The 273,047-nt window shown below is 55.8% G+C and overlaps 13 protein-coding genes across 31 annotated transcripts in view; 8 read left to right on the top strand and 5 right to left on the bottom strand.

Annotated features, from left to right (window-relative positions):
• The window catches only part of ATG4D (autophagy related 4D cysteine peptidase), a 6,026-nt gene extending 4,492 nt beyond the window's left edge, over positions 1-1,534 (top strand). Inside the window, exons 7-10 of one of the 2 annotated variants that reach the window (XM_087425468.1) lie at positions 1-49; positions 126-202; positions 313-405; positions 992-1,534. The exon at positions 1-49 is cut by the window's left edge and continues 30 nt beyond it. In XM_087425468.1, the coding sequence (XP_087281594.1) occupies positions 1-49; positions 126-202; positions 313-405; positions 992-1,174 (402 nt within the window). In that variant the 3' untranslated portion in view covers positions 1,175-1,534. Of the gene's footprint in view, positions 50-125; positions 203-285; positions 406-991 lie in introns of both variants that reach the window. The other variant, XM_004442676.3, reaches the window with a different exon arrangement.
• Positions 1,191-9,338, bottom strand: KRI1 (KRI1 homolog). The gene is made up of 19 exons (XM_087425467.1): positions 9,216-9,338; positions 9,029-9,102; positions 8,187-8,292; positions 7,771-7,879; positions 7,398-7,452; positions 7,273-7,322; positions 6,915-7,011; positions 6,760-6,837; positions 6,351-6,478; positions 5,913-6,039; positions 5,712-5,807; positions 5,450-5,620; positions 4,464-4,539; positions 4,270-4,358; positions 4,063-4,189; positions 3,849-3,979; positions 2,899-2,963; positions 2,708-2,806; positions 1,191-2,105 (listed from the first exon to the last, which is right to left on the bottom strand). Exons 1-19 carry the CDS (start codon positions 9,307-9,309, stop codon positions 1,757-1,759), a joined length of 2,121 nt encoding a protein of 706 aa, XP_087281593.1. The 5' UTR covers positions 9,310-9,338; the 3' UTR covers positions 1,191-1,756.
• A 437-nt stretch (positions 9,339-9,775) lies between these two features.
• Positions 9,776-12,114, bottom strand: CDKN2D (cyclin dependent kinase inhibitor 2D). The gene is made up of 2 exons (XM_004442632.3): positions 11,788-12,114; positions 9,776-10,745 (listed from the first exon to the last, which is right to left on the bottom strand). The coding sequence occupies exons 1-2, from the start codon at positions 11,926-11,928 to the stop codon at positions 10,386-10,388; spliced, it is 501 nt and encodes a 166-aa protein (XP_004442689.1). The 5' UTR covers positions 11,929-12,114; the 3' UTR covers positions 9,776-10,385.
• Positions 12,115-13,694: 1,580 nt separating this feature from the next.
• AP1M2 (adaptor related protein complex 1 subunit mu 2) lies at positions 13,695-22,285 on the bottom strand. 3 transcript variants are annotated; one of them, XM_014796937.2, is made up of 12 exons: positions 22,137-22,285; positions 20,977-21,133; positions 20,710-20,777; positions 19,008-19,138; positions 18,768-18,915; positions 18,559-18,685; positions 17,975-18,123; positions 17,823-17,894; positions 15,606-15,764; positions 14,941-15,066; positions 14,497-14,572; positions 13,695-14,126 (listed from the first exon to the last, which is right to left on the bottom strand). In XM_014796937.2, the coding sequence occupies exons 1-12, from the start codon at positions 22,176-22,178 to the stop codon at positions 14,104-14,106; spliced, it is 1,278 nt and encodes a 425-aa protein (XP_014652423.1). In that variant the 5' UTR covers positions 22,179-22,285; the 3' UTR covers positions 13,695-14,103. The 3 variants fall into 3 exon arrangements, with proteins under 3 accessions (XP_014652423.1, XP_004442690.1, XP_087281592.1); XM_004442633.3 differs by having other exon boundaries at positions 17,975-18,117; XM_087425466.1 differs by lacking the exons at positions 20,710-20,777; positions 20,977-21,133 and having other exon boundaries at positions 22,137-22,248.
• A 7,569-nt stretch (positions 22,286-29,854) lies between these two features.
• On the top strand, positions 29,855-53,440 carry SLC44A2 (solute carrier family 44 member 2 (CTL2 blood group)). 3 transcript variants are annotated; one of them, XM_014796936.2, is made up of 22 exons: positions 29,855-29,959; positions 42,083-42,131; positions 43,309-43,382; positions 43,494-43,578; positions 44,172-44,256; positions 44,445-44,555; positions 44,646-44,706; positions 44,792-44,915; positions 45,032-45,115; positions 45,208-45,320; positions 46,902-47,033; positions 47,131-47,230; positions 47,316-47,408; positions 47,580-47,667; positions 48,287-48,549; positions 48,623-48,717; positions 49,402-49,505; positions 49,609-49,682; positions 49,771-49,841; positions 50,026-50,114; positions 51,264-51,348; positions 51,786-53,440. In XM_014796936.2, the coding sequence occupies exons 1-22, from the start codon at positions 29,929-29,931 to the stop codon at positions 51,905-51,907; spliced, it is 2,133 nt and encodes a 710-aa protein (XP_014652422.2). In that variant the 5' UTR covers positions 29,855-29,928; the 3' UTR covers positions 51,908-53,440. The 3 variants fall into 3 exon arrangements, with proteins under 3 accessions (XP_014652422.2, XP_014652421.2, XP_004442691.2); XM_014796935.2 differs by lacking the exon at positions 29,855-29,959 and adding an exon at positions 41,474-41,590; XM_004442634.3 differs by lacking the exon at positions 29,855-29,959 and adding an exon at positions 41,475-41,590 and having other exon boundaries at positions 52,173-53,440.
• Positions 53,441-62,404: 8,964 nt separating this feature from the next.
• ILF3 (interleukin enhancer binding factor 3) lies at positions 62,405-89,407 on the top strand. 3 transcript variants are annotated; one of them, XM_014796939.2, is made up of 21 exons: positions 62,405-62,571; positions 73,729-73,826; positions 74,148-74,189; positions 74,655-74,884; positions 75,042-75,219; positions 77,236-77,383; positions 78,710-78,801; positions 79,185-79,280; positions 79,906-80,017; positions 80,439-80,536; positions 81,087-81,198; positions 81,297-81,407; positions 81,749-81,948; positions 82,315-82,482; positions 82,882-83,007; positions 83,094-83,270; positions 83,367-83,520; positions 83,638-83,691; positions 86,936-87,301; positions 88,152-88,280; positions 88,771-89,407. In XM_014796939.2, the coding sequence occupies exons 2-21, from the start codon at positions 73,824-73,826 to the stop codon at positions 88,905-88,907; spliced, it is 2,733 nt and encodes a 910-aa protein (XP_014652425.2). In that variant the 5' UTR covers positions 62,405-62,571; positions 73,729-73,823; the 3' UTR covers positions 88,908-89,407. The 3 variants fall into 3 exon arrangements, with proteins under 3 accessions (XP_014652425.2, XP_014652424.2, XP_004442692.2); XM_014796938.2 differs by having other exon boundaries at positions 82,870-83,007; XM_004442635.3 differs by lacking the exon at positions 74,148-74,189 and having other exon boundaries at positions 82,870-83,007.
• A 13,417-nt stretch (positions 89,408-102,824) lies between these two features.
• Positions 102,825-112,693, top strand: QTRT1 (queuine tRNA-ribosyltransferase catalytic subunit 1). The gene is made up of 10 exons (XM_004442636.2): positions 102,825-103,073; positions 103,313-103,381; positions 103,479-103,617; positions 109,518-109,596; positions 109,729-109,844; positions 111,520-111,658; positions 111,906-111,981; positions 112,118-112,227; positions 112,310-112,397; positions 112,489-112,693. The coding sequence occupies exons 1-10, from the start codon at positions 102,831-102,833 to the stop codon at positions 112,639-112,641; spliced, it is 1,212 nt and encodes a 403-aa protein (XP_004442693.1). The 5' UTR covers positions 102,825-102,830; the 3' UTR covers positions 112,642-112,693.
• Positions 112,694-115,229: 2,536 nt separating this feature from the next.
• DNM2 (dynamin 2) lies at positions 115,230-201,206 on the top strand. 7 transcript variants are annotated; one of them, XM_087425465.1, is made up of 21 exons: positions 115,230-115,428; positions 144,512-144,585; positions 155,749-155,898; positions 157,029-157,232; positions 159,750-159,848; positions 163,806-163,966; positions 167,010-167,152; positions 173,467-173,602; positions 174,821-174,888; positions 175,512-175,650; positions 177,850-177,936; positions 179,535-179,605; positions 182,738-182,789; positions 183,688-183,699; positions 187,563-187,676; positions 192,631-192,740; positions 195,174-195,285; positions 196,041-196,205; positions 197,803-198,035; positions 198,962-199,213; positions 201,073-201,206. In XM_087425465.1, exons 1-21 carry the CDS (start codon positions 115,268-115,270, stop codon positions 201,110-201,112), a joined length of 2,583 nt encoding a protein of 860 aa, XP_087281591.1. In that variant the 5' UTR covers positions 115,230-115,267; the 3' UTR covers positions 201,113-201,206. The 7 variants fall into 7 exon arrangements, with proteins under 7 accessions (XP_087281591.1, XP_087281587.1, XP_087281585.1 ...); XM_087425461.1 differs by lacking the exons at positions 175,512-175,650; positions 201,073-201,206 and adding exons at positions 176,683-176,821; positions 199,789-200,630; XM_087425459.1 differs by lacking the exons at positions 175,512-175,650; positions 201,073-201,206 and adding exons at positions 176,683-176,821; positions 199,786-200,630.
• Positions 201,207-201,573: 367 nt separating this feature from the next.
• On the bottom strand, positions 201,574-204,133 carry TMED1 (transmembrane p24 trafficking protein 1). Its single transcript, XM_004442637.3, has 4 exons — positions 203,912-204,133; positions 203,111-203,208; positions 202,749-202,932; positions 201,574-202,200 (listed from the first exon to the last, which is right to left on the bottom strand). Exons 1-4 carry the CDS (start codon positions 204,092-204,094, stop codon positions 201,982-201,984), a joined length of 684 nt encoding a protein of 227 aa, XP_004442694.1. The 5' UTR covers positions 204,095-204,133; the 3' UTR covers positions 201,574-201,981.
• Positions 204,134-211,785: 7,652 nt separating this feature from the next.
• C39H19orf38 (chromosome 39 C19orf38 homolog) lies at positions 211,786-221,801 on the top strand. Of its 2 annotated transcripts, none has more exons than XM_014796970.2 (7): positions 211,786-211,989; positions 213,041-213,346; positions 215,222-215,314; positions 216,315-216,342; positions 217,113-217,156; positions 218,047-218,084; positions 221,161-221,801. In XM_014796970.2, exons 1-7 carry the CDS (start codon positions 211,959-211,961, stop codon positions 221,308-221,310), a joined length of 690 nt encoding a protein of 229 aa, XP_014652456.1. In that variant the 5' UTR covers positions 211,786-211,958; the 3' UTR covers positions 221,311-221,801. The 2 variants fall into 2 exon arrangements, with proteins under 2 accessions (XP_014652456.1, XP_087281583.1); XM_087425457.1 differs by lacking the exon at positions 221,161-221,801 and adding an exon at positions 219,296-219,427.
• A 1,424-nt stretch (positions 221,802-223,225) lies between these two features.
• Positions 223,226-262,462, top strand: CARM1 (coactivator associated arginine methyltransferase 1). Of its 2 annotated transcripts, XM_087425450.1 has the most exons (16): positions 223,228-223,458; positions 247,046-247,171; positions 249,009-249,115; positions 249,998-250,102; positions 252,088-252,198; positions 253,244-253,421; positions 255,533-255,623; positions 255,809-255,890; positions 259,202-259,287; positions 259,467-259,556; positions 259,916-260,053; positions 260,135-260,224; positions 260,297-260,409; positions 260,518-260,595; positions 260,822-260,890; positions 261,009-262,462. In XM_087425450.1, exons 1-16 carry the CDS (start codon positions 223,245-223,247, stop codon positions 261,149-261,151), a joined length of 1,821 nt encoding a protein of 606 aa, XP_087281576.1. In that variant the 5' UTR covers positions 223,228-223,244; the 3' UTR covers positions 261,152-262,462. The 2 variants fall into 2 exon arrangements, with proteins under 2 accessions (XP_087281577.1, XP_087281576.1); XM_087425451.1 differs by lacking the exon at positions 260,822-260,890 and having other exon boundaries at positions 223,226-223,458.
• Positions 261,601-266,841, bottom strand: YIPF2 (Yip1 domain family member 2). 4 transcript variants are annotated; one of them, XM_087425453.1, is made up of 10 exons: positions 266,752-266,841; positions 266,538-266,598; positions 266,010-266,167; positions 265,839-265,919; positions 264,751-264,868; positions 263,384-263,500; positions 263,137-263,303; positions 262,879-263,061; positions 262,662-262,792; positions 261,601-262,581 (listed from the first exon to the last, which is right to left on the bottom strand). In XM_087425453.1, exons 2-9 carry the CDS (start codon positions 266,566-266,568, stop codon positions 262,679-262,681), a joined length of 969 nt encoding a protein of 322 aa, XP_087281579.1. In that variant the 5' UTR covers positions 266,569-266,598; positions 266,752-266,841; the 3' UTR covers positions 261,601-262,581; positions 262,662-262,678. The 4 variants fall into 4 exon arrangements, with proteins under 4 accessions (XP_087281579.1, XP_087281578.1, XP_087281580.1 ...); XM_087425452.1 differs by having other exon boundaries at positions 261,601-262,564; XM_087425454.1 differs by having other exon boundaries at positions 261,601-262,564; positions 262,662-262,777.
• A 58-nt stretch (positions 266,842-266,899) lies between these two features.
• On the top strand, positions 266,900-268,712 carry TIMM29 (translocase of inner mitochondrial membrane 29). The gene is made up of 2 exons (XM_087425456.1): positions 266,900-267,083; positions 267,157-268,712. Exons 1-2 carry the CDS (start codon positions 266,990-266,992, stop codon positions 267,843-267,845), a joined length of 783 nt encoding a protein of 260 aa, XP_087281582.1. The 5' UTR covers positions 266,900-266,989; the 3' UTR covers positions 267,846-268,712.
• The last annotated feature ends 4,335 nt before the right edge of the window (positions 268,713-273,047 follow it).

The following is a 273,047-nucleotide window of genomic DNA, read 5'->3' as shown; positions in this document are numbered from 1 at the left end:
ATCATGGGGGGCAAGCCTCGGCACTCGCTGTACTTTATCGGCTACCAGGGTAGGCCCACCCCATCCCGCTCCATCCTGGCCCACCTTACCCTTCCCCACTCCCGCTCACGCCTCCTCCCCCGCAGATGACTTCCTGCTCTACCTGGACCCCCACTACTGCCAGCCAACCGTGGACGTCAGCCAGGCTGACTTCCCCTTAGAGGTGAGTTGGGATCCCTGGGGTGGGGTTGGGGGCGTGTGCAGGGAGCTGGGGCCCCCTGAGCTCCCCTCGTGTGTCTGCCCCAGTCCTTCCATTGCACCTCCCCCCGCAAGATGGCCTTCACCAAGATGGACCCGAGCTGTACGGTGGGCTTCTATGCTGGAGACAGGAAGGAGTTTGAGATGCTCTGCTCGGAGCTGACCAGGGTGAGCAAGAGGAGCAGGGTAGGGTGGGGGACAAGGGCCGGGGCTGGGGTGGAAGAGGAACAGAGGCCTCCAGGCCAGCAGGCCTGGGGACGCTGCTTCCCAGCTGTGTTGTCAAGATGATTCCCCTGTCCACAGGCCACAAAAGCCCAGCTGTAACTGATTAGAACGAAAAAGGGGCATAAAATGAAAAGTTAGGAGCATCACTGCCTTGGGAGACAGCTGCATCCACTGGCTCAAGTGGCAGGACCACTCCCTGTCTCCTGGCTCTGATGTCCCGACAGGGCTTTACCCTTATGGTGGCAAGAGGTGGCCGCCAGCCTTGCTGGGCACTGCCTCTCAGTTCAGTGGAAAGGGAGCCCCACTTTCCCAGCAGATGCAGCCAAAATCCCAGGGCTGCCGTTCATTGGCTGCGCTGGGTCACATGCTCATCCCTGAGCCAATCACTGTCCGATGCTGATTGGCTGGTCTGTCACGGCCCTGAAGGGATGGAAACTGAGTTGACCGAAGCAGCTGATAAATATCTCTATTAGGGTAGCTAACAGGGCCACTGCGTTTGGGGCTGAGCCTCCCTCCCTGCTGCCCCCAGGTCCTCAGCTCCTCCTCGGCCACAGAGCGATACCCCATGTTCACCCTGGCCGAGGGCCACGCTCAGGACCACAGCCTGGACGACCTCTGCTCGCAGCTCTCCCAGCCCACGCTGCGGCTCCCTCGCGCCGGGCGGCTCCTCAAGGGCAAACGCCCGAGCTCCGAGGACTTTGTGTTTTTATAAAGGGAGGGATGGGGGAGAAGATGCGACACTATTTATTTTTCTATTTATGTCACGCTGGGTGTGGAGCTTGAAACTCTGGCGGGATACGATTTCCCCTTCTCGCCGCTGCCTTGACAAGCGCAACGAGTCCAGTCCAAGACAGCTCCGGGCTGGGGCCATCCAGCCAGGGGCCGAGCCCTCCTCGCAGGGACGGAGGGCGGGCGGGCTCCGGGCACCCACTCAGGGCCTCACTCAAGTACTGTAGTTTGCACTGGACGCCCGCGCCCCTCGCTGCTCCCCAAGCCTCCACCCTACCAAGGGCCCGTGGTGGTGGGAGGGGGGATGTGTGGCCGCCGGGGGCTAATAAAGCCGTTGACTTGACCTTGGCTGTGGCTGGACCCAGCATTTGAGGGATGGGGCCCCGGGTATGTTTCCAAGTCACCTGGGGAAGCTTAAGTCGGCCTCAGTTTCCACATCTGTAGGATGGGCGTGCGCCCTTGCCCGCGGGCAGACATGACAGTCTACGCAGTGGACAGGGCGGGGTGCATTCGGGGGCTTGACTGGAGGAGAGGAGCCCGGGGGCCCCTGGCCGCTCCCTGGGGCTCAGGGGCCGCTCTTGGGTGCCTGCTGTTTCCTGCGCTGCCGGCCCAGCTGGCGGAAGTGCAGCCGCTTGGGGTTGAGGCCGAAAGCCTGGAGTCTCTGGCGGCTGAACTCGCGGCCACCGAGGGTCACCGTGGGGCCCAGGAGCCGCGCCTTCTTGCCCCTCCTCCGCCTCGGGGGGGCTGGCTGCTCAGTGCGCGACTCCGGCGACTCCGGGGCCGCCCCTTCTTGTGCCGGGGGGCTCCCAGGCCGGGGCTGCTTCCCGCAGGCCCCATCGGGCGCCGCCAGCTGCCCCTGCGAGCCCGCGTTGTCTCTCCGCGGCTTCCCTGTGGCTTCCGTGGGCGTCTCCGGCCTGGCGGGGGGGGGGGCGGAGTCAGGGCTCGGGCCGGGCACGATTAGGCCCCTTCCTGGGCACACGTCCCCCATTTTACAGATGAGGAAAGGAGAGGCTCAGAGAGGCAGCAATTCCGGGGCCTGTGGGGGCTCACAGCAGGTTTTCTCCTGAACCCTGAGGCTGGAGTGCATGGCCCATAATTCCAGTATTTGCACCTCTGCCTACACTGAGCTATTCATATAAATTAACCCATTTCACCTCCAAATCAACCTCGTGAGCTTCTATCACCTCCGCCTTATAGATCAGCAAAGAATAACATAACAATAGCTAACACCTATATGGGATTTACTCTGTTTTATATGAATTAATTCACTTAATCCTCAAAAAACCCAACAAGAAATGAGTCATCTTTATCCCCATTTTATAAATGAGGCAACAGGCCCAGAGACGGGCGGTGACTTGCCCAAGGTCACACAGTGACAGTCCAGCCAGGATTTGAACCAGGTATCAGAGAAGGGAAGCCCGTTCCCAAGGTCACATAGCGAATGGCTGGCACAGCACGACTCAAAACCTGGGCCTGCAGGCTCCCCCCCCCCCCGCCCCCGCCCCGCGACACTCACTCCTCCGGGCACAGCGACTTGAAGATCTGCCTCTTTTTCCATGAGTTCTGGGCCTTCTGGCTGTACACCCGCTTGTCCTGCAGCTCCTCCTGCTCCGACCTGCGGGCGCCCGGAGGACACACCTGTCGCGAGGTGCCCGCGCTTGCCCGCCCGCCCTCCTCCTGGGGCACCAGCGCCGCCCCGCCCGTCACCTGTACATGCAGGTCTTCTTCAGAGAGCACCACCGGTTCAGCTCCTTGTCATCAGCCGCGAGGATCTGCCAGGGAACAGAGTGGGGGGAGGTCTTTGTGCGTGAGCCCCGGGGACCCTGACTCTTTAAGCCTTAGTCACCTCATTGGGCAAATCGAGGTAACGTTAGTACCACTTAGCAGGGATGTCACGATGGGGGCAAAGAACTGATTTCCGCGGAGGCCGCTGGATGCTTTCTGCAGGGGGCATCATACGGGGAAACTGAGGCTCAGAGAGGGATCCTTGCCCCAAGTCACACAGCCAGGAAGTGGCTCATTTCAGCTTCCGGTTTGGGCCCGGGAGCCCTCGCCCATGTGCCCTGGTCCCGGCAGCCCCAGAACAGGGCAGGGGTCTCCGTGCCAGGGACCGGGTTTGCCAATTACAGATGAGACCCAGCTTCCCAACCTCCAGGCTCCTGCCTGCAGGCCTCAGTTTCCCCACTTACGAGGTGGCCACCCCCTCAGAACCTGCTGGAAGGTCAGAAAGATTAAGTAAGTGGACACAGATGGTATAAGCTCAATAAACATTTTTACTGATCACGACGAGTCAGTCACCCACAGCCAGCAGGGCTGAGACAAGTGACGTTCAAAGAGCCACAGACGTTTGTTTCACCTCCACAGCCACGAGGTGGGGGCCATTATTAGGCTCATTTTACAGGTGGGGAAACTGAGGCACGGAGCCTTAAGTCACATGCCCAAAGTCACACAGCTGGTGAGTGGCCGAGCCAGGATTTGAACCCGGGCCATCTGGTTCCAGAGCGCCCCAAGTTTTAACAGCCACCCTGCTGCAGACAGACAGACAGGAACAGAACTAATAGTGAGATTTATGGGGCGTGTTATGGGCAAAGATTTCTTTGAAGCCCCCCTGCCTCCTGGGCGGCCCCCAAGCGTCCTGCGCCCGCCCCAGGCCCCACCTCCTCAGTGCTCAGCCCAAAGTCGCAGGGCACCACGGCGCGGTACTTGAAGCGACAGGGCAGGTCGTCGATGACGTCCTCGTAGTCCAGCCGGTAATACTCGTCCAGGTACTCCTCGAAGGTCTTGTCCCCTGGGGGAGAGCCAGGCTGCCGGGCTGTCCGGGCCCTGCGAGCCCCCGCTGCCCACCGCCCGCCCGCCCGCCCGGGGCCTCACCCGGCTCGAACACCGGCTTCTCCCGCCCCACGGCCGCCGCGAAAGGCGACTTGCGCTTCCTCTTGCCCGTCGAGGGGGCCTCGCGCTGCCTCCTCCGGGGCTGGCTGGGGTCGTAGTCGGCGTCCATCTGCCGGGATGCGCAGGTGAGCCCAGCCCTCGGGGCCCCCGAGGCAGTCCAACCCCCGGCCCCCGCGCCGTGGCACCTACATTGAAGTCGGGGTCCTCACAGTGCGGCTCCTCCAGGCTCCACGCTCCGCCCTGCTCGGGCCCGGCCCACGTGTCCCAGTTCCAGTCGTCTGGTTCCAGGGGACAGACAGGCAGCGGTGGCCCGAGGGTCAGAGCGGGACTTGAGGCCTCAGGCCCAGCGCCCACACCCCCAGCCCGGCCCCGGGTGACCTCACCTTCCAGCCCTTCCTCTTCCTCAAACTGTGGCTTCTCCTCCTCCGTCGTGCCGTAGTATTCGGCCCCGAAGCACCTCTGTAGGGTCGGGGCCCGGACGTCAGCAGGGCCCCCCCCCCCCCAGATGGCCTTACTCCCGCACCTTACATGGCTCCCCAGTGCCCCCTCAGGAGCCAGCTCCTGATGCGGGAAGCCTGCGTGTCCAGGCCCCTCCACACCCCCTTCTTGGGCTCATCTTGCTCCACCCACCCCCTGTCCCCTGCTCCACTGGCTGCCATGCAGTTCCACAGACCCAGTGCTCTCCCCGCTCCTGGCCTTTGCCCCTGGGTATCCAGCACCCAGTGGGGGCCTGGCAAAAGCAGGTATTGCTAACCATGTCATTTATTAAGCACCTCCTCTATGCCCAATGCTGGGCTGCATTGCGCTGCATTCTCACAAGCACCCCAAGAGACAGAAACTACCTCTGTTCCATTGAGAAACTGAAGCTCAGAACTGAGCTTCTAGAAAGTGAAGGCTGAACTCTGACTACATAGCAGCCACTCACTCAGGTTTTCACCTGGCCTAACTACGCATCCTCAGTCTCCTTCCCTGACCTCCCAGGCTTGCTCAGGGGCCTCTTTGGGGCACCTGTGGTCCCTACTGTTTCTCCCACACAGCCCTCATCGCCTGTTTCCATGGCCTGATGCTGTGTTCCCACAAATACAACAATAAACATTAATGGCTCAATAAATGAGTTTAAAGGAAATACAGCAACCCACTGTTCCTTGAGCATTTACCAACTAAACTTTTACGTATACTCCTCTCAGGCTATCCTTACAACAGCCCTGAGGTAGCTGCTATGGTTGGACACACTTTACAGGCAGGGACACAGGCTCAGAGAGGTCAAGTCACTTCTCTGAGGCCACACAGCCAGGAAACAACCGCTAATTCAAAGACCACACTGCTGAGCACTCGACTGCATGGCCGGGCCGGGGCGCAGGGCCCGCACCTGCATGAGCTGGTCGTGCCGGGTGGGGTCGAAGTCCTCCTCCAGGTCCCGCTCCTCAAAGCCCAGGGTCTCGTTGCCTGTGACCTGCCGCAGCCTCTCCAGCTTGGCCAGAATCTCCTTCCTCTTCAGGTTCTTGAGTTGCTTCAGCTCTTCCTGCTTCTTCGCTTTCTCCTGCGGGCGGCAGGCCGAGGGGGAGGGGGAGAGGACGTGGGCTCTCCTGGCAGGCTGGGGGCCCTCCCCTGCCCGCCGCCCCCACACTCACCCTCTTCTTTCTCTCCCTCGTCTCCTCCCTCCTCTCCTTCCTGCGCTCATCCTTGCGGCGCACGGAGGACGCGATGCTCCGAGGGTAGGTCTTGACCTGTGGGCAGCAGGGGGGACCGGCAGGGCCACAGAGATGATTCCGGGCCCTCCCGGCCTGGGCCCCACAAGCCGGGTCCTCCCCAGCCCAGCCCTGGTCACCCACCAAGGCTGAGTCCGGCTCCTCGAAGCGGAAGTTGTACTTATGCTCAAAGTCCTCCTGTTTCTTCAGAAACAGCTCGCCCTCGTCTGAGGAGTCATCCACGGCCAGCTGGACTGGGGGGCCGGGGACCCTGAGGGACGAGATGGGGCGGGACGGGGGGTCAGCCGAGCTCTGCACTCCTGCGTACCAGCCGTGTTAACTCATCTAATCCTCACAAGAACCCTACGGTATGGTGCGTTACCCGCATTTTACAGATGGGGAAACTGAGGCACGGAAGTCTAGCGGCAGGGCCAGGATTTGAACCAGTGCCACCGGCCCCAGAGCCCACACTCTGCGGCTCTTCCTCACCAATGACTAACTCTGTGTGAAAAAGGAAACACCCAGGGCCTTTGCTTTCTGGCCAGCATTGGCTCCAGGCCCCTGGGGGACATGGCAGCTCACCCTTCCTCCTCCTCCTCCTCCTCCTCCTCATCTTCCTCCTCCTCATAGCGCTTGTTGAGGATGTAATCCCGCAGGAACTGCTCCCCTTCGTCCAGCTCTGGGTTGTTCCAGTATTCTTTAAGGTGACTCTGGGGGTGAGGGGGTGACAGGACCCAGGTCAGGGACTCGGGAGCAGGGAAGGAGGGCGGGCACGGGCACCAAGCGGATTTAAGTAACTTAAATGTCACGGCCAGCCTATGAGTGGCATTATCCCCATTTTACAGATGTGGAAACTGAGGCCCAGAGAGCGGCACACCCCATCCTCAGAGGATATGCCCTTGGCTACCCTCTATAGCGTCGGTTTCTGGGAAAAGGTTGGATGGAGATGGGGCAGGATATAGTTCTTCAGTGACCATGCACGGGAACTCACCAGTTCTTTCAAGGTGTCCGAGTTCTGAATCTCCTTCTGCCCCTTCAGCCATTCGACGTAATCAGCATCCTCCTGGGCCTGGAGGAAGGCCGGCGCTGAGGGTCTGCGGGAGCCCCAGCGCCCCCTCCCCGGTCCAGCTGGGCCCAAGCACCCACCTTCTCCTCCCTGGTTTTAGCACGTTTCTGCAGCAACCCAGAGCCACCTTCCCCGGCGCTGTCCTCTTCCTCGCTGTCCTCCACGAACGCGCGGAAGCTGCCCACACAAGAGAACAAGCCTCAGGGTGGGCCGGCTGGCCCTGCCCACTGCCCCGAGATTAACCCCGACAAGCTCAGAGCGGTGCTGTGACACAGAGGGCATTATCAACCCCATTGAACAGATGAGGCAACAGAGGCACAGAGAGAGCGAGTGACGTGCCCAAGGGCACACAGCCATTAAGTGACAGAGCTCGATTTGAACTCAGACCCATCCAACCCAGACGCCTCAGCTCCTATCTGCTCAGCAGCCCAGGCTCACCTTTCCTTGAGCTGTTTCTGTTCTTCCACGTAACTTTTAGACGAGACCTCCTGCGGAGAGAGTGACGTGGCCTCAGGCCCAGCCCTGGGCCCCTCAGCCCCCCACCCGGCCTCCACCCCACCCACCTGGAGTCTCTGACTGGAGGTCTCCCCATCTGAGTTCTCCTCGTCAACATATTTGCTGCGCAAGGAAAGATGGGGGCTTGAGAACAGACCCCCCAAGGCCTGTCTGTCCCCACGGGGCGGGGAGCTGTAACCAGCAGCAGCTGGGGTACACGGGGATCCTCAATTTCAGTGAGTCGCCAGCTCCTTCCCACCTGGCCCCTAAGACCCCCAGGGGGCCACCCCCTGGGGATAGGGAGGGCTGTCTGGCCCTCAGGGGGCTGGGGGACAGGGCTTGGGTGCTCCCATGGGGTGTGCTGGATTCGGGGGTAACCCCACCCACCTCTCCACCTGCCCTGGGAAGGCTGGGGGCAGGGGAGTCAGGCTTTCTCCTCACCCTTCTTTCTCCAAGATCACCTTCCTCTCATAGTCCTTCAGGTACATCGGCCGCACCTTCTCGGGCTTCTCCTTGGCTTCGGGCTCCTCCTCGCTCTGCGAGGACAATGCTGCGGGGCCACCAGAAAACCCGCCATCACCCACAACCCCCTGCCTTCCCCAGGTAGAGAATCCCACTGGGCTGGGCCGGATCGAGGTTTCAGATCCCCAAGCCACCAGGTCCTGGCTGTACAGCAGGATCCCACCTGGCGGTGACTGTTCAGTGAGTAATTCACACTCAGAACAGCCGTTATTAACAACAGGTAATACTCTAAGACACTCTGCTAAGGACTTTTGGAGTGCAATGATTTATTAAATAGTAACTACGGGTGATAAAGCGATGAGGGACCTGGGCGTCAGACAGGAGCAGCCTCAGACCTGGCCTCTGATAGAAGGTGGCATCTTTCTGGTAAATGCGGGGGTCCCTCTTCTTCAACAAGGAGAGAGTCCTGTAAAAGTCGCGCTCCTGCTGGGGGTCAAACTCCTAAGGCAGGAAAAGGGATGGAGGGAGACTTGAGAAGGGAGGTGGTGAGAGCCCTGGTGGGGGCGGTGATGGGGGGCAGTAAGCAACCAGGGCAGGTGGGCTGAGGAGGTGGGAATTAGGGTGGAGAGAGGAGCTACATTAGGAGGAAGGAGGGGGGAATCCTGCTGGGGAGAGGCGGGTGGGGGGCTGGAGAGCTGGGTCTGAGTGTGTGTGGGGGTCAAACAGGTGGAGGAAGGAGAGGCGCCCTCTTGGGGGTGGGCGGGGGCGGGACACACATAGATACAGGATATGAGACAGAAGGTAGCGGGCAAGGGGAGGGTACTTCCTGGGACGACAGGAGGTTGACATGGGGCAGAGAGGACACAGGGGGACAGCAAGGAGGGGCTGGGCTGCACGGTGAGGCCGGGAAGAAGATCGGGGCTGATGTGGGGAGAAGCTGGGCGCCCCAGGTGGCAGAGGGATGCCGCACTTTGTGGACAGAGTCGGAGGACACTGAGAAATGTGAGACTTTTGGGGATGACGAAGGGGGACGGAGGGGTGGCACCTAACACATCAGGATGGGTAAGTGGATCCGTGGCGGGGGAGGGGAGGCAGGGGGAGATTTGGAGCCCCCTGGGGACGGGAGGGCGCTGTCTGTCCCTCATGGGATTGGGGGCGGGGGCTGGACGCTCCCGTAGGGCGCGATGGTTGGGTGGTACGTCGGGGTTGGGATGCGGGCCGGGGCGGGGAAGCTCACCACGCGCTCGTCGCTGGAGTCAGACTCGGAGCTGGAGTCGCCGCCGCTGTCCCGGTCCCCGTAGCGATCTTTCACTGCGGGGCAGAGAGGAGAGCCCCCCAGATCAGCCTGGGGGGACCAGATCGCCCCCCACTTCCTGAAGGTCCCGCACGCGCCGGCGCCCCGCGCGCATGCGCCCCGCACTCACGCCGCTGCAGCTCCTCGCGCTCCCGGTAGCGGCCGTACCGCGCGGCGAAAGCCGCGTTCACCCGCAGCGGCGACGACCCGCGCGGCTCCGGCATGGCGGCTCTGCGGCCCACTGCGCACGCGTGTGGCGAGCTGCCCTGGAGGAGGCGGGGCTGCCAGGCCCCGCCCACCGCGATCTTTGAAGCGGGCGGGGCCTAGCTGGCAGTGCCTAACCCTGCCCCCGGCCCTTCCGGGATCCCTTACGCCCTGTGCCCGCAGTCCCCGCCCACGGGTCACACCTCTGCGGGGAAGGCTGCGGCCACCGCCCACCCCCACCCCCACGGCTCCAGGCACCCAGCTGACATCTGGGGGCCCTTTCTCCACTCGCGGTTTCCTGCCTCCTTTCCGTTCCGACAGCGCAAACCGCTGCCCCACCCAGCTCACTCACCCTGGCGCCCTGGGAATTACCACTCTCTCCCCTCCCCCAAATCATCCGAGATCCGCGACCCCCGGGCCTACCCCGCCAACATCGCGGACGCTCGACTCCCCGCTGCAGACTCAAAAATCACAAGCCACCGGCGCTGTGGTCACGCACAAGTCTTAATTTAATGGGTAAAAACATTAAATTATCACACACAACAATTTTTTCCATAAAGCTTAATAAATAGAATCTTTTTTTCTTTTTAACGCTGTACAAGAGACTGGAAAACAAGCTTCCAACAGAATATGAATGAACTCATACTACCCTTTTATTGATTTGGAATACTCCCCCCTCCCGCCATGCCCGAAAGCAGTGTGCACATTCGAGGTCTCTCTCTGGGTACAGCCGGCCAAGGTCGCCAGGTTCCAGGAGCCCTGGACGCGATGACCTCACTCGGGCTGGGGCTTTAAATGCTGTGCCCTTGGGCCTCATCTGCAGCCCCAGCAGCCTGGGGCGTGGAGGAAACTGAACCGTTTAAGTGGTTGCTGCCTGCAGGAGCCCTTCTCTGCTCAATACACCAAAAGGGGTGAGAAAAAGAAATGAGAAATGCCCCTCAAACACACACACTCCAGAAATCAACACCAACAAGCCACAAACTGGTGCCCCTCCCCCTCGGCAGCGGTCAGGAGGAGCTGGGGGAGAAAGTGTTTCTTTCCTCCTCTTCTGACATGGAACCCAGCGGGTCCTGACGCTGGGGTGGGTGGCGCCGGGTCACAGCGGTGCCACCGTGGGCCCCTGCAGTATGTCCATGAGATCCTGAGCCCCTCTCCCCCGAGCCAGCTCCAAGGGTGTGAGCCCCCTGGCGTCCCTGTGATGGAGATCAGACTCAGCAGCCAGGAAGCTGACCACAGCCGTGTGGCCCTCCCGGACCGCCAGATGGATGGGGAGCGCCCCCGTGCCATCGGGTGCGTTGACATCAGCGCCATGTTCTACCAAGACTCTCAGCGTGTCCAGGAATCCAGTGCGCGCTGCGTCGTGAGCCGGAGTGGTGCCGGAAGCGTCTTGGATGTTGGGGCTGGCACCTTGCTTCAGGAGCTCCAGGGCAATCGTGGGGCTGCCGAACATCATGACCTGTGCGGGGCAGAGGGGCGGGGTCCTCAAGGGAGGGGTTCCAGGAAAAGGGGTCCCTGGAGAGAGGGGTCATTCAGAGAAGGGAACGCCAGAGAAGAGATCCTCTAGGGAACGAAGAAACCCCAGGGAACACAAGCCCCCGGGGCAGCTGTTTGAGAACAAGGAGGCCAGAGAACAAGGCCTCCAGGGAACAGGGACTCCAAGAAACTGGTCACGCCCCTAAGGATAAGACACCCGCCTAGGGAATAGCCCCATGGAAACTTTCAAGGAATCTAAGACCCTCCCCAAGGAACCAGAGCCCCCCCTCCTCTAGATATGGGAAATCACCAGGAAATAGGCCTCCTAGAATGAGAAATTGTCCCTAAAGAATTTGACAGCCCTCTCAAAGGAAAGGAGACGCCCAGGGAATTTGACACTCTTTCTCCAAGAAACAGCCCCGCCCCATATAATGGGGATGATCCCGGGTACCTGGCCCCCTCAAAAAATGGGGTTCGCCTGTAAAATGTCCCCCAGGGGATAAGAATTTCCATGCAATCTGCAACTGTTCCCCCATTAGGACCCCCTATAATATACCATGAATCTGGGGGGGGGGACAACAGGAATGGAGATCCGCCCCAGAAAACTGGATACGTCTAAGAGAAACCCCCAGAAAATGGGGACGCCCTGGAGACATAAATTCCTCCTTCCAGGGATCAGATGCCCCCATAGAAGCCCCAAGAAACCAGAGCCGTCCCCATGAAACCGAGATCCAAAGAAACCGAACCCTTATCCACGGAATAAGCACTTCTCCAGGGAAACTGAATCCTCCGCACTAAGAGAACAAGGAGTCTTCCAGGGAAGATGCGAAGCCCTCCCCTCCCCCACCAAGCCCATCCACCATCCACCTACGAAAGGGGACTCCAAGGAGCAACGTCGGCCCGGGGATGGAGGCTCGGACCCCAGTCGGCCCCCGCCGGGGCCAGGAGACGGGAGGGAAGGGGGCCGGGGTCCCAGTCCTCGCCCCGCTCCCCCCTGCCCTGGCTCGGGGCCGGCCGGGCCTCACCTGCAGCGCCGTCTTGCCGAAGCGGTTGAGGGCGTCGGGGTGCACCAGCTCCCGGCGCAGAAGGCGGCGCACCTCCTGCACGTCGCCTCGAGCCGCGGCCCCGCTCAGCCGGTCGCCGGCGCGGACCTCCTCCAGCAGCATGTCGACGCGGGCGGCCTGCGAAGCCCCCCGCCCCACCGCGGCGCGATCAGTGCGGGGGAGCCCGGCGGCGTGGCCCCCACAGCCCTCCCGGCCTGCGCGCGGCTCCCGGCCCGGCTCGCCACTCGGGGGCTCCGGCGCGACCCCCGCCCTCCCGGCCAGCTCCTCCCACTGTCAGCCAGCGGGTCGCGAGGGGCTGGGAGCCGGGCCCAACCCTCCGCCGCCCGCAGGGCCCAGCCCGGCGCCCGCCCCTTGGGGGCCGGGTCTCCCCCCAACTCACCCTCCCTCCTCCTCGACGGGCGGGGTCTGTTCTGAGCGGGCGCCGCCGCCGCCGCCGAGCTGGCCGCCAGGGGGCGGAGCCAGCGCGCCCAGGCCCCGCCCCCGAGCGCCGCCGATTTGTTTTCTTACGAACTCGCTACACTGTAGCCCCAGCCGCGTTGCCCTGCGCAGGGCCCTGCGGCGCACCGCCCACGCGGCCGGCGCAGCCAATGGCGACGCGTCGCCGGGGAGGTTTCGCGTTCCGGCGTGGGCGGCGCCGCTCCTGATTGGCCGAGCCGCGGCGACCGGTGGACCGCCGGCAATGGCGGGGTTTTCGGTTTTCAAACTCGCCGGGCGGGCGGGAAAGAAGGCCGGTTTAACTGACCCAGGGGAGAAAGGTCAGGGGCAGAGGAGCGCGAGCTGCGCCGGGACCTCGGCACCTCCGGGGGGAAGGGAGGCAGGGCTGGGGCCGCCCGGTCCCGGGTTCCAGCACTGAGTCACGCGACATTTATTCGCCGTTACTATGCGCGGAGCGTTTAATTTCATTCATTCACTGCGCGCAGGACCCGTTCCGGGCGTGGGGAGCGCACGTTCCAGGGACTACGCGGGTTTAGATGGCGTTAAGCAGCGCGAAGAAAATAAAAAGGGAAGTGGGGTGAGCGAAGGAGGAATCACGTTCTGGCCCACACTGAGCCAGCCCTGGCACAGCAAATGCAAGAGGGAGGGAGGCTCACGCTGCGGCTGCCACGTGGGCGAGCCTGGGTGGCGAGAGTCGCGGTGCGAGGCCTTCATTCGAGCATTTATTGAGCACCTACTGTGTACTAGGCGCCCAACTGGAGAGCGAGCCGGGTGGGGGGGAAGGAGGGTTCCTGCAGCAGGATGCCTATCGTTTAGGGCGGGAGAAGACAATTAAATCTTTTCAGAGTGCTAAATACTCTGGAGCTGATAAAACAGGGTAAGTGATAGTCTCTGGGGAAAGGAAGCCGCTGAAATAGGTCAGGGAGGGCCACCCGGAGGAGGTGACATTTGATTTGAGGCCTGAAGGTGAGGAAAGGCACCGTGTGGATATCTGGGGAAAAGCATGCCAGGTGGAGGGCAATGCAGATGCAAGGGCCCTGAGGTGGGCGCGTGCCTGGTGTGTCCAGGAAGAGCGAGGGAGAGAGAGGGAGGAGCTGAGGGCAGGTGGTGGGGAGGAGGAGTGCAGCTCAGGCTTGTGGGCTGCGGTGAGGACCCGACTTTTACTTTTAACAAGATGGGAACCGTGGGAGGTTTCTGAGCCGAGGAGCCAGGATCTGACTTAGAAGTTCGCAGGCGCCCCCTGGCGGCTCTGAGGGGAACTGACTGTGGGGGAGGGGAGGCGGGAGCCTGGGGACCGAGGTGGTGGCAACTTCGCTGGCCCAGATGAGCGATGCCCAGGGCTGAGGAATGGATATGTTGCCCACTCCCATCCCAGCACTTAAGGGGCGTCCCTGGCATCCCTGGCCCCCAGCCAAGAAGACATACGCAGCGGCTAGATTCATCTTTTTAATACCACACTAAAACTCAGAGGAGTGGGCCAGCGGGGCCTCTGGGCTCAGCAGCTGTGAAAGAGGAGGGGCCCACAACACCCCCTAAGGCAGGTCACTTCGAGAAGGCACTCATGAGGGGGGCTTCAAGTCCCTCTTCTATTTCTTCATATAAAATTGGAGGATGGGGGAAGCCCGGGGGTGGGAGGGACGGGGCCGGGGACACGGGAGGGACACCATCCCTCCAGCCTATGGGTAGAAGAAAAGGCAGACAGATGCTGGGAGCGAGAAACTGCTGAGCCAGGGGCCTGCCCTCACACACACACACACCCATCTTCCCTCCCCCTCTCTCAAGTCTGCAGTCGGGGCGTCGGGACAGGGAGGCGCATGCTCAAGCCCCCGTCTCTTCTCCCTCCTAGCTGGTACGAAGCTGATAATCTGCAGGGAAACAGTGAGCAGGGACTGTCTCAGAACTGGGGAAAGGAGACAGAGGGGCAGGCCCCCCATCCCTCCCTGGCCCCAGGGCTCTTGATCAACCCCTCGAGTATGTAACAAGGATGGGGTCAGACACAGCGACAGTAACCATAGCAACAAGCCTGTTTCCAGGCAACAGATGGGGGTGCTGTGTGTTCAGCCTCGTCCAAACCCCACCACCCAGAGCTGGCAGCTGCCCCCATTTTAAAGATTGGCAAACCGAGGCCCAGAGTGGCACGGTGACAAAGACAGGGATGAGTTTTGGAGCCCTCCGAGCTAGATTGTATCAAAACCCCAAGACTGTCTCCTGGAGCCGGGGAGCCAGCTGCCTTACCGCCGCTCTGGGTGATATAGCGGACCCAGGGCAGGGCCTGGTAACCGCTTTTCTCGATGATCTTCATGTATCGGACCTGGAAGGGAATGAAAGGACATGGCCAGGCTCGAGGGAGAGCTGGCTGGGGCCAAAGGAATATATGTACCCCCTTGGGAGGTGAAGATAACACAGGCTGGGAGTAATGAGGTGACATGGCTTGGGGCAAAAATGTGGCACGGGCAGTGGGAGTGCGGAGGAAGGTGGTCCAGGATGGCAGGAAAGAGATGGCACAGGGTACAGGAATAGACACTGCGGTTTTGGGGGGACGAGGTGGCACAGGCCAAAGTGAGAGGTAGGGGGAGAGGAGACCCAGGCCAAGGAACTGAGGGGACCCGAGCCAAGAGCTGGCAGAGAGGGACACCCACTGAGGCAAAAAACAGGAGCCACCCTGCCCGCTTCCCTCACCTGGATCCCGGAGACGGTGAAATAGGGGATCTCAAACCTGACCCCGATGGGGGGCCGGCCCTCCTCCTCCTCCTTCTCCACACTGGGGAGGCCGAAGTGGGCGCGCATCAGGTACTCCTTGCCCCCCTGCGGGCACATGGGGGCATCAGACACGTCAAGGGGTGCCTACCTGCCCCCAACCATCAGCCCCTGGGGCAGGCTCTGCCCTCAGCCCACTTCACAGCCAAGAAAGTAAAGGCTCCTGGCCGAGACTCACAGCCAAAGCTTCTGATTGCAAAGCTTGGTCGGGGGGTATAGGGGGCTTCTAGTGACTATATCCCATTTGTCAGACCCTGATGAACCCCCTCGCAGATCCAAGGGACGGAGCAAATCCTCCAGCAGCCCAAGGGTGTGGGTAACATGGTCCTGCCTATTTCACAGATGGGCAAACTGAGGCTCCAGGAAGGGAAGGCCTTTCCCAAGGCCCTCTAGCTCAGAACCCAGGGCTGGTTCCCTTGAGACCTGCGAGGGGGAGCACTTAACCACCAGGCTGGCCTGGTTTCCAGCTGCATGACCCCCAAGGATAACCGTGTGCACGCAGATGTGGGTCTCCGATTTACTCTCCGCCTTGCCCTCAAGCAGGGGGGATGAGTCCCGCCAGATGCCCCACCATCCCCAGTGCTCACCGGGAAGGACTTAATACTCCAAATAACGACGTTCTTCTCCGGCACGTACTTGGCGCTGCCCACGCTGGTCTTGAAGCGCGGGGAGTCGGCGTCGCTGGGCACGGGCACAGAAATCTCCACGCCGTTGGCCACCGACTGCTTCTTAAACTGCCCCTTGGCCTGTCGGGGGAGAGAGCGTGGGGCATGAAGAATTCACTCCTGCCTTCTGCAAATCTTCACCAAACCCTTCCAGGCGCCATCTCCTTGAGAGCCAGCCCCCACGACCCTGAAGTGGGGACCATTATCCTGCCCATTGTACAGATGAGGAAACAGAGGCAAAGAGCACTTTGCCAAAGCCACACAGCTGGCAACTGGCTCAGCAGAGATTCGAACCGAGCCTGCGTCCTCAACCATCACACTTGACAAATAAATGCATGAGTTACCACATTCTCTCTGTGTCTAGAGCTGTGTGACACGGGACAGCTTTCAACACAAGGATTCTAAGTGTTCCACGGGTGGTAGCTAGCATTATGATTACTGCTGTTATTCAGTAATTTGGGGAGGGGTGTTTGAGAGGTGGGATCGGGGCAGAGGACCGGGAGAGGGTGTTCTTTCTGGAAGTCACCAGCTTTAATGGCCCCTTGCCCGTTCCCTGCCTGCAGAGACGGGGACATTGAGGAGTGTCCAGACCCTCGCTGGTGGCCATCCACCCCACAACCCAGCTCCCCTGAGACCCTACGACTGGGGAACAGTCAAATCAAAGAGCACAGACTCTTGAGCCAGGCAGACCCGAGTTCAACATGCCCCATCCCTTCCTAGATGAGTGACACCTTAATCCCTCCGGACCTCGGTTTCCCCATCTTAAAAAAGGTTTCACTGTAAGCTCTGGAGAAAATCTTGCTTGGGGCACCAAGAAACCTGCACGGGGCTGTGAACCAGAGTAGCAGGGAACTGAAAACCACCAAGAGAATGGACAGATGTAGAAGATTCCCACAGTAGAATAGTCTACAGCTATAGAAATGGATGCACTAAGCTACGCTACAATTCCTGGGATTCGTCTTTTTTTCTTTTTTTTTTTTTGCTGAGGAAGATCCGCCCTGAGCTAACATCTATTGCTGATCTTCTTCTATTTTTTTTTTGTATGTGAGCCGCCACCACAGCATGGCCACTGATAGATGAGTGGTGTCTGTGCCCGGGAACCAAACCTGGGCTGCTTAAACGGAACACGCCGAACTTAACCACTAGGCCACCAAGGCTGGCCCAAGGATTCCTCTTAAAATCAACCTTATATGAACAAAGGGAGTCATACACAAAATCACAAAGCCTGAGTCCACGGATGTGAAGGTCAGAAACCCGCAGAACGGGGGCCAGCTCAGTAGTGCAAGTGGTTAAGTGCGCGCGCTCCATGCGGCGGCCCGGGGTTCGCCGGTTCGGATCCCGGGCGCGCACCAACGCACCGCTTGTCAAGCCATGCTGTGGCGGCGTCCCATATAAAGTGGAGGAAGATGGGCACGGATGTTAGCCCAGGGCCAGTCTTCCTCAGCAAAAAGAAAGAGGATTGGCAGATGTTAGCTCAGGGCTGATCTCCTCACACACACAAAAAAGAAACCCGCAGAACGAAATATTTATGGTTATGCACGTGGGTGGCAAAATTATAAAGAAAAGCAAAGAAATACTTTGCACAAAATTCAAGATGGTGATTCTAGGCAAGGCAGGAGCAGGAACTGGGGGAGGGACGCGGGGGGGTTCAGAGGCTCTGACCAAGCACGTTCAAATAAGCTGGGTAGTTCTTGATTATTCTTTAAACCATATAAATACACCATATATTTTTATATATAAATATTTAGTATGAAAGTAAATAAGTAAAATGGATCATATGTCAGATATTGATAATGGGGGGAAAAACAGAGCAGAGAAGGGAGGTGGGGAATGCCAGGGGGTTGCAATTTTAAATAGAGAAATCCAGGAAGGCCTCTCTGGGGAGGTGACATTTAAGTAAAGGACTGAAGGAGATGAGGGAAGGAGCATGTGGATTCCTGGGTGGGTGGGGACAGGGTGATCCAGGGAGAGGGAACAGCCTGTGCAAAGGCCCTGTGGGGGGACTGTGCCTGGCACATTTGAGAACCACGGTGGCTGGAGGGAAGTGAGGACCGCAGGGAGGTGGGAGATGAGGTTAGACTGGCGCCGGGGAGGGAGGGGCAGATCAAGCATTGCGGGTAACTATTGCCCAGCGCCCACCTTGACCATGATCTCCACGCGGCTGTGGGAGAACTTCTCAATGACGGACTCGATCCAGATCAGCGGCTTGACCTGCAGACAGAGAAGGGGGCAGCTCTCGGAGGCTCTGGGGTCAACCCTCGCCCCTGCCGCGGGGCTGGACCCCGCCTCACCTGGGTGCTGAGGCGGTAGGACATGAGCTCGAAGTCGCCGTCGGGCGGGATGAAGGAGATGGTGCGGTCGTTGTCGAAGCGCGAGAGCCGCACGCACTGGTGGAATTTCACATCCTCCAGCTCCACGGACTTGTTCTTGCTCCCTGAAACTCAGAGCCCAGCATGCCGGGTGACGCTGGGCGCTGGGGCAGCGTCCCTGCCCCTACCTTCCCGCCTACCGCTCCCATCATCCCCATTTTACAGATGACGAAACCGAGGTTCAGAGTGGATCAGTAACTTGCCCAGAAACACCAAGCAGGCCAGGGGCAGAGCAAGGATCTGAACCTGGGAGCCTGGCTCTCACTGTCAGGCTTTTAAATACGGTGCCATTCTGTCTCCTAGGATGTCAGCTCCATGCGGGCCGGGATTTGTCTTTTTCTCCCCCGCGCTCCCTGTCCTGGCGCCCGGCACTCAGTAATCAGCAGCTGCTCAATGACCCAGCAGCTGCAGTGCGGGCCTTGACCAGCAGAGGGCGCGCGCGCGCTGATTGCAGACCCGGCCGCGACTCTCCGGGTCCCCAGATGGGGCGGGTCCCCCGCGCTTACGGCCAGTGAGCTCGAAGAGCACGCGGTCGTTGAGGCCAAGCCGCAGCTCCGGCATTCCCGACAGAAACACCTTGAGCTTGATGGTGCCCACGATCTCGCTCAGCAGGACGCTGCCGTTGGCATTGACCTGGGGACGGACACATGGGGCGTCAGGGGGCACAGACAGGGCTCCTCTCCCGCCCCCAGGCTGTGGCAGCGGTGGGGCTCACCAGCAGGTTGACCGACTCTATGACATCGATGAAGACCTCGTTCTTCTTGTACTTGATGCCCTCGGAGCGCCAGGACACGGCATTGGTGACAGTAGGTGGCACCCGCGACTTGCCCGTCTCCAGCTTGTTGCCCTGCTGCGTGATGTACCTGGCAGGAAGGCGGGGTGGACGAATAGCTAGACCCGGGGACACTTCCCTGGCCCCCCCTCCCTGACGTCCTTCCACCCGTGGCCCACTCACTCCTGCAGGATCTTGCTGTCGGTGGTCTGCGGGAAGCCGAAATCCATGAGCTCATCCAGCAGCTCATAGACGATGACAAAGTTGTCCCGGATGCTCTCCTCCTCCAGCTCCTTGAAGTATTCGGAGAATACCTGGGGTGGGGGGACAGACACCCACAGAGGTGTGGCTGTGTAGCTATGGCCATGGGCTGGGTCCCCACTCATTCAGCCAGCCAGCCAAGAGGCAACTATTGAGCGCCTACTGTATGCCTGTGCCGGACATTAATGGTGAACAAAACCAACAGCGTCCCTGCCCTGGAGGAGGGACTGGAAGGGCACAGAACTGTTTTTTGTGGACTGTGGGTTCCTGTGCATCTGTGATGTTTCTGGACCCGCCTCGGAATAAGGTTTGTGAAGGCATGAAATAAAATACAGGGGATGGCAAAGGAAATCTGTTATCTAGAAATGCATCTAAGATCATGGACTCCCTGAATTCTATCCTCAGGCCCTTGGGAGTTTGGGGACCTCGAGTTAAGAGCCCCTGGGAATTAGTAGGCATAACCACAGCAGAGAACCTGTCGGTCATCCAGCATCTGAAACACTCTCCATCCCTCATTCTGCTCCAGCCTCACTGGCCTGCTTTCTATTCCTACCCCAGGGCCTTTGCTTATGCTGTCCCCGCTGCCTGGGACACTCTGCTCACAGGATCCTTGGAATTCAGGCCTCAGCTCAAATGTCACCCCTCAATGAGGCCACCACCATCCCCCCAACCCCCATAAGTATCACCATGAGACCAGCACCCCAGCCACTGGAAAATGTCCTGTTTAATCTCCATCATGCCCTTTCACTCCTCAGGACAGCCAGGGACAGTCCCCTATGCATTGCTGTGTCCCCCCTTTGCCTGGCAGAGAGGAGACAAATCAATAAATATTTCTTGTTCGTTGAAAAGTCATTACTGAAGGGCCTGCCCAGTGGTGCAATGGCTAAGTGCGTGCGCTCCGCTTTGGTGGCCCGAGCGTTTGCAGGTTCAGATCCCAGGTGCGCACTGACGCACTGCTTGGCAGGCCATGCTGTGGCGGCGTCCCACATAAAGTGGAGGCAGATGGGCACAGATGTTAGCTCAGGGCCAGTCTTCCTCAGCAAAAAGAGGAGGATTGGCATGGATGTTAGCTCAAGGTGGATCTTCCTCACCAAAAAAAAAAAGAAAAGTCATTACTGAGCACTTTCTCCGTCATCGATAATGGCATATAAGTGCTCGATAAATTGTCATGAGACAGTATAACATTGGTGATAACGCTGACAACAGGAAGCCTTTATGGAGCACTTAGTGTATACTGAGCATGTTTTAGGCACTTTATGGATATGAATTTGATTAATTGGTATAACAACCCCGAGGCAGGACTTGTTGTAACTCCCAGTTTTGAGGCACAGAGAGGGGAAGTGGCTTGCTCAAGGTCACACAGCCAGGCAGCAGGGGAGCTGGGATCGGAACCCGGTTCCCTCGGGCTCAGATTTGAGCAGTATAGCCCCTTGGAGACCTCCTTGGTCCCTGCCCTGTAGGGAGAGATGATCCGGTGGCAGCTGATGAGAACACAGTGATGGGGTTTTGATGGGGGCGCCCCAGGGCGGCCCGGGGAAGCTTCCCGGGAGAAATGGATCCTGAAAGAGGCGGGCAAGACGGGTGGACAGACAGACCAGCCGGCCAATGGGAGGCCGGGACCTACCTCCACCGTCTTGTACAGGAAGGAGTACACGAGGGAGGCGTTGGCGTTCTTCAGCGTGGTGGCCACCACTGCGGGCAGCGACGTTAAGGAACAGGTGCCATTTTGGAGGGCTCGGACGGAGCACAGACCCCGAATCCCCACCCTGCCCCCCTCCAATCCCCAGCCTGAGACACTGATGTGCTGTGCAACTCCTATCCTCAGCCCACCCTCTCTGGGCCTGAGCTGCCACCACCCAGGCCCCCAGGGCCCCCGCGCGCGGCCGGATACAGTAGAGGTTGCTGTGTTTGATCCACAGGAAGTGGACGCGGCCGTGGCTCAACAGCGGGGCCAGGGCGCCCTCCTCCTCCCGCTGCATGAGCAGGGGCATGAAGTGCTCGATCTCACTCATGGCCACATCGCCCTTGTAGTTGCGGCTGATCAGGGGCTACGGGTGGGCGGAGAAGGCCCGGTCACCACCGGGATCCGGGGACCCTCCACCTGAGGGCCCTCGGCCAGGCTCCGGCTCTTTGGGCCTCAGTTTCCTCCTCTGTAAAATGGGCACGTGATAACAACAGCTAACGTGTCCAGAGCCCTCCCTGAGGTCTAGGCCGTGTTCTACTGAAGACTGGATGTTTGCTGACTGTCTTAGTTCTCACCACCACCCTGTGAGGCAGATGGTATCCACATCTCCATTTTACAGATGGGGAAACTGAGGCACGAACCGTGTCCATGATAATTGGGGAAACTGGAAATTGAATAAACGAAGGAAGGGAGGGAGGGAGGAAAGATTATAGAAAGAGAAACGAAAGATTATACCCATATATCTCTTTTAGCTCCTATAGTTCCACCTGGCAGGCTGTAAGCAGTCAATAATAATAGTACCCACCTGATAATATTGTTTAGTCCAGTGTTTAGAACCTAGAGGACATGCAGCAGGTCCGCAAACACCTTAGCTGTCACCATTATTATCAGGAATATTATTTTCACCACCCCTGTTATTATTGCTATTGAATGACCAGATGAATGAGAGAGGGTTCCAGAAAGGGACAGGGCAGCCCCAAAGGGGAATTAGGGTCCCCTGCCCCTCTATCTTCCAGCAATATTAAGACTTTGGATGGTGACGATGGTAAACATAATTTCAGTTGAATAAACGCCAAATGTTTGCAGCAGGGCTACGGTGGAAAGTGACTGACACGAATCGGGTGGTATTAATTCTTTTTGAGTGGGGACCCTTGTAGTCCCCTGTTTACGGAGAGGGAGACTGCGGCTCAGAGAGGTAAACAGTGGAGGTGGGATTGGACCCGGGAGTCCCAGGGATTGGGGGAGGGGATGTCCCCACGTGCCCAGGGCTTTCTGGGGCCTCCCCGCCTGCGAGGAGGGGCCGCTCCTGAGTCCGCGGGGGCGCAGCCTCACCTGTCCGTCCCCCCTCCCCTCGCGCCCAGCCTCACCTTGCCCTTGACGTCGAGGATGAAGACAGCCGAGGCGGACATGGTGGCGGCCGGCGGACCTGGGAGGCGGAGAGGGAGCGCCGGTTGGAGACGGCGGCGCTGCTTCCTTCTTCCTGCGGAAGCGCCCGCGCGCAGGTGTGCGCCCAGGTGCGCGCGTCTTAAAGGGGAGGCCGCCAGGTGAGCGGCGCTGTCGGCCGACGAGAAGACGCTGCGGGGGCTGCGAGGGGCGGAGCTTCGGATGCGACAGCTGCTCCGCCTCACTTTCCTTTTGCGCCCAGGAGTGCTGGTGGACGGAGACTCCAGACCAATCACCAATCCATCCATCCATCCATCCATCCATTATCTATCCATCCATCCATCGTCTCTCTCTCCATCCATCCATCATCCATCCATCATCTATCCATCCATCCATCCACCCATCCGTCATCTCTCCCCCCATCCATCCATCATCCCTCCCTCCCTCCATCCATCATCCATTCATCATCTATCCATCCATCCACCCACCCATCCATCATCTATCCATCCATCCATCCATCCATCATCCATCCATCATCTATCCATCCATCTATCCACCCATCCATCATCTATCCATCCATCCATCCACCCATCCATCACCCATCCATCCATCCATCCATCCATCATCCATCCATCATCTATCCATCCATCCATCCACCCATCCATCATCTATCCATCCATCCATCCACCCATCCATCATCCATCACCCATCCATCCATCATCCATCACCCATCCATCCATCCATCCATCCGTCATCCATCCATCCCTCATCTATCCATCCATCATCTATCTCTCCATCCATCCATCATCCATCCATCCATCCATCCATCCGTCCATCCATCATCCGTCCATCCGTCATATCCCTTCATCCATCCATCATCCATCCATCCATCCATTCATCTTGTTTCTCCTCTGTCTCTCCCACATGCACGTCCGCCCCAATAGGACAGGGTTTGTCCTGATCATGTCTATGTTCCCAGTGCCCACCACTGGGCACTCAATAATATTTGTCCAAGTCATTCATTCATTCATTCATTCATACAATAAATATTTACTGATTAATTTATTCTTTCACTCAAATACTCTCTAGTAAATTCTTTCACTCAGGAATTGTGGGTAGCATTCTGAGAGGAACCAATGTACCTGCTTTTTTTTTTTTTTCCCCTGAGGAAGAGTCACTCTGAGCTAACATCTGTGCCAATCTCCCTCTATTTTTTAGTATGTGGGCCACGAGCACAGCACGGCTGCTAATAGAACCGTGTAGGTCCATGCCCGGGAACTGAACCCGGGCCGCCAAAGTGGAGCACGCTGAACTTAACCACTAGGCCACCAGGGCTGGCCCCAGTGTAACTGCTTGTATCATTATTCCCAATGTTACTCTTATTCATTCCCTCCAAAAACATTTATAAGCTTCTATAACGTGACACTAAGATGTTGAGCAACTGTTGAAAAGATAAATGGTCATTATGATTATGACTATAATCATCATAATATTATTCACTCAACCAACATTTATGGAGCACCTACTGTGTGCTGAAGGGGACATGTGAAAGCTGCTTTCATTGTGGTGCTGATGACAATTGATACTGTTGGTGATGGACCATTCAGTGAGTGAATATTTGTTGAGCATCCTCTGTGGCGCTGTGGATGGCGACATAGGCAAAGCCACTCCACTGTTCTCGTTCTAGGGAGGGCGGGAGACACACAGCATAAGAACCCCAAAACAAGACGATCCCAGATGAGGACGGGAACACTGCAGGCAGCTGAACCGGCGACAGTGGGCTGGGGGTGTGTGCTGGAGAATGAATGGGGGGCTGTGATGCATGGAACTCAGAGACGAGGCTGACATTTGAAAAATTTCCACCACGACCTTATGAGCGGAACAATCCAAGAGAAGGAGTCTCTGCAGAGCCTGGCACAAAGCTGGTACTGATATTGTTTTTGCTGCTGTTGTTTAGATGTGTGCAGTTGAGCATGCAGGCTCTAGAGCCAGCTGCCTGGGCTCAAGTCCTGGGTTTGCAACCCACCAGCTGCGCGGCCTTGGGGACCTGGCCTCCCCTCCCTGGATGTCGGTTTGCACATCTGTTAAACACGGTTAATTTCTGTACTTTCCTAATTAATTACAGCGCAGATGGCATGAGTTACTACACACAACGTGGTACTCAGAGCAGTGCGTGGGGTGCGGCCGACCCTCCTGTTATTATTATTTGTTATTGTTATTATTTACTGTGTGGTGGTTAAGAACACAGGTGCAGGGGCCAGCCCGGTGGCACAGCAGTTAAGTTCACACGTTCCCCTTCAGTGGCCTGGGGTTCCCCGGTTAGGATCCTGGGCACGGACCTACTCATGGCTCATCAAGCCACGCTGAGGCGGCGTCCCATATAGAAGAGCTACAAATCTACAACTATGATACACAACTATGTACTGGGTCTTTGGGGAGAAAAAAGGAAAAAAATAAAAAAGAGGAAGATTGGCAACAGATGTTAGCTCAGGGCCAATCTTCCTCAGAAAAAGAAAAAAGAACACAGGTGCTGCTGAATTAGCAATAAAATTCCTAAAGCTAGGAAAAGTTAAGGCAGGGAACCAAATCAAATGGGAAAAAAAAAAAAAACCCCAAACCGAAAAACAAAACCATATTAAATCTTTGTTCTTGAAGATAAAATGCATTTTTCTCATTTTGGCTTGTGGCTGCGAGAAAAAATTCTGGGTTTCTGCCTTGTAACTACGGGGGCAAAGGAGTTTAATTTAGAAAATAAAACCTCCTAATGGAAATAGACCAGGACACTGCAAACGTTTCCTTCCGTAAACTCCTTGTTTAAAATACAAATTGTTTACATTGGAAATGCATGTGACATGAGAAACTTCGATTTGTTTCTTTTTAATTTTAAATAAAAATAGAGGAAACTAACAAAAAAGAAATACACACAGTATTCCAAAGACTTGGTACAAAAAAAAATCTCAGGAATAATTTTAATATTGATTACATGTTGAAATGATAAAAATTTGGGGTTAAATTAAATATATTATTAAAATTGGGGGGAAAAAAGAACACGGGTGCTAGGTTTGAGTTCTGACTCCACCATGGGCTGTGAGGCATTGGGCATTGCCTCAGTTTCCCCTTCTGTTAAAATGGGTGTAACAGTCTTGGTGTCACCTCCTTGAGCTGTACTCTCTGAGTTTGGGCGTAAATCCATGCCTGGCACAGGGTCTCAGCTCCCTGCCCCTCAGCTACTGGGGACACCAGGTTCCACCCCACAACTGTCTGCCATCTTAGAGGCAGGGAATTTTCGGGAAGGGAAATTAAGGAAGAGAAGGGAAATTCCATCTCAGCCTGGCTGGGACGCATCCTGCTCCACAGAGCGAGGGAGGAGTCTCCAGGGGGAGACACTCAGCCCTCGTGGGCCTCATCCCTCATCCCTCATCCCTCATCCCTCATCCCCTCTCCCCTCCTTCCCCAAACCCAGCCCCAGCCCTTTACCAGCCCCTGGGAGTGGGCTGGGCGTCCCCACAGGGGACTCGAGGGAGGGAGGTGAAAAGATAGCAACTGACAGAACCGCCACTCAGCAACTGACAGAACCTCCACTCAGCAACTGAGAGAACCGCCACTCCCCTCTGTACCATATCTAACACCTACAGGAACAGGACGACAGCGGCAGTGGCCTCTCCTCGAGCACTTATCTTCCCACCTTCTTTGTGTCTTTTTTTTTCCCCCAAGTTTGTTATTTTTTGCTGTATTTGATTCTGGTCTTCCCAGCTATGGTTTTCCTGCTAATTCAGGTCCTAAGGGGAAGACCTTCATGTCTTCTTATGTTGGCAAAAGCCGAGGCACAGAGAGGTGAAGCCACTTGCCTGAGGCCACACAGCAGGGAGGCAGTGGAGTCAGAATTTGACTCAGCCCACTGCCAACTGGTCTGCTCATTGCCGGATACCAGTATGACTGTTACTAACACATAGTTCACGCTTATGTGTGCTCGCTATACCCAGGCGCTGCCCCAACCGTCTCCCAGGTGGCAATCCTCCTCAAAACAACTCTTTGAGTTAAGGAAGCCTATATCTCCATTTGACAGATGGGAAAATCGAGGCTCAGAGGGCAAGTGACTTGTACAAGCCACCCAGGCCTCAGGGGCAGAGTTAGAATTCCACCCCTGCAAGGTGCAAGGTTTTACATTGCCTCTGCCCAAAAGAGGGGTGTCCTCCACCATCCTGCCAGCCCCTTGCTCAGCAGGTGACCCAGGGGGATCGGGGGCACTGCCAGGCCCTCACCCCAGCCCAGGCCCCGTTGAACCTCCAAAGGGTCCGTCTTCTGGGACCCTGGGATGTTTTCAGACAGTAAATAGAACCCCAAAGCCTGGACCCAGCACCATAGAATCTGAAACTAAGGCCTGTTTGGCTGAAAAATTCATGAGCTCAAAAGCTTCAGTGGGGTCAGAGAACAGAACAGCTCTGTGTGCCCAGCTGCCTCACTTCAGCTGCCACCTCCCCCGTCCCCAGGGGCTGTGGCCTGCCCCAGTTCCTCTTAGATGACAGCATGGCCCAGCCTCCCCTCCAGGACCCTGCCTGTAGGCACCCCCTTCCATCCCTTCTCCACACCACGAAAGGGATCTCGCTGAAACTCAAGCTCCTACGGCCCTCCCTCACTCTCACACTCCCCATGGCTCCCCATTGCCATTGAGTTGCCTTGCCTCACAGTTAGACCTTTGCTGACCTCTCCCACGAGGCACTGCCCCAAACACGCTGACTTCTCTAATTTCACTTCCTCTTTTTCTCTCTTTCTTCCGGCGCCTGACCCCTCAGCACACTGAGGCCTGCCCTTTTTTTCTTCTCCATCTCATCCTCAAGTCTCCTCTTGCGAAGCCCTCTGTGACCTCCCACCCCATGTCTAGGTCAGATCCCTCCTCTGGGCTTTCTCAAGTGCCCCGTGCTCTCCTGTCACAGCGGCGTTGCACGAGATTTTTAAAAATCTATTAAAAAAACACTTTTATTGTGGTAAAATATATAATATAAAATTTACCATTTTATCCATTTTAAGTGTACAGTCCAGTGGGATTAACCACATTCACATGGTTGTGCAACAATCCCCTACCATCCATCTCCAGAACTTTTTTCATCTTTCAAAACTGAAACTCTGTACCCAATAAACACTAACTCCCCATTTCCCTCCCCAGCCCTGGGACCCCACCATCCTACTTCCTGTCTCTATGAATGTGACTCCTCTAGGGACCTCCTGTAAGTGGAATCACAGAGTACTTGTCCTTTTGTGATTGGCTTGTTTAAATCAATTTTCTGAGATACAGTTTTAATTACCCAAGAAGCATTTGAGTACCTTTTCTCGTTAAAGAGAGAGAGAACATTATAGCTCAGGGGAAAATCCCTTTTGCCCCCCTCCTCCCTACTGGTCCTTCTGACAATCACTGGTGTGTTCAGGTCTTTTTCTGATTCTTACCAGCAGATGTGTGTGTGTGTGTGTGTGTGTGTATAATGTTGTATCTCCCTCTCTCTCACTTTCCCCTACCATACACAACTAACCAACTAAATACAACTTACTATTTTTACTCGATGATAGTTATGGCTGAGGGGCGTGGAGCATGCGTGGCTTGTGAAGTCAGACTCCATGGGTTCAAATCTTTATACAGCCCCGTGCTCACTACTTGTGTGACCATGGGTAAATTACGTAACCTCTCTGTCACTTTCCTCAACTGGAAAACTGCTCTAAAGATTTAATATAAAGGGGCCGGCCCCGTGGCTTAGCGGTTAAGGGCGCGAGCTCTGCTACTGGCGGCCCGGGTTCGGATCCCGGGTGTGCACCGACGCACCGCTTCTCCAGCCATGCTGAGGCCGCGTCCCACATACAGCAACTAGAAGGATGTGCAGTTATGACATACAACTATCTACTGGGGCTTTGGGGGAAAAAAAAAAGACAAGGAGGAGGATTGGCAACAGATGTTAGCTCAGAGCCGGTCTTCCTCAGCAAAAAGAGGAGGATTAGCATGGACGTTAGCTCAGGGCTGATCTTCCTCACAAAAAAAAAAAAAAGAAAGCTAAAAAAGAAGAGAGAGATTTAATATAAAGCACTTAATACCTCCCCTGACGCTGAGTAAGCTCCCCATAAACATTGACTCCTATTAGAACCAACTCGTTCTCTCTTAAACGATTTTAAAATTTCCCATTTAAAATATGTAACCCAGGGCCGGCCCCGTGGCTTAGCGGTTAAGTGCGCCCGCTCCGCCCGCTGCTGGCAGCCCGGGTTCGGATCCCGGGCGCGCACCGATGCACCGCTTGTCCAGCCATGCTGAGGCCACGTCCCACATACAGCAACTATAAGGATGTGCAACTATGACATACAACTATCTACTGGGGCTTTGGGGGAAAAAATAAATAAATAAAACTATAAAAAAAATTATAAATATGTAACCCATATTTAGAAAGGGCAGAAGTCAAATAACTGTCACAAACCAAACCCACCTGTGTAACCACAGTCCTGTTTCGGTCCCCTGGAAGCCACCCTATGCCCTGCCAGTCACTCCCGCCCGCAAAGGCAGCCAGCGGCTGAACCACGTTCTGTTCCCACAGCTTGAACGGCTATGCCGGTCCTAGACCTTCATACAAGAGTGTCTTGGCTTCTTCACTCCGCATAACGCTTTTTTTTTGAGACTCATTCAGGCTGCTGCACTTACCAACAGTTCATGCCTTTTTATTGCTGAGGATATTGTACGCACCACAATTGGGGCTGAACTATTCACCCACTGATGGACACTGGGTTGCTTCCAATTTTTGGCCACTGCAAAGAAAGCTGCTATGAACATTGGTATACACATCTTTGTGGCTTTTTTTCCTTTTTTGGTAGTTTTATTTTTCTTGCCTAGATACCAAGGAGTAGAATGGCTGGGTCGTATGGTACATGCCCACTGAACTGTATAAGAAACTACCCGACCTTTTTCCAAGGGGTTGTGCCATTCAAATGGCACAACATTTCCACCAGCAGTATAGGAGGGCCCCATCTGCTCCAGATCCTCGCCAACACTTGCTATCATCAGTCTTTTTAGTTTTAGCTATTCCGGCTGGTGTATAATGGTATATCATTGAATTTTAATTTGCAATTCCCTGATGGCTTCAGTCTTTTTATCCGCTGCGTGACGTTCTCTCCTGTGACCGTTCCATCTTGTCGTATGCACTCCTCTGCTGGTGGACACGTCCATCTCCCCCGTGGTTTGCAATAACTCTCAAAGCTGCAGGGAACACCCTTAGGCGAGTACTCTCCACGCACACACGCCTGCGGTGGCTTCTCCGGCGTCCGTGGCAGAGAGGACTTGCACAGAGCGAACACGGTTTGGATTTCATCTTTCTGCCAGAGAACATTCTAACCCACGGCCTCTGCTCACCCCACTTGGTGTTACCAAACTCTAAAATTACTCTTGCCAACCTGATGAATGAAAAATGGCATCTTTCTGTTTACTGGCACACAGCCGGCGCTCAATATCTATTTGGCGAATGAATGGGTGGATGGATGGATGGATGAGCGAGGTCTTCTCCTTGCCCACCAAACGCCCCGGGAGAGTCTACGGCGAGCCCAGATGGGAAACAAAGGTTAGGGCTCCACCCACTCCGGAGCCAGGCCACGCCCAGGGACACGCCCCCCGCTCGCTCCGGGCTCCCATTGGACGAGGCGCGCGGGGCGGGGCGGGGCCGGCGCGGGGCGGGGCGCTGCAGCCCGCGGAGCCTCCCGCCCGCCCGGGCTGGGGTCGCGCCGGCTCGGACTCCCCTCCCGCCCGCCGCGGCCATGGAGGACGAGCGAAAGGACGGAGCCTACGGTAGGAGCCGCCTCTGGCCCGCGGCCGCCTCTGCCGAGTTGGGGGGGCCTTGGGGGAGGGGGCCCTCGGAGATCGTAAACACCCCGCTGCAGCTGGGGCCCCCTCCTGCATCCCAGCCCTGCATCCCCCCTGCGCCGAGCCCACGCCCCCTGCTCCCGCCGGGTCGCCCCCCATGCCCTCCCCGGAGCCCCCGCTCCCTCTCCGGCGGATGGGCCGGGGCGCACGGCGCATGCTCCGCCCGGGGAGGTCCCGTTATCTGGGCGGCTCAGATGCCAGGCGGGGGAGGGGAGGCGCGGCGACCGGGGCTCGGGAAAAGGAAGGGCCCCGACCTCCCCAAATCCCCCTTCTCTTCCAGTCCCCTTTGTCCACGTCTTCCTCCTGCCCACATCCCCCTAGAAGTCGCCGTCCCGGGCTTTCGGCCAGGTGGGGAAACTGAGGCAAGCCTGGGACCGACCAGATGCTGGGGTGGGAGCCCGTCGGGTCTTGCCAGCCGCCTGGGAAGGGCAGGAACAAGGGCGCCTCCGGGGAGGGGGCAGGAAGGAAGCCGGAAACAACTGAGAAACTTTCCCCGCCTTATGCAAGAGGTTGGGGGTCCTGGCGACTGGGACGCCCTCCTGCGAACCTCTAGGGGCGGCCTTCGCCTCCGGACCCCGGGGATGGGGCCAAGATGAGACCCCTTCCCCTCCGACGCCCTATAATGCATCCCTTCCCCGGGTTCCCACAGTGGTGGGCGCGGTCCTCAGTTTCTCCTTTCTCTTCTCCATTTTGGGTTCCCAGGGCTGAGTTGGGCACGTACCCGCGAGGCACTGCCTTGGGGTGAAGGGGCCCTGCAGCCCCTCCTTATGTGACAAGGACTTCCTGGAAACTGTGAGGCTAAAGGGCCTTGGGGAGGGGGCCGGAAACAGCTCAAAAATAATCAAGAAAAACAAGCCGGCTAGAGCTGTGCCTCCCTGCCCCCAGGGATTGTGGCCTCGGAAGGCTGCAGAAAGAGACAGACCCGGGAGGCTGGGACCCTCCCTACCCAGCCCAGCCAAGAGGAAGGCACCAGGATCTGGCCACCGCCCAGCCGCTCCCCTCCCTGCTTGGAGCTGCCAGCCAGGACCCCCTGAGGGGGCCCCCTTGCGCTTGGTTTTGGCTCAAGCCCCAGAGCCTGCGGCTGGCTGCCAGGGCTCTGTGTCCCTTGGGTGTGGCGGGCTATCTCTGATCTGGGGATCTCAGCCTGGGGTCCTGGCCAGGCCCTGTCCGCCTGTGAGTAGCACCTGAGGGGTCTCTGGTCTCCCTGAGGCCGGGCTGGGGTGGGGGTGAGGGGCAGAGCGCACAATGATCCGATTCACCCAGGCTTGAATTTGGCCAAAGGGAGCCAGCCACAGATCGGCCTGAGCAAACCCTCCCAGGCCCTGCCAGGCCCACAGCCGACACAGGGGCCTTCTGTGCCCAATAGACCTTGTGCTGGGTGCCCGGAGCACATGCCATCAACGAGGATTTGTTGAGCATCTTACAGGCGGGGTGTAGACAGGAGAACACAGCGGTGAACCAAACGGAAAATCTTTGACTACATATGTAATTTTAGGTTATTGTAGGTGTTGTGAAGCAAAAAACAGGACACCGTGTGTGTGTGTGGGGGGGGGAGGGTGGGTGGTTTAGAATCATCTGGGATTATTTTAGGTGACCAAGGGCTGGAGGTTGAGAAGATTTGGGACAAGTGTGTTCCAGGCACAGGGAACAGCAAACAAACCACACATTTACTTAAGTATTTCTCATTATGAGGCCCAGAGAGCCCGAGGTGGAGACTTCAACTGAGTCTTGACACCATTAGCCCTCACCTCCTCCAGAGGAGCCACATGGCTTGACTTTTCGAAGTGGGGTCTCACTGAGCTTATAAATGGTCCATTTTTATCAGAACCAAAGACGGGCCCTCGGGCTGCCCTGTGAAGTCCCTGACAGATACTGGGGGGCTTTCCTTTGGAACAGTGTGCAAGAGTGGCTCATATCCTTCCCTAGTGCCCCAATGCCTTCTGTGAATTAAGAGGGTGACGTCAGGCAGACGCAGGCTCAAATCCTGGCTCTGATATTTACAAGCTGCATGTCCCTGGGTGAGTTGGTGACCTCTCTGAGACTCTGTATTCCCATCTGTAGGGCTGGGCAGATCTCACTTAATGGTGGGAAGTGTTTTGTCCAGTGCCTGGTAAATTCAATGTGGTCAGGAGGGCTTTGGGGCTGGCAATATTGGGGATGTGGATTTTCCGTGAGCTGGTGGAGAAACAGCCCTCTCTGTTAAGGCATAGACTCAGACCGGGCAGGGCAGGAAGCTCCTTCCTCAGCAGACACCATATCTAGGAGAAGGCAGCAGCCCCAAGGGAAACCATGAAATGGCTCCTGGCCCCGACGGATGTCAGCAATGGGCACTGCCATCCTTCCCAGCCCACCCTTGGCATGAGCAGCATAGGAAGAGATTCTAGACTCTAAAACAATAGGCGGAAAAGAACAGAAAAAAAGTAATGGTGCTTACTTAAAAAGCAGATTCCAGGGCTGGCCCAGTGGTGTAGCAGTTAAGCTCACGTGCTCCGCTTCAGCGGCCTGGGGGTTGCAGGTTCGCAGGTTCAGATCCTGGGTACAGACTGATGCACCATTTGTCAAGCCATTGGTGGCGTCTCATATAAAGTAGAGGAAGATGGGCATGGATGTTAGCCCAGGGCCAGTCTTCCTCAGCAAAAAGAGGAGGATTGGCAATAGATGTTAGCTCAGTGCTAGTCTTCCTCACAAAAAAAATAAATAAAATTAAAAATAAAAAGCAGATTGCATGGCTCCATTGGCCAGAGTCCAACTCAACTGGCAGTGGGGCCCTGGCATCTGGTTTTTTGAAAAATATTGTTTGGAGAGGGTATCTACTTGTTAACTGCAAGTTTATTCTTTTTTGTTGTTGTTGTTGAGGAAGATTCACCCTGAGCTAACATCTGTGCCAATCTTCCTCTATTTTGTATGTGGGTCACTGCCACAGTATGGCTTGATGAGCAGTGTATATGTCCGAAGGTCCCAAGATCCAAACCGCAAACCTGGGCCACGTGCCAAACTTAGCCACTACGCCACCGGGCCAGCCCCCCACGTTTATTCTTTTTGAAAGATAATACGTTCACATGCTTCAAAATATAAAAGATACAAAGACTTAATAGCTTTATCATGGAGTCTTCCTCTTGCTGCATCTCCCAGCACCACGCTCCTTTTTTGGAGAGCAACATCGTGTTGCAACATCATGTGTTTGCTTCCAAATGGAATCTAGGCCTGAGATCTTCACATGTAATTATATACATATTCTTTATTTAGTGGCTGCTTTTTTTTCCTTTTACAAAAATATCAGCATCTCCTTAGAGGGCTAGCTTCACAAGGCAGGAATGCATGTCTGTTTGGTTGGAAGGTATATCCGCAGCACCTGGCACGTAGTAGGCACTCCAAAAATATTTGTGGAATGAAAAGGTGTTTGTTTCACATGTTGCTTTTTTTTTTTGCTTAATATGTCTTGGAGACCATCTCTCCCATTAGCGCCTGGAAAGCTTCCTCCGTCTTTTTGGACAGTTACATAAAGTAGTGCCTTTGTGGATGGACTATCCTATATTTAACCAATCAAGGGGAATATTTTAAACTTTTTATTGAAGCAGAAAATTCATACATAAAAGAGCACAGGTCCTAAATGTACAAGGCTCCAGGAGTGTTTACAAGGTGAATACACTCATGTAACCAGCACTCAGATTAGGAAAAAAACCTTACCAGCACCCCAGAAGCCCCTAATGCCCAAGGAGGGCCTATCAGTATTATTATTTTATTTTATTTTTATTTTTTTGTGGTAAAAAACATCATACAAAATTTACCATATTAACCATTTTTAAGTGTATGGTTCAGCAGTGTTAAGTATATTCACGTTGTTGTGCTGTGGCCTGTTTTTGTAAAGCCAATGGACTAAGAATGGCTGTTATATTTGTAAATAGTTGTTAAAAAGAAAAAGAAAAAGAGGGGCCGGCCCGGTGGCTTAGTGGTTAAGTTCACGTGCTCTGCTTCAGCTGCGTGGGGTTCACAGGTTCGAATCCCAGGTGCGGACCAATGCACCACTCATCAGGCCATGCTGTGGCAATGTCCCACATACAAAATAGGGGAAGATGGGCACAGATGTTAGCTCAGGGCCAATCTTCCTCACCAAAAAAAGAAAAAAAAAAAGAATACATGACAGAGATAATATGTGAACCACCAAGCTTAAAATTGTTAAGATCTGGCCCTGAACAGAAAAAATTTGCAGACCTCTGGTAAGAGCCTTCCCATCACCCCAGAAAGTTCTCTTATGCCCCTTTCCAGTCAATCCTGAAAGAGAGGGTTATTTTTAAGATTTTAAACTCTTCTATAACAAAATTAATATATTCTCTCTGTTGGCGGGGGAGCTGAAAATTAAACATAAGCCCTCGACCGCACAGAAGATTTTAGCCATCCATGTGAAAGAACCCTTCACACACCCTGGCCCGCTGTCTTCATCCCAGAGGTAACCCAGCCAAGAAGTCTCTTTCCAGAACCTCGCCTACTAATTTTCGTGTGTGTGTGTGGCATCTGCCTCTTTTTAAAGCTCCTCCGGCTGCTTTAATGAAAAATGATAAATGTTCCCAGTATGGGATACTATGTTGCCTGGTAAAAACATGCAGTAGATCTGACCCCACCTGTGGGAAACATTGTTTCATTGTGTTAGCCTGTGAAATAACAAAGGATGAGGAACAGCATGTGTGATGAACTGGGGAATAAATAGCTGCAAATCTGCTCGTGTGTGTGTCCTGTAGACAGCGTCTGGAAGGAGGAAAAGGAAACCAGTGAGAGGAACTGTCCCCAGGGAGAGGAAATGAAGGCTCCAGTCCAGGGGTGAGAGTGAGAGTGACCTTTTTTTAGTCTAAAGGCTTGTTCTGGTTGACTTTTTTTTATCTTGATAAGCATACAGGTTAATTCATATAAACAAATTCATTTGTAACTTCCTTCAGCAAACATGGATTGTGCAGGTACCATGTGCCAGGTTCTGTTCTGGACCCTGGAGACACAGCAGGTGCTGCCCTTGAGCTGACCCTCTAGAAGGGGAACAGAGAAGAGATGACGAAGAGTGAGAAAAATTCTTAGAATGTCAGAGACCGGCTCTGGAGAAGATTCAAAAAGCAATGAGCAGCAGGGGGTGATCTAGAGGGCCTGGAGGTGGGGTTTAAAATTTTAAATAGGGGGATGAAAGAAGGTCATCCTGAGGTGACTGGAGGAGTGAGAGAGAGAGCCTTGTGGAGTGTTTCAGGTGGTGGGCACAGCCTGTGCAAAGGCCCTGGGGCAGGAGAGTGTCTGGTGTTTTTAAGGAGCAGCAAGGAGGCCTGTGTGACTGGAGTGGAGGGATTGGGGGGTAGAAAGGGAGGAGGTGAGGGCAGAGAGGGGATGAAGCAGAGTGTACAGGGCCTTGTGGGCCATGGGGAAGACTTGAGAGAGATGGGAGCCATTGAGAGTTCTAAGCAGAGGAGGGACCTGGCCTGACTCAGGTGCTCACAGGTGCCCTCTGGCCTTAATGGGCTGCATGGCAGAAGCCAGACCAGGACAGAGGGGACAGCCCTAGCTGAGGGGTATGAACCACCTGGATCCAAGGGGCTAAGTAAATGAGCACAGTTACACAAAACCAAACCACAGAGTTCTGGAATCCAGCACTGGGTCTGTTCCAGTCCCTGCTCCCTTCTTGCTCGCTCTGTACCATCATTTACCTTCCCTATCCCGGAACCTTTCACATCTGTACCTTTCATATACATAGAAACCGAGCCTCAGTTTCTCTATCCATAAAATGGGCTTAACAACGGTATTGGCTCCCTCTCAGGGCTGCCTCGAGGGTTCAGCGAGCTGATGCGGGGACGACACTTCCCCCGGAGCTTGGTCCCTGGTAAATCGGAGTTCTTCCCAGGGTATACAGTTCAAAAGCATGATGTCAGGAGCAGAGTTCAACCCCCAGCTCCTGCTGGCTGTGTGATTTTGGGCAAGTCGTGAAGCCCAGTTTGTGCCTCAGTTTCCTCGTTGTGCCATTTCCCCTCGGAATCTTGTTGTGAGGATGAAATGAGATCCTAGAAGTAAATGTCTGGTTGGGTGCCGGCATACAGTAGGCGCTCTATCTTTGCTTTTAGCATTATGACCAGCAGAATCGCTTCTAGCTTTTCTACCCAGAGGCTGTCCCCACACCTTCTGTTAAAGGGACTTGGCTGGGGGACTGGGATGTCCATTCCACAGGCACGGACTCCTGGGAAGGTGGGGGCGAGCTGGCCTGGCTGCGCGGGCGAGGCCTTGGGGCCTTGGCTGGTGTCCGGGAGCTGTGGGGCTGGGTGGCACTTCATGTCCCGGCAGGAACATCGTGACTGGGCAGCCTAAATCAGCTCCCTTGTCTCCTACGCCCACTGCGCTGGGTGGGCCGGCCATCGTGCCCAGCAAGGCCGGGACCCAACAGCCGCCCCAGCCTGGTCTAACGGCCCAGCTTTCCCAGGCTCCCAGGCCTCCCCCACCACTGTCGCATGTTTAGCTCTGCCTCCCCCAGTGTCTGCCACAGAAAAGGCCTGGGCTGGAGCCAGAGGGACCTTGAGTTGATTCACAGCTCCATCCCTCACCAGCAGTGTGGGCTGAGCCTGCGGCCTCAGTTTGCCCGTCTGCCGAATGGGCCCATGCTCCTGGTTAGCGTCTGTGGAAGCCTGGTACGCCAGACCTGTGCTCAGTGCTTTCTGAGCATCAAGTCCTGGCAGCACCTGTGAAGGAAATGCAAGCATTTGTCCCATCCTCCAGACAGGAAGACAGCAGCCTGGAGAGGGAAAGGGCTTGTCAATCCCTCCCCCACCCAAGTATTTCAGAGAATAAATGATACGCCTTACCCTTCCTGGCTGTTACCCGAGAGCGCATGAACCACAGCTGGCACAGCCTCGGGCTCAGCACATGTTGGTTCATAGTCTAGACACTGGAAGGTGGAAAACTTCTCTGTAAAAAGCCAGGTAAATATTTTCAGCTTTGCAGCCATGTGCAATCTCTATTGTTGCTACTCAACTCTGCCGTGGTAGCGAGACGGCAGCCCTGGCTTGCGCCACGAAAACTTGGTTGATGGCATTGACACTTGAATTTCAATAATTTTCACGTGACAAAATAGTCTTCCTCTTTTGATGCTTTTCGGCCAAATGGGAAGACCGTTCTTAGCTCGGGATCATATGAAAACAGGCAAATGGTCATAATGCTAAAAATGGTCATATGACAACGTGGGATTTGTCCCACGGGTGATGGTTTGGCAATGCCTGGCCTCGATGGTTAAGACACTGTGGTGGGCAGAATTACGGTCCCTTCCCCCCAAAGATGTTCCATATCCTCCTTCCTGGAACCTGTGAATATGTTACCTCTTACGTGGCAAAAGGGATTTTGCAGGTGGGATTAAAAGAAGGATTTGGGGATGGGGAGGTTATCCAGGTAGGCCCAAGGTCAAGGGTCCTTAGGCAGGAAGAGGGACACAGGAGAGTCAGAGAAGATGTGACAATGGAGGCGGATGTGGGCTTGATGGGAATGGTGGCTTTGAGGATGGAGGAAGAGGCCGTGAGCCAAGGAATGCGGGCAGCTTCTAGAAGCTGCCACAAGGCAAGGAAACAGATTCTCCCTGAGAATCTGCAAAAGGAACTCAGGCCTGCTGACACCTCGATTTTAGCCCAGTGAGGTACATTTTGGAAATCTGCCCTCTAGAACCGGAAGATAACAAATTTGCATTGTTTTAAGCTACCACGTTGGTGGCCGTTTGTTACAGCAGCCCTAGGAAACGCATTCAGACGCTAACTCAGGAGCCGGGTGGCCTGGCCCTGCTGCTCGCCGTCTTTGTGGCCCCCGGCACGTTATTTTTCTCTGGGCCTCAGTTTCTGCATCTGTCAAATGGGGGCAATGATGCGTTTGACCTCACAAGGTTGCTGTAAGGATGAACTGAAGGAAACCGTGTAAGGTTATAGAAGCGTGCCTGGTACATGGTAAACGGGTCAGTAAAATGAAGGCATTGGGGTGTTCATACTGTTTTATTATTATCTCGCAGCGTTGTTGCAAGGATTCAGCAAGTTTCCATCCTGCGTGATCTGGATCAGGCTCAATAATCAGAAACCATTAGTATTGGCCTCGCCCCTCCCTCCCTCCCCACCTGGCTGATGTGAATGGGAGCTAATGGAACCCATCAGATAACGGTACCAACGTTCCCTCTTGTATTTCCTGAGAGCCCACAGGGCCAGGCCCTGAGCCAAGCCTCTGCCAGGTGCCCCTCGTTCTATCTTACAGAGGGCTAACTCAAGTTCACACAGCAAGGTCGTGGCCCAGCTGTTCCATATACAGCTGCCGATATCCCTGAGAGCTGTTTGAGATTTGCCCAGGTGTCTCCCCCTCTCCAACCTGGCCCGGTCATGCTCCTGCTCAAACACCCTCAGTGGCTCCCACTCACCCATCAAACTTGGTGTAGGGACGATCGCTTGTTGCTAGGCGACTGCGCAAGCAGCTTGCCCTTCCAGAGCCTCACTTTCCTCTGCTGTAAAATGGGTTGATGAGAGGACCTCCTGTATGGTGAAGAGCACGAAGCCAGGGTCTGAACAGTACTCCTGGGCAGCACCAGCCCTTCTTCTGTGGCTGCTTCACTCTGCCCGTCTGGCTGCCATTCAGCTGACACGAGAAAATTCTGGTGCTCCCTTCCCTCTCCACCCACCTTACCGGTCTCACCTCCTCTCAGATGGTAGAAATATGCTCTTGAGTTTTCCCTTCATACTTGCAATAGTTTTGAGGTTTTATATATTTGCATGATTAATCCATGTGGAATTTATTTTGCTATGTGTTGGGGGTGGAGTTAACTTTGTTTTCTTCCAAAGGCACTGTCAAGGCTACGGACCAATTTATTCTTTCTCTGCCAACTGGAAATTCCACACTTATCGTGTATTACATTCACATTTGTTAAATATGCTCACCTAGAAAACGCTAAGCTGCATTTTAATTTTCAGACTCAGCTCTATATATGTGGATTATATATTTTGGTTATTCACTCGACAAACACTTATGGAGGGCCTGTTCTATGGCGGGCGCCATGCCGGGTCCTGGGGACACAGCTGTGAACAAAACAGAACAGGCAAGGGGGCAGACGATAAACAATATAATCCATCAAATAGGATGATGGAGTAGAGGGTAAAGGGGTGCTGTTTTAGAAAGGATGGTCAGAGAAAGCCTCTTGGAGGAGGTGATGTTTGAGCAGAGGTGTGAAGTGGGTGGAGCCACATGGACATCTTGGGGAAGAGCTTTCTAGGCGCAGGGAACAGCCAGTGCAAAGGTCCTGAGGCGAGGCTGTGCCTGGTGAGGAGGCCTCTGAGGCTGGAACGGAGCAAGCGAAGGAGAGAAAGGGAGGAGGTGAGGGCAGGGAGGGGGCGAGGCAGAGCGTCAGGGCCTTGTGGGTCATGGGGAAACATTGGGCCTTTCCTCCTAGGGAGGTGGGAGCCATGGAGGGTTCTAGCCAGAGGAGGGATGTACCTGACTCAGGTGTTCACGGGCTCCTCTGGCCGCTGTGAGGGGAACAGAGCTGCCGTTTCTGAGTCGAGGCAGCTTGCGTGACTATCAGGGGCTTGGATGTGGCTGTGCTGGGTGTGCGGCGCTGGGGGTGCAGCTTGGGGGCGAGGCCCTCCCCAGGGCCCCACATTTGGGAACCATCAGGGTGAAGCTGGTGGCTGAAGTGCTGAGTCTGCAGGAGTGACCCCAGGGGACCTAGTGGATCTGGGAAGAGAAGAGGCTGCGCCCTGGGCACCGCCTGGACTGGGTGGGAGGGACCCGCCGCCATCCTTCGGGCTGGCAGGGCCCGCGGGAACTGCAGGGTTTCCTTGGGACACCTGGTCACCCAAGGGCACGGCTTGGAGCCTTAGTGTCGCCTGTTTGCTGAAGCCTGTGGGCCAGGGGCCAGGCGGGGCCTCCACAGCTGGAGGCCACTGTGGGGAGGTGGCGGTTCCTTAGGGACAAGCTGCGTTAGTGACCCGAGACCTGAGGGGGGAGGATGGTGCTCGACTCTGAGGCAGCAGCTACAATTATTGAGCGCCACCTGTATATGACGTCACCGTACAACCTGTGCTGCCTGATGCTCCACACTGAGTATCTGTGCCTGCTGACTACACCCCACCCCTACTGTATAATGCCACGTCCACTGCACAGCTGGCTGTACCATGAAGTATACAGCTGGCCCCGAGGACTGTTGGGAGATGCAAGAACAGGCACATAATCGAGGGAGTATACAGTTGGCATGGGGGTGGATGATTGGTGTGGGGGTACAGCCAGCTGACTGTGTACCCCATGCCAATTGTATACCCCCACACTTGTACAATTCCATGCTAACTGAATGCCGCCCACCAGCTGTATACCCCCACGCCTGCTGCATACCCCACACTGATTAAACCCCCCACGGCAATTGTGTACCTCCGTGTCGCCTGAATGCCTCCACACCGACTGTAGGATGCCACTCGGACTGCAGGCCCCCTGCTGGCGGTACCCTCAAACCTACTGTGTACCCCCATATCTGCTGGACACCCCTACGCTGACCATACAGTACCTCCGTGCCAACTGTACACCCCTGTGCCAACTGTATACCTCCTGGTATCCTGTGGCTGGTCTTTAAGGCCAGTTTTGGTGTTAGATTTTAGCCCAGGTGGGGAAACTGAGGCTCAGGAAGGCACGTTGCTGGGCTGAGTGTCCTCTGGCTCCCATGGGACCGAGGGAACATTTGAGTCCAGGGCCACCCAGTAGGATGTGGGCTCCACACGCAGTGACCCACAAAGCTGGGTCTCTCTCCCAGCCCAGCCCAGGCCTGCTCCCAGCTGGCGCTAAATACTTGTTCTAGAAAACAATGGCTTCAGGCTTCAGGATTGTGAGAGTGTGAATGGATGGCGAACTCAGGTGTGCAGCCTTGGGGGCCACCAAGGGACCAGTTGGGGGCAGCGCCCCTAGGGATGTGGCCTGGCAGCTGCCAGCCCCCATCTGCCACTTTCCAAGAGAGCAGCCCTGTGGATTTTTATAGAGACTCTCCCAATATTTAACTGTCTGCATTTAATGTTTAAAAAGTGCGGACCAAAATAAACCTGGGCTGCTGGTTTGCGAGTCTGCAGCTCAAAGCCTCTATAATTGGGTGCTTGGACTCAGCCATCTGTCGGTTTTGCGGCGCCCGGCTAGAGATGTACCTCCCTGTGCCTCAGTTTCCATCCCTGGAGAATGGGGCGATGTCAGGCGCCCGGCCAGGGTGGAGAGGTGTTCTGGGCGGCGTCGCCGGGGAGGGGGGCGGGTGGGGACGTGGGCCGGCCTCAGGGTGCAGCCACCGAGAGTCCGGGGTTGGGGCTGGGGGGGCGGGGAGGGCTAAATCGGGCGGCCGGTGAGTGGCGGGAGCAGCTGCGCCCCGCCCGGCCCTCCTCCCTCCCCCTGACCGTCCGTCCGTCCGTCCGCGGCGCCTGGGCCGGCCGGTCTGACTGGTTTGGGCCGCCCCGCCCGGCTCTGCGGGGAGGAGCCTCCGTGGGTCCCGCCGCACCGAGCGCGCAGGGGCCGCGGGGATGGGGGACGAGCGGCTGCATTACTACGGGCAGCACGGTAGGCAGAGCCCCGGCCCCGGGGCGGGGGGCAGTGGGGCAGCGCAATCGCAGATCTCGGCCTGTGGCCCCACCGTCGCGGGCTAAGACCCCTCACCCCAGCCCTGGCCCGAAGTCCCTGCAAACCGCTGCGCGCGAGGGGCCTGTCCTGGGAGCCCCCTCCCCAGGGCTCCTGCGGGAATGGTCTCCCCACATCCCACCGTGGACCCTCCCCTCCCCGCCTGGCTCCCTGGCGGCTGCCGTCAGGCCCCCTCCCCCGGGGGGCCCGCCAGGTAGACAGTCGGGCTGGTCACGATTTGCGACTCCCCCTCCGCCGGCTTGCTCTCCTTGGGGGCTTGGGTGTGGTCGCCTGGAGGTGGGCTGAGGCGAAAATCCGCGAGGTCTCTAACTCTCACTCCCCCCGTGGCCAAAGACAGCTCTTTGGGTGCATCTGGGCGTGGGTGGTCTCCCAGCCCCTTCTTGGTCCGCCCGGCTCAATCTTGCTGATTTGCAGGAACGCCACAAAAGTATGACCCCACCTTCAAAGGACCCATTTACAACAGGTAAGGCCTCTGGGTTCCTGAGGGCGGAGGGGGGAGTCTCTGTTAATACTGCCCCCACCCTCCCTATCTGTTCTCCAACAAACTAGTGATACTTATGTGTAAGTTGACGATAAAAGGACGAATTTCCTTGATATACAAGTCCTTACAAATGGATTTTTTTAATTCAGGCAAAAGACTGGAACAGACCGTTTCCAGAACAAGAAGTACTGTAGACAATGAAATCATGGCAAAACGCTCTAACTCACTGCAAAGTAAAGGAATGTAACTTAATAGCTGAGTAGAAATTTCCCCATCACAGATTAGCAAAGGTTAAAAAGATTGACACCTCTTCTGCTCTGAAACTAATTGGTGCAGTTTTTTTGGCGGGGGGTGGAATTTGGAAATAGGGATTTTTTTGAATGTGCATCTCTTTGTTCCAAAAATTTAAATTCTTGGGAAAAAAATTCTCCCAATAAACCTTGCACACAAGGACAAAAATGCATGATGTTGCGGCCTTTTTGGAACTGGTGAAAACCAACGATTTGAATATCCATCCCTTGGAACTAGTTTGATAAATTACAGTGCATCCTTAGGTTGTAATAATACACAGCTATTAAAATTGAAAAGAGCCCTTCCAATTAGTGACGTGGATCCTTCTCAATACATTAAGTGAAAAAAGCAAGACACAACAGTGCGTGTATCATAATCAAACAGTGGGTGTATCATAACCAAACAAGTTAAAAAATTTTTTTTGAAACCTTTGTACCTAATAAATGACCCTAAGGACTCACAAGAAATCATTAACAGAGGTTACTTACGGGCAGGGGTTTGTGTGGGAGACTTATTTCTTTATTATATACATTCCAGGTGGTTTTAATTTTTACCATGTTGGTATTTAATCTTATGAATAACAATAGTTTAAATTAAAAAAAAAAACATTAATACGTAATGCTGGTAAAGATGTGAGGACATGGGCACTCTCAATCAAAAGAGAGCTGGACATTGCTCCAACCTGCTTCGAGGACAGTGTAGCATTAGATATTAGAATATAAAATGCTCATGCCCTTTGGTATAGCATTCACATCACTCGAGAACATGGGTCCAAGTAACGCATGGATGTGGGTGTGTGTGCAGGGCAGGATGGGTCCATGATCCCAGGGCACCAGGTCCCACCCTGATGCTGTCCCTTGCTCCTCAGGGGCTGCACAGATGTCATTTGCTGTGTCTTCCTCCTCCTGGCCATCGTGGGCTACGTGGCTGTAGGCATGATAGGTGAGTGGAGGAGGGCACAGGACTTGGGGTTTTGAGCCACAGCGTCTGGGGCAGGAGTGGGGCTGGTGCTGGGAAGTGGCATTGCCACAATGTCCCCGGATCCCTCCACAGCTTGGACCCATGGGGACCCTCGAAAGGTGATCTACCCCACGGACAGCCGAGGCGAGTTCTGCGGGCAGAAGGGCACGAAAAATGCGTGAGTCTGGCTCCTTGGGGCCTGGTGGGGCCGGGGAGGAGTGGACAGGAGGGCTTTGTGAGCACTGGGGAGAAGATTCTAGGCGTCTCCTACCTCCATCCATCCATTAGGCCAGTCAACAAATAATTGCAACACTCTCATCATCCCCAGGCGCTGTTCTAGGGCTTGGGGGTGCTGCACTAAGTGAGACATTGAGAGTCTTATCCTGTGGCGGCCCACATTTTAGGGGAGAGATAGAGAAGAGACAGTGTGGGAGCTGGTGTCAGGTGGTGACAAATAGGTGCAGTAGCAGAGGGAGTTTTCATCCTGCTGTGCCACTCCCTGGCTGTGTGACCTAGGGTTAGTGGGTCACACTCGAACCTCTCTGGGCCTCATTCTCCTCATCTCTAAAATGCAGATCATAAGTCCCACACTCATGAGGCTGTTGTGATGGTTAGACAAGCCAATATGTGTGCAGAGCTTAGAACAGCGCCTGGCAGGGAATTGCTGCTGCTATAGTTATTATTATTGTTGTTGTTATTGTTTTTGTTAAGATATTTTATATAGGGTCGTTGAGAAGTCTTGAGAGTTTCCATCTCCCTTCCCCACCTCAGGAACAAACCCTACCTGTTTTATTTCAACATTGTGAAGTGTGCCAGTCCCCTGGTCCTGCTGGAATTCCAGTGTCCCACCCCGCAGGTAACTTGTCCCCTCCCCATCCTGTTCGCTGTCCCGGCTTCCCATCACCAGGTCCTTTTCCTCCTCTGGTGACAGCTTCTCTCTCGCAGCCGTTTCTCTTTCCCTGGTGAACGGGAGGCGGGACCTCCGTCCTGAGTGGGGATCGAGCGTCTGCCTTGACCCCCCAACCCCTGCCTCCTGCCCCCCAGATCTGCGTGGAGAAATGCCCCGACAGGTTCCTCACCCTCCTGAGGGCCCACAAATCCCCAGACCTCGAGTACTACAAGCAGTTCTGTGTGCCCGGCGTCCAGAACACCAAGGTGAGCGGGTGGCTGCCGTGGGAGCCCAGCAGGGGCGGGTGGCGGATGCGGCGTGGGGGATTAACCCACCTCCCTCCTCTCTCTCTGCAGGGTGTGACTGAGATGCTTCGGGATGGCGACTGTCCCGCTGTCATCGTTCCCAGCACACCCCGTGAGTCTGGGGCCCCGTGAGCTCGGGTGGGGCGTGGGGAGCTCGCAGGGGCTCAGCCTGACTGTCGCGTCCCCTGCTCCTGCAGTGGCCCGGCGATGCTTCCCAGCCATCCGCACCCACAAGGGGGTCCTCATGGTGGGCAACGAGACGACATATGAGAACGGGCACGGCTCTTGGAAGAACATCACGGAGCTGGTAGAGGGCGCTAAGTGAGCATGGTGGCCCACCGCACTGGTGTCGCGCTTTCCTGGGTGGGACGGGCATCCCCGGGGGCTGACCCGATCGGGGAGGGGGTCTGACACAAGCCATGTCCGCCTTCCCCCAGGAAGGCCAACGTGGTGCTGGAGGCGAGACAGCTGGCCATGCGGATCTTTGAAGATTACACAGTCTCCTGGTACTGGATTGTCATGTAAGTTGGGCGTGAGGGTGGCTCTCCCGGGCTGCGCAGGCTGAGGCTGGTGAGAGGGTGGGGTCCGCTCACGCCCCCCTTTTATCCCCCAGAGGCCTGGTCATCGCCATGGTGTTGAGCCTCCTCTTCATCATCCTGCTCCGCTTCCTGGCTGGCATTATGGTCTGGGTGATGATTGTCATGGTGATTCTTGTGCTGGGCTACGGTGCGTCTCCCCTCCCTGTGCCCTCCCCTCCCTGTGCCCTCCCCTCCCCACGGTCTGCAAAATGCCCGTGCTCTTTGACCTTGCTGTGGCCCCGAGAATCTTTTCCTGAGCCATCAGACAGCCCCCATCTTTTACTAGGGCGTGTTTGTGAAGATGTTCATCGCAGTGTTGTTTATGAGAGCAGATGCTTGGAAACAACCTCAGTGCTCACCGATTGGGGATGGGTTAATCATAGTCTTCCATACTGGGGCCTGGATCTGGATTTGATCGCCATCAAAAGGCATTCTCAAGTTGACTACTTTAGCACGGTGGTTAAGAATGCTCTGGCACCAGAAAGCCGGGAATTCAAATGCTGGCTCTGCCAATTCCTTGCTCTGTGAGCTTGGGCCAGTGACTCAACCTCTCTGTGCCTTAATTTCTTCCTCTATGAAATGGGGATAATTAGTATTTACTGGTTAGGAGGCTTATGAGAAGAAGACAGTGTGAGGATGAGATGGGAGGAGGGCTGTGGAAGCCAGAGGCAGTGCTCAAAACCCAGTATTTCATATTCTGATGACTCAAACTTTCCAGGAGAAAAGATGCCTGATATGCCACCCAGTCTGAGGACACAGATATTAAAATATTCCTGTTAATAGTGGTTTCTAGCTGGGTGCTGGCGTTTTAGGTGACTAGCTTTTTTTTTTTACTTTATACATATTTTGCAATTTTATTCCACAAAAAGCTAAGAATGCTGAAAATCCCTAATGTTACCCCACTGAATGTTAACACCCACATTCTCCCTCTCCACCCATGAATTATTGTTACAAAGTGGCAAGGGGGTCAGAGGAAAGCCTCAGGCCACACAGCATCCTGATACCTATTCATTCATTCATTCACTCATTCATTCATTCATCAAACGTGTTGAGTGCTTACTGTGTCCTGGGCAGTTTTTTAAGTCTTGGGCTTATAGCAATGAATAAAACAGGATACATCTTTGCTCTTGTGGGACTTATATTCCTGGGGGTGTGGGCAAGATGGCCAAGAAATAAATAAACCAGAAAACTCTTGAGGATGTTAAACCAGAGAGTGGGGATCTGAAGTTGGAGTGTGAGAGGGTGTGATTCCTCTGGGGGGAAGGGGATCTGGAGGGTTTTGTTTTTTTTTTTAAAGACTTTATTTTAGTTATTTTTTCCCCCCCAAAGCCCTAGTAGATAGTTGTATGTCATAGCTGCACCTCATTCTAGTTTCTGTATGTGGGACGCGGCCTCAGCATGGCCAGAGAAGCGGTGCATCGGTGCGCGCCCGGGATCCAAACCCGGGCCGCCAGCAGCCGAGCGCGCGCACTTAACCGCCAAGCCACTGGGCCGGCCCATGGAAGGTTTTATGAGAAGGTGATATTTGAGCAGAGACTGGAGGATGTGAGGGATCCAGTTGGGGAGAGAACATACCAGGAAGTGGGTACAGCAAGTGCAAAGGTCCTAGGGCGGCAGAAAGCAACAGCAGCCCCTCTGAGCCTCGGTTTTTGCTTCTGGTAAATGGGGGTGGTTGGACCTGCTTTGTAACCTCTGAGGTCAGTGTTAGCCTAGTGGTTCTGCCGTGCAGGAATATTTCACTGCTACATGGAGTACGCCCGACTGCGTGGTGAGGCTGGCTCCGACATCTCCCTGGTGGACCTGGGCTTCCAGACAGACCTCCGTGTGTACCTGCACCTGCGGCAGACCTGGATGGCCTTCAGTGAGTCCCAGCCCCCCAATCCTGCCCCCAGGGAGGCCTGGGAGGGAGCGGGGAGCCCAGGCAGCTGGCCGACTCGGCCACCCTCTGCCCCCTGCAGTGATAATTCTGAGCATCCTGGAGGTGATTATCATCTTGCTGCTCATCTTCCTACGGAAGAGAATCCTCATTGCCATTGCACTCATCAAAGAAGCCAGCAGGTGGGTGCCGGGGTGCCAGGGCGTCGGGCTGGGGTGGTCCCAGGGCTGCTCGGGCCCTGAGGCCTGTGTCCCTTCTCCTCCCCAGGGCCGTGGGATACGTCATGTGCTCCATGCTGTACCCGCTGGTCACCTTCTTCCTGCTCTGCCTCTGCATCGCCTACTGGGCCAGCACTGCTGTGTATCCACCGTCAGACCCCAGTCCCCGACCCCGGGGGTGGCTAAGGGCCAAGCTTACCTGGAAGAGCCGCAGCTTGGGGGTGGGGTCAGAACCTGGTGGGGGAATGGATCCTTTCCCACAAGCCCCTGGGGTCCCTAATCCCAGACCTCGGATTCCTTGACAAGCCTCCAGCTTCCTGTCCACGTCCAACGAAGCCGTCTATAAGATCCTCACTGCTGAGAGTGCCTGCCCCCTTGCTGGGAAAACATGCAACCCTGAGGTGGGTGTCCAGAGGTGGGTGGGTGGCTGTTTCCCCAGCAGCCCACAGACGATCTGAAACCTCTCATCCCCACTTGGGGACCATTCAACAAACATTTGGCGCCTGCTGTATGCCCTGTGCTGGATGGGAGGGGGGGTATGGAGGGGAAGAGACCCAACTTGGCAGCCCCCTCCCCCCGTAGCACTGAACCACCCACCTTTCTTCCCCCAACATCATTTCCTGACCCCACACCCCTCTCATAACCCCATGATGGCCAGTTCCTGCTTCCAGAACCCCTTCTTTGCCTTTCACAAGCCCCTATCTGGACTCTTGTGGTCCTCATACTGATCTCTGCCACTCCTGTCCTGTCCACCTGGCCACTCCACTGACACACGACCCCATCCTGAGCCCCAGGGTAGCTTATCCTCCTTCACTGACACCCATCAAGTCAACAATCCCAACTCTTGCTTCTAGAATCCCTCTCATAAGCCCCTATTTTGAACCCGCAATCCCTTGACTTAACTCCGATCCCCATGCCTCCTGTCCCACCCCATGGTCTACCTGACCCGCACCTGATGCCCAGAGCGCACTCTGAACCGCTGGCCCCTATGTTGTGACCGGCTCTGCGTCTCTCCCACAGACCTTCCCCTCCTCCAACGAATCCCGTCTGTGCCCGGACGCCCACTGCCAGTTCGCCTTCTACGGCGGCGAGTCGGGCTACCACCGCGCCCTGCTGGGCCTGCAGATCTTCAACCTCTTCATGTTCTTCTGGCTGGCCAACTTCGTGCTGGCCCTGGGCCAGGTCACGCTGGCCGGGGCCTTCGCCTCCTACTACTGGGCCTTCAGCAAGCCGGACGACCTGCCTGCCTTCCCGCTCTTCTCCTCCTTCGGCCGGGCGCTCAGGTGGGGCCCAGGGTGGGCTGGGGGTGGGGGCGACATGGGGTGGAGGAGGCCTGACTATGTCCTCGGCCCGTAGGTACCACACGGGCTCCCTGGCCTTTGGCTCCCTCATTCTGGCCATCGTGCAGATCATCCGAGTGATCCTGGAGTATTTGGATCAGCGCCTGAAAGGTGTGGCCTACCCGCTGCTGCCATTGGGCGGGGCTGAGGGGCGGGCTGGGATTGGTTCTTGCTTGGGGCGGGGCTGAGGTGACGGAACAGTGATTGGTTTCTGACTATGGGGAGGAGAGAGTGGATCTGAGGCACTTGGGTGATTGATTCCTGCGATGGAGGAGCAGCTGAGTGCCCATTGGGCGGAATTCTCACCACTGAGGGGGCGTGGCCAAGAGCCCTGGGCCACCATTGGTTCTTGAAGAGGGCTGGGCTGGGATTTATGCTCAGGAGGGCGGGGCTAAGACTGTTTCCTTCTTTGCGGAGGAGGGGCTGTGGGGCTGGGATTGGTTGTACTTTGGGGGTGTGGCCAAGCAGGCGGCACGGATTGGCTTCTGCTTGGGAGGCGGGGACATGGCAGCAGTGCGTGTTGTGATTGGTTCCTACCTTGGAGGCTGGGCTGAAAGGCTCCAAGATTGGGTCCTTGGGTGGGGGCGGGCCTGAGGATCCTGGGCTGGGTTGGTTCCTACTTGGGTGTGGGGCAGCGCCCCGAGGGTCCTGGATCAAGTCTCCTCTCCCGTCTTTTTGAGAAGGTGGGCTCTGGGAGTCCTGGACTGTGGCAAGTGCGTGTGATGAGGAGGTGGGGGTCCCTCCCAGGCTGGGCGGGGTCTCCCCTCACCTCTGCATCCCTCCCTTCTCTCCTAGCTGCAAAGAACAAGTTTGCCAAGTTCCTTATGACCTGTCTCAAATGCTGCTTCTGGTGTCTGGAGAAGTTCATCAGATTCCTCAACCGGAATGCCTACATCATGGTGAGCAGGCCCCGGATGAGACCAACCCAGCAACTCCTGCTGCGCGGGAGGAGCCCGCGTTCCCACCCGCGGGGCCTGACCCCTCCCTCCCCGCTCCCCGCAGATTGCCGTCTACGGCACCAACTTCTGCACCTCGGCCAGGAACGCCTTCTTCCTGCTCATGAGAAACATCATCAGGTCGGGGGAAACACCATCCTCTCGCCTCCCCCCTCCACTCCCCGCCCCTGAGCCAGCATTCACACCTGCCTCTCACCCTCCCCTGCAGAGTTGCCGTCCTGGACAAAGTCACTGACTTCCTCTTCCTGTTGGGCAAGCTTCTTATCGTGGGGAGTGTGGGTGAGTGCCGCTCACCCAGCCTGTGGGGCTGTGGGAGCCTGTTGGGTGGACTTGTGAACTTCTCCTGGGCCCCCATGTCTTCTGTGATGAGTGTCATCTTCTCTGGGGGTCTTCTTGGAGCCAGGGAGAGGGTACTTCCTTTAGTCAGAACCCTCAGCCATCTCGGTTTCCTTCCCTCTTCCAGGCATCTTGGCTTTCTTCTTCTTCACCCACCGTATCAGGATCGTGCAGGACACAGCACCTCCCCTGAATTATTACTGGGTTCCTATACTGGTACGGACCTTGGGGACGGGCGAGGGTCCAGGGAGAAGGAGGTGTTGGAACTCGCCTGGCCTCCTTTGACTGGACAGACGTGGATGGGGGTCAGAGATGAGGGTTGATTTGATTATTTAGTCTGCAGACAGTTATGAAGCACCCACTGTGTAACAGACACGGGGAGGGCGGCTCCCCCCTAGAGGCCTTACAGTTTAGAGATAAATAGACATTAATCAATAAGGATATGGGTGGATGTGCGATTGCAAACTGTACGTGCCATGGGGCAGAATTACAGGGAACTGTTCCAGCCTGTGGTGGAGGATCTGGGCAGGTCTGGGAGTCCAGGCGGCTTCCTTGTGGAAGTGACGTCAGATCTAAGATCTGAAAGGGATGCAGGCGACATCCAGGCAGAGGGAACAAGTATAGAAGCCCTGAGGCAGGACCATGCTGGGAACAGTGAGGAAACCAGTGTGGCTGGTGTGGAGGGAGCAAAGCGCGGAGGAGGTGGAGATGAGGGCAGGGAGGTGACAGGGCCATGGTGGGGTTAGGTCAACACCCTAAGAGCAGTGTGATATCTGAGTACACGCCTTGGAGCCCAGTGACCCAGGTTTTTATCTTTGTTCTTTATTTGCTAGTTCTAAGATGAGTAACTTGGGATGAGTTATTTAATCTCTCTAAGGTCCACTCACTTTGGTCCCTAAATGTTTATCAGGTTCCTACCAAGGCCCTGTGAGTCTCCATGTTGCAGCAGTAAAGGGGGCAGACATAGTCTAGGTGGATGTGGGCATTAAACCTGTAATGCTCTAAACATGCATAAAATTGCAGCTGGACTAAGTCCTCAGAGGAGGGGTATGTGGTGTTAGGAGAGCATAAAATGGTCTAGATGTCAGAGGTGGCTTCTTGGAGGAGGTGGTCCCTGAGGACTTGATGTTTGAGCTGAAAGCAGAAGGATGAGGAGGTGCAAATTAGACTAAGTCAGGGCAGCAGCATGTGCAAAGGTCCTGGGGTTGAAGAGAGGTAGGAGTGGATGGCAGGAGGTCAGATGTTATTCTCAGGAGGGCTTATCAGCAGGGGAATGATGTGAGCCCAGTCTGGGAGGCACGTGGTGGGCGGGGGGTTGCCCTGAGCAGGCGCTGGGGTGGAGACAGCTCATCTCTCCTTGCCCAGACGGTCATCGTTGGCTCCTACCTGATTGCTCACGGCTTCTTCAGCGTCTACGGCATGTGTGTGGACACGTTGTTCCTCTGCTTCTGTGAGTGACCCCTCACCCCGACCCTTGCCGGGCCCTGACTCCCTCCCCCCCGCTGGGCAGAGCATCTCCCTCCGAGGGGTCTCCGTATTCACCTTCCGGGTGCCCCCAGCCTCCCCGGGGACTGGCTGTCCCTCATCCTAGGGCCCCGGCATGCCCTCTCGGCTTCCTCCCTGCGCTCGGCGCTGCTCCATCCTTGTGTCCCCTGCCAGGCTGCAGTGGGGAATGCTCTGCCCTGGGCCCTCGGCTTCGGAGTTTCTGGCTTTGTTGGGGGGTTCTGTGGCTGCCACTAACTCTGGTCTCTCCATCTGTCTGTCTCTTTGTTCTCTTTTTTCTTCCTCTCCTCCGTGCCTGCTGGCTTCCCTGTTCTTCCCTGCCTCCCTCTCCCTCCCTTCCTGACCACCCCGTTTTCCCCCTGCCGGTTCCTGGGGGGAGCCCAGGTGAGGACCTGGAAAGGAATGACGGCTCTCAGGAGCGACCCTACTTCATGTCGCCCGAGCTGAGAGACATCCTGTTGAAGGGGAGTGCGGAGGAGGGGAAGCGGGTAGAAGCCGAGGAGTAGAGAAGGAGGGAGGCTGGCCGGGGGCCCAGACAGGCCTCCTCGTCTCCTCCCTGTAGACGGGGGGTGCATGGGGGCCTCCTTGCCCGGGAGTGGGGAGCGTGCGTGTCCCATTCCCGAGCCCACTTCAGTCTGCCTCCCTCCGATCTCGGTGTGTCTAGCTTCCTAACCCTCTGAGGCTTCTCTGTGGCCCGTCCGCACGCCCTGTCCCCGGAGCCCCTGCTGTGGGCTCCCCTCATGCCGCCTGCTCTGGGGCCTCTCTCTGCAGTGGAGGACCTGGAGAGGAATGACGGCTCGGCTGAGAGGCCCTACTTCATGTCTTCCAACCTCAAGAAGGTCTTGAACAAGACGAACAAGTAGCGGCCCTGGCCTCCCACACCTTCCCTGGAACACTGCACACCGGGCACTCAGCAGCTGGGGCAGAACCCCCAGCTCACTGGGCTTGCCCGAAGCCCTATCACTGCCGCCCCCGGCCCCCCGATGTCCAGTTACCACCAGTTTCCAGGGACCTGAAGGATCTGGGGCATTCCTCCCCACGCCAAGGGGCAGTCATATTTTTCAAGGCAGCCCCCCAAGACTGCACAGCAGGTCACTCCAGCCCTCCCTGGCCCGCATGGGAAGAAGTCCGGAGCAGCTTCTAGATGTCTGGCGGGCGATGGGGCCACCTCTGTGGGCTGCCTCACGCCTTCTGTTCCCCTCTTCCGACGGGACAGCGTCTGTGTCTGTGGGAGCGGTGGCTGCAGGAAGATCCAGCCCCCAAGGCCCCCGTTCATTTGCATCTGCTCCTGCCGGGCCCCAGCCCCTTCTCTGCGGCTGAAGGACTGGCTCACGGGCTGCCACGTGCATTTCTTTATATATTTTTTAACCTGGACATGCATTAAAGGGTCTATTAGCTTTTTTCTGTCTATCGCCACAGTCGAGATGGGGCCGCTGAGGAGTGCCTTCGTGGCTGGGGTGGGAACGTGTGCGCCCAGGTAAGGGTGTCTCCTGGCCTGGGAGCAGAAGAGGGGGAGACTGGGGAGGAGGGCAGCTGGGAGCAGGCAGCGTGGACAGACCAGAGCAGGAGGGAGGAGACGGCTAATGGCTGCTTAATGGAAACCTGCTGGCTGGCTGGCTGGCTGGCTGGAAGAATGGGGCCGAATTTCCCCCTTCCTCTGCTAGTTATTGACACAACTCTGTGTAGGAGAGACAAGAAACTGAATCCACCCAGGCGACAATTTCAGGGAAGGGATGGGAGGTCGGTGCCGGAGCAAGTCGGGCCCCCCTTCCCAGCCACCTCGCCTTGAGGATCCTTTTGCCAAACTTGTTGAACTCTGGGGACCCGGTCTGCCGGTTCCCCCTCCGCCGTATCCCAAGGCCACCCGAGTTCGTGTCTCTGCTCATCAGCACCGTTCCAGGATTCCCGAGAGGGAGAAATCCCAGCCTGGGGCCTGCGTGCGTCTCCTGTGCGTGCCGCCAGCCCTCCTGCCCCGCTCTGTCCACACAGCCCTGCGTGTAACTGCATTCCAACAACCAATAAAGTGCCTATTGAACAGAGTTCGCGCCTGGAGTGTTTGTGGGGGAGTGGGAGGCCGCGAGGGCGAGCCCCAGCCTCGACTGCCCGGAGATCCTCTGAGCCGAGCCGGGGCCACTCCCCCAGGAGAGGGAGGGAGGGCAGGAAGCCCTGTCTGCTAGCCCAGCTCCGCCTGAATTCCACCGTGCAGGCGGTTCAGGTTTCTCCTGAACAATTGCCCATTGTTAGGGTCTGATCCCCAGACTTCAGAAGGCGGTGAGGGCCGCCCACCTCCTCGGTCACACGGCCTGGACACGTGCCCCCAGGCCTGCTCTGTCCCCGGGCCCAGGCACCTGAGGCGCCACGGTCGAGTCCAGCCGCTTGGAACCTGCCAAGCTGCAAAACCGCGCCCCGCCCTGCAGCCCGGAGGCTCGCTGCTGCCCCCTGGTGCCCCACCGTGTTAACTGCCTTTCTCCCCGCTACATCCCCGCCCCCGGCAATTTTTCTTCAATAGCCACTCTTTTGATCCTTCCTATCTGAGCACCATACCCCGCTTCTATGACCCTCCTCATTTTGCTGAGGAGGAAAGTAAGACAGGGAGGTGGTTGGGCGATGTATCTAAAGGTTGCCCAGCGGGAAAGCGGCCGAGAAGCTATTTGAATCCGGGTCTCCTTGACCCCAAAGCCCTCATCCTATAGCCTGTACTAATGCTCTCTGGGTTCCCTTGTTCGCCTCGATCGTTTGTTAGTTCTTTTCCTTACCCCCAGCTCCTGTTAGCCCTGCCTCCAAAATAGCTCCTAAATCTGCCCATTTCTCCCCATATTTCAGCTCCCAGCCCCCATTATCACTCACCTGGACCAATGCAGTCTCTTGCCCTGGTCCCTGGCTCCCGCCATTCTCTCCCCTCTTCTGTTGTTCCCCGTTACCGCACAAAGATGGGGTTGCCCTACCCAATGCACATAAAAAAAAGCCAATTATTCAGGCATCAGCTTTGGGGAAAAGACACCAGCTTTATTGTGAGATGGATCTGCAAGGAGATAGGGGCATATGCTCTCAGATCTGTCTCCCCGATTCAGGATTTGGGGCACAATTTATGGGATGAAGGGCGGGGCTGTCTGAAGTGTGGAGATGGATGGTTGGAGGAGAGCAGAGGTGAGGTAACTGATGATCTGCACAAGCGTAGTCAAGCTCCGTGGCTCTTCCTAGGACGCATGTTCACAAAATGGTGGCGTTAGCATGGTCTGAGGGTGGAGTTTTCAGCCCCTTGACATCAAAAGGGTCACTTCTCAGGCATTTGCGTAGGCCCAGTAGATGGGTTGGTGGCCTCAACTGGCTTGAACTGGATAAGGGGTCATTTCTCAGTTCCTGAAAGACCACTCTTAATTACTCTGTTGATAGGATGGGGGTCAGTTGAACTGGTCCTGGAGGGCCCAAAGTTACCCCCACAGGCACAGAAGGATGCCTGTGAACCTGAGTTCACGCCCCTTCTCTGCTCAAGAACCCTCCATGGCTCCCACCTTACTCAGAGTAAAAGCCAAAGTCCTCACTGCTTCCCACAGGCCCTGCTCCATGGGCCCCCTCCCTCCCCCTGCTGACTCATCCACCACGCTGGCCGCAGTGCCGGTGCCTGAAACGCCCTCCAGCTCTTTGCACGGCTAGCTCCTCATCCTTCTGCTTTCGGCTCAGGGGTCACCTCCTCCAGGAAGCCGTCCCTGCTCATCTAAAGTTGGCCTCTCTTGGTGACAAGCACATCGCCTTTATTTTCTTCACAGCACTTGTCACAATCTGTAATTATTTATTTGGATATTCACTTGCTCATGGTCAGCCTGCTCAGCCAGCATGTCAGCTGACAGAGCTTACCTCTTCTTTACCACCTTATCGCAGCCGGGGCAGAGTGCCTGGTGCACAGCGGGCACTCAGTATACCGCCTGGAACAGCTGCATGAACATACAGAGATTAGCACAGTGCCTGGCCTGGGGAAATGCATGGTGTTAGCAATTTTTTTGTGTGTGTGTGAGGAAGATCAGCCCTGGGCTAACATCCGTGCCCATCTTCCTCCACTTTATATGGGACACTGCCACAGCATGGCCTGACAAGTGGTGCATCGGTGTGCGCCCGGGATCCGAACCGGCGAACCCCGGGCCACTGCGGCAGAGCGCACACACTTAACTGCTTGCGCCACCGGGCCAGCCCCGTTGGCGTTAGCAATTTTTAATAGTATATTAGTATACACCAGCATTTAGTTTCCCAGTCTCTTATGCATGCTCAGAGCCCTCTGGCTGCTGTGTGCAAAGAGACTACACGATGCAAAGGCAAAGGCAGAGAGACTAATGAGGAGGCTACTGCACTGGTCCGGGCACATGCTGATGGCAGACTTGGACTCAGGCGGTCTTGGTGATGGTGATGAAAAGCGTGCAGATTCTGGGTATAATTTGAAGATGGAGCTGACCTGATGGATTCCACACGCAACATGAAAGAGAGAGAGGAGCCGAGGAAGCAGGGCTGCGAGGGCACCTGTCGCCGGACCCCACGGGGAGCCCTGAGCATGAGTTACATCTCTGAGTGTCCTGCACTAGTCAGTCGTCGACTAGAGGCTGCCCCGGGGAACGTAAGCTCCCAGGCACTCCTGATGCTCTGAGCGCATAGGCAAAGGGCTGTTGGCACGTGGTCCAGAGAAGAAGAAGAGTTGCAGGCGCAGGTGGTTGTGCAAAGGCAGATAAAGCCTTTGCAAAAGTGCAAAGAAACAATAGAGCAGACTGGAAGGGATCTGGGCAGGTAGGATTATTTTGGACCCGCTTTATACAGAATCTCCAAGGGAAGCTGTTGCATGGCGGGTCGGAGGGGTGTGTCTGGACTTAGGGGAGAGTGCCAGGCTGGAGGGAGCGCCCGGTGTTCTGATGGTCCTTCAAGTCACGGGACTGGCCGAGATCACCTGCAGATGAGTGCAGAGAGGGGCGAGCTGTGAGCCCTGGGGAGGGGAGGGGAGGGGAAAAAGCGGAAGGAGGGGAGAGCCAGAGAGAGGCGTCCAGAGCTAAGCGGAAGGCAGGGAAGGGGCGCACGAGCGCTTGTGGCTGTGGCAGCAGAATATGGCTGGGAGCGACTATTTTCTGGTGAACTAAGGAGGAAGGCCATCAGCTAAGAGCAGAGCGTGGGGAGACACTGGAAGCTGTGAGAAGAGAGATGAGGGAAATTGGCTGGCTGCGTGGAAGCGCGTTGCGTGAACGGGCAACGTTGGGACTGTGGGCGGTGCGGGCAGAATGGGATCTAGCTGGGGTTGATGGGAGAGCAGGGACGTGAGCGGGTGTCCACGGGAGTGATGCTGGAGAGATCCCAGCGCTCTGCTGCCCAAACTCTCCCACAGCTTTCAACACTCAGGGTGAAAGCCACTGTCTCCAGGTGGGTCTGCGGGGCCCTGCGGGGCCTACCTGCCCTTTCCGGGATGTCCCCTCCTCCCCTCCGCCCTCACTGGCCCTGTCCAGCCCCCGGGGCCTCCTTGCTGCTCTTGCACAAGCACAGTCCCACTGCTGGCACTTTGCACAGGCTGTTCCCTCTGCCTGGAGGCTCCTCTGCCAGCAATCTGCTTGGCCTCCGTCCCTCAGCTCCCCACAACTTTCCTGTGCGCCGCCCGACCTATAATTGCACCCGCCCCAGCTCTGCAGCCCTGGTGTTATTCTCGTCCACTGCACTTGCCACCAAGGGACATGTCACACACTTCGCTTCTTGTTTCTTGCCTGCTTCCCCGTTTGGGTCAGCTCCCTGAGGGCAGGGCCGTGTGACAGTTTTTTTCCACTGTGTCCCTGGCAGCAACTCCCGCCCCTCCTGGATGGTCTGTTACCAGCAGGCTTTACTCAATCTCTTTTCTGCTTGGGTTGGCCAGCGTCCATTTTCGTGGTTTGCTGTGCTGAGAGGTACAGATCCACAGGACGTGGAGGGATGAGGCCAGGCCAGGAGGGGCCCCACTGCCCTTTTAGGAAGGAGGGGTGGAGGCACAGGTGTGCTGGCCAGTTACAGGCTGGCAGAGAGCTCAGTGGCCCAAGCAACTAACAGACACAAAGAAGTTCATGCTGGATGCTTCCAATTCTGGAACATTCTAGAACATTCTACATCAGGTAAACCAAATCCTGGTGATGTAACAAGAGGGCCGAGAATTGGCTACAAAGGGCAGGAGGGGACTTTCTGGGGTGGTGATGATGTTCCTTATCTTGATTGGGGTGGTGCTTACACAGATGTATCCTGTGTAAACTATACACTTAGGATTGTGTATATTATACCTTAATGTGGATCACAGGAAATGGGTTCCCTTTTGGCTCACCTATCTGTGAGGCTGGACTGACTTGGGGACAGTGGAGGACAGGTGTAGTGACCTGTCCACTCACTCATTCACTCACCATTTTGAGCCCTCTAAGCCAGGGCACTTCATGTTTGGACATACGAGAGTGAATGAGAACCATGTTCCCTGGTCTCACCGTTTACCCTCTAGCCAGGGAGACAGATAATAAATAACTAAATATGTAGTAGGTGGTGATAAACACTTTCAAGAAAAGTAGATGATGGTTAGGGCAGGCAGGTCTCTCTGAGGAGGTGACACTTGAGCAGAGAGCTGAGAGAGGTAGGGAGGCAGCTCTGGATACCAAGAGAAGGGTGTTTCAGGCAGAGGAACAGCCAGTGCAAAGGCCCTGAGGTGAGAGGGTGCTTGAGCAAATGACTGGTGAAACGTGAAAGGACACATCAAGCCATAGACCCTGGGCTTACATCCTCCCAGCCCAGCGGCCTCGGCAGAAAGATCCGGCTCTTTCTCAGAGGACCACAGGGAAGTCCCAGAGCTGCCCCTCCTTGGGCCCGTTTTGATGAAACGCCATCACTGAACCAGTCACTGGGCCAGAGGAGAAGTAGGGTTCTGATCAGCCAGACCCAGGGCAAAGGCTGGGAGGAGGAATAAAGTGGGGGAGAGGCGGTTCCCCAAGGCAAGTCTTAGTTCTAAGAACGAAGGTAATGGAGGCCCAGGAGGCAGAAGCCACAGGTAGTTGCTCTACGGGGTGAGCCAGAGCAGCAGGGACTTTAGGGCGGCAGGGAGGGGCCCGGCGGGCGAGGACTATGAACTTAAGGGGCTAAGGGCCCAGATGTTGCCCAAATGATAGCATCAGTGTTCCTGGCTATGTGCGTTTTTTTCCCCACAAGTCTCAATATCCTGGGGCTCAAATGATGTGGCCACAACTTGGTTTCACTTTTGCTTTTTTATTTTAAAAAATTGTCATAAAATACACCAAAAAAATTACCACCATAGCTGTACAGTTCTGTAGCATTAAGTACAGTCACATTGTTATGCAACCATCCCCACCACCCATCTCCAGAACTTTCTCATCTTCCCAAACTGAAACTCTGCCCTCATTAAACACCATCTCCCCAACCCCTGGCCCCCACCATTCTACTTTCTGTCTCTATGAATGTGACTCCTCTGGGGACTTCCTATGAGTAAAATCATACAATATTTGTCCTTCTGTGACTGGCTTATTTCACTTAGCATAGTCTTCAAGGTTCAGCCATGTTGTAGCATTTGGCAGAATTTCCTTTTTTAAGACTGAATAGGGGCCGGCCCTGTGGCATAGCGGTTAAGTGTGCGCGCTCCGCTGCTGGCAGCCCGGGGTTCAGATCCTGGGTGCACACCGATGCGCCCCTTGTCAGGCCATGCTGTGGTGCGTCCCATATAAAGTGGAGGAAGAAGGGCACAGATGTTAGCCCAGGGCCAGTCTTCCTCAGCAAAAAAAAAAAAAAAAAAAAAAAAAGAGGAGGACTGGCACGGATGTTAGCTCAGGGCTGACCTTCCTCACACACAGACAAAAAAAACCAAATAATGTTCCATTATACGGATGGACCACATTTTGTTTATCCGTTCATCCATCAGTGGACACTTGGGTGGCTTCCACCTTTTGGCCATTGTGGATAATGCTGCTATGAATACGGGTGTACAAGTATCTCAAGTCCCTGCTTTCATTTCTTTGGGGCATACACCCAGAAGTGGAATTGCTGGATCACAGGTAATTCCGTTTAACTTTTTTGAGAACCACCATACTGCGCTCTCACTCCATCTTTTGGCTCAGCTTTCTCGCGGGCTGGCGTCATTCTCTATCAAGTTCTCTCATCAAGGTACACTCCCTGCCTTCAACCACATCTCGTACTTTCCCGGCTTCAAGGTCCCAGGAAAGTGGGCTGCTTCTTGCTCACCGGCTCTGACTGGCCTGATTTTGGTCACTTGCTCTTAAGCCAATCACTGTGGCCAGGCCACAGGCCGAGTTTTGGAGTCAGGCGGCGGGGAGCTGCCCACTCAACCAGAGATAAACAAGGGAGGGGGTTGTTCCCCAGAGCACTGTGGTCCACCCGTGTCCACGCCACTGAGAGCGCGGACGGCAGCAGACATGGGTCAAAAAGCTGTCAAGGGGAGGAGTTCTCAGGGGTGATCAGGGGAGTTTGGGGCGAGCGGGGGTTAGTGGCAGAAATCTCTGAGGATGAGGAAGGCAGAGTGGAGCTGGGTTCACGAGGACACTGAAATCCCAGAGAACGGCAGACCCTGTGTAGACAGAGGGACCGCAAGAGGCGGGGCCGGACCTCAATCTTCAACCAGTGAGGGGGAGCGGGTGATGGGGACAGGGCGGGGATGGCCAGATGACAGGGGGCGTCAGTTAAGGCAAGGAGGCTGCCTTAGGTTGGGTCGAGGCGGAGATGCGGGGACAAGAGAGGGCAGCTGGCATCTGGGGTCTTCCCTCTTGTATGGTGACCAAAGAGAGAACACAGACGAGGAGGCAGGCGGGCTGACAACCTCCTGTCCAGCAGCTCCCGGAGGGTGGGGCAGGGCTGGGTGCACCCGGGATGCACTTTTAAGGGCGTTCTGGTCTCCTGCCACTTCACCTGCAGCCCAGTGGCCCACCTCACTCACTAAACCAGGCTGGATGGGGCACTAGGCCAACAGGCAACAAACACAAGCACAACTGCTTCTCCGGCACTCACTCCATGCCCGCCACTCTGGCCACCGCCTGAGGTTGAAAACCTCCAAGTCCGTCCTGGGCTCCTCCGCGGAGGTTGTGGTTTGACCCCAGGTCTTTGCTTCTAATCATGATCCTATCTGTCCCTATCTAAAGGATCGGATAGCGGCTGCCTTAGAGGCACGAGATCCTCAAAAGCATGTTCTTCAGAAAGGTAACCCTGGGCTCCTCCCAGGAACGGGCTAGGGACTTGGAGTCAGGACACCAGAGACCTTCCCTGTTCTGCCACTTGGGAGCGCTGTGAGCTTAGACAAGCTGCCCGGCCTGAGTCTGTGCCCTCAAGCGTCAAACAGACATTGCTGGTCTCTAACTTGAGCGTTAAAGCCAGTTACCACCTTCATCGTCGTGGTGACCTTGAACAATCGAAACTTACTTGAGCCCATTTTGTCTAAATACGTGCTCCAATAATTTTACCAAACCTTCTTCAATCTCAAGCTCTATTTGTTTAAGAAAGATCTCCGGGGGGGGGGCAAAATGGAGAAAGTGTTACTTATGTGAAAAACGGCAATAAAAATTCAATTAACCATCTCTAGCAGTAAAACATCTCTGTAAAGAGACACAAAAAACTTCCCAGCGGCTGCCAAGGGGGAGGGTGTCTGTCCTCGCACATCCTTTTGCACATCTGACATTTTATATCATGTCGATACCTTATCCGCTCAAAATCCCAAGCGTAAATAAAAAAGGAAATTAGTAGGTACGGCATGCACCCATTTCTGTAACCAAACTTTTACATCTTACCTTGTTAATAGCGGTTATCATTTGGGGGCATTTGTTCTGTCCAAAGCATAGTGCCCAGCGCTCTTTTAAAAGACTCATCACGTTTCCTTGTTTTGTAGACACGGACACAGAGGCTCAGGCCGTGGTCACGCGGCGGGGCTCAGACCCGGCGCAGACACGGGATCCTGCATCCTTCACAAACGAGCCGCATCGTCCCCACGCTTCTGCAGGGAAGACCCGTCGTGAGGAAGATCCCTAAGTCTTGAACGGCTTCTCAGCGCCTTCGGGAAGCGAACCTTTTCGGCATCTCCTTGCTCCGAAGCTGCAGCGTCTGAAGCGCAGCCCCGCACCAGCCGACCTGCGCGTCGAGCCCGATCCGACACCGCGGGGAGGATCCTGCAAGGCGCCCGGTCCCCGGGGCGGTTACGTATGGCCCCCGAGCTGCTGGCCCGGCGTCTGAGTCGCAGCCCCGGCTCTTCCACGAACGGGACCTGAATCCTCGAGGCAGGTCTTTTTCCTGCCTGGGCCTCAGTTTCTCCATCTGTGAAAGGGGAGCTGGAGGATCCCGACCAGCTCGGCTCTGCCATTCGGAGACTCCGGCGCCGGTCCCGGCAGCAAAGGGGAGCTCGGCCCGCCGTTCCCCGCACACGCATCTCGGCCTTCTCGGCTTCTGCCGGGAGATGCGGGGAGTGGGGAGGAAGCTGGGCGGAGCAGCCTCCGGTCGACGGCGAACCTCCTCTACCGAAAGCCGGCCGCTCTCAGGACGCTCACCCGCCAGCCTCTCAAAGCCGTTTCCGCCAACGTACTCATGGCGATGGTTGTAAGATGGCGGCCGCGCAGGCGCGTAAAGTCGCAGCCGCAGCGAGGCTCCGCCCCTCGCCCTGCGTCACGTGGTCACCGCCTCTCCAAAACCGCCATTGAAAAAAGAACCGCGTCGTTATCACGTGACACAGGCCTCCCAATACGGCAAAGGGACGGCGCCAAAGTGCTCGTCACGTGGCCAAGGAGGGCTCAGAATTGGCCATCGTCACATGATCAAGCACAGACGTCCAAAGGGGAGGCACGCGTTCCGCCGCCACGTGACGGGCCACGCAACGCCCACGCTCCCGTCACGTGACCAGAGCCCACCTCCTTATCTCTCCGTCCCTCCCTCCCTCTCGGGCTGGGCCTGCGTCTAGCGGCAACGCGGCGGCGAGGGGGCGGGGCCCCGGCCGGTCACGTGTTCCCGCACCTCCCCGGCGCGCGCCCGCCCGCCCGCCCGCTCGCCCCCGGCCCCGGCTCCTCCTCCTCCTCTTCTCGCCATTGCAGTTGGGATTCGGCAGCCCGGTGCGCACCGCGTGGCTTTCAGAGGGGAGACCCCGGCAGGCTGTGGCAGGAGGGCGGCGGCGGCGGCTGTGGTCAGGGCAGGGGACGCCCACAAGGTAAGCGTCAATGTGGCGGCGGCCCGGCCCGCTCCCGCCTCCCCCTCCCCCCGCCCGTCCTCCCACTCTGCGCGGGCCCGGCGGCGGGGTCGCGGTGGCCGCGGGAGGCGCCCCGCGCTCCCCGCCTCCACCTGGCCCCCTCGCCCCGGCACCCGGCTCCTTTCTCCCCCGCCAGGCTCGCTCCCGCGCTCGGCCGTTACTCTCCCCCATTGTGCCGAGGAAACAAAATGGCGGCGGCGGCGAGGGCCCGGTGCGCGCGCATCCGCCCCCCCTCGCGGCCCCTCGGCCGGCGGCGGCGCCTCGCGTGGGGGGTGCGCGCGCACCGGGCCCCCGGCCGCCGCCTCCAGCGGGCCGGGCTTTGTGTGTGGTGGCGCCCCGCGCGCACGTGCCGGGAGCACACACCCCCCTCCGGCCGGCAGCATCCTGGCCCGCGCGGCCGGGGCCACCCCTCCTCGCCCCTTCCTCCTCTTTGTTCCCGGCCCTCCCCGGCTTCCAGGAGGGTCCTGGGTTCCCGAGGCGGGAAACGTCGCCTCCTTTGTCCTTCCGTCGCGCGGAGAGGCGGACCCCCTCCCTGGAACCCTGTCCCTCCGCGGATGGCAGCCTTTGCGGCTTTATGGGGTTCCCAAATCTCCAGTCAGCCAGGTCTCCCCTAGATCAGGATGCAAACTTGGGGGAGGGTTGAGGCTGGTGCTTTCTTTAGTTCAGGTGACGTTGGCTTTTTTTCCAGATTGCTTAGGCTTTGCATCCTGGTGCGATATCGGGGTGCACTGTAATCTGCAAGGCTGACATCCAAACGTGAGCGCTGAAAACTCTTGTCTACCTGATTTCATCAAGTGGTTGAGTGACTGAGATTCTTGGGGTTGTTGTTGAGGATCTGCCCTGGTTAATCCTCCACCTGGATCACCTGTCTGAGGTGGACGGTGATCAGTATGTTCTCCCCCAGCTCAGTATCTAAAGTTGGGGAGAGTAAGCCATCTCTTTTCAATATTTCCAAAATTGAGTGAAAGTTGCTTGAGATTCTGCCTTAGGGGACATGATGGATCAGCAGAGAAGCATCAGTTTCGGTGATAAGCTTACCTTTTCTGGACTCAGGTGTTTCCGTGATGCTGAATCTGGTTTTCTGATTGGTTAAGATTCCGCTGTCTTTAAAATGAGTGGTCTGGCATATTTGGGGTCCATGGGAAAATGCAAGGTGCCACCTGAAGTTGGGATTCAAATTGAGGCCTTTAGATTCTCTTCTCAGGTGTTTGTGCTTGGGGATCTCCACGGATTGCTCACAGTGCTGCCACTATGCTTTGTGTGTGATGCTTTGTGTGTGGTCTCGTGGGGTGCAGCTAGGGCAGCCGCTGTGAATGAAGTGTGGGAACCAGAGGCTCATTCACAGCTGGAACAGGGGGAGAAAGGCCCCAGGGCACTGGCGGCTGCTACTCTTCTTGTCCCTAGTCCTGGGGTCTTTGCCCCTGAGCTGTCTCTTGGCCATGTGGGCAGCTCCTGGTCCCTAGGGTTTGTGAAGGGAAGCTGTGCGGGCCCTAGCCAGTACTGGGCACTGATTTATCAGAGTCTCGCTGCCTTCTTGGAGCTTGGATGAGCCTGGGAATCGCCCTCTTTTTGGAGCAGAGGTGCCTAATTGTTTGCTCTCTTTGCCCGATTGAGCTTGTCTAGTGTCTATCGGCAAAAATTCCTTTAGCTCCTTCTAGTATACTTTGAATTATCTTGGAGGCTCGTAGTCCTAGGAGTGAGGAATCGAAGGTGTTGCTTATTTTTCTTAAATTCTTCGCGTCAAAATGCCACATTGGCGAGAGCGGCTGCTGCTGTTTTGTTGTCACGTATCTAGTGCTCATTTTCGTGCTCCCCTGCTTAAGTCTTCAGGTGGGGAGAGGTGGAGTCAGTGATGAGGAAAGAGCCTTCTGGAGTCTCTCAGCCTCTTCCCGTTGGGTAAACAGCAGGCAGCATCTTGTCTGTCTTTAGGCTTCAGCGAGATGCGAGGGTTGAAGATGTTCTCACTTCGGAAAAAGGCTTTGGAAGTTTCTTTGGGCTGGGACAGCTCCCTCGGAGCTGCCTCTCTCACCCTCCTGCCCGCTTCCCCCTGATTTCATTTCACGGTCCGGAGGAGTGATTCCTTTCCGTAAGAAAGCTGGGTTCATACCTGCGTGGACCTGCCCTCCTGCCACAGTTTGTCAGTAAGTCGATGAACCTTGCACAGTTTCAGAACATGTGTAAATGTCACTAGTATTAGCATGTGTGTGTCACAAAGTAGTGACATTTTCTTTGAACCTGGCTTTGATGGAACCTTTGCAGGAATTAGGATTTTCTAGGCTCTCTATGTCGGATGCTTTTTATCTTTGTGAAGTCCTGGGAGAGGAGGATTTGATTTCTGTCTCCAGTGGCTGGTTGGGAGTTAGACAGATAGTAGTTTGACCTGAGTTGGCACACAGTTTGTTAGTGAAGGGGGCAGGGCCCTGAAGGGATGAGGCTGACTTCAGGATCCTGCTGCAGCGTTTGACAATTTTGTCTGAAACGACTAGCTTCCCTCTGCTTTGTTGTTGAGGGTAAGGCAGTGCTGCCTCTTTGTGGTGCCGGCAGCATTACAGAAATCATAGTGAAAGCATGGTGACCAGGTGGTCGTTAGGGACCCTTGTCAGTGTCCTGACTTTTAAAAATTGTTCCTTGTGATATTTATGCTCTATTAAATCCCTGTGAGGTTTTTCCAAGGCAGCACTTTATAGATGATCCCGTTGTAAATTGCAGTTGGAAATTCAGACAGACGTCTAACATCTGCTGTTTTCAGGTGTCTTGCAAAAGCAATTTCCAGTTGAAATACAATTTTTTTCTGTTTTCATTGACTGTCTATATAATGAAAAAACTGAAAAGGTAGCCGCTAGTTTCAACAGGAAAATGAGTTTACTATCCGAGGGCCATTTTCTTGTGGGCCATATATGATCACCAACGATCATTTAGTTACAGAGTAGTATGTGCATCCTTTTATTAGTGTGTGTGAATTTGCCTCAAATGATTTTTATAATCTTAGGGAATCAGTGGGAAGAGGTGCTATGGGCAATTTGAGATCCATGATAATTTTCCTTGAACACTCCAAATAGCCATCCTTCTTCTTATTTTCATTAGGATTGTGGTTCAAGCTCAAGGGTAAGGTCTTATTGGGATAATCTTCCAGGCACTTGCATTTCTGCTGCTTGCCTTTGAACTACTTTCTTGCTCTTATCTGTGTGTCTGTTTAAAGAATGAAACGTTGCCAGTTAGCTTTGCTTTTCAGTGGTATATTTAGATTTTTTGCAGGTTAATAATCCTTGCTATGTATTCATTATTTAAAAAAAAAAACAGTCTAAATGTCAGCAATATGGAAATAACCAGCCCAGCCCCATGGCTCACAGTGGCACTTAATAAATATTTGTCCTGTGGGTGACCTGTGCAGAATCCTTCCAGGAGGGAATAACAGCTGCCTAGTGAACAGGGAGGCCTGTGGGCCGCCCAGTGAGAGCTCACCACAGCTTCACAGAGCCGGTGTGTGGACTGGAGTGGAGAGAAGGTGAATCAAGTTGATTTTGGTGGTTACTTCAGTGAGTTTTTAAAAATCTAGCACTTCAGCTCTGGAAAAACACTTTGGCAGTTTCTTACAACACGAAACAGGCATAGACCCTGTGACCCAGCAGTTGCACCATTGGGCATTTATCCCACAGAAATGAACATCTATGTTCACACAAAAACGTATATACAAATGTTTATAGCAGCTTTACTTGTAATAGCCAAGAACTGGAAACCACCCAGCTGTCCCTCAGCAGGTGCGAGGTTAAATAAACAATGGTGTATCCACACCACGGAACGCTACTTAGCGATAAAAAAGGAGGAACTGTGGATACACGACTTGGATGGATCTTGAGGCAGTGACGCTGCATGAAACAAGTATGTAACCTGAAAAGGTTACATACTCAGTAATTCCGTTTATGTAGCATTCTTTTTTTTTTTTTCTTTTTTGGTGAGGAAGATCAGCCCTGAGCTAACATCCATGCCAATCCTCTTTTTGCTGAGGAAGACTGGCCCTGGGCTAACATCCGTGCCCATCTTCCTCCACTTTATATGGGACACCGCCACAGCGTGGCCTGACAGGCGGTGCGTCGGTGCGCGCCCGGGGTTCTGAACCTGCAAACCCCGGGCTGCTGCAGTGGAGTGCGCGCACCTAACCGCTATGCCATGGGCTGGCCCCTATGTAGCATTCTTGGAATGCCAAAATGGCAGAAATGGTGGATGGATTAGTGGTTGCCTGGGGTGAGGCCTGCGGGGTGGTTGGAAGGTGACTGTGACTATGCAAGGGCAGCAGGAGGGCCGGATCCTGTGGGACAGCAGTGGTCTGACTGTCTCAGTGTCAGCACTGTGGTTAGGATACTGCTCTATAGTTCCCAAGATGTTACTGTTGGGAGAAGCTGGATAAAGAGTATACGGGATCTCTCTTGTGTGTTACAACTGTGCACGGAGCTACAGTTGTCTCAAAATAAAAAGTTTCATTTAAAAAAGGTACCCTTCACCACTGAGATAAATCGCAGGGCTTGGTGTTAATAGGTAATGTCCTTTGAGAGGCTGTCTTTTTTTTGCCCCTTAATTAGGAAAAAAACATTTCTGAGAGAAGTAAACAAATTGTACACTAAGTTAAAAAAATAAAACAAAACACAAGGCTTCCCGGTGGGGCTACCTGTGTGCGTTGCCTCTGTCCTTCACTGGGTGTGGAAGGTTTCCTAAGCGTGCTACCTCAAGAGCGTGCTGGAAAGAGGGTTTGCTAGGGCCGGCCCCGTGGCTTAGCGGTTGGATGCGTGTGCTCCGCTGCTGGCGGCCCGGGTTCGGATCCCGGGCTCGCACCGATTCTCCCGCCATGCTGAGGCCGTGTCCCACATACAGCAACTAGAAGGAGGTGCAGCTATGACATACAACTATCTACTGGGGCTTTGGGGCAAAAAAGTAAATAAATAAAATTATAAAAAAAAAAAAGGGCCGGCCCTGTGGCTTAGCAGTTAAGTGCGTGCGCTCTGCTGCTGGCAGCCCGAGTGAGCACCAACACACCGCTTCTCCCGCCATGCTGAGGCCGCGTCCCACATACAGCAACTAGAAGGATGTGCAAACTATGACATACAACTATCTGCTGGGGCTTTGGGGGGAAAAAATAAATTAAAAAAAAAAAAAGAAAGAGGGTTTGCTAATTCACACTTGAAGGCATATTACGCCTTTTGCTTTGATAATATGGCCTTTTACAGGCAAATTTTAAACCATTTCTGTTGGTTCATCCAAGAGAAGTTGAAATGACTCCTTTAAGACGTTGCATTTGCAATGTGTCACAGTTTTACAGTTGATAAAGCGTTTTCCCACAGTCACCTTTAATCCTCACCGTTTGCAACTCTTAGGCGTAGCTGGTGTTTTCATCTCTTTTTTGACCCAGCTGTAGAAAGGTAAGTAGTTTGCTGGAGGTCCCACAGCTGCCGGGTTGGAGAGCCCACGGTGGGGTGCGAACCTGGGGCTTCTGTCTCCAAGACCCGTGGGCGCCCCACAGCACCAGAGGGCCTGGCATCCTGGGTCTCACAGGCTGGTTGGAGTTCCAGAATCATTTTGGGGAACAACCTGTATTTGCCAACTTTTTATTTGTTCATTTATTTGGTGAGGAAGATTTGTTCTGAGCTAACATCCATTGGCAATCTTCCTCTTTTTTTTTCTTTTTCGCTTGAGGAAGGTTAGCCTTGAGCTAGCATCTGTGTCACTCTTCCTTTGTTCTGTATGTGGGTTGCTGCCACAGCATGGCTGACGAGTGGTGCAGGTCTGTGCCCGGGATCCGAGCCCACTAACTCAGGCTGCTGAAGCGGAGTACACTGAGCTTGAATCCCTTGGCCGTGGGGCCGGCCCCCAACTTTTTATTTTGTCAAAGAAAATTTCCTTTTAATTTGTTACCATACGCATCTCCACCTTTTTGTAAGAAAAAGATATTTTAACACTGAAAATACAGGAATAAAATAAGCTGAGAGGAAAGGACAGTCCTTGAAATTGAAAATACTTGTGCGAGTCTTTATTCCCAACTTCACACCTCCCCATGGACCAGTGAAAACACTGCTGCAGACCGAGGGGGGAACCACTGCCCTAGACTTGGGATTTGTGTTGGATTTAAAAGTTTCTCGGAGTGGCCTCAGTAACCAAATTTTAGATGAGCAGCCTGGGGCTGGGTTGCTTTGTTAAAATCATTTTCCGTGTCCTTGATGATGTGAGTCTGAATCTGTGACAGTTGGAGGCATCACTGAAGAGGAGCACGTGTGTGTCATTTCATTTCACCCTCGGGATGGGATGGCTCCAGAGCTGGGTTGGTCGTTGTACATTTCAAAGCATCATTCGGTCTCTTTGATCATCGGCTTCAGGGCAATTCCCCAGAGTCGATGTGATAGCTGTAAGGTTTTGTGAAATACCCTGGAGGGGGATCCACCCTGGAAGATAGCCTGGGCCACTGCACCTGTTCGTTCATTCTACAAACATTTGTTGGTCCACACGCTACCTGGGGTGTGTGTCTTTCCCCACAGCAAGTGCCATGAACGTCATTCTAATTAGTGAGAGGTCAGAGAGATGGTCATCACACCGCAAGCATAACGTTCTGTGGTTTCAGCTCATGTAACGCTGCATGCTGTGGGTGGGCTGGTTTCGGGAACAGGAGGAAGAAACCTGATCCCCGAGTGTTAGACCATCCCAAACCACACAGAGGTCCCGTTAAGATCCTGGTGCTTCGCTCTCCTTCGTACCTTGGGTTTCTTTTCAGGGAGGCTGGGCTGGTAAATGTCAGGCTTCGCTTGTACCCAGGTTTGCATCATAAATGTAGTTGCAGGAACAGCTTTGTGCAGCCTCTCACAGCTTTCGTGGAAAGTTAGATTGGTAGGGGGCAGTGGAGTGTTGCATGTAAGGTGGGTGTTGTGTTCTTCGAGAATAATCTTTACAAGGAGGTTTCTGCTCACCCAGAAGAGCCCTGTGTTCGTTGATGAGATGGGTTCCCTGGTATTTAGGACCAGAGCAGCTGGCATCCGAGAGCCTTGGGCGACAGATCTGGGCTTCCTAGACACCAGCGAGGCCAGTGTTGTGGCCCTGTGAAGGAGTGTTGACTCGGGTTTTTCAGCGTTTGCTTTAGTTCAGATAATTAGTACTCTTACTCACTTTGTCCACGTGGATCAGGAGGCATCGCCACCAGGGCCTGGTCTGAGGGAGAGGGCCTGGGGGTGAATGGAGCGCACACAGGCGGAGTGCGGTGGTCTGGATCAGGAGGCATCGCCACCAGGGCCTGGTCTGAGGGAGAGGGCCTGGGGGTGAATGGAGCGCACACAGGCGGAGTGCGGTGGTCAGAACCAGCGACCACCAGCGCAGCCCAGTGAGTCCCATCAAGGGTCCCTTCTGGGGCCTTCCCCGCTGGAGCAGAGGTGGAGTAGGTGAGGCGGGCCCTGGAGCAAAGGCCCGCCCCTTTCCCATTGTGAACAATGAAAGCCACAGACGCAGACCTACCGGCAGGACATTTGCTGAAGACAAACGAATTGAGGCACTTTCGATGGGCTGATGTTTTGACACAATGAGTATCTTGTTCCCCAGCGGTGGAAGGGTGGGTCTCTGCTTCTAAGTTCTGTTTGTCGGATGTCGTTTTTAGTAGATTCCCTGCGTCAACTGTGGGTGAACTTAAGTCCCTCGAGCAATTTTCAGAGTACGGAGTTGGGACATAGGTAGCTCCGATGGCGGCAAATTAGTTTGTTTTTTTTTAAGTATGATTATGGACTCATGGATTTGTATAAATTTAATGTGCTGGATTTAATTGTTATATATTTGAAACGTTTTAGTACGAAAATTCTGAAACACGTACAAAAGGTGAGACAATTTTACAGTCAACACCTGCCTTCCTATATACACACCCTAGGTTCTACTGTTCACGCTTAACTGTTCGTGCGTTTCACACATCCGTCCATCCAGCTGCTGTTCTGTTCATCCTTCCGTCCACTTTATTTTTATGATGCGTTTCAAAGTAAGTAGCGGAAAGTTGCAGTCTTCCCTCTGAATGTTAACTCGAGTCCAGCATTTATTTACTGTTAATCCTTTTCTTTCGAAGGACTGCACAGGTCTTGAGTATAGCTCTGACCACTGCATTCAGCCAGCCCCTACCAGGACGTAGACGGTGAGCCTCACCCTGGAAAGCTCCTGTGGTCCCCTTCTCGGGTGTTCCCTGCCACCATCCCCCACCTGCTGTTCTGGGTTTTCTCCCACCATTGATTAGTTTTGCCTAGTCTGGAACTTCATATGGGTGGAAGCATTCTTTTTTTAATACTCAGTTGCCCCAGATGGAGCCAGTGGGCGCTCTCACAGGTCAGGTCCTTGTCTTCTGGACAGCCCGCATTGGTCTCAGAGCACTTTCCTGTTTTCTGACACACAGCGTGAGCCAGGCTCACCCAGCACAGTGCCCATGTCAGGTGCCGAATCCACCGTTTCTTCCGGGAGCTCCTTGTAGTTGGTTTTAGACAGTATCAGTCTGACAAAGCGCTTAGTAAAAAGTTCTTGGGCACCTGGAACCTTGGTTGAAGTGCTGAAGTCACTACACTGGGTATTCGTGGTGGAGGAGTGTAAGATGAGGGGTGGTGAGGGTACAGTGAGCGAAACACTGGCTCCCGGCACCGTGTCAGGCCTGGAGGGGTGGCGTTTCTCCTTTAGAGTGTGCCAGCTGGCCACTCCACGGTATGGGGGACCTGCCTGCCGTGTCCGTCAGTGTCCCAGCATCTAGGCCAGGCCTGGCACGGAGGCGGTGCACGCTGAATCTTTGTAGTAAGTAAATATGGTTTTCGGCCTCCACCGTCATCGTCAGATGGCTGGAGTTCCAGCAGAGCCGTGGCCAGGACTGGTGGCTCTGCACACGGGCTGCTCACCACTAGGCTGAGATTTCTCATGGCCTGCTTCTTGGGTTAGAATTGGGTTTCTAGGGGCCGGCCCCGTGGCTTAGCGGTTAAGTGCGCGCACTCCGCTGCTGGCGGCCCAGGTTCGGATCCCGGGCACGCACCGACACACTTCTCCGGCCATGCTGAGGCCGCGTCCCACATACAGCAACTAGAAGGATGTGCAGCTATGACATACAACTATCTACTGGGGCTTTGGGGGGGGGAAATAAATAAAAATATTAAAAAAAAAAAAAAAGAATTGGGTTTCTGAGCTTTGGTTTAATTTTTAAGTTGCCTGCAATGGCTGCACTTTTGTAAGAGTGCCTAAGTGTATTATACATTAAAAAGAAAACCAAAAAACTGCAGGGGCTGGCCTGGTGGTGTAGTGGTTAAGTTCACACGCTCCACTTAGGCAGCCCGGGGTTCATGGGTTCGAATCCCGGATGCAGACCAATGCACTGCTCATTGAGCCATGCTGTGGTAGTGTCCCATGTACAAAATGGAGGAAGATGGGCACAGATGTTAGCTCAGGGGCCAGTCTTCCTCGCCAAAAAAAAAAAAAACTGTTATGGAAATTATCAAACATGCACAAATGCGTCCCAGTATACCCACCGCGGGCAGCATCAGCCACTATCAGCATTTTACAGTCTTGTTCCATCCTTGCCCCTTCCCTACCCCTTGCCTGTCTGGAGTGTTTTATAGCAAATACCAGACATGTGCTTTCAGCCTTAAGTTTTTCTTTATTATGGATCAAACAGATAAACACGTTCTTTTCAGACACAACCACATCGTTCGTTCCTAACTGAATGGACGCTCATTCCTTAATCCACGGTGCGCTGTTGTATGCATGTCACTCATCACTTACCTCCCACAGCAGCCTGATGATGTAGATCCTGTCGGTAGTAGAAGTGGGTGTCACCTTTGAGGGTCTGTGGGATTTGTGTTACATGCTTTCCGTAGGTTGACATTTAATTTTCACAGTTCCCCTGAGAGGTAGGGGACAGCTTCCCTGCTGCAGGTTAGGAGGAGGATGCTCCGGAGAAACTTCAGGGCCACATGGCTGGGCAGGCAGGGCTTCAGGCCCAGGCCTGTGCGGAAGCTCCCACTTGGCGACCCCCGAGTGGCTCACCAAGGGCCCACACACAGCCAGCCGCTGAGTCCAGGGACTGGTCCTCCACTTCTCCCTTCCCTTTCCCTCCCCTACCATGAAGCATTTGACCCCACCTGTCCTCATGCCTGGCTCTGCAGAGGTGTCACCTCACGTTCCACCCTTAGATTTTCAAGTTCTACTTTAAAACTTTTAAATTTTCCATCAGATTGCTGAAGCATTGTGGGATATTCTTGTTTTGGCCAATCATGTCAAGGTTTATCCTTGAAGCAGGTGCCTTTCCAGGATGAGCCTGCTGCTCTGGCTGGTAACTGGCTTACATTGAGGGGGCTAGCTGTTAGGTGGTTGGATGGAATGGGTACATTCGTGTGTTATGTATTCAGATGGGGTGTTTTTTTTTATTGTTGACTCATTTGGAAGATTTCAGTGTGGACCAGACTGTTTGCATAGAGTGGGAATTGAGTAGGTTGTAGTTGGCATGTCATTTAGAGTCCAGAATTGTAATTATAGCTACGTTTGTCCTGAAGACTTCTGTTGTACATTTCACTGCATCAACCTCTCTAAAGTTGAACCCAAGGGGTGTCCGTCCATGTGGTGTGGTGCTCACATGCACTTGATGTTTCACAAGCTTCTTGCCTTTCCAGTTTACAGAAGCCTTCGGGGTCCTCTGTCTCCTGCTTTCCCTCCATCTCTCCGTCACCCTTGAGGACCAGAGCTCCTTCACACGCTCTTCCTTCTCCAAACACCAAGATTTTGCCGAACATTTATACCCCGACCATTTTTTGGAGGCTTGTTAATATTTTTATTTTTTGTATTTGTAAAAATTGGCATACTTTATATGAAAGAAGATAAAGAAAGTAAAAATGATGTGAGTGTGGGCCTGAAATCGGACTTGGCTTCTAGAAACCAGCTGTTTTCATTTTTAGGGAATTTTATAGTTAGTTCTTTGTATCTTGGCTTAGCAGTGGTTACTTGGAAATAAAGATGCATCCTGCTGTGTTAACAGGGCTCCTTCATGAGGTTGCACCACTGGCTTTCATACTGCTGAGTATCTGGCTGCTGAAATTCATCTGTCTGTGAAATATTTGAAACTAAAAAGATTTTCTGATCTTATAGATAGTTGAAGTATTGATAACACCAAGGAAATCTGTCACAATTTGAAAAGATAAGCAAAAATTTGATTTCCAGACACTACAGAAAAAGAAGTAAAAATGGTAAGAACTTTTTTTTTAATTGTAGATACTATTTCTTCATTTATGTACAAAAACGTAGCATTGCCCCTAAGCATTTGGTTCTGATATCATTTTCATCATTATCATTTGAATTATAAAATAGTACATAGTGTAACAGTTCAAATACAGTAGTCCCCCCTCATCTGTGGTTTTGCTTTCCGCGGTTTCAGTTACCCGCAGTCAACTGCGGTCCGAAAGTATTAAATGGAAAATTCCAGAAATAGGCAATTCATGAGTTTTAAATTGCGCGCTGTTCTGAGTAGCGTGATGAAATCATTCACCTCACTTCATCTCATCACGTAGGCTTTGTGTCATCATCACATCGTCACAAGAAGAAGAGGAAAGGTGAGTACAGTCAATAAGACATTTTGAGAGAGAGACCACATTCACATAACTTTTATTTCAGTGTGTTGTTATAATCTCTCTATCTTATTATTAGCTATTGTTGTGCCTGATTTATAAATTCAACTTCGTTGTAGGGAGGTCTGTAGAGGAGAAAACGTAGTATATGTAGGGTTCGGTACTGTCCGCGGTTTCAGGCATCCACTGGGGGTCTTGGAACGTATCCCCCGCGGATAAGGGGGGACTACTGTAATAGAGAAATGTATAAAGTAAGTGTCCCCTTCCCACTGCCTCGAGAAAGAACAACTGTTAGGTTCGGTTGTCATGCGTCTCAGACCTTCAGTCGTGTTCATATAGTCTTAATTTCATGCAAATGGTAACACATAATTCTGAGTTGTGTAGCTGAAAAGATAAGCGGTGGGTTGCTTGGACTCTGCGTTGTTTTTAACTGAGTTTTTACATTTGCAGCGTCCAGTGCGAATTTTTGTGAATGATGATCGCCATGTGATGGCAAAGCATTCTTCCGTTTATCCAACCCAAGAGGAGCTGGAGGCCGTCCAGAACATGGTGTCGCACACGGAGCGGGCTCTCAAAGCTGTGTCCGACTGGATAGATGAGCAGGAGAAGGGCAGCAGCGAGCACGCGGAGTCGGAGAACATGGACGTGCCCCCGGAGGACGAGACCAAAGAAGGGGCCGGGTAAGTGGGAGGTTTTGTGGGATCTCTTTTTCTTTCTGGGGAGACTTGCCAGTGTAGGAGTGAGCATCTTCTTGACTGAGAAATTCCAGCCTTGCCGGGCCTCTGGGTTCCAGGCAGACTGCATCCCTCACTGAGCATGCGTTGTTCTGTCCCTTAGGGAGCAGAAGACGGAGCACATGACCAGAACCCTGCGGGGGGTGATGAGGGTGGGCCTCGTGGCCAAGGGCCTGCTGCTCAGGGGGGACCTGGACCTGGAGCTGGTGCTGCTGTGTAAGGAGAAGCCCACGACCGCCCTCCTGGACAAAGTGGCCGACAACCTGGCCATCCAGCTCGCTGTGAGTGTGGCACCCCGCGGGATGGGGTCAGGGGTGGTGGTTGAGGATGTGGGGCAGAGGAAGAGATGCCGACTGTGCTGTGCCCCCAGAGGCACACTCCAGACCGCCCTTGCACCTGCCGTGCTCACGTCTTCTCTGTAGCTAATGGGCGGCTTGCCACAGACCCGCTGTAGTTCTGTGGACAGTGGCTGGCTGACTGTAGTGGCCTCCAGACGCTCTGGCAGCCAGGAAGGACCCAGCGCCTGCCGTGTGCCGGGCCGCAGTGTTCTAGGGCTGCACTGGGCGTGAACCTCCCATCCAGACTCCAGTGGGTGGACGGACGGGGGGTGGATGGGTGAAGAGACAGTACCGTGATTAACTCTTCCCCCGATCCGAACCTGGACAGAAACACTTTTTTAAGACCAATTGGTTGGTCTCATTACAAAGCATTGCATAGATCATAGCCTCTGACACTTCTTGAGCATTTACTACGCCATACCCTAGGCCAGACGTGTTCTTTACGTGAATCATGTTATCCTTAAAACGACCTTCTGAGCTGGGCCTTTATCATCTGAGTATTTTGGAAGATGTGACTGAGGTTCAGGGAGCTGAGTAATTGACCCCAGCATCGCATCCCCAGCTGGTGAGTTCTGGGCCTTCAGAACCTGCGCGTCTCACTGCCACGTGCTGCCTCCTTGGGACATATTCTCCCTGGATATAGGGACAGGATAAGCAGAAAAGAAAGTAAAAACAACAGTAAAAAACCTCATTCCTTAGAGAAAAACACACTGTTCACTTTCATACGTGAACACGCATTCTGTCAGATGTGACTGATTTTGTGGGATTCAGGACAGGTCAGAATTGGAGCCAATGCAGTCCAGTAGGTACTTCTGGGGAGCTATTTCAGGGAAAAGAAGCCCTAAACTTTGCTATTTTAGTGGTATTTTTTAAGTTTCTTTTAATTGTTGTCTATAAAAAATATATTAATTGAAGAAATTAAGTTGATGTAAATATTTTTAAAGGAAAGACAACTTTTGTAAAGGGTCTGTCTTTAAAGAAAGATACAAATAAAGTGTATTGTTATTGATTTAGATTAATGTTTTTGACTGGGGTGATTTTGCCCCCAGGGGACATTGGGCGAGTCTGGGGACAGTTTTGCTTGTCTCTGTGAGGGGAGTGGGGTGCCAGTGGCACCTACTGGGCGCAGGCTGGAGATGCCGCTTAGCGTCTTACGGTGCACAGGATGGCCCCACAGCCAAGGGCGATCTGGCCCAGAGTGTCTGTAGTGCTGAGGCGAAGAAACCTCACTGTAGATTTTCCAAAGTGCATTTGTTCTCCCACCAACATGATATTTACTTTGTTTTCCATAATAAAAATCATAAAAGCTTGCGTTTTCTTCATCAAGGTGTGTAAACTGATGATAAAGCATCAGTCAGACTGTCGTGAACATCCGTTTATAGACACGTGCAGTGCAGCCAGGCCATGCTTTTATGTGCATCGTAGGATACAAACTCTGTTACTCCACGTGGGTTTCGTTCCCCACTCTGAGGGCTGCCCATCCTGGGGTGGGAACAGCGGAGGCTGGACGCCCGCTGTGCTGGGCACTGTGCTGTCCCTTCAGGGTCCAGTTTAAGCCTCCTGTAGCGTTGTGTTCACGTCATTAAGTCCATTTCACAGATGAGAAACCACGATCTTAATGAGATTAAGTGATTTGTCCAAAGTTACACAGCTCAAGTGAGAAAATGGCTCACTCGAGAAGTCTCCTTCTCCCAACCCTCAGCTCTTAACCGTTGCATTATGAAGCTTCCTGTGGAAATCACTGCTCTCTCTGCGTAGTCAGTCACCTCCTCTGTGGAGGAGCCAGAAAGTGACCAAAGACCTGGGCGGCAAGAGGGAGGTCCTGACCCCTAGAGGAAGGCCCTGCTGTCACCTCACACCCCAGGAAGGTGGCTTCTGCTGCCGTAACCAGCAGAGCTAAAGAGAACTGGCAACTGCCCGAAGGAGATAGTGTTGTGAAAGTTGTGTTCTGTCTTGTAGGCTGTCACAGAAGACAAGTACGAAATCCTCCAGTCTGTCGGTGATGCCGCCATTGTGATAAAAAACACAAAAGAGCCGCCGCTGTCCCTCACCATCCACCTGACGTCCCCTGTTGTCAGAGAAGAGATGGAGAAAGTGTTAGCTGGAGGTAGGGAGGCTGAGACAGGCCAGCAGGCCTCTGGAGACGTGGCGCTCCCTCGAGACTCGCAGGTGCTCCTCCGTTGTCGAGTGCTTTGATCCGAGGCTCTCGGTGGAGCCTTGACCACTTGACTCTGCGAGCACAGCTCCTGAGCGTGTCGATCCTTGGGAGTTGGACAAAACGCTTGCACTAAAAGCGAGGAGCACTTTTCACAGAGGGTTGCATCACTCGTGTTGCTCTTAATCCTGGAATTTCTCATCAGTGTTAAACTTGGTTCTTCCGTTGAGCCGTGCTCTGGCCTTGGAAAAGCGTGTCCCTGGTGATTTTGTGGTTTTTGTCAAGTGTGACTACAGCAGAGGGTTTCTGCATGAACACTACGCTGGAGCGGGGCAGACGGCTTGTGGTGCAGCAGAAGCGAGGGCTCTGTCTGTCCTTGTGCACTGGCTGTGTTGATCAGCGGCAGTGACGCAAATGCAAAGGGCTGACACAGAGACTTGGATAAAGTTCTAAGCAATCCTGCGAGGTTCAAACCCAGACCTCAGGCATTACTAATGCTTTCACAATCCAGGGTCCTCCCTGGCCCCTCAGGCGTCTCTTCTGTGTGGATGTTTTAATCACGAACCTCACAGCGTAAAGTTGAGCTAACAGGCCTTATCCAGATCCCTGGCGCACAGGCAGCAGGTCGTCGCACGCCCCACTCTTGCTGCAGCACAAGCCGCTCTGCGTGCCTGCGCGGTGTTCTCGATGACCGTTGGTTCCGACGTCTGATTCCGACCCTCAGAGCCCTTCTAGTGGATCCGTTTAGGGACGCTGGACCTTTGACCAACAGGACTCTCTCTGTCAAGGGCTGGGGCTAGGGCAGTCCGGCCCAGTGGGCGCGCAGACGCCTCAGGATGGCTGTTGTGGGAAGCAGAGAAGGGAGTTCATTTCCACTCCCCGCACCTTTTTGTTTTTGTTTTTTTTTTTTTCCCCATTGAAATTTTTAGCATAGCTCATTTCTTGGGAGATCATGGGGAGGAAGCAAGGTAACAGTCTCTTAGAAGATGGGGGCCACCTATCTGTCCCCTCCTCCATGGGGTGATTCCTTGTAGAGTAACTTCCCACTTTTGTTTTTGTTTTTGTGGTTTTTTTTTTGGAGGGGCCTCTGATTTTTACGATTTCCTCTCAGGGCAGAATTAAATGCACTCCAGCCTCTCCTTCCCTGGTCAAGGGCGGAGATGACTTGAGATTCTGGGAGCCTCAGCTGCCCTTTAGGAAGCTGCCACATCCCCTTTCCACCTGACAGAAACCCCTTGGTCAAACTGTGCCTTGTCTTCTTATTCCATCCATGAATAGAAACGCTATCAGTCAACGATCCCCCGGACGTTCTGGACAGGCAGAAATGCCTTGCTGCCTTGGCGTCCCTCCGACACGCCAAGTGGTTCCAGGTTTGCATTTTGTTCTTCTATTTGTCTTTCGGTAGAGAATTCCTAAGTTTTAACTTGGCTAACTTGCACCGTAAAGTTTCGGTACCATTCACGACCGCCGCACCGAACTTAGCAGCTGCCGGCGTGCAGTTGCTAAAGGAGCGCGCGTGGACAAATTTGACACCCCTAGGAGGCTTGTGACTGAGTAGGTGGGCCGTTGCTGCTTTGTGCCAGGAGTACCGTCGTTGTCCGTGCGGTGACATCGCCTCTGACCACATGCTTGGTGGTCGTGAAGGCTCACCATGTGCCCTGGACAAAGCAGTGGCCCGAGACTCGTGTTTTTCATGTGTGCCTGTGCTCGGGGAGGCGCCTTGGCATAAAGAGCCTGTACTTTGTTCCTCTAGGCCAGAGCCAACGGGCTGAAGTCGTGTGTCATTGTCATCCGGGTCCTGAGGGACCTGTGCACCCGCGTGCCCACCTGGGGTCCCCTCAGAGGATGGGTAAGGCTCCTTGTAGCTATGGCCAGGGGTCGTGGGCACAGAGACCTCCTCCCATATCCCAGGAATATGTTATGGTTTCTGGGCTGGAGTGGTCCTTCCAGGTGTGGCTGATGCGTCCCTGTCATAGCTGCCTGTTGAGCAACCACTTCTTGCCACACCCTGGGTGGGCGGTGCAGGCAAGACCAAGACCCCCGTGGAAGACGCCCCGCTCAGCCTTGGGAGGGGCCTGGCCGGGCAGCACGCTTCCTCTGAGATGCTCTGTCTGTGAAGGAGTGTTTGTAGCTGCTCGTGGACAGGGGTCAGCAAACTGGGGCCCGAGGGCCCATTGTGGCCAGCTGCCTGTGTTGTTACAGCCTGTAGTTAAGAATGGCTTTTGTCTGTTCAAATGGCTACGTCTTAAATACAAGTACCTCCATAGTAGCTTCTACTCTGCCTCTTGGCCCCCACCTGGAGGGTTTAAGGTCTGGCTGTGAGGAAGAGGCGGCTGAGCCCTTCTCTCGGTGTCCAGTCTGGTGTAGCCGCCACTTGTGACCTTGGAGGGTTGACTCGCCGTGCTCCCCCAACACAGTGACAGCGTCAGCTGACCCCTCCGGCAGCGTGGCTAACCGTCCCTCTTGCCTTGCAGCCCCTCGAGCTTCTCTGTGAGAAGTCCATCGGCACGGCCAACAGACCCATGGGGGCCGGCGAGGCCCTGCGGAGAGTGCTGGAGTGCCTGGCGTCGGGCATCGTGATGCCAGGTTGGGGCCTTGTGCTTTGCAAGTGGTAGGGAAAGGACAGGGATCAAGGCCCCGAGGCCGCTTCCTGGCGGGTCCCCTGACCGGGTTAGGGCAGCAGCAGCCCCGTGTCCCCCTAGGGCTGAAGCATGTGACTACCCTCTTGCACCATCATATCCAGCCCTGTGCCGGCTCCGCAGCTGTGACTCAGGGCGGGTCCGGGGCAGTGGTGACCCACTCCCACACGAGCTCCTTGCTCTGAGACACGTGTGGATTGTTTCTCTCATGGGCTGGACGCCGAGTGGGTCACCGAGCTCGGCGTGTTTTCCAGAGCTGGGTGTGGATGGGGCGCGGGGGGTACCGCACCTGGTCCCCTTAGCCAGCACGACTCTTCCGAGACGCTAAAGATAATCCTCTGCATATCTTCCTTGTTTCCTGCCTTCAGATGGTTCTGGCATTTATGACCCTTGTGAAAAAGAAGCCACTGATGCTATTGGGCATCTAGACAGACAGCAACGGGAAGATATCACACAGAGTGCGCAGGTATAGTCGTCGCCATTGCCACCGTGAGCCCTTACCCAGTCTGTAATCACTGGCTGCCAGTTCCGTTACTGGGTATCCTCAGGGTCGCCACTGGACTCTAGCTCAGGTCGGGACTGAAGGAGAAGGATCGTGCCTGGTACAGGGCGCCCCAATCTGGGCTGCTTCTTTCCCCTGGCGCCACGCGTGGTTGTCGCCTGCTCGAGTGCTGTTTTCAGACACCGAGTTCATCGGGGAGACGTATTTGCTGTGTGGACTACTCCGGGGGTCCCTCCCCTGCAGGCCCACCACGTGGCTCCGTGTGGCAACCAGTCCCCAGGTTGGGGTCTCCTGTATTCCTCTCGGGGGGTGGTCACAGGCTGGCCTTCCCCCACAGCAAGGCTGGGCTCTGGCAGTCAGGCCCTCCCCTGGCTGTTGGGGGACCCCTTGTTGTAGTAGGGGAGACTTTTAGCAACCCCCCAGCTCCCACCCCTTCCAGAAGGCATTAGCAAGCACACACACCTTAGCTGGGCATGCAGGGCGGCTGAGTCAGAGCCCTCTTCCCCTTCTCCAGCACGCTCTGCGACTTGCTGCGTTTGGCCAGCTCCATAAAGTCCTGGGGATGGACCCTCTGCCTTCTAAGATGCCCAAGAAACCAAAGAACGAAAACCCAGTGGACTACACGGGTAAGCATGCCGCAGGGCCCGGGCCAGCACGTCGGCATGGACGCCCAGTGAACGCCAGACTGGACCCTCAGCGGCTCTGTCCTGCCCTCTTTTTTCAGTTCAAATCCCCCCCAGTACCACCTATGCCATTACACCCATGAAGCGCCCCATGGAGGAGGATGGGGAGGAGAAGTCACCCAGCAAAAAGAAGAAGAAGATTCAGAAGAAAGGTACGGGCGTTTGTCCGCAGTCCTTACCTTCGCCTCCGTCTGGCTCTCGTTAAGGTTCACCCCAGAGTGGCAAGACAGACGCCTGCTTTTGCTTTATTTTTCTGGCACGTGATCTTTTTTTAAATGACTCAACACAACGTTGGGGGGGACACATGTGGGGCGGGTGTGCCTCAGCTGATGAGCGCGAGCGGTGTGCCCCAGAGGGGCAGGCAGGGCCGTGGCATGTGCAGCGCCCCGTCCACCACATCGTGTGGCAGGAGGCCGTCAGAAGAGGTTCCCCCTTCCCCCGGTCAGAGTTGACCGATTTCCAGAACAGAACAGCATCGGCATTCTCTCTCTAGAGGAGAAGGCGGAGCCCCCCCAAGCTATGAATGCCTTGATGAGGCTGAACCAGCTGAAGCCGGGGCTGCAGTATAAACTGGTTTCCCAGACTGGGCCTGTCCACGCGCCCATCTTCACCATGTCTGTGGAGGTAGACGGCAACTCATTCGAGGCCTCCGGACCGTCCAAAAAGACCGCCAAGCTGCACGTGGCGGTTAAGGTAGGCGTGGCCGGCGGCATTGTGCCACGGGGCTTGTCCTCATCTCGGGCTCTTTCAGAGCTACCGTCCCCTATTCAGGCTCTCCGCGTGGGCAGCACGAGGCTTGGGGAGGCTCAACGCTGGGGTGTTGGATTGTTGATCATTTGCTAATCACAGGTGGCAAGGGTGCCTTCGTCACTGTGGCTGACAGGGCGGCCCCAGACCTGGCTGGGCGGCAGGGTCTCCTGGGGAGTTAAAGGGAAAACACCCTCCCGATGGCGGGATGCCCCGCTAGGAGCTTGTGGTCCAGGATCCCCAGGGCTGGGGGCACCTGCGTGGGGCCCAGTGCTGAGCCCTCCCTGACCGCGGCCCGTGGGTCTCCCGCAGGTGTTACAGGACATGGGCTTGCCCACCGGTGCTGAGGGCAGGGACTCCAGCAAGGGGGAGGACTCAGCTGAGGAGGCGGAGGCCAAGCCGGCCGTGGCGGCCCCCCCGCCCGTGGTGGAGACCGTCGCTACCCCCAGCGCCACCTTCCCCTCGGATCCCACTGCTGAGGTGTGTCCCCTGTGTCCTGAGAGCTGGGACAGTTCGTGGTCCTTGTTTTCCCCTGGAAGAGTAGAACTTCCCGTCTCGTAGCCTGTACGGGGAGTGGGCTGTGAGCCTCTGTGCCCCTACTGAGAGGGCCTGGCTGATGCTGAGCTAGCACCCAGGCTGCCCAGGGCGGCCCTGGGTCACAGACACCCCGTTCCCCAAAGAGAGGGTGCAGGTGGAGGTGGTCCCATTGCTGCGAGGCCCCCACACGAGTTCCAGAGGCGAGGGTGGTGAAGGGCAGCTGGCACGTGGGGTGGAGGGCCTCAGCCGTGATGCGGGCTCAGCCGCCCTATCCGCGTGTTGGCGAGCCCTTAGCTGAGTTGGTTGGTTTTCGTTTCTGTTTTCCCTGAGAACGTAAAACAGCAGGGGCCGATCCTCACCAAGCATGGCAAGAACCCAGTCATGGAGCTGAACGAGAAGAGGCGCGGCCTCAAGTATGAGCTCATCTCGGAGACCGGGGGCAGCCATGACAAGCGCTTCGTCATGGAGGTGAGCCGGCCGGGGGTGGGTGCAGCAGAGAGCCCCCTGCCGGAGGGGTTGGCAGGGCCCCCCTGAAACACATCCGTTCTTCCCAGGTCGAGGTGGACGGACAGAAGTTCCAAGGTGCTGGCTCGAACAAAAAGGTGGCGAAAGCATACGCTGCACTGGCTGCGCTTGAGAAGCTGTTCCCCGATGCCCCCCTCGCCCTCGAGGCCAACAAGAAGAAGAGAGCCCCCGTGCCCGTCAGAGGTGGACCCAAGTTTGCTGCTAAGGTAAGTGGTCACCCTGAAGTCTCTGGCCTCGGCCCGAATTCTCCCATGATCTGGGTGTGAGGCAAACGTAACTTGTCTGTCTTCTCTCCCGTTTAGCCACATAATCCTGGGTTTGGCATGGGGGGCCCAATGCACAATGAAGTGCCCCCGCCCCCGAACCTTCGAGGGCGGGGCAGAGGAGGGAACATCCGCGGTCGAGGGAGAGGGAGAGGATTCGGTGGCGCCAACCATGGAGGCTACATGAATGCTGGTAAGGACCCTTGTTCTGTGCTGTCCCCATGGGCCCAGCTTGCCCCGAGGGACAGGATGAGAGGCAGGGGCCGTGTAGGCTCCCTCCGCCCGGGTAACCCCATCTCTTCCCTTCCAGGCGCCGGGTACGGCAGCTACGGGTATGGAGGCAACTCGGCGACAGCCGGCTACAGTAAGTGCGTTTCTCTTTGTCTGACTGGGGGAGAAGCGCAGCGTAGCTCCCGGGCCTGAGTTAGAGCAGGGCGGCCCTCCAGCAAGCCTCCCTGAGACACAGCTGTTCCCGGTGATGGGTCAGACAGTCCTCCAGCCCCCGTCCTGCAGAAGCGCGATTGACGTAGATGTTAACACCCACGCTCGTGTGACTTGAAAGTTCCCTGAAAGTCAGAATTTTAAATTTCTCTGCTTTAAGCCATGCGAAGCACCAATCCTGTGAAATGCTTTTCCGGACAGTGCACAGCTCTTGTCTTGAGAAGGAGCCTTCACTGGGGGGTTACAGGAGCAGAGAAATCTAAAACATGAATTTCAGATGTGGCCTTCTGTGCCATTTTTCCAACGAGTTCTAATTTGTTTTCTCTGCTCTGTCTCCCCCTTTTGTAGGTGACTTTTTCACAGACTGCTACGGCTATCATGATTTTGGGTCTTCCTAGAGCATCTAAAAGTATTGCACACAAAATCAACTTTTTACTCCAATTTTCTCGAACTCCAAAACCCAAAGTGTCCGTGCTGTGCCCTGTGCTTCACTGGGTTTCTCAACCGTGGCTTGTCACCGCAGCTTGTCTGAAACTCTTAGCCTGCAGAATTTAAGACAATGGCAGTTTTTATCGTGATTTGCCTTTGAACTTGGTCCTATTGAAGTTCACAATAAGTGGAAAACAATTTTCAGAGAATGCATTTTTGTGCAGAATTGCACAGAATTCTAGAGCCAGCGTTGGTCAGCATCAAGGCAAAAGCCCACCTTTGCTTTTTATGGAAAGCGTTACTTTATTTAAGAGACAGATAATGACGCATTTTAATCTACCTTTGTCTTAATTTACAGCAGGTTTTGTATGAATTTTTAACCTTTTAACAATTCCCAAACCTGGTTGATGCCTTTGACAGTAACGAAAACGATTTCACCACATCCGAATCCAGAGCAACCGGCTTTTTTTTTGATAAGCATGTAAAACGTGGGGAACACGGGAGAACTGTACATTGTGCGAAGTGAACCTGTCCCGCCTTTTTGTAAACGCTCTGGTGGGTTCTTGTGTGGGGATGCGATTCTCTGTGGCTGGTTTAGCTAGAGGTGAACTCTCAAAGGTGTCACAGCTGTGCTTCATCATCAGTGCGAGAAGCAGGCAGGCTTAAAGGGAGCGAGAACATGGAATTTTGCAAGTCCTAATCCCAGCTACAAATGCATGGGCGTCTAGAGGGGTTTTTGTTGCGGTTTTTTTTTTTTTGTGGGGCTTTAAAAATAATCAAGCAGAAAAAGCCTAATATGTAGCCCAATTCTCCAGTGAAGAGCTGGCCTCAGGGGGCCTGTGCTGCTGGGCGCGCAGCTGCAGCAGATTCCAGAAGGCCTGGAAGCTTCCACCCTCTCACCTTAGGGTGCGGACTTGAGTTTGTGGCCCCTGCCTGTGTGCAGAGGCCCAGGGGGGCATTTTGGCTCCTTACTGAGACGCCCTGTCCTGGCGGGAGTCCTTAGACATGAGTCTGTCTGGGCCCCGTCAGCGGTTTTTGCAGCAAAACCTGCCACTGCGTTGACTTGCAAGATTTTGCGTTCATTCAGGCAAAAACTGGTCGAAACGGTTACTACATAATTTGTTCCCAGAGGTTTGAAACATTCAGTGAAACTTTTTAAAACTTTGATTGCATGATGTATTTTTTTTTTTTAGAAAGTTATTGTTGGAGAATAATGTCTTTTTATACCAGGAAATAGTTATCCTGAATGACGTTGAAAACTTCCCCGTCCCATTATTTTTTTTTAATCAATACATGTTAAAGTAACAAGCCCGCAGTACTTGGCGTCTTCATTCATTCCCGGGTTTGAGGAGGGGTGAGGAGGTGCCCAGGGCAAGCCGCGGGACAGTGGAGGTGTCGGGGTGCCAGGAGGGGGTCTGCGGAGGACCCCTGTCCTCCGGCCTCCTTGCCGGGCCTTCGCACACTTGCCCTCGAGCATTGTGGGCCTCCTCATGGGCGGGGGTGGAGGGGTGGAGGCTGCCGACCTGAAGAAGAGAAACTGATGGTGCACATCAGTTCTATCCAAATTACTGCTCAGATAGCCCAAGGGACACCGACGGGGGGTGCACTGTCCAGTGGGTGGAAGGCACGCAAGGACTCCCCCATTAAACGCACCCACGAGGCAGGGGACCGTTGCTGCTGCACAGGGGAAGCAGGGACGAGCTGTGTGGGAGTGTCCCCTCCCAACCCTGGGCATAGCAGGGCAGACTGGGCGCCGTCTGTGGACAGGCAGCGCCAGCCAGCAAAGGCGTGCCCAGGCCTCCCCGCTCCAGGAGCCCAGGTGCTCCGCTGTGCCCCATGACCCGTCCTCCCCAGCACACCTCACTTCAGCTGACCCATCCCCCGTTGGTCCACCTGAGTGTCTGGTGGGGGTGGGGTGTGGACCAACTCGTCTTCTGGGATCCTTACCTAGTGACTAGAGTTGGGGGGCCTCACCGTGACATTCTCAGCTTCAAGGCCTGAGAACGTGGCGGCCTCGCTGCGCGCTTGTCAGTCCCGCTGCTCGGTCCCACCTGCGCCCGGCGGCTATGCTGGGAACGAGGAGGGGCCCCTGGGGGGCCTGTCACTCGAGGCCCCCCCTGACGTTCTGACCCCAGCCTTAGCCAGTCTCCTTATCACATGAGGCTGTGAAATGGCTCCTCGAGTCAGGCGTTTGCAAGACTCAACCCAGGAGATGGCCCGGCCTTTTGGCTGAGTCTCCATTTGCTCCTCTGGGAACCAGCTCAGAGCAGTTGGTCTTCCAGGAATGACACGGATTTTAGGGGCCTCATTAAAGAGCGTCTCATGGGGTCAGCCAGGCCCGTGGCTGCAGAGCCTCTTCCCAGCACAGCGGGGGGAGGTGGGGGGCTGGCTGCTTCCCTGGGGCTTTGCTTTTCCTGTCACTGTTGGGGACATCTGGGTGGCGGTCAGCTAGTGGTGAACGTCCTCCAGTGCTCGGAGCCCATCTCGTCGTGCTGACATCCGCTGCAAAGCCGCTATCGGCGTGCTGTCGTGCCGCTGCTTGGCAAAGCTCTGTTGTCGTCAGCTGATGGGCGAGTGGAGCCGGAGGCCGGCCCAGCCCAGGCGGGGCTGCTCGAAGGGCCCCAGCTCTGCTTCCCTCTCCCGCCGCTCCCTCTGCCCGGCCTTCAGGGCCCGCAGCTGCCATCCCCCTCCTCCCCAGTCTCCCGACCCCACGCCTGACTCGCTGCCTTCCTGTCTAGGTCAGTTCTACAGCAACGGAGGGCACTCCGGGAATGCCGGCGGAGGAGGCGGCGGGGGCGGTGGGGGCTCCTCCGGCTATGGCTCCTACTACCAAGGCGACAGCTACAACTCACCTGTGCCCCCGAAGCACGCCGGGAAGAAGCAGCCGCACGGGGGCCAGCAGAAGCCCTCCTACGGCTCGGGCTACCAGTCACACCAAGGCCAGCAGCAGCCTTACAACCAGAGCCAGTACAGCAGTTACGGCCCCCCGCAGGGCAAGCAGAAAGGCTACAGCCACGGCCAGGGCAACTACTCCTCCTACTCCAACTCCTATGGCTCCCCCGGGGGCGGGGGCGGCGCGGACTACAGTTACGAGAGCAAATTCAGTGAGTTGGCTTCCAGGGCCCTGCGGCCGGCCACTCTGGGCCACGGTGCATCCCCACGGTGCATCCCCACACTGCCCTGAGCTCTGGCGGAGGCCCTGGAAGGAAGCCAGCTGGTGCTGGCTACAGGGCGGGCGTTAGGACACTCCGGGAGGCAGAGTCCCCCTGGCCCAGGTCCTTGTTGTCCCTTCCTGTCGCCCTCTCCTGAGGCAGCACGAATGGGGGCCCCTGTGATGAGGCCCTGGAGGCTGTGGGCTGAGGCAGGGGCTCAAGGGTGGAGTCGGGGCCAGCCGCTGTGAGGTGGCTCTGGAGACAGCGCTGCATCCTGGCCCTGAGAGAGCGGGATCACTTCTCCGCCCCAGCCCTCCCTCCGCCCACGCACAGCCCTGCGGCCGAGGCTGCTCTGGTGGCCCAGCTGGGCAAGTGGAGGTGTACGCTTGTGCTCCGGGGCAGGACGCGGTCAGCAGTGGGCTATGCTGTCTGTGCGGGCGCCCTGGAGCGGGCACTGGGTACCGCTGGGTGGGAGAGGAGAGGCGGTTGCTGCTTGGTTCCGGAACAGCTGGGATGCTCGGGTTGGAGGAGCAGGTGGGAAGGTGGGGTGGAACTGGGCTTCAGAACTTGGTGACCGGGTTGCCCCAGGGCACGGCGACCTTGCAGGGCTCTGGCCGACCCCTGGCACTTTGTGGTTGGACTCACACGTGCCACGTTTAATCAATTAGGACAGGGTGATCTGCAAAGACCCAGGGTCTCAACCGAGGGTCTGCCACTTCCAGGGCCACAGTGCAAGGACCCTGGACTGCCCGCGCCGAGGCTGTGTTCAGGGCTCTTAACCACGCTGTTTTCTCTCCTCCAGACTACAGCGGTAGTGGAGGCCGAAGCGGCGGGAACAGCTACGGCTCAGGCGGCTCATCCTACAACCCAGGGTCACACGGGGGCTACGGCGGAGGTTCTGGGGGCGGCTCCTCATACCAAGGCAAACAAGGTGGGCCTGGAGCGGCAGGTGGCACAGCGTCGGGGGTCCTGAACTCAGCCAGCGGGGGCCACGCAGATGCTATCAGGAGGCGCAGGGGTTTCCACATGAGGGGAGAATGGAGTGGAAAGTGGGTACACAGGACCCTGTGAGGACACAGGCTGGGGCACGCCTCCCACTTCTCAGCTTTTCAGAAGCTACACGCCCGGAAAGTGCGTTAGGCTTAAACGTTGGCACTTACGTGAAAAAAATGCTGACAAAATGAGGGCCAAACAGAGCATCACGTGTGACCTCTGGGTCAGGGCGGTGGGCTCAGCCTTGTGCTCTGTGACTGGGCAGATCCGCCCCCCATCATCAACCCCGGGCCTGGTGGTCCCATCTCTCCGGGCGTTGGTGACAGCCAGACCCAATGACTGGGAAGGGCCCTTAGCAGAGCAAGGTAGAGCTGAGCCACTGTCATCGGCTGCGCCCCTCACCGCTGACCCGCCCCTCTCTCCCTTAGGAGGCTACTCGTCACAGTCCAACTACAACTCCCCCGGCTCTGGCCAGAACTACAGCGGCCCGCCCAGCTCCTACCAGTCCTCACAGGGCGGCTATGGCAGGAACGCAGACCACAGCATGAACTACCAGTACAGATAAGGCCGCCAGGCGAAGACCTGTCCCTTCTGCACTCGCCCCCGTTGTCAGATTGTTTTACGCAGTTAACACGCCCGCGGCCCCGCCCCGCCCACGTCGCCGTGTCGGGAGGCACAGCTGCTCTCCCCGCGGCCGTCCTCTGACCTGTATGTAGCCGTGTTTGGACTCGTGTCTTCAATGGTTTGTTAGTTGCCATTACAACTTTGTCAAGTAGGGTTTTTGAGTTCTCGCAGTTCCGTATCCCTCTGTCTATTTACACTTGGTGTTAGTGTTAACTCAGTTTGTCTCTAAATAGTTCTGGAAGGGATACGTCATCTGTTCCTGCTTTTGTGAAGTGAGTTACACAGCTTTCTGTATTTTAATGCTTTAGTGTTTCAGTTTTATAAGTGAAGATTTTATTTTAAAAACCAGTGGGAAAGAGTGGGGTTTTTGTATGTCTGGATCATTCAGGCAGTACATCTGAATTAAGCTGAATGTAGACGAATAAAGAAAACAAAACTCTGTGCCCCTCGTAGGCCTGGGTGTCTGGCCCACCAGCAGTGCGATGGGCAGGTTCCTCCACTCTGTTCCCAGCACGGGAAGACAGGGCGGGGCGGCAGGACAGTCCCTGGTCACCAGAGAGGGTCCGGCTCCGGACCTCTGGACGCCCCTCCTCCGAGGTTGGCCAGGGCCACAGCCGGCTCCCTGGGATCTCAGGGACGCGGCCCCCAGTGGCTCCGCTGCCGTGGGTGGGCTCACGCCATTCAGCAGCCTTGTCTGATGCCCCGGGAACTCAGGTGTAGTTTTCAGTGCAGTTTTGCGTCACCGTGGAGTCAAGTGTCCTCGTGGGTTTGGTACGTGTGATCTAACTTGGAAAAGGCCGGTGCAATCTGGCTGAAGCCGCCAGAATCTGGGACAGCCCGGCTGTGGAACTCACATGCTGGGACGGCGCTTGGCCTTCCTCCTGGTGCCACCCCCGGAGACTCGCAGCGTGCAGCTGGGGCCCTTCGCAGTGGCCCAGCCTGGCTCCGGCACCTCCCCGGGGGCAGTGGTTCCCAATCCCGGACAGTCACGCGGTGTTCGGGGGACATCGTCACCTAGTGGGCGGAGGCCAAGGATGCTGCCAAACATCCTGCACTTGAGTGTCAGCAGCGCAGCGGCAGAGGACCCTCCCAGAGCACCCCTTCTCAGCTCGGGCCCTGCCCGGGGGTGGGCAGGGGCGCAGCCTGAGTCCAGGTGGCCCGGGGCCTCCTGTGCTTGGTTAACTACGGTCTTGGGGAGAAGCATGAGCCACTGACTCAGAATCGCTCAGCTGATGCGGAGAATCCAGCGTGCCTTCAGAGGAGGAAGATTTGCCTTCTTGGAGAGGTGCAAGAAAGGTGTTCTGCGCCAGGAAAGAAAACCTTGGAAGACTTCTGCTTTCTTCTGGAGCAGAGGAGGCCCCACATGCCAAATGGTCCATCCCGGGGAGAGAGGCGTGGGAACCTCAGCTGAGGGGTGGCCCACGGTGTGAACACTCGGGTCGCCGAACACCCTGGGGTCCCTCCCTCGAGTGTGCACTGGTGGAGACGAGAGAACCTGAGGGACGGGTCCCAGCCCCGACTGATGGGAAGTGTCTGTGACTCATCTCTCCCAGACACTTGCAGGGGCTGGGACAGACCCACACGAGACCCTCGGGAGGGACCTCGTGTTCGAGATGAGAGGATGGGGGCTGTGGATGGGGCCTGCGTCCCTCAGAGACCCACGGGGAGGACACCCGGGCCCTGCCTGCCAGACGCCTTCAGTCTCAACCCACATGGTTCACTCTCCTCACCATCAGTTTCCCAGCTTTGACCACCGCACTCAGATTTCTGAATGCAGACCCACCACGAGGGAAGGAAAGTTGAAGGAGGCAGTGGAAGAGCTGTCCTGGGCCGTCTTGATGTGGAGACAAGTCCTCAGGGAGCCGGGACTTCGTGCCACGTTCTCCGTCGTGAGGAAGGGCAGGGCCCCGGGGGGCCTGTCTCTGAGCGGATGCCCATGTGGCTCCCGGGGCCAGGACAAGTCTTGATGTGAGAGATGCTCACTGCCAAGAACTAGACCAGTGTCGGGGAAGCACGGTCCTTCCTGCCTCTTCCAGCTTTTAGTGGCTGCAGGCCTTCCTTGCTCGTGACAGCTCACTCCAGTCTCTGCCCTATCTTCACATGCCCTTCTTCCTGTGAATCTGTCTGTCTCAGACCTCCTTCCTCTCGCAGAACACCGGTCCTTGGATTTAGGGCCCACCTCATCCAGGATGAGCTCATCCCAGGATCCTCGGCTACATCTCCAAAGACCCTGTTTCCAGATAAGGCCACGTTCACGGGTATCAGCGGTTAGGACTCGCACACACCTTTTGGGGAGGACGCTGTTGAACCCACTGCAGGGCTGGGTGAAGGTGTTACCCTCACTGCTGTTGGCACGGCCCTGGGAGTTTGTCAGCCACAGCCGGGATTGTTGTGGTCAGGTCTGGACGGCACAGAGCCACGGCATCTTGGCAGCATGGCGGGTACCTGTCCCGAGGCGACAGCTCGTGAGCACTGATTCCTTGTTTCTCTGAGTATGCCCGGGGCCCTCCCTGGTGCTGATGGTGCAGGGATGCTGCTGGCCTGGGCAGTCTCCCTGCCCCAGGACCTGCCACCCCAGGACACCGGGTGCAGGAAGATGTGACTGACACCTTGAGCATGGACAAGGCCTGGGTGCCAGCGCGTCACCCATTCACAGCTGACCTGGGCCTTCCCGGGCCTGTTGCCCTCCGAGCACAGGAAGCTGGCCTGCAGGAGCTTCTCGCCGAGCTGCTTCTCCAGCTCCTCTTCCTCCTCGGCCGGGTCTGTGGTGAGCGACAGAGACGCCTCGGCCTGAGCGCTGCTGGAGGGTGGTGTCCCGTGTCTGCAGTTGCCAGCGGGAGATCACCAGGGGATCAGCAGGTGGGACAGCGGCCCGCACACTTACACCGCGAGCTGGTCAGGATAGGGCACTTGGTTGATAGGCCCTGGGGGTCAGTGACCCAGGACTGGACACACCACCCTGGAGGGCTCAGGATCCCTTTGGAGGAAAGGCAGGAAGGAAGAAAGATCTCATGGCTTGAAATGGCAGCTGGATACATGCGTGGTGGGCTGTGATGATGTCAGAGGGAGGGGCAGGGCCTTGCAGGAAATTTGGACTGATCCCAGGGGGGAGGTACTGGGGACTGGCGACCTAGGACCAAAGGGGGCCTCTGAGCAGTAACAAGGGGCACAGATCAGGATTTTCCCTTCTCTAGATTTAGCAGAGTCATTGGGGCCCTGGTTGTCCCTCTGGGCTGGGGTCCAGTCTGACCTGGAAGTCACCACCTGGCTGTGCAACTACCCTCCACCTTGGCAGGGAAATAGTCACTTTATTTCTGACTGCTGACCATTGTGTAGTCAGCAGGGCCGGCCCCGCCCCGAAGGACTCAGGCCTGGTCACCTAGGCCTGGCCCTCTGCAGCTGTGCCGTTGGCCGCAGGATTCAGCATCCAGGTGTGAGCCCCACGCTGGCTGTGCCCTCTGCAAGCCTGTCCTGAGACCTGGACGTAATTTGGGGCAACAACGCAGCAAACCTTCTTGGCCCGGATGCTCATTCTAACCCATCCCAGAATAAATGGCAACTTCACATGTTCGGCGTTTCGTTCACTCCACGTGTATTTATTGGGTGTTACATACGTATTGGTCCTGTGTGGGGCACTGGAAATATGGCCGTGAACCTGGGCCCTGCCTTCAGCTTCCAGGCACTGAGGGCCCTGGCCCGGGTTGTGTCAGGAGTTGGCTGTATGTCAGGCGAGACCAGATGGATGAGTTGGAACCGGAGGGTGTGTTAGGGAAGGTGAGTGAAGGTTATGCCATGCAGAAGCAACAGCATTGGCAAAAATCTCTGAGGGCTGGGAATGAACTTCAAGGAGCTGAAGTGAGATGGGTGATGCATTTTGGTTGGAAAAAGTGAGAAGTGTGGCTGGGTGTCAGCAGGGGCCGCCCAGTGCAGGGCCTTGACACCCAGGCAGAGGAGTTCTGACCTCTGTCCTGTGGGCACTGGGGAGCCGTGGAAGGAGTGTGAGCTGGGAAGAACCCAGGCTGACTGGTGCTTCAGGACAGTCAGAATACGTATGGGAGAGGTGAGGATGGAGGCCAGGAGGCCAGCAAGGGGGCTGGAGTTCTGGCACATCTGAGTTGAGGTTCAGAGTGATACAGCTGGCGGAGTCCACTGGACTTGGTGAAGGCACAGCTGCCAGACCCGAGAGGTGAAAACTGCATGTCCCAGACAGCAGACTGAGGCCCAGAGAGGGGCACTGCATTGCCTCAGCGCACAGGAAGGAGAGGGGGCCCAGACTCACCCACTTATGGCTCTGCTCGGGGGAGAGGCGCAGAAACGTCTAGGGAATGGCCCCAGAGGTCATTCCCCCGAGGTTGCAAGTCCTGGGCCCATGGCCTTCCCAGTGTCTGTCAAGAAGCTGGCACCTAAGCTCAGCCTCTTGGTACCCGGGCCGTAGGGAGCGAGACTATCACGGAAGGGCAGCCCCTACCCCCAGCTGGATAAACCAGAGAAAACCTACCTTCCAGGCTCCCAGGACCCCTGTTTCAACGTCAGAGGTATTGGAAACTCCCAGCTCGCCTCCAGAGGTTCTAGATTCCCCATTCCGTGCCCAGAAATCCGACTCCTGCCCTTCTGGGTCCCAGGACCTCTCAGTACCGACTCCTTAAGGCCCATCACCTACTCCCCGGTTTTGGGCGCTCCCTGGGCAGCTGCGGTGATCCCAGGGAAAGGGAGGTTAGGGGGCTTACTGGGAGCCCCCAACCGGTTCACGCACCTGGAGTGTTTCGCCGGCCTCCACTTGAGGGGCGCAGAAACCGGCCGAGGCCCCGCGTCTGCAAACACCACTCTTCCAGAGGCGCCTCCTGTTCGCTCGGAAGCCGCCTCCCCGCGCACCGCCTGCCCCTCCCACGCCCAATCAACAGGCTCGGAATAGACGCCTTCACAGGCTCCGCCCCCAGCGGTCCCCGCCCCGTGACTTCGCCCACTGCGTTATTGTGCCGACATCAAGCGCTTCTAATTGGACGCTCCCGCAAGCTCCGCCCACGGCCCCCCCAAATAGCGTGCGCCCAGTGCGCACGGCGGGCCGCCGATGGGACTCTCGCAGGCTCCGCCCCCAGGGCGGCCGCTTCCCTGGTCTCCAGGCAACGCGCGTGGCGCTGTCCGTTGTGCTGAATCCGCGCTCCCAGCGCAGCTGCAAGGGACCGCCTCAGGGCGCCCCCAGACCTCCCAGCTGAGAGGCGCCGAAACCCTAAAGCAGATGCCACTGAACCTCGGCTGCACCCCACCCCCATCCCCCACTTTACCTGTCGGAGATAGAAAGAGGTCGCTTCACTCCACGCTGCGCTAAGAAACCCCACCCTCCGATCTAGCTCAGACGAAAGCCCGAGTCCCCACCACAAACCAGAGACCGTGCAGGACCTCTCCCCGTCACCTCCCCCCACCTCCCGCTCCCCCCTCACTCCCTCCAGCCACGCTGACCTCCCCGCCCGCCGCACCGCACACCGTGCAAGCACATTCCCACCTCCAGGCCACTGCTCTCTCTCTTCCCACCGCCTGAAACGCTCTCTCCGATCTCATCGCGGCTCCTCCCTCTCTCCTCAGGCTTTGACTCAAATCTCACCTTCTCAGCGAGTCTGGTCCTGACCACCCTACTTAAAACAGTCACCTCCCAGCTCCTCTCCTCCCCTGCCCTCTTCATTCCCCAGAATCACCACCACCAGAGACATGGTGTGTTTTGCCGGTTCACCGCTGTGTGGCCGGCAGTGAGGAGAGCCTGACAGAGTGGGCACTCCATAATGTTATTGCGTGTAGATGCGTGTGTGTATTTGGGCGCTTACTGTGTGCCGGGCCTTGTGTCCCTTCATCATGACCCTCTGCCCCAAGTTAAAGATGAAGAAACCAAAACTCAGAGAATGATCATCAACCCACCAAAGTCACCTGGCTTGTGAGTGGCAGCGCCCTAACCCCTCCTTCTCTGACTGTAACCTTTTCACCCCTGCTCTGTGCTGCAATCCCTCATATTACCTTCTCCTTCAGGAAAAGAAACTGTGTAAGAGGATGGCTTCACAGCACTGAGATAGGACTGGATTCTAATTCCTGTTCCTTGACTACTAGGCATGTGACCATGAGCAAGTCAGTAAACCTCTGCCTCAGTTTCTTCATTCACAAAAGGGGGATAATAATAGTACCCAGGTCATTGTACTGTGAGAGTCAAATGAGGCAATGACAGTGTAGGGCTTACGAGACACCTGCCACACACTGACACCTGCTCCGTTAGTGTGGGCAGTGTTGGCTCTTCACCATCACCATAATATTATTATTTGGGGGAACTAAAAAAAAAAACTTTAAAAAATCAAGAGAATGAGGCCAGAAAAGCTATAGGAAGATAGTGTTTCAAAAAGGTGAGAGTACAGAATAGGTGCCAGACCTCACTGGGAATAAGAAAAATGTACATTAAAAATGACACGGAGGGGGCCAGCCCGGTGGCCTAGTGGTTAAGTTTGCACATTCTGCTTCACCCTGGAGTTCATGGGTTCGGATCCTGGGCACGGACCTACCCACCACTCATCAAGCCATGCTGTGGCAGCGTGCCATACACAAAATAGAGGAAGATGGGCACAGATGTTAGCTCAGGGCCAATCTTCCTCAGCAGAAAAAAAAAAGAAAGAAAGAGAAGAAAAGAAAAGAAAAAGACGTGGAGTTACTACAGTTCTCTCCTGTCAAGTGGGCAGGGGAAATTGTGTTTGAGAGGCTGTGGGCAAACAGGTATGTACTGCTTCACCCTTCCCCCCTTTTCTGAGGGAAACTTCTATATACTGCTTGCTGGTGTGGGTGCAAATGTCACAGCCCTACAGAGGGCTTTTGGTAAGATCTTATAATATTATACTCTTTGACCCAGTCAGCTGCTGGCAATTTTTCCTAAAGATATACTTGGATATACTTTATATAAAGATATACTTATAACATGTCAAAAGATTGAAATACAAGATTATTCATTGCAGCCTTGTTTACAGAAGCAGAAGATTACTCACAATTCAAGTAAGAATCAACAGGAGACCTTATAAGCGAGTGATGGTCTTCCTATACTTTGGGATATGAGGCGACTGTTAAAAAGAACAAGGAAACTATGTACTGACATGGGATAGTCTCCAAAGTGTAGACAAAATGCAAGATGCGTCCCACCAGTGTAACTAGCAAGCCTCCTTTTGTGTAAAAAGGGATAAATAGGAATATTTAGCTTTGTATTTGCTTCTGTTTGCATGAAGAAATGATGGAAGGACACAAGAATCTAATAAAACATGTTACGAGGAAAGGCTGAGATGGAAAGTGGGTGGGTGGGGAACGAGGTGGTAGTGAGTTTACCTTTCATGCTTTCTGAATTTCTTATGCATTTGAAAATGTGAAATATTACAAATTCAAAAAAGTGCATAAAACATAAAAGTACAGTTCAATGAAGACTCTTGTAGTTATGATCTCCAAAGACCACCATTTTGTATTTTTGGTCCATGTGAAAAAAATATATATATAAAGCCAAAACGCTAAATTTAAAGAAAGAAGCACTCAGAGGCTCAGCCGTGTTGAATTCTGCTGCCAAAGCACCTAAGCTGAGTAATGAAAGATGTTGGTAATTGGCTCAAACATCTGAAAAGGTGTTTAACCTCAGTAGGAATCATGGAAATGCAAATTAAAACCCAGTGCGATGCTATTTCACATGCACCTGACTGGCAAAACGGAAGAGTTCTGAACATAGAAGAGCTGGTGACGATGTGACACGAGGGAGCTTTCCTGCACTGCTGTTGTGGGGTTAGGTGGTGTAATCACCTTGCAACATGTGGACCCTGCCTTGTAAACTTGTATATCTACCCGGTCTAGGGCCCCGTAATTCCACTCCTAGGATTCCTGCAGAGGTGTGCAAGGAGATGCAGACACAAATGCTCAATAAAACAACAAAACAAACAAAAACACTGAAAATCCTACAAGTCCATGCTCTGGAGAGCAGATAAGGACGCTGTGGTGTATTTATACCAATACATCACGGTATGTTGATTTGCAGCAGAAACAAATGGGCCACAACTACATACAGCACGAATGAATCTTAGAAGCAGGATCGTAAGGGACATGAAGCAAGTCACAGGGACTCCTATGATTTTGTTGGTGTGGTTGAATGTGATTTTATTAGAATAGAAGGGAAGAGGGTGGCAGGACAAGCAGCAGCTTCTCCCATACCTGCTTTTTGCTACTGAATTATAAAATCTATGATGACACTTACATTGGAGTAAACCATAAGGTTGTTGGAATGTCCCGTAGGCAATTCCACGAGTCAACGATTCACGAGTAGTGGAAAATGGCAGTTCAAAATCTCCGTTACTTTATAAAGAATATAAAAGTATTAAAGTTTCTAGAAGATAAAAAACGCCGTTAGTATATCTAAGTGAATCAATCAAAACAAAAGAACAACAGCAACAATGAAAAAGTACATATTGAGCCAGGCCTGATGGCCTAGCGGTTAGAGTTCGGCGCGCTCAGCTTTGGTGGCCTGGGTTCGGTTCCTGGGCGCAGAACCACACCACCCATCTGTCAGTAGCCATGCTGTGGCAGCGGCTCGCATAGAAGAACTAGAAGGACTTACAACTAGAATATACTACTATGCAGTGGGGCTTTGGGGAGGGAGAAAAAAAAAGAGAGAGGAAGATTGGCAACAGATGTTAGCTCAGGGAGGATCTTTCCCAGCAAACAAACAAACAAACATATTTCCTTGTAATGCTGGAAAAAAAGGCCTAGGGCCAGCCCCATGGCGTAGTGGTTAAGTTTGTGAGCTCTGCTTTGGTGGCCAGGCGTTTGCAGGTTCGGATCCCTGGTGTGGACCTACGCACCGATAATCAAGCCATACTGTGGCGGTGCCCATATACAAAATAGAGGAAGATTGGCACAGATGTTAGCTCAGGGCCAATCTTCCTCAGCAAAAAAACCCAAAAAAGTCTAAGTATAGACAAGAATGAATACTAAATATTGCTTAATATAAGGAGTGACAACTGTTTTGATGGGGGACAGTCATGGGAAAGATAATTCACAGTATACATTTTATCCATGTATTTTTTTTGAACCATATGGTAATGTATTATCTATTTTAAACCTTAAATAAATCTATTTAATTAAAATGGAACCATAAGTAAAGCTTGTTGAACTCCTATATTTTCCATTTTTCTTTATATTTAATATCTTTTTTGTTAGTGTACAAAAATATATTATTTATTTTATTTATATATGTATTATAACTTTTATTTATTTATTTATTTATCTATTTATATATATTTATACTGTGGTAAAATACACAAAATATAAAATTTACCATTTTAACCTTTTTTCATGTTTGCTAAGAGATTGATTCCCCCCCGTTTTATTGAGACATAATTGACATATAACGTTGTATTAGTTGTTGTTGTTTTTTTTTGTGAGGAAGATCAGCCCTGAGCTAACATCTGATTCCATTCTTCCTCTCTTTATTTTTTTCTTGCCAAGGAAGATTGGCCCTTGGCTAACATCCGTGCCCATCTTCCTCTACTTATATGGGACACTGCCACAGCATGGCTTGACAAGTGGTGCATTGGTGCAGGCCCAGGATCTAAACCCATGAACCTTGGGCTGCCGAAGCAGAGCATGCGCACTTAACTGCTATGCCACCAAGCCAGCCCCAATATTGTATTAGTTTTATGTGTACAACATAATGACTTGATATATGTATATATTGTGAATGTATTTAATATTTTGAATGGGAAATAAAAACATCAAAAAGTATTAAAAAGGAATCAGGCTAGTGTGAAGAGCTTCACAGATCCACTCCTCAGTGAAACTGGTGAAAAGTATTAAAAAACAACCATTTAAAGTCTCTGTAGGGCCGGTCCCGTGGCTTAGCGATTAAGTGTGTGTGCTCCGCTGCTGGCGGCCCGGCTTCGATCCTGGGCGCTCACTGACGCACCGCTTCTCCAGCCATGCTGAGGCCGCGTCCCACATACAGCAACTAGAAGGATGTGTAGCTATGACCTACAACTATCTGCTGGTGCTTTGGGGGAAAAAATAAATAAATAAAATTAAAGTCTCTGGAAATAGTTCTAAGGGCATACAGCAAATGAGGAAACATCTATTCAAGAAAATCTATGAGAAAATTCGGTTAGAACAGTGAGCACCTGTGATGTTTGATACCTCCTCCCTCTCTCCCTTCTACCAGTTCAGCGAGATGGAAACTCCACTGCAGACTGGCATAACCAGGCACAGAGGGTCTGCTCACACTCAGCCCAGAAAGACAAAAACAGATCACAGAAAATAGCATTTAGACTGAGATCCTACTTCTGAACAGTGATAATGGAAGCCACAAATGGAATATGTTCAATGTGCTAAGAGAAAATGATTGTCAACCTAAAATTTTATACCCAGTAAAACTATCTTTCAAGAACAGGGAAAAATAAATTTCTTTTCAGGGAAATAAAAATTTAGGGATTTTATCAACATGGGGTTCTTACTACTGAAAGAAGTTTCAAAGATGTATTTCAGACAAACAGAAACTGATCTGAGATGCAAGGCCTCAGTGAGTGGAAGTTACAAGCAAAGATATTGCTGTATATGTGGGTATATCTATAAACATTGATTGAGTAAAACAATAACAGCAATAATAATAATGCCTGATTTTGGGAGGAAAAAACCAATCAAGATATCAAACACTGGACAAATAAGACTTCTGAGTTCTGAGTTACATTGTCTAGCAGGGCCAGCCCTGGTGGCCTAGTGATTAATTTTGGCGTGTTCCACTTTGGCGCCCTGGGCTGAGTTTCTGGGTGCATACCTACACCACTCATCTGTCAGTGGCCATGCTGTGGCGGTGGCTCACATACAGGAAAAAAAAAGAGGAAGACTGGCAGTGGATGTTAGCTGGGGGCAAATCTTCCTCAGCAAAAAAGAGGAAAAATTGTCTAGCAGTCTTACGTTGATTGGGATCATGGGAAAGGTATTGGTTAATCTATAATGTGTTAATATGCCACTTAAAATTGCTAGTGCATCCACCACAAAAATACACAGAGCACAAAAGTTCCAGTAAAATAAGGAACAAATTAATTGAGAAAAATAAAAAGGGGAAATTTTTTCATCAATTCAAAAGAAGGCAAGAGAGATGGGAGAGAAAAAGCAAACAAAAGAAATCAAAGAAGCTACACAAACAGAAAGCCTGTATAAAGATAGAATCAGATCCAAACATATCAGTAACAATTATAAATCTAAATGGGCTAAACTCATTAATAAAAAGGCAAAGAAGGCCGGCCCCGCGGCTTAGCGGTTAAGTGTGCACGCTCTGCTGCTGGCGGCCCGGGTTCAGATCCCTGGCGCGCACCGACGCACCGCTTCTCCGGCCATGCTGAGGCCGCGTCCCACATACAGCAACTAGAAGGATGTGAAGCTATGACACACAACTATCTACTGGGGCTTTGGGGGGGAAATAAATAAATAAATAAATAAATAAAAAATTATAAAAAGGCAAAGATTATTGGAATGATTAATGGAAGAGTACGAAATCTAGCTCTTTGTGGTTTACTAAAGACACATCTTAAGGCAGAAAATTTCAAAGTCATGGGGTGTACAAAAATATTTAAGGATTACTGTAACATACAGGAAGCTAGAATAGTTATTTTAATGTCAAATAAAAAGTTACACAAGTCCACAATCTGTGGAGATAGGGGAATGGGGATTAAAGAGAAGAAAGGAAGAGAGGCCTTACACAGGTCATAATGAAAAGGTGACATCATTTAAGGACTATGAATAATTCAAACTTCTGAATTTGAGATCCATAGAAAGGGAATAAAATAAATAAAATAATATGAGAATATTGGGGGTGATAGCGGACCAATAAATTTGACAACTTAGATGAAATTAAAAAATTCTTAGAAAAATACGACTTACCTGAATTGACTTGAGAAGAAATAGAAACCTGAATAGTCCTTTATAATCATTACAAAACTTAAATCAGGAGTTAAATATATTCCTACAAGGAAAACAACATAACCAGATGGATTTTTAGGTGAGGTCAATAAAATATTCCGGAAACAGATAATTCCAATCTTGCACAATTTCTTCCTGAAAGTAGAAAGAGCATTATTTATGAGGTGAGCATTATTTGAACACTGGACTTAGGCAAAGAGGGTATAAAAAGAGGGCCGGCCCTGTGGCTTGGTGGTTAAGTGCGCGCGCTGCGATGCTGGCGGCCCGGGTTCGGATCCCGGGTGCGCATCAAGGCACCACTTCTCCGTTCATCCTGAGGCCGAGTCCCACATGCAGCAACTAGAAGGATGTGCAGCTACGACACACAACTATCCACTGGGGCTTTGGGGGGAAAAAATAAAATAAATAAAATCTTTAAAAAAAAAAAAAAAAAAGAGGGTATAAAAAGGGAAAATTATAGACCAATATAATTTCTAACAGAGATCCAAAAATTCTAAATACAATGTTAATAAAAATGCCACAATATGAAAAGATACTATGACCAAGTTGGGTTTATCTCCAGGATGGAAATCAAATTTATATAATAAATCAGAAAATAAACTTTTGTCATTGGGCATTTTAAATTACATGAGACAAATTATATGGTTATCTCTATAGCCACAGAAAAAGTGTACAATAATCATTTATTTATGATAAAAATCTATGAGCGAACTAGGAATTGAAAGCACCTTTTTTTACTTGATATGGTGCATCTTGAAAAAACTTACAGCATACATCATACATAATGCTGAAATGTTGAAAGCATAAAATTGGGAACAAAAATTGGGGCATTGTCAATGTATAGAGGTTTTTAAAAGCATAATATGAGTTACAGGTGCTGTGATATAAGTAATGAAAGGTGGAGCATTCTTAAGATTGGGGAAGTCAGGGGCGACTGACGGTGAAAATATGAGCCAGCCATGGGGAACTCAGAAAGGATGCGTGTTGCAGACAAAGGTAATAGCAGGTGCAAAGGCCCTGAGGTGGGCCTCCTGGGTGGGTGTTTTCCAGACGCGGCTTCAATGAGAACTCTTCACCACCCTGAGAAATTGGCATCATCAGGCCAAGGCTCCTAGAAGGTCAGAGTCTTGCTCAGATCAGCCCAGTTTAGGCCCTTGGTCCGGAAAGGAAGGATTCTTGGGCAATGCCGCCCTCTGCTGGCCAGGACAGATATCAGCTCCATTTCCAACAATAATAACGATTATTATTATATATTATATAATATTTTGTATTATTATTTAGCGGAACACAGCTAGCCCTCAATAAATCCATGACCCAGCCTCTCTCAGCCAGGGAGGCATGGAGGCTGGCACTAATGTATATGTATATGTAGGTACATTGATGAACGAACGAATAAACGTGGCCAGGTTCTGGGCCTGTCTCCCCTTCTGTAAATCTTGGATTCCTTTTTTCATTGAATAAACTCGTTTATTTATCTGGTACTTTGTGCTAGCTCCTATTCTAAGCTCTTGAGACAAAAGAATAAGACAAAAGTCTGTGCCAGGCACCCTGTAAAGATCTCTACATCAATCCTTCTCATTCAATCTTCACAACACCCTTATACCGAAATACTATTATTCGCCTCATTTTATGGAGGAGAAAATTATGGCTTAGAGAGACTTTGATTGTAGAACGAGAAATGGCAGGCATGGGACTCGAACCCAAGATGTTTTAGATTTTTCGCGGCAGCGCGCTGCTGGTGGGAGCGTGCGGGATGCCCCACGGGGACGAGCGCGCCGCCGTCCGTTGCCATGGTCCCTAGGACGCTCTCCCGGTGCTTCTGCCCGTGGGGCGCGTCACGTGACTTCAGCCAATATGGCGGCACCCAGGGTGCTCCAGTGCCCACGTGGTTCCGGCAGCCAAGATGGCGGCAGCGGGCAGCCCGGCTTCCCTGGAGTCGGCCCCGCGGATCATGCGGCTGGTGGCCGAGTGCAGCCGCTCCAGGGCCCGGGCAGGCGAGCTGCGGCTGCCGCACGGGCCGGTGGCCACTCCGGTGTTCATGCCGGTGGGCACGCAGGCTACCATGAAGGGCATAACGGCCGAGCAGCTGGATGCGCTGGGCTGTCGCATCTGCCTGGGCAACACCTACCATCTGGGTCTGAGGCCGGTGGGTGGGCTCTGCCCGGGCGGGGCGGCGGCGGAGCGTGCGGGGCCCTGGGACATCCCCTGGGCCCGGGCAGGTCTCCAAAAGTCAATCAACAAACGCATATTGAGCATCCCCGGTGCCCCAGGCCTTGTGCTGGGCGTGAGGGAGGGGCGGGCACTGAAGCTGGCCAGCCGTGTCCCCCAACATGAGCCCCAGGGTCGCAATCACCCCTAACCTGACCCTTTCTTCCCCCAACCTAGGGCCCCGAGCTGATCCAGAAAGCTCACGGTCTCCACGGCTTCATGAATTGGCCGCACAATCTGCTGACGGTGAGGTGGGGTCGGGGCCGGGGTCCGAGGGCACTTCTCGGAGGTGGACATCCCCCAGCCCCACCCCGCTGACAGCCCTGCGGTGGGCTTTCCCCAGGACAGCGGCGGCTTCCAGATGGTCTCCCTGGTGTCCCTATCCGAGGTGACCGAGGAGGGCGTCCGCTTCCGCTCCCCCTACGACGGCGATGAGACCCTTCTGAGCCCGGAGAGGTCCGTGGAGATCCAGAACGCGCTGGGTGAGCGGATCCCGGGGAGCCGCCCCTCCCCATGCCCTTGCAGGGGGAGGTGAGGGGGGCCGGGTTCCTTACGTGCTGCGTGGCTTTGCGCAAGTCACTACCCCTCCCTGAGCTTCAGAGGAGCCAACCCAGAGGGGGCTAATTCGCAAGAATAATGATGTGATCTTGGTAAATTTCTTCGCACAGTGCCTGGCATGTAGTAGCTCTTATTATTATCATTATTGCTCTTATTTCTCTTAAATAGCCACTTAACTGAGCAAACGTGTTGAAATACTGGTGGCAACATGGGGGGCTTGATAATGACGATGAACATTTTCTTAGTCTTGTGAAGTGCTTCAAACCGTCCCATCTTCCAACCGGGTTGGTGCTTTAAAGGTCCTCCGTATCCTACGGAGCAATGGGCTCACTTTGCTCACGGGCTCTGAGCCAATTAATCACAACGAGTTAGGAATCGAGAAAGGAAATTTTCATTTGATTAGCAAGCATAATCGGGAAGATGTCTCAAAAAAACCCTCTTCCACGATTACAGCATCTTGAGATAGTTATATAGGGAAAATAGGCAGTAAGGAGGGGGTTTCCTTCAGGCATGACGGACTCCAGGGTCTTTTATGCTTCCATTCTTCTGTCAGCTGTGATGGATACCTTGTAGGTGTGTTTCCCACCTGTGGTCCGACTGTTCTTGGAGAGAAGCTCATAGAACAAAGTTTTAATTTATCAAGCTATTGGGGAGTACATACATAAGCAGAGGCCATGAATCAGGAGAGCATGTGAATTATTTTAGGGTACCTGCAGAGCAGGGAGTATTCACACAGAGGAGGGGCTGGGGCCATTTAGCATAACAAGGTGGCCTCACTTATGCTCAGTTACACGTATAGAAATTCTGTGGCCTCCACTCATAGCTATAGGGCTGGGTGCTGGTGCCACACCATCCATAAAACTTATAGGCTGCAAGGCAGACAGGCATTGGTGAAAATGTCACAATTAGAAAGGGGAAAAAAATGCAGGTACAGTGCATTGTATGTTTCCATTTGTATGAAAAAAACAAAAACAAAACACACATAAGATTTGCTTTTATTTGTGTACAATATCTCTGGAAAGAAACATAGGAAAATGTAGTATAAGGTTCCCTGGGGGAGGGGAGCTGAGAGCTGGTAGACAAGTGGGTGGGTGGGAGCATTTAAAATTTTTTTCTTTTCTTTTATTGGGGTATAATTGACATGCAATAAACTACACATGTTTAAAGTGTACCCTCTGATAGGTTTGTTTTTTTTTTTTTGGTGAGGAAGATTGGCCCTGAGCTAACATCTGTGCTCATCTTCCTCTGTTTTGCACATGGGATGCCGCCACAGCATGGCTTGATGAGCGGTGTGTAGATCCATGCCCGGGATCCAAACCCACAAACCCTGGGTCGCCAAAGCAGAGCACACAAACGTAACCACTACGCCACCAGGCCGGCCCCCTCTAATAGGTTTTGACATATGTATACCCCCGTGAAACCTTCACCACAATCATAGTGAACATATTCATTGCTCCTAAAAATTTACGTGTACCCCTTTGTAATCCCTCCCTCAGTGGGCAGGAGACTTTTTGCTGAATATCCTGTTGTATTTTTTTAAATTTTGGGGTATTTTTAACATTTTGAACCATGTGTATGTATTTAAAAAAATAAGTTATTTAAAATGTTTTGAAAAGCACAAATAAATATAAAGCCAGCACCATGTCCAGGAAGGCCAAGAATGTGAAACTATTGGATGTGATTCACTCTACAGGCTCAGGGAAGGCTGCCCTAGGCTTAAAACCTGAAAATGAGGAGGAATAAACTAGGTGTCTAGTGGGGGAAAGTATGTTCTGGACAGAAGCAGCAGCCAGTGCAAAGGACCTGTGGCAGGACTAAGACTGGCATGTTGGAAGAGCAGGGATGAGGCCTGTTTGGCTGGAGCAGAGTGAGGGAGGGGGAGAGTGGGAGGTGAGCACAGGGAGGTGACAGGGACAGGTCCTGCAGGGCCTTGTGAATTTTGATTTGTCCTTTAAAAAAAAAAAATTGAACAAGAATACATTTTGTATACATTTCTATATAAAAACGTCTACAGAAAACAATGCCTTTCCCACACCCATCCTTTATCCATCTCCTTCACCCTCAAAGGTTACCACTGTTTCTAGTTTCTTCTCTATCTTCTAGAGCTTATGCAAATACAAGCAAGTTCAAATCTATTCTGATTTTTCCCATTATGAGAGCATGTTATTTATGGTACATTCTTCTGTGCCTTGCATTTTTTTTTTTTTTTTTTGCTGAGGAAGACCAGCTCTGAGCTAACATCTATTGCCAATCCTCCTCCTTTTTTTCCCCTTTTTCTCCTCAAAGCCCCAGCAGATAGTTGTATGTCATAGCTGCACATCCTTCTAGTTGCTGTATGTGAGACGCGGCCTCAGCATGGCCGGAGAAGCAGTGTGTCGGTGCGCACCCGGATCCGAACCTGGGCCTCCAGTTGCGGAGTGCGCGCACTTAACCGCTAAGCCACAGGGCCGGCCCTGATCTCTTCTTTCTGCATCCATCTAGCAGAGGGTTATTGATTTTTAGTTTGTTGATCTTTTCCAAAAACAAGCTTCTGGCTGGTTTATTTTCTCCATTTGTCTATTTTTTGTTTTGTTGATTTTTTTTTTACAGCTTTATTGCAATATGATTCACATGCAATTCATCCATTTGAAATGTGCACTTCAGTGGTTTTTAGTATATTCACAGAATTGTACAACCATCACCACATTCTAATTTCAGAATGTTTTCATTGACCCAAAAAGAAACCCTGTAACTGTTATCAGTCACTCCCCATTCCTCCCTCCCCACAGCCCTAACTAATCGACTTTCTGTCTCTATAGATTTGTGTATGTTAGACACTTCATGTACATGAAATCATACAATATGTGGTTTTTGGGGAATGGCTTCTTTTAGTTAGCGTAATGTTTTTGAAGTTCATTTATTCCTTTTCATAGCCAAGTAATATTCCATTGAATAGATATCCTTCATTGATTTTATTATATTTTTGATAGTTTCAATCTTAAGTGTCCTGTTCATTTTTTTTTCTTTTTTTTTTGTGAGGAAGATCAGCCCTGAGCTAACATCCATGCCAATCCTCTTCTTTTTGCTAAGGAAGACCGGCCCTGAGCTAAAATCTATTGCCAATCCTCCTCCTTTTTTTCCCTTTTTCTCCCCAAAGCCCCAGTAGATAGTTGTATGTCGTAGTTGCACATCCTTCTAGTTGCTGTATGTGGGACGAAGCCTCAGCATGGCCGGAGAAGCGGTGTGTCAGTGTGCCCCCCGGGATCCGAACCCGGGCTGCCAGTAGTGGAGCGCACACACTTAACCGCTAAGCCACGGGGCCGGCCCCTCCTGTTCATTTCTTAATTTTCAATTGTTTTTGGTCTTCTTTTTCTAGCTTCTTAATCTCCTTAGATCATCTGTATTATATCAAATCAAATCACAGACATCTTTTCATTTCTTCTATGAATATTTTAATTTGTATCTCTAAAACATAAGAGTTGTTTTTTTAAAACACAACCTCAATACCACCATCCCACCTAAAAACAATGAAGAATAATTCATTAACATCAAATATCTGGCCAGTGTTCAAAGTTCCAGTTGTTTCATAAATGTCAGAATTTTTTTACAGTCTGTTTATTTCAGGGTCCAAATAATGTGCAGTTACTAAAAATATTTGAAAGGTCTTTTAAGTTTCTTTTAATATATCTCAGATATATTACATATTATAGAGTTTCTCCCTCAGCCTCCTTTTTTGGGGGGGGCAATTTGCTTCTCGAAGAAACTGGTTCCTTTGCCCTGTATGTTTCACAGGTTCTGAAATGTGCTGTTGCATCCCCAGTGTGTCACGTAACAGTTTTCCTCTGCCCTCTGGCTTTCCTGTAGGTTGGTACTTGGATCTAGAGGTTTGAAGCCGGATTCAAGATTTTGTTCCTTTTGGCAAGAAGTTTTCACAGTGTGTGTTTCCATCAGGGGGCGCCCAGCGTCTGCTTGTCTCTCCCAGTGAGCCATCCTGCTCTTTACCTGGGACCGTTATTAGGAGTTGCACAGTGATGGTCTTCTAGCTCTGTCATTCTTTCTTCATTTCTTCGCCAGAATACTTCTGTAAAGAGAAACATCCCTCACCTACTCCTGGGAGACCAAGTAGTTCAGTTCATACAGGAAAAGCGAGATTCATTCTTTTCCTTTCTTTACCAGTTTTCATGGGTTGATTACACAGCATCCTCGCGCAGTGACAAAGTAGTGTTTAGTTTTTTAGAATCACTAGTTTTTAGAATTCATGGGTTTAAACGTATTTGGTGTGTCTTAGTCCATTGCAGTTAAAATCCTTATTGATTCTTAAATCGCCTCATCTTTGCCTAGTGTGGGCCACTGTGCTTTTTTCCCATAATTGCCCAACATCTTGGCAATATTTCCTTCAGCTTTTCTAACATATAACATATAAGTCTACAGTCCCTAATCTGAAATTCTTGGGGTCAGGATTCAGAATTTTCATATTTTAGAAAGACAATACAGGGACATACCATTTATTACGCAGCACCCCAGTGGGGTCTGGGGCAGCACCCCGTGATCTGACTCTTCACTTTTTTCCCCCAAATTTTTAAAAATTTTCATAAAATACACATAACATGAATTTTACCATCTTAACCATTTATAAGTGTCCAGTTCAGTGGCGTTAAGTACATTCACATTGTTGTGCAACCATCACCGTCATTTATCTCCAGAATTCTTTTCATCTTGCAAAACTGAAACTCTGTCCCCATTAAACACTAACTCCCCATCCCCCTCCCCCAGACCCTGGCCCCACCATTCTACTCTGAATTTGACTGCTCTAGGTACCTTATATAAGTGGAAACGTACAGTACTTATCCTTTTGTGACTGGCTTATTTCACTGAGCGTAATGTCCTCAAGGTTCATCCATGTTGTAGCATATGTCAGAATTTTCTTCCTTTTCAAGGCTGCATAATATTCCATCGTATGTCTATATCACATTTTGCTTATCCATTCATCTGTGATGGACACTTGGGTTGCTTCCACCTTTTGGCTATTGCGAATCATGCTGCTGTGAACATGGGTGTGCAAATATCTCTTTGAGACCCTGCTTTCAATTCTTTTGAAGTGGAATTCTTTTGAATACCCAGAAGTGGAATTGCTGGATCATATGGTATACACTTCACTTTTTTGTGTGTGTGTGTGTGAGGAAGACTGGCCCTGTGCTAACATCCGTGCCCAGCCTCCTCTACTTTATATGGGACACCACCACGGCATGGCTTGACAAGCGGGGATCTGAACCTGCGAACCCCAGGCCGCTGAAGCGGAGTGCGCGAACTTAACCACTATGCCACCAGGCTGGCCCGTACACTTACTTTTATTTCATTAACACTTATGAATCTTCATACTAAATTGGTTTTTAAAAAAGATTATAACCCTCTTGGGTTTTGCTGCCAAATGACTATGCCATAAGCACAAGAAAAAGCCTTTGAATTTGAGAAGTTTCAGGATTTTGGAATTATGGGAAAGGAACATTCCATCAAGGGCTGGACCATGGTTTGTTTAACTAGACTCCTGTTGATGACACTTGGCTGCTGTGGCCGCCACACTGCGACGAATCGCTTCGCACACACATCATTTTGTTCTTGAAGGATAAATGTGGAGAAGTGGGAATTTACTCTGTGTCCCAGGGCATGGTTTGAGCTGGAGGGAGGCAAGATCAGATGCATCTTGAAAAGCTCCCTGTGGCTGCTGTATGAACAGATTGGGGGGCGAAATGAGAGTCAGCAAGACCGGGGGAGGGACTTCTGGGGTCCAGCTTGTCCCCAGCAGGAGGTGGGGGCTCTCCCAGTGACAGTGCTCCCATCCCTCCAGGCTCTGACATCATCATGCAGCTGGACGACGTGGTCAGCAGCACTGTGACGGGGCCACGCGTGGAGGAAGCCATGTACAGGTGTGTGTGTGTGTGTGTGTGTGTGTGTGTGTGTCTGTGTGTCTGTGGCAGGGGTGGGCGTCCTGATCCTGCGGCCTCATCTCCCGACCCCTCCCCAGGCCACTAGGGCTCGTGACTGGGGCCTCTTTACAGGTCGATCCGCTGGCTGGACCGGTGCATCGCAGCCCATCGGCAGCCGGACAAGCAGAACCTCTTCGCCATTATTCAGGGTGGGCTGGACGCAGATCTCCGGGCCACCTGCCTCGAAGGTAGAGCCACGCCGCACCGGGACTGGGGCTTGTGCATTGCCAAGGGCCCCACGTGGGCCTGGCATGGGATGGTGCTCAGACAGTGGCTGTTAATGGGCGAGGTGCTGGGGAGCCATGGAGGGCTGTTGAGTGGGATAGTGACAGGAACTAAGGGGCATCATAGAAAAATCCCAAGAGGACAGGAAGCAGAAGACCCATCAGGAGGCTGGAGTCGTTGCCCAGCAGAATGGTGACACTGAGACTTGAACCAAGGCCATGGCCGTGGAGACAAAAGGGAGGCAGAGATGGGGGCTCAAAGGCAGTGAGGTGTCATGGGAAGACTGTGGGTTCTGGGGTCTTTTGGGCTGGATCCAAATCCCTGATCTGCTGCCTCATGGCTGTGCACCCTTGGGCTAGTGGCTTGGCCTCTCTGAGCCTCACTTTCTTCCTCTGTAAAATGGGAACATACTCCCAGTGTCGTGGGGACAAAGTGAGGAATAATTGGGGAACTCTGTTCAAAGTGTCCCACCTGGCACCGACCGGTGTGTGCTGTTGTGAAGATTGTTCTTGAAATTCCTCTTTGTCCTCAAACTGGGCCCCCCACCCCCAGGTCTCCAGTCCAGAAAGTCTTTTTAACGGAGACCCATAGTCAGAGATACACTTCATGTCCTGCTTAGTACGCGTGGCTGTATATGAAAGCAGAAACCTTTTGTGAAGTATTACCCTTATACGTGAGAGGCTTTCTGGTATTTTCTGTTTTCTTTCTTTTTTTTTTTTTTTTGTGAGGAAGATCAGCCCTGAGCTAACATCTGATGCTAATCCTCCTCTTTTTGCTGAGGAAGGCTGGCCCTGGGCTCACATCTGTGCCCATCTTCCTCCACTTTATATGCGGGATGCCGCCCCAGCATGGCTTAATGAGCGGTGCGTAGGTCTGTGCCTGGGATCTGAAGCTGCAAAGCCCAGGCTGCCCAAGTGGTGCGTGTAGACTCAACCACTACAGCACTGGCCAGCCCCTCTGTTTGCTTTCATTTAAAAAAACCAACCGCCCTGTCTTGCCCCATTAATTCATCTCTCTGCCACCTGCAGTCTGTCAAGCACCGCCCTGGTGGCACTTCTCAAAGTCCTCCGAGGCCCAGCTGCACAGAACCCCCTGGGCTGTCGTCCCCCAGGACTGGATCAGACAGGGGGCGAGGGGGGACCTGGGAAGCGGCATTTGAACAACCCGTCCCCCGTCGATTCTGCTGCTCACTCCAGCTTTAAAACCTGGCCCCAGACCGGGCCTGCTTGGTCGGGGCTGTGGCCTCCCCTGGTTGAACTGGGAAGCTGGGGCCAGAGACCCCGGTTCGAATCCTGCCTCTGCCACATGGGGCCCCAGGCTAGTGGTTTAAGCTGCGCATGCGCGACAGTGGTGAGCTCTGCAGCCCCTTCTCTGTCATTCTGGAGCCTAATCTCCCACTTCTAAAATCCAGATCGCTCAGGAATTTGCAGTTCATCTGCTGGCAGCCCCCTAGACACACACACTCAAATACACACACTTACGTGCACACTCATATTCTCTCTTGCTGAGGGGCCTGTGGAGGACTGGGCAGGGTCCACCCATGGGCCAGGAGGAGGGGGCGGGGAGGAGGGAGGAGGCAGTGGCGGCGGCAATGCATTTCCCTCTGCCTGGTCCCCCTCCCCTTGCCCCGGACCCCAGAGATGACCAAGAGGGACGTGCCCGGCTTCGCCATCGGGGGCCTGAGCGGGGGCGAGAGCAAGAACCAGTTCTGGAGGATGGTCGCGCTGAGCACGTCGAGGCTGCCTAAGGATAAGCCCCGATACCTGATGGGGGTCGGGTATGTGGAGAGGAGGGGCGACAGCCTCACCTGTGGGGAGCGGATACCTGGGGACCCCTGCCCCCCGGAGTTGGGGCGGGAGGATGCAGCCCTGCCTGGGAGGGGACTGAGGGGGACATGGCCCTCCCCTGAGGGCGGTTCTGAGGGAATGCAGCCCAGTCCCCGGGGAGTCTGAGGGTGGGAGGGGGCTCTGAGTGTGTGACCCGGGCTTGAGGTTCTCTGCGCCCCCCCACGGCCCCACCCCCAGCTATGCCACCGATCTGGTGGTCTGCGTGGCTCTCGGATGCGACATGTTCGACTGCGTCTTCCCCACGCGGACGGCGGTGAGGCCCTGGGCAGGGGGCAGACAGGGGCGGGGACTGGGGGGGGGGTGCCAAGGTGGGGGCGGGACCGGGGCGGGTGAAGACCCCTGGACCCGCCTTCCCGTCCCCCGTCCCCCGTCCCCCTCTCCTCCCGCAGCGCTTCGGCTCCGCGCTGGTGCCCACGGGGAACCTGCAGCTGAAGAAGAAACAGTATGAGAAGGACTTCCGCCCCATAGACCCCGAGTGCGCCTGTGCCACGTGCCAGATGTAGGGGGCTGGGGACTGGGGGCGGGGCAGGGCGCGGAGCGGGGCTGGACCCTCGCGCTGCTGAGCCCCGATCTGCCCCCAGGCACAGCCGGGCCTTCCTGCACGCACTGCTCCACAGCGACAACACCGCCGCCCTGCACCACCTCACTGTCCACAACATCGCCTACCAGGTGGGCTGGTGGCCGGGCGGGCCAGGCCGGGGGGTGGCCGGGGTCTCCCGGGCGCGGGGGCTGACGCTGACACCTCCGCCCTGCCCCGCAGCTGCAGCTGATGAGCGCCGTGCGCGCCAGCATCGTGGAGAAGCGCTTCCCGGACTTCGTGCGCAACTTCATGGGCACCATGTACGGGGACCCCACCCTCTGTCCCGCCTGGGCCACCGAAGCCCTGGCCTCTGTGGGCATCACACTGGCTTGACCCGGCTTGGGGGAGGGCGGGGGAAGGGGAGGGAAGATATTGAAGGATTTGGGTTTTTTATTATAACTTAGTGTCTGTGCCTTCTTGGGGAGGTGGCCTGTCTTGGTCTCCTTCCTGGTCTGAGTGTCACTGAGGCCGATGTCCCTCCCCCGCACCATTGATAAATTACCAGTAACCATAGCAGCAGCTGGTGTCCGGGAACCACCTGGCACAGCCCAGCATGTAGGAAGTACCCCAGAGTGGGAGCCACATGGTTGACCCTGTGGCTTAGGCCCCAGCCACGCTGGGGTGGACATTCGTGTCCTCCTCCTTTTTAGAGGCGAGGAAGCAGGCCCAGAGAGGGGAAGTAGCTTGCCCAAGGTCACCATGGAAGGAGTAGAGGCCTGGCTCCGGAGTTCATGCTCTTAGCCTTGACTCTTGGGACATGTGGCCTGATCTCGCTGTCAGTACACACAGTCATGACGACAATGGGTGTGATGCACTGTTCTAAACAGCTGTCACGTGCATTTAATTCTTGAAACCTTCTGATGCATAGGTAGCTACATTCCCCATTTTACAGATGAGGAAACTGAGGTTCAGAGGAATGAGGTCATTATCACCCAGCACAACAGGCCCAGGATCTAACCCAGATATGGCCAATTACAGACGGGGTACTCTTAGAAGATAAGGTTTTTTTAATTGAAAAGTAATAGGATGTAGGATCCACAATTCAAATAGCATAAAAATGCAACTGCTTTGATCAGTTTGGGTATTCTTCCAGAAATTTTCCATGTGGGGCCTGCCCGGTGGCGCAGCGGTTAATTTAAGTGCAGGCGCTCTGCTTCGGCGGCCCGGGTTTCACAGGTTCAGATCCCGGGCATGTGCCAACGCACCACTTGTCAGGCCATGCTGTGGCGGTATCCCATATAAAGTGGAGGAAGATGGGCACGGATGTCAGCCCAGGGCCGGTCTTCCTCAGCAAAAAGAGGAGGATTGGCATCGGACGTTAGCTCAGAGCTGATATTACACACAAAAAACCAAAAAAATTTTCCATGTGTATATATATTTTTTTCATGAATGTCAGCGTCCTTTACACGCAGTTCTGTCCCTTGCTATTTTTTTTCTTTCTTTTGTTATATCTCATATTATTTACACATCAGTACATGAAGACTAACTCAATCTTTTTTACAGCTGTTGCATAGTATTTACAAGCTCCGTGGATGGGCAGTTAGGGTGTTTCCAGGTTTCTGTGATTGTGGTCAAGGCCGCATTGCCAAAACTTGTTGGTCGTCTTGTTGCCCATTTCTCTGAGACCTGGGGTTATGGGTCAGGGAGCAGGCCCATCTCTGCCCCAAGGGATCAAATCACTTTTCTTAAAATCCTTCCACATATCCCCGGCCTCTTTTCTAAGAGGTTAAGGGTTTCGGTTCCCACAACCCCCAACTGTTGCCTGCAAAATAAGGTGTCTTTTCCTGGGGAGAGGATCGTTGAGTTTCACCGGGCACTCCAAAAGATCCAAGATGCGCTCAAGTTGAAGAGGCAGGAGAACAACGTTGGAGCGTTAGCCACAGCAAGACGGGGCGTGAGCGGAAAGTATTCCTAGGAGAGAGCACAGCATTTGCAAAGGCTTAGAGGCGTGACTTGATAGGAATGAAAGTGGGGGCCAGCGATGCAGTGCTAGACCGCCTCTTCCTAAGAACGACTCACATCGCCTGATTCTCACCTTCAAAGCGCGTTGGGACCCCGCGCGGAGAGCTGGTTTGCGAGCCCGGGGCCGAGATGCATTCTGGGACTTGTAGTTTTCTCTCGAGCCCGGAAACTCACACATGAAGATCACCACCGGGTCCCACCACGAGGTGGCGTCCTTCGGCGAGTAAGGTGGGCTTTACCCTGTACTCCAGAAGCCTCTCCAATAGACATACAACAATCCCAAGTCAAAAAGGGAGATTCTTTGATTGACAAATGCAATGATCAATCAGATTCAGGGTTCAGAGGTTAAAGCCCGCCCTCCTTCGTTTTGTTGGCTGATGGAACGGAGTGATAGTTATATAAACCAATGGGAAATTTTTAGGGAACTAGATAGCGTCAAGTGACAAACCAGTGTCTAGGGATCGATCCCTAATATCATTGGCCAGCTTCGTTGACTGGCGGGTCTTCCTGCCAATAAGACTGGCGGATTTTCCTGCCATCGGGAATCCCTCCCTAATAGGCGGGGCCAATATGCCTTTTCCCGAAACACCGCCCCCTGGCCTTGACAACTCGCTTCCCGCCGCTATTGGCTCTTGCACAACAGCGACAGCTCTTCCGTCCAATCAGCCCGCGAGAAGGTCCCCCGGGGAGACTCCCCGCCCGTAAGCCCGTGCCTCGCTTTCATTGGTTCGTGTGCACGAGTGGCAGCCCGGCCGGCCAATCGGAGCCGGCGCAAGAGCTTTGGGCGCAGCCCCGGGGCCCGGGCGGGAGGTCGCTCGGGTCGGGTGTCGCCTGAGAACCGGATGAGGCGGCGACCGTGAGGCCGAGCCGGGAGCGGGCGTTGCGCCGAGGCCCGGGCGTGCGGGGAGCAACGGCCGCGGACTCCGCGGGGCCGCGTCGTTGAGGGCCGGGGGCGGGCGGGGAGCGCGGGGCGCTCGGGCCGGGGGCCGCCGGCGCCATGGGCAACCGGGGGATGGAGGAGCTGATCCCGCTGGTCAACAAGCTGCAGGACGCCTTCAGCTCCATCGGCCAGAGCTGCCACCTGGACCTGCCGCAGATCGCCGTGGTGGGCGGCCAGAGCGCCGGCAAGAGCTCGGTGCTCGAGAACTTCGTGGGCCGGTGAGCGAGCGCGGCGGCGGCGGGCGGCGGCCTGGGCGCGGAGGGCGGACCGGGAATGGCGCGCCGTGCGCCGCCGGCGTAACTGCGGCGCTTGCGTGCCCGCGGCGGGACGGGGACAGGGAGGCGGGCCTGCGGGCGCCCCGGGCGGAGGACTCCCTGCGGGGGCCGGGGGCCGTGTCGCGGGCTGGGGGCGTGGGCCCCGAGGCGCGGTGGACCCCCGCCGGCTCCCCGGTCCCCAGCTTGAGTGGGTGAAATCTACTATCTGGTTGCCGCTGGGTCCGGGGTAGGTCTGCCGCCTTTGCGTCTCTCTCTATCCGCAACCTGCCAGCTAGATACCTATCGGGCCGACCCCTGCCGTCTGGCTGGCTGTTCATTTATCTGGAGCAGCCCTCGCCGTCTGGTTGGCCCTCACTGCGTCCTGGATAGGCCTCCCTGCCACCACCATTTGGCTGTCCATCTGGCCAGTCCCGCAGGGCAGCCCCCTGCTGTCTGGCTAGCTGTCCAGGGTGACCTGTGCAGTCTGCCTGCCCATCCGTGCCCCTCACAGACTTTAACGCTTAACCATCCATCTGTAGGGTCACCCCAGCTGGCCTCTGCCGTCTGACTGCCTGGCTGGACCCTAAGGGGCCCTGTTCTCTGGCTCACTTGGCCTCACTTTTCAGCTTGGCCCCTGGCAAACGCTGTCTCCTCTCTTCCAAGTGGATCCTTTTGTGTGTCTGTCCTGGTGTCTGTCCTTTTTCTGGTCTGCCCGTCGGTGCCCTGGCAGCCCCCGACTGTCTGGCCCAAGCTCTGGCAGGGGGTGGTGGGAGCATGCAGAGGAGAAGGGAGCTGAAGGATGAATGTTGAACTCCTTCCTTCTCAGTTGGAAGTAGGACCCCAGTGGAACTTTCTCCAGGATTCTTGCCTGGCCCCTGTCAGGGTGCTCCAGGTCCCCAGAACACAGGGGCCAGCCTCCAGGCTAAAGCTTGCAAATTGGGAGGCCCTCCTTGGAGCCTAGGAAGGAACTTCTTGCCTGCTCAGGCCTCAGTGGCAAGAGCTGGGATACAGCCTTCCCTGGGCAGCCCTGAGAAGCCTCAGTTTGCGCATCTGTCCAGTGGGCAAATTCCACTCTCTGGGCTGTTTTCCAGGATTCAGGAAGCTAATGAATGAGAACAGGCACTGAGGCCACCGAGGGTGGTTAGTTCGCCCCTCTCCCTTCCCCCATCTCTTGCCCTTCTGCCTCCCAGATGGGCGGCCACTTCTCCATTCTGGGAAGGACTCCATTTGTGACCGTGGCTGCCACATGATACCATCATAGTCATCAGTCTCATCGTTATTATTACTGTTGTTGTCAGTGTTATGGGGTCACGTTCATCCAGCAGGCCCAGTGCTGAGTTCTTTCTTGGTTTGGTATCTTGATTCCCACCATCAGCGAGTGGGGTGGAGCTTCTGTCATCCCCGCCTTAGAGATGAGCGGGGAGGCTCAGAAAGGACTCGCCGTTTGCCCAAGGCCACCGGGCTGGCGCTCAGTGGAGCCCAGCTGGGCACGCAGCCCGCCTCTGCCTCCCAGAGGCCTGGGGTTTTGCTCCCAGCGGCACGAATCTCCTCCTCTGCTGCTTTACCTCTGGCGAGCTGCCTTCTGTCCACTGTGGCGGAAAGGTGTGGACTTGGGGTCAGCTGGGGCTGGGCCGATCCTCGGGCCGGGCTGTGGGCCCCTGCGTACGTGGCCATCTTCCTGCCTGCCCAGGCTTCCAGAGGGCGTCCGCAAAGCTGTCCATTTCATTTGCCTTTGACCTTGCACAGGTTATTTGGTCTCTCTGAGCCTCAGTTTCCCCTCCTAAAAATGGGGTGACGATCCCTCAACAAGACTCTTGCAAGGATGCAGTGACATGGTGTGTGAAAGGTCTTCCTTAGCGCACAGTAGGTCTACATGGATGGGGCCGGTGTTCACCAGGCTGCTTCCTCTCATGTCGACAACAAAAGCTAATTAGAATTAAGTGCTCTCAGGTGACACACTGGACTTGGTTTAAGCCTTATGAGGCTGGCGCTGCTGTGATTTCTGTTTTACAGAGCAGGAAACTGAGGCTCAGAGAGCTGAGCACGCTGTCTCGGGGCTGTTCAGTGAGGAATTGGCGGCTCTGGGGTTGGGGGCCCGGGGTTTCCCTTCCCTCCCCACCTCTCCTCGGTCCCTCTGCCCCTGGCCTTTCTCTTTCTCTCACTCTGGCATCTGGCGACTGCCGGCCACTGCTGAGCTGCCTCCTGTGGCAGCCTCCTTCCAGAAGCCTGCAAAGCGACATCGGTCGTTCAGAACATTAATTCAGGGCCAGAAAACCAGAGTTGTGAAAAGGGCTCTCTTCGGGGATGGGGTGCACAGAGCTAACTTCTTCTTAGTTCTGGAATGTGGATGAGGCCTCTCAGCCTCAAAGCCCTGCCACAGGGGACGGCAGGCGGGCCTCATGTGGAATCCCCCTCCTTACTTCTTTTTATGACTTTGGCCACGCCGTGCATCGTGGACCTGTGCTGTGGACCTCCTGCTGGTTTCGGGGAGCAGACGAGAGTGCGTGTCAAGGGCCTGTGCCTGGGGACCAGCACGGGCTGCTCCAGTTCATTGCCCCCTCCTTGTGGATTTTCTAAGAATGTTGTCCGAGTGGGAATGGCCCTCTTCACTCAGCCCTGTACCACGGGTTGCAGATCGGTGGCCCCGGGAGCCCAGGCCTGCTTGCTGGGTCTTTGGTTTTACCTGCATGGTGTTTAAAAAAAAAATTAGCTGCCAACATTGAAAAATTAGATTTTGCATCAAAATCTGGATTTTTGCGGTGTTAGCAGAGACCCAAAGATCTTTAGAGTTTAGTGGTGTCGCACAGGCTCTGGGCCCAAGGACCGGCTCCATGTTTGGCTTTGTGACTTTTGCCAAGTGGACTCAGGTTCCTTTTCTGTAGAATGGGGTGATAACTAGACCCTCCTGGGGCGTGGACCCTGTACCCATGGCTGCTGTTGTTAAAATTATTGTATTCTGGCCTCCTTGGGCTGGCGTCTTGCTTGGCACCAACTGCCTGGATCTCAGAAGGAGCAGCTGCTGGCTGCCCCATCAGACTAGGGTAGGCCACTTGAGCTGCCACAGTCCCCACCACTCCCTAATGCTCACCCAGGCCCATTTCACATTTGCCTGGAGCCTCCTAGCCCTGGAAACCTTTGAGTTTAAGACCCCTGGGTCATGCCCCCTATACCAGCAGATAAACCTGTCGCCCTAAGGAGAGAGGAGGATGTGGCTCCCTGGGGAGCCTTGTCGTTTAGCCTCAGGAGCTGGCATGAGGGAGGGGCTTGGGAAATTTTTCCCTGGGAGAAGAACAGGAGGAGGCTGAAGTTGAGGCCTCCAGCTCGGAGTGCCCCAGGCCCAGGCTTGATCCTGTGAGCCTTTCCTCTCTGAGCCTCAGTTTCCCCAGCTAGGAAGTGGGGCTGTTAACAGTATCTACTCATAGGCCCCATTCCTGTGAGTTACATTCAGGTGACCAGGTTGGGTGTCGCACCTCTTAGGGCAGATCAAGTCACCCGGTGCCTGTTATTGAGGATGGATGGGGATTAAATGAGATCATTTAGGGCACTTGGAAGAGTAGCACAGAAAAAGTGCTTAAAATGCTGTGTTTTTCATTCGTTCATTGAAAAGTGTTTTCTGAGCCCGTTCAGTCTGCCTGGCCCTGTCCTAGGGCTGCAGACACATTCCTGAGCAAGATACCAAAACCCCTGCCCTGGGGAGCTGGCCTTCCAGCAGGGGGCAGATAAGGAAGAAGGAAGAAGTGGGTGTCTATCATGGGGAAAAAGAGCAGGATTATGGAGAGGGTGTAGTGGGGCACAGTTTTAAATGGGAGGGGTCAGGGAAGGCCTCCTGGGAAGGTGACTTAAGGTGAGGGAGGAACCACCAGTGGAGATCTGCCAGAAGAGCATCCCAGGCTGTGGGAACAGCCAGTGCAAAGGCCCTGAGGTAGGAGTGTGCGTGGTGGCCAGTATAGCGGGAGAGTTGGGGGAGATGAGGTTAGGGAGGTATTGGGGTAGAGCGGGGTGCAGGCCATGAAGAGCCTTGGGGGCCAGCGAGGGCTCTGAGCAGAGGGAAAGCTGCCAGGGGTTGCTGTTACCATCCTGGACCTGGTCCTGGGCAAGCTGAGGGCTCTCACCTTTGATTTTCAGCTTTACCTCGATTTTCTCCGTGAGCAGATCCCACGAGTGCATGGAGGGGCCTGGTGCCATTTTTCGTTTAACAAGAAGTGGCTGCCCACGGGCCTCTGCCGTGTCTAGCTGTATTTCCATTTGGTGATGGTCATGTGTCCTTCCAGGCAGATGTGGTTGTGCCAGGGGGCCACCGCCTGACACTCAGCGGGCACCCGATGACCCTTGGCTCGTGTCCCTGCCACGCTGAGGGGCACATGCTCTGCCCTTTTGTCTGGTCTGTCCCTTCACGGATCTTAGGTGTTTAAATCCACTTGGAAATGACAGCTGCTGTTTTTATTGTCCTTTTCGGGCAAAACTAAAGTGCCTTTGCCCGTGTGGTCTGAGTACTTCTCTGGGCCTCAGTTTCCTCATCTGGAAAATGGGATCATGATGGTTCCTCCCTCCTGGGAGCAAGCTGAGGATCCATGGGCTAACCCCCATGAAACAATAGACGTGCATTTTGTGATAGCCCTGGGTCGGGACTTTTTCCTTGAAGAAAAGGAATCTATGATTGCTTTGTTAATGTAAGTAACACTTCCTTTTAGCACAAACACTCACTGGGCGCCTGTCAGCGCAGGATTGTCCTTGCTCCAGCTTCGGGGACACAGCCGGAACCAGCTGGCGACCCAGGTCCTGAAAACCCAGCGGGGGCCTGTTCCTGGTTGGTTTCTAAGTGGGGATGGTGGCCATGAACAAATATTTGGCCGCGGGAGTTATTTAGGCCCACGTTGAGTGCGGCGGTGGGAAATTGGGAGCCAAAATGCCCAACAGCGGCGAATTGGTGAGGCAGACGTGTCCAGACAGCCGGCTGTGAAGGAGCTGCTCCGAGTGATCTAGAAGAGGGTTTAATGAGCCAGACAGCCGTGGAAGACTGTTAGGGCCCAAACCCGACGGACGTGTGATCCCATCGCACTCAGAACAGTATTTTCATAGTAAAAAGCCCGGCAAGATGTGCGCCCCCCGAACCCCACAGGTGGCTCGTCTCGCCACGTGATTTTGGTTTGTTTTTGCTGGTTTGGGGGTTATGTTTACTACCAGGAAGATGTTTCTCCAGAGCTCAGCTCTGGGCTGCTCAAGTGCTTTTTTCAGAGTTATTGGTCCGGGGATAATGGCCCTGGCAAGGTACGCAGATTGAAATCCCCTGGTAATAAGCACGGGCATTCCTGGGTGAGGGCAGAGGACGGCCTCGTGGATGGTTCTAGATTTAGAGTTTTCAAAGGCAGCGCGGGCGGAAGGGACCGGTTGCCACCTGGAGCCCTGTGTCTTCTCTGGGTGTTTGCATTTGGCTCAGAGCCACAGCTGCCAAGCTTTTGCCCAATTTGAATGAAAATGCCGAAATTACAGGCCTGTCAACTGCAGGAAAAGATGGGAACAGCAGCTAACCCTTAATTTACAGGGGTTGCCAACCGCATGCTACAATTAAGCCCTTATTGTGTTAAAGCTTTGGAAAAATCAAGCCAATAATGAGATATTTATAGGGCATTAGGTATAATCCGAATAAAAGAAGAAAGTTGCCCTGTCTGTGAAGCAGGCTGGCACCGGAGAGAAAAGACGCCTGTGTCCGGGGCTCCTGTTAGTGTTGGCGGCCAGGTCCCCGCTGGGGGTGGGGTTTCTCCCTTGGAGCCACCCTCAGCGTGAGTAGGGAGCTGGGTGGCCCTTTCGGTTTCACCTGATGTTTGTGACGCAGTAAGAGCTGGTGTTTGTGGAAAATGGCCCTGTGCTGCACCCGGGGGACTTACATCTAAAAGCTGACCGTGCGCTCCCAGCAGCCCTCGGGGGCAGGTACTGCTCTTAGCATCCCTGCTTTATATGGGGAAACTGAGGCCAGAGAGGGGCGTCTGGCTTAAGTCTCCTCCAGAGCCAGCCGTCCGGGGACAGTGGGCATGGGAAGGTGTGGCCGTGGCTTCGAGAGTGGGGTGAATAGTGGATGCTGTGGCACTGGGGCTCCGGTCACAGATGGAGCGACTTCTGGCTTTCGGGGTCATTTGAGGTTGTCAGCTGTGTGTCTGGCCGGCATGCCTTAAGTGGCATCTACTCTGTGCTGGGTGCTGGGGACCAGCAGGGGCCGGGATGGACAGAGATCAGGGGAGCAGTTAGATGAGCGAGGACATTCTGAAGATGGAGAAGTGCAGTGAAAATGGGGGGGCAGTGAGAGAGTGGCGGGGCGCTGCTTCAGATGGGGCGGTCGGGGCGGGCGCCCACGATGGAACCAGCCCCTCAGAGACTCCAGGGAAGAGCGTCCCAGACAGAGGGAAGGGCAGAAATAGAGGGCCCCACACACCCAGCGTGCGGGGTGCCCGCTGCGGACATGGAAGGGGCACTGAGACAGAGGCAGGAGCTGGTGGGCACGTGAGGGTCAGGAAACTGCCTGTCAGATGCCACTTTTCCTAAATTTTAATTACACAAGTTGGACACTGAAGACAGGATTCTTTTTTTTTTTTTTTGGCTACCCAAAGCCCCAGTGCATGCATGTATATGTTAGCTGTAGGTTGTTCTAGTTCTTTTGTGTGAGCCATCACCACAGCATGGCTACTGACAGACGAGTGGTGTGGTTCTGTGACCGGGAACCGAACCTGGGTCGCTGATGCAATGAGCGCCGAACGTTAACCACTAGGCCATCAGGGCTGGCTTGACAGGGTTCTTGTACAAAGGAAACCGTGACCCGTGAGGAAGAACACACCGCCCACCCCGTCCCTTCCTCCCCCTCCACGTGGGGGCTGTGTCCTGCCAGAACCCTCTGCTGTGCGTATGTACATACGTCCGTGCTGCGTATGTACATACGTCCGTGCTGGGACCTCTAGAAAGTGTGCAGCACTGTTAGAGGTTGGTTCTTTTGCAATGTGTCTTCTTTCCAGAACTTTCCACCCAGTTTATTTCGTTCTTTTCCAACCATTGGACATACCCGAGAGGTCTTCCCATGTTGGCATGTTTGTAACTGCTGCTTGGAGCTTCCAGACTGTCCCCGAGGGGTGAGGGATGGAGGCAGGGGGCCAGCGAGGGTCGCTGTGGCCGTCCCGATGAGAGACGACGGCACCCTCCATGTGCCGTGATCCTTGCTGGGGCCCCGGCACAGGTGCCTCACCCACTTTGAGGCCAGGGCTTGATCCCTGTTTATCGATGAGGAAACTGAGGCACAGAGGCTTGACCAAGGATGCTGGGTTTCAAGTGGCCAGACTTGACCCCAGAGCCTCGGCCTTCACGGGAGGCCTCCCCAGGGCCTGCTGCCTGTACCCGGAGAGCACCCTCACCCTGGCTTCGTTGGATTGTCCAGCCTTCCTTTTCCCCTTGGCCTAGCTTCACAGGGTCTTGTTTTCACCCCTCCTGCACTGTGTTTGTACCCCAGAGTGGCCTCAGAAGTTTCTGGAACAGGCGAGATGTCAAGGAATAATCCAAACCCTTATGGGGTCCTTGCAGTCCCCATCGGGGCGCCTCAGCCACTCAACTTGCCTCCATCCATCGGGGATGGCTCTGGTCTTCCTCCCGTGCTGAATGGACTTTCCATGTCTTTGCTGCACTCGCTGTGTGCCAGGCACTGAGTCCTGTCTGTCTGCCATCACGGGTTGGCCCCATTTTACAGATGAGGCAGCTGAGGGGCGGGGGCGAGGCAGGCAGGTGGGGCCCTCTGAGTCCCTGTACTTACCCACTTGTTCATTCAACAGGTGTTTGTTCCTGGTGGAGAATGGCGCCGTCATAGCAAGTGGCAGAGGCTGGGTTCAAATGGGGGTGTCGCCATGAGCGTTCCAGTGAGAAGTGGGTGGAGGCATGAGGAAGATGGAGGCCTTGACAGGAGCCTTGGGGTGGGAATGGAGGTCAGGGAATGCTTCTTGGAGAAGGTGGCAGGTCTTCCTGCTGAGGTGAAAAGCATGGGCAGGAGCTGGCTAGAAGCAGACAGGTGACTTCTGAACTCATACCTTTGTGCTCTTCCCACCTGGCTGTGGGCCCCAGCTCATGGCTCATGCCCTGTTATTCATAGGGCGCTTTCTTTTCTTTTTCACGGCTGCGTAATGTTCCACGGTATAGAGGCACCTTTGTTTTTTTACCAGCCTCTTGGTGATACGTGTTGAGTCTGTTTCCAGTCATCTAGTCCCAGGATTTGCACATGGACATGGGACACCTGTGTAGAATGTGGGAGAGGAGGACGTGGGGAGGTCAATGGCCAGCACTGGGCATGTGGCCCTCACCTCCCCAGGCGTGGTGACCAGGATGCTGCCAAGCAACCATTTCACTGAGGTTGAATGAGCGGGTTTGGAACTGGTCAGAGAGTCCTCCCCGATGCCCCCACATCAGCATGTCCTCGCCATGCTTCACCCTCCTCACCTCTTCCATGGCCTGTACCAGTGCAGTCGCCTCTGCCCCGGTCTCCTGGCTCATGCCCTCACCCCCACGGCATCCACAGGGCGCCTGTAAACACCCAAGTCAGGGCACGTCCCTCCTCTGCCCGCCACCCTCCATGGCTCCCACCTCCCTTGGGGTAAAAGCCCAAGTCCTCCCGTGGCCCCCATCCCCTCCCCGCCCCCACTGCCCCTCCCCTCACTCATCCCTGCCGCCTCTTGGCCATGCGTGACACCCCCCAGGCTCTCTCCCACCCGGGGCCTGTTCTTCCTTGCTCTGCATCTCCTCTCTGTCCAGAGGTGTGGCCACCTGCCCCTCTCTTCTTGAGTCCCCGTTCACCTCACGTCTCTGAGCGCCCGTCCCTGCCTCGCCCTGGCTCCCACAGGGCGCCACACTCCCAGACCGCCTGCCTCGATGTGTGTGCCTCAGCATTCTTATTAGCGCCTGAGGTTATTTTGCGTTGTTTGTTTGCTCTCTGTCTCCCTCCTCCCCTAGAACGTCAGGTCCTCAAGGGCAGAGATGGGTCTGCGTGTTCCTTGCGGTCCTGGCATGCAGTAGGAGCACGCGTGTACATTGAATGAATGTCGCTGGAAACCAGAATTGGGTTGATTTCACTGCACAGATGTTCATTGAGAAGGGGGGCCGGAAGACTGCCCCGGATCACCTTGGGGGGCTCACAGTCTGCCCGGGGCATGCGGGACCACCACCAGACGAGGGGCAGGGTGTGCTCCGGGGGGACAGAAGCAAGTGCATCTTCTTTACGGGGAGGGCTGTGGTTTGCCCCGTTGACATGGAGTAATAACAGTGTTGGACTAAGACCCCCAGGCTGGCCTGGCCTGGGTGTCTCCCTGGGCCGGCTCCCCTGGCTGTAAGATGGGGTCCTCCCCAGGCTGTGGCGACTGAGGCCCCGCACAGCTACCAGTGGGGTGCCCCCCCCGACTCTTGCTCGCTGCCTGGGTGCCAGGCGGCCCAGGCGCAGGAGCACGCACAGCCGGGGGCTGAGACCCGAGGCAGCCCCCCTTCCCCTCCCATGGAGGCCAAGTGCCTGCTGGGACCAAATCCAAGGAATGGAAGCCGCTGGGGGTCGTTGCCTCTCAGCCCTGGCAGCCCGTTAGGATCTGCCACGGGGACATGTCATAAAAGACCAGTGCCCAGTGCCAGACCCTCCCCAGACCAGCTTAAAACTCCCCGGGGGATGCCAGTCCTGGCTACAGCGCAGAGAACCACCGCTGTTTCTAACGGGAGACCTGCTTTGGCTGAACTTGAACTGACTTGGACCACAGACCCCTGGGCTTGGACAAGTGGCCAGCAGAGCTGTCCAGGGCCCCGGTGACACCCCCACGCCCTGACTTAGGAGGAGGCGTCCTGGAGACTCTGCCCCGTGACGCTTTTGCTCAGTGATAAGAGCCTTTTGGGGCTGGCGGATGAGTGGGGCAGGCAGGAACTGTCCCAGCTGGGGTTACGCCCGGCGGCCGGGTGATACGCCCTGGCACGGCCAGGCCAGCCCCGGAGGATGCCCCCCTGGCAGGTCGGGGACACAGCCTCGTCTGTCGCAGGCTGCGGGACTGTCTTCTGTGCTGATGGGCAGGGTCGGTCTGGAGGGTCACAGCCTCCTCGCCCAGGAGGCGCCCAGCTGGCCCTGTAGCAGGAGAGCCAGTGGCTGAGGACAGTGCCTTCAGAGTTTGCTGCTGGGTGGAGCCAAGGGGTGCCGGGGATCTCTAAATCGAGATCGGGGCCTGTGACTGGAGGCCCTGAGCCAGCGACTCAGCGGAGGGAGCCTTCCTGTGGTTTGCGTTGGCATGGCTTCTTGTCTTGCAACACCGCGTTCCCCTCGTCTGGCGGAAGCCCTTCCGACGGAAGCCCGGCTCCTGCGGCGTCTGCCCCAGTGGCTCCGTCTGGCACAGGTCGGCGGGGAGGTCCCACCCGGAATACGCCGGTGAAAAGGACGTGCCAGCTTGATTTTTCCATTCTTTTTTGAAGTACTTGACTGTTTACTCATTGTAAGAGAAATTCACAGCTGTGGGACGTGCACAGAGCGAGACTGAGGTTCTTGTTGCCCTTTGCGTGAGAGCCACCTGCATCAGCGTGTGGCTCTTGTCACCTCCTGTCTCCATCTTTCTATGTGAATGTCTGGTCCCCCCTCAGTGCCACCATAAGTCTGTCTTTGACAGTCTGGAGTCACAATGTGACCGCCTCATGCCAAGTCTCTGCTGGTTAGTGTCTCGAGGGGTTTCTGCCTTTGTTTTGTTTTTAATAAATTTTTTCTTTGGGAGTAATTTTCTATTTATAGAAAATAAGTAAGCTTTGAATTTACAGAAAAGTTGCAAGGATAGTATAGACAGCTCCCATGCCTGTTCACCCGTCTTTCCCTAATGTCAGCCCCTTAGCGTGCGTGGCCCGTTTCTCACAACTAAGAAACGCACCTTGGAATGTCGTTCTCATTAACGGAAGCCAGACTTTATTCAGATTTCCTGAGTTTTTCTGCCCCAGGGCCCTGTCCGGGATCCCACATTGCATGTAGTCGTCACCTCCTTAGTCTCTGCCCATCGGTGACAGCGCCACAGTTGTTCCTTGCTTTTATGACCTTGGTGTTTTACAGAATGTCCCTGAGTTTGGGTTCATCTCATGTTTGGTTATTTTCTCATGATTAGACTGGGGCTCTGGGGTTTGGGGAGAGACCACAGAGAGGAGGTGTCCTCTTCGAAGCCTTTCAGGGGTCCTCGATATCAACAAGGCTTATCACGGGTGCGTTGACCTTGATCTCTTGGCTAAGGCGGCATCTGCCAGCTTTCCCCATGCCAAAGTTACTTTTTCTCCTTTTCATACAATATCTTTTGGAAGCATCGAGGGTTCCTTTTGTTTTTTTCCAATTATTTTATTGAGGTCATAATGGTTTATAACACTGTGTAAATTTCAGATGTACATTATTACATATCAGTTTGTGTATAGACTGCATCGTGCTCACCACCAATAGTCTAGGTTTTATCTGTCACCATACATATGCTCCCCTTTACCCCTTATGCCCACCCCCCACCCCCTTCCCCTCTGGCAACCACTAATCTGTTCTCTTTATTCATGTGTTTGTTTATCTTCCACATATGGGTGAAATCATGTGGTGTTTGTCTTTCTCTGTCTGGCTTATTTTGCTTAACAACATACCCTCAAGGACCATCCATGTTGTTGCGAATGGGACAATTTTGTCTTTTTTATGGCTGAGTAGTATTCCATTGTGTATATATACCACCTCTTCTTGATCCATTCATCTGTTGATGAGCACTTGGGTTGCTTCCACGTCTTGGCTATTGTGAATAATGCTGCAGTGAACATAGGGGTGCATAAGTCCCTTTGACTTGTTGATTTCAAGTTCTTTGGATAAATACCCAGTAGTGGCATAGCTGGGTTGTATGGTATTTCTATTTTTAATTTTTTGAGGAATCTCCATACTGTTTTCCATAGTGGCTGCACCAGTTTGCATTCCCACCAGCAGTGGATTAGGGTTCCCATTTCTCCACAGCCTCTCCAACATTGGTTGTCTCTTGTCTTGGTGATTATAGCCATTCTGACAGGTGTGAGCTGATACCTCATTGTAGTTTTGATTTGCATTTCTCCAGGGGTCCTCTTAATATAATTGTTTGACTAGGTAGTACATTCAGCGTGGCCCCAAGTTCAAAACCATCGGAAAAGATGCTCCGTCTGCCCCTGCAGCCGGCACTCCCAAAGCGCCACCGTCCCTGGTCCCCTGTGTGTCCTCCCAGGTTCTCAATGCAAATAAGGGAAATACAAATGTGCGTTTTTATCCTCCCGTCCCCTGTACACAGCTTTCTGCCCAGTTCTGAGCAGCCACATTGTTACTTAACAGTATTTCTTGGAAATCTTCGCATATTTGCACAGAGACCTTGTTCATTCTTTTTTTTCTCCCTCGAGGTATAATTTACATACAGTAAACACCACCCATTTTTAGCATACAGTTCTACGAGTTTGGACGAATGCAGAGTTGTGTAACCACCACCACAATCAGCACGTAGAACACTGCCGTCACGCCCGGAATCCCCCATGCCCTTTTGTAGTCGCCCCTGCCCCCGCACCTGGCACCTGCTGATCGGTTCTCCACCTATGGTCTTGCCTTTTCCAGAATGTCATAGAAATGACCTCAGGCAACCTTTGAGTCTGGCTCGTTTGACTGTGCGTAACGCATTGACGAGCCGTCCAGGCTCGTCCAGGCCAGACTATCAATGTGGGCATTGATAGTTCGATCCTTTTTGTAGATGGGGAGTGTTTCTGGACCACTATCTGTTGAACCATCACCCACTGAAGGACATGGGGTTGTTTCCAGTTTTTGGTGATTATAATAATGCTGATATAAACTTTTAGGTTCGGGTTTCTGTTTAGCTCATAAATATGATATGTTTTGAGTTCATTTTTTTTTTTTTTTTGTGGGGAGATCAGCCCTGTGCTAACATCCATGCAAATCCTCGTCTTTTTTGCTGAGGAAGACTGGCCCTGAGCTAACATCCGTGCCCATCTTCCTCCACTTTATATGGGACGCCGCCACAGCATGGCCTGACAAGCGGTGCGACGGTGCGCGCCCGGGATCCGAACCGGCGAACGCCGGGCCGCCGCAGCGGAGCACAGCACAGCGAACGCATTTAACCGCTTGCGCCACCGGGCTGGCCCCCGTTTTGAGTTCATTTTTGTATGACTATACGATTGAGGTTTATAATTTTTTTTGCATATGAGTGTCCAGTTGTTCAAGTACTATTTCTTGAAAAGACCCCTCTTTCTCCATCTAGTTGTCTGTGTCAGAAATCAGCTGGCTGTGTTTGTGTGGGTCCATTCTGTGCGTCTGTCCTTCGGCCAAAACCACATTTCTCTATTACTGTGGCTTCTTAGTAAGTCTTGAAATCAGGCCGGGTGAGTCTTCTTTGTTCTTTTTCAAAATTGTTTTGTCTAGTTGAGTTCCTTTGCCTTATATATAAATTTTAGAGCCAGCTTGTTGATTTCTACAAAAAAGATCGGTGTGTGTCAGTATGTGGAGAGCTTTGCTGTTAGTTTTTATACCTGTTATTCCATCCAACATCCCTGCTCACCTGGATCTGTGCGGTCGCCACCTCCTAGGTCACACACCTTCTGCCTTACTCCCCCCCACCCTCCCAGGATGTTCTCTCTACAGTGGCCAGAGCCTGTTAAGAACCTGCCCCTCCTCTGCTCAGAATCCGCCATGGCTCCCAGCTCCCTCACTGTAAAAGCTAAAGTCCCCACTGCCACCCAGAAAGCCCTGCGTGATCTCCTTACTCCTCTCCCCACCCCATCACTTGTCTCTCTCATCTCCCTTGACTCCTCCCTTACTTGCTCTGTTCCAGCCACACTAGGCTCCTCACTGTTCCTCAAACATGTCAGGCACAGTCCCACCTCAGGGCCTTTGCACATGCTGTTTCCTCTGCCTGGAAAGCTGTTCCCCTCAGATAGCCCTGTGGCTCATTCATCACCTCCATCAGGCTTCTGCTCAAATATCTCCTCCTCAGGAGGCCCTCCCTGGCCACTCTGCTAACATGTCCCCACCCTGTTACTCCATCCTCTTGTCCTGATTAATTATTTTTTGGAAGCATTTGTCACTCCGTGTCATTGTCCTGCTTGTTTATTTGGTTTATTGTCCATCTCCACCCAGTAGAAGGTGAGTTCCTGATGGTGGGGCCTTGCTCCTGGCTGTGCCCTGGCCCCTTGCACGGTGCCTGGCCTGTATTAGATGCTTGAGAAATCCATCTCCCTCTCCATGTAAACTCCCCTGTCTGCGTCTCAGTCACTAAGCAGGACTCACCCAGCAGAGGCAGCCAGCCTGCTCGGTGCTGAGCTCCGGCCTGGACTGCCGCACAGCTGGGACCCAGCGGCCCTGCTTGCCACCTGGAGTTGTGCCGGGCGGCGGGGGTGGGGCACACACTTGTCAGACGCCCCACAGAGAACTGGAGGCCCCAGCTGAGATCAGGGTCACAGAGGGACAAGGCTCGGGAGGGCCTGATGAGGGCTGGCCCTCTCAGAGGCTAGCCTTCCTGGGAGGGTTCGTGTGGGTCCGTGGTGGTTTTTATCTTAAAGATGGGTGATGGACCTGTTCCCAGTTGGTACGTGGGTTGCACCTCTGCTTTCTAGAACAATTTTTTATGATAACATCTTTACTGAAATATAATTCACACACCATAAAATTCATCCTTTTAAAGTGTACTATTCAGTGGTTTTTAGTACATTCACAGAGGTGTGCAACCATCACCACTATCTAATTTCACAACATTTTCATGTCCCCCAAAGAAACTCTGTGCACAGTAAGCAGTCACTCCCCACCCCCAGCTCCTGGCAACCACTAATCTTCTTTCTCTCTGTGAATTTGCCTATTCATATGCATGGAATCACACTCTCTGTGGCTTTTTGCATCTGGTTTCTTTCACTTTGCATAATGTGTTCAAGGTTCGTCTTTATCATAGCATTTATCAGAACTTCGTTCCTTTTTATGGCTGACTAATATTCCATTGTATGGATGGATATACCACGTTTTGTTTATCCAGGCATCCGTTGATGGACACTTGCGTTGCTTCCACTTTTTGGCTGTTATGAATAGCACTGCTATGAGCATTTGTGTACAAGTTTTTGTGTGGACATACGTATTCATTTCCCTTGGGTATATACCTAAGAATGCAGTTACTGAGGCATATGGTAATTCTTATGTTTAACTGTTCAAGAAACTGCCAGACTGTTTTCCACAATGGCTGCACCATTTTATCTTCTTACTAGCAGTGGCTGAGGGTTCCAGTTGCTCCACATCCTTGTCAACACTTGTTATTATCTGTCTTCTGGAATTTAGCCTCCTAATGAGAATGAGGTGGTATTTTGCTCATTGTGGGTTTTTTGTTTTTCATTCCCCTAATGACTAATGATGAGCTTTTCATGTGTTTATTGGCCATTCATATCTCTTTGAAGAAATGTCTATTCAAATCCTTTGTCTAATTTTTAATTGAATTATTTGTCTTTTTTTTTGTTGATTTGTAAAAGTTCTTTACATCTAGTATCAAGATCAGTCCTTTCTGAGATAAATGATTTGCAGATATTTTCTCCCATTATGTGGGTTGTCTTTTCACTTTCTTGATGGTGTCCTTTGAAGCAGAAATGTTTTGAATTTTGATGACGTCCCATCTATCTATTTTTTCTTTTGTCATTTATGTTTTTGGTGTCATATCCAAGAAACCATTGCCCACTCCATGAAGATCATGAAGATTTACTCTTCAGTTTTCTTTTAAATGTTTTATAGTTTTAGCTCTTACATTTAGGTCTGTGATCCATTTTGCGTTAACTTTTATATGTGGTGTGAGGTAGGGATCCAACTTCATTCTTTCGCATGTAGCTGTACAGTTGCCCAGCACCATTCGTTGAAAAGACTATTCTTTCCTCACAGAATGGTCTTGGCACCTGGGTTGAAAATTGGTGGGCCATGAATGCAAGAGTTTGTTTCTGGACTCTTAAATCTGTTTCATTGATCTTTATGTTTACCCTGATGCCAGTACCACACAATCTTTGTTACTGTAGCTTTGTAATAAGTTTTGAAATTGGGAAGTGTAAGTCCTTCAACTTTGTTCTTCTTTTTTGAGCTTGTTTTGGCTATTCTGGGTCCCTTGCATTTCCATATAAATTTTAGGATCAGCTTATCAATTATTGTAAAAAGTCCTGTTGGGATTTTGATGGGGGTTGTATTCAATCTGTAGATCAATTTGGGGATTATTGCCATCTTAGTATTAGGTCTTCCAGTCTATGAACACAAGATGTCTTTTCATTTATTTGGGTCTTTAATTTCTTTCAACCATGTTTTTTAGTTTCCAGTATAAAAGTTTTGTACTTGTTTTGTTAAATTTATTCCTAAGTATTTTATTCCTTTTTATGCTATTGTAAATGGAATTGTTTCCTCAATTTCATTTTCAGGTTGTTCACTGCTGGTGTGTAATAATATATCTGATTTTTGTTTATTGGTCTTGCATCCTGCACCCTTGCTGAAATCGTTTAATATCTCTAATTTTTTTGTTTTTGAGATTCTGTAGCATTTTCTATAGACATGATCGTGTCATCTGTGAATAGTTTTCCTTCTTCATTTGGATGCTTTTATTTCTTTTTCTCTCTAATTGCTCTGGCTAGAACCTCCAGTACAATATTGAATAGAAGTGAGAGTGGACATCCTTGTCTGTTTCTGATCTTAGAGGAAAAGCTTTCCGTGTTTCGCCTTTGAGTATGATGTTAACTGAGGGTTTTGTGTAGATGCCCTTTATCAGGGTGAGAAAGTTCCGTTCTGTTCCTAATTAGTTGAGTGTTTTTATCATGAAAAGGTGTTGGATTTTGTCAAATGCTTTTTCTGTGTCTATTGAGATAATCATGTAGTTTTGTCATTTACCCTGTTAATGTGGTGTATTGTATTGATTGAGTTTTGCAATTTTGGACCACCATTGCATTCCTGGGGTAAATCCCACTTGGCAATGGTGCATAATCTTTTTCTATGTTGCTGGATTTGGTTTACTAGTATTTTGTTGAGGATATTTTTGTGTATGTATTCACAAGAGCTATCCGTGTGTTGTTTTGTTGTGATATTTTTGTCTGGCTTTGATATCAAGGTAATGCCAGCCTCATAGAATGAGTTGGGAAGTGTTCCTTCCTCTTGTATTTTTGGGAAGAGTTTGTGAAGGATCAGTATTAGTTCTTTAAACATTTGTTAGAATTCACCAGTGAAGCTGTTTGCGCCTGGACTTTTCTCTGTGGGAAGGTTTTTGAGCGGGAATTCAATCTCTTGTTACATAGTCTATTTATATTTAGATTTCTATTTCGTTCTTTTTTTTTTTGTTTGTGAGGAAGATTAGCCCTGAGCTAACATCTGTTGCCAATCCTCCTCTTTTTGCTGGGGAAGACTGGCCCTGGGCTAACATCCGTGCCCATCTTCCTCCACTTTATATGAGACACCGCCACAGCATGGCTTGACAGGCACTGCGTGGGTCCATGCCCGGGATCCGAACCTGTGAACTCTGGGCTGCTGCAGTGGAGTACGTGCACTTAACCACTATGCAACCAGGCTGGCCCCTAGATTTCTATATCTTTTTCAGTCAGTTGCGTAGTTTGTGTCTGTCTGGGAATTTGTCCATTTCATCTAGGTTATTTATTTGTTGGCATAGTTTTTCCTTATAATCCTTTTTATTTCTGTAAGGTTGGTGGTAATGTCCCCTCGTTTTATTCTTGATTTTAGTAATTTGAGGCTTCTCTGTTTTTTTCTTAAGGTAGCTATAGGTTTATCAATTTTGTAGATCTTTTCAAGGAACCAACTTTGGTCTTATTGATTTTTCTCTGTTTTTCTATATTCTATTTCATTTCATTTCCTCTCTAATCTTTATTATTTCATCCTTTCTGTTTGCTTTGGGTTTGGGGTTTGGTTTCCTCTTCTTTTACCACATTCCTAAACGGAAGATTAAATTTTGATCTGAAATCTCTCTTTTTTGAAAAATACTAAAAATTTGTTTCTAATTAAAATTTTTTTCCAAAAAGCTGTGCTGAGATATAATGATATACAAAACATTGCAATCTCTCTTCTTTTTTAATATAAGTGCTTCCATTTATAAATGTCCCTCTGTCTACTGCGTTAGCTGTATCCTATGAGTTTTGGTATGTTGTATTTTCATCATTCATCTCAAAGTGTTTTCTAATTTCCTTGTGATTTCTTCTTTGACTCATTGGTTATTTAGGAGTGTGCTGTTTAATTTCCACATACTTGTGAATTTCCCCAAATTTTGTTCTGTTGTTGATTTCTAACTTCATTCTGCTGTGGTCAGAAGACATACTTCGTATGATTTCAGCCCTTTTACAGTTATTGAGTCTTATTTTATGGCCCAACCTCAAACATGGCCTCTCCTGGAGAATGTTCCTCATGCCCCTGATAAGAACGTGTGTTCCGCTGTTGGCGGGTGGAGTGCTCTGTCCGTGTCTGTTAGATCTTGTTGGTTTATGGTGGTGGTCACGTTTTCTTTTTCCTTGTTGACCTTTCATCCAGTGTTCTCTGCATTACTGAAGCCAGGGTGTTGATGTCACCAACTGTTACTGTTGACTTGCCTATCTTTTCCTTGCCCCCGCTTCCTTTACAGCTGTGTAGTATTCCTTGTCCCACTAAGTCCAGTCACTGGCCTATATGAGCTGTTAGTTTGTTTCTAGTTTTCCCCTCCTGACAGAGCCCTGGGGGTCAGCAGGCTGGTGTGTCTGCTAGGCCCGGGGCTGATCCCTGGAAGGGGGTTGCTGGGTTGGAGAGGAAGCGGATTTAGAATCATCTTGCCAGGTCTCCCAGGAAAGGCTGTGCCAAGGAGGAGGGTCCCCCTTTCCCCCCGTCACCTGTGTGAATCAGTCTCGTGAAATGGGGCCCTACATGTGCCGAGCTTCACGTGATTCCTCCTCTAGTCCTGCTGACAACCTGACAGGTGGGCACTGTTGTTATCCCCCCATTTTAGTGATGGAGAAACTGAGAAAATGACGATGCTCATCCAGGTCTCACAGTGAGGCCGTGGCTGAGCCATCCAGCTGCAGGCTCTGTGCCCTCCACCACCATACCCTGCTTTCCAGATTGTCCCCACACAGAGCCGTGACTGGCCTGCCTGTCTTGAGTTCAGGGCTCCCTCTGTCTTTGTTCCCAGGCGTGCGGTGTGGTGACCAGGTGGGGACAGGATCGAGGCGGATCCTGGCAGGTGGGGACAGGATCGAGGCGGATCAGGTCGGTGCCTCATTGGTTAGGGGGTGCCACTAGCTGTGTGGCGTTGGTCCGGGTGACCTAACCTTTCTTGCCTCAGTTTCTCCATCTGAGAAATGGGGTTGGTGAGAGCCCCTGTGAGGGTGAAATAGGGGCTTATGTGCACGGAGCTCAGTGCATTGCCTGCATGTCATGTGCCAGCCGCTTTTGCTGTTCATTCCTCAGCAGGCATTCATTGAGCACCTACTGTGTGCCAGACACCATGCTCGGTGCTGGGGACCAGGCAGTAAACAAAGCAGATAGACTTGTCCTGGTGGGCCTGACAGTCCAGAGGGGTCCAGGAGGCAGGAGGGAAGCCTAGAGGCCTGAGTGAGAGCAAGGGTCGTGCGGGGAGAGGGGACGGAGCCTGGCCTGGGAAGGCGGTCAGGGAGGCGGGGGGGCTCTCCCAGGAGGTGCCATCGAGCCAGTGTCCGAAGGAAGAGTGGAGGGCGCTGTGGGGGCATCTGATGGCAGAGCAGTCCAGTCCAGAGGCATCAGCCTGCCGGCCTTGAGGCAGGAGCCGAGGGAGCGAGCAGGGGACGGCAGGGAGGTGACAGGATGCTGGTGTGGGACCCCGTGGGCTGTGGGGAGGAGACTGGCGTTGTCCCGAGCGTGCTGGAGGCCGCGGGTGGGTGAAGTGTGGCGTGCTCTGACTCACAGTTTGACAGGCTCTCCCTGCTGCTGGGCTGCGAGCACACGGGGTGGGGACAGGGAAGGGCAAAGCGAGAGAGTGTGGCTGTGACCCGGGGTGTTGGGACAGAGGGGAGGCGGGATGTTAAAGGCAGTGCCAGGCGGCGCCAGCAGGATTTGCTGAAAGGGAGATGGGCTGTAGGGGTCGTGTGACACAGCACCCAGCCGCCTGGACGGTTGCTCACGGTCTGGCACCCATCACGCCGGGCGAGGGTCAGGGAAGGAGGGGGGGGATCGTGTTTGTCCCCAGACGCCACTCCCCCCTTTCCTGCTCAAGGAAGGAGCCTGCAGGGATGGTTCTAGAATGCTGGGAGTGGGATGGGGTGCTGCCTGGCTTCTTCCTGCCTATTCACAAACATCCTGCCTCCAGGTCCAGTGGGGCCCTCGGGGTGGTGACATACGCAGAGCTGGGAATGCACGTGTGGCCAGCCGCCGTCCAGGGGCTGCAGAGCCATGGTGAGCGCTCGCTCCCTCCCTCCTCAGCACCTGTGAGGTCTCCTCCCGTCCCCACCACACCCTGCTTTACAGATGAGGACGCGGGGCCCAGGCTGTGAGCCATCGTGCTGCCAAGGTCTCCCAGCTGGCCCGTGGCAGGGCCGGCCCTGTGACTCAGGCCACCTGCTGCAGGGAAGAGCAGAGAGGAGGTCGCAGAGGGGACCCCCAGGATGGCGGAGTTGGGAGTTCAGGTCCCAAAATACCAGCGGTGTCCCCATCCCCCTGGAACATGCTGCTCGACTGACCGGCCACCTGGGGCTTCTCAAAACAACTGAAAAGTGACCCTGTTATAAAGTCGTGAAAAAGTTATAAATGACCGACATTCAAATCGCATCGGAGACCATAAAGCAGAAAAGTTTCCATTCTCGCCCTGTAGACAGCCTCTGTCAAGGGCTCGGGCATAATCTGCTCTGCACATCGCGCTCTGCTGTCAGCCCTGCGGCCTGGATTGCCTCCTGGGCCGGCTCCGGGGTGGATGCAGCCAATTCCCTGCTGATGGACAGCTGGGTGGCTAATGGGTTTCACTCTGGACAGCGCTGCCGCAGGGAGTGGCTGTCATTGCAGACCCACTCAGGCGAATGAGAACAGGATGATGTGGGGCAGGGGGGTCAGTGGGTTGACAGTCAGGCCTTTCGGAGGAGGTGACGTTTAAGTGGAGTCCTGAGTGACCAGAGGAAGCCAGGATTGTGGAAAGGCTCGGAGGAGATGATCATTCCAGGCAGGGGATCAGCATGTGCAAAGGCCCTAGGGCAGGAACAGGTCTGGCCTCCTTGCTGTACCTTGACCACCAGTGTGCCTGGAGGGAGTGAGCAAGGTGGAGGTGAGGGCTGAGGATAGAGAGGTGATGGGGCAATCGCTCAGGGCCTCGGAGGCCATGGGGACATTTGGAGCAGAGGAGGGACATGATCTGACTCATATTGTACCAAGTTTTCCTTTGATTGTATGGGGCAGATCGTCTCTTTTGGGCACCGTGGAAAGAACTTTGCAAACCCTTCCAACTCCCCTCTGAGGCAGTGACATTACCCCACTTAACAGATGAGGAAACCAAGACACAAAGAGGTGACCTGACCTGTACAGATTGTCCAGAAAGGAAATGGCAGCCTCTGGATTCCAGCTGGGGTCCGAGAGGCCAGGGCCAGGGCGGCTAGTCGCCATCGGCCACTTCCTGCCTCTGCTCTTGGCCTGGCCACCAGATGAGACCACGGAGCAGGTGACACTGTGGCTCAGTGCTAAGGGTGGGGCTGGCTTCCGAACCTGCAGGATTCCTGAGCAGGGAGGAGCCCGCAGGGAATTTGTGGAGGGGGTGGCGCCCGCCCAGGAGTGGGATTGTGAAAGCGAAGCGGCGCCAGTCCTGCCCCACCACCATCTGAGCCTCAGTCTCCTCTTCTCTGCAGGGCCAGGTTTGGTCCTTCATCCCGCAGGCGTCAGTCACCTGCCTCATACCTGCATCTGTGTTGGGCACTGGGAAGAGCCCCGAGGACGTGCCAGGCAGAGGACCCCGGCCCCAAGAGGCTGCCCCTCTAGTGGGTGGGAGGGTGGGAAGGGACAGACCACAGCCGTGTGAACAGATCAGTAAACTGGAAGATGCCAGTTATGAGTCAAATTGAGAACTGAGCAGGATGGTGTGTGACAGAGGGGGAGCTGCTTCACATTTGGGCGGGGGTAGGGAGGAGACAGTTTGGGAGTTGCCAGCTGGTCATGTGAATGCTGCAGGGAGAGGGTCCCAGGCCAAGGGAGCAGCCAGTGCAAAGGCCCTGAGGCAGGACCTTGCGTGCCTAGTGAATAGGAGGAGGGAGGGGAGGGAGGGGACTGGGGAGATCATGCAGGCCTTGTGGCCACTCTGGGGAGAACAGTGTGTGAGGTGAGGGTGGGCAGCCTGAGGGGACTCCCTGCCCTGGTCCAAGGAGGCGCCAATGGGCTGGGCCGATGGCCTTGGTTGTGGAGAGAAGTGGGCCGATTCGGGCTCTGTTTAGAGGTTGAGCCAGCAGGACCTGCTGCTGGGTGGGTGGAGGTGAGAGGTGGGAGGAGCCCCGGGTCTGTGGTATGAGTCAGGGTGTAACCTCTCTGCTGGCCCTCGAGGTGACCACAAGGATGCAGTAGCACCTGCCCGGGTCACTAAGTGTGGGCTGGGCTCCAGGTGACTGATGGTTACTGTGGGATGGTGTTGAGAGGGGACACAGATGAGGCAGGAACAAGGCCAGGACCAGTGGGGTGCGTGGGTGGGATGTCGAGGCTCCAGAGACTAAATGATGAGCTCTACTTCTGTTCTAGCAAAACCACAAAGGAGGACCCCCAGGTGGGTGGGGGTGACAGGGGGCCCTGCCTCATTAGTGTCCTACCCGTGTTCTCATCCCAGCTCTGCTCCTTCCTTGCTGAGTGGCCTATGCCAGTCCTGAATCTCTGAGCCTTAGTCTACCCATCTGTGAAATGGTGGTATTGGCCCTAGCATCATTCCTTTGGTGTTGCTAGAGGGTTTGCCGAGATGTTGCCCAGATGGGATTAGAGCCAGGCCAGGTAGGTGGCCAGTGCTCCCTGTATAGGCTCTTGTCTGAGCCCGAGAGAGTGGGCTGGGTGTGATCGGGGCCCTGGGGTCTGGGGCTCCTGCCAAGGGGCTCTTCCTGTGGCTGGCCTTGTGCTGAGGTCTCCCAGCCACACTGAGACTGTGAGTGACCCCATGAGCATATGGCGATGAGGAAGGGATCCCACCCAGGGCACTTGCCCGGCCTCCTGCCACCAGTCCGCTCAGGTGCGGGGTGGCCTGGGTCCTCCCTGGCTCGGGGTCACCCTTCGAGCCGGCTCCTCCTCTGCTGGCTTATCTGTTTGTTTTCCTTCCCCCCGCCTGCCCGCCACCCGCCTGGGGTTTTGGCCTCCATTGTACCTACACGCAGGCGTGCCCACCCTGGTGAGGGCTGGAGGTCCATCAAAGGGCTCCTGGGGGGGGCCTTGTGCGCTGTTCACAAGACAGTAAATAAACAGCCTGGGCTTCTGCTTGGCCCATGGTGCCACCTCCTGCTGCGCCCTGCCCCCCTTACCCCGCTTCCCCCCCTTGGAGCCCTCAACCTTCCAGGGAGAGGTGGCCCATTTTAGAGCTTGGAAACTGAGGCTCTGAGGGGCTGAAGTGACTTGTGCCAGGTCACGCAGCCGGCCACGCCTTCCATGGTGGCAGGTGTCCTCCCATCTTACACATGGCCGGGCCAGTGCCCAGAGAGGTTGGAGACCTGCCCAGGGCCACACAGCTTGTGGGGGCAGAGCTGGGCTTTGAGCCCAGGCTTCTGGCTCTAGAGTCCATGTTCCTCCTGACCAGTCAACAAACATTTAATGAGCACTTGCTGTATGCCAGGCACTGTCTAGGTGCTGGAGATGCAGCAGACCAGGCCAGCTGCAGAAGTCCCGGTCCGTCCCAGGACTAGACTCCACTAGAGGCTATGCTGGGGGCAGTGGGAGGGACGTGCGCTTGGGAGGGAGGGGTGCAGTCCGCTGCATCTGCCCGCGAGTGGGTGGGCAGGGCCGGTGGGGAAGGGTTCCTGGCAGAGGGAACAGCCCCTGCAAAGGCTTGGAGGCCAGAAGTGCTGGAGAGACCCCAGAGGCCTGGGGCGTGGGGGTCGGGGGAGTAGTAGGGCACTGGTGGGGGTGGGACGGGCAGGTGGGGGACCCTGTCAAACCTGGGACTGGTCATGTGACCTCTGTAGGAGGGAGGCTTGGGGGCTCAGGTCTTTGTTTTAGAAGGATGACCACAGATAACCCAGGAGGAGGATGGCTCAGAAGCCTGGGGCCAGGCCTGGGCCCATGGATCAGAGGCCGGGTGCTGAAGGGGTCACACTTAACGCTTACTGAGCCCCTGCTGTGTGCCAGGGGACAGAACAGACCCAAGATCCTGTCCTGGGGAGCTGACGTGGGGGGCGGGGCAGACAGGAAGCAGATGGGTGACAGCGAGTGTCAGTGCTGGGGAGAAACATGGAGGGAGGGGGGTTGGAGCTGTGATTGAGGGTGGGTGAAGTCTCTCTAGGGAGGTGTCCTTTGAGTCGAGCTGTGGGGAGCCGTGTTGTGGGGTCCCTGTCCTGTTTGGCACCGAGGTGGGCACCGAGGTGGGCGGGGTTACCCTGTCTTACTGACCAGGCAGCGCAGACCAGAGAGGCAGGGAAGCCGGCCCAAGGGCACACAGCACAGAGGCGGCCGAGCCAGGACTGGAACGCAGGGCACCCTGGGTGCGCAGTGGCCATTGCAGCAACAGCGGGGAGAGGGGAGGAGGGGGTGGGCACTGTGAGTCACAGGGAAGGACTTGGTGACCCCGGGGAACGTGGGGTCAGGGAGGAGGAAGCCGATGACTGAGGTTTGAAAGTCGCGTCCAGTTAAGTGGACAGTCAGTGTTCCAGGCAGAGCTGCTGGGAGGCCGTTTCCTTCCACCACAGGAAGCTTCTGGAAACACAATCGGACGAGTCTCAGGGCTCCTGGCGCTCGCAGCTTGGCGTGCGAGGCCTCGCCCCTGCCCAGCCTCGGCCGTCAGCCTTCTCCCCTGTGGGCTCTGCTTCCTTCACCGGGCTGTGCCCTCCACTCATCCTTCCTGCTCGCCACCAAGTCCCCGCCCCGGCAAGCCGCCCTCCCCTGCGTGCCCGGAGCTCCCGGCTTCTCCTGGGCATCACGCCGGCCTCGTGTTCTTCTGAGGCTCTTGTTGTCTGTTGTCACCATTGTGCTCGCGGTGCCTGGTCCCCCAGACAGGCCCAGCGCAGTCACAGGACAGCCGGTGCCGGCACCAGTGGCAGAAGGCCTGGCCCTGGCTGGGGAGACGCTGGTGGCTTCCTTGTCAGACGTGCGGGCCCAGAGGCCGGTGACCTGGTGGTCAGGGGCTCAGAGCCCGTAGCTTTCAGTCCACACTCCTGCCACTCCTGGAATGCCGGGTGACCTTGGGCAGGTGCCCGACCTCTGGACCTCGTTGATCCGTGAAGTGGCGCTCACAGACCATCTCGCTGGATCTTGTCATGTTAAATGGGTTAAATCCATGGAAAGTTCTCAGCTCCTTGCCTGGCCCTGAGCAGTACAGTGACTGCTCCACGACTGTTAGCTACTCTGAAAAAAAATAATGTTTTGGAGTCAGTAATCCACATGGATGATGCAAAATTCAAAGATGTTCCAGAACCTTCAGTGATTCTCCCTCCCAACAGGCCCCAGCCTCCGTGGGCTCTATTTTGTTGCTTTTTCACTTTCTTTAGTCAGAAGACACAGAAAAACTCTTCTGCATCTTTTGTTTTTTTCCTTGCTTAGTCTACCCAGAAGGAAGTTCCATGTCAGGAGATAAAAAGCTGTTTTTCTCTCTTTTTTTTCTCTCGTGCCTGCACAGGGGCATGGATGGGCCGTAATTTATTTAATTAGTCTCCCCCAGTGGGCTTTAAAGTTCTTTAGATCTGAGGTGTTCTTCTTACTGGGAAACTAGCAAGATTGTAAGGATTCCGTGGGCAAATTTTAATGGAGCGTTCACTGTACGTTTGATTCTGAGTCCTCGGGAGCCTGTCCTCCTATATGTGGGACCTTCTTACTGAGATTTAACTTAGATATCATAAATCGCCCCAGTCTTAAGTATACACCTTAAGTTTTTTTTTTTTTTTTTTTTTTAAAGATTTTATTTATTTTATTTTTTCCCCCCAAAGCCCCAGTAGATAGTTGTACGTCATAGCTGCACATCCTTCTAGTTGCTGTATGTGGGACTCGGCCTCAGGATGGACAGAGAAGTGGTGCCTCGATGCGCACCCGGGATCCGAACCCAGGACACCAGCATCGCAGCGCGTGCACTTAACCACCAAGCCACAGGGCCGGCCCACACCTTAAGTTTTTGTATAAATGCATGCACGTAGGACAGATCAAGATAGAGGATGTTGTCATCATTCCAGAAAGTTCTCTCATGCCCCTTCCAGTCGGTTCCCTCAGCGGGAACCGACTGCTCTGATTTCTATCGCCGCAGACTAGTTTTGTCTGGTCGAGTTCGTCTGTATGACTCAGCGAGAGAAACAAGGGCATATGTCGCCAAGAGGCGTGTGCGAGAGTGTTCCTAGCAGCCGTATTCGGACTGGCCCCGAACTGGAAAGACCCAGAGGTCCCATCAGCTGGAGAGCGGGTGAACGCACTGGTCCATCCACGCAGCGGTCACGGGTCGGCGATGAGAAGGAAGCAGCAGCATGAGGGTCCATGCCCGGAGGTTAACAGCCCCCGCAGGCCTCCGTGTCCCTGGCGGGCCTGGCGGCACTGTGAAGAGCGTTGCTCTCCTGGAGACAGCAGGCTGTCCCCTCTGGCGAGGGCCATGGTGAAAAGCCCACTTTGGGGTCTGCTGACCCGCACGTGGCCCCTTCTGTTTCGCAGCCCTGCGCACTCTGCACCCTGCGTGTAGCTCACCCCTCATTTCCCTCCTGAGAGAGGCCTTCCCTGACCATCCAGCCCCCAAGCCCCCTTACGCCCTAGTGTGTCTTCTTCGTCCCCACCCCTCATCTCGTGTGGTCCCCTCAGATGTCAGCGCTGGTGTCCCCGGCGCTTCCAGCGTGCTCGGTGGGCGTGAGTGATACGTGAGTGAACGAGCGTGTGACCTCATCCAGGTCACCTGTCCTCTCTGCACCTCGGTCTCCTCATCTGCCAAATGGGAGAATGGGATGCAGCTCAGGGAGTCAGGCCGTGTGAAGTGGGCGTGCAATGCCCCGTGCAGGGCAGGCGTGGCCACAGGCTCTGTCATCCTCAGGAACGTGGCTCCACGGGCAGCACCCGAGGTGTGGAGGGTTGACTGTGCCGCCAGGGGCTGTGGGCTTTGCCCCCTGGGGCTCACGCGTGTCCTGGGGGGGGGGGGCGTCTGCCCTGAGTTTCGGCCCCTCCCGCCCTCCACGGGTCTTCTCTGTCTAGCCTGTCCCCCGTCATGGCTGTCCATCTCCCGAACTGCTCTGGGCTCTGTCCAGTGTCTGTCCACCGCCGTCTGTGTCCTTGCCACCCCCTGGTCCAGCCCCTGCCATCGTGCACGTGGACCAGTGCAGTCGCCTCCTACCTGCCTCTCGACCCCCACCCTCTCCTCTGTAGCCACCAGAGGGGTCCTTTAAAGCCACACACCTTTAAAAGCACACGTGGTTATAATCTGACTGCCCCTAAACCCTGTTGGGTGGCCTTGCTCTAGAACGATGCCCAGCCTTGTGACCTCCAGCACCAGCCCACCCCTCCCGTCTCTGGGCCCATCCACTCGGGCTCTGTTGCTCGCCAGCAGCGCCCCCGTGGGGCCCTCAGAGCCCTGCTGCCCACGGACGGCCCCTTGTGTCACAGGCTGGGCTGGGCTTCCCCGCAGGGTGCGGGCCGACCGGTTGTGTGGTCACTGCCGTGTCTTGCACCCCGCCGGAGGAGGCGCTGCGTAAGCGTGGCGGGCCAGCCCACGGGCTGCTGGGGCTCGAACCCCCTCATGCATGGTGAGGGGGACGAGGGCGCACCTGCTCCCTCATTCCACCCGCTGGGTCAGCACGTTCCCCGGGATTCTGACACCCAGCCTGGGCTGAGAACCAGCGGCCACCTCTGGGGCCCTCTAGGGTCCCAACAGGGGTTCCCAACGTGGGTAGGGTGCCCCCCTGCGACACTGCGGTTGTCACAGTACGGAGGAGCGCCATGACACCAATGGCACTGATGGGGAACCCAGCACGCTGTTGTCTTGCCATTTACGACACCTGCCCAGCACAATTGTCCTGCACAAATTTCAGATAATCCAAACGTTTCTCTAGGTGCAGACCTTGTTTGAAATTCCCTGAGCCCAGAACCTTTCTCCATTTTACACGCAACAACAGAGTCCTTTGCGCAACTTAATCATCTCTAAAAATGCCATTCTGCTTGAGTGCCTGCCTGGACCCCTACTCGTTTTCTTTCCTTTCTCAATGGTCCAGGGTGGCTTCCGGTCTTCCTGCTTTGCACGAATCCAGGTGTATTAGCGTAAGTCCGGCAGGTAGTGCCTGAGTATTTCCATAGAGAAATACATGGGATATATTGTTGTATTAAACAGCCTTATTGAGGGATCATTTACATGCTAGGAAATTCACCCATCTCCAATGCAGTGACTTTTAGTAATTTTACAGTAAATATTAGTCAACATCCCCCCAGTCCAGTTTTAGAACATTTCCATCACCCCAGAGAGCACCCTCCTCTCTTTTTCCCACCCCGGGGCAACCACTAATGCACTTCCTGCCTCGATCGATTTATCTTTTCGGGACATGAAACACATCATATTTTGTCATCAACTACTTTCGTTTTATTTAGTCTTTATCTCATACCTATGGCATTATATTAATTTAAAACATGTATGTAAGGAATGTACTGATCTCTTTGGGGTCTGGGGAGATGGTACAGATGTTTGTCAAGGAAAGGGCCCTTTGGGCATGCTGGGCCGGAGCATTGTCACCGCCCTTCAGTCCAGGCCCTCCCCCGCCCCTCCGTGGTTTCAGGACCCTCCACGGCCAGAGCCTCCCCAGTGCCCCGCTGGGGCTGGTGTCTTTGCTGAGGTGGCCCAGATTGCAAGAAGGGATTGCCCCACCACATGTGGTCACACTTCCTGCCCCGCAGGCCAGCCTCGTGAGTAATTTCTGTCCCTTTCCCCTCCCACAGGGACTTCCTTCCCCGAGGTTCAGGAATCGTCACCCGGCGGCCTCTCATCCTGCAGCTCATCTACTCAAAAACAGGTACGGTGGGCGCCTTGTAGCTGCAGCAGGAAATGAGCGTGGGGCCAGGGGGCTTGTGATGGAGTCGGGGGTCCTGGGCCGTCCTTTGGCTTTGAATTCTCGTTTTCCCTGGGTGCAGAGGAGCCAAGCACGTGCACACGCACACCCACCCGGGCATCCTCAGCTGTGACCAGGCCGCCAGGTGCCGGATTTGTTTGCTATGTCGTAGATCACGTGTTTTTGCTGAACGCTTTCAAAATCAGTAGCAGACATTGTGACACGTCAACCCAGAATGCTTCCGTGTGCCTCCCCGTGCAGTAAGGACCCCCTCCTGCGGTCCGCAGAACCACACCCAAGAAGAGTGCATTCCTGCACGTTCACCTTGCTGGTTGCCCTTCAAATCTCTCCTGGCCCGTTTTACAGCTGCTCTGATCAGTTTTACAGCTGCTCTGATCAGTCCCACGCTACGCTCCATTGTCGCATCTCCTTTTCCAGCATCCCTTTCTTTTCTTTTCTTTTTTTTTTTTTTTTTTGCTGAGGAAGATTGGCCCTGAGCTAACATCCGTGCCCATCTTCCTCTATCTTGTATGTGGGACGTCTCCACAGCATGGCTTGATTAGCAGTGTGTAGGTCTGCACCCGGGATCTGAACCCACGAACCCTGGGCTGCCAAAGTGGAGCATGTGAACTTAACCACTACACCACTGTTAGCCCCCCCTTTCATTTGTTTTTAAATCATGACATTGACTTTTGGGAGGGACCTGCCTGTTGACTATAGAATGGCCCACCTGTTGAGTTTTTCTGTCCTCCCCTCAGTGGCCTCAGTTTCTCTTCTTCCCACACAAGTCTGACCTGACATGGGCACATCTCCCAGCTCAAAACCCACGTGGGCCTCCCCGAGAGCATCTCGCGTCAGAAGCTGGAAGGGTTGGGGGAGCCGTCGGGGGCGGGGCCTCTCTCTCTCTGGAGCCCCCGGGGAGGGGGAGGTGGGGGTCTCCGTGCTGCTCCCCCACTGGCCTGGAATATCAGCCCCAGCCGGTTCAGCACTGGTGTGCGCCAGCCTCACTGCACAGCGGGGTTAAACGCCCCCGCACTCGGCAGGCAGCTGCCACACCCCCATTTTACAGACGGGGGAACCGAGGCTTAGCCAGGTTACGTGCCTTGCTAGTGGGCGCCTGACCGGGATCTGAGGCCAGACCTCAGCCCAAGCTCTCAGCCGTGCCCGGTCCCGCCCTCTCCCCTTCATCTTTGACTCCGCCCCACCCACCTGCGGGGGCGTGGCTCCAATGAGAGGCGTCAGCGGATTGGTCCACCACCTCTTCTTCCTGAGTTCTGCCGTGTCATTGGCCAGCGCGAGCCAATGGGCTGCATCCTCTGGGTTCAGGTGTCCAATCTGCTGTGCAGAGCCCTGTGGCTCTGTTTCCCATTCGGCGGGTTGGTGGGGGCAGGGCTGAGCATCTGCGTCTTGAATGAGTTTCCTGGTGATGCTGATGTTTTGGCCTCGGACCGCACCGGGAAAACCTCTGCCCTGGTGGGCGGGGGCTGGTAGCTGAGACTGCTCGGGTTCAAATCCTGGCTCTGCAGCTTACTGCCTGTCTGGCCCCTGGGGAGGGACCGCTGCTCCCGGCCGTGTTTCCTGTCTGGACAGTGAAGATAATTATAGTACCCCCTCTGTCGGCCGCTGTGAAGCCCACGTTATTCAGGACACGCACAGCCCCTAGAACAGTGCCTGGCACACGCGAGGCCCTTGCTGAGTGACGCTGTCCCAGTGGCTGCGGTTTTGTGTTGCTGTTTGGGAACAGCTTGCTGGGAGGACAGGTTGGCTGGCTTCCTGCACTGAAAGGTCACGGCCGTGTCATGGCGGGAGGGCTCCACAGTGGCCGTCACCCAGCGGTGGTCCACTGAGTGCTGTGTGCCACAGGCCGGTGCAAGGACCATGGCTGCCGCCACCACCTTCCACCTGCCTTCCTGATGCTCCCGTTAGTGCTGAGGGCCCAAAGGGGAGACTTGGGGTGAGACCAGCAGGGAGACACGCAGGCCTGGCCCTCACCCCCTGGAGCGTACGTGGTGGGGCGAGGTGACCGACACCATCCGGGAGGCGGGTCCCACGGGGCTCCTCTGAGGAAGTGATGTGTGAGCTGAGACTGACAGGTGCGCTGGGCTGGGTCGGGGAAGGGGAAGTCGCCTTCCCAGCAGAGAGTGGTGTGTGTAGACAGTAGGCCGTGATGCCCAGAGTGGCCTGTCGGAGGAACTGAAATTCCTTCGGGGGGGGCGGGGGGAGAAGCACATGACAAGCGACAGCCCTGCAGGGACACTGAGGGCAGCGACTGTCAGGGCACACATCTGCCAAGTGTCTAACTGGATTAACATTGAAATCTCCATTCCTGCCACCCCCCCTTACAGGGAGGGATCTGAGGCTTCCAGGCTGAAGCTGCTTGCCTGAGTACACAGGGTGTCATTCTGAAATCCCAATCTTAAACTCACTCTTGGGGAGTGTGGCCTCAGGCCCAGGTGTGACTTGACCAGATCCTGTGGCCACTGGTGGAGAAGAGACCACAGGGACCAGTGCAGGGGGCCCCGGGGGAGGTGGGGACAGGGTGACAGCCGTGGAGATGTAGTTGGATCTGGTTAGGCTGTGGGTAGGGGTAGGGGTGGGGGCAAGGGGCCCAGGGTGTCCCCATGAGAGTCGCTCTTGCTGTGTCCCCACTCGCATACTCTCCTCCCCTGGCTGACTGCAGCCTTCCCAGTGCTGGGCCGGATGCCAGGAAGATAGTGCGAGCACCTGAGCGTCCCAGCCCTCCCTGAGCCCTGGTCTGGAGGGGGCAGACGGGGGATCGCTGTGGTCAGGCTGAGAGGGGAAAGCACAGGGCATTGTGGGAGAGTATGTTGGGCACTAGATCTACTTTGGCCAGGGGCCCAGGGAGAACATTCTAGACAGGGGCAAAGTCGTGGATGAAGCTGTGAGGGAGCCTGGGGAGGAGGGAGGCTGGGGCGGCAGGAGGCGGGTGGCACGGCCTGGCAGGTGTGGTGAGGGATTCAGGCCGTGGAGCCGGAGTGGCGTGCGGGCTGGGGAGAGACTGGCCCAGCCCACTGGCCACCTTGTGGAGGAGGGACAGGCGGGGACAGGAGGGCAGGCGGGGAGGCTGGGGAGAGGTTAGCCAGGCGCCAGGCGAGAGGTGATGGGGCCTGGCCCAGGGCGGTGCCGTGGGGGTGAAGGGCAGTCTACAGTGACCTCGAGGTGGGGAGTCCGGGCACCGGTCCCGGAGGCACTGAACAGCTGGGGGAGACGGGGTTGGGGGGAGGTGAGACGCCCCACTACTGGGAGGGGTGAAACTGAGCCCAGTGTGGGACGCGGTGATGGCTGGGGCTCACGGGGCCCTCTGGGGCTACATGGGGCTGCGTTGCTCTTGGAGATTAAACTTTTGTCCAGCTGGCTCTTAGGGACGGGACTCCGGAGCCAGGCTGCCACCCCTCACTGTCTGGGGCCTCGGGCGAGTAGCTTCCCTTTCTGTACCTTGGCTTCCTCATCTGTGAGATGGGGTAATAGTGGTGCCTCTCTCATGGCCGTGGCACCTCATGTGGCTGTGGCGTGGCCGCCCCCTCTTGGGGGTCCGGAGTCCAGGACACGGCCACGAGGCTGGGCCTTGGTCCTCCTCTCTGACGCCCGAGACGCCCGGTGGCGCCGGCTTCTCCTTGTCCAGACTGGTCTGGGTGAGCCATTACTTTTAATCGGCTGTTTAAAAATTACCTCAGACCGCAGCCACCAGGAAGTTTGGTGGCTCCTGAATGAACCCCGCTCCTCCTTGGGAACCAGCCCTGGGCCTCGTAGCCCTTGGTGTGGGGGCCTGGGGCCTCCCCTCCGGGCCTTGGCCTGGGCCGGTGCTCACAGGAGCCAGAGAGGGGCTGTCAGGACTTGGCTCCCAGCCTCCTTCTCGAGGCTTCTTGGTCCTCACGGGGCCTTGCTGGCGCCTGGGACCGCACCGCCTCCTGGTCCCCAGCTGCGGCCAGTCTCCCGCCTCGCCCTCAGGATCAGCTCGTCTCTTCCTGCCTCCAGGCCTTTGCCCTCACTGTGCTCCCCGCCTGGACCACCTGCCCGTCCTCCTCCTGCTCCTCCTCCTCCTCCTCCCCTGGGCGAGGACCCCCACCCCAGTCACTGCTGCCTTAGTCCCTCCTAACAGGACATCATCCTGTTCTTGCACTTGCTCAGTGGTCTCTCTCCCCCTGGGCGAATGTGCATGCCATGAGGGCAGGGACGCTGATCTGCTTTGTCCACCCACCACTCTCCCCTGTGCCCAGCACAGGGCCTGGCACCCATAGGTGCTCATCTGCATCAGTCAGGCACCTGGGCATGCTCTAGAGACTGCTGCTGTGCCCTTTCTCTCCTGGGGGCGGGGTTATCAACCACTGTTTATCCAGCACCTTCCCCGTGAGCCTGGCCCCGGCAGGGCCCTTTCTATAAAGCCTGCAGACTCCGCAGCCGTCAGGGTGTGCCCCGAGCTGCGGCCTGGCACCCTCTCCGATGTGGATGGTTTTTTTTTTTTCTTTGAGGAAGATCAGCCCTGAGTAACATCCGATGCCAGTCCTCCTCTTTTTGCTAAGGAAGACTGGCCCTGGGCTAACATCTGTGCCCATCTTCCTCCACTTTACATGGGACGCCGCCACAGCATGGCTTGACAAGCGGTGCGTTGGTGTGCGCCCGGGATCCGAACCGGCGAACCCCGGGCCGCCAAAGTGGAGCGCGCACACTTAACCACTGCGCCACCAGGCTGGCCTCCAATGTGCATTTTTTTCCAACACCACTAAGCAGTTGTCCAGTTCTCAGTGGACACTGACTGGGTGTCCTACAATTTATGCCAGTTCAGACATTACCTCCCTGGAGATGCTGTCAGATCCCACAGGTTAAGGGCTCAGTCCCACAAGACTGTACCCCCACCCTCAGATGCCAGTCGCAAGTGCAGATTGTCACCTGTGCTTCTGACCCACTGGCTATAGACCAGAGGTTCCCACAACCCTATCCTCAGGTTCGATTAATTTGCCAGAGCGACTGAGAGCTCAGAGAAACGTATCACTTACTGGATTCCCAGTTTATTATAAAAGGCTATAACTCAGGAACAGCTGGAGGGAAGAGGTGTGCAGGGCCAGGTCTGGGGAAAGGGCGAGGAGCTCCCAGGCTCTCAGGGCACGCCCTCTCCCAGCCCTTGACCTGCTCACCTACCCGGAAGTTCTCTGATCTCGTCCTTTTGGATTTTTATGGAGGCTTCATCATGTGGGTATGGTTCATTAAATCATTCGCCATAGGTGGTTGATTCAACCTCCAGACCTGTCCCCTCCCGGGAGGTCAAGGGGTGGTCCAGCCCTCTAATCACATGGTTGGTTGCCCTGGCAACCAGCCCCCATCCTTAGGTGTTTTCCAAGTCTCCTCATTAACATAAACTCAGGTGTGGTTGAAATGTGCTTGTGATGAATATCAAGACTCCTTTATAGCTCGTATCTCTTAGGACATTCCAAGGATTTGAGGACTCTGCCAGAAACGAGGGAAGACCACATACATATTTGTTATAATAAATGACAGTATCACGTCTTCCCGGTGGCAGCGTGTCCTAGAATGGGAGCTGTTCACAGCTTATCTCAAATCAGAGGGAGCTTGAGGACCAGAAGAGCTAGGGAGTTGTCACGTGCTTTGCCCCTTCTTGGGCGGCTCTGAGAAGTCCCTTGCAGTCGGATCCGTTCGACCATGTGGTACTTGGGGTCTCCCAGTGTATTTGAGCCTCAAGTTGTACCTCCTGGACCGCATCAGCCAGACCAGTGGGCCTGTCGATGACGGGTTTGGGGAAGGCGGACCCCACCTCCCACTGCCAGAGTCGCTGGTGGTTCTGCCCTTTGCTGGGTTGAGAATGGAGAAGGGGTGGGCTGTGTCCGTGAGGATCAGGGCAGAGCCCCTCCGGGAGAAGCACTGAGACCCCAGACAGCCCCGCAGGTTCCCCTAAGACGTGTAGTCGAGCCCTTTGTGTCTCCCTGCAGGCCCAGCACTGTGGAGTTGACTGCTTTCTCACGTCGTCCCCACACTGGGTTCTGTGTTGTCCCATTTCATTGTGGGCAAACTGAGGCGCTGAGGGAAGGCTTGGAACCGAGCTGGGCATGGCTAAGCACTCCCACCGCCCTCACTTCCTGTCACCTCCCAAAACCGTGTTGTGGTGCCTGATTCGCCCTTTCCAGACCTGAGGGACCAGGCTGAAGGCAGGTTGTCCCAGCAGAACCTCCATTTCACAGTTCTTGAGAAATGCCAGCTGCACGTGACCGGGTCTGCCTCTGGGGTGGGGAGGGTGATCGGACCTTGCCTTCTGTGCTGTGGGTTTCCTTTAAACAGGAGGCCTTGAGGGAAGGTAGACCTGAGGGGACCGTGGCCTCTGTCATGGGGCTGCTTCCTTGTGCCCCGACCCCCAGGAGGTGGTGGCATGCACTTGTCACCTTCCCTCTGGGGACACCTTCTCGAAGGGCCTGGGGGACGCCCAAGGTGGGGGATTTACCATAGTGGGGACCCGCTTGGGGGTCAGGGGAGTGATGTCCGTCTAGGCTGCAGCCCCTAATGCTTTGTAATAGTCACTCAGTAATGAAGTTTTACTGAGCAGCTACTGTGCACCAGGTGCCGGGGAGAGCAGGGACCAGAGCCGCGTCTCTGTTGTCTCGCAGCTCCAGTGTTAGCAGGGGACACCTGAGCATGTGGTGCATCGGTGTGATGAGTGCCATGGAGGAAGGGGCAGGGTGAGGGAGTGGGGGCACGGGGGCACGGGGGGTCAGGGAGCTTCCCTGGGGAGGGGCATTTAGAGCCGAGACCCGAATGAGGTGAGGAACAAGTCCTAGAGGGACGGCAGAACCTCTTTCTAGGAAAAACCCTGCAAGTGCGTTCACTGACCCCCGGTCAGGACGCGGGCAGCGCGCACTGTGGTGGGTAAGGGTGGCTGGCTCCCCTGGGTTGGCAGCGTGACTACTGGGCGAGCGCCTGCTCTATTATTTCATTCCTGCTGGGCACCGGGCCCTGGGCTGGGTCCCGTGGAGCCCCGGGGCCTGATCACACCCCCTGACCCTCCTCCCAGGGAAGCCTGCCTGGCTTGGAGTGCAGGGCGGGTGGCGTGTGTGCGTGGCTGTCCGGGGGCCGGGAACCTGTGGGACTGGCTTTATTATCTGTGCACGAGGAGGGGAAGGTTTGCAAACACTGCAGCCGGGCCGGGACAGAGGGACCAGCTCTGCAGCGGGAACTGGGACAGGCAGAGCGGGCGGTGGCTCGGCCTTGGCTGCTGGGGGCCAGCTGAGAGGGAGCCCTTCCACATGTCACAGGTGGTGAGCTCAGCCGTAAGGCCTCTGATTTATTCTTTGAGACAGTGGATCATTAAAAAATTATCGAGGCAGGCCCCGTGGCCTAGTGGTTAAGTTCGGTGCGCTCCGCTGCAGTGGCCCAAGGTTTCCAGGTTTGGTTTCCAGGCATGGACCTACACCACTCGTCAGCCATGCCATGGCGGTGACCCACGTACAAAATAGAGGAAGATGGGCACAGATGTCAGCTCAGGGCTGATCTTCCTCAAACAAAAAGAGGAAGATTGGCAACAGATGTTAGCTCAGGGTGGCTCTTGCTCAGCAGAAAAAACCAAAAAGCAAAACAATTATCTCCAGTACTCAAGTACATACAGGGCTGCAGAGCCCCAGGCTGAGCCCTCCCGTCCATTTCTCCTTTTATTCTCCTCGTGGGGAAGCTGAGGCACAGGGGAGCCCGGCCGGTGGGCAAGCCCCTGCCTCCTGCGTAGACGCCCCTGGGTCCAGAGCATCCTCAGGGCATGGGGAATGGTCGCCACTTCAGAGGAATGGCGGGCACGAGCTGTGTGCCCCCCCGTGCCTGCCTGCGTCATCGTGGGCTGGGCGGGCTGGCGTCAGGCCGGCCGCCCCCCAGGAGGTCCCTGCTGGCTTCTGGCGTGTTGGGGCTCTTTTCTGAGCGCCCGTGGCCCTGCTGTGACGCGGGTGTGCACTGTCCATCGTCCCCGTCAGACTGGGAGCCTGGCTGTGGGAAGGAGGGAGGGAGGGAGGGAGGGAGGGGACGACGGGTGGCCCCGCCACACCCGGTCCCTGTCCAGCCTCCTGCGTAGCCAGCTTGGTGGCCTTGGAGTCGGGCCACCTCGTGGAAGCTGAAGCGGAGACCATGTTGTCTTCCGGGGGGAGTCATTTAATTGTGTGCGTAATTATTGAGCACCTACTGTGTACCCAGAAGGAGCCCCATGGGTGGACAGCATAGATCAGATCCCTGCCCTGTCGGGCGGCCCTTCTAGCAGGGAACCAGAGAAAATACACAGCGTGACACGGTAAATGATATTAGTGTGCTCGAGGATGGTAAGGAGAGGGACTGGGGAGATTTGTCATGTCAGGTGAGAGCCAGGACAGGCCTCACAGAGAAGGTGACACCTGAAGGAGGCGAGGAGGGAGCTGTGGGGGCGTCTGCAGGCAGAGAGAAGAGCTGGTGCAAAGGCCCTGAGGCAGGCGCAAGCCTGGAGTGTGAGCAGGGAAGCCAGCGTGGCCGGGGGCCGTGAGTCGAGGTCAGAAGTTGGGGGGAAGGAAACTTTGTAAGGCCCTGTGGCATGTGGTGAAGACTCGGGCTTTTACTCGGGTGAGGTGGGAGCCGTGGAGTATTCTGAGGAGGGGAGGGCCAAGGTCTGGCTTTAAGTGGGTCAGTACTTGGGGAGAAAGCAGGCTTGGTGGAAGCTTTTTAACGTTGAAATGACCCTGGAATATAGCACACGGTTCCAGAGTAGCAAGGAGCCCAGTAAAGAAGACAGGAGGTGAGGGATGGGCCTGGCTGGCTCCCGAACCTTCCTCTTGGGCACAGAGGGTGTGGTTTCTGCTGCCCACTGACCCGCTGGGGAAGAAGCCGTGGCTTCCAGCACTGTCTCCTGCATGTCCTGCACCCACACAAACGGGAGGCTGCCAGCGCACACTGGGCTCTGGGGGGGGCCCCAGCTGGCAGGTCCTGGTCCCCATAACATCCATGGTGGCCTGGATCTGACGGGTGGAGCCCAAGACGCAGGCTGGGGTGCCGGGTGCCATGGAGTCAGGCAGGGCTCCCTGGGAGAGGCGACAGGCGGGCAGGGGGAGGTGGGGCAGGCCTTCCAGGCACCAGGCTTAGTGGGGCGGGGGTCTGGAGGGGAGAGATCCCATGTCATGGTCCCCAGGCGCTGTCCCATCTCGCATCCCCTGCCTTCCTGGAAGGGCAGTGGTCTCTTGTGGGCACTGAGCCCGGGGCCTTGAGCTGGGAGAGAACTGAGGTTTGCCGCGGGGCTGGAGGACTGTCCCATTGTTGGTGGTTGCTGCAGAAGAGCAGCCGCCTCTTGTCCCTGTGAAGGGCTGGAGCGTGACCGTCCTTGGGCGCTGGCTCAGCTGGTGGCGGTGGCGTGGGCGATCCTGGATCCCCCAGCTGGCGTCCTCATTGCCCCTGCTCCCGAGTGGCCAGTGCCCGTGCCGGGCTAGGTCCTCAGTGATCTGGGCCCACGGAGCCCCCTGGCCCCTGCAGCAGAGGTTCAGAGAGGTGACAAGCCTGCTGGTGGCCTCACAGCCCATGTGACTTGAGAGCCACTACCTGCAGCCAGGTTATCTGAACTCCATATCCCGGCCCCACCACTCAGCTTGGGCCACGTCACTTCACCTCTCTGGCCCTCAGTCTCTTCATCTGTGATATGGGCATCGTGGAGATGCCTAGCTGCTAGGGTGCTCGCTCGAGAGGAGCAAATGGGACCGCACGCAGGGCCTGGGCAGAGCCAGCACGGGCTGAGTGTTAGCCATAGTTTGTTAGATTACAGTGATGGAGGGCAGTCCTCTCGGCGCTCATTTCGCTCTGTCTCGTTACACCTCCGGGTAGAGATCCTAGACCTGCTGGGTTTTCTGTGTCGTGGGGCAGCATCTGCATCTCCATCCTTTCTTTTGAGGCAGCTGATGGTGTGTCTGTGCTGTAGTTTAGGTAGCCAGGTCTCCTGCTGGTAGACGTGGAGGCGATTTCCAGTTTTCAACTCTTAGAAACAGCACAGCCGTGCACGTCTTTGCGTCCCTGCGGTGGTCCAGTTCTTTGGGCTGTTTGCCAGCGTGACTGACTTCCCTCTTCTTTTAGCATCACTGCAGGAGCCGTGGTCTCTGAGCCTAGAAGGTCCCCCCTCTCAGCATTGACTATGAAAATTCAAACATAGGGAAAAGTTGAGGAATTGTACGCTCACTGCCTGTGTCCCTCGGTGAACGTTCCTTGTTCTTGCTTTATCCCCACCTGTGCTTTGAGTCTCTCCGGCTCAGTGACAGGACCAGCCCTGCCTCGTCAGTCAGTTTTTTGGTTCCTTTCATCTCAGCATCAATGTGCCTTTCAGACACCGCGGGCTCAGAAGGCGTGACGAGGCCTCTTACGTCCACTCGAGACCTTGCCCAGAAAGTGTTTCTCCTGAGGGGTTCACGTCTAGGTGGGGGCCTCTAGAGTAGCCAGGAGGGGAGGGGGGACAGCGAGCTGGGCTTGGGTGAGGCCGGCAGTGGCCGCTGCTCCCCATACTGTGAGGCGCCTTGGGGAAAACAATGAATGAGGCCCACGGATACGCACCCGGGGGTCTCGCCGAGCTGGAGAGCGTGGCGGCTCCAGGTCCACTCGGACAGCGGCTTGTGTCTTTTGACCGTGACCCGCAGCGAGGGAGGTTCTACGTTACGACCCACGACACAGTGTAACACTGGAGCAGAAGCTCCATCAAACATAACCACCCGCGCTCTGGGTGACGGATGTTGATATTTCCTCTTGTATCTTGTTCATCAAAAAAAAAAAAAAAAAGAATAAACGCTCATCACACCCACCTGTTGATTTCTTTTTTGGCTCATAATACGTCATGACATGTTGTTTTGCCAAATGCTTCAGGGGAACGTCCGTTCCACGGGGACAGGATCTTCGCCCGCTTTTTGCTCGTGGAGTCCCCGAGGTCTGGAATGGGGCTTGGTCTGTAGGAGCGCCCCCCAATACTTGTCACGAGAATCACTCTGTTGCTCCCCACATTCCTAGAGCGACTGTAGCTGATTCCTCACGCTCTCTCCTTGACAAAGCGCCTGTCCCTGAAGGCCGTCTGCTCTCCACCCGCTATCAGACCGTTTCTCTTTCTCATTTTGAGCATCTTTCTTCCTTTTTCAGAATATGCCGAGTTTTTGCACTGCAAGTCCAAAAAGTTTACAGACTTTGATGAAGTCCGACAGGAGATCGAAGCGGAGACCGACAGGGTCACGGGGACCAACAAAGGCATCTCCCCGGTGCCCATCAACCTGCGGGTCTACTCGCCACATGGTAGGTGGCACAGGCGTGGACCCGTCACATACGGGGCAGAGGAAAGCTGACTGGGCCAGTCACGGGTCGGGTCGGCCTCCCTCTCACAAAGAGTAACAGCCTGCCAGGAAGACTGTTGGGAGTGTTGGGGACTGGGGCAAACTGCAGCTCTATGCTCCTTTGCAGAGGGCAGCCACCACTTGGCTCCCAGGTGATGGTGGCCATAGTGACAGTAGCCCAAGACAGCCAGGTCTGCCAGTTCCCCGGGAGGAGCCAGAAAGCCAGACTTCTCTGCAAAATGACCTGATTTTTTTTTTTTTTTTTTTGTGAGGAAGATCAGCCCTGAGCTAACATCTGCCAATATTTCTCTCTTTTTTTTTTTGCTGAGGAACACTGGCCCTGGGCTAACATCCATGCCCATCTTCCTCCACTGTATGTGGGACGCCGCCACAGCATGGCCTGCCAAGCACTGCGTCGGTGCCCGCCCGGGATCCAAACCGGCAAACCCCGGGCCGCCGCAGCGGAGCGCGCGCACTTCACCGCTTGCGCCACGGGGCCGGCCCCGAAAAATGATCTGATTTTAAAACCACATCATTTAAACAGAGCAGCAGCCTGCGGCCGTGTACAGCCTCTGGCCTAGAGGCACAATTGCTCACTCAGCACTGGGGGAATATTCCAGGCGACTCTAACTCTTCAATATGGCTTCCTTGTAATGAGTTTTAAAATTAATTTTTGAATAAATGATGCCTATCCATGGCTCATATTAAAAAATTACGAAAGAGCCTACAGCAAAACCCCTCCCTGGCTCCCAATATTGCAAGTATATTTCGTGTTCTCCAAGTGATGTATAATGCATGTGTAAGCAATTATGAATATATACATGTGTATATCAGGGATGTGTGTTTCACCACTTGTACTCAAATTGTAGCATAATATAAAAATTGTTTGTGTCTCTTTGTATGAACGCATCTCAGAGTATGTTTCCTATGAGAGTATCATCTTCTTAAAAAGTTTTTAGTGGTTTCTTGGTACTGGCTGAATGGATGGGCTGAAATTTCTTAGCCATTTAGAGCGGTGCAGTCTGCAGAGGCACATGCCTCCCCTCCACTCCCGAGGGCTCTGCCGACCTTTCCCTCTTGTTTCCCTCCCAGTGTTGAACCTGACCCTCATTGACCTCCCGGGCATCACCAAGGTGCCTGTGGGGGACCAGCCCCCAGACATCGAGTACCAGATCAAGGACATGATCCTGCAGTTCATCAGCCGGGAGAGCAGCCTCATCCTCGCCGTCACCCCCGCCAACATGGACCTGGCCAACTCGGACGCCCTCAAGCTGGCCAAGGAGGTCGACCCCCAAGGTAACCACCAGGCCCCACAGCACTCTCTTGCAGGCGCCTCAGAGCGTTGCAGCTTGCCCGGCATCCTTGATGCCAAGTCAGGGGTGTTCCTGTGGCCTCTCTGGGAAAAGGCCTCCTGGGACATAGCTTTGCCTTGAGGGCCGGCCGTGCAGGAGGGCGTGCTCCGGGGGCCGTTGTGGGGTGTTGGGCATTCCTCCTTGGACACGACGGCCCCCACTTTGCCCGCTCAGGAAGCTAGTCTGGGGGAGTGGGAAGAGCCCAGCCCTCCTAGGGCACAGATGTGAGTCCAAATCCTGCCTCTGGAAGTTACTCACCCACCCCAAGGCTTGGCCCCCCGTCTGTTGAAACAGGAGCAGCAATCCCAGCCTGTAGAACTGTTGAGAGGACTGGGGATATCTCCGTAACTGCTCAGGGGCCAGGCAGGGAAGCGGGGAGAGTGACAAGTTAATGAAGCGAGTTGGGGCAATAGGGAGTGGTGGAGACTGTGGCGTCTTTGGCTCAGGGCATTCTGGGTAAAACTTTTCCAGTGGCTGTTTATTCAGCAAATGTCAGTTAAGCACCTGCTGCGTGCCAGCCTCTGTTTTGGCCTTGGGAACCCTGCGGGGGACAAACCTGACAGAGTCCCTGCACTGGGGAGCTGATATTCCAGTGGGGGAGACAGAATCCAACAAGGAAATAAGCAAGTGGGATAATTTCAGGTAGAGGTGAGCGCTGGAAGGAAACAGAACCCTTTGAGGGTGACTGGGGTAAGAGGGGGTCCGGGGCCGATGTGAGGTTTTAGGCAAGATCAGGATGATGGAAAGAGCCAAAGTCCAGGAAAATGGACAGTGGATGCTAAGTAGGCTGGTGGGATTTGAGCCTGGGGTGCCCAAGACACAGCGAGGAGGCCAGTGTGGCGTGGCTGGAGCAGAGTGAGCCAAAGGGAAGACAGAGGGGCCGAGGCTGGTGCATCGGGCCTGGTGGGCTGCCGTGGGGCTGGGCATGCTCTGAGAGCTGTGGAGTTTTAGTGGAGTGTGACACACACAGGAATACGTTTTGCAAAGTGCATTCCGACTGCCTGATTCCACAGTGGTTTGGAGGGAGTGGGGACCAGTAAGGAGCTGGGGGAGACAGGCTCTGTGGCTCACGCTCCCCATTGCCAGCCCCGGGTCAGGCCCGGAGGGCGGTCCCCACACTGGACTGCGAGCTCCGCAGAGTCCAGGGCTGAGCGCTGACCATCCTATCCCGTGGTGGACAGGCCGTGTCAGCTCCCCCCAAGGTTATCCCAGGTGCACTTTCCCGGGAGGGGCCGGCCCTGCCCACAGCCCCCCACAGCCTCCCTGCCCACAGCCCCCCACAGCCTCCCTGTCCCCCTGGTCTGGTCCCACAGAATGGGGTGTGACTGTGACAAAGACACGGCAGAGGCTTGATCAGGCAGTGAGAAAATCTGAATGAATACGATTAAGCATCATTCGTGAGCTTGATGCTGGCATTCTTCCTTAAAAAAAATATTTTTTTGCCTTCGAAAGTATTCCTTTTACAATGTCACCATTGTAAAATATAGAACCTAAAAAGTACTAGCCTCTCTTCCCCTGCAGAGGTCGTCGTGGCCACTCTCAGCAAATATTTTTTCGGAGTTCACATTTTCAAAAACGGGGTGATCTTTTTTTATTTTCCTGTAACGCGTGTGTGTTTTCCTCTTACCGCGGGGACATAGGTGCGTAGCCGTCCGCCAGGCGGCCCGTGTTGCTTTGTCTTTGTTCTTGAACGGTTGGGTTGTTTCTGGTCTTTCAGAAACCATGCTCCAGTGAGATGGGACATTCCCAATAGAGTCCACGCCCCCAGACCCCCTCCCCAGTCACGCCCCTCTGCCCCTCCGCCTCTCCCCTCCCTGCCCCGCACCAGCTCTGTGGGTATTCACAGCTGTGGCTCCTTTGCCCTCCGAAAAGGTGATGCCAGCTCACACTCTCACACTTCTCTCTGTCCCCTGTATGTCACACACACACACACACACACACACACACGCACACACGCTTTGCTGGGGGGGTTCCCTTGGTTCTCAGTGACTGGGGAGAGGAGGAATTCGATGGGGTGGTTTCCAGAGTGGAGTTTTGGCCATTTAGGTGAAAGGTAATTCTAGAAACAGTCGCCGCTGGTTTGAATGTTACGTTGGGACTGCGCATGCGGCTCAGAGAGCGCAGCACGGAGCCTCTGACCTGGGATTCCAGTTTCCATGGGGTTTCCCCTGCTGCTGCAGCGGCGGGCTGCTCTTGAGGATATACAAGTGACAGTGACAGTGGCCAGCGTTTGTTGATTGAACGTTTGTCACGCACAGGCTTATCCTCGTGGACAGCCCCCTGAGATTGTGCGGTTATGTCTTCATTTGACGTGAGGGAAACTGGGGTCCAGGCAGGTGACGCTATGGCTTGTCCCAGGCCACACGACCTGGAAGTAGGGTCCCAGTTGGACCCCAGGTGGCCGGAGGGGGCCAGCCATGCTCCTTCCTCCTGGTGCCCTCTGACCTCTGGGCTCTTTCAGGCCTGCGGACCATCGGCGTCATCACCAAGCTGGACCTGATGGATGAGGGCACCGATGCCAGGGACATCCTGGAAAACAAGCTGCTCCCCTTGAGGAGAGGTGCGGCCGGGGGGCGCGTGGGGCCACAGGGCGGGGCGGCCGGGAGGCCACGGGAGCGGGGGGGCTGGGGGTCATAGCACAGGGAGGGGAGACCTGGGGGGGCACAGGGCCAGGGAGGGCAGGAAAGATGGGTGGGGCTGAGCGGCACATTTTGAAAAGACTCTTTGTTTTTGTTTTATCATTACTGAAATCCTGGCAGATGTTCCCATACATTGACTGTCACCCGTTTCCCCGCTGCCCCGAAGTGACTGCTTTCCTGTGCCACCCTAAACCCTGCTCACTTGTGTTTTCCTGAGGGAACATATGTATCGTTTTCTGCTGATGTGCACACATTCAGTTTTCAGTTACACAGTTCACACCTGCTCGTGTTTGGACCATCAGAAAACAAATGTATAGAAAGAAGAAACCAGAATCAGCCACAGCCCGGCTTCCCCCTGAGAGCCGCTACTTAATACTTTGTGGCCCCCCTTCTAAAGAGTTCCCCAGGATTTGTAACCTTTATTGATTTTCCTACTTGCTTTCTATTATGAACATTTTCAAACGTTCTGGAAAGTAGAGAGGGCATTGCGAGCGGCCCTCATGGACCCAGCCTCAGTGGTTATCGACACACGGCTGATCTTGAATCCCCCGCATGAGCTCTCCTCCTGGTGGTGTTTTCTTCGTGGGGGATTATAGAGAAATCCTTGGCCTCGTGTCCGACTCCTAAGTTTCTATTCAGACAGCTCGCCTTCCCGCTCCTCTGTTTTTTTTCTGTACCATTTATTTCTGGAAGAAACCAGATCATGTTCACATTCAGGATTTGGCCAGTTGTAGTTCCCTGTAGACTGATCATTAGATCTAGACAGAGGCCTGATTAGGCTCAGGCTCCGGTTAAGGCTCAGATCTTCTGACAAGAGAAGCCTAAATGTTTTCATTTTCAAAAAATGAGAATAGCAAACATTTAGTAAGTGTCTATAATGTGCCAGGCACTGTTCTGTGCTCCTGATGTGTGAGAGCCCATTTAATCCTGATCACAATCCAAGCCGGTGGCTCTCTTCTTATCCCCATTTGGTGGATGAAGAAACTGAGACGCAGAGAGGCTGAATCCCTTGCCGCAGCTCGCAGAGCTCACGAGTGGCAGAACTGGTTTTGCACACCAGCTCTCCAGCCCCGTGCTGCTTTCTGACCTGGTTTTCCGTTTCACTGAGCAGAATATCAGAACATTGCCCCCTGATGGGTAAATATTCTTCAAGATGACTTCAGAAGGTCCTGTGGAATCCCTTATATGGGGTTGCATGGGCCATTACTCAATCCCCATTTGTTGGACACTTAGGTTGGTTCCCGTTTTTTACTGTGGTGCCGTGTTGGATATCCATCTAGGTTTTAATTTTTTAATTTTTTTTCAGGCCATTTCTTTTTTTTTTTTTTTTAAAGATTTTATTTATTTTTACTTTTTCCCCCCAAAGCCCCAGTAGATAGTTGTATGTCATAGCTGCACATCCTTCTAGTTGCTGTATGCGGGACTCGGCCTCAGGATGGACGGAGAAGTGGTGCCTCGATGCGCACCCGGGATCCGAACCCGGGCCACCAGCATTGCAGCGCGTGCACTTAACCACCAAGCCACAGGGCCGGCCCGTTCCAGGCCATTTCTTTGCTAATTGCTTCCCTGTTCTTCCCCATCCCTTCCCTCTGGGATCAGCTCTCAGCTGTGGGCACCTTCTGGCCCTCACACTTTGCCAGCACCATTTTGATCTTTTCTTTTGCTCCTTGGGGTTCCCTCATCAATGTCTGGTCTGGGATAACTGTGGGGACAACATTCAGACCTTGGATACCACCTTCCCCCAGCGCTGCTGAGCCATCGTGTGGTGAGAGGTGGCCCTGGATCAGGAGAGATGCGTCCTCAGGGGCAAAACCCCAAAAGCCGTGTGGCTGTGAGGGTTAGGGGCTGAAGAGCGAATCCGTGTCAGAGGTTTAAGAAGGAAGGGTCAGTGCTGGAGAGGGGAGCAGACCCCTCCTGTCCCTGAGCCCTGCATCAGCCTCCCTGACCCTGTGCTCCCTCGTACATATCTCAGGCCATCATCTTAGACCCCGAGGGACAAGCGCTGGGCTCAGCATTGCTGCCCGAGTGGCCGGATGCCATGGACCTCCCCAGCTGCCTTTCTCCCCACTCGCTTATCCCCATCTCCCCTCCTCTGCCTTCCTGTCTGTCTCCAAGAAAGTCGACTCTTCCTCTCTTGTACGCTTACTCCCCACTTAGGACCTCAGACTCTTCCTCGGTTTTCTCCTCTCGCCCTGTGACTTTCAGAATCCCTCCAGCTGGATCCTTTTTCTTGGTTTGCAAAAGACACAAACTCTTGCACCTTTAAAGGATCCCAAAACCAAGCCAGCCGCCTCTCTCTGCCCCTGCTGTTCCCTTCTGCTCCTTGTGGTATGGGTGATAGTGACTTTGAGATCCACACAGATCTGGGTCCAGATCTTGGTTCTCCTACGAATCCTCTCTGTGACCTTGGGTAAATGACATGCCTTGGTTCCCTCATCTGTAAAATGGACATAATGACAGATTTGAAGTAGATGAAAAGCAGTCGCCTCAGCACAAGAGTTGGCAGGATAAAGGGCAGGCGGGTGCTAATTATGTGAATAACAATGAATAACAACAACCACATCTATTTACGGAGCACCTGCCACGTGCCGGCCACTAGGCTGAGTTCTTATTCCCACAGCACCCATCCCTACACCCGTACTGCTGGGTGCCTCGTGTCCACGCTCGGGGGCTCCTGGCTCTACTGGCTTTTTGAACGCCACCTCCCTACCCTTCTCCTCTCCCATTTCCTATATGGCCAAATATTGCAGGTTTTTTCTTCGAACTAGCATTTTTATCCTAAAAATAGTTTTGCGTGTTTAAAAGAAATTTCAGAATTTGACCAGAGGCTGTCAATTAGGAGGCTGTCTCCCAAGCCCCATTTCTCATATGTCTTCACAGTTAACTGCTCCTTGCATTTCATTCAGAAAAATTTAACACAACTAGAATCATTTTTAAAACTTACCCAGGGGGCCGGCCCAGTAGTGTAGTGGTTAAGTGCCCGCGCTCCGCATTGGCGGCCTGGGCTTCGCAGGTTCGGATCCTGGGCGCGCACCGACACACTGCTTGGCAAGCCATGCTGCGGTGGCGTCCCATATAAAGTGGAGGAAGTTGGGCACAGATGTTAGCCCAGGGCCAGTCTTCCTCAGCAAAAAGAGGAGGATTGGCAGCGGATGTTAGCTCAGGGCTGATCTTCCTCTCTCTCTCTCTCTCTCTCGCTCTCGCTCTCGCTCTCTCTCTCTCTCTCTCTCTCACACACACACACACACACACACACACACACCCGGTTTCCTTCAAGTACTTCTGTAGTGTCATGCTTTATGTGTAAACCTGCGATCCCTCGAGAGTGGATTTTGGGAGGTATCCGTCTTCATTGCGCTGCCAGCAGCGACCGTGGAATAATCCACCTTTCCTCCCGCTGAATTTGGAGTGTTAACCAGTAGTTCCCACCTGCTGCTGGGCGAGGTTCCCTTCGTCTCCCTGGACCTCCATGCCCCAGGATACCCGACCTTTTCAAATATAAGGGCTTTATAGTAGGCTTCAGTGTCCGGCAAGAGTAGCTGTCCCTTGTTGCCCTGCCTTTCGAGATTTTTTCTTACCCTTCTTTAAAGTTCCGTGTTTGGATTTCATCTTCCCCAAAGCTTTGCTCTGTCCCCTGTTCACACCGGGCTGGATGATCTCTCCTTTTTCCAGACCTTTACGTTGTTCTTCAGCTCGGCACTCTGCGTTTGCATCCCCTCTGCTGTTTCTGAGTAATGTGTACCCCTCGTGACCCAGTCTGTGGGGCCAGGTCCACGTCCATGCCTGCACCTTGCCCAGCCCTGTGCCTGGTCCGCAGCGGGCGCCTGGGCACCTTGGCTCTCCTGGCACTGGCCCGTCCTGAGCCTCTCTCCCCACAGGCTACATTGGCGTGGTGAACCGCAGCCAGAAGGACATTGAGGGCAAGAAGGACATCCGTGCGGCGCTGGCGGCCGAGAGGAAGTTCTTCCTCTCCCACCCGGCCTACCGGCACATGGCTGACCGCATGGGCACCCCACACCTGCAGAAGACCCTGAATCAGGTATGGCTAGAGTTTTGTGCAGTTGCACAGGCTGCGCACTGCACAATAGCTGCCATCCACGAGGGTGCCGGCCTTGGTCCAGAACAGCTCTTGTTTTAGCAAAATGGGTTCAATCCACATTGAATTCAGGGCCTGCTGAAGAGTGGGTGTTCAGTATGTTGGTGCCAGTACTACTATTATTACCATCACTATTATTATTATTCTGACCAGGTGGCCCTGGGCCAGGAGCTCAGCCTCTCTGAGCCTCCCTCTCCTTGTCCATCAGTTGGAAATCTTCACCATCCCTGCCCCCTCAGGCGGATGTCTGCTGGGTGCTCAGAGTATATGCTGCGTGAAATACAGCACATATCAAATGCCAGCAATTCCGGGATTTCATTGTTTTTCTATTGCTCTTTTTTTCCTTTGGTAATATATTCACAGAGTTTATAAACAAAACCAGTATTAAGAAGTGAACAGTGGGGGCCAGCCCGGTGGCACTGCAGTTAAGTGTGTGCGCTCCACTTTGGTGGCCTGAGGTTCGCAGGTTCGGATCCTGGGCACGCACCAACGCATTGCTTATCAAGCCATGCTGTGGTGGCGTCCCATATAAAGTGGAGGAAGATGGGCACGGATGTTAGCCCAGGGCCAGTCTTCCTCAGCAAAAAGAGGATTGGCGTGGATGTTAGCTCAGGGCTGATCTTCCTTAGCAAAAAAAAAAAAGTGAGGCGCCCTCATCTGCCGCTTCCCTCCCCACCCACAGGGCAGCACTGTTAGTCCTGCCTGAGTTTCTTTCTGCCCATAAAAGCAAAAAGGACTTTCCAGAATCACATTTCTCCCTTTCTTACCATAAATGATGACATAGTCACAGATGCTCCCAGTTGCATTTTTTTTTTTTTTTGCTCAGTATTGTCTCCTGGAGCTCTGTCCATGCAGAAGAGAGCCCTCCTCGCTCTTGTTCATGGCTGTGTAGTAGTCCCTGAAGACACAGGCCCTAGTCTGTTTAATCAGTCTCCTTTTGGAGGGCCGCTGGGATGGTTTCTCTAGTCAATAAAAGGCTGCTGTTAATAAGCGCATTTTGCATATGTGCTGGTTTCTCCGGGGAGTAAAAGCCCTGATGTGGGATTCTGTGGCCACAGTGTGACAGGCCATGCCTGTCCTTAGGAGCTGTCCTGGTTTGCTTGTCCCGGGTGACCCAGGGTTGCAAGACATTCCCCCCTCGATACTTTATGGCCACTTCCCGTATGGTGGCAGGGCCTCAGAGCAACAGTCCATATGTCACTCCTTCATGCACGCCTTGGGGACACAGTGGCATCGTGAGAGCAGGGCCCTGCTCTTGGGGAGGGTGTATTTCTAATGAGGGGGAGAGAGAGTCCATGTCACCAGATAAATGCTCGCTCAAGTGTTAGTGGTGCGGGGGCCTGGAGAGCTGGCGCAGAGCAGGAGGGCGGAGGAGACAGCTCAGGAGACAGAGAGAAGGAAGCGTCCAGGGGGAGGGGCCCCCCAGAAAGGAAGCGGGGCCGCCTGGGCAGAGGGCCCCTGGGCCGGGGGCGGGGGGAGGGGAAGGAAGTAACGCTCCCTGGCAGGTGCCCGGGCCTCCTCTAAGAGCCAGCGCCCAGCGGGCTCCCCTCCTGGTGCCCCCTGGAGCCCTGGCCCCCCGCCCCCGTTTCCCGTGAGCGAAATGGGGCGGCTCTAGAGCTCCCCGCCCTAACCCCGCAGCCCCCGCAGAGAGGGGCCGTGGGCGGGCCACGGGGGTCACAGAGGACTTTGGGGTGACCATCAGGTTCATAGCAGGGAGTGTGAGGCTCCTCCACACCTCTCTTCCAGCTTGAGGAATATTCCATAGCTTCTTTTCTGTGGTGGGACAGGCAGCAACGAGACCCTGCTTCTCACTTCGGGGGCGTTCACTGCTTTTATGGCTTTCGTCTTGTGCCTTCTCTCTGTCTTTCTCTCTCTTTTATCGTAGTAAAAACAAAGTCAGACAGCCCAAATATAGCCAGTGTTCCGTGTCCTCCCATCCTGTGACGGGTCCCTTCCCCAGAGGCGGCCAGTGTCACCACTTCCTGAGCTGCTTCTGGGGACACTCAGGGCCCGGAGAGGGCGATGCCGTCTCTATCTTCTTCCTCCCTCACCCCCACCCGCCCCCTCCTTACTCCTCCCTCCCACCTCTCTCTCCCTGCTCGTTCCCTCCTCCCTCCCTCCCATCTTGCTTTTCTTTTCCTTTCCTTTCCTTCCTTCTTTTCCGCACCGTGACAGTGGTGTATGTACCCACTGCTCTATATTTGGCATTTTCTCTAATGACCCATCTGGAGGCTCCTTCCCTAACCTCTGCAGTGCTGCCTCCTTTTCAGCTTTGTGAATGGTTGACACACCCACAAGGGGGAGAAGCAGCCCCGTGGAGGAAAGGGGGCTGTGGCGAAAGGTCTCCCTCCCGCCCGCCGCTCCGTCCTGCCCTTTCGGCCCGCGTTGGTTTCTCGCGGCTCTCCCTTCTCCCTGATGGTGCAGGTGACAGTATGTTCTGCGCTCTCCCCGTCGCCCACAGAAGGGGGCACGGCCCGTGTGGGCTCCGTACCTTGGCTGGGGAGCGGGGTCCGTCTACTTGGTAGGGCCCGTCCTCGTGTCTGTACATCTGTCCGTCCAGTGTTCTGCGGTCTGAATAGACGATTGCCTGTTGGTCAGTTGGTCAGTCCGTGTGTCCTGCAGTGGCTTCCTGCGCCGTTTCCTGAGTGGCACTGTGGGAGGCTGTTCCGGGTCGGCAGTGGGGTCCCGCTGCCTGGTCGTTGCCCACCGTGGCGTGTGCTCCGTGGCGTGGGGACCCCGAGGCAGGCGTGGGTCTGCCCTGCAGAGGCCCCGCGGGCTGTTCGCACGTCCCGCTGTGGGCAGCGCTGTGCCGCCTCTCCCTGCCCCGTGCGCCCGTGTGGCTCTAGCGGGATATTTCTGTCGCTTTCTCTCGAGGCCAAGGGTGTGCTGGGCTTGGGGGCATGGTGGCGAGCGTGCGCCCTCGGTGGGCAGAGCGGGCCAGCCCCTTCCCCACGCTGACCTCTGACCTCTGACCTCTCTCCCGCAGCAACTGACCAACCACATCCGGGAGTCGCTGCCGACACTGCGGAGCAAGCTGCAGAGCCAGCTGCTGTCCCTGGAGAAGGAGGTGGACGAGTACAAGAACTTCCGGCCCGACGACCCCACGCGCAAAACCAAAGCCCTGCTGCAGTACGTGTCCCCCGGCCGCCGGGCGCTCACCCCCCATCGCCCGTTCATCCCACAAACACTGTCCAGAGCCTCCTGTGGGCCAGGCCTGTCCCGAGCACTGGGGCTTCCGCAGGGAGCGGGGCAGCCGACCATCCCTGCCCCGTGTGCTCGGGGAGGGGAGACCGGCGGGGGGGACGTCAGGAAGTACAGAAGAACTGGTAGAGTGTGTTCAATGGTGAAATATTCAAGTGGAGGTGGGGGCCGGCTGGTGATGGAGTTAAGTTCACGCGCTCCACTTGGCTGCCCAGGGTTTGCAGGTTCAGATACTGAGCGTGCACCAACGCACCGCTTGTCAAGCCATGCTGTGGCAGCGTCCCACGTACAAAATAGAGGAAGGTGGGCACAGATGTTAGCTCAGGGCCAATCTTCCTCAGCAAAAAAGAGGAGGATTCGCAGTGGATGTTAGCTCAGGGCTGATCTTCCTCCCCGAACGAATGAGTGAATGACTGTGGAGATGGAGCTAGAGAGTGCCAGGGTGGGCGTGGAGGTGCCATTTAAAATAGAGTGATCAGGGGCCGGCTCCGTGGCTTAGCGGTTAAGTGCGCGCGCTCTGATGCTGGTGGCCCGGGTTCGGATCCCGGGCGTGCCCCGAGGCACCACTTCTCCGTCCAACGCGAGACCGAGTCCCACGTACAGCAACTAGAAGGATGTGAACCTATGACATACAACTATCTACTGGGGCTTTGGGGGGGAAAAAAATGAATAAATAAAATCTTTAAAAAAAAAAAAAAAAAAAATAGAGTGATGAGGAAGGTCTCTCTGAGATGGTGCAAGTCAGACAGAGACCTGAAGAGAGGAGGGAGGAGCCATGCAGAATCCTGGGGGATGGGGCCCAGCCAGTGCAAAGGCCCTGTGGCAGGACTATGTCTGTCGTGTTGGAAGAGGTGGCTGGAGTGGAGTGAACGAGGGGCGAGAGGGAAGAGAGAGGGCAGGGAGGGGACAGGGCAGAGTGTTCAGGGCCTTGTGGACCACTGGAGGGGGGCGGACTTTGGTTTTGCTCTGAGTGAGGTGGGAGCCATTGGGGGTTCTGAGCAGATGAGGGACCTGGCCTGACTCGAGTGCTCACTGGCGCCCTCTGGTTGCTGTGAGGACAGACGTGGGGGGCCGAGGCGGGAGCTTCTTGTCTCTTGGAATCCTCATCCTGACTCTTGAGTCGGTGCTCGCTGGCCCAGCTCTGAGCCGTGGGGGGACTTACTGCAGCCGCCCAGCTGTGTGGTGGGGAGCGGGGGTGCCCCATGATCCCAGGTTCTCACTCGGGGCTCCTTCTGCCTCTGCATCCCTGGTTTCTGGCCTGCAAGGGACCCTGGGCTGGACTGGGATCCGGACACTCCCTGGCAGCTCATAGGGCTGATGGTGCCGCGTGACACCCTCCCACTGTCCCCTGTGACCATCGTGACCCTGCCGGCCCTGCGCCCTCTCTGCCATGCGGCCGTGCCTGGCGGTGGGACCGGGACTGAGACTGCCCTTGTGCTCAGACCACCTCCACTGCGTCCGGAGTAGCTGTCCAGAGCAGCCACTGGCCCTTCGCACACTTCAGGGGCGCCTTGGTCCAGCGTGTGCTGGGGTAAACCGAGGCCCGCTGGGCGCCTGCGGCCAGGTGACCGCACCTCTCTGAGCCTTGTCTTCCTCCCCTGAAATGAGTGCGGCAGCTCTCGTCTCGCGTGGCCGTTGGGGAAGCTTGGGAAACGCTGCTCATGAGGCCCTTGGCAGCAGTGGGCCCGGGACCCTCCGCACGGCCCCGTCCCCCAGGGTTCAGCACGGCCGTGTCGTTTGCACCAGCGCCCTGCGGGCCCTGCGCAGGTAGTCTGCCATCACAGAGGGCGCCGCTGCCCTCTGCAGCGACTCACCGACAGGCGGAGGGCCTCTCCTGCCTTCCCCTCGAGTGGCTGGCTGCGTGACCTCCTGCGCGGCCTTTATCACAAAAACAGTGCCCTTCAAGTGGCATAAAGGGGTCGACTGTGAAAGCCCCCCTCCTTCCCTCATCTGCACCCAGCTGCTGTCTCCAGGCTCTCGCCTCACAGGAGAACGAGAACAGTGACATCAGACTGTCCCCAGTTCTGCTCTCATGCCCTTATTAAAGCATCACCCAGAGCCTTCCATTTCCCGTGGCCGCCTGGCGTAGCACACAGGTTCCTCGTGACCCGACACCCACGGGGACATCCGCGCATGTTCTGCTTCAACGGATGCTTCTGGAATTCGTCGCTGAGTGCACAAGCGAGGACTCCTGCAGGCCAGACCTGCATGCCAGGTCGAGGGGTGCGTGCACTTGAATTTGAATGGATGGCACTCACACGGTCCCCAGACGGGCGTTCTCAGGCCCGGCGGGTGGGGGTCGGGGTGCGCTCCCGCGGGGCACACACGGGCACAGCGGTGTGTGGCTCACAGGAAGCCAGCGATAGAAAAGCTTGTCGTTTCTGCAACACATGATGGGTTGTTCTGTCTCTGGCTTCCTCCACCCCCGCACGGCTTGGTCCTTGCTCCGTGTTGGGGCACGTGCTTGTACCTTCTTCACCCATCAGCTCCATCCTGAGAGTAGAATGCAGGTCGTTGAAAAGCCCCTGGCAGCTTCTTTCCCCGGGCAGAGGGGTTTGGGGGCATCTTTCAGACCAGCTCTCGTCCCTCGGCTTTTGTGCTTTGCGCCTGGATCTCTCCCCTTCTAGAACTAGAGACAGGACTGCATCTTCCCTGGACGTGCAGTTGTGGCTGTGAACTCGTGATCACGCGTCTCTGCTGACCGCTGCTCATCTGCAGATTTCTCAGCGCCCCCGTGTGCTGATGTATCGTTTGCAGTGGCTGCTCTGACGCAGCACGAACAGCAGAAATGCATCGTCTCACAGTCTGTCCACTAAAAGTCCAAGACCAAGGTGTCGGCAGGGTTGGCTCCTTCTGAGGGCCTCTGGTGGTCTGCCGGCAACCTTTGGGGTTCCTGGTCTCTGCCTCCATCTTCACACAGCGTTCTCCCTGCGTGTGCGTCCAAATTGCCCCTTCTTCTAAGGACACTAATCACGTTGGTTCAGGGGCCCAGCCTCTCCATCCAGTGACCTCATCTTAACAATTGCTTCTGCAACAACAATGTTTCCAAATAAGGTCCCAGTCTGGGGTACTAGAGGTTAGGACATTGACATGAATTTGGGGGGACGCAGTTGAACCCATGACAATTGGTGAGGATGCTCTGCGAGCACAGCTTGGACTCCAGGCCCCAGAGGCTGGTGCCTGTGTGTGCTGTGTCTTCTCCCTTCTCAGGCTGGCGGTGGGGGGCCGGACTCTCCATCCTGGCCTGGCACCGCTCGCCGCTCTGTTGTCTGTCCTTGCCCGTGCCTTTTCCCACCTGGGCCCTGGTCTGCCCACCATCCGAGGTCCCCACTCCAGGTGTGCCATTAAGCTGGGCCTTTGTGTGTCTCAGGGGAGGACATCCAGTCTGTGCACCGTCTGCTTCATGTGGACAAAGAGCTTTCTGGAATCTGGGACCCTGTGCATGCCCCCTGCCACCCCAGGTGGTCAGGGAGAGCTCCCTTCGTCAGCGGCCGAGCCTGGCCACCCAGGCTCGCAGGCGTCAGCCGTGTTTGCCAAGAGGAGCTGGAATTCTCTGTGCTGGAGATCTGCGGGCTCCACGCCACAGGCCTGGTGGGGGCTGGGCCCTACTGGAGCAGCTCCCCTTCAGGGGAAACTCCACACAGTGCTTGAGGAGGTCAAGGATTTGGGGGCAGAAATGATGAGATGGTTAAGATAGACAGTGCAAGGGACTGGGGGGTAACAATTAGAAATGGAGAAAACCGAAACGCTATTCAATATCTTAGTTCTCTGCTGCTCACGTTGTCACAGTAATAATCAGTAACGTTTAGAGACACTTTCTTTTTTCTTTTTGCTGAGGAAGATTCACCCTGAGCTAACATCTGCTGCCAATCTTCCTCTTTTTGTATGTGAGCCGCCACCATGGCATGGCCACTGACGAGTGGTGTAGGTCCACACCTGGGAACTGAACCTGGGCTGCTGAAGCAGAGCGTGCCAAACGTAACCACTAGGTCATGGGGCCGGCCCTAGAGACACTCTTTAAGGGCTGAGCTGGGTTCTAAGGGGCCACACATGGTATTATCACATTTCGTCAATTACAGGAGTGCTTTAAAAAAAAAAAACATTTTGACCACGGGCAGCTAATCTTTGATAAAGGAGCTAAGAACATACAATGGAGAAAGGAAAGTCTCTTCAATAAATGGTGCTGGGAAAACCAGACAGCCACATGCAAAAGAATGAAAGTAGACCATCTGCTATCGCCATACACAAAAATTAACTCAAAATGGATCAAAGACCCGAAGGTGAGACCTGAAACTATAAAACTGCTGGAGGAAAATACAGGTACTACACTACTTGTCATCGGCCATAAAGGGATCTTCTCGAATTCCATGTCTACTCAGACAAGGGAAACAAAAGAAAAAATAAACAAGTGGGACTTCGTCAGATTAAAGAGCTTCTACAAGGCAAATGAAACCAGGATCAAAAGGAAGAGGCAGGGCCGGCCCTGTGGCTTGGTGGTTGAGTGCGCGCGCTGCAATGCTGGTGGCCCGGGTTCGGATCCCGGGTGCGCATCGAGGCACCACTTCTCCATTCATCCTGGGGCCGGGTCCCACATACAGCAACTAGAAGGATGTGCAGCTATGACATACAACTATCTACTGGGGCTTTGGGGGGAAAAAATAAAATAAATAAAATCTTTAAAAAAAAAAAAAAAAAAAAGGAAAGGGCAACCCACCAGCTGGGAGAAAATATTTGCAAACCATATATCCAACAAGGGACTAATCTCCATAATATATAAAGAACTCACACAACTGAACAACAGAAAAACAAACAACCTGATCAAAAAATGGGCAGAGGAATGAACAGACACTTCTCCAAAGAAGATATACAGATGGCCAATAGGCACATGAAAAGATGCACAACATCACTAGTCATCAGGGAAATGCAAATCAAAACAACACTAAGATATCATCTTACACCTGTGAGAATGGCTATAATTACCAAGACAGAAAACAACAAATGCTGGAGAGGCTGTGGAGAAACGGGAACCCTAATCCACTGCTGGTGGGAATGCAAACTGGTGCAGCCTCTATGGAAAACAATGTGGAGATTCCTCCAAAAATTAAAAATAGAAATACCTTATGATCCAGCTATCCCACTACTGGGTATCTACCCAACAAACCTGAAATCAACAATCCAAAGAGGCTTATGCACCTCTATGTTCATCACAGCATTATTCACTATAGCCAAGAAGTGGAAGCAACCCAAGTGTCCCTCGACTGATTATTGGATCAAGAAAATGTGGTACATATATACCGTGGAATACTACTCAGCCATAAAAAAGACAACATCGTCTCATTTGCAACAACATGGATGGACCTGGAGGGTATTATGTTAATTGAAATAAGCCAGAAAGAGAAAGACAAACACGAAATGATTTCACTCATATGTAGAAGATAAACCAACACATGGACAGATGGAACTGTTTGGTGGTTACCAGGGGCCAGGGGGGTGGGGGGTGGGCACAAGGGGTGGAGGGATGCATTTATATGGTGACTGACAAACAATAATGTACAACAGAAATTTTACAATAAAACAAAAAAAGAAAAGAAAAAAAAACTTTGACTTCTTGGAATTCAGAAGTTTTAGGTGAATTACCATTAATTGGCAGCATTTTTTCTTTCTTGGAGGAGCACAGACTAATCATAGTGCATTTGAGGGTAGATGACTTCTTACCATTGATGAAATCTAGAAACTTCTGGAATCCTCACAATGACCCTGTGCGGAGGTGCTATTACGATCAACCCACTTTGCAGATGAACAAACTGAGGTTCAGAGGGGCAAAGCCACCTGTCCCAGGCCTCCCAGCCCGTCAGTGGTGGTGTCCCGTCCCAAACAGGCTGGGAGGTGGTGGGAACCAGCGGAAGCCACCTGCGCTGTGTGGAGGGGCTGCCTTTTCACCCCTGGTCCTGCTGGGTCAGGCCAAGCCTCCGGGCAGAGGGTGCTAAGCTGGGACCCCGCACCTCACTCTTGTCATCTGCAAAGTGGGAGTAATTACTCTGCCCCCTCAGTTCAATGAATGAGTCACCATAAGGGGCCTCAGAGCGGGCGTGGCAGCTCCTGGATTTGATTTCTTGTGACCTCCGCATACCTTTTGCTTCTGAAAAATGAAGAGAGGCAAGTCAGCCGTGGCCTGGCTCGGGACACGATTGCGGAGCTGTGTGGAAACCTCCACTCTGATTCAGCTTCTCTTCTCCTCGCAGGATGGTCCAGCAGTTCGGGGTGGACTTTGAAAAGAGGATCGAGGGCTCCGGAGACCAAGTGGACACGCTAGAGCTCTCCGGGGGCGCCCGAATCAATCGCATCTTCCACGAGCGCTTTCCCTTCGAGCTGGTGAAGGTAGCGCAGCCGGGGCTGGGCCCCCGGCTCCGGGCCCCCGGCTCCGGGCGGGCTCCTCCGGCTCGGCCTCCAGCCCCGCCTCCTCCAGGCGGAGCCGCTGTGGGCGGAGCGCAGCCGGGGGCCCCGCCCCCTGGGCTTCCTTCCCCAAGCAGGCGGCTTAGAGGTTTCCGGCACAACTCGATGAAAAGGTCCATTTTTTTCCTCACCAAAACCAATACATGTTCTTTGCAAAATATATAGAAAATATAGGTAAATTCACATGGGAAAATGCCCCCAGCTTGTTGAAAAGCAGATTACAGAGCCAGCACGTGCAACATAGCATATAGATATGTATAGCACCCTTCCATATGAAGTCGTACACGCATTTCTAGATGTACGTCTTTGCAGAGACAGATCCACAAGGGTGTTCACAAAAATGTCAGCTCTGGGCTCTGGGATGGGAGATTTTCTTTCTTTTCAGTTGCTTGAGGTTTAGACTTTATAGTGAGTACATACCATCTTTGGAAAAACCAATAAAGTTCTTTTCAATAAAAGAACAAAAGCTAAAAGGAGAAAAACACCCATAATCCTAACAGCTGCAGACAACGCCTCTTAGCTCTGGTTGTGTGTCCTTTCAGAATTATTTCTATGCAAATGGGTGAGCCCCCTGCGTGCACACACACAGCACGTATGTTCATCCATTCTTGTGTGTGCATATGTTTATTTTTTCTACCCTGCTTTTTTCATATGGTGGCCATCCGTCCAAACTAACCATACACAAAATGTGTATGGTTAATGGCCAAACAGCATCTTGGATGTCCCATCACGCATTTAACCAGCCTCCCATTGTTGGACATTTAGGTTGTTTCCACATTTTTTAGCAGTTCTGAAGAATCCTGTGATTGTAGCTGATTCTTTATTAATTCCTCAAGATAAATTTCTAGAACATTTGAAACTATCAGCTGATAGTATAGGTATGTTGTTAGAGATTCTTGATTTGTACTGCCAGGTAGCCTGTAAGCAAGTTTATGTGAATTCATGTTCCCTCCAAGAGAGCCAGAGTGTTAGTTTCACAGCATCCTTGCTGGAACTGGGTTTTAATATTTTTAAAATTTTTGGGCAGTTAAATATTCTGGCACGTGAATACAAACTGCACATAGGAGGTGACATTCTGCAAATACAGACCTGTGGGGGCACCCCAGGTGCCTCCCTGCATGCGTTTGGTTTGTCTGTTCTCAGATGGAGTTCGACGAGAAGGACTTAAGACGGGAGATCAGCTACGCCATTAAGAACATCCATGGAGTCAGGCAAGTTCCACAGGGAGAGTTGCTGTGTCCCCTTCACCTCCGCGGTGCCACCCTCCTGCCAGTCGGTGCCCCCGAACCTCTGGGTGCCCCACTCCTGAGGCCTTGAGAGGGCCCCTGGGTGGTTTTCAGTAAGCGTACGTCTCTCCCTGTGGGTCTCCAAAGGCTCGAGGGCGGCTGTACCCAGTCCCGTGTGGATCTGCCGTAGGCCGAGGGGCTGTCCGCTGCCCTTGGGTTAAACTTGGGTTAAACCGCCCAGCGGCTGGCATGAGCCCTAGTCACGCGGTCAGCTCAGAAAGATCACTGCCTGTTTGCCCTGGGGCTTGGAGGGAGCCAGAGCTGGGTCACGATCACAGGAACCCAGCCTTTGTCCCCATCGAGGGTCCCCCATGAGCTTCCCGGGTCCCCTCCGTGTTCCACCAAAAGTAGTCGCTCCCATCCGGCCTCGTGTCGCCTGGGGCCCTCAGGTCCCCCTGAGGGTTTCCAGGCAGTGGACACAGGCGTCCGACCCCGGACTTGCCGCGACCTCGGCCCTTGCTCGGGGCCCGGCCGGAGCCCGTGGAGTCGCTGACCATGCTGTTTCTCTCTGACTTATCTCCCCTGCCCCCGGGTGCGGCTGGTTTTAGGACGGGGCTTTTCACCCCGGACTTGGCATTCGAGGCCATTGTGAAAAAACAGGTCGTAAAGCTGAAAGAGCCTTGTCTGAAGTGTGTCGACCTGGTTATCCAGGAGCTGATCAGCACAGTCAGGCAGTGCACCAGCAAGGTATCGGGCCCTCAGCGGGCTGTGCTGGCCTCGCGGACACGGCACGGGGCTTTGGTATCAGGCTCCCGGTGCCGCTTCAGCCTGGGCCCCGCTGGCGCCTTGCCCCGAGACTGCCTCAGTTTCCAAGAGCGTGGCCTCTTCCGAGAGGCTGGGGCGGGAGCGTGTCGGCCTGGGCGCCCCGGGGGTGCCAGGCCTCCAGAACCGGCCAGACTGGCGGCCCCTGGGACCCCGATACCGAGCCTAGCATGTGTTTGATGGCTTTGGGGGTTTCGCTGGGCTGTCGCTTCGCTGCCTTCTGGGAAGCAGAGAGGGACCCTGCATCTGCTGCTGGAGGCCCGGCTCCCTGAGCCTCCGTGGCCGCCACCCCTCCTGGCAGAGGCCAGCCGCTTCTCTGTCCCGGGGCGGGTGCACAAAGTCGGCCTGGCTCAGCCGGCTCCCCTGCTCTCCCAGGAGCAGGCTGTCCCCCAGGCGGCCCGTCCTCAGATCCACTAGTCACCTGTGTGCCGGTGTCCACGGGCCACTGCCCTCCGCTGCGGCACGCCCGGCTGCCCACGGCCCGGACCCCGCTGGGTGGGTTGTTTGCACGCCCACGTGGCCACGGAGCTCCCGGTCGGCCTTCTGAATTCCTGCTTGAGCCCTCTGTTCTCAGTCTGGAAAAGCCCACATTTGCTTCTTAAGCTTCTTCCATTGGAAAAGGCAGGAGGGAAAAAAACCCAAATGGATCGGAGATCGTCATTTTAAAGCCAACTGTCACAGATGTGAAATTTCAGGGCCTCCGCACACCCTTAGCCATCTATCCGATGACACCGGCCTGTGTCACTTCTGTCATTAAACCCCAGAACAAGCCCGCCCTCTGGCCCCGGGCCGCCTCTCTGATCCGAAGCAGCTTCCGGGGCAGATGCGGGCTCAGGCTCCTCCGTGCATGCCACTGACCCGCTGACTCTCTCTCTCCTCTCTCTGCCTCCCGCCCGCGTGTGGTCTGCACTGGGCCTGGGTGTCTTTCTGCCTCGTCCCGCCCTCCACGTGACCCAGGACGGGGCTTTTCACTCCCGACATGGCCTTTGAAGCCATTGTGAAAAAACAGATCGTAAAACTGAAAGAGCCGAGTTTGAAGTGTGTTGACCTCGTGGTCTCAGAACTGGCCACAGTCATTAAAAAGTGTGCCGAGAAGGTAACGGAAGGCTTCGTTCTTATCACCTCCGCATTCGTCCGCCATCTCCCTCCCATTGTTAGCCTTAACCTGTGCATCTGGGACACTGCCTCGCAGGAACCCCCTTCTGTGGGCCGGTTGTCCCTTAGCGACATCTCAACTTTGCATCTGCAGACGAGATGGAGAGGGTCGTGTCGCACACGGGTCCCATCTTTGCAGTTTGGGCTCCTGATGGTGGGGGAGGCCTCTGATGTTGCCAGGTGCATTCACTAAGCAGGCACTGGGGACGAGAGTCAATGCCCCTTCCTGGACCCCTTAGAGAAAGGGGGTTTCCGGACCGTCCCCAGAGCAGTGAAATGCGGCATTAGTGCGAAGACCTGCGTGCTCTGACATCACGGGGCACTTAAGAGGTTTTCCACAAGTGGTTTTGGATGTCCGCTCAATTTTCTGCATCTTAGGGACTTAACCCAAACTGTGGAAGGTGGGCTCCCTGCGCGTTTGGTTTGGTTGCGGCCGCAAAGGCTGGGGCGCTGGGGTCGTTGGAGGAGAGGATTCCACAAATGAAATGATTGGGGATGGTTTTCTGCAAGGGGGTCCCTGCGAGGTAGATGCTCAGATGCCACCCCATCATTCTAGAGCAGGCGCTATGCGCTCACTAGCCGGGCGAGAGCCTTGTCTCGGTGACCCGGCGGCTCTGATTACACTCCGTGTCTGTGCTGTCACCCAGTGCTGGGCGGGCAGGGGAGGCCGTCACCGCCGGGCAGCAACCACGCCACCTGCTTTCTCTGCCACCTTGCACCTCTGAATCATTGCATCCTCAGAAAGCATCTCTGCTCGTGTGTGGGCCCCTGGCGCTCTCCCCGGCCCACCGGCCGCCCCCCGGCCCCTTCTTGTCTCCCAGCTGGAGCAGCTCTGAGACAGGAGGAGGTGGGGCTTCGTTGGGCCCTCCCCGCGTCACCCCCTTCCCCCTGCGTCTTCCATGTGCTTGCCATGGCTTCCCGGGCCACGGGGACCCAGCCGACGCCACCACCGCTCTGCTTTTCCCCCAGCTCAGCTCCTACCCTCGGCTGCGAGAGGAGACGGAGCGAATTGTCACCACTTACATCCGGGAACGGGAGGGGCGAACCAAGGACCAGGTAGGGCTTTTGTTTGCATTTTCAGGTATCATTTACGTGCGTAAATCTGGACTGTACAGATTTTGACAAATGCATGCAGCAAGGTAACGCCCACCTCAGTCAAGGTACAGAACAGTTCTGTCACCCCCACAATTCCCATCCTTTGCCTCTTTGTCGTCGACCCCTCCCCGACCCCCAGGCCCTGGCAACCCCTGAGCTGCTCCTGGCCCTACAGTGTTGCCTTTTCTAGAATGTTCTGTGAGTGGACTCCTGCAGCATGTGGCCTCTTGATTCTGACCTCCTTCACTCTACACAACTCACTAGGGGTTCCTCAGTGGTGGTGTGTTTGTGGTTTGTGGCCTTTGATCGCTGAGTACCCTTCCACGTATGCGTGGACCACAGCTCATTTATCCATTCGCCTGCCAGAGGACGTGTGGGGTGCTTTCGTGTTTTAACATTTTCTTTGTGAAGACCGTCCGAGCACACACAAGGGTAGAAAGTGGGACGCCCCCATGTGGCCGCAGCGCCAGTCACACCTGTCACCTGCTGAGCCCAGGCTGTCACCCCGCCTCCACGTGGCCCCACGCCTGCTCCGAGTCACCGCCCCTGGTTGTCTGCTGTGGTCTCTGGGCAGCTGTTTGTTCAAACCAGAACCGAAACAAGCCGACGCGTTAGATTTGTTGTGCTATCGTCTTCTTTCGAACAGTCCCTCTCCCCTTGACATTGATGGAGAAGAAACCGGCTCATTTGTCATTCCAGAACAGGGGCCCCCGGTGCCTCATTCCCTCGTGGCTTCTGTAGCCTGGAAGCGTTGTCGAAAGCTTGAGAGTCTAATTCGCGTGTTGTTGTTGGCAAGAGCAGCTGTCCTTCCATACACACTGCAGCCCCTGGTGGCCCGCCGTCCACACTGCCAGGCTAGGTCGCGGGCTCCGGGGCCACAGACCTTATAAAACCAGCAACGGTGGCTCCCACAGACAGAGCACCCGGCATTTTCCATCAGCCCCACAAGATCTGAGTGCCTGGTCCGTTTAACGCTTGAGGGCTCCCAGGCACAGTGAAGTGACAAGAAGGAGCAGGGTACTGTTTAAAGCCCTGTCCCGTGTCTGAGATGACATTCCGACTGGCGTGTGTGTGTGTGTGTGTGTGTGTGTGATGTTAATGTCCTCGCCTGGCCAAATCATCTTTGTCGTTTTAATGAGGCAGTAATGACATGCCAAGCACGACTCTATAAACACGTGACATATTGGGAATTATTAACCTTTTGCATTCGGGCCTCTTGGCGCCCCGTTCCACAGCTCGGTGACATGAGGCATGGGGTCACACAGCCAGGCAGTGGCCGAGCCAACACTACAGCCCAGGTGCTCAGCCCCAGAGGCCACACCCGTGGCCACCACGCTGGGCTGCCTGCTCTGCTCGGTTGGCCCAGTCTCACTTCCTTGTGGATCCCTGATGTCTGGAGGCACCCAGGCCCCCCCCCCCCCCATCAATTCCAGGGTGTTTGTGGGGCTGTGTGTGGCCTGTTCTGCTGCCTGGGAGGCGGCATGGTTCCGGGCTCCCCCTGCTGGCGGGTGTGGGAAGTGCTCCTCTCTTTGCTCACAGTGACCCCTGCTCTCCCCCAGATCCTTCTCCTGATCGACATCGAGCAGTCCTATATCAACACGAACCACGAGGACTTCATTGGATTTGCAAAGTATGTACTTCCCGGGATAGCAGCTGGAGGGGTGGCTCCAGTGCCCACCCTCAGAGCCAGGCCCCAAGGGAGGCAGTCAAGCTGGGATTCCCTCAGCGGCCTGGGGGTCCCGGGGTGCAGCATGGAGCCATCTGAGAGTATCTGGAAGCTTTCCTGGGCTAGTAGCGGCCCCATCCCTATTGCCTCCAATGCACCTCCTACAGGGCACCCCAGTAGGTTAGTTTAAGGAAGAAAGTGCAGTCCTGGGGTCACACTCGTGGGGAAAGGGCCAGGTTAGCCAGACTTCTCAGAGCCCTTCGCAGACTCTCGTGCCGCTTCCCAGACTTCCCCGCATGCACCTGACCCTTTCACAGAGCACCTCAAGGGCTTCCGTCTGTACACTGTCAATTAAAACCGGAACCTTCCCTGGCACCCGGGTAAGGGGCCAGAGCAGAGAGCTCTGATTTCGGCAGGGTGTAGATAGAAATGCTGGTGGTCTCAGGCACTGCCCACTGATTCCATCGGCCCCTCCCCACAGAGAGCTTGGGCGTCACACGGATTGTTCTGGTGGCTCACGAAGGTCTTTTTGCCTGAGCCAGATAGAATAACAGACTGTTGGTAACCAACTTCCTTGTATTTATTTAGCAAATATTCCTAGTGAGCCTTCTCTGCTCTGTGATACAGCAGTGAGCAGGCATAGACCTAGGTCCCCACCCTCACAGGACAGCTCCGTGTCAGGGACAGACGTGCACCCAGGCAGTCAAGACCCAGTGTGTTTAGTGCTGGGACGGGGGCTGTGCAGGGCCCGTGGGAGTCCAGAGGGCAGCCTTGTGGCCTGGCCTTGGGGGTGCCTTCCTTGAGGAGGAGCCTGCCAGAGCCCAGTCTTGGGCTAGCAGGCTGGGGCAAGAGGGTCTTTCTGTCGGGGGTCTCTCTGTTGGGCTAAGTCGTTACCGGAGTAGAACATTTATCAATGCACTAATGGTTGATTGAGCAGCTGTTCTGTGCTGGGGCCATGGTGGGTGAGTGGAATGAATGAATGAACAAATGAATGAATGAATGGGGGTGTGAGCAGAAGCTCCTCCCAGGCCCAGACGAGCTGAGGGCCCCAGCTGGGCTGTCCTGCTGGGGGCGGGCTGGGGGCCCCTGGCTGTGGGCCACCCCTCAGGCAAGTTCTCAGCCTGGGGAGGCCCCCCTCCTGCTCCTGTCCCCGTGGCCAGGTGTGTGTGGGCTGACACGCCGGTCCCCCTCCTGGGTGCACTGCTGTTTCCTCACCGTGACGTCTCTGCTTCTCACACTTCGTCCACAGTTCCTTCTCACACTCTCTCCTGTTTTTCCTTTGACTTCTCCACTCTGTCCTCTGGACTCCTGGGCCTTCCCACTTCCCCCAGCTGTTACTATACTGAGCAGCTGGTGACCGGGTGGGTATTGCCTGCTGTGTGCCTTTCCCCTGGTGTGTGAGCAGGGGCGCCCTGGCTGGGGGCGGGGCCCCGGGTGCCAGGCTCCGCCCCGCCCAGGTACAAGGCTAGGCCCCAGCCCTGGGGGGGCCGTCCCAGGGGCCCTCTGAATAGCCATGGAGTGCTGTCTCGGAGCCTTTGGATAGGACAGTGGACAAGCCAGACCGTGGGCCCTGCCCCTTCAGAGCCCACAGGCTGGGGACACATTGTTGTTGAGCAAATTGTCACAAGGAAGATGAGGGTTGGAAAGGAGGGTAGGTGAGGAGCTGTGAGACGGGATGGAGGGATGTGGCCTGGAGAGACCTTCCTGAGGAAGTCGTGACAGCCAGGTGACAGAGAAGGAAGGCTGAGAAGCAGGAGCATGGGGAGACCAAGGCAAGGTGGGGATGCGAGGCCAGGCCTCATCACCAGGAGGGCCCTGCCGGGCGAGGGTGGGAGCCAGGAAGCCCTTAGGGAGTAGCACATCTGGGGTCTTAGCAGCACCCAGCCATCGCCCCGCGTGGCTTAGCTCAGTCCTGTCTCCTTCAGACACTGCTGATCAAACTCCTTCCTGTGCTTAGATGTTCTGAGATGCCTTCTCACTGCCCGCTAAATGCGGAAAACAGGGCCCAGAGAAAAAGCCCTATAATAAACTAGTTGAATGTTAGGAAAATCGTTGGGTAAAATTCCACCTCCATTTTTAATGCTCCAGCCTTGACTGATCCGGGAGCAGAAGCCTGCCTCCTTAACACACACACGTGTGCATGCACACACACACAAACACACACACACACACACACACTACCTTATCCTACAGCCAACTTGTACTTTCAGGTAAACTCCAAGAGGCAGTCAGTAAAGGAATGAAATGAGACGGATTGCCTTTTCATATGGTTCCCAAAGTTCCAGCTAGAGCAATATGATAAGAAAAGAAAACATGAAGTCTCAGTAACAGGCACTGTCAGTTGTTTGAGGTGGTGATATGATCGTCCGAGTAGAAAATACATTGTTAGGATGAACAAGGGAGTGAGGAGGTACCCACGTACAAAATACGTGGCCTTCGTCTGCGTGGCAGAAACTAGCCAGGAAACAGGACAGAGGAGCAGAAAAGAGCTCTGGGACTGTAGGCGAATAAGAGGCCTTGTAGAAACACGCCCTGGTGACCTTGACTGTCCTCTGGACTGAGTCAGGACCATCCAAGATGAGGCCAAGGTGTTTTCATGGTGGGCAGCTGTCCCACCCACGATCTGATCTCCCAGGGCCGACGACCCCATGGTCAGAGCTACTGGGAACCTAGTACCGGGGTCACGGGTAGGAAGAGAATGGAAAAAAGAGTCAAGTTTTACCCCCAAACAGCCTGGCGTCCAGGTTACCCTGAAGCCACCGTGGCAGCCTTCCAGCCACCTGGGAATCAGCTTCTCGTGCCGCCTCCTGGAGGCTCCAGGTTCCACTGACTCCTGGAAATAGCTGGCGTTCTCAGGAGCGGCTGAGCTCAGGGCCTAGAAGCCTCAGTGTAACTCCGTACGTCGTCTTGTCCCGTGAGCCCGAGCTGTTTCCCTTGGGCAGCCCTGTGTGTGCAGGTGGCTTCTCTGCCTCCGCCCGTAGCTGGCCACTAGGCACCCCCTGGGGGAGAGAACCCCCATCTGGGCCTCCAGGGCCACTTGCTTCTCTTCCCTCCTGGCGTCCCGCCGCATGCGCCCTCTCTGTGCTTTGGTTTCAGCGCCCAGCAGAGGAACACGCAGCTGAACAAGAAGAGAGCCATCCCCAATCAGGTAGCCACCCTCAGGGCCTGCAGCTCCTCCCCCCCCCCCCGGGGGCGGGAGGGCCTAAGGGACTGTAGAGCCCAGCGATGGGGCCTGGCGCCGGGAACGCCCTGCCAGATCCCCACCCCGTCCACTCAGGTTTTGATGTTTCCGGAAACCTGTCTTTGAGCCAAAGCTCTGGCAGGGCCTAGGGGGCAGATTTCACCCACCCGGAAGGCCCTGTCTGACATCCAAGGCCACAGTTAGAACTTGACCCTCAGCAGAGGGCCCGCCCAGTCCCCTGTGGTGTCTGCAGCCAAATTGGGTCCCGGCCCCAGAGACTTAGAGCCTGTGGGAAGGGGCTGGGGGAGGCTGTGTTGTGACAAGCAGTTCTGGGGAGCCTGGGGGGTGGTTTGAGCCCCAAACCTGGAGAAACCCAGAGCCACGCCAAGGGTTTTCTACCCTGATACCATGCCCCAGCCAGAGGCCCCGTGAAATCTGAACAGCCTTATATATGCCAGTGGTAGGTGCATGGCATCTTGGGCAAAATTCCTGCCAGCGTCCCTGCTCCTCCCCATCGGGTGGGGGCGGGGGTGGGGGCGGGGGCTCTGCCGTTTATCTTGCACGATCATAGAGCCCTCTGGAAGCAAGGACGTAACCACTGCATGATTTTTTTGCGCTTGCCGTAGGTAATACATATGTTGTTGCTTTTTTGTTTCAGGAGATGATAATGAATTAAATATTAACACCATGAATATCATTAATAGCATGTAATTTTTTTTCTTTTGCTGTTTTTTTCTCCTGCTCTTCTCTCCTCCCATTTTTGTGCTTCCTCTGCGTTTTCTCTGTCCCCTCACGTCCCTTACGTCTCTTTTCCTCCGCCTGCTCTTCTTTGATTTACCCACAATCCTAACTTTGCATTTCAAAGGGGGAGATCTTGGTAAGTACCCACTTAGCGTGGTAGCCAATGGTAGAGAATCTAGTTCCGGTGGAGACCCTGCCACCCTGTAACGTTCCCTTTCCCCTGAAATAACAGAACGACTAAAAATCAAGCTAACCCGAAACCCCTTGCCGCGGCCGACGCCGGACGTGGCGTTATGCCTGGGCAGAAGCCGACTCACACAGATACTAACCTGACGGCCGCCCTGGTTGGGGGCCCACCCTTCCAGCGCATTCCTGACAGGTTGACCTAGTATCCTGTAGGTCAGGGATGGCAAATACTTGGCTAACACCCCCCACCTCCCTCTCCTCGCATCCCTGGCCAGGGAAAATTTTGCTCAAGCCCTGCTGGAACCTATTCTTGACACTGCTGCCACTTTGTCTCCAATGCGAACATCACCATGCAGAAATTTTCCATGCCTGTGCTCATGGCAGACATTACTAATTGATCCAGCACTCTTTCCCTGGTGCCTCTCGTCTGTCATGTGCTCATGGCAGACATGGCTAATCAATCCTGGCACTCTTTCCTAAGCATGCCACCACTCCTTATTCTGTGGCAGATGCAACTAACCGATCAAGGAATTTTTTTTTCCCCCACGTGAGAGCTCTGCATGTAACACCTTTCCTATACCCAAGACAGACATGATTAATTGAGTAGGAACTCACTCCTGGATGCTGCCACTATCCTCTTGCCTCCATGGCAGATATGGTGATTGATTAGGCCATTCTGTGCCACTTTCCCCTTCCCTCCTCCTTTACCTGTGGCAGACATCACTAATTGATCCTAGCACCTTCCCTCCCTGCCCAGAATTCTCACCACGGTGCTCCGGGCAGTTCCTGTCCATTGATGGGTGTGCCCCTCCCCCACACAAACGGTATTTGCCATCCCTGTCACAGGTGACGTCTCCTCTCTGGGGGTGGCCCAGCCCAGGGGGGAGCAGGTGCTGCTCACATCTGAGAGTGGAGCTCAGTTCAAGGTGCTCACCTCCGGGCAGCTGACTTCAGCCCAGCTTTCCTACTCGGAGAGCACAGCCTGGGCCTGCAGCCCTAACGGAGGCCTCTTCTTTGGGGTCTTCTCCACTGCCAGCCCCTAGGGCCCTGGGCAGCCCCGTGCCAGGGATCTGCTGTGCCCAGGGCCCGGAAGATGCAGAAAGGACCTGATGGGCTGCAGGGTGGTGGCAGGAGGAATGACTGGTCCCTGGGCCCATGGTTCCTGCTTTGCCCACACGTCGCCCCCAGTCCCTTTTGAACTTGAATGGTGTTCTCCCTTCGAACAGCCCAGGGGCCTGCATCTCCCCACACCCCGAGAGGCCTCATCATTCTCTCTCTATACCAGACTCTGTACCCCCGGCCACACCGCCCAGCCCTGCCATGCACGTGGCTGTGGCCCCTGGGTCTCCCATGGTTTCCATCCCTGCCTGGGTGCCTGGGCTGGGACCCACTGCCCGGGGCCCCAGCTGTGCCACTCCTTGCCTGCTGCCTGGCGGCCTTCCTCCCGCCCGCAGCGTGCCTGCATGCCTGTCGTTGTGCACCCTGGAGCATGGGAGCCCTGCCTGCCTCTTCTCTCCCCTCAACCCCCCTCCGTCTGAGCCCAGTGCCCTTGGGCACAAATCTGGCTTTGGGATGAGGAGGCCTGGCTGCTCCTTTGTCTCTGGACTCAGCGCCTGTGTCTGCCGCCCACAGCTTGCGCCTCCCTGGGGTGGGCTTTTGTCTCTGGCCTCGCTTGGGCTCCCACGTGGGCAGCTGTCAGGGTAGCTTGAGAGGAAGGGGACCTACCTGGGAGCTTCTCCAGGCCTGACCAGCCCCTGTCCCGAGGCTCAGATGTGCCACTCCTGGCATGGCCCCACGCTCCGCAGCACGGCCAGGGTCCCATCCACCAGCTCTGACTGCTGCTCACCGAGGGTGGAGGCTGACCAGCCGGGCCACCAAGGGCTAGTCGGGGTACATCTGCTCCCTTGGGAACCAGGCTGGGCCTGGGAGTGCAGAGGCCTCGCCATGTGAGGATTTCTCCCTGGGGAGCCCGGACAGCCTGGTTCTCCACCCTCTGCTCTGCCTCCCCTGCTGTCAGTGACCACAGTTTAGAAGCATCCACGCTGTGCCCGGGCTGGGCTGAGACAAGGTGGGCCCCACCCGGCCCCTTGGGGGAGCGAAGGAGCAGGCACGAACAGAGAGACCCCCACAGCTCTGGGGCTGGGCGTAGTTTCCAGAAGCAGGGCCTCCTTCCTGAGCTCTACACGGGACAGCCTTGGGCCTGTGTCTGGAGACCAGCCCTGCCCCCAGTGTGACTAATCACCCGGCCTGGCCCGGGACCGGGGCACCCAGGACCCGAGCCTTAGAGTGCTGAACCGGGGCATCCTGAGCAAACTGGGTTAGGTCAGTCACCCTGCTGCCAGGGAAGACACTGTGACCTCACCTGCCAGGCAGCCGTGGACGGGCAGGTGCCAAAGGCCGGAAGACCCCCCCCAGTACTATCTTGTTGTCCCAGGGAGGGAGGAGGCTGTGGCCTTGGCCTCAGCGAGGGCTGCCAGATGGCATCTCGTGCTGTCCCCAACCTGGGCAGGGCCTTCTGCGGAGCGCAGGGGTCCCAGGGTTCTCTGTGGCCCCCTCCGCCTTCATGGCCTCTGAGACTCGGAGCCCGCATCCGAGGGGCCCCGGGCTGGTGGCCTGTTAAGATCTGACAGGCCTGGGGGTGGGTCAGGGTAGGCAACATGAAGCCCCTCCTGAGACCCACCCTCTAGGAAGGCAAGTGGGCCCCAGAGGCATCCCCGAAGCCCCCTCGGGTGCTCCTGCTCTGCCCGCCCTGGGGGGCTCAACACCAGCCCTTCCCAGCTGTCTTTGGCCACGCAAAGCGCACCCTCTGTAGCTTGGCCCAGTCTGTCACTGCCTCGGCCCCAGGCGGCCCTGCCTCTGCCTCCATGTGCTTCCCGCTGGCCCTGGGTCCCCCGTGCCGAGTGGTGGGGGCTCCTGCCCACGCGTGTCTCCATGGCCCAGGGAACATGGGAGCGTGGTGGTCCCCCAGGCCACTTGAGTTTAGCTGTCAGGTGAGTCCCCCGTGCAGGCCTGGGTTGTCTCTGCCACTAAGGTGACAGCTACGGCCAGGCGAGCCCCATCCCGGGGCTCCCCCAGCCCAGAACCCCGACATGGCAGAGAAAAGGGGGACCCTCCCCTGCAGGTCCCTCGGGCTCAAACATTTGTCCCCAGCCCTCTGAGTGGAGGCGTCCCTTCACCCTTATTCTCTGAAGAGAGCCTGTGGGGAGGGGAGCCCGGGGCAGGGGCTGGCCACGACCCCGGTCAGAGCAGGTCCCCGTGCCCGCCGAGCACACCCAGCGAGCCGGACAGAGGAGCCGACAGGTGGGCGGCAGAGTCGAGGCTGCGTGCTGAGCCTCTGCCCAGGGGCCTGGAAAGGAGAGAGACGAAGAGCCTGTCCATGGTGTGGGTGACTCCTCCAGCCCTCCGTGGACAGCCACCTTCCAGAGGGCGCCCCTGGTGCCTGGTTCAGTTTCTCCAGTGTCACGTCATCCCACGTGACACGACCCCATAAGCCCAGGACCCCTCCTCTGGGAAGCTTTCAGCTGGGCACCTCTTGCCGCCTGTGCTAACTCAACCTGACCCTGCGCACGGGGGCTCCCGGGCCGGCTCCCCGTCACCCTGGGCTGGGAGTGAGTCTGTGGGGCTGTTGGTTTCCAGCGGGAAGGTGCTTGGGGACTTGGTTTCCAGCAGAAGGTGCTTTGGGGCAGGTGGTGTTGGGTCTCTGTCATGGCGCCTGGCTTCCCACCTGGCCAGGGGCGCTGTGCGCTGCGCTGGGGGCGGCCGGGCTGGTGGGGACACGTCCCCGCTGAGCCGCGCCCTCCCCCTCCCCGCCAGGTGATCCGCAGGGGCTGGCTGACCATCAACAACATCAGCCTGATGAAGGGCGGCTCCAAGGAGTACTGGTTCGTGCTGACGGCCGAGTCCCTGTCCTGGTACAAGGACGAGGAGGTGAGTGGCCGTGGGGTGGGCAGCAGGGGAGTGGGCGGGCATTCAGTCACTCCCTCATTCATTCCAGAAAGGTTCCCTGCACCACTGTGCCCCAGAGCCCACGTGAGGATGGCAATGGCCAGGGCTGGAGGCCGTGCCAGGCACGCACGTCATATCCCAGCCCTTCTCGGCCCCCTGTGGGGTCCCGCCTGGTGGTGGCTCAGCTCTCTGAGGAGGAGCAGGAGCTGGGGAGAGGGAGCCGCCGGCAGGCTGGAAACCGCCCCCAACCTCAAGAGTCACAGGGAGGGGGGCCCAGCTCTCAGAGGGCACGGCCTGGGTTCCATCATCTACAACCTACGTGGGCTCGGCCAGGCCCTTAGCCTCTCGGGGCCTTGGTTTCCCCATCTGTGAAGTGGGCCCTGCCTACTGTGAGGTGCTTAGCCGTCGTGTCTGTCTTTAGAACGTTCTGCGTGTGCTTGTCCTTGTCAGAAGAGGTCCCTGGGAATAGCACCAGGAATAATACCCACAGGGAGCAGGACTGCATGCTGCGGTCTCCAGGAGCCTGTGGGCAAGGGGCTGGGAGTGAGTGCCCTCCCAGCCCAGCGGGCAGCCTCTCTGGGCCCATCGCCGTGTGGCCTCTTGTGGTCCACAGAAGGGAAGGGAGGGCTCTGCTCATGTGCCCCTGACCAGAATCGAGTTCCATGGCCACTGTGTTTCACTTACCTGGAACAGCACAGCCACCAGCATGGCCTAGGGGCCCTCGGAGGAGAGGCCGGGTTCTCTGGTAACGCCGGGGTCCAGCCCGCCTGGCTCTCCTCCCCTTGACGGTTGGGGAGGACCCCTGGGGCCCACACTCGGGGGCCCCCTGGCAGCGGAGCCCGCCGCAGGCCCAACTGTGTGAATTTCCACCCAGGCTCAGAGAGAAGGCAGGGAGAGGTCTGTCGGTGCCCCTGGGTGGCGCTCGTGTTTATGGAGCCCCCACCCTGTGCCCAGTTTGCTGGCTGGGGGAGCCCCCTGAGGCCTCATGTGGAGGGCACCCTCCTCATCCTCACACTCCGTCAGTGGGGAAACTGAGGCTCCGAGCAATGACTTGCCCTGTGTCACAGAGCAGGGAAGGATCTCCGTGTGGTGGGTACAGGGCACGCGCCCCCTCTGACCCAAGAGACACCTCAGAGCTGGCCTGGACCACTCCCCTGCGGCCAGGCCGGATGCGGATCCAACAAGGGGAGGGTGTCTGGGGTGAAATGTCGTCTGCCCACTCCACATGAGGCCAGAGACTCTTCCCTGGAATCTTCTGGTGCCTCTGGAGCCCCGATCCCCCTGATGGATCCTGTCTGGGTGGCTGTTTCTAAACGAGGGGGTGGGGGGGACGTTATCCGGGACCCCAGAGCCAGCGAGCCTCAGGGGGTTCGGATGTGAGGGAGGGCGAGACGAGGCATTCCTCCAGGACCCCGCGTGGCCAGATCTGCTCCTCAAAATGGCCGGAGTGAGGGTGTGGGGATGACGCTGTCACACTCTTTCTCCCTCTCTCCGCCCCCACGGTCTGGGACCCAGTCTGCTCTGATGCGTCAGCTGTCGGGCAGGCTGAGGGCTGGTCCCCGCCTTTGGGCTCGGGGGTCCCCAGGGCGGCAGCGCCAGGCCTGGCGACGGCCTCGGGCAGCTGTAGAGGGGCTCTGCGCCCGAACCCAGCCTGGCGGGTCACTCCCTGGCCCCACTGCAGTTCTGAGAGCTTCTCCTCTTTCCCTTAAGGAGGGGCCCTCATTTTTCCCTCCTCTGGGGCTGAAAGCAGGCGCCCCCAACCCTCCCATGGGCCCCAGACCAGAGGCAGGGGAAGTGATGGGAGGGTCGAGCGCCCGCCGGGTAACGAGAACCAGCAGGCCCATGAAAGGGGCCCTGTGCGCGCCCCAGACACAAAGCGGCCTGGGACCGGGAGGGGCAGGAGCGAAATCCTGGGCCCCCGCCCCCCACCCAAGTCAGGATCACAGCAGGGACCCTCAGAGTCGCACACGTGATGGCCAGGGGCCACCCCGGGCCAGGCCACCTTCTCAGAGGAGCCTCAGAGAGAGGCATGATGTCCTTGTTCCTTTATTCAACAAATAAATAAAAGGAGGCAGTTACAGTCTGGGGTAGGAATGGGGAACAATTTGGCCGGGACCCCCAACTCCTCGGCTGGCGTCAGGGCTCCCTCTGCCTTTCCTTGGAGCCTCTTCTCCCACCCAGGCCCTGCTTGACTCCAGAATCTTCCATCCGAGTCTCCACCCGGTGGGGAACAGGGTGGTGGGCGATGACACTCACCTCCGGCTCTGCCTCACCGTGGGGGCGGCAGGCGCTCTGGGGGGCCCGTCCCGACGCGCCGCTGGTCCGAGCCCAGCCTAACCAATGTGCAGACTACTGTACACATTCGGAGCCCCCTGAACAGGTAGTCTGAACACTGGGTTGGCGGGGCCGGCTGTCCATCCCGCGGGCCCCCCGGCCTCCAAGCAGGCGAGGAGCCACTGCTCCGCCCGCGCCGAGCGGCTCCTCTGCTCTGACGTGGCGAGGCTGGGGCCGGCTCGCCTCTGGAGCAACTTGTGGGTTTTCAGGAAATCCTAGGGCCAGGGTGGGGGAGGCGGCTGGGGGCGGGCGGGCGGGCGGGAGAGTTTGGGTCCCTGGCCTCTGTGCACAGGAGAAGGGCTCCTTGGGGGTCGGGCTGGGGGCAGGGCACACGCGCGCGCGCGCGCGCGTGTGTGTGTGTGTGTGTGTGTGTGTGTGTTGTATGCATGTGTGTGTGTGTGTGGAGGGTGTGTGTGTGCGTGTGTGTTGTGTGTGTGTCTGTGTCTGGTGTGTGTGTTATGTATGTCTGTGTGTGCTGTGTGCATGTGTGTCTGTGTGTGTCGTGTGTGTTGTGTGCATGCGTGCCGGCAGCATCAGGAAGGCAGCCGCCGCGCTCCGGGCGGAATCGCTCTGTAAACAGTTCCAGATGTGGCGTCTCGCTGGGGCCCGAGAGGACTGTGACTCAGTTACTTGGCCTGGCCAGCCGACTGGAAGCTTCCTGCCTCCTGACACCACAGGGTGGGGGCAGCCCTTCCACAGACTTCCAGGGAGGGAACCTTCCCCCCGGCCCTGGCCCCTTCTAAAGCCCCCAAACTCTTCCTCGAGGCTGGAGGGATCCTGGCCCACCCTTTCTTCGCTGCCCTGCCTCCCATGGGCTCCCACCTCCGTGGCCGCCAGGCCCTGTTCCCGCCGCTCACCACAGCTCGGGCTGGAGGAGCTCTGTCCCTCCTCCTTGCCCAGGGCCTGATAGGCTGAGCTTGGAGCAGAGATAGACGGACAGACAGACAGACACAAAAGAACACCCCTGGTGCCTGGTATGGTCATCTCCATCCTCGCCTTGAACTAAGAGGCAAGACTCCTGTCTGCCTTTGACAGATGGTGAAACTGAGGCAGAGAGGGGCAGTGGCTGGAGGGGCTGAGACCGCCCGAGCCTCTAAGCTGCAGGACTGAGCCTGCGTACATGCCCGCTGCTCGCTCCTGCCTCCCTTGCCGTGGCCTGAAACTGAGCCAGCCCCTGCCGGGGAGCCCCTGCCCCTTCCCTCCAGCACTGTGGCTGCTCTTAAATCTGGAGGTGGCAGCCGTGCTGGGCCTCGTTCTGGGGCCTTCCAGTGGATAGGGACAGGACACGGGAGACTAAGTGAGCTGCCGGGTTAGGGGGAGCAGAGACGCCCAGGAGGTGAAAGGAAGGCCCAGAGGGCCGTGCAGAGACCCTGGCTTCGGGTCACAGGGACCTGGCTTCTGAAGTCCTGCAGTGGCCCGCTCCGCCCGCTGTGTGGTGCTGGGCAGCTGGCTGCCCTCTCTGAGCACGCTACTTCCCTGGCAGGGGTGAGGGAGGGTTCCGTGAGCTAATGGACAAGCAGTGCTCCGCGTTGGTCATTGAGAGCTGCTGGGGGTCCTGTGGGCATGGGAGTCGGGGGACCGTGACGCTGTCCTCTGGTTTCCTGATGTGGAAACAGTTAGTGCACACATGCACACACACAGCCCCTGCGAGGCCTGACAGTGATGCGCTAGCAGGGGCCCAGCCTTGTGGGTGCTAAGCCGACATCGGTGGGTGAGCGTCCGGCTCTGGAATGCGACTCCCGGCCCCGTGACTCACCAGGCCCGCGCCCCTGGCTGAGGGACGCATCCTCCCGAGCCGCCTCCCCAGGACGGCCCTGCCTGGCATTGGGTTGGCACTTCCTGAACAGGGCCGCCCTTAGGAAGCGAGCGACACTTCGGTGGCTTTGGGGCTCAGGCGTCAGCTCAGAGGGGCCCCGCTTTCCAGCTCCAGGACTGTCTGCAGCCGCCCAGACTTAAGTCCCAGCCCCGGGCCTCGGTCTCCCTTGCTGTGAAATGGGATCATAGTGGTAACTCACTCACAGGCTCCTTGTGAGTTGGCGTTTCATAGTCAGCCTGGAGGGGAGGAGGGGCTAGATTCTGGGTAGAGTCAGTCGGCCAGTTCTGAGCATCTACTGTGTCAGCAGTGACCAAAACAGACAGGAGTCCCTCCCCTCGAGGAACTGATGAGTCAGTCTGGGTGACAGATGGTGACCTAGGTCAATAAGTGAGATAAGTGGTGTGTTATGTGAGGGGGAGGGGGAGTGTGGGGAGAGTGCAGGGTGGACCCTTACCATGAGAGTCCCCTCGGCACAGAGACCTGACGGAGGCAAAGAGGGAGCCATGCGGGCGTTGCAGGGAGGAGCGTTCCAGGCAGAGGGCGCAGTCGTGCAAAGGCCCTGGGGTGGAAGCTCTCCTGGGATGTTCAGGGAGCATGATGGAGGCCGGCATGGCCAGGACAGGGTGAGCCAGAGGGAGGGTGGTGGCAGATGAGTTAATCCAAGAAGAGCCACCAGCCTGGGAAGCGTCAGGCATCAGTGGTGGTCCTCGAGGTAGGGTCCCATCTGGGGCATCCGCAGGTCCTCAGTTCAACAACCCGGAGTGACCGCTCCCCTTCTGCCCCCAGGAGAAAGAGAAGAAGTACATGCTGCCCCTGGACAACCTCAAGATCCGCGACGTGGAGAAGGGCTTCATGTCCAACAAGCACGTCTTCGCCATCTTCAACACGGAGCAGAGGTGAGGCCGGGGCCCGGGGAGGGGAAGGAGCGAAGACCAGCGGCTCCGTTCAGTCCAGCAGGCACTGCCGTGAACAGCCCCTGCGCTGGGGGCTCACGTTCTAGAAAGGGCGTCAGGCGAGGAACAGATGGGGGTCAGGGGAGAGCTCTGGGTGGAGGTGGGATGAAGTTCTGAGCAGAGGGGAAGGGACCTGACTCGGGTGCTCGCGGGCGCCCTCTGGTGGCCGTGCGCAGGACCGACTGTGGGGGCAGGAGACCAGGGTGAGGGTGGCTGGGGTGGACACGGTGCGGCTCATGGAGGTGGAGGGGGCGGATTCCTAGAGTCAGGCAGAGCTGACCAGACTCCTCCTGCTGGGTGTGGGTGTGACAGAGAGAGGCGTTGCTGGCGACCCCGAGCTCCTGCAGGGACCGAGCTGCCGTGGGCTGAGATGGGGAAGGCGGAGGCAGGGTGGGCTCGGGGACACTCAGGGGCTGGGGCCATGCTGCAGGAGCGAGGCCTGTGAGACACCACGTGGGGCGTCGGGGAGGCAGCCGGGTAGTTCAGGCTCGAGCTCTGGGGGGGATGTGACATGGGGAGTCGTCGTTGCGTGGTGGGGTTCAAAGCTGTGAGACGGGCCGAGATCTCTGGGCGAGTGTAGACAGAGGAGAAGGGCCCAGGAGACTCTTGGTAAATCCATCTCCTGGGGCGTTGGTAGGAGACTTTAGCACAAGCAAAGACGCTTTCGTCCACTCAGGAAGGGACCCAGTTGGCAGGGGGTCTGAGAGCAGGAGGAAGGTCGAGCGGGGATCCGGGAGGGCCTGCCCAGACTCACACCTGCCCTCCTTCAGGAACCACGGGCCATGAGTCAGGGTTAGCTGTCAGCCGAGGTCCAGTGGTTTCCTTGACATCCTCCTTGCCGGCCCCACGCCCACCTGCCCCACTGCCCACCCCGCCACCCATTCCAGCCGAGCCTCCTGCTTTGTGTAAGAGAAGGTCTGTCCTGGTTTGTTCTGGCCTGGCCTAAAGCTCTGAGGCCCAGTTTGGCCATCAGCTGGCTCCAGAAACCTTTATAGCACTTTTAGGCTCACCTCTCCCCACCCTACACCCCCACCTGAGAAGCCCCACAGTGTGCTGGAGGCCCTGGCTCTGCAGTAGGACAGGCCTGCTGGGAAGCTCATCCTGGCTGTGTGGTGCTGGGCAGCTGTCCCACCTTCCTGGCCCTGTGATCCCCTGTGCAAGAGAGTGAAGGTATTACCTGATGTATCATGTAGGAGGGAGTTCAGGACCCCCAGAAGAATAGTAGCGGAAACAAGATAGAAGTTTGGTATTGTTATGTAAATCAAGTCTAGACTTGACCATCCAGGGCAGGTGGGGCAGCTCCACATGCATCGGGCCCAGGTGCTCATTCTTATTCCTCAGCCTTCTTCCTCTTTGTCGAAGAGGGCTGCCCAAATTCCAGCCATCGCGATGATGTTCCAGGCAGCAGGAAGGAGGAAGAGGAGCAGCAAAGGCATGCCCCTCCCCTCATGACTCCTTCCAGAAGTCTCTCAGGGCAGCCACTCGTGACCTGCTGGTTGGCCAGAGCTCCATCACAAGGAGCCTAACCTCAAACCCAGGTCTTCCTCGAAGGCTTTGAGACAGTTTGGCTGTCTTGGCCACAGCTGCCTTGTGAGACAGGATGGTGTAGGTGGCACGGATCCTGGCCTATAGAACACTGTCCATAAATGCTGGTTAGTGTCCGTCCGTTTCTCCTCCAGCCCGTGGCTCTGCGCCTCTCTTCCACCCACAGACCACATTCGCCCTGCCTTCCACAAGCCTTTGCATCCCTGCACAGCTCCACACCCCCACCCCCAGGAATCAGACACATTCTAGACCTTCACTGTCCAGTGCAGCGGCCACTGGCCCCTGTGGCTATTTAAAATAATGGAAATAAAATGTTCAATTCACTTCCTTAGTCACCCTGGCCCCACTCCGGGTGCTCAGAGAGAAGCCACCTGTGTCTTGTGGCTACCGCGTTGGACAGCGCAGGTAGAGAATGTTCCCACCATCCAGAAAGTTCTTTTGGACAGCGCTGCTGTGGCCTCTCGGAAAACACCTTGATGGGAGCTTCCAACTGGGGAGGGTGTTGGGACAGCTGCCACTTCTGGAGGGGGCGCTGGCAGCTGGGATGGGCAGTTCCCAGGGCAAGGAGAGGGGGCGACTGAGCCCACAAAAGCGAAACACCCCGGATGCTGGTGGATCAGACGCTTGCTGAGTGCGTGCCTTGCTCTTGGCACGGTGTTGGGTTCTGTGGGTGCTAACTCACGGCGCTCCCATCCGCCCGATGGGGTGCGGGTGCTGCTGCCATCCTGGGGCCTCCGGTCCTGAGTGCCTGGGTCGGGTGTGAATTCACCACACCCGAGGGCCCACGGGCACCGTCAAGCACGCGCCTCTCCTCCGCCCCCCTCACCACAGGAACGTCTACAAGGACCTGCGGCAGATTGAGCTGGCCTGCGACTCCCAGGAGGACGTGGACAGCTGGAAGGCCTCGTTCCTCCGAGCCGGGGTCTACCCCGAGAAGGACCAGGTGAGGAGCCGCCCTGCCTGGCTGGCACAGCCTGGCTGAGCTGACCCCACCTGGGAGAGGAAGGGATGGGTCATTTCCAGGCTGTGTTTGCCAGAACTCTCTGACAGCACGCAGCCCAGAACCCAGACCCTTTTTTTTTTTTTTTGTGAGGGAGATCAGCCCTGAGCTAACATCCGTTGCCAATCCTCCTCTTTTTGCTGAGGAAGATCTGTGCCCATCTTCCTCCACTTTATGTGGGACGCCACCACAGCATGGCCTGACAAGCGGTGCGTCGGTGCGCGCCCGGGATCCAAATCCAGGCTGCCGGCGGTGGAGCGCGCGCACTTAACCACTGCACCACAGGGCCGGCCCCAGCCCAGACCCTGTTGAGCACACAAAGCAGAAAGCGGGAGAGGGTTTTGTCCTCAGGGCCCAAAGGGTCCTCCAGCTGAGGCCAAGGACAGGGATGCACATGGACAGGGGCCCCGTCTGCTTTGTTCAGTCTCTTCTCCTTCCGTCCTCGAGGCGGAGTGAACTTGCCGTCCTCGGCCACCAGATTCGCGTGTGAGAGGATCTAGCCCGCCTTGGGCCCTGGTCAGCCCAGGTCCCGGCAGCTCAGGCCGGGGGCAGGCAGGGCCACACGGTGCCGACACCGCCGTCAGGGCCCCGCCCCGGAGGGTCGGGTGTGGGCGGGACAGGGCAAGCCATTCCCAGAGAAGGGGGGTCCCCCCGCTCGCCCAGGCCGCAGTCACCCCTCACCACCTACCCTCCTGCAGGCTGAAAATGAGGACGGAGCCCAGGAGAACACCTTCTCCATGGACCCACAGCTGGAGCGGCAGGTGGAGACCATCCGCAACCTGGTGGACTCGTATGTGGCCATCATCAACAAGTCCATCCGCGACCTCATGCCAAAGACCATCATGCACCTCATGATCAACAACGTGAGTGCCCGGCCTCCAGGGCCGCCCGTCACAGTTGGGGCCTGGGGCAGCCACGGCCAGATTTGTATAAAATTAAAAATTAGAGTGAGTCGCCACCTTTTAAACATCAGAATCAGGACTCCCAGCCTCTCTTGGGAAATTGGAAGGGGCAGGCCACACGGGGGTCTAAAGCAAAAATCCTAAGTCCCTTCCCTTTCACTCCGTTCTTCACCGTCTCCTCAGAAGTGATCAGTGTTAAGTTCCAAGGGTGTCCTGGAATATTCTTCACATACTGATGGGATTTATGACATATGTGGTTCTGCAGCTATGAAACTTAAAACGTGTATACGCTCCACCCAGCAGCTCCACTTGCAGGAATCTCTCCCACACAGACAGGTGCCCACATGCAAATTGAGCATATACGTGGTTATTCTTTTCAGCATTGTTTTGTGGTGGCCAAAGATTGGAAATCTCTATCCATTTAGTAGAATCCTTTTAATAATATCCATTCTATTGGATAGAATGTTTTTGTTGCCAAAAAACAAGAATGAGGAATGTCTCCAGGTCTATAATAACTTTCATTAAGTGCAAAAGGTATGGAGCATAACAGAATCTACAGGAAGGCTCCCCATTTGTGTAAAAAGGGAGGGGAAATATATATAAATATATAAATTATATATGCATAGAAACCTCTGGACGTTTGTACAAGAACCTGGTGAGAGATGTTGCTTCCTAGAACTCAGGAGGCTAAGGAGGCCAGGATGGACAAAGGAGTTTTCATTGTACCTTTTTGTGTTTTATTTTCCCTTTTACTGGTTTTTCAAAATTTAAGTGTTTGAATAGCTAACACATTCACATGGTTCATAAGTCAAAAATTATCGAGCATGATCATCTTTGTGGATGCTGAAAGTTCGTTTGAGAAAATTCAACATCCATTCTTAAAAAGGTCATTGTAGAAGGGGTCTTCTGTTACGAGCTGTCCTATAGCCATTGAATCTGTGCATTTTAGTCTCAAAGTTCTAGTCTTGACCTTACTGGGGAAGTTCTGGAAGCATCCTCTCTAAAATCAAGAACAAGTGGGCCATCTCCACTTTTATTTAACTTTCTTGTAGAGTTACTAACCAAAGCAATTAGATAAGAAAAATAACTTAGAGGTGTGAACATTGAAAAAGAATGGGAAACACTGTCCCTATTTGAAGAGCTCATGTACACATGAACACGTGTACCTAGAAACCCCAAGAAAAGTAACAATAACTCCTGTATCCTGTAGGAGGATTCAGGAAGGAATAAAGTGTCAAACTAGTAGTTTTCGAACAAAAGCCAGTTTTGAAGATACGATGGGAGAAAAGATAGCAATAAAAGAGATAAGATTCTTGGAATAAGTTTAATAAGAATCTCATGAGATGGGTTGGAAGAACACTTGAAATGCCCCTGAGGGGCTCGGGAGACAGCTGGGTGGGGGGCTCAGCAGTGTTTTAAACATCTTACGTGTTCGGCGGTCAAGTTAAAGACAAGAAAGCCCCGGGGTGTGAGGGATGCTGTTGCAGCCGGCCGCAGTGGCCGGCTGAGTCCCTGGTGGGTGTGGTGGGCTCACTGACCCTCCGCCCCGTGCCCCCAGACGAAGGCCTTCATCCACCACGAGCTGCTGGCCTACCTGTACTCGTCGTCAGACCAGAGCAGCCTCATGGAAGAGTCGGCCGACCAGGCTCAGCGGCGGGATGACATGCTGCGCATGTACCACGCGCTCAAGGAGGCACTCAGCATCATCGGGGACATTAGCACCAGCACCGTGTCCACGCCCGTGCCCCCACCCGTCGACGACACCTGGATCCAGAGCACCAGCGGCCACAGGTCCGCACGGCCTGGTCACCCGTGTGCCACAGAGGCTCCGCCTCAGCTCCCCCATGTGTCCCTCGTGGGTGGGCAGGGTGAAGGGGCCCGACCCAGATGGCGCAGTGCCCAGGGCTAGCCACAGTGGGAGCTGCTACCCTGCCTAGGCCTGAGGGCCCAGGAGAGAGAACGGTAAAGGCCCCTGTCTTCTGGTGCCTTCCGTCGGTTAAGCCCAGTGGAAGCCAGAGAGGGCAAAGGCCTGGGGACGCCGGCCACAGGGGTCCTGGAGCACAGAGCACAGCTGAGAGCATAACCCACACGTCCCCTCCCCCCGACCGCCCCAGGCTGGAAATGAGACCCTGGCGTGGGCAATTCAGAGCATCAGACGGGGACGCTGAACCAGTGACAGGGCAGGTGGCAGGAGGAGAGAGGGTCGGTCAGGGAAGTCTCCTAGAAGGTGCCAGCCCTACTGAGACCTCGGGAGCCATGCAGTTACCTAGGGAGGGGACACGGCATCCAGCCTGGGGAGCAGCGGGGCAGGGGCTTGGGGGCCCTGCAGCCCCTGGGGGCATTTGGACTTGACTTGGAGGGCAGGGTTGGGCTCTGGAAGGATCTTGGGCTACGGAGGGTAGTCTGGAGGAGGTGGGGAGGCCCCTGTGGGGTCAGTGAGAGGGAAATGCTGTGGGAGTGAGGTCAGAGGGAAGCGGGAGCCCTGGGTGGCCAAGGACGGGCTGGGGCCCTGGGGTTTCGGGTGAGCGCACGGCCATGGCTGAGCAGGTCTGAGGGGTGGATGGAGGATGCCAGTGCGCCCGCGCTGCCCCTCGCCCAGGGCCAGGCACTCACCCACACCTCCCTGGGTGGCAGCTGGTGCCGGCCCGCGTCACGGAAGCCGCCGTGGCTGGCTCCCCCGCCCCACCCACAGCTCATGCCCTCTGCTTCCTCCACAGCCCCACTCCACAGCGCAGACCCGTGTCCAGCGTGCACCCCCCGGGCCGGCCCCCAGCAGTGAGGGGCCCCACCCCGGGGCCCCCCCTGATTCCTGTGCCCGTGGGCGCAGCAGCCTCCTTCTCAGCACCCCCCATCCCGTCCCGGCCCGGCCCCCAGAGCGTGTTTGCCAACAACGACCCTTTCTCGGCCCCGCCTCAGATCCCGTCTCGGCCAGCTCGGATTCCCCCTGGCATCCCCCCGGGAGTGCCCAGGTAAGGCTGGACCCCCTCGCCGCCCGCCCTCTAGAGCCACTGGCCTGTGCCCTGCAGGGAGCAGAGGTGGCACCGGCATCCCCACTGGGCTGGTGGGGAAACTGAGGCCCAGAGAGGCCAAGTCACTTGCCCAAAGTCACATAGCAGTGGAGTGAAGGTGACTCTGGGCTCCCAGACCTGTCCTCTGCCTGAGTGGGTGGCCACCACACAGCTCGGGACCCCTCACACGGGGCCCCTTCTCCTGGTTCTGACCTTTGTTTCCTTACTGAGGACACACATGCTCGGTCGTGGCCCCCTCACCCTGCAGGCCAGCCTCTCTTCTCCCCAGTTCTCCCCTGAGGAACCTGAGGTCATGGCGGGTCAGGGACTTGCCCAGGGTAACGGAGCAAGTGATTAGGGGGGAGCTGACGCCTGGGCTTGGCAAACCCTTCCCGGCACCCAGCAGCCTGCAGAGCATCCAGCCTCGGGCCGCACCCTGGGGCGGGGCTGGGGGGGGCCTGGGTCCTGGTTCTGCCCTGCTTCGGGCCTCACTGCCATCTCCCCCTCCCCGTCTGTCTTTATTCTCTTTGCAGCAGAAGACCCCCTGCTGCGCCCAGCCGGCCCACCATTATCCGCCCGGCCGAGCCGTCCCTGCTTGACTAGGCTGCGGGGGGCATGTTCTCGGGGGGGCCTCGAGCACCCTCGGTATAGGATCTTCGGTGGTCTGGGCCCCTCCGCCTCCTCGGGCCCTCCCGTCCCCGTGCCGGGACCAGTTTCCCTGCGGGCCGGCCCTGGCTCTTCCCTGCCCCCGGCCCCAGCTGGACACAGGGGCCCTGGAGCCCCGGGGTGGGGGAGCCCTGGTGTTGCACTTTGGGGCATGAGGTCTTGGGTCACAGAGGAGGAAACCGCACCCCAAGTGCCACCCTGAATAAGGATCCAGGCTGGGGTAGGGGGACGCGCCCAGAGGCTTCTCTGGCTGGGAAAGCCTGAGTAGACCAGGCCTTCTGGAAACCGGGCACCAGGGGCGCCTGTGCCCCCCCAGCCCTTGCTGGGGCGCGAGGAGCGTGTCCGCTTCTCTGCGCGGGAGCTGTGCGCCCTGCCCGAGTTGTACATATTCCTTCCTTGGCCGATTAACCACGCAGCCCAGCCTCGGCTGCCAGAGGTGCCTTCGCCAGGGCCAGACCCCTCGGCCCTGGCCATCTTCGCTCTCTCCTCCCTCGGCCCCTTCTCCTCCTGGTCCCCTGGGCGTCTTGGGCTCGGGGCCGAGTGGTGGGGAACTTTGGGGGCCTCTCGGCTCCCCCACAGGCCTCCCCAACGGGTTGGGCCCCGGGCGGCCTCTCTGAGCAGAACTTCTCGCTCGCTCCTCGCTCGGTCTGACCACTGTAAGTGCCTGCAGTCTGTATCCTATTAATAAACTAAAATAAAGGGAAGAAGCTTCTGGTGGCTGCTGCGTGGGCCTTTTGTGTTGGCGTTCAGGCTGAGGACGTGGGCTGCCTGCCTTCCCCCAGCAGGCCTCTGATGAGGACCCCCTCCCCTCCCTCACAGGGGCTCTGCTGCTTCTGGAGGAACCCATGCTCTAGAGGGGAGATCTTCTCCTTTCCTTATCACCTCAGGAGTGGGGGCAAATATTCCCCACTCTCCCACTGCCCCCACATACACACACAGGCCTGGCTGCGCCCCATGACGCAGTGCTGGTGTGGAGGCCACGAGGCGGGCCTGGGGTGGGCATGCCCCAACCATGCAGTGGTCAGGCCCCCTCCCCAACCCTGCAGTCCTGAGGACTTGCCCTGGTTCCCCTCTGCCCCCTGGGGGGCCCAGGCCTTCTGGCCCAGCCAGAGACACAGTTCAACTTTGCTTTCTGATTTTTCTCTTGTGCCCAGGCGACCACCTCCATCGGCTCCTGCCCGACCTTTCTTCTGAGCTTCGTGGGAGACCCCTCCCGCCTGCCTGGCTGCCCCCTGGGGGGCAGGTCTGTCCCGCCTGGTGTCCCAGAGCCCCAGTCACCAAGCTCTGGGATTTTTTTGACCATAATTTATTGACTCCGGTGCCCAGGCCAGACTGCCCTGTTCCATGAGGCTCCTGTGCAGGCTCTGGCCAGCCACCCCTCAGCCCTGTCTGGGGCCCCTGCCAGGAGCGTGGGAGGGCCGGGTGGTCTTGCAGGCCTGGCTCCTGAAGTTCTGTTACCAAACCTCATGCCCAGAGCGCCCTCCGCTGGGCCGAGGGGCTGGGGCCCTGCCTGTCAATAAAGTGACCATCCTGGCAAGAACACTGCAGCCGTGTCTCCTTCCCAGCCCCTGGCGCGAGCAGGCCGCCCCCCGCAGCAGCCACAGGCCTCAGGTGGAGCCACAAGGAAAGGAAGGAAGGCGTGGGGGCCCACACACAGCGAGGGCCAGTGGGGAAGTGGGGGGAGTTTGCTTCCTGGGCCCTGTCGCACACCAGGGGGCAGGGCTGGTGCCAGCTGGAGAACTTGGGCTAAGGCACATGACAAGAGGGGATGGAGGCAGGGCCCCAAAATCCAGGGGTTGCATTCGAACACTGCAGACCCCCCATGCACAATTTCCAGGCAAGTAGACGCAGGCACTGAGCCACCCGCCCTGGAGGGCCAGGCCTGCCAGCCAGCCTGTGTTCCCTGCTGGCCCAGAAGGGAGGAGACGCACGGGGGCCACCCCTCAGGCCCAGACCACACAGCCTCCTGGCCTGTAAGGAACTAACTTGGGGAAGGGACCCCCAAGTCCCACACGCATGCGCCCTGCTGCCCCTCCCATCTCCTGGTCTTCTTCCGGGCAGGGCTACGTAGGCACGGGGCGCTTGTCCTGGAAGAAGCGCTTGAGCGTGCAGACCTGCAGCACGGCCACCAGCAGCAGCACGGCCACGTTCACGGCCGACCAGAAGTTGACCCGCTCCAGGTTGCCCTCCTGCAGGTTGCGGTCACGTGCCTCGAAGGCCCGCAGCAGCGTGAGCATCTGGATGCTGCGCTCCAGCCGGGTCCTCATGGTCTCAATGGACTCCTGCAGGGCAGAGGGAGAAGTAGGGTCAGGCCTCTGTCCTGTGGAATGGGGCCAGAGTTCGTATGTGGGGGGACGGGAGAGAGACAGCTGAGAGCAGACTCTGGCCAGGCTGCCTGAGTCTAAACCCTCGCTCTGCTACTCCCTGGCTGTGTGACCGTGAGCAAGTTAATTAACCTCTCTGAGCTTCCGAATTAAACCTCAGAATCACTATGAGAATTGAATGCCTAAATAAGTATAAGGAATGTATTTACTAGTGGTTAATAAATAGCAGTTGCTGAAGCCACACTGCCTGGGTTCAAATATTGGCTCTGCCAGTTGCTGGCTGTCGGGGCCTTAGGAGAGTTACTTAGGCATCCTGTGCCTCAATTTCCCCAACTGTAAAACGGGGGATAATTAAAGCACACTACCTGTAGGGTGGTTATGGAGATTGAATGAGTTATAAGTTAAGTGCCAACATGTAGGGGAGGCTGGGCCAGGCCAAGGGGGACCTGAGCCAAGCCAGGAGGGCAGGGCTGCGCTGCTGCCCAGTGCCAGAGGGCTGGGCGCACCTTGATGTCCTCCATCTTGACATCCAGCATCTCTTCGGGCTCCACAGCCTCCGCCCAGCCCTCGACCTCCTCGTCCTCCTGCAGGCTGTCAAAGATGAGCTCAAAGAACACCAGCTTCTCCGAGATGGTGCTGAAGGAGTTGTCAAAGCACAGCCTGTAGTCCCCGGCCTCCGTGGGCTCCACCCTGGGCGGGCAGACAGAAACAGACATGACCCCGGGGGGCCGGCCAGCCAGGCAGACATACATGACCCCGGGGGGCCGGCCAGCCAGGCAGACTGCACGAGGCAGGCAGGGTGGTAACCCGAGGCCGCTGGAGCGGGCCAGGGCTGTAACCGAACCTGGGCAGGCGGGACTTAACTCACGTGTGCACGCCGTCTGCCTTGCGGGACTCGCTGACCAGCAGCACGCCCTGAGGGCTCTCCAGCGTGAAGTCCACGTCCAGCCCAGCTCCTCCGATCACCTGGGGGGCAGGTAAGAGAGAGTGGAGGGCTAGGGGCAGGCCAAGGGCACCTGCCAGAGAAGGCCGGGACTGGACCGACCCGCAGAGACCCGCACAGACTCGGGGGCCCACCTGAGCGCTGACACCCACACCTGGAACACAGTGCTGCCCCCGCCCGTCCCTCTGGCCGCGCCCCCTGCCTCGGCCCCGCCCTCACTGATGTGACAGCTTCGGGATAGGCCCTTTCATCTGGTTACGCCCCCGTTGGAAGTCCTTGATCGACGTTTACCTGGCCACGCCCCTGACTCGGCCACGCCCCAAGTAAGGCAGAAAAGGCCCTTCCTTCTTTAGCCCAACCCCCGGGAAATCCTCATGTTGACCGTGCCCTTACGCGCAGCGCATCCTGGACACACCCACCAGCTCCCCCAATAGACCCAACCCTTTTCCTTGGCCACGCCCACTAGCGAGATTCCGGTCTCTGAAGGGCTCCTTCCGATGGCCCCGCCCCCTTTGGCTGTCTCCCTCGAGCCCCGCCTCCTTCCATTGCTCCCACCCCTTCCGCTCCCACGCGCTGTCCCCGCCCCTCCGCCTCGCTCCCCTGGCTCCGCCCCCACGCTCCTACGCACGGCTCCTCCCCTTCCCCCTGTAGTGCATGCCTCGCTTCAGCTGCTTGGCCACGCCCCCTCTCGCTGGCTCCGCTCGCTCCCGGCCCGGGAGCCTCTACCTGGTACTCGGTCTCGAGGCTTGCGTTGGCCGGCGCGGACTGGTAGAAACACTGCTTCCTCCCTGCGGGCAGCAGGAACGTGAACTCGCCGTCCTGGATCGGCGGGGGCCCTGCCCCTCTCACCCCCGCTGGCGGCAGTAGTAGCCACAGGGCTAAGGCTAGGGCCGCGCCGGCCGCCATCATCCGGGTCACCCTCGGTCTGCTAGTGGGTCGCGGCTCCTTTAAGGGCTAGCCCTGCCCCCTCCGCTACTGGGCGGAGCTCATTGGCAGTCGCGTCTGCCCGTTGTCCGAAACCAGCAGAGCCTGGCGTGAAGGACCCCCTGAGAGTCTAGCTGCCCAAATAAATGCCTGATGCGCCCCAAAACATCCAACCTTTTAGAGACTGTTTTCTCACAGGTCTCCACTTCTAGTATCAACTGCTGGTGGGGGAAAAATGACAAAAATAAGTACCATGGTGGTGCATTCTTCTCAGGCAAAAGTTAAGACAACTAAGGTGGAAGCGGCCGGGTCTTTCTAAGGCTCCTCTCGGCGGTTTTTCCCAGAGTACGCCGCGCCCGACGACCGTTGGGCTGCCCAGTGGGGGTGGGGAGCGGATCCAAAGTGGGCGTGGCCCTGCACGCGACCCGTAGGGTTTCCTGTTAGCGCGGGGTTCCGGTTCGACGCCCAGCTCCTCGTTCCGTTTGCGCTTTACAACCATCGCTTTATCAGTGTCCTCGTCTGTAAAATGGGAGTGATGAGAACTGAGTGACGTGAGGCCTGGCCCGTAGTAAGCGCTGGGGTTGCCTTGCATGGAGTCTGTAGGGCGGCGTGGCCCCATCTGCACCCAAGGCTCTCAAACTCGGGGGCCAGCGGGTAAACAGAGTGACCGAAGTGGCCCAGGGTAGGATAAACGACAGCCCGGGTGCTTAGAGTCCGCAGAGAAGAGAGGTGAAGACAGAGCGGGCCTGGGAGCCACGTGGCCTCGTTCCAACCACGCCCCACCCTTCCCTTGAGGCCATCACCCTGGCCGGCCTCGATCTTCTCGCCTGTAAAATGGGGATGATGCTCGACCTACTTCCTTGGGCTGCTGTGAAGACTAAGTGAGAGAGTGCTGCTTCCGTGCTTGGCACATCGCGGCCCACAGTAAATGCCATCTGTTATAGTCCAGGTTTACCGACCTCCATTTAACCTCTCCCGCAATTTGCCTGGAGGATTTGGAGGCGACCTCCCTCTGGGAAGCACAGATGAGCAAAGTCTTTGGAGAAATGGACTCTGCCTGGTGATTCCGTTTAAACACAAGAAAAAATGTTTAGACGGAAATTTTGAGTCTTTAAAGATAGGCCAGGAGAGTCACTCTACAAACACAGCTGGTGGCTGTCAGCACTTTGCTGCGTTTGGAGAGCTTGGGGAAGTAACACCACTTCCTAATGTCAAAGTTTATGTAAGGTGCTTGCTATTGCGTTTCTCTCCGAGTTTTTCTATCATTCAGACTCTCTGCTTGGACATTTTGAAGTAGCTGAGGAGAATGGGTGATTCTTTTTTTAACGGATTTTTTTTTTAATGAAGTGAAATTCACATTACATGAAATTAACCATTTTTAAGTGAACAGCTCAGTGGCATTTGGTACATTCACAATATTGTGCAACCACTACAACCTATTTCCAAAACATTTTCATCAGCCCAAAAGGAAATCCTGTACCCATTAAGTGGTTATTCCTCATTCCCCTCTCACCCTGGCTTCTGGCAACCACCAGTCTGCCTCTGTGGATTTACTGATTCTGGATCTTTCATATAAATGGAATATGTGACCATTTGTGTCTGACTTCCTTCACTTAGCATAGTGTTTTTGAGGTTCATCTTGGCATGTATCAGTATTTAATTCTTTTTTATGGCTGAATAGTATTCCACTGTATGGATATACCACAATTTATTTATCCATTCATCTGTTGATGGATACTTGGGCTGTTTCCACCTTTTGGCTATTGTGAATAATGCTGCTAGAAACTTGTGCGTGTACAGTCGTGCATTGCTTAACGACAGATACGTTCTGAGAAATGAGGCCTTTTGGTCATTGTGGGAACATCATAGAGTCTACTTACACAAACCTGGATGGTATAGCCTCCTACACACCTAGGCTACATGGTACTAATCTTATGGGATCACCGTCCCTATATATGTGGTCTGTCTTTGGCTGAAACGTTGTGAATGCAGCACATGACTTTGTTTGAGTATCTGCTTTTAGATCTTTTGGGTATATGCTGAGTAGTGAAATTGCTAGATCATATGGTAATTGCATGCTTAACTTTTTGAGGAGCTGCCAAACTTTCCCACAGGGGCTGCACCGTTTTACACTCCCACCAGCCATGTATGAGGTTTCCAATTTCTCCACGTCCTCATCAGCACGTTAGTTACCGTTTTTTTTTATTATAGCCATCCTAAGGGGTGTGCAGTGGTATCTCATTGTGGTTTTTTTTTTTTTTTTTAAAGATTTTATTTATTCATTTTTTCCCCCCAAAGCCCCAGTAGATAGTTGTATGTCATAGGTTCGCATCCTTCTAGTTGCCGTACGTGGGACTCGGCCTCGGGTTGGACGGAGAAGTGGTGCCTTGGGGCGTGCCCGGGATCCGAACCCGGGCCGCCAGCATCAGAGCGCGCGCACTTAACCGCTAAGCCACGGAGCCGGCCCCTCTCATTGTGGTTTTGATTTCCATTTTCCTAACAACAAGGAGCATCTTTTCATGTGCTTCATGGCCATTTGTATATCTTCTTTGGAGAAATGTCTAATCAAGTCCTTTGCCCATTTTAAAATTGGGTTGTTTGTCTTTTTGTTGTTGAGTTATAAGAGTTATTTATATATATTTTTTTTTTCTGCTTTTGGTGAGGAAAATTTGCCCTGAGCTAACATCCCTTGCCAGTCCTCCTTGTTTTTTTATTTGTTTTTTTTCTGCTTGAGGAAGATTGCCCTTGAGCTACCATCCATGCCAGTCTTCCTCTATTTTGTATGTGGGTCGCTGCCACAGCATGGCTGATGAGTGGAGTGGGTCCACACCCGGGGTCAACACCCACATGCCCAGGCCGCCGAAGCAGAGCGCGCAGACCTTTAACCGCTCGGCCACAGGGCCGGCTCAGAGTTATTTATAGATTATGGAGAGAAAAAGGAAGACAGCAAAAAGGAACGATGAAAATCCCCTGGCACCCTCTGCAGATCTAAGCTGGGGTACTCCTGCAACGCCTCACGTGGGCGTTTACAACTCTGCCTCAGCCTTCGCTTCCTGTTTGCACCAAGCCTGGAAATCAGCTGGAGGTGAAAGCTTAGGGTGTCCTCGGTCTTCTCCGTGCATTTGTCCTGCCCTGGGCATGCATATTGCATTCTAAGCTCCCCAGTAAAAACGAGTGCTTCTGAATGCTCTAATTACCGAGAGACACTTTTCCTCCCAGATTTTGGGACGTCTGCCATTGTCCTCTTTTGCCCTGGGCAGCTGTGCGTGCTTCTTTGCCTTATGGTGTTCTGCAGGAATGCATTCTGAGTTACACAGACGGGTATCTGGAATCAGTCCTGCAGGCAGCCCCCAGACAGGTTAGAACAGATGAACACCATACTCAGAATGAGGGCTGCTCTGCTCCCCCAGGACCCGCGGACCAGGGCCCATGCTGGGAGCGCAGACCTCCGCATGCTGGAGGAGGAGACGAGGGAAGGGCACAGAGAACGTGACACACCTTTCCCGACGTGTTCGAGTTGCCTGTTTCCTGATTCAGCGTTCCTTTGGTTGGCATTCACCTTTGGCTGTTTTGTAGAGTTTGGATAAAGTAGACTTAGCCCACTTTTGCTCGATTCGTCGGTTTCCGTGGAGGGACGGGCCCTGGGAGCTACCGACGCTGCCACTTGTGCTCAAGTCTGGAGGCTGCCTGGGTGATTCTTGTTTCCCTCCATTAAACAAAAACACTCTCCCTCTCCAAGTGTTCAAGAAATATTTACTAAGCGTCTGACACTGTGAATAAAACAGACACTGTCCACGTCCTCCTGGAGCTGTCATCCGGTGTAGGAGCCGGACCATACTCAAGCAAGTGCAGCACTAAGATGCTTTCAGGTAGTTATAGGCGCTAAGAAGTAAATGCTAGGTGGTAGGTGGGGGTGGCTCATTTCTCCCGGGTGGAATCAGGGAGGGCTTCCCTGAGGAGGCGGCATTGAAGCTCGAGCTTGACGTAGAAGGGAGAGGAGGCAAGCAGACAGAACAGTGCCCTGAGGTCAGAAGGCACTCAGAGGGTTCAAGGGGCAGAAAGGAGATGGGGTGGGGAGTAGCCAGCACACAAGCCCCATCACGTGGGGTCCCTCTTCCCTTTGTAGCATTGGCCTCGAATCAGCCTGGGGAGGAGTTTGCAGACTGGCTTCTGGAGGTGAGGGATCCCCTGAAATTATAATCGGAAGATTCCGAGTGTGTGCTGGGCCTGCTGTTTGCCCCACCAGACATTCTCTACCCATCTGTGCACGGCTCCGTGCCCCGGGATGCTGGTCTCTACACCTCAGGTCAACTTGGCTGCCTCTTCTCGCATCCAGCTGGCTTCGGCCCTGGTAGGAGATCCGAGGGCCGGAGGAGAAGAAGGTCTGGATATATGTTTCCTGGCTCCCACCCTGTTGGTCTGCGTGTCTCCGCCGAAGCCTGCGACTCAGCTCTCTCCAAGTCCAGGACTGTTTCCTCCCCAGCATCTTCAGACCTGGGCTGGTCCAGCTCCCAGACCCCAGGGAGTCACCATCCCTTGTTGATTTCCCTTCACCCTGCCCCTGACTCCTCGTCGTGCCTCTTAAGGGCGCCATCTGTGTGGTAGCTGACCGGGACAGCTACGTGTGGCTGTTTTCCTGAACACAAAATTCCAGGTTATGGATTCCTGTACCATATTAGATGCTCCCAGGATGAAGTCCTTACATACTCCCAAGGCCCTTATTATTCCTCTACCTGGAATGCCCTTCCTGCATCTCCTTCTCAGGCTTTATCACCTCCTCCTGGAAGCACTCCCTGCTGAAGCTGGGTTACGAGCCCCCTCGGCAGCTGCCTCCATCACAGCACTTCACCACTGGACTCTCGTCGTCTGCTTGTCTGACTCGCTCACCAAACTCTGAACTCCTGGAGGGCAGGAGCTGTGTCATCCATCATGGGGACCCTGACACCCAGCACTGTTCTGGGCTCTTGGGGACACTCAGGAAACAGTTGGTGGACTGAATAATCCAGGATTATCTCTTAACCCTGTCCCCTACACATGCAGGATAGAGCCACAAAAATAGACTGAATGCATGTTTTTTTGGCCTTCAGGTCAGACCATCAACAAATATTTATGGGAAAGGAGTGGGGGAGGGTGAAAGGGGTAGAAGGGCACATGTGTACAGTGACGGATGACAGCTAGACTTTTGGTGGTCAGCACGATGCAGTCTGTACAGAAGTCGAAATATAATGATGGAACCTGAAATGTACATAATGTTATGAACCAATATGACCTCAACAAAATTAAAAAAGAAATATTTAGGGTTCACTGTGTGCCAGGCGCAGTGGTAGGCATTGAGAAACTGCAGATGAGACAGATTCCATCCCTGCCCTCCTGGAGGCAGAGCGGGATGAATCCAAAACTTCAAGTGTGTTCTGTGAACAACCTTGACCTAATCTGATTGGTATTTGCGGAATATTACACCAAACAATTGCAGAGTGTACTTTCATTTCTAGAATGTGGTCAAGATATGCTGGGCCAGGGGCCGGCCCCATGGCTTAGCGGTTAAGTGTGCGCGCTCCGCTGCTGGCGGCCCGGGTTCGGATCCCGGGCGCACACCAATGCACCGCTTCTCCGGCCACGCTGAGGCCACGTCCCACATACAGCAACTAGAAGGATGTGCAGCTATGACATACAACTATCTACTGGGGCTTTGGGGGAAAAATAAATAAATAAATAAAATCTTTAAAAGAAGAAAAAAAAAGATATGCTGGGCCATACAAAAAGTATCAATAGTGGCCAACCTGGTTGCATAGTGGTTAAGTTTGAGCACTGTGCTTTGGCGGCCCAGGGTTCGCCAGTTTGGATCCCGGGCGCGGACCTACACACTGCTTGTCAAGCCATGCTGTGGGGCGTCCCACATACAAAATAGAGGAAGATGGGCAGGGATGTTAGCTCAGGGTACATCTTCCTCACCAAAAAAAAAAAAAAAGAAAATATTTCTAACTTAATGGTTACAAAGCTCAATATATCAAAATGTGAGCTGGAGTTAAAGCAGTGCTCAGAGAGAAATGTATAGCTTTAAATGCTTGTGTTAGAAGATAAAGTTTTAAAGTCAATAATCTAAGCTTCCACCTTAAGAAGCTAGGAAAAGAAAAGCCAATGAAATGCAAGGTAACTAGAAGAAAGAAAAGAGTAAAGATGAGACCAAAAGCAAAGAAATAGAAAACCGAAAATAGAGAAAATCAACAAAGCCAACATTTGGTACTTTGAGAAGATTAATAAAACTGATTAACCCCTAGCAAGACTAATCAAGAAAGAAAGAGGGACCAGCCCTGTGGCATAGTGGTTAAGTTTGGTGCATTCTGCTTCAGCAGCCCAGGTTCACAGGTTCAGATCCCAGGTGTGGACCTACACCACTCATTAGCCACGCTGTGGGGGTGACCCATGTATAAAGTAGAGGAAGATAAGATTGGCACAGATGATGGGGCCAGCCCGGTGGCACAAGTGGTTAAGTGCACGCGCTGCAGCGGCCCGGGATTTGCTTGTTCAGATCCCGAGTGCGCACAGATGCATCGCTTGTCAGGCCATGCTGTGGCAGACATCCCATATAAAGTGGAGGAAGATGGGCATGGATGTTAGGTCAGGGCCAGTCTTCCTTAGCAAAAAGAGGAGGATTGGCAGATGTTAGCTCAGGGCTGATCTTCCTCACCAAAAAGCAAAACAAAAACAAATAAACAAACAAAAAGAATGACACAGATGTTAGCTCAGGGCTCATCTTCCTCAAGCAAAAAATGAGGAAGATTGGCACAGATGTTAGCTCAGGGCTAATCTTCCTCAGCAAAAAAAAAAAAAAAAAACAAAGAGAGAGAGAGAGAGAAACACAAATTATCATTACCAGACATGAAAGAGGGGACATCACTACAGATCCTACAGACATTAAAAGGATAATAAGGGAATACGAACAGCTTTATACCAGGAAGCTCAACAACTTAGATGAAATGAACAAATTCCTTGAAAATCCAAACATGCTCATTGCAATATGAGAAAGTTACACGGCACCATGGGAGAATTCAGCAAGGGGATTTTTCTAAGTCCAGAGGGATCTAGAACTATTTCCCAGAAGTGATATTTAAGCTGAAACCTGAATGAAAAATGGGATTTGACACCAGGTTGATAGAATTGTGTCCCAGGCAGGGGAGACAGCATGTGCAAAGGCCCTGAGGTTGGAATGAGCTTTTCTCATGGAACCTGAAGCTTTTCTTCTCTGTGGCTTCACACTGGGAGCATTCATTCCCCACTAGGCATTGCTCTTCATGAGTCCTTGGGATATAATATATGCTATTCTTAGCCCCATTCTACAGAGCAGCAAGCTGAGGCTTAAAGAAGGACCATGTCTTGCCTGAGGTCACAAAGGCGAAGCCCTAACCACAAGCCCTAGCAACCTCCACCCCATATGTTTCAACTTCAGCACTGGTTGGCCTATAGTTACTGTCTTGGGTGTGGGTGTCCCAAACAGCCCACGGTCCTCACCCTTCCTCATGGCCGGGAGTTCCCTCCGGGGGAGAAAAAAAAGAAACACCCCTGCCCCCCGACCATCCCATCCGTTTTTCCCTCCCATCTGCAGAACCACAGCCACCCAGCTGCAGAGAGGTGCCAGGGTCTACCGCGCGGCTGTGGAAGGGGTGGGGACAGCACAGTGTCCCTTTTGGTGCCCAAGTGTGTGTGTGTGCAACTTCCTGCCAGTGAGGAAACCCTCAGCTCGAATCAGCCTGGTTCTCCTTTCCCTTCTCAGGCTCACAGGAGGAGTTGGCGGGGAGCCAGGCGCTGCACTGGCCTCAGCCAGACTTCCCGGCCAAACGCGGGAGGAGAGATGCCCTGGACTGTCTTGCTTTTTGCAGCTGGTGAGCTTGATGCCCCTCGCCCCGCTCCCCCCACCTCCGCGCCCCTGGCCTCTGCTCTGGGGGCAGAAACCAGTGAGGGGCTGCCCTCTCCGGGGGCTGGAGGAGGCTGAGCCCTGACAGATTTGCCCCAGAGCCTTGGAAATGGCCCAGGAGTGTGGCTTCCTCTGGTTGGGCTCCTCATCACCTCCACGGCCAGGGTGTCAGAAATGCCACCCCACTGGCGACAGTGGGGCCCACGCCCCATGACTCAGCCCCACTCGGCCTCTGCAGGCTCCTGCCTCCAGGGCTGGGGCAGCGGGAGGAACTGCTGGAGGGTGGGGGCAGGCTGGACCGGGAAGGCTGGTGTAGACCTGACCTGAGCCACTCTGCTCGGGAGCCTGGGGGCCGCTGGGGAGACACTGGTCCCTCCTTCAGGAAGCCGTACCTGGAAATCCATATTCCTCACCCCAGCCTGGGAGACAAGACAGGACCCCTCTGCCCTCCCCTCTTCCTGCTCTTCCCCTGCCCCTCCCTTCCAGCCACCCTGGCCTCCTTGAACACCGCACACCTTTTCCATCCTCTGGGTCTTTGCCCATGCTGTTCCCTCTGCCTAGAAGGCTGTTCCCCAGCTCTTCCTATGTCACCTCCTCAGGGAAGCCCTCCGTGGCCACCCCAGCTAATGCAGCCTTCCCATTACCCTGTCTGATGTGCTGAGACTTCTTGTGTCCTTGAGAACATCAGCTCCCAGAGGCGGGCATGTCTGTCTCTCTGTCCGTCTTATTCACTGCTTGTCCCCAGCACCTAAAACAGGACCTGGGCCATAGTCAGTGCTGTTGACTGAACTAATAAGAGTATCATTGCTTTGCTATGTAATAACCACTGCTGTTATAATAAACTGACTCCTACACAGCATCCCCTCACCACGTGCTAGGCACTCGATCCTCTCACCATCGCAGTGGGGTACATAAAAATCAAGGCCCAGAGAGGGTGAGCCACTTGCCCGAGGACACACAGCCAGGTCGGCCTCGCTCTAATCATCCACCCACCCGGCCTCCCTTATTCGGCCTCACAGGCTCCTTGGCGATCCCGGCGCCGTCCATCCTGCTGGTGCGCCCACACCCCAGCAGCCAAGAAGACCCCATCTACATCCAGTGCGAGGCCCCCTCGGGCTACCCAGGGGCCAATTTCACGTTGTATCAAGGGGAGCGTAAGGTCCAGCTCCTGCAGGCCCCCGCGGACCAGCTCAGGGTCACCTTCAACGTGAGTGACGGTGGCAAGGAAGCTCACGGGGGAATATTCCGCTGCCAGTATGGCGTGCTGGGTGAAGATATGCGGCCCCAGCTGTCGGAAACGAGCGAGACCTTGCACGTCTCCCCAGGTAAGGCCTGCCCACGGTCCCTCACTGCCCGGAGCTCCATTTCCTCACCACTGAGCCTTCGCATGTGCTGTTCCCTCCACCTGGAAGTCGTCCCAGGACGAGCCAGATCTTTCCTCGTTTAATTGTCACAGTCACCCGGTGCGATGGGTACAGCAAGTCTCCCCATTTTGCAGATGAGGAAACTGAGGCTCAAGTGATGAAGGGACGTGCTCAGGTCACCCAGCTGGCGGGTGGCAGAGCTGAGATTCCCCTGGCTTCCAGAGTCCAGGCATTAAACCTCCCCATGGCTGCACCCTCCCCTCCCAGCCACATAACATCCATGGGCACCAACTAGGCACCGCAGATTCAGCAGCAAACGGAACAGACAATGTTCCTGCCCTCTCGCACCTGACATTCCAAGGGGATGGGCACAGACGATAAATGAGGAGTCCGATAAATATTCAGTCTGCCAGCAGGGGACAAGTAAAGTGGATCAAATACAGCCTGGTAAAGGGTGTCATTTTAAATACAGAGGAGAGTGGGCAGGGATGGCCTCTCTGAGGAGGTGACATTAGAGCAAAGACCTGAATGATGAGGAGCTAGGCATATGGGGTCTGGGGCAGAAGTGTTCCAGGCAAAGGAAGAAGGATATGCAAAGGCCCTGGGGCTGGAGCACACCTGGGGTGTTTGAGGAACATGGAGGTGCCCCAAACGGCTGAAGAATAGTGAGCAAGGAGGAAAGTGGGGGGAGATGAGGGCAGGGAGGTGGCGAGGAGGGTCAGGCAGGGCAGGGGGCTGGGCGTAGGCTCTGGATCAAGGGAAGGGGGAGCCTCCAGGTAGAGCCTCTGTGTCACCATCGATCAGAATTTTCCAGCTGCAAAGAGCGCTTTGTTGCCAGCAGAGGCCCGTTGTGATGACAAAACAGTCTCTGTGTCCTCGAGCTCCACTATCTAAGGGCCCCTTCTCCCACCTGGGTCCTGTGGTCTCAGAGCAGGGAGGTGACAACACCCCTCCTGAATTCAGCCCCCACTGAATGAATGAACAAGTGTTAACATTGTGAGAATACCAAGTGTGTCTCTCCTGCCTCCTGGCTTAGCTCCTGAACTCCACTAGGGTCACGGAATCTCCTCCTGGCTCCCCTGAGAGATCCCCTCTCTCTCCAGGGTGGGGCAGCCGAAACTTCGGCAGAGAAGTCAACTCTGGAGCTGTGGCTTCATGCTTCTGTGGCTGACCTCTGCATGGGCCACAGGGTCCCCTGTGTGGCTGGGGGTGGATGTCATCTGACCCCCTGGTGCCCAGGCTCAAGCCAGCGGAACTCTTCAGGCTGCAAGTAACTAAAAACTTGACTTAAACTGGCTTCAGCAACAAAAGGGGATTTGTTGGTTTACTGAACTAAAGTCACTTGATAGCACTGACTTCAGGCATGGCTGGATCCAGGTGCTCAAAGATGTCAGGAATTATTTGCCACGTCTCAGCTCGGCTTTCTTCCATATCTTATTCTCAGGCAGCCCCTCCTCTCATGGTGTCAAAATTGTGCCCAGCAGCTTCAGATGTATATCCGTGCAGCTTTGTAATGGTGGCCAGAGGAATAAACCTCTGTTCCCAGTGGTCTAACCAAAGTCCCAGAATTAGCTCTCATTGGCTCAGCTTGGGCCATATGCCCATCCCTGAGCCAATCGCTGTGGCTGGGGGAGGGAATATGCTAATTGGCCAGACACCAAGTTTGCTAGATCCTCAGGGTGTAGCTACACCCAAGCCAAATGGTTGGGGGGCATGGGAGGAGGGCTGGCTCCCCACAGGTAACCTGGAGGAAGGACAAGTGTCCCACCTCCTCCCTGTCCCCTCAACACACACCTCCATGACCTGTCCACTCTCTCTTTTCCCACTTTTCTCCAGCGTCCTCTAGGATCCTGGTGCTCTCCTTGAGCCTGGTGGGAGCCCTCCTCCTCCTCGCTGGGCTGGTGACCACTGCCGTGGTGGTCCGGAAAGGTAACAGCAGGCAGAGAAAGCACAGCCCACGGGCTGCCAGTGTGCAACCCTGGAACGTGTAAATGCACTCCCACCTCTTTTTTTTTTGCTGAGGAAGATTCGCCCTGAGCTAACATCTGTGCCAATCTTCCTCTATTTTATGTGGGTCGCTGCCACAGCATGGCTGACTAGTGGTGTAGGGCTGCACCCGGGATCCGAACCTGGGAACCCGGGGTGCCCCAGGCCACCAAAGCCGAGCACATGAACTTAACCACTAGGCGACAGGGCCGGCCGCCAATCATGCCCATTTTTCAGGAGCATGGAGGCACATAATTTGGGAAGGACTTACTCCAAAACTTAGCAGCAAAGAACCCTCCAGAAGCACCATGATGGTGGTGGGCAGGGGAAATTGAAAGAGATATTTTTTATTGTGGTAAAATATATACAATATAAAATTGGCCATTTTAACCCTTTTTAAGTGTCCAGTTCAGCAGCCTTAAGTACAGTCACATCGCTGTGCAACCATCCCCACCATCCCTCTCCAGAACTTTCTCATCTTCCCAAACTGAAACTCCATTAATCACTAACTCCCCATCCCCCTCCCCAGCCCCTGAAATTAATATAATTAATTAATTATACAATTATATATTATATAATTATTATATTAATTATATATTTATTATCAATTATATAATTTATTATATATTATTAATTATATAATTATATACTTATAATTAAATATAAGTATATAATTATATAAATATAATAATTATATAATTAATACATGTAATTAAAAAAACAATTTTACATGCTTGCCCCTTGTTGGAAGTTTTTCCCCCCACACATTACTCATGTAATTGGGGTGGGGGGAGTGTTCACAGTAGCTGTCCTGTTGAGTGGGAGAATCTTCCAGGGCGGAGGCAAGGTAGGGTGGCAAATATATGAGGGGGGCGTTTGGTTTCTTGGCTTTTTGCAACCAGGACCAAAATCTAACAAATGCTCATTTGTTTTTTCTTCCCAGTTAAAGCCAAAAATTTGCAGAAGAAAAGGTGAGACTGTCCCTGGAGACCGTCAGAGGGTGGTTTTGGGGGTAGAAATAGTCCCAGCGCAGGAGTTTCTGATGGGGCTTAAAGTCCCTAAGAGTGGGCGCGATCCGGCGACAGGAGGGCGCTTCCCGGCTGGTGGGCGCTCCGCCGAACAGCGCCCTCTGGTGGGAGGGCCGCTTAATAGGAACAGGTGCCATTTATGGGGCGCCTATGGTGTGCGGGGCGCTGCGCTAGGACACTCTGAAGCCTGGGCTCTCGTTATCCTCACAGCAGCCCGGGAAGCAGGCACTATGAATAGCCCTATCTTACAGACGAGGAGACTGAGGCTCAGCACTCAGTCACACCGGGAGCAAGTGGCCGAGACTTCCTCTCATCCCTTTACCGCCAGCTGCCCAAAATGGTCGTAATTACTCGAGAAATCCACAGTGGGTGGAGGAGAGTGGCGCCCCCTGGGGTTGTGCAGTGCCCAACTTGCAGCCTGTAGGCGGTGGCCCTGGTTCCTGGGCATCAGGGTGTCCCAACTGGCCCCAGCCTCGGCTTCTCCCTCTGAAAGATGGGTGGGCACCCCGTTGTCTGGTAGCAGAGAGCTAGCAGCAGCCCTGGGGACTGAACCCCGACTTCCCCTGGCTGTGGGGCTCCTGCGAGAGAATTTGCATCGGAGGGGGTTCAGGGAGGATGCGAGGGAGGGTGGGGAGCCGAGGCCAAGTTTAGGGCCAGGGCTTCCCTGGGACGGGCAATGGGCGATTCATCAGTCTCTCCCACATCCCTTGCAGAGAGCGAGAATCCTGCTGGGCCCACATTAACTTCCCCACCACAGGTGAGTGTCTGCTCCTGGCTCCTGCCCCCCGCCGGGGGGGGGGGCAGGAGGTCACGGCCTCAAAACTCTATGGGGTCTCATTACTCGCTACTGAAGCTCTTCTGCGGCTGCTCACTTCCCCGAGGGTCAAGAACGCACCCTCCTCCCCTTCCCTCCCTTGTCGTGTCCCCCCGGGCGCTGGGTGCGCCCCCGGCCCCCGGCCCCTCCTCAGGGGCGCCCCGCCTGTGGTCCGGCACGTGTCGTTCTGCAGGCTTCCGCCAGGGGGCGAGAGGGAGGCCGCCAGTCCGGGCTGTGCGGTGCTCGCGGAGGGGAATGCAGGAACTCGGTTCTCTGTCCTTTCGCTGTCTCACACGTTTGTTGAGCACCTACTGTATGCTAAGATCTGGGGGCGGTGCGGGGGGGGGGAGTTCTCGCGATGACCAAGGCAGAGGTGGTCTCTGCCCCAAAGCCCCCTACTCCAGTGGGGAAACGGCCCATGGCGCTGGACCCTGTCTGGGGCTGGGAGGGTGGTCCCCGGGGGAGGTGATGGTTAAGCAGAGAGCTGCAGGAGGAGCAGGGGGTCGCTGGGTGAAGAGTGGGCGATTGGGAGAGAGCCTGGGGCGGTGGAGGAGCTGAGAGGTGTTCCAGAAAGCGCGAGTTGGGACGAGGCCCCCGTTTTCCGGAGGCGCCCCTTTCCTGAAGGAGGGCGCTGAGCAGAAGGGGGACACGGTTCAGTTTGCAGCTGTGCGCAGCTCTCCCTGCAGAATGGGCTGGAAGGGGGCACGCAGGATGCTGGGAAACGGACCCCACGCCCTTCCTCACGGGCACCTCGGGGCCTGTGGGCTCGGGGCAGGGCGGTGCGCGGGGCATCTGAACTGACCCCAGTCCTGCTTGTCCCCTCTCTGTTCCAGACATGTCCTTCGATAACTCCCTGTTCACCATGTCGTCGGTAAGTCGTTCCGTTTCTTGGTCCCGGTTTTCTGCTGACTGTCCTAACCGGGGGAAGACGGGACCACCTCCGCGCTGTGTCGACCTGTTGTCTCCGGGCGTCGGGGGCCTGGGGAAAGCCCAGAATCGCTGAGCGGGGATGTTCTGTGAGCTGAGAATTGGCTCTGAAGAGTCCCGGGGCGTTGGAGGTGGCCACGGTGTCCAGGCCTTCGTGTGGCACTGGGCAGACCCCCTCCTCGGGGTGCTTGCTGTCGGGGTCAGCGCTGCCTTTGTACCCAGGCCGGCCCCCCAGAATGGCGACAGGGGACTTGGGGCGACCTGGTGGCTTCTGTGGGGTCGTGGAGCCTTGTGACAGTCTGATGCGCACAGTGGTCCCCTCCTGGTGTAAAGAAAAGCCAGCTTTTGTGTTCAGTTTCAGGCATGTGAGCTTAAATGTCCCGTTGTGCATTTCTCTTCCGGGGTGAGGGTCTCGCCACGCCCCCCACCCCTAGCAAGGGGCGTTGCCCCCCCCCCCACCCTGAGCACGCAGTGTCAGGGCTGGGATTTGAACCTGGGGCTCTGAGATTCCTCTGCACAGCTGTATCGTGGGGTGGACTTGGGGTTTGTACTTTATTATAATTTTTTTACTGAGTTAGGGATATCTGAGCCATGGAGACCATGGGTCAAGGAACTATCCAGCCAGCTCCTCTCCACGCAGAGAGGGGTACAGGTGCCCCACTCAAGGTGGCCTCAGAGGTCCCATTTGGACAACTGGACGCTGCCAGACTGCCATTAGGGAGCCTGGGGTGCAGTCGGTCGGCTTGGGGCACCATGATGGGGGGGAGGGTTGGACAGGTTCAACACACCCTTTCTGGGCGTCTGGACAAGAACAAGACGAGGCCCTTACTCCCTCGGAGCTCTGATTTCTACGCGGGGAGACAGACTAGGGGGGGAGGAGAGGCCGGGAAGCTGGCTTCTCACTTAGGTGGGAGATCCAGGACGTCCCGGAGATGGGCGACAAAAAGGAGGTAGCTACGGAAGGTTGATCCAGGCTCGGGACGCGTTCTTGGTTCGGCCCAGTATAGCTGAGGTGGAGCGGAGTGAGGAGCCGAGGGGGACCCCGCGGAGAACTTCAACTTTTACCCCAAATGAGGTGGGAGCCACGGAGGGTTCGGAGCAGCGGAGGGAGGGGACCCGAGTCAGCTGCTCACGGGCGCCCTCTGGCGGCTGCAGGGAGGATAGACTGGGGGGCGTGGACGGACTGGCGCCGCGGGACCGCGGCGGAGGCGGCCTCCGGGCTCGCGAAGTGATGGGTGGTCTGGACTAGTGTGTTGGCAGCGGAGGTGGAAGAAACGAACGGATGCAGGTCAGCTGGATTCAGCGGAGGGGAACCAATGCACTGATTTTGGATTGGACGAGTGGGTGGAGGGAGGAGGAGGAGGTGTGGGAGAGTCCTGGCGAGGGGCGGGCTTGGAGGGACGAGAGAGCTGCCCTGTCACCCGGTGATGCCCAAGAGCGGATGAGTCTGGAGTTCAGCAGAGGAGCAGGGAAGTTTAAACTGGCCCCCTGTCCCTGGTACACAGATGGTGGGAAGGAAGGACCTTGGCACTGGCCGGCTCAGCCCTCTGAGGTCCCAGCTCTGGGAACAAATCCTGAGCTGTTAAGAAAAACCCAGCAGGTAGGGCAAGTTCTAAAACTTTCCTTGAGAAGCCACACTGCTCAAGGCACAGCCTGGTGATTTTTCAGTTTTTTTTTTTTTTTTTTTTGGTGAGGAAGATTGGCCCTGAGCTAACATCTGTGCCCATCTTCCTCTATTTTGTATGTGGGTCGCTGCCACAGCGTGGCTGATGAGTGGTGTAGGTCCACACCCCCGGATCTGACCCACGAACCTGGGCTGCCAAAGTGGAGCGCACGAATGTAACCGCTATGCCGCAGGGCCAGCCCGTATGCTCACACTTTTAACACAAATGATAGCATGCTATCCACACTGTTATGCACAGTGCTTCTTTTCCTTAACAGTAAATTCTAGTGATCTTTTCTAGTTTCTTTTTTTTATTGTGGTAAAATATACATAAAATTTACCATTTCAGCCATTTTTAAGTTCAGTGGCATTAAGCACATTCACATGGTTGTGCAACCATCACCACCATCCATCCCCAGAACATTTCCATGTTCCAAACTGAAACTCTGTCCCCGTTAAACACTAACTCCCTATCCCCCTCCCCAGCCCCTGGCACCCGTCATTCTACTCTCTGTCTCTACGGATTTGCCTATTTTGGACATTTTATAGAGAAATGATGCCACACAATGTTCATCCTTTTTGCGTCTGGGTTATTTCACTGAGCATAGTGTCTTCAAGGTTCATCCATGTTGTGGCTGTGTCAGAATTTCACCCCTTTTTATGGCTGAATAATATTCCATTGTCTGGATACACCACGGTCATCCATCAATGGACACTTAGGTTGCTTCCACCTTTTGGCTATTGTGAATCATGCTGCTGTGAACACGGGTGTAGAAATATCTGTTGGAGCCCTTGCTTTCAATTCTAGTTTCTTTCTGAAGCATCAGAAAGCTATCCTGTTGGCTGAAATATCAGAAATGAAGCAGCTGACAGGGGCCGGCCCCATGGCCTAGTGATTAAGTTTGCACACTCCGCTTCGGCAGCCCAGGTTGGCAGGTTCAGATCCTGGGCATGGACCTACACCAGTCGTCAGCCATGCCGTGGCGGTGACCCACATACAAAATAGTGGAAGACTGGCACAGATGTTAGCTCAGGGCTAATCTTCCTCAGCAAAAAAAAAAAAAAAAAAAGAGGAAGATTGGCATGGATATTAGCTCAGGGCGAATTTTCCTTTGCTGAGGTCACACCAGTAGGACGAGGTGGAGCTGGGACTTGAGCCCGGGGTGCCTGGTCCCCTGTTCAGCAGAGAGGAAGGCAGGAGGGCAGAAGGCAGGACCAGGGTCCTGAAGCTGTGGGGTGCCTGTGTGTGTGTGTGGGGGGGTGAGATGAGACCTGAGGGACTGGGGGAGCCTCAGAACATGGGGAAGCCCGAGATCCTGAAATCACGCGGCTCTCTATTTTTCTTCCCCAAACAAAGAAAATGACTTTGGAAGGAGACACGGCCACCACGGATGCTCACTCAGGCTCCGCTGTGACACCTGGCAGTTCCGAGTCCCGGAAGAGGCCCACCTGCACACCATCCTCGCCTGAGCCCCCCGAATTCAGCACTTTCCGGGTCTCCCCGTGAGGCCGAGGATCGGGGGCCCCTCTCTCTGTGTCCGTGCGCCCCCCATTCAGCCCTCTCCCTTGAGCTGGCCGGGTGCGTGGGGCCAGAGGTCCCTCCAGCTACTTCGGGGGCCTGGCTGTCTCTCTCTCAGGGAATTGAACAGAGGAGACGAAGGGGGCCCCTGGCCTTGGCACCTACCTCACAGAGGAGCAGGAGTGGGAGAGGGGGCGCGGGCATTGGCCTGGAGGCTGGATGGAAAGCAGGAAGCTTCCTTTTGGATTCCCAGCTTCTCAGACCTCCAGGGAAAGAGACGTTAGGGACCCTCTGGCCCCCAGCTGGGCCACAAGAGGTCTGAGCTCTGCACACACCCGTCTGATTCCCCCCATCTTCCAGCCACACCTGACTGGGCCAACCCGACTGGGTTTTTGGAGCATGGGGTACCCAGGGTGTGTTCTGAGTGTCTGCCCTGCTGGCATGCCTAAGTTATTAATTATAACGCGTGTTGAGCTCTTCCCAAGGCGTCTGTGGAGTGTAATCCTTCAAGCCCGGGACCTCTGGGGTCCAATCACCGGATGCCTGGGGGGAGGGGGAGTACCCCTCAAATGCATGCAGTCAGGGTGGTGTGTGGGGAGGCCCATGGGGGTGCGGGGAGGGGGCAGTGCCACGCGGAGTCTCTGCTAAAGTCCTTGCACTGGTGGGTAGAGGAGGTGGACTGATGAGGATGGGGCAGAGGGACACGGGGAGAATGAGTAGGTCCAGGGAAGGGCGCGAGCTGGGCAAGATGGGAAGAGGCCGCAAGCCTCTCTGGGTCCCCCAAAACGGAGTGGGGCTCTGGAGCAGTGGAGGGGGGACTTGGAGGGAAGATGTGTGTGGATGCTCTGCTGGGTTCACTGGCCAGCCATCACTGGGGGAAGGGAGAGTAACTGCGGGAGGGAAGGGGCTAAGGGAGGGGTCCAAGAATATTTTGTGGGGGAGGAGACCGTGAACGGCCGAGGATGGAGGAGGAGGGCGCTGTGGGAAGGGGACGGAGACGATCGGGAAGAGACAAGGCGCGGTGGACCGCCGGGGAGAGGGCTTTCCCACAGGCAGTTCACGCCCTGCGAGAGGCCGAGCCCCACCGCAAACTGCTTTCCCAGCCGGGCGGGCTGGGGGCGTGGCCACGGCGGGGCGTGTCCCTAATCCTGGCCCCGCCCCTCACGCCGGCCCTCCTGGAGAGCCAGGTGCCTCACAAAGCGAGGCCCTGTGGGCGGGAGCAGGGCCGGGATAGGGGCGGAGCCCAGCTGCGACGAGGCCCCGCCCCTCCGCGTGCCGCCTCACAAAGCCGGGCGGGGCCAGGGGCGGAGCCCAGCCTCAGGGGTGTGTGGACGCCGGCGGGCGTCAGACCCGCCCCCGCCGTTCCCCGGGCCGGGGAGCCGCCTCACAAAGCGCGGCCGTTGGCGCGGGGCGGGGCCCGGGGCGTGTCCGCGAGGCCTAGCCCCGCCCCCTAACGCGCGCTCCCGCCCCTCCCCGCCACCCCCGGTCGTCTGCACCCGCACCACCTTACACAGCGCGGCCGTCGAGCCGCGCCGGGCTGGGGGCGTGGCCCAGGCTGGGGGCGTGTCCGCGCGGCCGAGCACCGCCCCCTGACGCACGCTCCGGTCCCCGCTCTTCCTGGGCGGCGGAGCCACCTCACAAAGCGGCGACCGTTCGCGCGGGGCGGGGCGGGGCGGGGCGGGGCCGACTCCGCCCCCCGTCGCGCCTGCTCCCCGCGCCAGAGCCGCCGGCAGGGGGCGCTGCGCCGCGGGGCCGGGCCGTGGCGGCGGTGGCGGCGAGGCGGCGCGTGGCCTGCAGGCGGCGCTGCCCGGCTCGGCCTCGGCCTCGGCCTGCGCGGCGGCGGCAGCGGCGGCGGCGGCGGCGGCCTGGGCCCGGGCGCGGTGGCGGCGGCGGCGGCGGCGGGGCCTGGAGCCGGATCTAAGATGGCAGCGGCGGCGGGGGGGCCGGGCGCGGGCGGCGCGGGGCCGGCGGTCCCGGGCGGCGCGGGGCCCTGCGCGGCCGTGTCGGTGTTCCACGGCGCCCGCCTGCTCACCATCGGCGACGCGAACGGCGAGATCCAGCGGCACGCGGAGCAGCAGGCGCTGCGCCTCGAGGTGCGCGCCGGCCCGGACGCGGCGGGCATCGCCCTCTACAGCCGTGAGTGGGGCCCGGGGCCGGGGGGCGCGCTGCGGCGTCCGTGGGGCCGAGCCCGGGAGGGGCCCCGAGGGAGGGGTGCGCAGGGACGGTGTCAAGGGACAGAGAGGAAAGAGGGCGTGCGTGGTGGCCGGAGGCGGCCGGAGTGCGCAGGGAAGCGGGAAATGGGGAGTGAGGGCCCTGAGATTGGGAGGGGTGGGCAGGAAGTGGGGGGCCGAGAGTGGAAGGGGAGTTGGGCGGAAGCTGGGGGGAAGGGAGGGGAGGGGGCCCGGGGTGGGCGAGAGGTGGGAGTCTGGGTGCGGGTGGGGCCGCCCCGGGGGGGAGGAGGGCGGGCTGTGGGCAGCCTCTGGCCATCTCGGGGGACCCCCTGGACCGCTATGGACAGTCGGAAAGTGGTGCCCAGTCTGGGGCGGCCTGCAAGACCCGGTTCCAGCCATCTGGAGGGCTTGGCCTTGCGGACCCCCGAGTGGGAAACTTCTAGATCTGGGGAGAGGGCCCATGCGAGCCGCTGGAGGTGCCCCTGGTGGAAACGTGGACGGGGAGGGCCCCGTCTTGCTGCCCGGCTCCGAAGTAAGAGGTAACCCAGCCGCCTCCTCCCTCGCCACGGTTCTCCGATCTTCCTTTTGGGGGATGTGAGAAGCTGGTTATCTATTCAGAAGCTAGTTTCAAAACTGATGTTTCAGTGGAAAAAAGAAATCACAAACGTGTTGGCCAAGGACCCCGAGTCTTCCTAGTTCATCCGTTTTCTTTCTCTTGTTCCTCTGGCTTCTCTGTCCCCTGATGCCACTGTTCACGTTTTGCTATTCTGTTTCATTCAGTTTTGTCCCCCAGGGTTTCTTGCAGTGACGCTCTGAGGAGGCCTTTGGTGCCGTTAGCCTGTGTGAATATTTTGCCACTTCGGGAACAGGGTGTTCAGAAGGGAAGTGTGTGGAGTGGTTGGTTCACATAAGGTTCTCCCCCCACCTCGACTTGGAAGATTTAAACTAAGGGAGCTGTGTCTGTTTGCCAGTGTCGCATCTCTCTTGCTGGGGCAGAGGTTGGTCCTCTTGGAGCAGAGGAGAGGGAAGAAGTGTATGCTGGGTGGGCATCAGAGCCCAGGACAGACACTTAAGCTCCCTCTTAATCTCAGCAGGATCCCCCAGCTGATAAGGATGGCCATTCATTCAGCAAGAATTAACAGGGAACAGAATAAAGTCAGGCAGCATTTCTCAAACTGGGGTCCCAGGGCTGCTCCTCAAAGGAGTTCCAGGAGAGTCAGTTTTTCCTTTGTAAATAAACTTTTTTTGATTTTAGAACAGTTTTAGGTTTATAGAATTATTGGGGAGATAGTACAGAGAGTTCCCATATACTCCACACCCAGTCTCCCCAATTCTTCACATCTTTCTTTGGGAGTTTGTACTTCTGTGTTTTTGTTTTGTGGATAATCTCGAAATGATTCTGAGTTATAACTCTTCTCTTTTCGAGGTAATTCGTAACTGAAGCGTTCGGAAGGAGGAGAAAGTCCACGTTTCTCAAACTGAGATCTTTTGTCTGGGATGATACAGTCTCAGGAGTCAAAGAACTTTTTTCCTTTATGCTCAGATAACGTTGGTGTGGGTTCTGGAGTCAGCTGAACCTGGTTCTGATAGTTTCCCAGGGCTGCCGGAACAAACTTGGTGGCTTAAACGAAAAGGGATGCATTGTCTTACAATCCACGGCCAGAAGTCCGAAATCAAAGTGTCAGAGAGGCCACACTCCCTCCACAGGCCCTGGAGGAGAATCTTTTCTTGCCTTTTCCAGCTTCCGCGGGCTGCACGCGGTGCTTAGCTTGCGGCAGCAGATCTCCGGTCTCTGCCTCTGTCTCCACGTGGCCTCACCCCTGTGTCTCTCTGTCTCTTGTCCTCTAAGGACACCTGTCATTGGATTTAGGGCCCACCCTAAATCCAGGATGATTTTATTTTTAAGAGCCTTAAGGTCATCTGCAAAGACCGTTTTTCCAGATAAGGTCACTTTCACAGGTTCCTGGGGTTAGGGCTTGGACATATGTTTTAGGGTCCACTACGTGGGCTAGAGCGGTGCCCGCCAGTCGCTGGGGGTCTCTGTGGCTCATTGGTGGAGCGGGGTTGGTGAAAGGACTGTGTGGCACAGCGTGTTTGCTCCATAAGTGAACACTTCTGTGGAGTGGCACCTGCTCCCGTAATGGGCTGGTGATGGCGTCCAAGTTGGCTGGTCGCTGCCCAGGGCGAGGCCGCCCTGGTTCCTGAGCAGCCTGGAGCACGCGGTGCGCCGGAGGCATTGCTCTGAATTGTGCCTGGGTAGGGGAGTGCAAAGTCCCAGGGCTGGGGCACAGGGCTGTGCACCTGGATCTGAGAGCACTGGGCGCTGGCTGACGGTCCCCTGGAAAAGTCAGAGATAGTCCAGCCACTGGGGGGATGCCTGGGGACGTGGCAGCTGGACAGGTCAAGGAGGAGCGCCCCTCATGACTTGGGGGTGAACCAGGCTGCTGGGGGCTTTAGGCCTTCTCTTGGGATGAACTTCCTTCACTGGCCTCAGCGTGTTCCAACCTGGACCCTTCTGGGATCTGGATGCCTTGGCCAGCCCTGTTCCGCTCACCTGTCCCTCACGAGGCAGCATCCTGCAAGCTGCTTGTGATTCCACACCCCTGAGATTCGAATCTCTGTGTGGATGGGGACAGGGACGTCGGCCAGGACACCCACAGGAATCTCCCAGTGCCTCATACGTGGGAGGTGAGCCCGAGGTGTCCTTGGTGCTGGCGAGGGTTCTGAACGTGGAGTCTGACTGGGGTGGGGCACCAGCCATGTGGCCTTGAACTAGCATTTCACCTCCCGAGCCTGTTTCCTTATCTGTAGCAATACTCACCTGCACACAGCCTCGGTTTCCTCATCTGCAATGGGAGTAATGCCACTGGGGGCCCAGGAATGTGGGGGAAGTGGACCTCGGGGCTGTGGAGCAGGGGCCTGGCGGTAAGCAGTAGATACTTCTTTCTTTCTTTTTTTTTTGTTGAGGAAGATTGGCCCTGAGCTAACATCTGTTGCCAATCCTCCTCTTTTTGCTGAGGAAGGTTGGCTCTGATCTAACACCTGTGCCCATCTTCCTCTATTTTGTATGTGAGACGCCACCACAGCATGGCTTGATGAGCGATGTGTCAGTCCATGCCCAAGATTTGAACCTGCGAACCCTGGGCTGCTGAAGCGGAGCACGTGAACTTAACTATACCACCGGGCCGGCCCAAGCAGTGGATATTTGTATAGATATTATTGACACTGGTGTTATTGGTGTGGAGTGGTGAAGTGGCCTTACTAGAAGGGAGCCCCTTATGCTGCCAGCTGTCTCGCACGCCCAGCAGATGGGAGAGGGACCCCTGGGCTGCCACCTCTGCCTCAGGCAGGGCGTGGGGAGCAGGACACAGGCCCTGTTCCTTGACGTCTGCACCCTCCACGTGGGAAAGGGCAGCTGCAGAAGGCCCTGTCCCAGTACCCCGCAGTGAAGGGTAACCCCCCCCACCCGTCTTGCCACTTGAAGTCACCCTGGCCTGTTTCCATGGCATTGGCCACATGGCAGCTACCAAAACCAGGCCATTTTCCCTGGGCAAAGGTGCAGGCATCGCGGGCCTTGAGGAAGCTTTGGCACGGCCTCTGGAGTTCCTGGACGCAGGGAGCCCTCCCCTTGAAGGAAAGCAGCCTCTCTGGGACGCCCGTTGTGGGGCAGAGGGCAGAACAGACTCTCAGTTCCGCAGCCCCATGGCGGCCTTTCTGGAGATGACTGTGTCACCTTTCTTTCTTGGTCAGCTCGAGTCAGTTTGGCTGGTTCTCTGCACTCCCCACCCCCTTGGCTGCGAAGCGATGTACAGGGCCGGCTTCAGTGGGGGCTCAATTTCAGTTTGTGTTGGGGGGCATGCCAGGGTGTGGAAACCCCAGAGAAAAACCCTTTGTGGAGACAAGGTGAAGAATGGCCGGCTGCCCCAGCACCAGGGGCCTGTGACTTCCTTCAGTCACCCTCCCAGGACCCCCCTGACAGCTGGGGGAGGGGGAGAGGGTACAGAAGAGTGTGTCGTGGCCTCTGCCTTTAGGACATTCAGTGTCGAGCTGGGGCGACAATGGAGAAAGTTAGTACCACCGGAAGGCCCGTCACGTTTCAGTGGCACCTGCAAGTTGCTCCTGGCTGCTAGCATTTATTGAGCATTTACTGTATACCAGGCTCTGCATACATGTGTTGGCAGACTCAAATGCTTGACCTTGGGGGCAGCTGGGGGAGGGGTAACACTATAATTCAGGGCTTGTGGGCAAACTTGGGCCTGTGGGCTGAATCGGGCCTGTGGCGTATGTTTAAACAGTCAGAGCTAAGGGGGATTTGTACATTTTTGAAGGTTGATTAAAAAAAAAAAAGTAGGGGCCAGCCTGGTGGCCTAGTGGTTAAGTTCGGCACACTCTGCTTCAGCATCCCAGGTTCGCGGGTTCGGATCCCGGGCGCAGACCTACACCACTCGTCAGCCATGCTGTGGCAGCGACCCACATACAAAATAGAGGAAGACTGGCACAGGTGTTAGCTCAGGGACAATCTTCCTCAAGCAAAAAGAGGAAGATTGGTGACAGATGTTGTTAGCACAGGGCAAATCTTCCTCAGCAAAGAAAAATAACCCAAAGAAGAATATTCAACTGAGACCATAGTGTCTTGCAAAACCTAAAATATTCGCTTGTGGCCCTTGACAGAAAAGGTTTGTGGACCCCTGGGATGAATGCATGAAGTGGACGGGAGCGGGAGGGAGTGTGGCTCGGCCCAGCCAGGGTTGCCAGATCTGCCAGAGCTTTAAGAGAAAGGAGAAGCCTTTCTTTGTGTCCGTGTTTATTTTGATTGGGAAGGTCCTGGTTGCTCAGGCCAGATCAAGTACACTTTCTGGACTGTGGCCCTGGCTGTGTGTTACCGCTAGTCCTTAGCACAGTCCTGGGAGGTCAGGGACTCTGATCCTGTTTTATTGGTGGAGAAACGGGTGGGAGTGTGTGACCGAGTGACGTGCTGGCAGGTGGCAGAGCTGGCTTTGGAGTTCGCGGCTCCTGGACCCGCTGTCTCAGTGCAGAGTGGTAAAGATGATCAGGATTCAATTTATCCGTGCATGGCAGAGACCCAAAGTGGCAGTGGCTTAAACAAGAGGGCATTTTATTTTCTTTCTTTCTTTATTTTTTCTGAGGAAGATTGGCCCTGAGCTAACATCTGTGCCAGTCTTCCTCTATTTTGTATGTGGGATGCCGCCACGGCGTGGCTGCTGACGAGTGGTGCAGGTCTGCACCCGGGAACTGAACCTGGGCCGCCACAGCGGAGCATGCCAAACTTAACCACTAGGCCACGGGGCCGGCCCCGATGGCGTTTTATTTCTTGTGCTGTCATGCTGAAGGCTGGAGTTTGGCAGACCAGGGCTGGTGTGGAGGCTCCAGGAAGTCCTTGGACAGACCTAGATCCTTCCAGCCAGCTCCCCTCTGCCATTCCTGGGGTGAGGTCTTGTCATCATGGATCAGCATGGCAGCTGGAGTCCAGCCATTGCACCTTGCTTTCCAGACAGCAGGATAAAGGAAGGGACAAAGGGTGCCAAGGGCAGAGGCCAGGCGTCTGGTAAGGAAGATTCCCAGAAGTTTTCATCCCATTGGCTAGAATGCAGTCACATGGCTGCAGCGAGCTGCAGAGGAAGCTGGGAAATGTAGTTTTTTAGTCTAAGTGACCATGTGCTCAACTAATTTCAGGGTTTCTCTTCCTGGGGGAGAAAGGGAGAACAGACACTGGGGGACAGTCGCCTTGGCCACCATGGGTAGGATGTGGACGCAGCCAGAGTGTTGGGAAGGATATTGCTGGTTTGTGGAGAGGTGCTCATGTAGGTGGGGGGTGGAGATGGCAGCCTGGCCTGGAGCACAGGGGTCCCTCTGAGGAGTGGAGGAGCCAAGTGAGGGGGGCGGGTGACAAGGTTGGGCCCAAGTCATGTTTACAAGTGACAGGGCCTTTTCCTGTATGTGGGCAGGAGCTGCCCACCGTTTTTGCCCGGGGCTTAACGTGATAAAAATGATATTTCTGAAGATGATTCTAACAACAGGTTATGGTATAGACAGGAGCAGGGGGAGAGAAGCCTGCGGAAGCTTCTAGTCTAGGAAAATAACAGGAGTGTAACTGAATAGTTTCACCTTAGCCTGCCCCAGAAGCATATCAGAGGCCCAGAAGCTGTGTTACGGAACAAGAGGTGAATTCTGCCCAGGGCATCGGGGACAGGATGGCAAGGGCCGTGACCCATGGCCAGGGGTTGTGAGTGAGCTGCCTGCAGGGTTTGCTTGATTGTGCAGTTAAAATACAAGTAGACTCCTAACATTTTTTAAATCAGGTGATTTCACATCAAAATCTGACTTTGGAGTTCTGAAAAATCAGAAGGGCTGGCAACCCCAGGCCTACAGCCCCGAGGCTGCGCTGGATACCAGTGCCACCTTCAGAAGGGGCGTGCCGCCCTAATAGTCCAGCGTCCCCTCCCTGCTCGCCACCCCCCCAACACGGAGGCCTCGTGCCAGTAGCCATTTGTTGTCTCCCTTGTAGTGATTCGCTTAAAATAGAGAGGCATTTCTCTGAACCACCGAGTCCCAAGCTGGCCCGGCCTCCAGGCCCCGCCCACTGCCACCTCCCAGCCCCTCCCCTTCCTCACCTCCACCTGTGCCCACGCGGGCCCACAGCCCCTCATGGGCAGTTTGGGGAATCCAGAAGTTCCGAAAACAGAGCTTGGTACTCATTTGACAGCAAATCTAACTCCTAAGTCGGCAAAATCCCACCCGAGCCGCCACGTGGGGCTCTTTGTAATCTCTGCGTGTCCTGTTTAGTATGACTGTTAATGCGGTTTGCTGCAGGATCATGCTTGGTTACAGACGTTGCCCATGCTCTGCGTGGATCATTTATGTTATCTGTTGCCTTTATAAAATCCAGAAAACTTGTCACCTGAAACTCCTTTGGCCCACGTGTTTCAGTCATGGTAAGCCCTGTCATTGGCCCGTATGTGAGATCATGGGTAGAAAGTGGCCGGCGCCTGGTAAGCGAGCGCGGGCATTACACGTGGGGGTCTGGCGTGCAGGGCCTTTCGCCGGAAGGAGGAGGATGGGTGAACTCCCTGATGATGGTGAGGTGCCAGGCCTCGGGCCAGGTCAGAGTGAGCTGAATGGGGGAGGCTCAGGGGAGCCCTTGGCGACAGGTGAGGGAGCCCGCGCTGTGTCTGGGATCCACTCAGGAACCCGGGGAGGTGGTGAGTTTGCCGGGACATCGGGGAGATACCCATCCCAGAGAGGGCGGACGGAGGACCAGGCCAGGCCGGACGTGGCTGCTGTGGGTGGAGAGTTCAGGCAGCTCAGAGCTAAGGCCCTGGGGAGAGGTGTCCCACGACCCCCTGAAATCGTACACCGTTTTCCATAGGACAAGAGTAGGTGGCTTTGACCTCGGACAAGCTTTCTTGATTGTAGAAAAGGAGTGACAGTGGCACCTCTCTGGAGGGAACACGTAGGATGCTTCGCTCTATGTGGCTGGCTCTGCATACACCCCGTGGTGTGCTGTTGCTTCTCTGTGCGTTTTTCTGGGGAGAGTCTCCCCTACTTTTTTGTTGTTGTTATGGAAACCATTTTAATGCTAGGAAAATGTCTTCACCAACTGTTCAGGGAAGCTGTAGGGCCTGGCCCACATCCCACAGGACCTGGGGCCCCTGTGCAGCCACTCACTGAGCCATAGCCCCCGCGAGGCTCCCCGACTTCTGATGGCCCTCAGAGGGCTCTGTGCCCCGAGCGGGGCTGACAGCCCCTGGAGGAAGCGCCAGGCTGGGGAGTGAAGTGGATGCCCCTGGCTTGTAAGGGGTGGGGGTGGTCGGTGAGGGAAGTGGGGCCTGGGGGGTCGGCTTGGCTTTGAAAGGGCAGGAGCGAGAGGTCAGCAGTGTCGGCTCCTGCTGGGAGGTCAGAGGTCAGAGCGAGCTGGAGAGCCAAGGGGAGGTCACTGGATTTCTGATCAGGAGGGGCAGCCCCTGTGGAGGGCTGGGCTGGGGGAGGGGACACGGCCAGATGGCAGGTCTCGGGGAGTGGATGAGGGAGCAGGGCCCACCAACCGTTCTTTGAGGATGGGGAGAGCCGACCTTTGATTCTTTCAACCAGGAGCACGGATGGAGGGCGGACTCGCTGTCTTGATTGCGGTGGTCACCACTCCTCTAACTTGAAACAGCAGAACTTCACTGAGCGTCTGCAGTGTGCCAGTAATTGTGTTAGGAGCGGGGGATCCAGTGACCCTGGAGATGAGTGCACAGTCCCACATTTGTGGGCCGGGGGGGTGGGTGACAGGCGCTGTCAGCAGTCACCTGAACACCTAGTGCTTAGTGGTCTCACTGCCTCGGGGGACGTAAAATGAGCTGAAGCGTGAGGATGCTGGGGGAGGCGCTGCTGCGGGTGGGTGGGGGGTGAGGTGGGGGGGTGGTCAGAGATGGCCCCCCTCTTCAGGGTGGGGCATTAGAGCCGCCAGGAGAAGAGCAGGTGAGGAAGAAGGAAGGCGCAGTGGGGCCTGGGGCCAGGTCCCGCCTCCGCGCCTCACCGTCTGCGTGACCTCTCTGTACCTCAGTTTCCTCGGCTGTCGCGTGGGGACCTTGATAGTATCTGCCTTAGGGGGTGATTGTGAGTTATGAGCTAATAGAAGTAAAGTGCTTAAAATCGTGTCTGCTACCTGGCAGGCAGGCAGGCAGGAAGACCCGCTCCTGGAGTGAGCCTGTGTGCCCGGCATGGCCGAGGGCAGCCAGCGGCCAGCGTGGCTGCAGCAGGGCGCGCAGGGGGCGGGGGAGCCCCCAGCAGAGGGCTTGTGTGTATTCCAAGAGCGTTGGGCAGGTAAGTGACACCTGTGGTTGTGTCTGGGCGCAGGCCCTGGTCTGTCTCCTGTCCTTTCCTAGGGGGGTCATCCTGGGTTAATGACTCAGTCTCCTGGCTCTCAGCTTCCTTGTTGGTGCTGAGGCTCCACTGAGGGGCTTAGCTGGTGGCAGGTGGCCTTGGCCAGGGTGGATGCCTGTGCCTGGACTGTGGGTACAGTCCTGCACACGTCAGACACGATCCCCACCCCCGCACACTCCCAGTTTTGGGGAGCAGAGAGAAGGCGGACGAACCCCATCGTGCCCCTGCAGGGGATGTGGCCCAGGAGCCAGCCTGAAGAGAATGGTGGCCGAGGAGCTAACGTGGGGGCCGGAGGCCACCGGCCAGAGAGAGAGTTGAGAGGGGAAGGAGGGAACCCGTGGGGACGGGGACAGGGGCTTGGCTGGGGTGCCAGCTGCTCCCAGGGCAGCTGGGGCCTGCAGTACTTCTGGGTCAGGCCCGCTGCTGTCCTGGGTCCCTGTCTCCCTCCGGCAGGCCGAGGGCCAGGCCTGCTTTGCATTCCCTGGCTGGAATGTTCTGCTGTCCTCCTCCTGGGCGGCAGCAGCCCTCTGGAGGTGGTGATTGGCACAGGCTGTGGGGCCTTGCCTTGACTTGACCTTGCGACCCTGGCCCGGTGACCGTGGTTCTCGCTTCAGTGTCCTCCTGGAAAATGGAGGGCGGTTTTGAGGAGGGTGTTGGCCCAGCACACACAGCGGGTGAAGAACACGGTGTAATGTTCCGTTGGTCTCCTAAACCTGCTGTGCGGTCTGGAAGGGAAGATGTGGCCCAGGTGTGGGGGCCGATCCTCAAACCCCGAGGCAGTACAGGTCCAGCTGGGGAGGGTACCAAGAGGTGGCCTTCGAGATCCCGCTCAAGCCCCTTCTGGTCCCAGGTGACTCAGGAGGGAGCCCCCGCCCTTTTGTGCGTTCACCGTCCCATTGTCTCACTTCCGGGGCTTGCTTGGGAAGCTTCAGAACCAGGGTTCCAGGAACAGTGCAAGGTGGGGCCGTTGGCACCCTTCTCATCCCTCCCGGGAAACCACGGCACCTGCTGGGACGCGCGTTAATGTTGCACAGCTCTGACTTTTAGTTGAAGAATCGGAATCCCTGACTTCCCCCACCCCCTCTCCCTTTGTTCCCTAAAACCAGTTATATGGAGGAAATTGAGCCCAGGCTCCACCCAGGCCTGCAGGAGTTGGATATGGGGACTCCTCTGGTGGGTTATTCTTTTGGTGACTTATTTATTTCAATTGTTGCCTAATCAGCACACACAGATGCGCAGGCCGTAGGTGTTCTGTTTGGTGCATTTGACAATTGTGTACCCCTGGGTAGCCGCCACCCAGAGCCAGACCTAGAGCTCGGCCTCTGGGTCGTTTTTGTTCTGTCAAACGGGTCTGTCCCCTGCCGCCAGGCAGGACATTCCTGAAAACAGGTCCAGACTGGTTGCGGGGGGCTCTGTCTCCTCCCCACCCCCAACTCCTTGCACAGCAGAGAGGGGAGAGCCCCCTTTATTCCCTCTTTTTGTCTGTCTCTTTCGAGCAGTTCATCACCCACACCTCTGGCAAGACCAGGTCGGGCCTGTTTTTCTTTAAGACGGTTGGTGGCTGTGCTGCCCCGCTAATTGTGTTCTGTGGCTGGAGTGGGTTTTCGCTGGATGTGTTACACATGTTGGAGCGGCATGGTTTTATGTATAGAAACCTGCCTGACAACGCAGGCACGGGGAGATTTGGGGAGATTTGGGGCGATGAAGGACCCTGGCCGATCCGCGCTCTAATGAAAAAGGGATGCTCTGGTGATCCCGCCCCCCAGGGGGCACATGAATAAATAATCAAAGACAGATTGGGGGGCCTCTTGCAGACCCAGGAGGGACGTTCCAGAGAATTCACCACATTCTTCCTTGAGCTGGAGGGGAGAGCAGAGGCAGGCTCAGCTCCGTGTGCCCTGGGGGTCCCCTGGCAGAGCCTGGCTCTGGTCTGAGCCCTCGGTGTGACGGGAGGTTGGGGTCCCAGTGTGGAATGAGCCCCGGGGCAGGGGGGCGGTGTGCTGATGGGCTGCCTGGCTCTGCCCCCCCTGCCCCCACCCCCATGCCCTGGTTATCAGTGCTCGTAAGGCCGACCGTTGCTGATGTTTACCGAGCGCAGCATGTGCCAGGGGGGCGCCGTGCCAGGCTTTACGTTCATTGATGCGCCTGCCCATCCGAACAGCCCTGAGGGCCGAGTGGCCGCTGCACACACTTGGCACATGGGCGCTTGGCAGAGGCGCCAGTCGGGGTGAGACCAGCCCGTTCTCTGCTCCCCAAGCCACACACGCCCCACGGGGAGCCACAGTGGCCACAGCTCCTTCTCCTGTGTTATAAATGAGGAAACTGAGGCGCCAAGTGGTGGGCTCTAGGCCTCCACTCAGCCCTGCCGAGGAGTCAATGATGTAAATGGAGGTTCAGCACCTGGCGTGGGGGAGGCTCCCACCCCTGCCCCTTCTGGTCCTTGTCCTGGGTCAGGGCAGTGACCCCGGTGGACTCTTCTGGAACCCAAAGCCAGTCTTTCCTCATTCCTGCCTGGTTGCCTGTGCCACATCTGGAGTCACATCTGGTGAGGCAGCCCGCCCTGCTAACTCAAACATCCTGTTCTCCGAGGCCATGGTGGGGCCGGAGGGGCTCCCGGGGCCCCAGGGGCCTGGCGGAGGCTCTTCTGGCAGCGCTGGGGCCCCAGGACATCCTGTTTCACCTCTGGGCCAATGGTCGAGACTTTTCTGTTAAGGTGGGCCCTGGGCCGGGACTCCAGGTTGGCCCCAGCCCCTGGGCTGCAGTTTCCTCCATCCCTCAGTCTCCGCCGAGGCTGCCCCTGCCCCATCCACCCGCCTCTTCCAGTGTGGCCTCTCTGGAGCCACCCCGGTCCCCGAGTTGAGGCCCCTTAGCTGGCCAAGGGCAGCCCCCACTCCTGGGAGCCACATTCAAGATGCTCAGACCCAAGACCGGCTCTGCTTCCTGCACTGAATGTACCTCCCCGCTCTGGGGGTCGATCCCCCTGCATAGCCTGGGGTCCTCCTGCTGCTCCTTGACACGCCTCATTCCAACTCGGCCTTCCAGGCCTCCCGAAGTGTCCCCCTGCCCGCCTCGGTCCTCATAGAGCACAGCCCCCCCGGCTCCTGTCACGTGTCGCAGGTGGTGGAGACCCTTGGTGACCCCTCACAGCCCTAGGAGGCAGAATGGAGCACTGTAGGGTGAGGCTTGCGGGGACACGCCTGTCAGCCATGGTCAGCCAGCCAGGCCTGGCTCTGCCCAAGCTCAGAGCCCATGTCCATCCGAGTGCAGCCCCCATAGCCTCCTGGGTGCAGCGCTCCTCCCGGAGGCTGGGATGCGGTTGACCGGCACTCACAAGCTGCTGGCTCCCCAGGCTGAGCCGCTCCTAGCATGTCATCGCTCTGTACCTCAGTTTCCCCTCTTGAAACCGAGTTAACTGTGCCCCGGAAGGTGGCCAGGAGCACCTCACAGCATTGGGTGTCTGTTTCAATGTCACAGCCAGAGAAGACAGGCCAGGCGACAGAGGCCGGCGGCCCAGCGTTTGGGGCGAGGGGCTGGGGCTGCTGGTTTTGTTGCCTCACCCGCCCCGCCCCCCCCCGCCCCCTTCGTAGTTGTCCGCTAGGCTCCCTGCTTTCAGGGGCCGGGCACAGCACATCTGCCGTGCCTTTTGTAGCTCACAAAGCCCGGGCTGCGCTCATTAGCATGGAGGGGGAGATATTTGCATGTAACGGCTCCCGCCCCGTCTGAGCCCCTACTAGTCTTTTTCAGAAAAGCCAAGCCCTTTCTTTGTCTGATCTGCCTTTTCTTGGGGTTGCCATTCTACACACCCCACATTTAGACTCATCTTCAGGCCCCTCCAGACCAGGCTTGCAGGGCCCGAAGCCTTTGACCCCTGAAGGCAGGGCTGGCCTCCCCGTCCCCCATGGAGAGGCACCCCTGCAGATTGCCCCCTCCCAGCCTCTGCCCTCCCGAAGCCATTGCTGATTTATGAGGTTCAGGGGTCTCCAGTGCAGGGGCCCTTCTCCAGGCTGTGTCAGCCCTGGGACCGCGCAGGGAGGGCCTGCCTGGCGTTTCCCGGGGTGCCACCCTGGAAGCGGCTCCAGCCGTCTTCCAAGTTCAGACCCCCAGCAGGCGGGGAGGCCTGTGGCCCCAGTAGTGCCAGGGGCCTTCCCCAGATGCCCGCAGGAAACCCTGGAGGGGTCACTGCCCCCGAGACGGCTGCCTCTTGGACCAGGAGCCTCTCCCATCCTCGGCCCTGCCCACGTGCCTCCCCAGTGTCCTGTCACCCTGTCGCTGGGTGACTCTGGAAGTGATTCGTCCTCCTGGGAAACCTGTATTCGCAGGGCCCCTCCTGAAGTCGATTTAACTTTTTGACTTTGTGAGCTGCCCTCTAAATCACCAACCCGGGACCCCAGTGTGAGCCCTTTGGGCCAGCAGAGGTGGCTGCTGTGGAGTTATTGAGAAATACTTTCAAAAGACTGAAGGATAATGTGGCAAAGGCCCGTGCATTTCCACCCCCACCTTCAGAAATAAAACGTGGCCCCCTCCCATGTCGCCTCCCCCCAGGGAGGTAACCTCGTGTTCCCCCAACTTTGGTGCTCAGCCTTCAGAAGGGGCCCTGAGGCGACCTGAAGACCTCACCAGGAGCCTTTGAAGCCTAAAATGAAGACGTTCCCAAGAGCTGTGTCTTAGCCACGGCCAGATGGCTGCTCCCATGGCCCTGAGGCCCCCGAGGGCCTTCCAGTCGGGCTGGTCCAGTGGCCAGCGGGGGGACAGGGCCAGACGCATGGTCTCAGCCCAGCGTGGCCTTGTGTCCAGAATTTTCTCCAGGACTCCTCTCACTCTTCCCCTCCGGCCAGTGTGCCTTGAGGAGATGGGGGCCAGGCCGGCACCACCCGCAGTGCACCCGCAGGTCGGGGGCTGGGCTCGGGGTGTGGTAGTTCTTAGGACAGCACTGAGCGATGCGTTCTTATTTTATTTTTCTAGACACGAAAGCAGAGGAGGGTCCAGGTGGCAGAGCCTGGATTCATTCTGGGAACTGTACCTCCCCCTCCCCGTGTGCCTGTCCCGCAGTAGAAGGGCTTTCCCAGGTGACGGCTGGCTGGAATGCAGACTGGTGCTGTCCTGGGCTTGAAGAAACCTGAGCCTCTAGTGGCCCCAGGCACCCTGACCTGGCCCGGCCTTCTGCCCCTCCTCCATCACACCTACTTAGGGGGTGGGGTGGGTGCGGGCCTGCCCTGGGACAGTACCACTGGCTACCTCCATCCCAGCCCTTGGGTCACAGAGCCTGCGGCAGCAGAGGGCAGACCTGTTCCCACCACCCTCCCCCATCCAGCAGGGTTGGAGGGGGCACCTAGTCAGACCTGCTCACTTCTAGGAGGACCCAGATGACCTGCCGATTGCCTTTTGTCTGGTTATCTTTCGTGTGCAGGGCAGAAATGCAAACCACGCAGGAGGGTGTAACATGGAAGTCCGTGTCTTCCTCCCTCCGGATCCTGGCCTGTCCCCCACACGCCCGCTGTCTGGTGTGACCTTCCCGCACGCATGGTTTGCAGGCACGCATGCAGGAATCTCTCCCCGGGAGCCCTCTGTGCTCCAAGTTCTGCAGTTTAAACAACGGAGAGGAGGCTGCCCATGGCGAAGTACGCCCCCTTCCAGAGGCAGCCCCCAGAGTCATTTTATTGTTTCTTTCTAGACAAGCCCCAGGCACGCCGGGCGCCTGGTCCCTCCCCCGGCCCCTCTTATTTTTATACCTGTGGTGCATATATTTTACATTCTTCTGTCCCTAACAGTGTGGCTTGGCCGCCAACATGGCAGCGCTACAGGTTGCAATCTGTGTCTTTTCATCGGCCGCGCCTTCATTCGCTTGTTCAGTGGGGATGTAGGTTTTCCGCTGCTTTGAGTGGTCCTGTGTGTCGGTCTATCTTTGCCGACGTTTACGAGCAAAGCTATAGGGTAAGGCCCCGCAAGGGGATTTCTGGGTGGAAGTCTGTGACAGATTGTCCTGGCAAGAGATGCCCAGTGCGTGGTTCTCGGGTGCTGGTAGGGAGGGGCTAGGATTCACCCCAGGCACGGCCGGGCCGGAGGAGCCCAGGGTGACCTCATGGGCTTCAAATACCCCAGGCTGGGCAGTGCATGGTGACAGCTGCCCGCAGCATCTCCGGGGACAGCGCTGGAGGAGGCGGCTTGGGTTACGGCCGGAGAGGGAGGCCAGGCCGGGTTAGGATTGCCGGGGTGGGAGTCTCTCCTGAGACCGAGACGGGCCTTGATCTGAGGATGGGAACAGAGGGCGCTCCTGGTTCCTCAGTCCTCAGGACACTTAGCACTCCTCCGTTATCTCAGCGAACCCTCCCGCCAGCCAGGGGTTGGGTCCCCATTTCACAGATGGGGCTTCTGAGGTCCTTCCAGGAAGGCCAGCCCTGCGTCATCCAGGGCTTGGCTCTACTTGGGTGGCCTCATCTCCCCGAGGCAGTGTGTTACCAGCATTGAGCCCCCATCTGTGTGTACCAGGCCCCCGTGTTCCTTCCTTCCTCCCAGCTCCCGTTACGCTCACCCTCACTGGCGGCCCGTGTGCCATGGGGAAGGCAGGCCCGGCTGTGCTGTTCACTGCCGGGCTCCAGTGCCTGCACTTGGCACGAAGTGGGGTCCTGGCCAGAGCTGCCGGTGAGGCGATGGCCCTGAGCAGAGGATGCCGCTGGGTGGGCCGAGAGAAGCATCTTGATTTTTCCATGCCTCGTCCTCCTCTTCACCTGACCCTCCCCTCTCCTGTGGAATATTTTCCTCTGGAAGGTGAACAGCCCGTGTTTTATTTGGCAGTAGGAGATGGTCGAATAAAAGACCTCCCATTTGGACAAGCGTTTCGACTCCCCACCCAGGTCCGCCAAGATAAATAGCTTTAATTATTCCTGCTGTGGTGGCTGTAATAGTTTGCCCTCTAGAGAGGCAAGGACTTGAAATGTGGCCTTTTTTTTCCCTCCTGAGCTGGTGGCTGCTTTCCGGTTGGGCCCTCCACCTCTCTGTTCTCCATGAGGCAGACAGCTGCTCTCACCTTGCGCGGGGATGGAAGGGTTCAAGGGAGGCGAGTTTAACTCCAGGCATTTGTCCCTGTTCCACTGGGTCCCTCTGACCCAGGTCTGTGCAGCCTGAAGGGCCCGAGCACTCACTGCTTGTTCCATTCTTTCCGGAATCGAGGGGGAGGGAGAAGTTGAACAGTAATCGTAGGAACGTTAGCGTGCGCCTGCCCAGCGCCCAGCGTCCTGGAGCAGTTAAGTGACCCTCCTGGGCCATGCACGTCGTCAGGGCCTGGGCACCTGGACCCCCATACCAGCTGCCTCCTGCATGTGGGGAAGAGGCCCGGCCTCCTGGACCTCCTGCCCCGCGGCCACCATGCAGGTCAGCATCCCCGGGTGCCGGCCACACGCAGAGCCCTGGGTCCGTGTTTCACTGGGTCGTAGGTGGGCGAGCAAGACTGGTGTTAAATAAGGAGCCGCCACGCGACTGGGGCTTGTCCAGGACGTGATGGAGGACCTCCAGGGGGAGGTGATGGGGATGCAGGAAAAGAGGCAGAGGGTGTTTCAGGTTTCAGGAGCCACAGAGGCCAGAGAGACGTCTTTCTGTCCATGGTGTGGGGGGTGGCGAGGTCAGCGTGGCTCAGGTGGAGAGATGGAGGGGCATGACTAGACTGTAGACATTGGCAGGGGGCTCGTGAGCCCTCTAAGGAGTTTAGACTTGTTCTGGAAGGCTCTGGGAAACCCCGGAGGGGTGTAAGCAGACCAGTACCACAGCAGACTCTGACTGGGAGGTGACTGGAGGCTTGGCACGTCCCCTGGGACCATCTGGTCAGGGCCCCTGAGACAGGGCTCCCTGTGTCTGCCTCTCCTGGAGTCAGCCAGCTCTTTTGAGGCCCGCCTGAGTGCCGGGCCCTGGGTTAGGCCCAGCGGTGAGGTGGTGAGCAGGGCGTTTTCCTTCGAGCCCAGGACCAGGGAGCCCCCTGTGCCTCAGGGTCCCCCAGATTCTGCTGTCCTGGATCCCATGGACAGGAGGGGGCATCAGGGTGGGTGCTGTGGTGGGGGGGGAGCAGGCAGCCTGGTCCCCCCGAGAGCTGCCCACCTCCCAGCTGCCTCATCTCCTGCCTTGCCAGCAGCTCCTCCTCCAGCCCTGTCTCTCTCTCAGCGCGTGGTCCCTCCCAGTGCTGCCCACGGCTGTGGAGCAGCCACACTCCCCAGCCACGCTGTCTTGATTGCTCCATTCTCTCTCCTGGGCCCCTCCAGGGAAAACACTCCTCCTGTGTATCTCCCTTACTCTCAGTGCTCACACGGACACTTCTGATTGCCAGGTGCTGGGGGTCCCCACACACCAAGCGATTCCCTGACTCCAGCTGGCTCTCCTATAATTCAGCTCAACTCGGACACTCTACCTGGAGATGCCGTCAGATCCTGCAGCGAAGGGCTCAGTCCCACCAGACTGTCCCCCACACCACGCCAATCCCAAGTCCAGGTTGTCGCCTGTGCTTCTGAGCAGCTATAAATCGGAGGTTCCCATGACCCCCTCCTCTGGTTCTATTTGCTAGAACGGCTCATAGAACTGAGGAAAACAGTCTACTGACTGGATTCCTGGTTACTATAAAAGGATCTAACTTGAGAGCAGGCATATGGAAGGGCCGCATAGGGGAGAGGGCGGGGCTTCCTGCCCTCTCTGAGTGTGCCCACCTCCCAGCACCTCCACGTGCTCACCAGCCTGGAAGCTCCCGGACCGTCCTTGTGGGTTTTTAGGGAGGTTTTGTTGCCTAGGTATAATTGATGACATCATCAGCCGTTGGAGGGAGAGGGGAGATGCTGACAGTTCCAGCCCTCTGGTTACTCACTTGGTTCCCCTGGCAACCAGGCCCATCCTCAGGTGCTTTCCCAAAGTCACCTCAGTAACATAAATCTGCAGTGGTGAAAGGGGCTCAATCTGAATCACAGAAGACACCTGTATGGCTCTTCTCACTTAAAAAATCCCACAAGTTTTAGGAGCTCCGTGCCAGGAACTGGGACGAAGACCAAATATATATTTTTTATTATAGTTTTTTTTGTGTGTGTGTGTGAGGAAGATCAGCCCTGAGCTAACATCCATGCTGATCCTCCTCTTTTTGCTGAGGAAGACTGGCCCTGGGCTAATATCTGTGCCCATCTTCCTCCCCTTTATATGGGACGCCACCACGGCATGGCCGGAGAAGCGGTGCGTCGGTGCGCGCCCGGGATCTGAACCCGGGCCGCCAGCAGCGGAGCCTGCACACTTAACCGCTGTGCCACAGGGCCAGCCCCTATTTTTTATTATAAATCACAGTATCACAACCCCCTTTTCTCTCTGCCTTCCATGGGCTGTTTGCTCTCACTGGAGCATTTGTTCCCAGTCTCTTTCCCGGGCTGGGTCAGGTGTCATCCCTAGGCCCCTGTGGTGTCCATGCTCCCCTGGCTCAGTGCCATGACCTGGGGTTCCTCGTCGCTCTGGCCACCCGGCTGCCCTCACCTCCTCTGGGATGGGGAGGGTGTCTCCACCTCTCAGTGTCTGGTGAGCAAATGAGGGAGTGGATGCAGAGGGGGCTTAGCGCCCAGCCTCTCTGCACCTGTAGTTCCAGGTGTAGTTCCAGCAGCCCCCCTGCTGGGTTTGTAAATCAAGTTTGGTTGGCACACAGCCATACGCAGTTTACGTGTTGTCTGTGCAGAGTCGAGTCGTGCTAGCAGAGATGATACGGCCTGCAAAGCGGAAAATATTTACTGTCTGGTCCTTTACAGAGAAGGTTGGCCGTCCCCTGCTCTAGGAAGCGCAGAGAGGTCGTCCAGCACGTTAGCCAGCAGCCCAGATCCTGGAGCAGTCAGCTCAGCCACTCACTCGCTGTGTGACCCTGAGCAAGACACTTAACCTGCCTGAGCCCTGGTTCCTCATCTGAGCCAATGGGGCGGTGACAGTAGATACCCCCGGGGCTGCTCTGAGGGGTCCGGGGAAAGTGTAGGAGCAGAGCTCAGCCCTGGAAAGCGCTCGCATTCTGACATCTCAGCCCCGTGCCAGTCTCGGCAGGGTGTGGGCGGGGGCTGGGCCCGGCTCCCCATGGGAACTCGGGGTTCGCGACATGGATACTCGACATGGATACTCGGAGGCCTTGCCTCCCGGGGAGCAAGGCAGGTGTGGCAGTTTCCTACTCTGCCAGGATTCCCGCCACTGCCCCAGAGCACTGCTCACCCTGTGGGGCTGGCGCTGGCCATTCCGGCCCCGCACCCCCTGGCCCCAGAGCTCGGCAGGACAGACTTGACAGTGTGGCAGTGTGGCGGGGGGAGGCCGGGCAGTGGGCCTGTCCACAGCCCAGCCCACCCGATCCTTTACCGCAGGGAAAAGAAGCACCAGCCCTGCCCGACCTCGCTTGGCGGGCACCAGCCCAGCCTCCCGGCCGACAGCCCCTTTCATGGTCGCCCCCCCTTAAATCATCACAGCAGCCCCCCAACCCCCTCTCCGGGCCACGTGCACACAGCCCCCGAATACGTGGGCCGATGTGACGAGGGTGGCACTCTCTGCACCGGTCCCTGGAGGCAGGGCACAGAGTCGAGTTCCTGCCTCTTCCCGGGCTCACCCACTGATGGCTGAAGGACTCGGTGACTTGAGAGGAAGGGGCCAGCCTTCCAGTCTACCCGAAGGTTTGCTGGCCAACGGGGCTGCGCCGGTGGGGGGGACCTGATCACCACTGCTGGGTCCAGGCCCTGTGGGCTCCGGGCCCTGAGCCCCTTTCTGGGGGAGAAGCTCTCTCCCAGGACACTCTGCCCGCGAGGAGCTGTCTGGCAGCCGGGAGGCTGGGTGTGCATCCCAGCTCCACTCCACCCGTCATCCTGAGAGGTCATCCTAGTGAAGGGAAGGAAGAGAGGGGGAAAAGGGAACAGCACTTGCAAAGGCCAGGAGCTGGCCCCTGGGGGTGGGGGAGTGCGTGTGGCCGTGGTGGGGGCTGGGGAGGGGAGAGGCTGGTGAAGGAGGGGTACAGGTTATGCAGGCCTCCAGTGCCGCTCCGAGAGCTTGCGCTTCTCCTGATGCTTGTAAACACGCTCGGAACACGGTCCAGCTTTTTTTTTTTTGGTTTGTCAAATGTTTACTGAGCACCTCCTGTGTGCCAGGGACTGGCCCTGGGGCGGCGTAGCCGTGACTCTCACAAAAGCCTGGCTCCCCGGGCTTTGGTTGCCACTGCCGGGATGGGACAGGTCGGGTCGCCCTCAGCGCCAGCCTCCCTGGCCCGAGCCCAGCCCCTCCAGACGCAGCCAAGCTATGCTCGGCCACAGGTTCTTGTGGTCGCCAGCCCGGCGCCAGGTTGCAGGGGGCGCCTAGGGCAACTGGCCGGGTTGCCAGGCTGCTTCGTAAACAGAGGCCTTTCCCGGGCTCGCTGTCCCCCTGGCGCAGCCGGCAGATCGCTCTATCTCCTGCGCCGGGAGGGGCGTGGGCATGACCACCAGGGTAAGGTTTGGGGTCTCTTCCTGGGGCCTGCGTATCATTGGACTTGGGAGCACCTTATCTTGGGTCCCCTGTGGGTGCGATGTGGCTGTCAGCCTGGGGCAGAGGCCTGCCAGTGTGCTCTTCCCTCCTGCCCGTGGTCGGGAGGGTGACGATGCCCCACTGTGGCCCCAGGAGCCCTGCTCCGTGGCATGGCCCCAGCCCAGTGCTCAGACTACACAGAGGAGAGCAAGGGAGCTGGTGAACTCCCTTAGGCGCTTCCTATCTAGATTCACAGATCGGGAACGTGTTTCTTTTTCTATTGAGATAAAATTTACATAACACTAATTTCAAAGTGTATAATTCACTGTCATTTGGTACGCTCACAGTATTGTGTAACCATCACCTCTATCTGGTTCCAAAACATTTCGTCACCCCAGAAGGAAACCTCGTATCCATTAAGCAATCATTCCCCATTCTCCCTCTTCCCGGCCCCTGGCAACCACCAGTTTGCTTTCTGTCTCTGTGGATATACCGATTCTTGAAATTTCATATAAATGGCATCATAGATATGTGACCTTTTGTGTCTGGCTTCTTTCACTTAGCATCGTGTTTCTGAGGTTCAGCCATGTGGCAGCGTGTGTCAGGACTTCATTCCTTTTCATGGCTGAATAATATCTCATTGCATGGATTTACCATATTTTGTTTATCCATTCATCAGTTGATGGGCATCTGAGTTGCTTCTACTTTTTGGCTCTTGTGAGTAGTACTGCTTTGCATATTTGCACACAAGTATTTGTTTGAATACCTGCTTTCAGTTCTTTTGGGTACATACCTAGGATAGGATTGCTGAGTCAAATGGTAATTCTATGTTTAACTTTTTGAAGAACCACAGAACTGTTTTCCACAGCGGCTGCACCATTTTACGTTCCCACCAGCAAGGGTGTGAGGGTTCCAATTTCCACACATCCTCGCCAACACTTTTTCCCCTTTTTTGGTTTAAATTATAGCCATCCTCGTGGGTGTGCAGTGGTATCTCGTTGTGGTTTTGATTTGCATTTCCCTAATGATTAGTGATGTTGAGCATCTTTTCATGTGCTTCTTGGCCGTCTGTATATATTCTTTGGAAAAATGTCTGTTGAAGTCCTTTGCCCCTTTTTGAATTGGGTGGTTTATCTTTTTGTTGTTAGGAGTTCTTTATGTGTTCTGGACACTAGATCCTTGTCAGGCATATGCTTTGCAGATATTTTCTCCCATCTAGTAGATTGTCTTCTCACTTTCTTGATAGTATCCTTTGATGCATGAAAGTTTTCAATTTTGATGGAGTCCAATTTATCAAGTTTTTCTTTTGATAGTGTTGCCTTGGGTGTCAGATCTCGGAATCCTTTGCCAAATCCAAAGTCATGAGGATTTACCCCTGTGTTTTCTTCTAGGAGTTTTACAGTTTTGCTCTTACATTTAGGTCACTGATCCATTTGAGTTTGGTTGTATATATGGTGTGAGGTAGGGGTCCAGCTTTGTTCTTTGGCACATAGAGGTCCCGTGTTTCAGCACTGTTTGTTGAAGAGACTATTTTCTCCCCACTGAATGTTCTTGGCACCCTTGTTGAAAATCAGTTGACTATAAACGGAAGTTGATTTCTTGACTCTGATTCTTTTCCATTCACCTCTCTGTCTCTCCTTTTGGCAGTACTGTTCTATTTTGATTACTGTACCTTTGTAGTAAGTTTTGAAATTGGGGAGTGTGAGTCCTCCAACTTTGTTCTCCTTTGAGATTGGTTTGGCTCTTCGGGGGCACTTGGGAACATTTCTGCGCATCTGTACTGGTGCTTCTCTCTATACATATATTTTGTTGTTGTTGTTGATTTGAAGAGCCACTCAAAAGTAAGTTGCAGACATCACGAGAATTCTCTCTACATACTTCCACACGTGTCTTCTAAGAATAAGGGCATTCTTCTACAGCACCACAGTGCTGTTGTCACATCATTTAAAATGGTCGCACCTTAGTCCACACTCACATGTCTCCATGTGTCCTTTGTAGCTTTTGGAAAGTTTCTCATCAGGCTCCAGTCCCAGATCACACTTGGCATGTGACCGTCACGTCTCTTAGTCCCCCTCACTCTGGAATCGCTCCCAGCAATTGTTGTCTTTCCTGACCTTGGCCCTTTAGAGGAGACCAGGCAGGTTGTCCTGCAGACTGCCCCGTGATCTGGCCCTGTCCGTTGTCCCTTGTGATGGGACCAGGGTAAAATTTTTGCCAAGAATATGACACTGACGCCGTGTCCGTCCGGCTGCACTGCATCAGGGCTGCAGCGTCGTATGGTTTGTCCTGTTCCTGCTGGTGCTCGGTTCCTCTGTTTGGCCGAGGTGGGCACACTGTGTGCTTGTTGAATGACTAACTAGTAACAGTAATAGCGGCGGGCATGGGGGTGCAGAGCTGCCGTGTGCCTGGCCCTCTGCCTGCCCCGCCATTAGTCACATTTGGCAGATGAGAAAACCGAGGCTCAGGGAGGCCAAGTGACACACTGAGTGGCGTGGACAGGGCATGTGTCCAGACTGCCCCGCTCCAGTGAGTCCCTACGTCACATCAATGCAGGGGGGACAGGGCTCAGCCAAAGGAAGCAGAGGGGCTTCTGGGAATTCTCTCTTGACCACCCCCCAACTCAGCTATGAAGGCCGCTGATCCCCCATGTGACCCAGAAGGATTTGCTAGTGAATGCCTACCTCCATTAGCTGGGCCTGGGGCGCCCTTGGTCCCCCCATGACCCTCTGACCCTGCCAGCATTGCCCTTTGCCCACCTGTGTCTTCTCACCTCAGTGCCCACTGGGTGGACCAGCCTGGCACCAGCAGGCACTCCTTGAGAGCATGTCCTGGCAGAGGTGCCCCTGGGCCAGGATGCCTCGCTGGGCCCCACAGTGCCTGGCACCCCCCATCTCAGCCCTGGTCCCCTGTGCACACCCGGCCTCCTCTCCCACTGCACAGTGAGCTCCCTGAGGACACAGGCACACACAGCCTGTGTCCCCAGTGCCTGATCGGCCATCCCCTTGTCCTCAGCACAGGCTGGGCAGGCAGGGCACACGGCAGAGCTTCCCGGGCAGTTTTGTGGCACCCCAGAAGAACCTGGGGGCCGAGAGGAGGGAGGGGGAGGGTGGCATGGACACGACTGGAACAAAGGCAGCCGACCGGGAGCCTCGCTGGGCTGGCCCTGGGACCTGCGGCTCAGGCCGCCTCTCTGCTCCTAGATGAAGACGTGTGCGTGTTCAAGTGCTCGGTGTCCCGGGAGACGGAGTGCAGCCGCGTGGGCAAGCAGTCCTTCATCGTCACGCTTGGCTGCAACAGCGTCCTCATCCAGTTCGCCACGCCCACCGGTACGTGTCCCTCCTTCCGTCCCGCGGCCCCGGCCGGAGACCCGGAGCGCGGGGGTGTGTCAGCTCATGTGTCCCCTCCTCCGAGAGGCCTGTCCCTTGGAGGAGGCTGTCTGGGGCCCGGCCCTCCCGACAGCAAAGGATGGGGCCGGACGAGGTCCTGAGTCTCTGTTCTGAGCGCAGAGAAGCCACGGGGGGTTCTGAGCAGACCTGTCTGGGGGACACGGATCCACGAGGTTTCTGAGGAGGGCTGTGGAGCCCCAGGCGAGCGCTGCTGGTGGCTCGGGGGTGGGGTCAGCAGTGGAGGTGGTGGGGCATCCAGGGCTGGAGACCCGTGGAAGCTCTGGCAACAGGGCTTGGTCACGCAGAGTGGACGTCAGTGAGCCTGGGGGTGGGCGCAGGGGCTGGGGCGGGCGAGCCGAGGAGGGGGAGGCCGCCAGCTGCCCGGAGCCCCTCACCTGTCTCAGCGCCCCCACCGGAGGAGACTCCCCATGGCCCAGACCCCCTGGGCCACTCACCCTGGTGCAGCCGCTTCAGAGCCACCGCTGGGCGGAGGAGAAGGCCGAGGGGGCGTGAGGGCAGCCAGGGGGCCGGCCACCTCCTGCAGGAGGCGTTCTTAGGCCTCACAGTCCGCTTCCTCCATAAATAACACAAATTCCTTGTTTAAAACAGTAAGTTTGAGAAAACACCACCAGGATTAACCATTGAGAGTTGCTGGTGTAAATCCCTTTAGTCTTTTTCTACTCTATGAATATTTTACTTTTTTCTCCTCTCAATCCTGTTATTTAAATTGTGGTAAAGTATACATAACAAAAAATTTACCATTTGAACTCTTTTTGAGTGTCCAGTTCAGTGGCATTAAGCACGTTCACATTGTTGTGCAACCATCACCACCATCCATCTCCAGAACTGTCTCATCTTCCCAAACTGAAACTCTGTCCCCATTAAACACCAACTCCCCATCGCCCTCCCCCAGCCCTTGGTAACCATCATCTACTTTCTGTCTTTAGGATTTTGAATTACTTGATACAATTTAGTGGTCATCATTGTGTGTTAATAAACACAGTTCATTTTATTTAAAAAATTTTTTTTGATAAATACAGATTCCTGAGTCTGGTGTAAGATTTTTTTTTTCCCCCAAAGTCCCAGTGCGTAGTTGTGTATCCTAGTTGTACGGCTTTCCAGCTCTTCTATGTGGGACGCCACCTTGGCGTGGCTTGATGAGCGGGGCGTAGGTCCGCTCCCGGGATCCAAACCTGTGAACCCTGGGCCACCGAAGCGGGTTGTGCGCACTTAACCACCACGCCACCAGGCCAGCCCCCAGAGTTCATTTTAGAGGGCCACGTACCATCCGGTCCTGCCCCGTGGTCATCGGTTCTCTGCCGTGCTCCTCAGTCCCCTCTTACTGGACACTGAGGTGTGGCGTCCCCTGTGTCCACTGCTACACAAACACTGCTGTGAGCCGCTGGGTGGGCTGGTGGGTATTTGCTGGGGCGAGTCCCAGAGGTGTGGCGCCCGGGTCGGCAGGCGTGTGCCCTCCAAAGGCTTTGGCTACTCTTCCCTTGACCGAGGTATCCAGGCCCACCCCCTCCAGCCGCGGGGAGCACACTCACCCCGAGGGCGTGACACCTGCCTTCTCCCGTGTCAGCCACCAAGCGGGAGGCTTGGCTGCCCTTCTGCTTGTCCTCAGATTTAAACATTTGGCAAAAAGAAACTGCCAAGTTGCATGTGCTCAAGGTAGAAAAGTCGGGGTGTGCACCTCTGTGGAGAGAGGGCCACCGGTCCGTCTGACCCCCACACCCCTGAGATGGCAACGCATGACCCGGCCTTCCCCTTCCAGATTTCTGTTCCTTCTACAACATCCTGAAAACCTGCCGCGGCCACACCCTGGAGCGGTCGGTGTTCAGCGAACGCACAGAGGAGTCCTCGGCCGTGCAGTATTTCCAGGTGGGTATGCGCCCCCTCGTCCAGGCTGCTCCCCCTGTGGCCCCCAGGAGGCCACATGGCACAGGGCAGGCCCACCCGGGTCACGGCTTGGCTCTGCCCCTTACTAGCCGCGTAAGCTTGGGCAGGTTTCCTCTGCTGGCTGGGCCTCGGTTTCCTTATTTGTGAAGCGGAGATGCCAGTGTCCACCCAGGAGGGTTGCTGGAAGGATCTGAGCACAGGGGGAGCTCAGGTCCACAAGCATTTTGAGTAGCAAGCATTTTGAGTAACGACAGCTCAGTTACAATGTACTGAACATGTACGGCAGGCCAGGCGGTGGTCCACGTGCTTTTAAATGCACGGAAGTACTTGCCCCCTCCCGACAACTCTGGGAGGTAAGTACTTACTGTCCCCACTTTACAGATGAGAAAACTGAGGCTCAGGGAGCTTCAGTGACTTGATCCAAGTCACACAGCTATTATGCACCAGAGCCAAGATGGGAAGCCAGGTCAGCCTGGTGCCAAAGCCTGGCCCCTGGCCGGGTGCCGCGCAGTCCCCGGTCGCCCATTGTCTTACAGAGAGACCCCGTGCACCTCACCACCTGGCACTCATAGTTCTGGGTTCTCTTTGATCTGTTCCCCCACTTCTTTGGGGCCCCTAGTGGGGCACGCGGCCCCTGATCCCAGGACCCTGCCCGTGGCACACCTTGAGTTCTCCTGGTCCAGGCCGCATCCAGCTCTGTCCTTCAGCCACAGTGATGGTGGCTGTATCGCCCCTGGGGGCCGCCCTCCGCTTCCTGCTGCAGCGGGTCCAGGCTGACAGAGGGGTATGGCCTCCAGAGGGAGGCTTGTGCCAAGGCGGGGCCTCGGCTGCGCGCCCGGTGCCATCGGCGTGTCTGTGTCGCAGTTTTACGGCTACCTGTCCCAGCAGCAGAACATGATGCAGGACTACGTCCGCACGGGCACCTACCAGCGCGCCATCCTGCAGAACCACACGGACTTCAAGGACAAGGTGGGCACCCGGCCGCCAGCGCTCCTCGTGGCGCCCCCCATGCCCCGCCCCCATGCCCCCGCCCTCCCCGCCCACCCCGCCCCGCGCCCACCTCACTGCCACAGTTGTCTCTAATTTTCTTTTTGCTTTCGTGGATCACAAAAGCAAAATCTACTTTTTGTTAAAACCCAGTGTGTATAATATAGGCATAAAAGGCCTCTGTCATTTCCCTGCAAAACAACCATCGCCAACAGTGAAGATCTCTTCTTCCAGATTTTTCCATCATATGTAGTCATGTGCTGCTTAACAGGGACACGTTCTGAGAAATGTGTCATTAGGCAGTGTTGTCCTTGTGTGACCATCATAGTGTGTCCTTACACAAACCTGGATGGTACAGCCTCCTACACGCCTAGGCTGCGGGGTACTAATCTGTGGGACCACCGTCGTAGATGCAGTCCGTCGTTGATCGGAACGTCGTTGTGTGGTGCAGGACCGTATCAGCATATATATTTTAGAGTTATTTCATTTAATCATTTTTTACAAAATAAGATTGTATTCTACATAGTCTTCCTGCAAAATACTTCTCCCTCACCTAATCGTATGTCTTGGGACATACTGTTAAGTCACATGGATATAGTGTAATTATCTAGTTACTTCCCTAATTTGTTTTAAAATCTTAATGTTACCAAGTAATGTATACTCATGATTAAAAAGAGAGCGAGCAGTCCTGAGTATGTATGCTCCAAGGGGAACATTTATTCCCTTCTCTTCCGACTCTCTTCTAGAGTTTGTTTTCCCTTTTGAACCAAATAGCTTGTTTTTCTCAATGTCTGTTAGGGGCTCGCCACAAGGTCCGTGGGATCTGCCTGCTCCAGTGCCTTGGTCTTGCCCCCAGGATTGCTGACGATCCCCTCAGCACCCTGTGCCCCGCAGCCCGGGGGGCGTTGTCCTCGCCGCAGCAGCCCTTGCTGCATCCTTCCCAGGCCCTCCCGGCGTCCTGTGGTCGTGTGAGCCGAGCCAGGGCAGCGCTGGGGGCCCGGGAAGGGCACCGTCCTTCAGCGAAGTCCCTTCCAGCTCTCCCAGGACGGAGATCCATTCCTGGCTCACCTAGAGCTCTGATTGGCACCCCGAGGCCCTCCCACCTGACAGTCCCAGCTCCCCTACTGGGCGCTTACTCTGCGCCCAGAGCAGTTCTTTAGAATGCGCATGTGCTTCGCAACCAGAAACGTTTACCTGATTCCGCTCATGCAGAAGCAATCAGATGAATCCAGAACGTGGGACAATATGCCACACACGGGCCTAGACTCTTCCAGGAGCCCATGTCATGGGGTCACCAGCCCTGGAGGGGCGCCCAGCTGAGCCACTGCTTGGAGACATTGCTACTGACATGCCCCCAGGCCCCTTTCCTCCCTGCGAGGGCTGCAGAGGCCCCAGAGGGACCCCTCCCAGCTGCCCAGCAGGCTTGGAGGGAGGACCTCGCCCTCAGCCCAGCTGATCCAGAGGCCTGAGGGCCTCAGGGTTGGGGCTGAGTGGGCTCTTCCCCGGGGGCTCATCCCAGGTTGCTGGATGCCCCATGTGGGCCTGGAGTCGGAGGCTGCCCACTCTCTGCCCAGCGTGTGGGCCTGGCCGGCAGCCCTGAGCCTCCGTGGTCATGCAGCGGGGCTCAGAACAAGCGGTCATTCCTCGAGAAACTATGGGCACTGTGACTCCAGTGACAGCCAGCTGTCCACTGTGCTGCAGCGACAGTTCACGGCCCGCACCGTTCCTTCCCGGGTCCACAAGTGTGTAACAGTCTTCACGTCCTCGCTGTCTGCCGCCCTCAGACCCAGAACCAGGGGTTCCATGTGCTCCGAGCGGCTCTCCAAAACCAGCCTGTGGGCTGCCGGCCCGCGTTGCGGGGACACAGGCGGCGGCACGGGCGCGCTCGGGGCAGTGTGGCAGGGGTCAGTGGCCGGTGACGCCCGTCACGTCACTGGCGTCGTGTTCTCACGCCCCTCCTCCCTCAGATTGTCCTTGATGTCGGCTGTGGCTCGGGGATCCTGTCATTTTTCGCCGCCCAGGCTGGAGCACGGAAGATCTATGCAGTGGAGGCCAGCACCATGGCCCAGCACGCCGAGGTCAGCGGCCCACTGGGACCTCCAGCCTGTCCTCGTCCTTGTCCCCCCCAGCCTGGGGAAGCCGGCCCTGCTGGGAACCCCCAGGAGACCTGAGCCCTGGATCCAGGGGAGCCTGGGGACGTCACTTCTCTACTTTGGTCTCTCGTCCCCCAAACTGAGTGGTTTGGGGAGGGAGGGGCTTGCTGGGCCTGATGATGTCCCCTCCATGACTGGTGGTCACCCACTGGGTGCAGGGGTGGTTTGGGGTCTCCAGGGGGTGGACTGTGCAGTCATGCAGGCCCCGGGCGAGCGGCCCCCGTCTCTGTGCCCCACTTCCCACGTTTGCAAAATGCATTTAACATCAGGATTTCATGTTATTAGTGTGCGCTGTCATTTCCATTTTTCCTTTTTTGCGCTGAAACCTTCATTCACAATGTTCAAAAGGGTAGACAGGCAAGATGCTCCCCCTGCCCTGGCTCCCAGCCCCCTCGCCCTCTCACACCTGCATTGCTCCCTCTCCTGTGTTGTCATATAAAGAGCATCCTCACTCTTCCTGGCGGCTGCAGAGCGTCCTCCGCCTGGACCGCCACTTGTTTGTGTAGACACAGACTGTTGGTGACACTTAGGCTGCTCCTCAGTCTTTGCAGTACAAACCACTGCTGCACTGAATCCCTGGACTGCTGTCACCTTTGCCTTGTGCGATTGTGTCCCCAGGATACATTCCGAGCCCTGGAATCGCTGGGTGGAGGGTGTGTCCAAGTTTTGCTTTGGTGGCTGGAGCAAAGTTTACTGTCCCCATCTCTGCTGCCAGCAGCAGTTGTCCTCGCAGGGTGGAGGCGACATCAGGGTCCGGGGAGCCACAGCAGGGCTCCCTGAGAGACGCTGGGGCCACAGGGAGCACTTAGTGGGCCGTGGCTCATCACGGCTGTGCTTAGGATCCGACACAGGAGGCAGAGGGCATTTGGTGACTGGTGTGGGCGGAGGCCCCCGAGGGGAGGGGTCGGGTGAGGACCCGTGGCGGGTGGGCGCAGGGCCCCCCGTGACCCCCTGGCCTGCCCGCCCGCAGGTCTTGGTGAAGAGTAACAACCTCACGGACCGCATCGTGGTCATCCCCGGGAAGGTGGAGGAGGTCTCGCTGCCCGAGCAGGTGGACATCATCATCTCGGAGCCCATGGGCTACATGCTCTTCAACGAGCGCATGCTCGAGAGCTACCTCCACGCCAAGAAGTACCTGCGGCCCGGCGGTGAGTGTCCCCGTGGCCGTGTGGGCCGCCGTGCCGGGGACCCTGGGCCCGGAGGCCAGGGGTGCGCCACCAGAGTCCCTGCGGAGAGCCCCCGGCTGCTGCTCAGGCGGCACGATTGTGGTTCAGCTCCCTGCTTGCCTGCGTCGGCGGCTTGGGGTGCAAGGGGCGTCTGGGCCTTCGCCCCCTGCGCCATACCCCAGCCCTGCCCCCGCTGGCTGTGGTTCGGGAGCCCCAGGCCCCAAACAAGGCCAGACATCCACCTGCCCGGCCTGCTCGGGCCTCCAGAGAGCCTCCGGGCTGGCCCTGGTGTCTCGGGGACAGTGTCCGGCAGGGAAGGTGGCAGGTGCAGAAGGTGTGATGAAGCTGTGTGGGGGGCACCTTCCCGAGGGGCTGGCCTCTCTTCGTTCCCAGCACTGTGGACCTTGCCCTCAGCCTGACGGACCCCTGCGCTCCTCAGAGCCAGGGAGACTGGGGTGGGCGTTCTCGTCTATGGGGGTCAGCTGTCCGGCGTGCCCACCCGTGGCCTCCTGTCTGTGTCATTGCGCCTGCCTGTCCCTGCTCCTGGGGCACTGGTCGCTGTTTACACCTGCCCATCTGTGTCACTGGGGGTCTCTGCACACCCTGTGTGTCTGCCAGCAGGTGTTGTTTCTCTCGGTTTTGGGTTTGTGTCCGTGTCTGAGTACTCTGTACAAGCAAGGAGTTGCGTGTGTGTGCACACGTGTGCCCGTGGCACAGGAGGACCCTGGCCGGGACAGCGGCCCCGGGGCAGAGCGTGGGAAGCCAGCGGACTGAGGGAGCCCGTGGCGGGGGTGTGTGGGTCTGTGGGGTGTACCCACTTCGGTCCTCCAGCCTTCCTGGATCTAGGCTCTGCTCCTGGAGGGGGGGTGGCTGCCACGTCCCACAGCTGGGTCCTGAGTCCCGGGGGTGAGTGTGGCAAGCGAGGCTGCCCCGGGGGTTGTCCTGGAGCCTCTCCTCCCGTTCTGCCCTGCAGGTACGCCAAGCTGGGCTGGGGGTGGCGGCCCCAGCAGAGCGGGCTCCTCCTTATGGGACGTGAGGACAGACGGGCATCAGGCTCTGCTGGGCAGCTGCACGCTCACTCGGCTGGTCAAGCAGGCTGCCCCAGATGAGGCGGGGGCCAGCGCCGCCCCTGCCCCAGCCTGCGGGGCATGGCTGCATGCCATCTCAGGAAGCTCTTTGGGGGGACGAAAGGGAGCCCTCCCCCAGCCGCACACCTTTAGGTGCCTGCAGGGCCGGGTACTTTCCTATGATGCCCCAGGGGGCTGGCAAGCTCCCTCCGGGCAGGTGGCCTCCAGGCAGAGCGAGCCTCTCCCCACCCCCGCCGGGGCTGCCGCCCAGCCTCCTGGCTCGGGGAGCAGGCGGATTCCCGCTAGCGCCTCGGGGCCCTCCGCCGCAGACAGGAGGGAGGGAGCGAGGGAGGCCCACATCTGGAGGCCAGGTGACAGCGGCCTGGACTCCCCGAGGGAGGCGGGGCCTCCCCAGCCCTGGCTCTCCCGGCCACTGGCCGTGACGCATCTGTCTGTTGGTTGAGTCATAGTGATAGAGGACCCAAGTGGCCCACCCCTGGCCGCCTGCCTGCCAGAGCCTGGGCAGTCCCTGCGGGGGGGATTCAGCCAGGTCCCCACCCAGCCCTGGCCCCAGCTGAGGTCACGGACAGCAGGGCCTGGGGCTCACCCTCGCTCTGTCCAGAGCACTTTGCTTCACTTTCCCGGCTGCCCATCTGTCTAAGGAAAACAGGGCCTGAGATGCACTGCCTGGCTGACAGCAGGGCCTGGAGGCCTGGCCACACCCCGGGCGCCACTTGTTTACCCCCCAGGGCTCTGGGAGCCGCCCTCCCGCCTCCCGCCCAGTAATGGAACAGAAGGACAGGCCCTTCGCCTCCCCGGCTGGCTGTCCAGGTTTAGGGAGATGGTGCGTGTCAGGCGCTTGCTGTGGCCACGGGCAGAGTAGGTGCTCAGTACCTCTGCGTCGCACGAATGCGTGAATGAATGAATGAGCGGCTGAGAAGGTCCTGGGGCCCTCTGGAGGCCCTGCTAGGCCCCGCAGGATGTCCCACCCTGACGCCGGCACCCTTCCCTGCCCCCCACTCCCAGGAAACATGTTCCCCACCATTGGTGACGTCCACCTCGCGCCCTTCACGGACGAACAGCTCTACATGGAGCAGTTCACCAAGGCCAACTTCTGGTGAGTGTGCCCTGGCGTCCCCCCTTCTCGGTGACAGCCCCGCCTCTCCCCCTCATCCTCAGGAGGGCCTGCGGGACTTGGGCTGGACGAGGGCCGAGGGCCGGCTGGGAGAGTGGCCAGGCTGCCCCGTCTGCCTCTCCCGCTGCTGGTGACCTTGCCATGGGGGGGGGCGGGGCTTTCTGCAGGTACCAGCCATCCTTCCACGGAGTGGACCTGTCGGCCCTCCGAGGCGCCGCGGTGGATGAGTATTTCCGGCAGCCTGTGGTGGTGAGTGGGGCAGCCGGGGCACTATCGCACTTAGCACTGGGCGTGTCCCTCCTCTGGGGTGACGAGAGGGGAGCATGGGCTTTCCTCTCAGACCTTGTGCAGGCTGTGCAGCCCTAGGGAAACCACTGCCCCTCTCTGAGCTCTCGCTTCTGCCCCTGCACAGAGGATGTTGGTAAAGTGGCAATGCATGTAGAGTGCTAGGCACACAGTAAGCGTGCAATACATGCGCACTGTTATTAAGTGAATTGATCCTTGGTGAACTGATTTTGATTGATTTTTAATTATTGAGATTTTCAAAGTGATATATAGACCCGTGGTTCAAAAACCAAAATATTTAAAAGTGAAAAGCCTCCCCACTTGTGTCCCCAGCCACACAGTTCTTCTTCCTGTAGGCAAACAGTATTTCTGGTATATCGTTCCAGAAGTTTTATACCTAAATGTGCATATACAAATATATATATATATTTTAGCCTTTTTTCCTCTCAAAATATAGCATAATCAACATACTGTTCTTACTTTCTCTGTGGTCAGAGAAGGTGCAATGTATGATTTTAGTCTTTTGAAATTTGTTGCGAGTTGCTTTACGCCCAGTATGTGGTCTGTTTTGGTTTATGTTCTGTGTATACTTGAGAACAATGAATATTAATCACTTGTTGAGTACAGTGTTGTATTAACGCCCATTAGGTCACATTATTGTTAATCATGTTGGTCAGATCTCTCTACTGAGTTTTTGATCTGCTTTTCGTATCTATTACTGATTTATTTTTCCGTTTGGTTCTGATAGTTTTTGCTTTATATTTTTTGACACTATGTTATTAGGTGCATACAGGTTTAGGATTATTATATCTTCCTGTTGATTGATCCTTTTGTCATTATAAAAAACGTTTTTTTTTTATTTCCAGTAATACTTCTTGCCTCAAAGTCTATTTTTTTCTGATAGTAGTTCAGCTACTCTGGCTTTCTCTTGGTCAACATTTGTGCAATGTTTTTCCATCCTTCTACTTTTACCCTTTTTGTGTCTTTATTACGTAAGGTTTCTCTCATATAAGCAGCATATATTTGGGTTTTGTTTTTTAACCAGATTGATTTTTTTTTTTTTTGTCTTTTAATGAGAATATTTAGACCATTTCCATTTAATGTAATTACTGGTCTTTATGTTGGTATAAATCTTATCATCTTACTATTTTTCTATTTATCCTGACTGTTGTTTCTTTTTAACTCTTTTCTTCCCTTCTTTTGTTTTAATAAGGCATATATTATTGTTTTGCCCCTGGTTTGGGGAAGCTCTTGGGCAGTATCTCTTTAAACTCTGCCCCTGCCCCCTTCTTCTTCTCCTTCTGGGACTGATTATGTGTACAGTAGACCTTTTCACCAAGTCTCAGATGGCTCTTACATTCTTTTCTGTATTTTCCATCCTCTGTTCTCTTGATTGCTTCATTTTCATATTTTCTGCTGATCCATTTTCCAACTCCAATTCTCTTTTTGCTATGTCTAATCTGATTTTTTAATTCTTAGTTTCAGTTCTAGAATTTCATTTTGCTTATTTTTTACTATTTCAGTTCTCTTAGAAATTCTCCATTTTTCACTTTTCTTGAACATAGTAATTTTTTTCACCTTTTTTCTTGAACATAGTAATTATAAGTCTCTGATTGTTTTAGTGGTAAGTGTATTTCTGTCCTGTGTTTATTCTCTTGGTTTCTGGTTCTTATCCTTTGGTTCTGTCTCTTGGTATGCCTGGTCATTGAATGCCAGAATGAAAAGCTGTAGAGGCTCTGGAGGATGTCTTTCCTTCTAAGGACTGGGTTTTCTCCAGGCAGTGCCAGCCATATGAACAGACCCCCTTGGTCCTATCAGGCATTTGAGATATCTGGAGGCTGCTTTTCAGACTCGGCTCCGCTGGTCTATTTCCTAGCTTCCCTGTAGAGAAGTGGTTCTCAAACCATTAGTATCTATTGGTATTAAAAACTAAGCCCAGGAAACTTAAAAGTACAGATTTTTATTCATTTATTTTATTTATTCACTTTGAATTATTTTAATTCATTTAGAAATAAAAAAAAATTACATGTTAACATAAATAGCATTTTTAAGAAAAAAAACTATTTTCCAAAACTTTTCATTGAGATTAGTGGCATTTTTAATTTGCAGATCTCTTTAATCTCTGGCTTAATAAAAGACAACTGGATTCTGCTTCTGCATTCAGTCTGTTGTGATGTCCCAGTTGCCCGAATGAATGAAAAAGGCAGAAAACATCTTAGTATTATGAAAATAGTTCTGACCTTGAGGGTGCTCTGGAAGGGACCACACTTTGAGAACCACTGCTTTAGTGCGTAGCGCTCACGGACTCAGAGAGCCCAGCGGGTCACCGGACCCCTCGTCCTGGCCTCCCAGCACCGATACGCTGCTGAGGCGTAGCTTTATAGTGTCTTAGAGTGGCTTTCTGCTTGGTTTCTCTAACCCCACCCCACATGCAGCTCAGGGATTGGCAATTGCCGCGAAGTGCAATCGCACGCAGAATAGCCACCTCGTGTTTCCAGTTCCCTTTTCCTTAGCGTCTTGGTCCCTTGAGTCCTAGCTGCCTGGGGGACCCTGAGCCCCGTTTTGCTTTCCCCACCCAGGGAGGCAGATGAAAGGTCCCGCCCCAGGGGGAAGGCGCAAGCCAAAAGCATCTCCCTTCTCTCCAGATCTTGGCCCCAGAGCCGTGGCAGCTGTGGTTGCTCTCCAATGCTTTCAGACAACTGGGGTTTTTCCTCCTCTGTATTTTATTCAGCTCGTGTAGTTCTCGGCAGGAGTGCTGGTCTGATATAAACTCTCCCTCATAGCTGGGGGCGGACGTCAGCACACAGTTCTCTAACTTGCTTTTTTTTGGTGAATCTGCGTAACGATTTATCTCAGAGATCTTTCCCCATCTGTTCACAAAGAGCCTGTTCGTTCTTCTGCACATACACACGGTCTGTTACGGACGGGCCACGGTTGGCTTAATTAGGTGGTTTCCAGTGTGTGGCTCCTTAGACAGCCTGTCATTACACGTGTAAGTTTGTACACGTGCAGCTTTACTTGTGGGTTAAACTCCCACAAGTGGCGCTGCCAAGTCGTCGGTGCATATGAGCAGCTGTCACTGTGGGAGCTATCACCTCATTGCCTTCCACGGCGTTGCGCCAGTTCATACTCCCGCCACATGTCCGACGAGGGCAAGCTGGTTTTAGCCCACTGGCCTCGAGGCCACGGCCAGACTCGGGGAGAGGGGCCGGGCTCTCCCCTTCCTCCCCGGCCCCTGCGCCTGAGGCCAGGTCACCCCTGTGGTTTCTCCCCAGGACACGTTTGACATCCGGATCCTGATGGCCAAGTCTGTCAAGTACACGGTGAACTTCTTAGAAGCCAAAGAAGGAGATTTGCACAGGTACCGGCACCCTCGCCCCGTCCTCCAGGCCTGGCTGGTGCCGGAGGTCAGGCTCGCCACTGGCTCCCCAGGCATTCTGCCGCCCTGGGGCAGGTGGTGGGACCCTGGGACCCCACACCCAGCCACCCCTTCTCTCCCCTGCCAGCCCTCTTTCGGCTAACACTGCCCTTTGCTTCCAGGATAGAAATCCCATTCAAGTTCCACATGCTGCATTCCGGGCTGGTGCACGGTCTGGCTTTCTGGTTTGACGTCGCTTTCATCGGCTCCATGTGAGTGCCGCCGAGCAGAGCATGCTGCCCCCCACCCGGGCCCAGGGCCTTGCCTGCAGTCGTCACCCCGGGCCTGGCTGGCTCTGATGGAGCTGGGGGCGGGGAGGGCGGGACAGGACTCCTCCAGGTTCCACTGTCCCTTCCAAAAGGCAGTCAGAGCTCGCCTTGGAGCAAGAGACTGTTGTGGGAGGGGGCGTGTCTGTGGGGGGGCACGTAGGCGTGTGTCTGGGACTGCCTAGGTGGCCAGCCTGCCTCAGCTCCAGGGTTCCAGGGGACCCGCCAGAAGGGGCAGGGGATGGGGACAGCTCAAGGGGTGGTGGCTCCCGCCCAGTCAAATGCGTGCTGTCCCTGCTTGGCAGAATGACCGTGTGGCTGTCCACGGCCCCGACGGAGCCCCTGACCCACTGGTACCAGGTCCGGTGCCTGTTCCAGTCACCACTCTTCGCCAAGGCTGGGGACACGCTCTCAGGGACATGTCTGCTTATTGCCAACAAAAGGTGTGTGCTGCCGCCCGGGGCCGGGGGAGGTGGGGGCCCAGCCACCCGGCTGACGCATGGTCACCCCCGCCCTCTCCGCAGACAGAGCTACGACATCAGTATTGTGGCCCAGGTGGACCAGACGGGCTCCAAGTCCAGCAACCTCCTGGATCTGAAGAACCCCTTCTTCAGGTAGGATGGGCCCGCAGCCTGCGGGGGGCGCCCCGAGGCCCGCGGCCCCGCCCACATCCGTCTCTGCCGCAGATACACAGGCACGACGCCCTCGCCGCCGCCCGGCTCGCACTACACGTCACCCTCGGAGAACATGTGGAACACGGGCAGCACCTACAACCTCAGCAGCGGGATGGCCGTGGCTGGTGAGCGGGGGCGGGGGCGGGCTGCTTCCTGGGCGCACCCGTGGCCTTCCTGGGCGCGCGGGCACAGGCCGCTGTCCCCAGCCCTGACCTCTCCCTCTCGGGGCACAGGGATGCCGACCGCCTACGACCTGAGCAGTGTTATCGCCGGGGGCTCCAGCGTGGGCCACAACAACCTGATTCCTCTCGGTGAGTGTCCCGGCCGGGGCTGGGGGCCGCCTGCACGGGGCCCGCTGCGCCCCTCCGCTCTTCCTCTCCCTGGGGCTCCTGGCTGCTCTGCCCGCTCTGCCGCCGCTGCCCCGCGCTCCCCACACCGGCTGAGCGCCGGTGAGCGCTGTCACTCCAGAACGGGGCCGAGGCAGGCCGGGGGCGGTGACGCCGTCTCCCTTCCTTCCTTCCTCCTCCCGCTGCGCAGCCAACACAGGGATTGTCAATCACACCCACTCCCGGATGGGCTCCATAATGAGCACGGGCATTGTCCAAGGTAACGGGGCCGGGCGCCTGCCCTCCGCCTGCTCTCTCTCTCTCTCTCTCTCCTCTGACTCTGCTGCGGGCCGGGCGGGCCGGGCAGAGCCGGCTCTCAGTGTCACGCCCGCCCACAGGCTCCTCAGGCGCCCAGGGTGGCGGCGGCGGCAGCTCTGGCGCCCACTACGCGGTCAACAGCCAGTTCACCATGGGCGGCCCCGCCATCTCGATGGCCTCGCCCCTGTCCATCCCCACCAACACCATGCACTACGGGAGCTAGGCCGCGCCGCGTGCACCGGACTGCCAGCACCAGGAAACCAAACGCAGCCCGCCCACCCCTCGCCCGGCGGCCCGCCTGGGGCCCGAGGAGCCCCGACACCCGGTCACAGCCCTCTTTGTTATGGCAACGTGGACACTTTTTTACACCGTCTTGCCGCCGCCGCCCCCACCCCACCGCCCGCCCACATCCTGGCCCTGAGCGCGTGTCGCTGCCATGTTTTACATGAGATCATGTCGTGGGAGCCCTCGTCCCCCCACCCCGCCCTCTCCACCCTGACCTGGGGTTGACATCTGCCATCACAGGCATGTCTTGGCCTGACAGCTGCAGGCCCGGCGGGCGGGGAGGGAGGGGAGCAGCTGCCTGCCTGGCCTGTCCCCAGCGGGAAGGCTGTCCTGGCTGGGCGAGGCCTCCCCTTCAGCTCCCAGGCCTTGGTCACCATGGGCGTGACATGCTGCTTTTTTTAATTTTATTTTTTTACGAAAAGAACCAGTGTCAATCCACAGACCCTCTGAGAAACCAGGCCGGCCGGGCCGAGCCAGCAGCCCCTCTCCCCGACTTGGCTCCGTGGTGAGGGGCGGCCCTGCTGGGTCTGTGGGCCGGGGCCCCCTCCCACCAAAGGGTTCACCTCACACTTGAATGTACAACCCATGCCGCCGTCGGGAAGGCCCTCCGTCCTCGGCCCCTGCCTCTTGCTGCTGTCCTGTCCCTGGGCCCCCGCAGGTGCCCCCGCCCGCCACGAGCCAGCCCAGGCGGCCGGCCTGGAGGGAGGGGTCCCTTGGCCGCCTGGGGCAGACACAGAAACCTCACGGATCTGTCGTGGAAGGCGTCCTCTTTCCTCGTAGCTAACGTCAGGCCTGTGTATTTCCCTCGGTCTTTGTAGACGCTCCAGTCCCTACTACTAAGATGGCATCTGGGTCCCTCCCCAGCCTGGGAAGGGGCCTTGCAGGGACCGCTCCCTCCAGAAAAAAAAAAAAAAGAAAAAAATAAACAAGGAAATGTATGTTTCAGCACAGGCCATGTTCTTCTACTCCTGCTCCCCGTTTCTGACACCCCCAACCTCAACGTGGTGGAGCTCAGGCGAGGCCCCAGGCCCCGGTCACTGGGCCCCCAGGAGGAGCGGGCACAGTCGAGGCTGGAGCAGCCCGCTCTGCCCTTCCGCCCGTCCTGTCAGGGAAGGCAGACGGCGGCAGGTGGCCCTCAAGGCGACAGCCGCGCTGGACGCTCCCTGCTCAGCTGCCCCTCTCCCGCCTTTATATAAATTCTCTGAATCACCTTTGCATAGAAAATAAAAGTGTTTGCTTTGTAAGAAAAGTCTGGAAAGTAGCAGAGTGATCTCGAGGTGTCAGGGGAGCCTTCATTCATCCTCTGGGGGTGGGTGGGTGGGGCGGGCAGAGGTGTTCCCTCACGCTGGGCCTGGAAGAGAGAGACTCCTGGGAGTGGCCCCGTGACTTCTCACCTTGGGGAAGGGGAGGCTGGAAGCCCCCAGCCAGAGCTGGGAACAGCTCCTCACCTGCAGGCTCCAGCCTCCTAGGTTGATGCGGACCGTGGCGCTGTGGACGGCAGCAGTACGCTTGGGGCCAGAGACGTGGCCTGGGGGGGAGGTGCCGCGTGCACCGGAGGCAGCGGCTGGAAGAAGTAAAACTGAACCGAGACCCCACGGGTCAGTGTCGGGGCCGGCAAGCCACCCCCCAGCCCCGAGGCCCAGCCGTGGCCCCGCAGAGCCATACCTTACAGCCCAGGGCCAGGAGGGCGTGGAGCAGCACGATGACAGACAGCAGCACGGCGGCCGCCAGCCGGGTGTCCTCGCGGACGACGGGCCAGAGGGTGAACACCAGGCCGGCCGCTGACAGGGCCAGGGCCAGCGCCCCAAAGAGCCACTGCAGCCACGGGACGGGGATGAGCCACAGGACCTGGAGGCGACACGGCAGCTGGCTACCCGGCCAGCCCCGGGGCACCTCCCCCACCCGTCCCCGGGCGCCACTCACCACAGTGGGGATGAAGACGAAGAGCGAGTAGCCGTAGACGCACACGGTCTCCAGGAAAGTGTACGGCCCCACGCGCTCGCGGACGCCCTTGCGCCACCGCAGGAAGCCCCAGAGCGCCAGCGGCACCAGCCAGGCGTAGCAGTAGATGGTGACGCCCGCCACGGTCACTGGGGGCCGAGGCGGGCCGTCACCCCCGGCCCCGCGGCACCCACCCCGCCAGGGGCTCGGCCCGGCCCGCTTCGCTCACCCTTGTGGAACTGGGGGCTGTAGTGGATGGAGGGGTCCCTCCTCTGGGCCAGCACCAGTGTCAGGTTGCCGCTGATGGCCAGGACGAAGGCCAGCGTGGCGCAGATCCAGAAGGGGCCTGCGGACAGGCTGCGCTCAGGCCCAGGGCTCCCGGAACAGGGGACTTGTCCCGTCTCAACCGCGCTGGCACCCCAGCCTCCTCCCAAGCTCCAGGCTGCCTCCCCGCACCGTTTCATCACTCCAACTCTTGCCCAGGTCACCAGGCACAGCCAGGTGGCTGAACAGTGCTGGCTCTCAGTGGTCCTCATCTTTCTTGGCCTTCCGACAGCCTTTGACGTGGCTGATCCCCTCTCCTGGAAATCTCTCCGTGTGGATTCTAGGACCCTACGCTCTTGGCCTCTGTCTCCTCTCACAGGCAACTCCTCACCCTCTTCCACTCCCTGACCTCTTTCGTGATGGGGAGCCGCCCAGGGCCCAGGCCTCAGGCCTCCTCTCGCGTGTGTCCCCCACATTCGTGATCTCGTGCAACCTCAGGGCTTCGTGCCACCTCTGTGCCGAGGACTCCAAACCTCAGGACCAGGCCTCTGCCCTGAACTGTGGGCTCACATTCAGCATTTCCACGGGGGCGTCTCCCACTGCACCCCCCGCCACACACGCGCTCTTCCCCTCACACCTGCCTGGCTTTTCCCATCGATAAACAGCAGCTCCCTCCTTCCAGTAGTTCAGGCAGAAAACCTTGGAACCATCCTTGCCGCTCTCCTCCCACCCTACATCTCCTGTCAGCAAATCTTTGAAGGTCCCACCTTTAAGACGTATGCCAGAGCCCAGCCACCCCCTCTACATCCACAGCCTCCCCCCGGGCCAGGCCCCGCCGTCCACTCCTGGCCCCCGACAGTAGCCAAAGGGCATCTAAGAGCACTAAGAGCCCTTCTCACCAGGGCGTGGGAGGCCTGTGTCATCCGTCCTGTCACCTCTGCTACCTCCTGGCAGCTCACTTTGCTCCAATGCTGTCCTGCAGTTCAGGTGTGTTTCCACCACAGGGCTTAGGCCCCTTCTAGAAGGTTCTTCCCCTAGGTCTCCCCCTCCCCACCCCTAACACTAACAAGGCTCATTCCCTCACCCTCCTCAGAAGGGCCTTCCCTGACCGACCCACACAAAAGAGCAACTCTCCTCCTCGAAACCATTTGCTTCTCTTCCCAGCCCCACTGCCCTCTGCAACATTCTGTGCCTCGGTCTCCCTGAACGCGATGTAAGTTCCACACACTCGTGAGCACCTCTGCTTTCTTCTCAGCTGGAAACCAAGGCTAGCACTCCATCCACATTTGTTGAATGAATCATCGAATGAGCTGAATGCACAACCTCACTCACCGTACAGATCCGGCCGATTCCGCAGATGGTGCCGTACAAAGTTGTGGCCGGGCCGGGGCAGCAGCGAACCTCTGATCCGGTCCAGGACCTGGGGGCAAGGCTGGGCCAGGGTGGACGCCTGCCCGGGGCTCCTCACCGCCCACAGAGGAGAGGGGCCCTGCCCCTTAGAGGACCTCAGAGGCTCCTTCCCTGCTGCCCTCCCTCCTGTCTCCACACTCTGCCTGAGAGGGCTCAGCTCTTGCCTCTGGGTTTCTGATGGGCTGTCCCCATGGCTTGGAGCCCCTTCCCCCGGCCAGCCCCCAGTACCCCCATGTTCCCCCACTCTGAAGGACTCTTGTGGGCCTGCCATCCTCCTCTTTGCTTCCTCCTCCTCTCGGCTTGGTGGCCTGGACTGTCCTTGCTGCCTCCCCTCCCAGCCCCAGGACAGTCACAAGTCCTGGGCCCTCTCCTTCCTACATCTCCAGTATGTCCCCTGCTCTGCAGCCCTGGTTTATCATCATCTCCCACCCTGGCCTGGGACCTCCACTCCACCTTCCTAACTCCACAATGCACGTCTGCTCGTTCCACTCCTGCTCTAAACCCTTCCATGACTCCCCGGCACCCTCAGGATAAAACCCAAACTTCTTAACACAGCTCACGAGGCCCTCTGTGATCTGGCTTCTGCCTGCCTGTCCCCCACCTCACACTCTCCGAAACTGAGTGACCGGTAGGTTCTGTGACACTTCACACCTTCTCTCATCTTTGGTCCTCTACATATGCTGTTCCCTGTGCCTGGAACATACTTACACTTCCCTCCACTCTCCCCGGCTAAGTCTTCCTTCTTCTTTAGGTCTCAGCAAATTCCTCACCTCCTCCAGGAAACCTTTCTCTAACACGTGTGTCCCTCGTGTTCCCAAGAGCCCCAGTCACACCATAACCCTTATAGCGCACCACAGTGTGTCTACCAGCCTGGGCGGGAACCCGTGTTCTCCCGCGTGGGTATCACCAGCTCCCTATCCAGGGCCTGGAGCACAGGGAGTGCTCCACGAGCAGTGGCTGAAGCCCAAGCGTCACTCTGAGCCGCAACCCCTCAGCCTCCCGGGCCTGACCTGTGAGGTGTCCACGTCGAAGAAACTCTGATAGTAGCTGAAGGTCCAGAACCCAGGCTGCTGCTTCTCCTCCTGCAGGAGCTGCACGGCACAGGTGCTCAGGGCCTGCCCCTCCAGCCCGGGGCAGCGGGGCCTGGACAGAGGCAGGACATGGGGGCTTCTGGGACTCACCGCCGTCTTGTCACTCTCCTCCACCTCGTCCTCAGCTCCATAGCTGCCCCCTGAGTCCACGGCCACAGCCACGTGCCCCTGCAGGGTCAGTGGCTCACTTCTGCTAGTGGTGGCTGCATCTGGGGTCTGGGCCAGCAGATTAGTGGCTTCCTCGAACTCTATGGAGAAGAAAAAGGGGTCACACGCGTTACCCCCTGTGTTGGGAGTCAAGACAATTTGGTCTGGCCCACTGCTCCTCTGGGGGCTTGGCTTCTTCAATTCTGGGGAGTGGGAAGGCGTGTTCCCTCACTCCTAACAGGGAACAGCAATTTATTTAAGGCTGGTTGTGGGATGGAGTCAGATCTGGGCTCGGGTAGAGATCTAAGTTCCGGGCTGGAGCGGGGTTCCAGTTCGGGATGGGTTTCTTGCCCGGGTCAGGGTTCACAGAGGACTGGGGTTCGGGTTAGATACGAGTTGGACCCCGGATGGGAGGCTCCGGCCAGCGGCTGGGGTCAGGGCTCGGGCCAGGTCGCGGGGCGGCGCACTCACCGTGAAAGGCCAGCTCATCGGCAGCTGCCATGGTCGCCCAGGGGCGTCACCGCATCCCGCTCTGAGGACAGAAGCCAATCAGGTCCGCCCCCAACCCCGCCCGGCGCCCCTCCCGGAGTCCGTCCCTAGGCCCCCGGCCGGCCTGCAGGCTAACGGCACCACGGGGCGCGAACTCGCCGCCCCCAGCCCCGCAGGTGCACCCCGCCCCCCTCACCTGAGGCTGCTTCGGCCGGCGTGGCCCGCGCTCTCTGCGCCTGCGCGGCCCGCCTACCCGCCACAGTCGACAGCGCTAGGTCCGGACAGCAACATCCGGCGCCGGTCCGTTTCCTATCCTCTTCCGACGGGAAAGCACGTCCGGTGCTGTTGGCGCTTGCGCAGGAGAGACTCCCCGGGCCTTTTACTTCGCCTCCCTGGCGTTTCTCTCCGGAGTACGGACGCCGAGCCGGAAGAGAATGGCGACGGCCGCTCTGAAGAGACTGTGGCCCCGGAGCCGCGGGGAGGCGGGTGACGCGGCGGGCGCGAAGTCGGGCGTGTGGGCGCGGTTGGGTGAGTAGCGGCGGGAGGCGGCGGGGGGCGCCGCGGCGGCCGGACCGCTCTCACCGCGCGTCTCTCCCCGCAGGCGCCTGGGCCCGCGCGCTGCTCCGGGACTACGCCGAGGCCTGCGGGGACACGGCGGCGGCGGCGCGGGCGCGGCCGGTGCGGGCGGCCGTGTACGTGGGGCTGCTGGGCGGCGCGGCGGCCTGCTGCGCGCTGGCGCCGAGCGAGGCGGCCTTCGAGGAGGCGCTGCTCGACGCGTCGGGGACGCTGCTGCTGCTGGCGCCGGCCACGCGCAACCGCGCCTCCGAGGCGCACGTGCGGCGGCTGCTGTGGCTGCGGGGCGGCGGCCGCCTGCGCCACGTGGGCCTGGGTCTCTGCTCGCTGGTCTACGAGGCGCCCTTTGACGCCCAGGCCAGCCTCTACCAGGCCCGCTGCCGCTACCTGCAGCCCCGCTGGGCCGACTTCCCCGCGCGGGTCCTGGACGTGGGCTTCGCGGGCCGCTGGTGGGTGCTGGGGACCCGCATGCGCGACTGCGACGTCAACGACGACGAATTCCTCCACCTGCCGGCGCATCTGCGCGTCGTCGGGCGCCATCAGCTGCGCTCCGAGGCCAACGAGCGGCTCTTCGACGAGAAGTACAGGCCGGTGGTGCTCACCGACGATCAGGTGGACCAGGCGCTGTGGGAGGAGCAGGTCTTGCAGAAGGAGAAGAAGGACAGGCTGACCCTGAGCCAGGCCGACTCGCTGGTGCAGCCGGAGGGCCCGAGATGAGCCCCAGGGAGCCCCGGCGGACTTGGCCCGGGCTTGTGTGATTGGCGGCCGTGCGCCTCGAATGCGGCCACTGAAATAACTTAACGAGCAGAGTGTCCTCTCGCTGGGTTTTCACAAAATGAGGGGGCCTGTCTCGCTCTCACCTTGTTAGCTGAAGCTAATTCAGAGCCTCTTGGTCCCGGAGTTGGGCAGAGCAGAGCGACGTGACCGTGTAGTGTTTATCACTGCCAGAGTTAGTAATAAGCCTTACTCATAAAGAAGCTTTTTGTCACTACTGGGCCTCACAATCCCCCTGACTGAGGTATCACATTTGTTAGGTGACTCCTAAACTCTCCTGAGACTGTTCAGATTTTCGTGTTAAAATTGGAGCTGCAGTGTTTATTGTCTGTTCCCATGAATAATTTTTGTTTTAATTTTTGTAACTTTCTATTTTGAAATAGTCTCAGATGAAACTGGAAAAAGGCATCCTGTGTATCTTTCACTTAGCTTCCCCCATATGGTAACGTTTTATGTCAGCAATACCAAACCCAGAGGTTGACATGGCTATGACTATTTGGGTTTTACAGGGGAACTTTTCACAAAAACAACCTGCTTTTACCATCTGTGTGTTGATGGTGATGTTAAAGGGACGTGGAGGGATAAAGCATTGTCTGATGTGGAAGGCTATATGGAATCATAGATTCTGGTTATGTTATACTTCAGTAAACCTGAAAACACAGAATCCTATACAAAGGAATGTTAGTGTACATAACTGGTACTTAGCTAGGTTATGGTAATCATACTTTTAAAATTAAGATTATAGGAATGAAATACCTCTGTCACCTAGGTGGCCTGTGGCTAGTTAATAAAACCAGGAGGTGAAACAACCATCTTTGTTGTGATGCTTATGTTCATGCGTTTAACCATTAAGTTTTGGTCCTGGGATCTTCTGTTCATACTGTGGGTGTGCTGGACACGTGGTATTTTTTATATCATTATTTTTGAGGCAGGGAAGCATCTTACACGTCAGCATCTCCATTCTACAAAGGAAAAAGTGAGGTTCAAAAAGTCCATTATTTTTCTAACGCTGTGGCAGAGCCATGATTCAAACTGTAACTCCCAACCCTGTGACTTATTCCTCAAATTCGTGGTACTAGCCTTGATCCTAACAACATCCTGCCGTTAAGTGCTGCTATCACTAGCCATAAATAAAACTTGAATACAGAAATAAGTGAATATTAAAAAAATGCAATGAAAACAAAAGACAAATGGTACTCAATTGTAATTGTATGGTGTTACCTGGCAAAGGTTCTGGACCTAAATCATGACGTCTTTGTTCAAGCGAGAGAGATTCACAACTGCAGGGGAAGGTAGAAGACACCGGCATCAAAGTGAGGCTGATTCCTCGCTGTGATCAGGAGTGTTGAAAGAGGACTGCACACGTGCATTGCTTGAGTCAGTTATTAAATGCCACTTCTGACTTTCAGTAGGATGTGTTCCACGCAGCCCCCCTGTAGCTGTGAAGCTCAGAGCAGTGGTTGGCAAAACACTAAACAACTGTTGACATGTTCATAGGAATTGTAGGGCTTGGTATAGGCCTGATGTCCATGTGCCTTTGTGTTTGGTTGGAGGGTCAGCCTTTCCCAGAGGAGTCCTACCATATTTTCTTCCCCTCTCCAGTAGCTCTGGCCTCCTGAGTTTGGTGTAAGGCACATAGACTAGAGCTATCAGATCGGACAGAGGGCAAGGTGTTGGGGCCTATATGGGCTCCCAAAGGACGGGTCCCGGTCTCCTCGTTCACTGCTGAGCCACCAGCACCTCACAGTGTTTGGCCCAGTGTGGGTGGGAGCTGGTATGGTCCTGCTGGGAAGGAGAAAGCAGTAGAATAGGCTCCCCATCCTTTGGTCAGCGTGGGGGGAAGAGGACCCCTAGTCTCAGCCCTGCCCAGTAGCAGAGACAGCAAAGTGGACACACTGTCTCCATTTCCATAAGGGCACTGGGGTCTGGGGAAGAAGTGGGCTTTATTTTATTTTTTTTTTTTTTTAAAGATTTTATTTATTTTATTTTTTGCCCCCAAAGCCCCAGTAGATAGTTGTATGCCATAGCTGCACACCCTTCTAGTTGCTGTATGTGGGACTCGGCCTCAGGATGGACAGAGAAGTGGTGCCTCGATGCGCACCCGGGATCCGAACCCGGGCCGCCAGCATCGCAGCACGCGCACTTAACCACCAAGCCACAGGGCCGGCCCAGAAGTGGGCTTTAAAGTATGGTTTGAATCTCAACTTTCATGCTTACTAGCTTTGTCATTGACCTTGGTTAGAGCAGTTAGGCGAGAAAAACAAAGTCATCGAAATCAGAAAGGAAGAAGTAAAACTGTCACTTTTTGCAGATGACATGAGATATACAGAAAACCCTTAAGACGCCACCAAAAAACTGTTAGAACTAATGAATTTAGGAAAGTCAGAGGATACAAAATCCATATGCAAAAGTCTGTTGTGTTCTTATACACTAATAATAAACTATAAGAAAGAAAATTAAAAAACAGTCCCACTTACAATTGCATCAGAAAGAATACCTAGGAATAAATTTAACCGAGCAGGTGGAAGACCTGTACAATGAAAACTATTAGACATTGTTGAAAGAAATTGAAGACAAATAAATGGAAAGATAGTCTGTGCTCATGGATGGGAATAATATTGTGAAAATGTCCATACTACCTGAAGCAATCTACAGATTCAGTGCAATCCCTATCAAAGTTCCAATGGCATTTTTCACAGAGATAGAAAAAATCCTAAAATTGGTATGAAACCACAAGAGACCCTGAATAGCCAAAGCAGTCCCGAGAAAGAAGAACAAAGCTGGGGCATCATGCTCCCTGATTCCAAAATATACTACAAAGCTACAGTAATCGAAACAGCATGGTACTGGCACAAAAACAGACACACACATTTTTTTTTCCCCCTGAGGAAGATAAGTCCTGAGCTAACATCCACAACAATGCTCCTCTTTTTGCTGAGGAAGACCGGCTCTGAGCTAACATCTATTGCCAATCCTCCTCCTTTCTCTCCCCAAAGCCCCAGTAGATAGTTGTACGTCATAGCTGCACATCCTTCTAGTTGCTGTATGTGGGACGCGGCCTCGGCGTGGCCAGAGAAGCGGTGCGTCGGTGCTTGAGCCGGATCTGAACCCGCGGCCGCCAGTAGCGGAGCGCCTGCACTTAACCGCTACGCCACAGGGCCAGCCCCCCAGACACCCAGATTAATGGAACAGAATAGAGAGCCAAGAAATAAACCCACGCTTATATGGTCAATTAACTTACGACAAAGGAGCCAAGAACACACAATGGAGAAAGGAAAGTCTCTGCAATAAATGGTGTTGGGAAAACTGGACAGCCACCTGCGAAAGAATGAAATTGGACCATTATCTCATAGTATACACCAAAACTAACTCAAAATGGATTAAAGACTTGAACGTAAGAATTGAAATCATAGGGCCGGCCCCGTGGCTTAGCGGTTAAGTGCGCGCACTCCGCTGCTGGCGGCCTGGGTTTGGATCCCGGGCGTGCACCGACGCACTGCTTCTCCAGCCATGCTGAGGCCACGTCCCTCATACAGCAACTAGAAGGATGTGCAACTATGACATGCAACTATCTACTGGGGCTTTGGGAGAAAAAAATAAATAAATAAAAATAAAAAAAAAAAGAATTGAAATCATAGGGGCCAGGCCCGTGGCTTAGTGGTTAAGTGCTCGTGCTCCGCTACTGGCGGCCGGGGTTCGGATCCCGGGCGCGCACCATCACACCACTTGTCGGGCCATGCTGAGGTGGCGTCCCACATACAGCAACTAGAAGGATGTGCAACTATGACATACAACTATCTACTGGGGCTTTGGGGGAAAAAAGAGGGAGGATTGGCATGAATATTAGCTCAGGGCTGATCTTCCTCACACACACAAAAAAAGAATTGAAATCATAAAACTCCTAGAAAAAAACATACATGGTACGCTCCTTGACATCAGTCTTGGCAATGATTTTTTTGGGTTTGACACCAAAAGCAAAGGCAATAAAAGCAAAAATCAACAAGTGGGACTACATCTAACTAAAGAGCTTCTGCACAGCAAAGGAAAACATGAATAAGATGAAAAGGCAACCTACTGAATGGGAGAAAATATTTGCAAATCATATATCTGTTAAGGGGTTAATACCCAAAATATATAAAAATCTTATACAACTCAATAGCAAAACAAACAAAAAACAATCTGATTAAAAAATGGGTAGAGGGTGGCCAGCCCGGTGGTGCAAGCTGTTAAGTGTGCTCGCTCCCCTCCTGGCGGCCTGGGATTCGCTGGTTCGGATCCCGGGCGCGCACCGATGCACCGCTTGTCAGGCCATGCTGTGGCGGCGTCCCATATAAAGTGGAGGAAAATGGGCACGGATGTTAGCCCAGGGCCAGTCTTCCTCAGCAAAAAAAAGAGGAGGATTGGCACATGTTAGCTCAGGGCTGATCTTCCTCACACACACACAAAAAAATAAACAGGCAGAGGATCTAAATAGACATTTTTCCAAAGAAGACATACAGATGGCCAACAGGTACATGAAAAGGTGCTCAACGTCACTAACCATCTGGGAAATGCAAATCAAACCACAATGAGCTATCACCTCAGACTTGTTCGAATGGCTGTCATCAAAAAGACAAGATAAGGGCCGGCCCCGTGGCTTAGCGGTTAAGTGCGTGCGCTCTGCTGCTGGCGGCCCAGGTTCGGATCCCGGGTGCGCACCGATGCACAGCTTCTCCAGCCATGCTGAGGCCGCGTCCCACATACAGCAACTAGAAGGATGTGCAGCTATGACATACAACTATCTACTGGGGCTTTAGGGGAAAAAATAAATAAATAAATAATCAAAAAAAAAAAAAGACAAGTGTTGGCGAGGATGTGCAGAGAAGGGAACTCTTGTGCAGTATTAGTGGGAATGTAAATTGGTGCAAATGTTATAGAAAACTATGGAGGCTCCTCAAAAAATTAAAAATTGAACTACCATATGATCCAGCAATTCCACTTCTGGATATTTATCTGAAGAAACAAAATTTGTAAGTCGAAAAGATATATGCAGCCCCCCATGTTCATTGCAGCGTTATTTACTATGATATGGGATATGAAAACAAGCTGAGTGCCCATGGACTGACGAATGTGTACAGATTAAAGTGTGGTATATATAGACAATGG

The sequence above is a fragment of the Ceratotherium simum genome, chromosome 39 (assembly GCF_057802395.1).
Source record: "Ceratotherium simum simum isolate JZ-2026a chromosome 39, ASM5780239v1, whole genome shotgun sequence".
In the NCBI taxonomy this organism is placed as follows: domain Eukaryota; kingdom Metazoa; phylum Chordata; class Mammalia; order Perissodactyla; family Rhinocerotidae; genus Ceratotherium; species Ceratotherium simum.
This window is presented reverse-complemented; position numbering and strand designations above follow the sequence as displayed.

What these genes read in the sequence shown, in the direction of transcription:
- ILF3 (XM_014796938.2), top strand. An exon ending in ACAAGCGCTTCGTCATGGAG is followed by an intron (nt 83,008 to 83,093) that starts GTGAGCCGGCCG and finishes CGTTCTTCCCAG; the next exon opens with GTCGAGGTGGACGGACAGAA. An exon ending in CTCGGCGACAGCCGGCTACA is followed by an intron (nt 83,692 to 86,935) that starts GTAAGTGCGTTT and finishes CTTCCTGTCTAG; the next exon opens with GTCAGTTCTACAGCAACGGA.
- SLC44A2 (XM_014796935.2), top strand. Translation starts at nt 41,554, where the DNA reads ATGGGGGACGAGCGGCTGCATTACTACGGGCAGCACG. An exon ending in GATTCTTGTGCTGGGCTACG is followed by an intron (nt 45,321 to 46,901) that starts GTGCGTCTCCCC and finishes TCTGCCGTGCAG; the next exon opens with GAATATTTCACTGCTACATG. An exon ending in GGAAAACATGCAACCCTGAG is followed by an intron (nt 47,668 to 48,286) that starts GTGGGTGTCCAG and finishes TCTCTCCCACAG; the next exon opens with ACCTTCCCCTCCTCCAACGA.
- DNM2 (XM_087425459.1), top strand. Translation starts at nt 115,268, where the DNA reads ATGGGCAACCGGGGGATGGAGGAGCTGATCCCGCTGGTCAACAAGCTG. An exon ending in GCTCATCTACTCAAAAACAG is followed by an intron (nt 144,586 to 155,748) that starts GTACGGTGGGCG and finishes TTCCTTTTTCAG; the next exon opens with AATATGCCGAGTTTTTGCAC. An exon ending in GCTGCTCCCCTTGAGGAGAG is followed by an intron (nt 159,849 to 163,805) that starts GTGCGGCCGGGG and finishes CTCTCCCCACAG; the next exon opens with GCTACATTGGCGTGGTGAAC.
- KRI1 (XM_087425467.1), bottom strand. Translation starts at nt 9,309, where the DNA reads ATGCCGGAGCCGCGCGGGTCGTCGCCGCTGCGGGTGAACGCGGCTTTC. An exon ending in ACTCCAGCGACGAGCGCGTG is followed by an intron (nt 8,293 to 9,028) that starts GTGAGCTTCCCC and finishes TTCCTGCCTTAG; the next exon opens with GAGTTTGACCCCCAGCAGGA. An exon ending in GGCACGACCAGCTCATGCAG is followed by an intron (nt 4,540 to 5,449) that starts GTGCGGGCCCTG and finishes CCGACCCTACAG; the next exon opens with AGGTGCTTCGGGGCCGAATA.
- TIMM29 (XM_087425456.1), top strand. Translation starts at nt 266,990, where the DNA reads ATGGCGACGGCCGCTCTGAAGAGACTGTGGCCCCGGAGCCGCGGGGAG. An exon ending in GGGCGTGTGGGCGCGGTTGG is followed by an intron (nt 267,084 to 267,156) that starts GTGAGTAGCGGC and finishes CTCTCCCCGCAG; the next exon opens with GCGCCTGGGCCCGCGCGCTG.
- CDKN2D (XM_004442632.3), bottom strand. Translation starts at nt 11,928, where the DNA reads ATGCTGCTGGAGGAGGTCCGCGCCGGCGACCGGCTGAGCGGGGCCGCG. An exon ending in TCGGCAAGACGGCGCTGCAG is followed by an intron (nt 10,746 to 11,787) that starts GTGAGGCCCGGC and finishes TGCCCCGCACAG; the next exon opens with GTCATGATGTTCGGCAGCCC.
- TMED1 (XM_004442637.3), bottom strand. Translation starts at nt 204,094, where the DNA reads ATGATGGCGGCCGGCGCGGCCCTAGCCTTAGCCCTGTGGCTACTACTG. An exon ending in AAGGCAGACGGCGTGCACAC is followed by an intron (nt 202,933 to 203,110) that starts GTGAGTTAAGTC and finishes CTGCCCGCCCAG; the next exon opens with GGTGGAGCCCACGGAGGCCG. An exon ending in TCAAGATGGAGGACATCAAG is followed by an intron (nt 202,201 to 202,748) that starts GTGCGCCCAGCC and finishes TCTGCCCTGCAG; the next exon opens with GAGTCCATTGAGACCATGAG.
- CARM1 (XM_087425450.1), top strand. Translation starts at nt 223,245, where the DNA reads ATGGCAGCGGCGGCGGGGGGGCCGGGCGCGGGCGGCGCGGGGCCGGCG. An exon ending in GGGCATCGCCCTCTACAGCC is followed by an intron (nt 223,459 to 247,045) that starts GTGAGTGGGGCC and finishes CTCTGCTCCTAG; the next exon opens with ATGAAGACGTGTGCGTGTTC. An exon ending in AAAGAAGGAGATTTGCACAG is followed by an intron (nt 259,288 to 259,466) that starts GTACCGGCACCC and finishes CTTTGCTTCCAG; the next exon opens with GATAGAAATCCCATTCAAGT.
- QTRT1 (XM_004442636.2), top strand. Translation starts at nt 102,831, where the DNA reads ATGGCGGCAGCGGGCAGCCCGGCTTCCCTGGAGTCGGCCCCGCGGATC. An exon ending in GTGGAGGAAGCCATGTACAG is followed by an intron (nt 109,597 to 109,728) that starts GTGTGTGTGTGT and finishes GCCTCTTTACAG; the next exon opens with GTCGATCCGCTGGCTGGACC. An exon ending in GCCTGTGCCACGTGCCAGAT is followed by an intron (nt 112,228 to 112,309) that starts GTAGGGGGCTGG and finishes ATCTGCCCCCAG; the next exon opens with GCACAGCCGGGCCTTCCTGC.
- C39H19orf38 (XM_014796970.2), top strand. Translation starts at nt 211,959, where the DNA reads ATGCCCTGGACTGTCTTGCTTTTTGCAGCTG. An exon ending in TGCCGTGGTGGTCCGGAAAG is followed by an intron (nt 215,315 to 216,314) that starts GTAACAGCAGGC and finishes TTTTCTTCCCAG; the next exon opens with TTAAAGCCAAAAATTTGCAG. An exon ending in AAAAATTTGCAGAAGAAAAG is followed by an intron (nt 216,343 to 217,112) that starts GTGAGACTGTCC and finishes CATCCCTTGCAG; the next exon opens with AGAGCGAGAATCCTGCTGGG.
- YIPF2 (XM_087425453.1), bottom strand. Translation starts at nt 266,568, where the DNA reads ATGGCAGCTGCCGATGAGCTGGCCTTTCACG. An exon ending in CGATGAGCTGGCCTTTCACG is followed by an intron (nt 266,168 to 266,537) that starts GTGAGTGCGCCG and finishes TCTTCTCCATAG; the next exon opens with AGTTCGAGGAAGCCACTAAT. An exon ending in TCGTCTTCATCCCCACTGTG is followed by an intron (nt 263,062 to 263,136) that starts GTGAGTGGCGCC and finishes TGTCGCCTCCAG; the next exon opens with GTCCTGTGGCTCATCCCCGT.
- AP1M2 (XM_014796937.2), bottom strand. Translation starts at nt 22,178, where the DNA reads ATGTCCGCCTCGGCTGTCTTCATCCTCGACGTCAAGGGCAAG. An exon ending in TCACCGTCTCCGGGATCCAG is followed by an intron (nt 14,573 to 14,940) that starts GTGAGGGAAGCG and finishes ATTCCCTTCCAG; the next exon opens with GTCCGATACATGAAGATCAT. An exon ending in CTATATCACCCAGAGCGGCG is followed by an intron (nt 14,127 to 14,496) that starts GTAAGGCAGCTG and finishes GTTTCCCTGCAG; the next exon opens with ATTATCAGCTTCGTACCAGC.